Source organism: Gopherus evgoodei, chromosome 1 (assembly GCF_007399415.2).
Source record: "Gopherus evgoodei ecotype Sinaloan lineage chromosome 1, rGopEvg1_v1.p, whole genome shotgun sequence".
Lineage (NCBI taxonomy): Eukaryota > Metazoa > Chordata > Testudines > Testudinidae > Gopherus > Gopherus evgoodei.
Genome location: NC_044322.1, coordinates 131,632,303 through 131,920,660, shown reverse-complemented (window position 1 = coordinate 131,920,660; position 288,358 = coordinate 131,632,303). Strand labels below are relative to the sequence as shown.

The window sequence follows — 288,358 nt, the reverse complement described above, 5'->3', positions numbered from 1 at the left end:
TAGCCTTCAATACCCGTGCTCCAGTCATGAGTACTATTCCACCAGGTTTCAGTTATCCCTATAATATCCGGTTTCACTTCCTGCACCAGTAACTCCAGTTCCTCCATCTTGTTGCCTAGGCTCCTCGCATTAGTGTACAGACCTTTTAATTTTCGGCGTTTGGCATCAGTGACATTCTTTCCCCCGTCGTGCAGAGACCTTTTACCACCAGCATCACCCGTTACTCTGGTTTCTACTCCACTATTCCTCCTTGGATCAAATCTTGGGACCGCAAGGGTATCCCGTCTCACTTTGTTTACTTTCCTCTCCAGGTTATATTCCGGCGTGGAGATCTCCCGAACAGCTTGGGGACTTTTGAGTCAATATGTCTTGGAGTTTAAGGTTTCAGCCAAAAAAGTTTCATAAACAAATAGATTTCAACTTTGGGATTATGCTTCCATTAAGGTTTCTCTTTCCTATTCATTCATCCATCATGTCACAATTATCTTATTCTGAGGAATGAAATTCACGTCTCCTGTTTTAATCTGCCATGTGATAGAAGCAGAAGAAAAACTATACTGTATGATGTAATCCTCTATAAAAATGCATCACTTCAGTTATACTTATTTTCTCCCTTTAGTCCCGCATTTTAAATTTTACATGAAAACAAAACCATAGAACAAAATAAAACAAAACAATGTTGATGTAACTGGGAAAAGCCCCAGAGTAGCAGGAACTTTTTCAAAACAGTTAGTGTTTTATCTTATCTATAAGATCCCCGCAAGATACTGGGTGATCCAGGAGATCTCTAATGGGCATTGGCTGAGAAATTAGAAGAGGCTTTCAGTCTGTAATTAACTGGTTCACATTCAGTTCAGATCAGCCATGACTGAATATTGTTGCCATTTGACAGATGGTCTGAGGTCTATGTGGATAAGTTGATGGCTTCATTTCAGTTTTCAGTGAATAAGTGTCCACGTAACAAAAGTCACCATCACAAATGTTTCTTTTGAAAACAAACTCAGCAGGGAGACCAAGGGCTACGTGGACAATAGAGACTACACTCTTACTGAGGGCATGGTACAGATGCATTGGTGGGACAAATGCCTGTACTGCACCTTTTCTGTGATACAATGCAGAAAATCATGGCTGTCAGTCTAGAACTTTTCACAAGCAAGTAAGTAACTTAAAGTAAAACAGAAGAACATGACAGAACTGCAGCGACTAAGGGCTCACATTTAAAATGAAATAAAGGTAAAAAATAAAATAATTATTTGTTTCAACAGATACAACAGGGGAATTGATGCCTACATATAAGAGAGCATATGCAGCCAGCAGAAATCAATTGTTTCATTGCATATTACTTCTCTGAAATCAATAACAGGGAGAGGGAACTATTGGATATTGTTTGCACAATGCTTAAGTCAAAAGGCAGCATTAAGCTTTGTAATAACTGTACACTCTATTGGCCTGATCCAACTCCCTCCACTACTCCTTAAAAAAAGAAACAGAATTTTCCACCATTGACTTCAGTGAGAGTTGGGTCAGCACGCCATGCTTATCAGAGTAGATCAGGGAAGGATCCAAACATACCATGACATACTTATAATTTGCAATCCTTTAAACAGTTAGCCTCTACTCAACCCCTGCCCCCCCCAACATTTTAATTGAATTGTGGCAGAAGCGACAAATCACAAAATGTATGCACTTCTTAGAATAAATCTGATATTGATCCTTTTGGTAAGCTGAAGCCATTGCAGATCCAGACTGCTGGCAAATCAGATTTCAACAACTAGTCAAATTTAATTGTGAAGTGCTTATAGATACTAAGCAATATATACTTGACAACATTGAACCAGTGATTGGGAAAGTTGAAAGAGTACATGAATTAGAGATGGGCCATTGGTCACAAATGAAACCTCAGGAGAGAAGACAGAATGAGAATGTAATTCAGAAATATTGGACCAAAGCTAAGTTTTCATAAGATTGGCATCTGATAAAGCCACTTGACTCTATTAAAAGTGTTCTCTGTCCAGGCTCCCCTATACCAAGGAGAAGTCGGTTGAATTCATTACTGCACCACTAACCTGCCCTAATAGCCTCGGTCCTGCTTCTATAGAGAAGTGTTGGCATCTTGGGCTTCCCCTTCTACTTGGTAGCACTGTGCTGGGTTTATGCATGGTACTTTGCTCTGTGTTCCAGAATTTAGCCCAAAGAGGCACCATTTTCTCATGTAACCATTACTAACATTTCTTGAGAGCCATTAGAAGTGCTGTTGGTGCTAGTTCCTCCTCAATTTCATTGATTAGTATTGATGCAATTAATTTTAGAGAAGGAAAAGACATGATAGAATAGATTTAGGCATTTGGAGAAGATAGAAATAATTAAAAGGACAAAACACATCAAAAGGAATGAAACTAGACTGGAAAGGTAATGACTGAAGAGGAAATGGTATCAATATCCTTTTTTGTGTTCTGAGAATGTTCTCAGTGCATGCATTCTCTATTCTCTTTTCTTTTTGGATGACAGCTGCTAGAAAAGAGTAAATTCTTGTCACAGAAAGGATGATCAGTTAATCTAGATAGGGGAAAAGATAAAATAATAGATGGTGAGATATTTTAGTACTCAGTTTATATCCCTCAATCGTTCTTTGTAATATCTGGTCTTAGCAGCTAAGACACTTGCAGGGCATTGTTTGGAGAATTATAGGCTTTATTATTAACACTTTTTCATTTTTAGTTTTTAGAGAATAGAGGTAGCATTGAAAGGTTGCTTAACTCTGCTGATAAATTAGGGAAGATTGAAATCCTCTAGCATGGACAGCTTGATTTGTTCCACTGAAGTCAATAGGAAATTTTGCTCAACATCCTGGAAACATCCATATTCTCAACTCAGGAATGCATTAGTAAATCTAAAAAGCCTGATGATAAATGGACTCATCTTCTCTGAATCCCACTGTCAAGAATATATGTCCAATCTGGAGAGATTCAGGCCCAGTTAAAGTAAATTTAGCCACATTCCATATCATGTACTTCCTTACCTTAATTACCTTGAGTGTCTAATCATGCTGTATATTTCCCCATGAACAGTTAGCTTGGTCATCAGTTTCCCCCCCAACATTTTCTATTTTCTCTTTCAGTAAAGCAGTTTCAGACTTGTCATTATTTTCCTTTGCTATCATTTGTATTACATTTTCAAGTGTTTCTAATCTAGTTTTTACAGCACACAAATCCTTGGATAAGGTTTATATGTCTTCTGAGATTTTGTCCAATTTACCTGACAGGAAATCTTTAAGAACTGAGATTTCCTGAGAGTGAGTTGCTTGCTGTGCTGCTGAATCTGACCTGGGGATCTTGTTAGGCGAGTGTGTCTCAAACTTTTAATTACCCTCTAATTTCCCAGTTACTGAGTTTGATAAGGCAAAAATTAATGTTGCAGGTCAGCACTTCCAGATATTTGCCAAACTAGACAATTTCAGGGGGGCTAGAGAGTGCAAGTGTGTGATCCAAACAGCCATTTTTATTTGTGTTCCATGTGACCCTTTAAAATAATAGAAAGCAAACAACAAGAGTGAAGAAAAGTTTAGCTTACATCTATCCTGTAGTCTTGCCATGAAGAGAAGGCCTTAATGTACAAAAACTAATTGATACTTACCGTACAAGTGATATTTACAATTTCATGTCTTTCAACTCAGAAATATACATTAATTTTTTCGTGAGATACAAACCTATAAACAAAATGATCAATATTATTCATCTTGCAATTTCTAAAATATGCCTGTTGCAACCCTGAGGTGAACAGACAGGTTAAAACTCTGACAGAAAGTCAACTGAGAGGAAGATGCTCCCCAAACCACAAAAGATATTTATCCTTCCTACCCCTAAATACAAGATGCTGTTTCAGGCAAAATTATGGATGTACACATATGATAAGGCCACAAATTGCACACAGGTGATTTGGGCACTCAATGTTGTGCAGGCACAAATAAAAGCTCGATGATTGAAGCCCAATAGCAGATCTGACCCTAAAGGTCATCATTATGCATTAAAGGCCAAAAGCATACGTACCTCTTGAGAGGCTAAAGTTACTCAGCCTTTGGCCTGATGCCTCTCAGCTCACACTGGGCTTGCATCAATGATCCATTAATACATGCCATGTTACAGATCATTACCCAAACAGCAAATGCAGATGATTTAATAGTTCACATGTATGTCTAAAATCCATTATTAGCTTTAATGTGAAGATGAAATTCAAGTAAGTGAAGACAAAAGAGCATGTTTTATTGAGTCACTAAAGAGGAGTCCGTGATACATGAATCAATAAATTGTAGTAAGAAAACACTCATATCCTATTAGATAAACCAAGCTCGTGGATGGGGGAGGAGAAGATGAATTATTGGTGGAGTGGTACCATCTACACATTTCACATGTTGCCATTAAAACATAAAGTTGCCATTTTCCCTTTATCTGACAGTTACTTATTTCAAGCACATGCTATTCTAGCTTTCTAAATCATATCTTTTGGTCACATGCCACAAGCCTGGCTGCTCTATATGTGTGGAATAAATAACATATTGGTAGACATTTCAGGCCTTAACAGCAATTTGATCATCACAAGAATCTGTAGATCTTATTATTTATAAGAAAAGATGCCTGAGTTGCATATTAAACCACAAATATCTTGTTTAGAGTTGAATTAAAGATCTGACATACAGAAATGGCATTCAAATGTACTAAAATCAAAACTGTTGATGGCTGGTAGATATTGCACAAATGAAACCACTGCATTTCAAATGCAAAACCATTACACTGTCAAATTTACAATTTTTATTTCAAAAATAAAATCAAATAAAAATAAAAACTGCTGGCAAACTGACCCCACAGATTGGCCCTAATCCAATAAAACACTTTGCACATGATTCATTTTAAGCATGCAATCAGTTCCACAGACTTCAAATATATTTATATAGTAGGTTTGCTATTTAGTGAAATGATCTCAAGAAAATTACTTTAAAATTCTTCAGATAATAGATAATTAGGAATCTAATTTATTTGTCAGTCTTTTACTGAAAAAGATCATATTTCCATCACTCCTTATATGAATTCTAATCTGATAGAGCAGATCAGCATTTTCTGACTGAAATTTTTTTCTGCTAAAAATGGGGTTTCAAAGAAAAATGATATTAACAACAGGAAAATGCCACTTTTGACTAAAGTTTTCAAAATTTTGAGAGGAAATTTCTGAACAAATAAAACAAAAATGAAATAAAAATTTCAATTACATCAAAATGAAACATTTTGAAACATTTTCATTTTGAAAACAAACAAACATAAAATCTAATGTTTTATTTCTCTCTCCTGCCCCTTCACCATTTTTCCTTTTTCATCACAGAATGCCAGAGAATGAATAATGTCTAGTTCCCCACCCTTTTCTGCCTCTCCTCTTTCCTTTTTCTACCTTAACTTTTTAAAACTTCCTCAGTTTGGAAAATGTTAGAATGGTAAAGGAAAAAAAGAGAAAAGAAAAACTGAAACTCCACTGGACATTATTAATTTTATTAAGGAAAAAAAGAGGGAAATTATAATTCAAGGTTTTGAAAGTTTGAAAAAAATAATGAAAAATTTGGAACAATTTTTAGGTTCTCAGTTTCAAACCTTCAAAATGGAAACCATGTTGAAAATTTATTATGTAGTTATTTTTCCATTTATCTTTGAGTTCTATTACCCAACGGGAGGCACTGTGTGCAGTTTTTATGATAAAACTCCAAATCACATGGAACTCCCCTGGTTTAGAGTTTAGCTAAAAACTGGAAGTTCCGACAAGGGTTGTCAAATGACTGGCTAAGGTTCAAGTAACCCAAGCATAGTTTTGAATGAGCTGGACATAGCTTCGAGTGAATCTAGCTAATATATGGTTTTGCAGCAAAAATGGAAAAATTGTATTTTATAGGTTTTGGAAACAAAAATATGTGAAACTCAGTTATTTCTTACTCAATTCCACTTTGAAGTTTTTAGGCCTCAATCCTGCAAACACTTAAACATACTCTTCACTTTACTACTATCAGCATGACATCATTGATTTTAATGGGAGCTACAGCCAGTAGTAAAGTTAAGCATGTGCTTAAGCATTTGCATAATGGGGCCTTGATGTGTTGGAACCCCAAACTCAGAACAGAACTGAATGATCAAAAGAGAAGAAAGTGCTTGTAGGACCCCTGCAAAGTGAAATAGTTTAGCACAGCTCTAGAGACTGAGATGGCAATGCATGTTTACAACTTAAATTCCTTAGTAGAGCCATTGTGAATATGACACCTTCATAGAACCTGCTCTTATGTAGGACTCAGAAGAACTTTTCTAATGTAGGACTCAGAAGAACAGTTCTCTTTTGATTTTGATACATATTTACAATATTTAATATAACTTAATGGCTTTTTTGTCTTGGAATAAATAGAATATCTGGTTAAGCATCAATAATAATTTACATCATTCCCTGCATATTTACAGTGATAAAATTTGGTACATCTGCATGGACTTGTAAGTGTGTAAGTGTCACTGCATATTTGTCCAGGTGTTTTATATCATTTATGGGTAAACAAATGTGCATACTGGGAAAAGCAGTGCTCTAACTAGGGACCAGCGTTTTGGTGAGGCTCCATTGTTGTACAAATTATAGCTGTGAGAAGACAATGTCACTTTTTTCTTCACTTACGATATTCTTGAATTACGTCAGCCAGAAAGCCAGTGACATTTTCAGTAGACATTGCTCCTTTAGTACCACTGATATTAATGTTCATAGTAATGTAAACATTGCTGACATTATTTTCTGCAGCAGTTCTTCTTGGAAGTTTTTCTCTCTCTGCTACATATAGATGGGGACAACCCTTTAAGCATACCGCATATTTGTCTACTTAGCTGGGCTGAGACTCCTCAAACATGTCAGAGAGGGAACTTATTAGAAGGTGAGATCTCTGGACAATCTATTTAATGTAAATAGATTAACTAAAATAAACAGCTTTGTGAATCCATACATGATCTGACCTACAGGAATATTTATGTTATGAGGACATCTAAATCAAAACAGTTATATTTTAAATGTATCACAGCTGAATCTTTGCAAAGATTTTTTAAAAGTTATTCTAATTGTAAATGAATTTTGGTTCCCTTAGAATGTCAAACTAACAAAGGTCATTACTGGTAGCAAATGACAGGATAACATTTAAATGAAAAACCAAGTAGTTTTTAGGTACTGTGAAAAATTGAATAGGCATAACCCCTAACTCCCAAAGTTTTTTGTGCCTGAAAGTATTTCTATTTCTAGACAAGTTCACAACATAGTTATAAAAGAGGGGAAGTTCATATACAGTAGATTAAGAAGGTGTATAATTTACAAAGAAGTATGGTATAGTATAGACTTAACTTATTAATATATTTAACTTAGAGAGAAAGATATTTTATGAGATTTGGACTGTTAAATTTTTAACAATCAATATGGGGCAACAAGTAGTTTAACAAGGGGGAGGAATAGCTCAGTGGTTTGCACACTGGCCTGCTAAACCCAGGGTTCTGAGCAAAATGCTTGAGGAGACCCTTTAGGGAACTGGGATAAAAATCTGTCAGAGGATTGGTCCTGCATTGAGCAGGGGTTGGGACTAGATAACCTTCTAAGGTCCCTTCCAACCCCAATATTCTATGAAAAGAGAAGTCTTTTTAAATTCCTCGGTGCAAAACTAATAGCTGAATACTGGTAGAATTTCCACTGCAAAGTACCATTTCCATTTGCCCTCAGTCTAGAAGGACTTCCTCAGTTCATTCCAAATAGGATCTCTAAACAAAGAATAATTTCTTACTCATCTGGAAATTAACAGTTACTCAAAACATCAAGGGTTCACAGAAGTTCAAATCTAACATAAGATGCCAAGCTGTAACAAATCACCCAGCCACAAACCAATTCAGCACAGTCAACAGGTGAATACCGCACAAACATAGCCAAGGGAATAGAACTCAGTAACATCTGTATTACTGACTGAAAGAAGGGCTTCAGCTCTAAACAGATAATATAGTGTAACACATCTATTACTATGTGTGATGGGGTGTTCACTCCACACTAGCCTAGAAGGGCTTAATGAGGCTGAGTAGAGGCCAATTAACTGAATAGGAATTAGATGGCCTAAGAAACTCCTGGATGATGATAGAGCCAGCTGAGAAGGAACAGAGGGGGCTAGTATAAAGCCAGGAACCTGGCACCAGGAAGGGGCTGTAGCAGAGGGAGCCTGTAGCCCACCTCTAGACATTAGGGAGGGAAATCTAAGGGGGAGGGTGTAGGAAAAGGCTCAGGAAAACTGCAGTAAGGTTAAGGAGGGTAGAGACTTAGCTGTTGATTAGAAGGTCCCTGAGCTGGAACCTGTCATAGAGAATGGGGCTGGGTTTCCTAACCAGCCCCGGGGAAGTGGCACAGTTTGGGCAGTGGATGGGAAGACTGCCAGAGACAGTATGTAGCAAGGGACTTCAGTCCCCTGGAAGGGGAAAACTACAGTAACCTGGCCACAAAGAGAGAGCACCCTGAGTCACAGAGAAAGAGAGGGATAGCAGAAGAGGGTGTCAGACCTGAAAAGAGCTAATCCCAGAGTGGCCAGGAAGCGGAGGTGTCCTAGTAGTGTGTGGGCCCTGTGTCCCTATGTAACATACAAAAACCTGGTACAATAAGAAGAATTTGACTCCATGTCAGTTAAATCCAAGGGGTGAAATCCTGTCTCTTTGAAAACAATATGAGTTTTGTCATTGACTTCAGTGGGACCAGGACTTCACCCCAGATCTTCAGCTGGGAAGTGTTGGCATAACTCTCCCGAAGTCCATACAGCTATGGTTGCTTATTTGCCCCAAGGCCGCTCGGCAATGACAGTTTTTTGAATATAGACATTTGTCCACTGATGAAAATCATCATCATTTTACTTCATAGACCACTGAATATCCATCAAAAGGTCAGAATTTCCTGTCACTAGTAGCCTTGGCTGTATTTTCAAAACTGCTGTGGAAATATCTTAATGCATTGCAAGAGGCACTAGAATAATCCTTAATTCACTACACAGTGATATGACCTTCAGGCTGCAGACCAGATGCTGCATCAATTTTTTCTCCATTACTGTGGAATATTTTTAAATGGGTAGAGTAATAACTTTAATAGTACTTAATTTAGTTCTGAGAAAGATTCTAATAGAAAATGTATGGGGTAGAGTCACAGACCTTTTGCACAGGCAACTTCATACTTTAGACATCCAGCATTTATCCTTATAACTCATCCTGACCTTTGGCTGGAACTACTATATATCAGCCCTTAGGATTTGTTCCTTAGGATGTGCTCACCACTCAGAACAAATAACCTGGGCAAAGTGGGAAGAATTCTCCTCTGAGGCTGTTACCCCAAAATTTGGACCCAAGGCATACCAATATTGGCTTCCCTATAATCATAAATTGATCATCAATTTATTCTTCCCAAATGGGTAATAAGGTGGTAGACCACCCTAGAGGAATTGCCAGGGTTTTATCTGGGGGTATGTCTTCAACTTGCAGAGGACTCTCCAGAGCAGGTTAATCCTACTAACCTGTGAGAGGACACGGATCCAGCCCTCCACTCAAAAGATTGACATCCAAGCAGTAATTCTTTGAAAACAAAGTATAATTTATTTAACGGAAATAAGCAGTTACAATGCATTCAATAAAGCAAGAGGGAGAACATTATAATGAACAAAATATAGTAAAACACTGACTATTGTTTAGAAATTATACATTAAAGTGGTGCAATAAAGTAAAGACACAGGCTACACAAAATATATAGAACACACAGATCATATAACAGTTACAATGTGATACACAAAGACTCGCATACATATGTATACAAGCCCTACTAAAATGCTGATGCAAATAGTATACTTATTATTATGTAGCAGATGGGGCCCCTCTCTCTCTCTGAAAGCATTATAAGCTTGTTACAATTTAACATTGAGTGGTGATCAAACAATCATAGGATGGGGTGGAGTGAATAGCACTCAGATGCAAACACCCAGCTTTATTTACAAGTGCACCCAGACAATCTTTTAAATTAGACCGAAAAATCAGACTTATACTCCTTCACACTTCCTCTGAATTGTCTTTTGGTCCTTCTGCTCTGTCTGGACACAAAAGAGCAACGATTGACCAGGCTACCTCACTTCAGCTGCTGCCTCCAACCACTGCCTCAGAGTGCTGTCTGCTGCTGTCATAAACAGATAGTTACGGGTTAATAGAACAGGAGTACTTCATGACTCTTTTGCCTGTAAAGGGTTAACAAGTTCAGTGAGCCTGGTTGTCACCTGACCAGAGGACCAATCAGGGGACAGGATACTTTCAAATCTTGAGGGAGGGAAGTTTTTGTGTGTGCTGTTAGATTTTGGTTGTTGTTCACTCTGGGGGCTTAGAGGGACCAGACACGCAACCAGGTTTCTCTCCAATCTCTTTGATACAGTCTCTTATATGTCCAGAATAGTGAGTACTAGGTAGATAAGGCGAGTTAGGCTTATCTTTGTTTTCTTTATTTGCAAATGTGTATTTGGCTGGAAGGAGTTCAAATTGGTATTTTGCTGAAAGGATTTTAATTTGTACTTGTATACTTAGGCTGGGAGGGTATTCCCAGTGTCTATAGCTGAAAGACCCTGTAACATATTCCATCTTAAATTTACAAAGATAATTTTTACTTTCTTTTCTTTCTTTAATTAAAAGCTTTTCTTGTTTAAGAACCTGATTGTTTTTTAATTCTGGTGAGACCCCAGGGGACTGGGTCTGGATCCACCAGGGAATTGGTGGGGAGAAAGGAGGGAAGGCGGAGAGAAAGGTTAATTTTCTCTCTGTGTCAGGATTACTTTCTCTCTCAGGGAGAGTCTGGGAGGGGGAGAGAGAAAGAAGGGGGAAGGTGAATTTTCCTCTCTGTTTTAAGATTCAAGGAGTTTGAATCACAGTGATCTTCCAGGGTAACCTAGGGAGGGGAAGCCTGGGAGAGGCAACGGTGAGGGAAAGGGTTTACTTTCCTTGTGTTAAGATCTAGAGAGACTGGGTCTTGGGGGTCCCCGGGCAAGGTTTTGGGGGGGACCAGAGTGTACCAGGCACTGGAATTCCTGGTTGGTGGCAGCACTACAAATACTAAGCTGGTAATTGAGCTTAGAGGAATTCATGCTGGTACCCCATCTTTTGGACGCTAAGGTTCAGAGTGGGGAATTATACCTGACATGTACTTATGTGGTTACTGTCTTCTAGAATATTTGGTTGCTACTGCTTCTTCAGGTAACTGCTTCTCTTCTCCTTTGCTAGTTGAGAAATTGCACACAAAGGTGTCATAATAAAGGGAGCACATGCTATAAGAAGTGTTTGTGCTTCAATACAGTCCTGTTTTTTTCAGATTTGTTTTTGATGCTGGCCTAATGGCCTGGCAGTCATACTTGATTGTGCTTGTATAGCATTATCACAGTTTTTTTAATCTGCTCCTCAGAAGGCTCCAGAGGTACTTTTATGTAAGTTAATTTTTCCTTTGCACTCCTCTATAACATTTTAGTACAGTACTCAGGTGAGCTTGTTATTAAATATCATAGAATTTATACTTTTACTGTACTTATCCGCTGGTCATAAATACACAATTTTATGTCTTCTTTAATCTTCCATGTTATGAAGCTCTTTCCCTTAGTTTTGTTAATGGAGATCTTGAAGCCCCATCTGTTTCCCCAGTCTGTACTCCTCTGAAGTGTGTCATTTATTTTTTTGGTGGCACTGTGGCAGGGTGCTGCTGGAGAAGCCCTTAATCAGCTCCTGACCCTCCAGCCCCAATCCATTATCCCCGATTGGGGCTAGCTGAACCACCCTATGTTTGCCTGGTAACTGACCAAACCTGCCAGCCTCATGAGCAGGAGATATAAGGCTGGAAGGAAGAAAGTGAGTGGAAGAGGGTAAGGGAGAGACTCAGGGCTGGTCTAAGCTGGGGGGGGGGTATTGATCTATGATACGCAACTTCAGCTACGTGAACAGCGTAGATGAAGTCGAAGTATCTTAGATCGATTTACCTCAGGTCCTCATGGCATGGGATCAACGTCCGCGGCTCCCCCTGTCGACTCCGCTACCACTGCTCACGTCGGTGGAGTTCCGGAGTTGACGGGAGCGCGTTTGGGGATCGATATATCGTGTCTAGATGAGATGCGATATATCGATCCCCGAAAAATCGATTGCTACCTGCCGATACTTCAGGTAGTCTGGACGTACCCTAAGAGTGGGAGGTCAGGCTCAGAGGGAGTAGGAGCCTCCTAGTCTGTTGCTGGCCAGGCTTGTAGTAGGCCAAGCAGCTGTAAAGCCTGTATCTAGTTGGAAACTGGTGGTGGGAAATGGATTGTGAATAAAGAACACAGGTGTTGCATCAGACTGAAGTGTCCCCAATTCATGGAGGAGAGGGGCCAAGGGGCTGAATCTGGAGAGGTGCAGTGTGTACCCTGTTACACATGGGTGCTTCTCCAAGATCTCCAGCCACCACTAGGGCATGGCAACCCAAAGATAGAGGAAACCATGCAGTGGTTAGCCAAGCAACAAAAGGAGATGCAGAAAGCACTGCAGGCCTTCCAGCAATCCCACCAGCTGGAGAGGCAGGCCTTACTTGCCTGGCAGGCTGAGCAACAGAAGACCAGGCTTGAGCTTATGAAAAATGGGCCCTGCTGATGACCCCAACGCCTTCCTGTGTACTTTTGAGTGGGTGGCCATGGGCACTGGGTGGGACAAGGTGACCTGGGCCCTGTGACTGGCCCCCTATCTGACCAGTGACGTGCAGGCTGCCTATATGATGTTAAGTGACAAACAGGACAAGGATTACGATGTGGTGAAGGTGGCCGTCCTAGACCGGAGGGGGCTATTGGTGGAAAAGTACCAACAAAAGTTTTGGGCAGCCCTGTGTTTTGCAGTTCTGAGCTTTTGCCCAGAAGCTCACATACTGGGTGACTTGGTGGTTGAGGCCAGACACCCAAACACTGGGAGAGATTATGGACAGGGTGATCCTTGAACAATTTGTGCAGGGAGTCCCAGAAAACATGCGATTCTGGGTCCATCTTCACCAGCCGAATATGGTGTAGGCTGCTCTTAAACTGATAGAGGGGTAAGCAGAGGCAGATTTCCCTTGAAAAGAGAGTCGGACAGGCCAGGACCTGGAACGGGGGAAGAAATCTCGAGAACCTCCCCCTGGGACAAGTCCGGAGAAAAAGAAGAAAGAGACTAAGGAAGTTTAGTACTTCTCATGCAGGGATCTCAAAGCCCTTTATGGGAGGGGTTGAAGTATCATCTTCCGTTTACAAATAGAGAACTGAAATAGAGAGAGATCATATGATTTAATCTCTTGCAGTGAATCAGAGCTTGAAACATAATAAAGGACTCCAGACTCCCACCCTGGTACCCTAGCTGCAGTACACAAACATGACTGTGGCAGAATCACTACTAAATTGCACTGTATTGGGATGATCAGGATACTAGTTATCAGACAACCACCACATTTACCTAGCAATTGAGCTGACTCTGAGTTCCCCCTGTGTAAAACTGGTGCGAGATCACAATACAGGCCTGTAGCAGGGCAGTTACCCCGCTCCTGTGAAAGGCTAGGCTGATTGGGGAAGCAGCCACAGCTGCGCAGGGGCGGAGGGGACAGGGAGGGGGGCACGCCCCAATCAGGCCACAGCTGGCCCTATAAAAAGTCTGTGAGCCTGGAGCAGAGTCAGTCTCTTTCTAGCTGTGGAAAGAAAAGGATTTGGCTGCCTGGGGAAAAAAGGGTACCTAGAGTGGAGAAGGGCTGAGGAAAGGACAGAGGAGCTGGGGAGCTCCAAGGCCTGTGCAGGTACTGGGGCTGGGAGGTGCAGCCCAGAGATAAGCAGAGGCAGCTGATCCAACCTCCTTGTCAATGATGAGTGGCCATGGCAGACTGCAGTTTGACCCAGTGAGCAGGGGCTAGATGACAACTGGCAGTAGCCACTGAGGCAAGGTGAGTAAGAGGGTTGGAGGCTCACCTGGGAGGAAAGACCCAGAGCAGTGTGGGGGTACTGTGATGGACGAACCCTGAGGTAAAGGGCACTCGGGTCTGGGAGGGACATGGGGCAAGCGGCAGGTGAGCCACCTGCCGGAAGAGGGTGCTCTGGACTGGAATTGAGCTAATTCCCAGGATCACCAGCAGGAGGCGCCATGCTGGTGAGTCTCACTTTGCTACAAGGCCATAATAATGACACACATACACTTCAGGTGGCTTTAACAGGTGTTTTTGCTATATAGTATTGTTTTTATATGGACACTATTCACTGCAGAGTGAGTACTCACTGAACTTATTGGTTGTCTGAGATTATTCCAAAAAGTGAAAGGTTCTTTTCCATTACAGGAAAACCCTTAACTTTCATAGGCAATTTTATTATGTTTGTTATTCACTCTTCTAGCATACTAGAAATGTTTTCCTTCATTCTAATGTCCCTTGGATTGGCAGGGGTATATTCAGGATAATCACAGTAGCTCAAATAAAATAAAAGAGCTCAAATCTTCACCCACCTCTCAATTCAAACAAAACCTTCCAATTATGTACCCATAGATCACTAGCTGTCACCTGCAGTGTGATGGGAAGACATTGATTGCTAGACCGTAACCTTGCATCAAGACAGTGCCATATTCACTTCCATCAAGTGGTGAGTCTATGAAGTGGTGGCACCCAAACAGAAAATGGAGTAAATAATCAATTTGTAATCATGTAGAAGATAAGTTGACAAATAACAGTCAACAGGGATTTGTCAAAAACAAATTATGTCAAGCCAACCTTATATCCTTTTTTGATGATGTAACAAGCCTCGTGGCTGGGGGAAAACAGTAGATATATATCTCAACTTTAGTAAGGCTTTAGATAATGTCTCCCATGAACCTCTCATAGCAAATTAGGGAAATATATTCTAGACAAATCTATTGTAAGGTGGGTGCACAACTGGTTGGGAAAACTACTCAGTTATCAATGGCTCATAGTCAAGCTAGAAGAGCATACTGAGTGGGGTCCACAAGGATCTGTCCTGCATCTGATTCTATTCAGTATCTTCATAACCAATTTGGATAATGGCATAGAGAGTACACTAATTTATGCTTGAGGATGATACCAAGCTGGTATGAGTTGAAAATGCTTTGGAGAACAGGATTAGAATTCCAAATGATATTGACAAACTGGAGAAATGGTATGAAATAAATAAGATGACATTCAATAAGGACAAATGCAAAGTACTACTGTTAGGAAGGAATCAATAGTATAAATACAAGATGGAAAATGACTGTCTAGGAAGGAGTACTGCATAAAAGGATCTGGAGCTTATGCTGGAATACAAACTTAATATGAGTCACCAATGTAATACTGTTGCAAAAAAACAAATATACAAAAACGAACATCATTCTGGGACGTATTAGCAGGAGTGCTGTAAGCAAGACACAAGAAGTAATTCTTTCATCCCACTCAGCATTGATAAAGGCTCAGCTGGAATACTGTGTCTAATTCTGGGCACCACACTTCAGGAAAGATGTGGACAAATTGGAGAAAGTCCAGAAGAGAACCACAAAAATGATTAAAGGTTTAGAAAACATGACCTATAAGGGAAATATTATAAAAAATTGGTTTATTTAAACTGGAGAAGCGAAAACTGAGAGGGGACATAAATCTTCAAGTATGTAAAGTTCTTATAAAGAAGAGGGTGTTAAATTGTTCTTATTGCCCACTGAGGATAGGACAATAAATAATAGGCTTAAATTGCAGCAAGGAAAAATTTAGGTTAGACATTAGGAAAAACTTCTTAACTGTAATGGAAGTTAAACCCTGGAACAAATTACTTAGGTAGTGTGATGGGGCAAGGTCAGATGGCTACAGTAAAGTACTGAGAAACAGGTATGTTAGCCCCAGGGTAAACAAATCCCTAGTACCCTGGTAACCAAATGGCAGTTGCTCCAGGTTAATCAAGGCACCTGGGGCCAATTAAGATCTTTCTAGAAGGCAGTGGCGATAGCTACTTTAATTAGAACACCTGCAGCCAATCAAGGCAGGCTAATCAGGGCACCCGAGTTTAAAAAGGAGCTCACTCCAGTCAGGCAGGGAGAAGCTAGAGGAGAAGGAGCATGTGTAAGGAGCTGGGAGCAAGAAGGCAAGGAACTGAGAGTGAGAGAGAGTACTGCTGGAGGATTGAGGAGGACAAGCATTATCAGACACCAGGAGGAAAGTCCTGTGGTGAGGATAAAGAAGGTGTTTGGAGGAGGCCATGGAGAAGTAGCCCAGGGAGTTGTAGCTGTCATGCAGCTGTTACAGGAGGCACTATAGACAGCTGCAATCCACAGGGCTCTGGGCTGGAACCCGGAGAAGAGGGCAGGCCCGGGTTCCCTCCTAACCTCCCAACTCCTGATCAGACACAGGAGGAGCTGACCCAGACTGTGGGGAAGATCGCTGAGGTGAACAAATCAGCCAATAAGCGCAGGACCCACTAAGGTAGAGAAGGAACTTTATCACAACAGGTTGTGGAATCTCCATCATTGAAGGTTGTTTAACCTGTTCTTTAAAAACATCTGTCAAAGATGTAAAAGTAGCAAAGAGTCCTGTGGCACCTTATAGACTACCAGACGTTTTGGAGCATGAGCTTTCGTGGGTGAATACCCTCTTCGTCAGATGCATGTAGTGGAAATTTCCAGGGGCAGGTATATATATGCAGGCAAGCTAGAGATAATGAGGTAGTTCAATCAGGGAGGATGAGGCCCTGTTCTAGCAGTTGAGGTGTGAAAACCAAGGGAGGATAAACTGGTTCTGTAACTGGCAAGCCATTCACAGTCTTTGTTTAATCCTGAGCTGATGGTGTCAAATTTGCAGATGAACTGAAGCTCAGCAGTTTCTCTTTGGAGTCTGGTCCTGAAGTTTTCTTGCTGCAGGATGGCCACCTTAAGATCTGCTATAGTGTGGCCAGGGAGGTTGAAGTGTTCTCCTACAGGTTTCTGTATATTGCCATTCCTAATATCTGATTTATGTCGGTTTATCCTTTTCCGTAGCGACTGTCCAATTTGGCCGATGTACATAGCAGAGGGGCATTGCTGGCATATGATGGCATATATTACATTGGTGGACGTGCAGGTGAATGAACCGGTGATGGTGTGGCTGATCTGGTTAGGTCCTGTGATGGTGTCGCTAGTGTAGTGTAGTGTAGATATGTGGGCAGAGTTGGCATCGATGCTGTTATCTGTGAGAGTAGCTGGCATGCTAATCTCTCCCAGAGGGCTTTCTTTTACCTTTCTTTTCTTTAATTAAAAGCCTTGTTTTTAAATACCTGATTGATTTTTTCCTTGTTTTTAGATCCAAGGGGATGGATCTGGATCCATCAGCAGTTGCTGGGAGAAAGGGGGGGGGTAATTTCTCCTTGTTTTAAGATCCAAGGGGTTTGGATCTGCGTTCACCAGGATCCAAGTCTACTCCATTTACTAAGACTGCCAACTTTGGACAAGCAGCAAAGAATCCTGTGGCACCTTATAGACTAACAGACGTTTTGGAGCATGAGCTTGGCGATAGCTACTTGTGGCTATCTGGAAGCCTACTTTCGCCGTCTCCGACTCAAAGAATACTTCCAGGACAACACTGAACAGTGCACTGATACACAGGTGCCCTCCCACCAACAGCACAAGAAAAGAACTCCACATGGACTCCTCCTGAGGGTCGAAATGACAGTCTGGACCCATACATTGAATGCTTCCACTGGCGTGCATAGACAGAAATCTTGGAACAACATCGCTTGCCTCACAACCTAAGTCGTGCAGAACGCAATGCCATCCACAGCCTCAGAAACCACCCTGACATTATCATCAAAGAGGCTGATAAAGGAGGCGCCGTTGTCATCATGAAAAGGTCTGACTACCAAAAGGAGGCCACCAGACAACTCTCCAATACCAAATTCTACAGACCACTTCCCTCAGATCCCACTGAGGAATACACTAAGAAACTACAGCATCTACTCAGGACACTCCCTACACTAACACCAGAAGAAATCAACATACCCCTAGAGCCCTGACCAGGGTTATTCTATCTACTACCCAAGATCCACAAACCCGGAAATCCTGGATGCCTCATCACCTCGGGCATTGGCACTCTCACTGAAGGACTGTCTGGATATATGGACTCTCTACTCAGACCCTATGCCACCAGCACTCCCAGCTATCTCCGTGACACCACTGATTTCCTGAGGAAACTACAATGCATTGGTCACCTCCCAGAAAACACCATCCTAGCCACTATGGATGTAGAGGCTCTCTACACAAACATCCCACACACAGATGGAATACAAGCTGTCAGGAACACTATCCCTGATGATGCCACAGCACAACTGGCCGCTGAGCTCTGTGCCTTTATACTTACGCACAACTATTTCAAATTTGATGACAATATATATCTCCAGATCAGTGGCACTGCTATGGGCACCCGCATGGCCCCACAATATGCCAATATCTTTATGACTGACCTGGAACAACGCTTCCTTAGCTCTCATCCACTCACGCCCCTTCTCTACCTATGCTACATTGATGACATCGTCATCATCTGGACCCATGGGAAGGAGACTCTGGAAAAATTCCACCACGATTTCAACAGCTTCCACCCTACCATCAACCTCAGCCTGGACCAATCTACACGGGAGGTCCACTTTCTTGACACCACGGTGCAAATAAGTGATGGTCACATTAACACCACCCTATATCGAAAACCTACCGACCGCTATGCCTACCTTCATGCCTCCAGCTTCCATCCCGGACACCTCACACGATCCATTGTCTATAGCCAAGCACTGAGGTACAACCGCATCTGCTCTAACCCCTCAGACAGAGACCAACTCCTACAAAATCTCCACCAAGCATTCTCAAAACTACAATACCCGAATGAGGAAATAAGGAAACAGATCAACAGAGCCAGACGTGTACCCAGAAGCCTCCTACTGCAAGACAAACCCAAGAAAGAAACCAACAGGACTCCACTGGCCATCACATACAGCCCCCAGCTAAAACCCCTCCAACGCATCATCAAGGATCTACAACCCATCCTGGACAATGATCCCACACTTTCACAGGCCATGGGTGGCAGGCCCACAGACAATCTGCCAACCTGAAACATATTCTCACCAGTAACTGCACACTGCACCATAATAACTCTAGCTCAGGAACTAATCCATGCAACAAACCTCGATGCCAACTCTGCCCACATATCTACACCAGCGACACCATCACAGGACCTAACCAGATCAGCCACACCCTCACTGGTTCATTCACCTGCACATCCACCAATGTAATATACGCCATCATATGCCAGCAATGCCCCTCTGCTATGTACATCAGCCAAACTGGACAGTCTCTACGGAAAAGGATAAATGGACACAAATCAGACATTAGGAATGGCAATATACAAAAACCTGTATAAGAGCACTTCAACCTCCCTGGCCACACTATAGCAGACCTTAAGGTGGCCATCCTGCAGCAAAAAACATTTAGGACCAGACTTCAAAGAGAAACTGCTGAGCTTCAGTTCATCTGCAAATTTGACACCATCAGCTCAGGATTGAACAAAGACTGTGAATGGCTTGCCAACTACAGAACCAGTTTCTCCTCTCTTGGTTTTCACACCTCAACTGCTAGAACAGGGCCTCATCCTCCCTGATTGAACTGACCTCGTTATCTCTAGCTTGCTTGCTAGCATATATATGCCTGCCCCTGGAAATTTCCACTACATGCATCTAAGGAAGTGGATATTCACCCACGAAAGCTCATGCTCCAAAACGTCTATTAGTCTATAAGGTGCCACAGGATTCTTTGCTGCTTTTACAGATCCAGACTAACACGGCTACCACTCTGAAACTTTGGACAAATTCCTGGAGATTTCATCATATGACAATCTTTAATTATAGAGTAATCTCTAATTCTTGGAGTCTCCAGGAATTAATCCAGGAGGGTTGACAACCCTATGTTTACTCATCATCTGAAAGTGTAGTCAATGGGCCAAGACTTTACCCATGAGTACTTTACTTTGCAAGTATGCACATGGAAACCAAAGGGACTAGTCATGGAGTGAGACACTGCTCATTGTGATGGATTGTGGCAGAATCTTGCCCATAATAAATAAGACAGTAATTTCCTATGAAGAATACAACTTTTGAAATCTGACCGTTGACTTGATACCCTATTTGTGGTATATGATCTCACTGTATTTCCTAGAGAAAATGCTTGACACAATCTTAGTACTTAAGCCATCATCTCAGAATCTGTAGTCACATTGAATGACATGTGAATGAAGGCTGATTGCTATTTGCTTAACTACATTACTATTATAAGCAACCAAAGTAAATAAATACATTTTTGGCTTTAAGAGTAGAAAAGCATTTTTATAAACTCCTGCTCTTTTGCACATTCTCAGCTCATTACTAAGACTAAACAACATATTCGTTATCTGATACTTGCGTATGATCATCATTCACTGGAAACAGAAACAGAAGTTGTGTGGGCTAGATTATTTTTAATAAAGTTTTTTCAGTTAAAGTTCATTTGTATGATAAAGTAAGTTGCATTATTTTGTAGGTTTTTACAGATGGCAGTCCAGATTAGAACATTTTGGGGGGGGGTTAGAATATCATACCATGTGTTTATATTCTAGGTAAGAACCTCAGTGAGGTTAGCTACTTGAGACACCCTCTTTCTAGCTCTGCAGTTAACAGGTTGTGAGATTATAAAATACTCGTGAGGGTTGTGAAGGAACTTGTGTGACAGATATTGCGATGTATTTGTTAGTATGCTTCACTTTAAACCCTTAAAACCAATAGAAAAGCCTAAGCAAAGTGCATTTTTATTTAGTCAGACCTCCCATATATGACACATACCAAGCTAAGGTTCCTTCTTGAGCTACAGAAACTTTATCATGTTGAAAGGCTCTGGTGTTCAAACTTAGCTGAGACCTTATGTGAGTCAAATGATTTCAAATGTGTCTCTTTCCTGCGGATGATTTAACAATATGAATAATAAAAAATGATTAATACTTTTATGGCTTTCTACCACCTCAGGTTTTACAAAACTAAAAATTCTGTGAGACAGGTGTGTCGTCATCATCTTCCTGCAATTACAGCATCCCTTACACTGATAGATTAGTACTTTTTTATATTTCCTGTCATCAACTAATACCAAGATAAGTCAGCTGATCCTTTCCATGATGAAAGGCACGCTCCTGCTCCCAAAGAAGTAATTTAAAGAATTTCAAGGTGAGCGTGATCATATCCTTAGGGTTGAAAGAGAGTATTTCTTTGGCCAGCTCTAAACTAAAAAGTTAGATCAATCCAGATATGCCACTCGGGAGTGTGAAAAATCCACATTCCTGAACAATGTAGTTAAGCTGACCAAACCCCCAGTGTAGACAGTGCTAGGTCAATGGAAGAAGTCCTGACTATCGCCTTTCAGGGAGGTGGGTTAACTACAGTGATGGGAAAAGCCCTTCCATAGCAGTAGTCAGTGTCTACACTGAAGCGCTAGAACAGAGCAGCTGCAGCGGTGTAGCAGTTTAAGTGTAGACATAACCTTTCTGTTTTAACTTACCGGATTGCTTGTTTGTGTTTTAATGGATGCTTAACTGGGAAAAAGAACCAAGAGAGAAATACTAAACAGGGGAAAAATTGAGGATAAGTCTCAGGCTATTGTCTTTTCCCAGAACCTGGAAACTAACATGTTTCAAGTAATATAAGGCTCAAGAATCCTATGATACATTTGTATTTTAAGCAGCATTCAAACTGGGGAACTAAAAGTCTGAGTATGCTCCCTCTCTCATCTAGTCCTCAGTCATCCCAGCTGTTCTCCTACCATACTTCACCCAACTTACTTTCCGTCCCCACCCCCCCACTCCCTTCTGTAGCTAGGAAGTACAATAAAATGTGTAAATAACATTTTTATATCAATGTACCTATCTACACATCTAAATTCAGGATCAGTGGTTCAGATCTTCAGCTGGATCACAGGTGTGTTTGGAAGGTGCCGTTTTGCACCAGTGAGTTAGGAGAGAAGTGGTTTACAGCCAGTAGAACTGAGCAAATTGATATTCAGGTTTATTGGCCAAACTGAAAATAATGTGGTTAAGTTTGAAGTGAAACTGATTCTTCTCAGTTTCTTGCCAAAATAAAAAATGGGGCAGGGGAGGGGATAATTGTTCACGTCACAACAAAACTTTTTGAATGTTTATTCAAAATAACTCTTCTTGAAATGAAATGTCAAATCAAAAATGATGTTTTTCAAAATAAAAAGTTGAATGTTGTCATTTTGATTCAACATTTTCAAACTGCTTGGTTTGTGGTGGTTGGGGAAGTTGGAAATTTGTGTGTTCAGATTTTTTTAAGCGAAACTGTTTGCCAAATACAAAATGAATTTGTGAGTAGTTTTGGTGCTTATCCCAAAATGCATATTTTGATTAACTTGTTATTTGCTGAAAATTTTTGTTCAGCTCTAATGGCCAGCTGTGTGCAGATTTCTCCTTGTTGGTTATTTAAACCAGTTTGCCAGCCTTAGTGCCACAGGTGCACATGGAGTAGGGTGACCAGACAGCAAGTGTGAAAAATCAGGACAGAGGATGGCGGGGGTAATAGGCACCTATAAAAGAAAAAGATCCAAAAAATGGGGACTGTCACTATAAAATTGGGACATCTGGTCATCCTACCAGGAAGTTATGTCTACACTGCAATTAAGCTGCCATAGCTGGCCTGTGTCAGCTTATTCGGGGTTGTAGGGCTCAGGCTGTGGAGGTATAAAAGTTCAGTGTAGACATTTGGGCTCAGGCTGAAGGTCAGGCTCTGGGATCCTTCCCCTACATGGAGCGTCAGTGCTTGGGCTCCAGCCTGAGCCCAGCCACTTACATTGTGATTTTACAGCCCCACAGCCTGATCCATGCAAGCCCAAGTCAGCTGGCAGAGGCCAGATGTGGGTGTTGAATTGCAGTAGAGACTTACCCAAAGGGACCAGAGTGGTGGTGGCCAGGATCTGGACCTGAATGGGAAAAGTGAATCTAGTCAGAATGGAATAAATGTGATAGTAGCCAGAATGTATGGACTTAGTTTGGATTGAAGTTGTTTGGGTGTCTGAGAATGGTATGCAGTTTGTTCTCAGGGTTTAGTATCTGGGAAGGTACAGTGTACAGTGTGTGGTGTAGAATTTCCCTTGGATATGTGTACTTCTCTGCCCATTAGCTCCTAAAGATGAGGAGATCTGGGTCATTTTAGAATGGCATTTTGCCATTCTGCCACTCAGTATTACTAAACAAATTATTTAAATATAGTGTAAATAAGTGCTGCACATTCTGTCTATCTACTGCTTCTCTCACCAAATAATAGTTATGTGATATGTCTTCTGGGGTAACAATGAGCATGCTAGATATATTCCATGTCATGGAGTGTATTTTCCATACCATTGCAGTGGACACACCCTTCACTATGTGGTTACCAAATATTTCTTCCCTGTAACACTGTTGCTTTTAGTGTGTGTGTGGGAGGTATGCATGCACATATGGGTGTACACACACATGCGCACACACAACATATCAATTAACAGAATTTAGTAAAACAAAATCTAAGCACTGAATACTACTGTTTATTGCTCCTGAACTGATTTGAGCCCACATTAGCTTCACAGATTTGTGTACTTTATCTTAAAATAAAGTGTAGTGACTTTGAATTGCATTTCTCCCACTTCTGTACACCAGGACTGAGAAAAACATAATATCCTTATTTCATATTGATTTAGTAATATATTTGGAGACACAAAGTGCCATGAAGAGTGGACCTATTAAACTGTAATGTGCATGTAACGCCTGAAACGTATTAGGCAATTACGTAGTCAGAGTATTTTCAAGCTTTCAACCCACTTATCTGTATACAAGGCTTGATTTTTCCGACTGAACTTCTGCCATTCCCATTGACTTCACTTTAAGTTACGGGTCCTCAGCACTTTTGAAAATTAGGCCTATCCTATTTTACTCAGCTGAAACCCACATCTAGTCCCAAGATTAGAACTGTCTGAAACTATCTTTTTTTCACATGCAAAAGTGCCTTATTGAGGAGAGAGGATAGGAGAAAGAAGAGGAGCAGGTGTGTATATATATTTTAAACATTTTGCAGTTTCATTTAAAATAAATATATATGTTTAAAAAAAACCCTCAAAACTGACAAAACTCTGATTCTTTGATAGGATAGTGAATGTTTTGTTACTTGCTCTGCTGATGTTATATTTAAATGTCATTAGTTCAAGACCTAACTAGCTGAAAATGGTCAATTCCACGCTTTCAGCAGCTTGTGCATATGAAGAACTGATCCTAGGCACCTGCAGATACTCCAGCTTCCTGGGGGCCCCATCTCTCAGGGGCTTCAGCAGAAGTAGGGTTTAAAATGTTACCATAAAACCGCAAGCCATCCCAAGTTAGAGGCGATACAAGCACTTCTACTTTAGCCAAAGTAGGTTACTACTCACTTTCCCATAGCTATACTGACACTGAAGTCCTAAAAGCAATAAATAGTAACAGAAACTTATTTTTTGTAAGAAAAAGGCCAGACTCAGTTACCTTTATTCATGTCAGGTAGCATTTTATTCCACAACTATTGCCAGTGACTTCAGTGGGGCTATTTATGAAGTAAGGTGCTATTCAACAAAACATGTGTAAGGCTATCAGAATTTGACTCAGAGTAAGCAGCTGTGTACCAGGAAGATGATCAGCTGATTGATAGTGTCATGTTTATAGAGACTCCTCTTCTGACCAACAATCACATTTCAAATGGGCAATCTCAAGGCTACATTAAAATTAGACCTAACAGCTCTGTTTTGGGTTGCAGGCTGGTGTGCACACAAAGCTACGTTTCCCGCCTCACCCTCTCTCCTTGTATGCAGGCGAGATTTTGAAATACATAAGTATCCTTCTTCACAAATACCGTAGATAGTAAGCTTTTTGTAACCTTCACACCTTGCTTGGTTACCAGAACAGAACAAAGGGAGCACTAGGTAATCAAAGGCTTCTGAGCAAAATAAGCATAGGCCCTGCCTGCATGATTGTTGGGACACGCAGGACAGAGATGGAGTTTTATCAGCACTGCAGTCCTCACCTTGGAGAGCTGATAGATTTATTAGGATCAAAATTAAAGTAAGTGTAAGCTGCTAGAGGGGGTCAATCGGGTCTAACAGCATTGAAGGCCTTTACCATGGAAGATTTTTAGGCCAAAGCTTTGTTCTCAGATTTAAAGAGTCACATGTTATAATAAATAAAAAGAATAAATAAAAAGATTGATTAGAAACCAACCCCTTTCTATAATTCCTCCTCAGCAACTTCTCGCCCTCAAACTTGAGGGAGGCTGTCTTCTATAGAGCTACTTGTTTTAACCCCAGGCACCTCACTGACCTTCAGGAGTCCATCTTGCCTAATTGCCCCACCTTTCATCTTTAGCATAGCTGCAAGGAAGTTAATTATCTGTCTGCTAACATGGACTGTATTATTGTAGCATCTGACCACCTCACAGTCTGTAATGTATTTATCCTCACAGCACCCCTGTGAAATAGGGAAGTGCCATCCTCCCCATTTAACAGATGGGGCAATGAGGCAAAGAGAGACTGAGTGACTTACCCAAGGTCATGCAGAAAGCCTATGGTGGATCTAAGACTCAAAACCAGGGCACTCAAGTCCTTCCTTTCCCTGCCAGTACCTCTGAAGCAATTTTTAGAAATATATGTTTCTGAGGTAGGTGTCATTAGGTGCCTGTCAATCTTGGCTTGTCCTTATAATAAGCTCTAATTTCCTCAGGCAGCTTATTAAATGAAAGAGAGCGAAAAATTTGTGTGTGTCGATGGGAGGGAGAGATTTTGCTAATTACAATGTTGCAAAACATTCTTAGGAATACTGTAACTGAAAATTATCTGGTGACAAAGGAACAACAGATTTGTGAAAGTACTATCATAGGCATATTTGTAAATATGAGGGCAATCTTGCAAAACATATTGTAAAGGAAAGTTTTCTGACTTTCCGAATTAACACATTTCTTTCCCTGTGTAGGGGGAGGGGAGGCCCTTGATTAGGCTAATCCACCGATGGGACTATTGCTCAGTCAATGCAACAGCAGTATGGTAGCAGTAATAAAGATTAGAAATGTTAAATGCTTCAAATACTTGTCATTCTGTAGGAGGCATGCGAAGGGGATTTGGCACGTCTTTGTGGATTCTTACATGAGCCCCCCTGTCCCTACTATACCCCACCCAGGAAGCAGTGAAGTGATGGAAAGGAGCAGAAAAGGTGGATTCTCCAGGCCTGCCTAAAGAGGCCTTACAAAAGCAGCCAATCAGAGCCCAGTAGGCTTAGCTAAAAGGAGCCGCAGGGCATTAAGAGGTCAGTTCCTGGCAGGGATAGGAGGGGTGGGGCAAGGGGAGGCAAGGCAGGGAGCTCTTCTCTGGCCAAAGTAGCTTAAGAGATAGGCAGAGTTTGGGTCTGGCTGCATTTACTTAAGAAGGGTTTGCGGGGGTGGTGGTGGGGGAGAGGACATAACACTCTTAACCCTGATAGAAGGGAGGAGCTAAAAGGGGCCACGTAGGAAGAGGCTCAGGGAAGCGCAGCAATAAACTGAAATTGAGCAGTGTGTAGCTACTGTTTATATGGTCCCTGGGTTGGAACCCAAAGTAGTGGGTGGGCCTGGTTCCCCCACTGGCCACAGTGACATAAACCCCAAGAAAGGAATAGGACTTATTTGCAAGCCTGAACAAAAGGTTGAATTTAAAGGGCTGAAATCTGGGACTGAAGACCTTAGCAAGGGCAATGGGACTGTTCATTTATTGGACCCTTTATTACCATGGAAGGGGTTCATTTGGACTTTGTGACTTGGCTGGAGGGCCAAGCAGTGGAAGACCCATCCAGATCAGCCGACAGCCTGCAGGAGGCACCAAGGGTGTGAAAAAAACTGCAATACCACATCCAGCCATTAGGAGTCCCCCCCACTGCAGCATGATAAAAGATCTTATTCCCACCGGTAGAAAGCATGCTCTATCTCCTGCTCGGTGGTAGGAAAGGTGATAATATTCCTATGAATTAGATGTCCGAGGGTTTGCCAGGAACACATGGCGTGAAATCTGAAGCCAATGGAAAAACTCCCATTGACTTCAGTGGGGCTAGGATTTCATGTTTGGTCAGCTAACAGGAATTTTGGAGAATGTCTATTATACACATGTGGTCGTCAAAGGGAGGTGGAAGAAGAAGGTGAAAAGAAATAACAGCAAAAAGAGAAGTATGTAATGAAAAATCTGTAAAAACTGGTTCATAAAACATTGGAAAACCCTATTCATGCTCAAGTCACCTCACTAAATATTTCATCTTTATAGATATGTTGTGCTAGACATCTGGAAAGAGACTTTCCTCATTAAAACTCTTTCATAAAACTTTCCCCAGTTTTATGTCTTGGAATTAAAGACTTCATATTTGCCTTGAGTAGACTCCGCTACATTGCATACAATGGACCCGATTCTCTGTTGCCTGGCACCAAGCATGATCATTTAGAGAGGGATTTTCAAAAGCATTCAGCATTAACTACACTCTGCTCCCACTGAAGTCAGCATAATTCTGACTGAACACTTTTCAAAGTATGCACCGCACTCTGTGCGCCACACAATGTGGGTACAGCACAGCATCACTGGTGCAAGTGACTGGAGAATTTGGATTGGGTATCATTTTACACCCTCTTGAATGCAGATCCAACCCAATCAAGTATTTGTCACATCAAGTTGCTCCCATTGGCCTTCCAACCAGGAGCAGCACTTGGTGATTTTCATGTTATAGTTTAAGGCCTAGTTATTTAGTTTAATATTTTACTCTTTTTATTCATTTGTTTGTTTATTTGATCAGGTGGTTTGTAATAATTTAAAAATGAGTAGGTTCATGGCCATATTGTTTATCATGCACTTTCAAGACAAAGGCATATGTGCTTTGATATCAGCTCTAGAATTTAATTGGAGCCAATACCTGCAAACAGTTCTTACACAAATACCCATGCATATGAGTGATCTCACTGACTTCTGTGGGACTGCTCTTGTAAGAGTTGTGTTTGTACCTTGAAGGTGCAAGGTGCCATTTGAGTAGAAGTAATAGGTAAAAGTAGAGATCTCCTGTCATAAACAGATAGTTAAGGGTTAATGTCTCTTTTACCTGTAAAGGGTTACAAACAGTGAACCTGGAACACCTGACCAGAGGACCAATCAGGAGACAAGATACTTTCAAATCTCAGTGGAGGGAAGTCTTTGTGTGTTTATTTTCTTTGTCTGTTGTTCTCTCTGGGTTCTGAGAGGGTAACCAGACGTACCTACAGGCTCTCTAATTTTCTATTCAAATAGTAAGTAACAGTAGAAGGCGGTTTAGTCTTTGTGATTGTTTTCTTTATTTGCAAATGTGTATTTTACTGGAATTATTTTAATGTGCGTTTGTGCTGGGGGAAGACTCCTCTCAAGTGTCTATAAGCTGAAAGACCCTGTAACATTTACCATCTAAATTACAGTGACAACTTTTACTTTTTTCTTCCTTTTTATTAAAAGTTTTTCTCTTTAAGACTTGATTGATTTTTTTCCCCTTGTTGAGGCTCAAGGGAATTGAGTCTGTACTCACCAGGGAATTGGTGGGAGACAGGGAGAGAGAAGGGAGGGGGGAAAGGTGGAATCCCTTTGTTTTAGATTCATGGAGCTTGAATCTGTATTACCTCTTGGGGAGGGGGAAAGAGGAGGGGGAAAGGTGCATTCCTCTCTGTTTTAAGATTCAAGGAGTTTGAATCACAGTGATCTTCCAGGGTAATCCAGAGAGGGAAAGCCTGGGAGAGGCAATGGTGAGGGAAAGGGTTTACTTTCCTTGTGTAAGATCCAGGGGGTCTGGGTCTTGGGGTCCTCTGAGAAGGTTTTGGGGGACCAGAGTGTACCAGGTACTGTAAGTCCTGGTTGGCGGCAGCACTACAATATCTAAACTGGTAATTAAGCTTAGGAGGGATTCGTGCTGGTACCCCATCTTTTGGACGCTAAGGTTCGGAGTGGGGATTTATGCCATGACATCTCCAAAGAGAAAGATCAGTGCTTTCCTTTAGACTGTTAGGGTCTGATCAAGAAGCCAATGGATATCAGTGGAAAGGTGGGGTTTAATTCTTTCTGCTGAGCCTTCCTGGATGCCGAAGAGGTGCAAAAAAAATCATTATAAACTCTTAAGGGCAGGTACTGTCTTTTTGTTCTGTATTTGTACTGCACGCAGCACAACAGGGTCTGGGTTCGTGACTGGAGCGCCAAGGCACTATGATGATTTTTAAAAAAAAATTACACTTTTGTTCAACTGAGAATTCCCCTTATTTGTTGGCTTTTTGTATTTTCCCCCCTTTACTAAGGTTCCGATCCTGCAATGCTTAAGTGGATGTTGAGCTAGACACACGAGTAGCCTCACTGAAGGAAATGGCATTACTCACTGTGCATAAACAAATGTCTAAATGGTTGCAGGACCAGGGCTTAAATATGCTGTTTATAATTTCTGTACATGTGAGAATGATTACATCCTGGAAGGAATATTTCCATTGAATTTCTAATATATGGTACTGGTATTTTTTTTCAACTATAGAACAACATTCAACTTATAAACACAGTGTTAAAAAAAACTGAAAATAATGTGCTAAACTGGCACATTGATTTACTACTATGTATAGGTTACCCTGTAAATGTAGAAGAGTATACTACTTGTACAAGAACTACTACTGCAAAATATAATATACCAAAGTGTTTAGCTGCATTTATTAATCATATAATAAATCTTAACAAAGCCAAAAATAGTTGCCATTAAATATTTTACAAATGGGAATCTGACTGCTAAAATGTATTATTGCACAATGTATTAACCTAATAAATGTTATTAAAAATAAATGAAGCTTAAACTGCATGGAGCACTGAGTTTTCAAAAAAAATTCCTCAAAAGCTTCCATCTGTCCTTCAGAACAGCTGAATTTTTACTGTGCTCAGATCTCCTGTATTTGTTTAGTATGCACTGCTCTGTACTGCACAGGTGTGAATATGTAACATTATATTTAATTGTCCGGTGTGAGCTTAGTATAAACATATCAAAATGATTTATAAAAGACCTTAGTGCTCATTTCTGAACATTTATTTTTAGAATGTTTTTGGGGGAAACATGTGTATCCAGGTCATTACCGTGATAGAATACTCCAAATGTTCTAACCATCCAGCTGGGACTCATGGAATTATTGTCCTTTCAGAGAAAAAAAGCCCACATATAAGTCATGGACAGAGAATTGATTTCCTCATAATACTAAAGCAAGACTTTTCCTGGAGGAATTATTATGTTAGTAAACAAATCCACAGCTGTCCCATTTATTGCCGTGTACTTCATGCAACATCTGTGCTTCATAACATTAATCAAAATGTGGTTATGAAAGGTACAAGACAACTGTTGGCTGTGGTTATTTTTGTGTAGGCATATTACATTCAAAACCCCTGCTTTAAAAGACGATATATTCAAGTACTCTAAAGTTAGGAAATGTCAGAATTAAAGTTGCCCAGGAAACTTTAATCCTGCCTCCTTGTGTGCGTTTCCACAGGATCCCTGCCTCATTCAGAGAGTTCCTTCTCTCAGTGGTCAAGGTGGTGCAGGATCCTTTTGGGCTCACCACTGCTTAAAGATATCCAAATAGCAAAACATTGAGAAATGCATTATTTCAGGAGACTTCTGTCCTATCTCTCAAATGCAGACCCAACCACAGAAATACATGCCTTTGTCACATCAAGACTTGGTTATTGAAAAGCTATATTGGGCTTACCTGAAGATTACATGGGAAATGACAACTGGTTGCACACACAATGCTTGGTGGGGCAGAAAGACATGCAAAACTTATTCCAATATTTTGCATGCTAACACTGATTGTCTGTCTAAACCCAGACTCAGCTATCTGAGAGACTGCCTCTTACTCCATATATACCAGTGGTAGCTACTTTTGATGGAGACTGTAAGGCCTGGTCTACAGTACAAAGTTAGGTCAACCTCAGTTGCCATGTATTGACCTAGTAATGCATGTGTCTTCATTTAAATTTGTCACCCACCAATGTAAGTACCCCGCTCTGCCGACATAGTAACACCACCTCCCTGAGCAGCACTGAGCCATAGTCAATGTACTGAGCTCGAAGTAATGTGAGTGTAAACATTACATCACTTAGGTTGATCCTAACAGTCCTCCAGCAGCTGTTCCACAGTGACATGAACACTGACTGCTCTGGTCTCAGTTGTGAACTCCACTGCCCAAGGGTCACGTAGACCAGAAGCCACCCCACCCCCACAAAGCCCTGTAAATTTTTGAAATGCCTTTTCCTGAATGTTGAACTAGGAGAACACACTTAGCAACTCTCCAGTGTTGAGCACAACTTCCCAGGTGATCATGCCAGCTACATGTTCCAGATGCTGTCCGGCTGGGATAAGACTGGAGATGTTGTATCTCCTGGTTGTGAGGGGAGAAGAGGCTTTGCAAGCATAGCTATGGACCTGTTGTAGAAATGTCAACATCTATGAGCAGATAGCATGGGGGTTGCAGGAGAAGGGGTATGTCATAGTATCTTTCCTCAATCTGAATCTTAGAGTTCAAAAGTTGGGGTACCAGCATGAATTCCTCTAAGCTTAATTACCTGCCTGGATCTGATAAGCTGCCACCAATCAGGAATTCCAGTGCCTGATACAATCTGGTCCCCCCTAAACCTTCCCTGGTGACCCCCAAGACCCAGTCCCCCTGGATCTTAACACAAGGAAAGTAAACTCTTTCCCTCACCCGTGCCTCTCCTAGGATTTCCCTCCCTGGATTACCCTGGAAGATTACCGTGATTCAAACTCCTTGAATCTTAAAACAGGGAGGAAAGTCCCTTCCCCCCGCACCCCTTTCTCCCTCACCCAGAGGCAAAACAGATTCAAGCTCCGTGAATCTAAAACAAAGGGATTCCCCCTTCTCCCCTCCCTCCCTGTTAAGTACAGACTTAATTCCCTTGAGCCTCAACAAGGGGAAAAATCAGACAGGTCTTAAAAGCAAAACTTTTAATAAAAAGAAAGAAAAAAAATAAAAGTTATCTCTGCAATTTAGATGGTAAAAGTTACAGGGTCTGTCAGCTTATAGAAACTGGAGAAAAAGCCTCCTCCAGCAGAAATACAATTTAAAATACTTCCAGCCAAATACACATTTACAAATACAGAAACAATCAAAAGACTATAACTGCCTTTCTTACTAAATACTTACTATTCTGAATATATAAGAGACTGTAGCAGGGAGATTGGCAAGAAACCTGGTTGCACGTCTAGTCCCTTCCAGGACCCAGAGAGAACAAAGCCAAACCCCAAAAACACAAACAAAGGCTTCCCTCCACCGAGATTTGAAAGTATCTTGTCTCCTGATTGGTCCCCTGGTCAGGTGTTTGGTTCCCTGTTTGTTCACCCTTTACAGGTAAAAGAGAAATTAACCCTTAACTATCTGTTTATGACAGGGTATGACAGGGTATGACAGGGACCAGCAGCAGAGCCACTTGAAAGCCAAGGAGGTGCAGCAGACAGACCAGAAGGCCAGGGAGGCCAACAGTCAAGCCAATCCCACAGACCTGCTGCTTGTACGAAGAGCTGTGTGCCTTACTTTGGGGAGACACCATCCCCACCTCACAAATCATCATGGATACATCTGAGGATCCCAAGTCACAGGCCCCTGGCCTGAACAGCAATGATGATGAGGAGGAAGAGTAGAAGGATGGGGTCCAGTCATGCTACTAGTCATGACCAGTCTGAGACTCCACCACAGTCCAATCAGTCCCACAGTTGAACACGGACAAGCCTAACGCAAGGCAAGGATCCTCGGGTAAGTGTGAAAAGGTATTTCCTATTACAGTGATGGCACCCCAACTTAACAGGACACAGCTATCAACTTGCATTAATTTACTCCTACTAGAAGAGACAGTGGCGCACCAAAGAGAGGTAATGTTGTTATCTGCTTTGCATTCCCCTAGGCATAGGGCACCACGCAGAGCAGTTTGCTTATGTATCCAGGAAAGTCCCTTGAATCCTCTTGAGACATCCTGATGAAACTCCCGTGGAGGTACTCTGCAATCTGCTCCCAAATGTTTCTAGGGATTAGCAGCCTTCTTTCTTCCTCCATGGTAGGACATTTTCCCACTGCAGTCAGTGATAACTTTGGAAGGCATCACTGCAGTACACAGGCTAGTAGCATAGGGGCTTTTGGACACTAGCAGCAGCTGTGTTTTCTCTGCCTGTGTTAGCCCCAGGAGTGAGATACCAGCTAAAATCACCATTGAATATGAAAAATGGTGCCGGTATTTAGTGCCATTACTCTATACACATAGTTTCATGCAACCGAGCAATTCCTGCCTCATTTCTCTCACCCTTGGCAGGCCACACTCACCACGCTGAGTGCACAAATACTCTGATGCAGAAGTGTCAATAAGCATGTCTTTGTTTAAAACTTTAGGGGAGCAGCAGAATGGAGATCTGAATCTTATGTGTTTGCTTTCTGTTGTGACTATACTGACAGTGGTATCTCTGTGTGTTTTATCTGCAGCTGTTGTCACTGTGGCCTTGAGGGGTTCTCCCTCCACCCCCATGAGATGCCTGAAGCAGATAAAGAGGAAAAAGAAGATGACTCAGGATGAAATGTTCAATGAGATCCTGCAAGCCAGTGCTGCATTGGACTGTGAGCACAGGGCCTGGAGGGTGAACATTGCAAACAGCCTGGAGAAGGAAAGAGTAGACAGAAGAAAGGCCCAGGAGTCCCAGCAAGAAAAGGAAAAGGAGATGCACCAGGACACAATGGGGTTTCCCTGGCAGCAAACACAGATGCTGCAGACTCTTGTGGACCTACAGGTGAAACAATCCTGGGCAGTTCATAGAGAACTCCATAGCAGCACCTCCCTACACCCCACCCCCCAATGTCCCACGTTGCATTAGGGGCCACCTCTTTGCTCCTACCACTCAGCCCTGGGTGGGACATTAAAGACAGATTAATGTGGATTGACCTGTGAAAGTCACAGTAGGTGTATGTTTAGCTAAAATGGACATAAATGTTCTTGCCTCTGCATAAGTGCTGTTCTATTAACATAGTAACTTTAAATGTATTTGCTTTTATATTGCATGGATTTTTCTTTTAACTGATTTTGTTACTGAGTAAAATTCTATGTTTGGAACATAATTCATCTTCATTAGTTCACAACATAGGTTGCAGAGTGCCTTGCAGTTCTGAAAGCACCCACTTACTTGTTACTGTACGGTGTGACACAACTCATAGGATCAGCAACAAACACAGTGTAATAATCAAATGTACAGCAAGCAGTTTTCACACCTTGACTGCTAGAACAGGGCCTCATCCTCCCTGATTCAACTACCTCATTATCTCTAGCTTGCTGCATATATATACCTGCCCTTGGAAATTTCCACTACATGCATCTGACGAAGTAGGTATTCACCTACGAAAGCTCATGCTCCAAAACCTCTGTTAGTCTATAAGGTGCCACAGGATTCTTTGCTGCTTTTACAAATCCAGACTAACATGGCTACCCTCTGATACTTGACACCATGCAAGGCACTGCATTTAGCCGTATGGAGTGGAAATCCATTAACCTCATGAAGAAACTTGCACAAATATAGACAGATATCATCTTCCTTTCCAAATGCAAATGGATGGACATCACACCAAATGGACTAAAGGTAAAAAATCCACTGCTATCTACATACGACACAGACCACAGTGAGAGATTATGCCATACTCTATCAAAGAAACTGAGGAACCACCTGACCAGCATCCTATACAGCAAACAGGAAAATATCAAAAAAGAGCTCTCCAGCCTGGAGACTCTCATTAATAACCAAACTTCCATACAAACGGATTTCGCTAAAATAAGACAGGAGATCTACATTACTCACTTCACCTCTCTGCAAAGGAAAAAGGACTGTAAGCTGTCTAAACTCCTATCTGCCTCATGGGGCCACAACTGTGGTACCCCCAACCCACCCAGCATTATCGTCAATCTATCCAACTACACACTCAGCCCAGAAGAAAAGTCTGTCCTATCTTGGGGACTCTCTTTCTGCCCTGCCACCCCCACCAACATGATACAGTTCTGTGGTGATCTGGAAGCCTACTTTCGCCATCTCCAACTCAAAGAATACTTTCAGGACAACACTGAACAGCACACTGATACACAGATACCCTCCCACCAACAGCACAAAAAGACGAACTCCACATGGACTCCTCCTGAGGGTCGAAATGACAGTCTGGACCTATACATTGAATGCTTCCGCTGACGTGCACAGACAGAAATTGTGGAAAAACAACATCGCTTGCCTCATAACCTAAGTCGTGCAGAATGCAATGCCATCCACAGCCTCAGAAACCACCCTCACGTTATCATCAAAGAGGCTGATAAAGGAGGTGCTGTTGTCATCATGAACAGATCTGACTACCAAAAGGAGGCCGCCAGACAACTCTCCAATACCAAATTCTACAGACCACTTCCCTCAGATCCCACTGAGGAATACACTAAGAAACTGCACCATCTGCTCAGGACACTCCCTACACTAACACCGGAACATATCAACATACCCTTAGAGCCCCGACCAGGGTTATTTTACCTACTACCCAAGATCCACAAACCCGGAAATCCTGGACGCCCCATCATCTCGGGCATTGGCACTCTCACTGAAGGACTGTCTGGATATGTGGACTCTCTACTCAGACCCTATGCCACCAGCACTCCCAGCTATCTCCGTGACACCACTGATTTCCTGAGGAATCTACAATGCATTGGTGACCTTCCAGAAAACACCATCCTAGCCACCATGGATGTAGAGGCTCTCTACACAAACATCCCACACAAAGATGGAATACAAGCTGTCAGGAACACTATCCCTGATGATGCCACAGCACAACTGGCTGCTGAGCTCTGTGCCTTTATCCTCAGACACAACTATTTCAAATTTGATGACAATATATATCTCCAGATAAGTGGCACTGCTATGGGCACCCGCATGGCCCCACAATATGCCAATATTTTTATGGCCGACCTGGAACAACGCTTTCTCAGCTCTCGTCCACTCACGCCCCTTCTCTACCTATGCTACATTGATGACATCTTCATCATCTGGACCCATGGGAAGGAGACTCTGGAAAAATTCCACCACAATTTCAACAGCTTCCACCCCACCATCAACCTCAGCCTGGACCAATCTACACGGGAGGTCCACTTCCTAGACACCACGGAGCAAATAAGTGATGGTCACATTAACACCACCCTATACCGAAAACCTACCGACCGCTATGCCTACCTTCATGCCTCCAGCTTCCATCCTGGGCACATCACACAATCCATTGTCTACAGCCAAGCACTGAGGTACAACCGCATCTGCTCTAACCCCTCAGACAGAGACCAACACCTACAAGATCTCCACCAAGCATTCTCAAAACTACAATACCCGCACAAGGAAATAAGGAAACAGATCAACAGAGCCAGATGTGTACCCAGAAGCCTCCTACTGCAAGACAAACCCAAGAAAGAAACCAACAGGACTCCACTGGCTATCACATACAGTCCCCAGCTAAAACCCCTCCAATGCATCATCAGGGATCTACAACCCATCCTGGACAATGATCCCACACTTTCACAGGCCTTGGGTGGCAGGCCAGTCCTCGCCCACAGACAGCCTGCCAACCTGAAACGTATTCTCACCAGTAACTGCACACCGCACCATAGTAACTCCAGCTCAGGAACCAGTCCATGCAACAAACCTCGATGCCAACTCTGCCCACATATCTACACCAGCGACACCATCACAGGACCTAACCAGATCAGCCACACCATCACCGGTTCATTCACCTGCACGTCCACCAATGTAATATACGAGATCGTATGCCAGCAATGCCCCTCTGCTATGTACATCGGCCAAACTGGACAGTCTCTACGGAAAAGGATAAATGGACACAAATCAGATATTAGGAATGGCGATATACAGAAACCTGTAGGAGAACACTTCAACCTCCCTGACCACACTATAGCAGACCTTAAGGTGGCCATCCTGCAGCAAAAAAATTTCAGGACCAGACTTCAAAGAGAAACTGCTGAGCTTCAGTTCATCTGCAAATCTGACACCATCAGCTCAGGATTAAACAAAGACTGTGAATGGCTTGCCAACTACAAAACCAGTTTCTCCTCCCTTGGTTTTCACACCTCAACTGCTAGAACAGGGCCTCATCCTCCCTGATTGAACTACCTCATTATCTCTAGCTTGCTTGCATATATATATATATATATATATATATATACCTGCCCCTGGAAATTTCCACTACATGCATCTGACGAAGTAGGTATTCACCTTCGAAAGCTCATGCTCCAAAACCTCTGTTAGTCTATAAGGTGCCACAGGATTCTTTGCTGCTTTTACAAAATGAATAGACATGTTCATACATGTACACTAAACACCACACAATTCCTAACAGGCTCCAAAACAGCAGGGCCAGGTACAGCACAGTACATCACAACATATTTCTGTGGCTCATTGTTAAAGTGCTTCCTGAGTCATATAGCTCTTTGTTGAGATCTTCTAATAGCCCTTGTGTCTGGCTGTTTAAACTCAGCAGTCAGCCACACCATGCTTCACCCCTGCCAATAGCTCCCCATCCCTTTTCTTCACAGATATTATGTAGGACACAGCAGGCAGCTATAATCATTGGGATATTTTTCTCACTGAGATCTAATCTTGGAAGTAAATAATGCCAGCATCCCTTCAATCTACCAAAAGCACATTCAACTTATATTCTGCACCTGCTGAGCTGGTAGTTGAATATTTTCTGGCTGCTGGAGAATGGCTTCATGAGCCAGGGGAGCAAGCGGTAGTCTGGGTTCTCCAGGATTATACTGGCATTTCAACATTGTCAATGGCAATCCACCAGTCCTAAAACTTGTAGCTTTCTGAACGGTCCTGTGTTCTTAAAGACATGAGCATCATGTACCTTCTGACCAGCCAACTTTGGTGTCAGTGAAGTGGCCCAGGTGATGCACCAGTGTTTGCATAATCATAAAAAAATAGCCCTTTCCACTGATGTACTCTGTGGCAAGGTGGTCTGGTGCAAAATAGGGATATGAGTGCATTCTATTGCTTCACCAGAATTCAGGAACTGCAAATCCATCCAGTATGTCTTGCACATTGCCGAAGGTCACAGTCCTGCACAGCAGGCGGGAATTAATTGCTCTACTGCCTTGCATGACGATGGCTCCCACAGTGGATTTTCCAACTCCAAAATGATTTCCCACTGGCCGGTAACAATCTGACATTGCTAGTTTCCACAGTGTGATTGCCTCTCACTTCTCCACTGTCAGAGTAGCTCTTATTCTGGCATCTCTAAATTGAAAGTCTGGGTTAAGCTTAGCACGGAGATCCAGGAATGTGGCCTTGTGCATCCAAAAGTTCTGCAGCTACTGCTCATCATGCCAAACGGTATTATGATGCAATATCATCAGACAGGGCTTATTCCTCTGGCCCAGAAGCTGCACTCTACTATCTGTAACTGCTCCATGAACACGACCAACCACCTTGAATTGGTTCAGTCTATGCACCACAGCAATCTGTTCTCCAAGAAATTGTCATGTTCCCTGCTGATTCCGTTATCCTTGTGGCTGGAGAATTGTGCGTCCTATGCTTTCAATGCTTATGACAATAGGGCAGAGCTTCTGTCAGAGATAATGGATACTGAGGAGGTTCATTCTGCTTTATAGGATTATATAAAGAGGTGCAAAAATTATGGTATATAGATGACATTATGAGATGGAGACAGTTGAACACTGGGAAGTTGACCCCTTGCATCCAGTCACCCCTGTGCAAGTTGTTTCAGTCCCACCTTTCATTGCCAAACGTTCCAAAAGACAGTGTGCTGGATGGTGACAGATTGTGGACTGGGATACCTACCTATGGTGCACTGTACGGTGCATCGACCCAAGCACTCCTGGTGAGTACGTGCAGCGCCAACACAAAGAGCCAACTGATCATGTGCACAAGCAATATGCTAACTGCGGTGGCTTTATGCCAATGTAATTTTCATCAACCAAAGTTTGTAGTGTAGAGATCACAGATCCCAGGCAGAGCATTCCCATTGCATTCCTCTTTACTTAACAATTAAATACCTAATAATAGGCTGAACTTGAGACTTAACACACTTCTCTTGCAGCAACAATAATAACATTACTTAGCACTTGTATAAAACTTTTCATCCATGGACTTCAAAACCCATTTCAGAGATGGGAAAACTGATGCATAGATAAGTTAGGTGACAAAATGTCCTGATTGAGTGTGCTAAGGAATAAACTATCCAGATTTGATTCTTTTCAACTAAACCTTTTCAGTACATCTATCCTAGAGCTGGAACTGTAATGTTCAGCTGAGAGACATATCCACACTGGTTTTCATCGAGCTAGTGCACTAAAAATAGCAGTGTAGCAGGAGCATCATGGGCAGTGGGACAGGCTATCTGCCATAAATACAATCCTGTCAGAGACCCATGGTATATGCTTGGGTGACTAGTCTGTCCTGCCACCTGCATCATTGTGGCTCCACTGTTATTTTTAGTGTGCTAGTTTGGTACAAGCTAGCAGGAGTATGTCAATCTTAGCTGGGAATTACTCTTCCAGCTGGAATGTTGATTTATCCTTTGTCTATGTGGGAAGAGGTGGAAGAAAGGAAAGGGGCCTTTTCCTTGATAGCCTCATCCTGCCATGCGTTTTGAAATTGAGTGGTACCTTACATGGGTAGTCCTCTTGGAGAGGTTTATGTCTAGATCCCGTAGACCACTGTTTCTCAAGCTTTTTGATACAGGAGACCGGCTTGCTGCCTTCCTAAACTGTGTCAGGGAGATCACAGAGGCTGGCATTGGTCCACAGACTGCTCATTAAGAAACACTTTCTTACACTACTTTGAATATCTCAACCATGAGAAAAGAGTTTTTAGGCTGCTATTAGTTGTTTGAGGAAGTATTTCAAACTTCATGTAGCACACTGTCACAATGTATTCACTCATTAGAAATGACCTTGCTTCATCAAAGTCACCAACTTTTATTTTAAGAGGCTGAATAGTCTGTTAGCTTAGCTTGCTGGTGGTGATCAAAAGGGAAACAAAGAAACAAGGTGACGAAATCCATTAGATAAACAATCCTTTGAGAATGATAGCCTATTAAAAAATAATAGAATTTCAGTCAAAGAATCACTGGGGCTTTTAAAGGCCAAGAGCAAGGTATCTTTTAACTAAGGATTAGAGGAGATCTTGAAAGTTTAGCCTTAAGTTATCTACTGGAGTACAACCACTGAAGATTTACATACTCAGTGGTACAAAGTATTAGAGCATAAAGATTGCTTTTATTTTGGATGTGTAGTCCGAAAAACACTATATCCTGAGATGGGTGCTGCATTGATCAGGTTTGAAGAACTGGCAAATGGAAAAGAAAACCATTAACTTTATCTTACTGTAGATTTGTAGAGGCTTTTGGTGTATTACACCTCAGAGAGCAATAGAGAAATTTTCTCATTATTTTTAGGTGTAATCATCATAAAATACTATCTTAAATTAAAAGGATCACATCCTGCCACTGATTTTGCATATTACTGCCACTGAAATCATTAGGATTTCATTAGGGGTTCAATGCATATGGTTCAAAGACATGACATGGGGAAACACTTAAAAACGAAAGTATCTCTTTTACTTTCAATGACTCTCTAGCAACTCATATTATTGCTGAACAGCTAATAGACAGAGTTATACAAGTAATTTGAAGCAGTTTAGGAAAGTGAGTACTCCCAGTGAAGACCATAATGGGGAATATAGACTTTTGCCCTTTCAATAACAAACACTGAAACCTGTGTGTGTGTGTGTGTGTGTGTGTACTTAGGACCAAAGTCTCAGCTATGCCTTGTTAGTACTGGGGGCAGCTGGGAAGAGGGAGATCAAAAGTATCATTCAATATTAGACAGCGGTGTATTGCCAGCCCAATCCCAAGAATAATTTAGAGCAGCCTTGGGATTGCTCTAAATTGTATCAAATGCCAACAGCTTCCAAGGGCAATTTCTCAGGCTGGGGTTTGCTAAAATCCATGGGCACTCCAACCACTCACTCTTTTCCCTAGATATGCCCCAAAACAGTCTTAATGGGGCTGGGTATATAGTTCTTACCAACTTGGATGCACCGTTGTCTGATTTGCATACAAACTAGTGACAATTGTGCACACAAATTTAGGCACACAACTAAATGTATAATTCTGAGGAACTACAAACTTAAAAAGAAAATTGTCTTGTATTATCTGAACCTGTGGTGTCAGTTAAAGGCTTTTCTCAGGAGTCCAGGACAATAGATGTTCAAGACCCTCAGTTCAACATAAGCATGGAAGGGAAACAGGAGAAAAACAAAGTTTATTGCATATAACTGTAGGGGCTGGAAGTGGTCCACATAGCGATGGATTCATTTATCTTTGTCCATTTAATTTGTGACTCACTTAGGAATCTTACTGACTTGGAACCGTGAGTGACGACATCAGCAAATCACATAGATCTATGCATCTATTCTATTTTATTAATCAGAGCATTATTTCTTCAATAAGTGGCAGCACGGAAGCTGTGATAAGATGGGGCATTCTGCTTTGGCCTGTCCCATGACACAATGGCATAGACAAGAAGGCACATAGACTAATACTAATAAATAAGCCAATAATGCCTACAAATACGAACGTTTGAACAAACTATTTGGTTATGGAGGCATGTGTCTCAAAAACTGTGCCCTCGTATAACGAGATAGCTTGTGAACTATACCATTTGCTAGAAGTGTAGGTAATGTGGAATAACTGGGATCCAAATATTCCAATCTGTGTTAAGGTAAATACAAATGATCTGAATATGGAAATAAAATGGATAGAGGAGCTGCAATATCTCAGATTGCTGAAGAAATGTACAAACAACAAATCACCAGATGCTAAAAGTAGGAGAAAATCATGTTGTTTTGAAAACTAGACTTAGTGGGGCACAAAAAGATCAGAATATTTGCAGGTCACTGATAATTAGAAAAGTTCCTGCTTATCCTTACAGTTAATTATGACTGAAGACAATGGGGAAAAGGTGTTGGCAGGAAGGTACTGAGACCAGGAAATTACCAAGAAGAGGGAAAATTGAGATATTAAAATTATAATTCTATTTATTAGATTAAATAATGAAGTATTGATATCTGTATTTGCATTAAACTTCAGTCAGGTACTATGGCTGAAGATTAATATTGAATTAGGCACATGAGTCTATGGTCTGGGCATTGCTGGAAATGGTACAGTTGTGCCTGATCTCTGGTCTTCTGAGTGACACAGAGAATCAGTTCTAGACTGAAAATTATTAGCCCAATCAATTGTGGGGAAAAAGAAAACCAAGGTTACTGAAATGAGCTGTTTATATATATGCATATATATGAAATACATTTTCAGTAGAATTAATAGTGGATCGTATACAAAGGCCAATGTCATCGTATCAGTCTGTAACTGAGTTTTCATAATTAATTCATCAGGAAGAAAGAACTATGAATAGAAGCCTGAAAGAGTCTCTATTTTAAATGTTAACATATACAACACACATTTTAGTATGTCAGCAGAAAAATCCATAAAAATAAAATTCAGGTTTTGCTTCACCTTAATTGTCATAATTTTTCATTCATGCATGTTCCGTTTTATTTGAGGTTGAAGGATACACTGTATAAACAACAACCTCTCAAGAGTGTATCAAAAGATTTCAATTTAATTCAAGGGAAGCCTCACAATAGTTTCATATATTATGCCTTCATCCTTAGTGGCAGAAAGCAGTATAAAACAGGTTTCTTTTTTAAAGGCTATAATGTGCATGGAGATATTTAATAGGAATATTATGAATATATAGATATAATACTGATATATTAATAATGGACATTTTATGGTATTATCGGACTTTGGTCATCCTCGTTTCTAAATGTGTTGCTAATAAGTCTTAAAATTTACTTGCTGTTAAAAATTTCACATTAATTTGGGTCATGGATAATTTACTTTTATCATGTAGCAGGCAGGATCTTAATTTAAGACTAACAAAGCAGAATTATTACAAATGTGGCACTAGTTTCTCTCATCCGATGCCCACATTCAAACCCACAGTGGTAACAAATGGTGTCAAAATACTTCAATAGATGATCTTGAGACCGTTTTTGTTTGTTTGTTTGTTTGATTTTTTTTTTAATTCACATTGGGCATAACTGGGGGCTAAAGTGTGGACTTTGTGATGGTCCTCTCAACAGAGGTGAATTACACTGTTATGGTGCCTACTCACACCCACCTCCCACACATATTAGACTCTCATTGGCATATTAGTATATTTTGAAACATTCTGCTGGATTTTAAGATTCAGTTATTGAGTTTTTTTAAGTGAATTATGAAACACTGTTATATTATTCCTCAATAAACTTCAAATTTGGTGTGAGACCTTCTGTGTATTGTGGGCCCAGGCCAGTGGTGCCAGAACAATTTTTATAATGGGGGTGCTGAAGGCATACATCATGTATATGGGTTATTACCACTTCAAGCCTGGGGATGCAGCAGCAACTCCCACACCCCTAGTTCCAGCGTGTATGACCCAGGCCTATGAGCTACTGAGTGCATGTTCATTGTTGTCAGTTACCCTGAACTTCCATTGATTTCAGTAGGAACTAAAGACATTCAGTACTTTTCATCAGGAGCTGGGTACTTCACATAATTGGGAGAACTGGTCTGAAAAAAGTGAAGAAAATTAGAACAAATTTTGCACTGGACAGGGATTCAGTAGACTTGGGTTCTAGTTCTCCCTCTTCCCCTGAGCCACTGTGTGATCTTGAACTAGTCACTTCACCTCTCTCTCCCTTTGTCTGACTTGTCTATTTAAACTGTCTCTTAATATGTCTTGGTGCCATGCCTAGCACAATGGAGCCCCTCTCCCCATTTGGATTCTCTAAGAGTTTTATTGTTATTGTTAACAACAACCACTACAGTCTGTTCTACTTAATCCCAGGCAAAATTATAGAAAAGCTAATACAAGGTACGATCAGTAAAGAATTAAAGGATGGTAGCATAATTAATGCTAGTCAACGTGGTTTTATGGAAAAGAGGTCTTGTCTAACAAGACCAATCTAATCTTTTGATGAGATTACAGGATTGTTTGAGGTTGAGAACTATTTTGATATAAGAGACTTAAGTGTCTGTTGGACATTTGACTTAATGCCATACAACATTTTGATTAAAAAAATTACTTTCAACAAAATCACAGAAGCACATATTAAATGAATTAAAAACTGAGTAACTGATAAATGTAAAAATAATTATTAATGTAGAATCATCATCCACAAGGGCGTTCCTCATATGGTCCCCAGGAATCTGTTGTGGCCCGATGCTATTCAATGATTTATTTATCAATGATCTGAAAGACAATCATTGCTGATCAATCTTGCAGATGACACAAATATTAGTAGAGTGGTAAACAATTATAAGAACAAGTCAGTTATGCAGAGAAATCTGAATCACTTCATAATATGGGCTCACTTAAGCAGCATGTATTTTAATACAGCCATATTCTATATCCTACATCTAGGAACAAAGAAAGTAGGTCTGGGAGAGTGTATCCTGGAAAGCAGTGACTCTGTAAAAGCCTTTGGGGTCTGCCTAATTCTATATGTGGTGAGTTTCCATTATCAAAGTCCCCTAGGCACCTACATTTCTGCAGGTGGGTGTGCACAAAACTTCCCGACACCTGACAGCACAAAGAAGCTCGACACCTAGTTCACTTCGAAGCCCCAATAGGATTAACAAACTAGCATTCCCCACCTATTCCAGCTGCAGGATCCAGTCCAGTAGGCACGATCTTAGACCACTATCAGATTGGGCCTCATACAAAACACAGTCAGAGGAGGTGGTGGAGGAAGCTCCTTAAAACTAATAACTCAGTGGTTAGAGCACTCAGTGAGAACGTGGGATGCAGCAGTTTAAATCTCTCTTCTGCCTGATTCAGAGCAAGGACTTGAACCCAGGTTTCCCACCTGAATGCTCTCACCACGGGGCTATAGGAGTGTATTTTGGGGTTATGTGCTCAGTCTTTCCTGTTAACACTGTTCCCCTTTGTATTAAGTGCTTAAATAGTTACTGGGCTAGAGAGAGAGTGAAACTGACTCGATAAGCCAGTGATAGGGCTCTACAGTTTATGCTCTAGGTCAGCCAGAAGATATGGGCTTGATGCAGGAATTACTTAGTGAGGTTCTATGGCCTGTGTTATGCAGGAGATCAGAATAAACCAGCGGTTCTCAAACAGGGGGTCAGGACCCCTCAGGGGATCATGAGGTTATTACATGGGGGTCACGAGCTGTCAGCCTCCACCCCAAACCCCGCTTTGCTTCCATCATATATAATGGTGTGAAATATATAAAAAGGAGTTTTTAATTTATAAGAGGTCACACTCAGAGACTTGCTATATGAAAGGGGTCACCAGTAAAATAGTTTGAGAGCCACTAGAATAGATGATGATAATCGTTCCTTTTGGCTTTAAAATCTATGAATCTATGAGCCTCTGCAAGACAAGGAAGAAGTAGGAGGGAAATTTAGACTCAGAAGAAAGTCTCTTAATGACAATGTTTCCTGGGAGAAATCCTGGGGGAGTGCAGTTTATGCATCATCCCTTTCTTAAGGCTATGACTAAGGTCACAATATAGCCCTAAGAGACTAAATAACAAGTAAGCTCATTTTGCCATTTTGTTTACCTATTTGGTTGGTATATTATTCTCAAGCCTCTCAGGAAAGGGGGTGAAGAGGCTTGGGGGGATATTTGGGGGAAACAGGAACTCCAAGTGGTCCTTTTCCTAAACCTTTGTCTAACTCACTTCGTGGTTGGCAGTGATACTGTCCAAGGACAAGGAATTTGTGCCTTGGGGAAGTTTTTAACCTAAACTGATAAAATATAAGCTGAGGGGGTCTTTCATGCGGGTCCCCACATCTGTGCCCCAGAGTTCAGAGTAGGGAGGGAACCCTGACAGTATCCCATTTATTAGACGCAGGGTTAGATTTTGGCATTTAGCCACAGGCCTGAGTTAGGAGTATACAGAGCCACATAACTTCAAAAGGAACTCCAGGAGGGACTTTGCCTCCACCAGTCTCGCATATGCAAGTGGAGTGCTATGTCCCTGCTTTTGGACACCTTTGAAGCAGTTTTCTGCCTTGGGAGCAAATGGAATTTCTGTGATACCCGTAGTATAAGAACTATGATTGTGGTTGGTCCATGGATGGAACGTGCAGAGTAGAGGCATGGCTTCTGACTCTATCCTCCCTGCCACATTTACTAGGGCAGGGACAGTATGATATATAGTTTACATACTTTCTTGTCATAAATTCATGATGCCTTCCATTTTGTCCAGTCAAGATTCTGCATTATGAAATTTAACTTCAGTTGTACACCCCATAGTTTGAATTGCAAAAAGAAGTGATTTCATAGACCTGTCCTTCCAAATGACTTAATTTTCCATGGTAACTGCTTTGAACTTTCCTGGGGGAATGATAAACTCCAAATAGACACAACTTTCTACCCAGAACTCCAATTGTAAATTAAGGACCAACTTGCTTAAAGACCAATTGCTTTTTTGTTTACTTTTTTTGCCTTTGGTCCCATTGCTACTAGTAGGAAATCACAATCAGGAACAGAATAAAGGCAATATCTCAGATAAGTGAGGCCTCTTACAAAACCCACAAATATTTCCCAAATATATTTTCATCTTGTTTTGTCCTTCAGTGTATTTTTACACAGTTCTATCCTTTGTGGTGGCCTGGGATTTTCATAGATTCATAGAATCATAGAATATCAGGGTTGGAATGGACCTCAGGAGGTCATCTAGTCCAACCCCTGCTCAAAGGAGGAGCAATTCCCAACTAAATCATCCTAGCCAGGGCTTTCTCAAGCCTGACCTTAAAAACCTCTAAGGATGGAGATTCCACCACCTCCCTAGGTAACCCATTCCAGTGCTTCACCACCCTCCTAGTGAAAAAGTTTTTCCTAATATCCAACCTAAACCTTCCCCACTGCAACTTGAGACCATTGCTCTTTGTTCTGACATCTGGAACCACTGAGAACAGTCTAGATCCATCCTCTTTGGAACCTCCTTTCAGGTAGTTGAAAGCAGCTATCAAATCTCCCCTCATTCTTCTCTTGTGCAGACTAAAAAATCCCAGTTCCTTTAGCCTCTCCTCATAAGTCATGTGCTCCAGTCCCCAATCATTTTTGTTGCCCTCCGCTGGACTTTTTGCAATTTTTCCACATTCTTCTTGTAGTGTTGACTGAAAACTGGACACAATACTCCAGATGAGGCCTCACCAATGTTGAATAAAGGGGAATGATCACATCCCTCGATCTGCTGGCAATGCCGCTACTTGTACAGCCCCAAATGCCGTTAGCCTTCTTGGCAACAAGGGCACACTGTGGACTCATATCCAGCTTCTTGTCTGCTGTAACCCCTAGGTCCTTTTCTGCAGAACTGCTGCCTAGACATTCGGTCCCTAGTCTGCAGCAGTGCATGGGATTCTTCCGTCCTAAGTGCAAGACTCTGCACTTGTCCTTGTTGAACCTCATCAGATTTCTTTTGGCCCAATCCTCTAATTTGTCTAGGTCTCTCTGTATCCTATCCCTCCCCTCCAGTATATCTACCACTCCTCCCAGTTTAGCGTCATCTGCAAACTTGCTAAGGGTGCAGTCCACACCATCCTCCAGATCATTAATGAAGATATTGAACAAAACTGGCTCCAGGACCAACCCTTGGGGCACTCTGCTTGATACTGGCTACCAACTAGACATGGAGCCATTGATCACTACCTGTTGAGCCCGACAATCTAGCCAGCTTTCTATCCACTTTATAGTCCATTCATCCAACCCATACTTCTTTAACTTGCTGGTAAGAATACTGTAGGAAACCGTATCAAACGCTTTGCTAAAGTCAAGGAATAACACATCCACTGCTTTCCGCTTATCCGCAGAGCAGTCATCTCATCATAGAAGGCAATTAGGTTAGTCAGGCATGAATTGCCTTTGACGAATCCATGCTGATGGTTCCTGATCACTTTCCTCTCCTTTGAGTGCTTCAGAATTGATTCCTTGAGGACCTACTCCATAATTTTTCCAGAGACTGAGATGAGGCTGACTGGTCTGTAGTCTCCCGGATCCTCCTTCTTCCCTTTTTTAAAAAATGGGCATTATAGTAGCCTTTTTCCAGTCATCCAGAACTTCCCCCAATTGCTGTGAGTTTTCAAAGGTAATGGCTAATGGCTCTGCAATCACATCCGCCAACTCCTTTAGCACCCTCAGATGCAGTGCATCTGGCCCCATGGACTTGTGCTCATCCAGCTTTTCCAAATAGTCCTGAACCACTTCTTTCTCTACAGAGGGCTGATCACCTCCTCTGCATGCTGTGCTGCCCAGTGTAGTAGTCTGGGAGCTGACCTTGTTTATGAAGACAGAGGCAAAAAATCATTGAGTACATGAGCTTTTTCCACATCCTCTGTCACTAGGTTATCTCCCTCATTCAGTAAGGGGCACATACTTTCCTTGATCTTATTCTTGTTGCCAACGCACCTGAAGAACTCCTTCTTGTTTCTCTTAATATCTATTGCTAGTTGCAACTCCAAGTGTGATTTGGCCTTTCTGATTTCACTCCTGCATGCCTCAGCAATATTTTTATACTCCTCCCTGGTCATTTGTCTAATCTTCCACTTCTTGTAAGTTTCTTTTTTGTGTTTAAGATCAACAAGGATTTCACTGTTAAGCCAAGCTGGTTGCCTGCCATATTTACTATTCTTTCTACACATCGGGATGGTTTGTTCCTGCAACCTCGAAACGGACTCTTAAAATACAGCCAGCTCTCCTGAACTCCTTTCCCCCTCATGTTGTTCTCCCAGGGGATCCTGCCCATCAGTTCCCTGAGAGAGTCAAAGTCTGTTTTTCTGAAGTCCAGGGTCCGTATTCTGCTGCTCTCCTTTCTCCCTTTTGTCAAGATCCTGAACTCGACCATCTCATGGTCACTGCCTCCCAGGTTCCACTTTTGCTTCCACTACTAATTCTTCCCTGTTCGTGAGCAGCAGGTCAAGAAGAGCTCTGACCTTAATTGGTTCCTCCAGCACTTACACCAGGAAATTATCCCCTACACTTTCCACAAATTTCCTGGATTGTCTGTGTACTGCTCTCCCAGCAGATATCAGGGTGATTGAAGTCTTCCATGAGAACCAGGGCCTGTGATCTAGTAACTTCTGTCAGTTGCTAGAAGAAAGCCTCGTCCACCTCATCCCCCTGGTCTGGTGTACTATAGCAGACTCCCACCATGACATCACCCTTGTTGCTCACACTTCTCAACTTAATCCAGAGATTCTCAGTTTTTTTCTGCAGTTTCATACTGGAGCTCTGAGCAGTCATACTGCTCCCTTACATACAATGCAACTCCCTTACCTTTTCTGCCCTTCCTGTCTTCGTGAACAGTTTATATCCATCCATGACAGTACTCCAGTCATGTGAGCTATCCCACCAAGTCTCTGTTATTCCAATCACATCATAGTTCCTTGACTGTGCTAGAACTTCCAGTCCTTTCTACTTGTTTCCCAGACTTTTTCATTTGTGTATAGGCACTTAAGATAACTCGCTGATTGTCCCACTTTCTCAGTATGAGACAGGAGTCCTCCCTCTTACGCTGTCCTGCTCATGCTCATGCTTCCTCCCGGTATCCCATTTCTCACTTACCTCAAGGCTTTGGTCTCCTTCCCCTGGTGAACCTAGTTTAAAGCCCTCCTCGCTAGGTTAGCCAGCCTGCATGTGAAGATGCTCTTCCCTCTCTTCGTTAGGTGAAACCCGTCTCTGCCTAACACTCTTCCTTCTTGGAACACCATTCCATGGTCAAAGAATCCAAAGCCTTCTCTCCGACACCACCTGCACAGCCATTCGTTGACTTCCACGATTTGGCAGTCTCTACCTGGGCCTTTTCCTTCCATAGGGAGGATGGACGAGAACACTACTTGCGCCTCAAACTCCTTAATCCTTCTTCCCAGAGCCACGTAGTCTGCAGTGATCTGCTCAAATCATTCTTGGCAATATCATTTTCTGTTCCTAACTCTTCAAAACACAAAACTGCCTAGTTTACCATTGACTTTAATTATTGGACTTGTTTTGTTTTTAATGTACCATGAATGCCACATGAATATGCTGACATCCCAGTAAAGGAAATATGCCAGTCAGGTTAGACAGGATTCAGACAGATGGACTCCAAACAACTATTGGAGGTAAAAGGGGTAAAGGGAAAGGAAAAAAAGGGCTGACTCATTATCAGTTCCTTAAGAACAATTATAAGCAGCTTGCCACTTTTGAAAAGGAGATTAAATAGACAGTTTTATTATTACATTAAATAAATAATTGTTTTTATCTGAGAAAGATCTTTTGACAATTATAGGGAAAACTATGGAAAACATTTGGTTTAGAGATGATACTGACTATATATATTATATTTTCTATTTTGCTTTCTCTATGTTTTTATTATATGGGAAATATGGTTGTAACGGGCTGTTTTAAGAACTTCTATAGTGTGTTTTGTTTATCTGATTTTAAATCATAATATTCTGTTTGTAACATCATTGAAGCTGATGGGAATTTTGCTTGAGTAAAGACTGCAGGAACAGGGCCTTTAATATAATAAACCAAATCAGTGAATTCTGGTACTCCATATTTAAACAGGAAATACTGTTAAAGTAAACAATATTGTCTTTATTTGTCCAACTGGGCATGGTATTTAATGTCGGTATTACTAGATAATAAGACATAATTACTTAAGAGGCCTTCAGATTTATTTGAAATTGATGAAAAGCGACTCATAAAGTCAGATTAATTCTGTACAATATAACGTTTTGTTAGTCACTTGCAGATCTCACTTTCACATAACCAGTATGTGGCGCTGTCTCCTGTTAAAAAACAGCCCTGACTTTCAAGAAGCGGATCTTCGGAAGAGCTAGTGTTTACATTGCCAGCTGTAAATGTCACAGAACAACACTGAAGAAGGACTAATTGTGTTTTTATAGTAGCATGAGGTCAATGCTTTATGCTTTTTAGGATTATTTTTTGCTTGAGTTTTTAATGTTGCGTGATGACTCTTTTTAGTTTATTGGGGGGGGGGGGAAGAAACCCAAAAATTCTGAAAATAAAATAATCAAAAGAAACAAACCAAAAACAAAAAAATATATATACAAAAACAGATCAATATATTTTAGATTGTGAAAAAGGAAAAGAGGCGTACTGCATCAAAGTTACACAATTCACAAGAAAAAGGATTTTTAAAAGCAGAAATTTAACAGTAGTTAGCAGTAGTCAGCAGAAAAATTCACCCAAAAGGAAAATCTTGTTTGTTTTAACAAATTACTGATTTTCTTCCATGGGATGTCTGAAAGCTGTGTGTGTTTAATATATTAAAACATTCTCTTGTTTACTTCAAAAGTTTCCAAATCTCGTGTTCCATGGATAAACTTAGTAAACTTTCTCCCTATAACACACAGACACATACATTCATATATTTACATTTATATGTGTATGTAATCTCTCTCTAACAATCAGTTATATATTTAGTCCATACAGGCTTTTGACTGCCAACCTTGTTTACCAAGTGTTTGAATTACAGTGCCTGAGTTTCTTTAGTTTCTTAATCTCCTTGTAAGGGAAACATGTCCTGTGCGAATTTGGTTTTAGTGGCATTCTTTTGTGTGCTAACCAACTCAGCCTCACTTAAAAGGAATCCAGAGACTACCCTGATGATCTCTGTAACTGTGACCTTTCCAACACAAGCAACTGAACAAACTGTATTCACAAACTTTTTAACGATTAAGGACTCTGTGCCTTTTGCTATCAATCTTCATAAAACCAAAAAACCAGCAGGACTTTAATGTGGTTATTTTAGTTTTAATATGCAACATTGATTGCGTTAGTATAATACCACTAACACTGGAAATAAATCTGTCCTCCAAACCTGTCATATTTGAGCACCAAATATGATTATTAAAGATGGCTGCAGATTTTTTCAGTCAGGTATTATTATTTAATAAAATTATGGCAAAAGTTGAAAGCATTTGGTATGCTTGTAAACATAATTAATCAGTGAAGAGTAATGGGTTTTGTTAATTGTCTGTTCCTTTCTAGACTTGGGGTGTCACGGAGGAATTGCAGAATTCTTAGCCAAGCCTAAAACAGACTAAATGGGTCAGAAAGAGACATTTCCTAAATTGGATAGGCCACCTCTGACTAGTAAGGCTGTAGCTCCAGACTTTAGCAGCCTTGCTAAGGCTACACCATGATTTCCTTAATGAGGATGATTTTTTTACTACTGTTGGGGTGCCAGATTGGGCCAGATTCCATCGTGAATGTTGATTCAGTGGATTCCACCAACTGTTGCTAGTAGATCCCAGGCTGTTGGCCTCCAGTGATAGGAAGTCTACTAGAAGTGGGGCACAGTTTACAAGCCACAAACAGCCTTTAGTCAGCTGAGAGGATTGGGGCTGGCCATCATAGCTTGCAAAGTGCGTGGAGTCTTCTGGAGAGGTAGTTGGGACAGCTCCAGAGCTTACTTAGTGCATCTCCAAAGTAGCTCCCATTTCAGAATTTCTAGGGTATATCCACACTGCCATGGCTGTCCTGGGTCAACTGAGTTGGGTTTGCGAGCCTTGGGCTGCTGGGCTAACAATTGTGTTGTAGACATCTGGGATCAGGCTGGAGCTCCATCTCTGAAACCCAGCGAGGCGGGGTGGGTCGCAGGTTACATCTATTTGGGGATAAAAACCCCGTGGTTGGCCCAGGTCACCTGACTCAGTCTCGGGCTGTCAGCCTGAAAAATTGCTGTGTAGAGGTTTGGGCTCCAGCTGGATTCTGAGATCTGGGACTCAGTGAGGGTGTAGGGTCCCAGAGCCTGGGCTTCTACCAGAGCCCGAAAGCCTACCTTTCAATTTTGAACCCCACAGTCAGAGTCCTGAGAGACTGAATCAATTGACCCTGACACTGAGACTTGGTGCCACAAGTGTTTTTATTTCTGTGTAGATCTACCCCAATGGAACACCGCACTGATTTGTTTTTTAACTTGCCCTCCCTTGCAAAACCCCTTTCGGTAGGTTGTGGTAGCACGGCCATCAGACTAGTCCCTCTCTGCCACAGCAGCTCCCTCAGACACAGGAGGATGAAATTTGTATTTGCTATTCCCGAGCCACTGACAGGGTGAATCTGGCCCATGGACTTCTATTGAGTTACCCTAGATTTCTGCCAGTGACCTGAGGGCAGAATTTGATCCAGAAGTACTTCAAGCCAGAAAAAGAAATTTCAAGTGAAGACTTTCTTCCATCCCCGTTATAGCTACCTATTGCAAGTTATTGACTGAAACTCCTGTCTAATTCATGTGGACTGCAACTTCTAGTCCAAGCTCTATTTTCTATTGTTCAATTTCTTACATCACACTCAGCACCAAATTATAGCATTAGATATGAATGTCCCTGCTTTAGGCTTAACAGTGTCCTTGGTTCATAGGCTTAACAACAGTCTTTAGGGTTTGATTCTCCCTTGATATACTTGTGTATTGCCTGCTGTGGACAATGGAAGTTGCCCGCATGTGTTCAGGGGAGAATAACCTCCTTGGGCTTTTTGCTTACATTACCCTGGTGTCAATCTAGGGGTGAGGAGAGCAGTGTTACACTGGTGTAAAACGAGTATAAGTGAGATCATTCACAGCCCTTGTTACATATTGATTTGATTGAAGGAGATTTTTCCAATGTGTATTTAGCTGCATTTTAAAATATATTCAGCAAAAGAGACTCCAACAGCCTGTAGATCATTGACATAATAATCTATAAATTATTTTGACAGCAAACATATTTACACCTCCTGTAATGGCCCCAAATCTCAGCTCTGTCAAGTGATACAAGCTTGGGATCACCTAGTCTGGGAGATTTAATCCACAGACTACAGTTAGGAAAGAATACATTTGCTCCTTCTAGTCATATGATTTATTGCAGCAATAGTTTACATACAGTATTTTAAAATTAATGCATAATGTAATGCATGTGCTTTGTACTGTGTGCATGCACTGTAAATACACAAACTAAACAAAAAAAGGGGAGTAGTTGTATGTGTATTTTAGCTATTTTATTTTAAAAAGTGCAAGATGTTAATCATTTTAATTTTTTAGTTATTACCTAAAGGTACTGGACTAATGACTTATAAAAATAAGTTTTAAAGAACTCACTAGGATGAGATTTTATAGGCTGAGATTTTATGCACGCTCCAGCCTAGAACAAATGGCTGGCACTGACTTGGAATTTTACTATGGGGGAACTCCCAGTGTTCAGTAAACCCCAAGCTTCAATTTCACTAAACTTTTTTAGACCTTAACAAAGAGAAGACTTAGATCAGGGGTAGGCAACCTATGGCACAGGTGCCGAAGTCTGCACGCAAGCTGATTTTCCTGGCCACCAGTCCGGGGGGCTCTGCATTTTAATTTAATTTTAAATAAAGCTTCTTAAACATTTTAAAAAACCTTATTTACTTTACATACAACAATAGTTTAGTTATATATTATAGACTTAGAGAAAGAGACCTTCTAAAAACATTAAAATGTATTATCCGCACACAAAACCTTAAATTAGAGTGAATAAATGAAGACTCAGCACACCACTTCTGAAAGGTTGCAGACCCCCGACTTAGAGGAATTGTCCATTAGCTGAATTTCTCAAATTTATTTACATTTATGAATGAATATATCTGAATTGGTAAGTAAAACTAAGGCATATAGACACAGCAACACTATTAACAACAGAACAAAGTAAATATGAGTTTTGACAGTGAAAAATCAACAGACCCCAGGGTATGCAAGATGTGAGTGTCTGTGTGCATACTGGGTGTGTCTATTTAGGTCTATATGCCTTAGTCGGGCTGTGGATGTCCGTGTTTGTGTTTGCCTAGGTGCATTAGGCATGTTTGAATCCTAGGACACGTACGTGTACCTGTTTAAGGGCCAGATCCGGCAGTTGCTACGTGTCTTCAATTTCCTGTCATTTCTGTGGGAGCTAACAGGGCTCAGCACCTGGCATCGTCAAGCCGTGTGTGTGTGTGTGTGTGTGTGTGTGTGTGTGTGTGTGTGTGTGTGTGTGTGTGTTTAGAAATGCCTGAGTCTGTCTGTATATGCATTAGGGGTGTCTGTGTTTGGGGTGTCTATGTAGGAACAGCTGAGGGTCCGTGTAGGCAGGGCTGAGTGCTAGTCATGTAAAGCGGGGGGTGGAGGTTACTGTGCAGGGTTTGTGTGCCAGTGTGTTACAGCAGCCCAAGGTGCATACAGTATGTGTCCAGGGGACCTCGGAGAAGTTCACCAGCTCCCCCGCATTCTCTGTCCCCAGCCTGCGGTCAGGCAGCCCGGCTCTGCTGTCACTCCCATTTCTTGCAGCCAATGGCACAGCCTGCTGTCACCCTCACCCCACCCCCTCCTGGGAGTAAGGGGAGGGGTGTGTGCTGGGGAGGGGAGGTCGGAGGGGAGGAAGGGGGGTGAAGAGAGTTGAATGACTGAACTTTCTTGTTTAGTTTCTGCAGCGCTGAGGTTTCCCCCCCAGTCCAGTCCAGCACCAGATCGGAGCTTATCCGGGCGTCTCTTGCTCTCTGCGGCACCCCTTCCTCTCCTCAGCACCCACCCACCGCACAGCGATGGTGCTAAAGGATCCCGCCGTGTCTCTGACCCTTTTCCTTTGGATTACGGCTTACTGGGGCTGCCTGGCTACAGCTGCCGGGGTTTCTGCTGCTCGCAAGCAGGACGAGTCTTTCTCCACTGTCAGTGTCTACAGAGCCAGATGCACCTCCAGGTGCCTGAGCCTGCAGATCACTCGCATATCTGCCTTCTTCAAGCATTTCCAGGTACGGTAACAGCGCAGTAGGGAAAGAGAGACCCCGCACCCGCACCTTGCCCCCTCGCCACGCGCTCTCCACGCGTGCAAGCCCTCGGCACAGTGACGCTGCTGGGCAGAGATCCCCAAGTCTGGGGAGTGCACGTTCAGGGTGGGGTGCTGTGGGGGGCGGGATGGGGTGCTAGTGTGTGTATATGGGACGGCTTGGAGTTCATCACCTCTTCTTTGCAAACTTCTCGGGCCGGAGTTTCCAAAAGAGGTTCCTTATGCCACAGGATGCACATTTTCCCCACCTCTCTGCGATCGCCCCAGAGGCTGGGCAGGTGGAAACCCTTAACGCCAACACAAGGAACGCCCAGGGAGACCAGAACTAGAATGAGTGGCATTCCGGACCGGTCCTCACGCTGTGCAAACAAGACTTTTATCCTGGCACAGGGTCTTGACGGGGCAGATCGCTGTGCTTGCTGTGTGTTTAGCTAAATGCTCCCATTGACTATTAATTGCATTTTTAAATGTCCTCGCCCTGCTGGAACCGGGGTTGTTTGTGCAGGCGTTGTTGGCAGGGTTATTTCACTGAAGCGGGCAGTTTGTGCCAGGGGAAGGCGACTTATGCAGACAAGGCAGCTCTCTTCCCTCTCATAGGTGCTCAGTTTGCTTTGCACTTCTGTCTCTGATAGATACTTTGACAACACAGGGGTTGCAGCCCAGAGCCTCCGAGGGCTTCTGAATTCATACCTGGGCGACAGGCGATATCCTGGCATGGTTCGCTGAGCGCACACGTCTCTCATTTTTAGGAGATTTAAGAGCGGTGTGAAAACTAAATAGGACAAGACACTGGTGCCTTGCGGGTGTGTGTGTGTGGGGGGGGGGAAGGCAAAGGCAGGATTAAATGCTGAAGAAAGTCTGAGGGGCAGATGATCTGAGCTTTCTTTGTTCTGCTGTTAAGAAGCAAGTGTTTATTACTGTTCATTGTAGCATTGTAGTTGGATTTCTCTTATGTTCTACTTGAACATAAGAGGATGTTTTCTTAAGGGCGATGGCCAAGAGTTTGTAGCATCTGTTCCGATCTTCCAGAATAAAAGCGTTTGGGGAGTTGGTGGTTATAATCGAACTAAAAATTATGCTACAGGCTATGAGGGACAAATGTCTATGTGGTGGTGGAGAAGCTGATGATGATGGGGGAGGAATGGGACACGACTTTGGGATATAGGTCGAGACCTGTCTGGAGCAAAATGAACCACACCTAAATTGGTGGGTCAAAAAGCATATATAACATCGCGGACGAGATCTTAAGAAATCGTGTATCCAACTCGTTATGTCCACACCTTCCCTCTAGACAACCTCTCCCTCTCCGACCTCCCCACCTGTTTCGTGGTGATGAAAAACACTGGACTGTATCGACCAGAAGGAAATGGTGAAAACACTTTAAATTGAACATAACAACAGCCCTATCTCCCCTTAATAAACTGGCCTCTCATCTATTTGAACAGAGGGACTCATTAGCATTGTAGAGATATGTCTCAAAACACGGATGGGGAAAAGGTGAGAGGCAGGTGATTGTGTTCTCTGCTGTCTGTGCTTTTAGAGTGCATCGAAACAAACAAAAACTGCTGGGGAAATAGTTGTATAAAGTCGTTTTGTTTATCCAGAGCAAAGGAGTTCACATGAAATGTTGGGCTTTTTAAAAATCGGATCACCGATACATATTTTAAATTCAATTGGAAAATAAAACCCAAATGTTTTGATGTTTAGATTGCAACAGGAGCTTCCTAGTAGTATCTGTAGCTGAATTTAAGAATAAAAAGCCTGGGAATGCAAAATAGCCCCTCTTAAATGGGGGTGGAGAGCTTGGGGTACTATAATGACTGTCCATATGGAAAGAAAGGGCAAGGGGAAAGTATTTGAACCTGCATATTTGCCTGTGTGGCAAAGAGCACGTGCAGTCCCAAGGTTTTACCTGAAGATGTCCTGGATTTTGAAACAGCAAAGTGCTTGCTATGAAAATGTCTTCGTCTCAGAAAACGTCTCGAAAGCAGGAAAAACATGAAAAACAGTTCTTTATCTTGGAGTGAGCTTAGTATTTTTTTATTGCACTGTCAGTCGATTGTAACTTATTTGTTTTAGAGTTTCAGTGGCTAAGGCGCCAGTTTAGATCAAGCCAATTCCTAGTGAAAGGCTTTTTTTGTTTTTTCTTGGCATGATTTCTTTTCCGAAGTAAAACTGCTGACAGAATGCACATTGCCAAACAATACTGATTACATTTTAATTAGCTAGAGTGAAATAAGCTGCAAATTACTCAGTTAGGACTTAATAACAGGCTGCTTTTTTTTTTTATAATCAGTTGCAAATCTTGGAGTTTTAACCCTAACTTGGTAAAGCACGATGAAATTAATCTAAATTACAGAGGATTAAGCTCTCTTTAGATATGAAACGATTGTAATGTTTAGAAGAAAATGATCTCATTTATAAAAGTTAAGCTTCCCATTGTCTTTTAATGAAAGAAGGAAGGACTGTTTCATAGGGTGCATTCACATACAGACCTAAGGCGACATTATTCAGTGATGAGAACTACCCTCAACTTCCATCTCTAAAGTAGCAGTTGCTGAAGTTCTTTCACTGCAGAGGATGTCACATTATCTCATTATCTGACTCAGCCTTTGAAGTGACCCAAACATTAACTCAGCCCAACAGCAAGAGTAAAGTTCTGTATTATCTCACTAAAGATCACATGAAGAACAGGCAGTGCCAGTGTTTAATTTGTAGTGAAAGAGGTGCTGGGCCTTAAGCAATTGTTTTTCTTTCATAACTGATGCAGCAAGCCAGAAGTGCCAGGGCTATGAACTGCTAAACTAGAGGCCTGGCACAAATTAAGTACTGTGCAGTGCCTGTCTTGAGAAGATCTTCTGCTTTTCCTCATCCCCTCAACTGCAGTCACTCAGTAATTGGGGGCCAGCCGGATAGCTCTGGAGCACAGCAGCGAGTGGTGCTGCTGCTGAATGACACATGACTCCTGGGAGCTGCCCTGCATTGTAGAGTGAAGGGTGCTAAAAACACGTCATTTAGGATGTGATAGCAAAAACATCAAGTCATCTGAACAATGAAGAAATCAGTGAAGGGTAAGGATTATTTCTATAATTCCTTTTCTTTCCCCCATTGTCCTGCCCAGAGCTAGTCAATATTTTTCAAATTTTCAAAATTCTGACTATATTTTTCGTGAAGAAAATGGAATTATCACCATTTTCATCATTCTTTAAATCACCTCTACTTTTTGACAGGCCACTGGAATGCTCTGTTTTGTTTAACTTCACTGCCTCACTTTCTCCATGGAAATGCTAGTATTTAACTACCTCTGAGGGGTGTCTGACACCTGAGGTACTCCTAGGATGCCGCCCCACACACCTATTTAAGGGTGCACCTTCACTAGGAAGAAGGTATGTTCTAACCATGTTTTAGCTAATGTGTGGTAAAAACCCTTGGTAAGACAAGATAATTTTTTAGTTTTCATACACATTAGCAAGTTCTATCCTGTGGTCCCCATACTCACTGATGTATATGAGCACCTCACAATCTTCAGTGAGTAAACTAGGTAAACCAAGCAAACTAGGGAAATATGGTTTTGACAAAAGTACTATAAGGTGGGTGCAAAACTGGTTTAAAGGCTGTACTCAAAGAGTAGTTATCAATGGTTCATGTCAAACGGTGAGACTGTATTTAGTAGGATCCCACAGAGGTCAATCCTGGATCTGGTACTAGTCAATATTTTCAATAATGACTTGGATAATGAAATGGAGAGTATGCTTATAAAATCTGCAGATGACATCAAACTGGGAGGGGTTGGCAAGCACTGTGGAGGACAGGATTAGAATTCAAAACAACCTCGCCAAATTGGAGAATTGATCTGAAATCAACATGGTGAAATTCAATAAAAAGAAGTGCAAAGTAGGTCAGTTAGGGTGTGATACTGTTGTGAAAAAGGCTAATGTCATTCTGGGGTGTATTAACAGGATGCATTATGTAAGACATGGGGTTTTTGTCTCAATCTACTCAGCACTGGTGGGGCCTCAGCTAGAGTACTATGTCCAGTTATGGGAACCACATTTTAAGAAAGATGTGAACAATTTGGAGAGAGTCCAGATGAGAGCAACAAAATAGATAAAAGGTTTAGAAAACTTGACCTATGAGGAAAGGTTTAAAACTTGTTTAGTCTTGAGAAAAGAAGACTGAGGGTGGACCTGATAAGAGTCTTCATGTATTACTCCTGGGGAATTCTGTGCAAAAAAATTTAAAATTCTGTGCACATTTTAAAATCCTGCATTTTTGGGGGGTCAAAATAATCATCACAGGCAACTGAAGAGCAAGTGAGGGCTGGGGACTCAAACTCGCAATTTATACTGGCTATTGACCATCTCCAAAAAGGTCAGTCTCAAACAGTTCATGGAACACATTTTGATAGGAAACTTTTTCAGTCCAAAAATTTAGACCAGTTCTAATCACTAAAGTACCATAAGCATTTCTAAGGCCATACGGTCCTTTACAATAAAGCTCCTTTATACCACTCTGGCAATGTAAAGGCGTCTTAAAATTTTTACACCTGTTTTATACTCCTGGGGCAATTCACTAAGAACAATGGGAACAATTCACTAAGCAGACAGGCTGCTACATTCCCCTCTGCCTGAGGGAACAGAGCCTGCCCTATGCCTATGTTTTCAGAAATACCCCAAAGCCCTTCCTCTACACGCTGAGCGTGCTGCAATAAGGAACGAGAGGGACAGAGTGTCTCACACACAACTACCAATTCCTTCCCCCCAGGCAGTGATTTACTTCTCTACCAGCTGTTCTTGGTGCCCAAACTGAGCAATCTGCACTGTCAGGGAGTGGGCACATGACAGCTCTTGCGGTTTCCCTTTGCTTCCCTGTCAGAAGTCATTTTTCTGTGGGTAAGCAAAGAAATCTGCAGGGGTCATGAATTCTGTGCACGTGCAGTGATGCAGAGTTCCTCCAGGACTAATATATGTTAAGGGCTGTTATGAAGAGAATTGTGATCAGTTGTTCTCCATGTGCACTAAAGGTAGGATAAGAAGTAATGTGATTAATCTGCAGCAAGGGAGATTTAGGTTAGGTATTAGGAAAAACTTGCTAACTTGGTAAGGAAGGAAGAACAGGCTTCCAGGGGAGTTTGTGGAATCTCCATCATTAGAGATTTTTAAGAACAGGTTAGACAAATCCCTATCCGAGATGGTCTAGTTTTATTTGATCCCACCTCTGCACAGGCAGCTGAATTTGGTGACCTTTTCCGGTCCCTTCCAACCCTACATTTCTAAGATTCTGACTTATCTTTGACCCTGGATTGACAAAGAGTTATTGGAGCGGGGGCCCTTGGCCTTGGGTCTCTCATCTGTCAGTCATACTGTCCCTCCCTATGTATCTCTGCCTCTCTCTCTGGCCCAATGACCAGGGGAGGATCTAGACATTTTGCTGCCCCAAGCACGGAGTCTCCGCTGGTCCTGTGACTTCGGAGGACCTCCTGCAGGTGTGCCTGCTGGAGGTCCGCTGAAGCCGCAGGACCAGCGGACCCTCCACAGGCATGCCTGCTGGAGGTCCACCGAAGCCGCGGGACCAGTGGACCCTTCGCAGGCAAGCCGCTGAAGGCACCTTGTCTGCTGCCCTAGTGGTGACCGGCAGAGCACCCCCCGCGGCTTGCCGCCCCAGGCACGCGCTTGGAGCGCTGGTGCTTGGAGCCGCCCCTGCCAATGATGCATTAAGTATTTATCTGAAGTGGAACAGCTTCAACAGGAAGAGATTGAACACTCTGCAAGAGATGGGAGATCTCAGTTCAAATTCTTTCTCCCCACGAGTGGGGAATTGAACCTGATTCTCCCACATCCCTGGTGAGTGCTCTAACCACTGAGGTAAAAGTAATAAGGTGGGCAGTAGCAGCAGCACCATCTTCCTTGGCCATTTTGCCTGGAGTAAGGCATATGCCTAACTCATTCGTACAAGAAACGCCTTAGGCACCTGAACTGTCTGACTTGAGAAGAGGGGTTGCTGGCTATGAATTGATAGTTGAGATAGGCACCTCCCTGCAGCCCAGACTTAGACACCCATCTCTCTGAGAAGGGTGGGGTTTAGAACACACCTTTTTTGTCAGCATCTACCATTGGTGAGTTTACACATCTTCCTTGCCTAGTGGGCTGTCTTTTGTGGATTGCATTCATAGGTGCCTCTCTCTCACCATTCGTTGTATAGGGAGCTGAGGGCTCTAACTCAGGCTTTGAGAATCACACTGTTCCTGTGATTTTCTAGGTGTCTAAAAGTTAGGCGTTGCAATGCTCAGCATTCCAATGCCTAAATCCTTTTGTGGATCTGAGCCTGTGATTATTATAAATAGCTTCTTGGGTGATATGATCTGCCAGAGGTAAGGAGTTGGCTTGTTAAGGAGTTAGTTTTACACAAACCACTGCAGTTTTTCTCCAAATGTCTTGCTCTATTCTTTTCTACCAAAACTTGAAAGAATCCTGTTCTTCTAAGGGCTAAATCCTTAGATCTTTGTATTTAGGCAGTGTACTGAAAATTAAAGGCATGTAGCAGAGAAAACAGTTCCATACATGTATGTACTTCTTATATGCCCACATGCTTCTGCAAGCCACATAAATATGTTAGGCCAGATTCCTGGCTTACTTGCATTTGCAGTTTACTTTAAATATAATATCTGAGAATATTTGTATTTTCAAGGAGGAGAATATATAATGTATAGTTCTAATGAGGAATAATCAAGCCATTTAGTGTAAACATTTGTTATATTCAGTAAACAATAATTATACTGTGGTGAGAGAATATTCTCATCATTCTAAATGTACCATTCTCTTGTCAATAAATGAATTTAGGAGAGCTACAGTTTTTGACAGATGAAATAAGGCACATTTAAAAAAAAAGTCTCCAATTTTGCTGTGATGTTGCACTCCATATGCTTTATAAAAATGCTTGTAAGTGTGAGTATGATGTAACTGGAATATGCTTTATGTAAAAGATCTCTTGTAAGGTTTCATTACAAAGCTTATGATCTACTGAGTGTGTTCATCCCATTTGTTTGCATGTATTGTTTCTATGCCTGTAGTTAGGAGAATAAGATATAAACTTGTGTTACTGATGTAAACATGTCAAATGGAAGCCATTAAGGATGTTTCAGACTTAATCACCTGTAAATGGCTCTGTTTACTTGCAAATCTTATGGTACCTGCCAGCCAGCCTTGGAAGAATGGAGAATAGGGGTCTCACAGGACATGTCACCATGTCACCTGGTACTGCGATCCATTTAAACCTGGTGCTTTTCCATTTAGAAGAAGGGGTGGGGACCCAGATTCCTGCCTGGTGCCAGAGCTATAAGAGGGGGTGGAAGAGAACAAAGGAGGTAGCTAGTCATGAGAAATCCCAGAGTTACCTGAACTGGAACTAACAAGGACTGTACCGGGAAAAGGGTTGGGCCTAGATTAGAAAGGAGTCTAGTCTGTGAAAGAAGCTTATTGGGGCAGGGAAGGAGAGGCCTGGCAGCTGGGCTCCAGTTTTTTTGCCTCAGTGCGGCGGGACTCCAGGTCTCTCCTTTATTCCTGCCTCTTGGGTGTGTGTGTCCCATCTGCATGAACCCCAGCCACTCAGGGCTGACAACCAGAGCTCTTAAAAAAAAATCCACACAGCTTGTGCCTCCCTTGACACATTCCCGTGCCTCGCTTGGAAGGCCCACCCCATAGTTTAAGAACTGCTGATATAGATAATAGCATTATGATGTTTTTGTTCATTCTTTAACTGCTTCTTAATATGGTCTTACATCTTGTATTCTTTTCTGACTAGTTTTTGACATCTAGATCTCTTACTTGAATGATTATAGTTAACTTCAAATTCAATGATCTCTCTGAAAAGCTCAAATTGTTTCTGTAAATATGCACTTGCACTTCAATTTCATCTGCACAGACTGCCTACTCATCTAGGTCTTTCTCAGCTTTCTCTTTAGACTACCAAATAAATATGTGTCAGCTGCCAATTTAGCCATTTTAATATTTAAATCGTCTTCAAGATCAGTAATTATGTTAAATAATGCTGATCCTAGCAGGTATCTTTGGGGCACCCCAGTGGTAACTTTCTTCCATTTAGACAACCTTATCATTTATCCAGACTGTTTGTCTTCTGTTTCTTCACCAGTTTCTAATTCCAGATAGAATGTTATCTCTCACCCTATGACTACCTAGTTTCCGCCTTTCTAGAGGAACTTTCTCAAAGGCTTTTTGAAAATCCAAATCCTCTTTTCACTAAATTGTTTGTAACATACAGAATTCAGTGTTGGTTTGGCTATCTAGTCTTATATTTACTCTAATCCTCTTGTTGAGATTCATGGTCATAAACTCAAGAGACGTACAGATATGCTAATCCTTTTGAAGGACAGAATCTGAGTGGATCAACAGTTTAGATTGGAGACTGATGGTAGCACATCAAAAGCACAAATCATTCAAAATGTTGGAAAACCAAATCATGGATCTGAGACAATATTAAAGCTTTAAGGCAGAATCTAGTTTTGTGATATGGGTCACTCTGATTTCAATGGGAGGTTTGCCCACTTTCCACATGGCTGAATTTGCTCCTTATAATCCTGCAATTTTGACTGATCAAATTTGGGACCTTTAAATTTGGACAGTGTCCCTTTAAATGTGAAGTACTTTTGTCTGATCATGTCTTAAGTGTAACTTAACTATACAGAAAAATAAGGAAATAATGGATTTATTGAGGAATAAGAGTTGGCAAGGTACTTCCATCCTGCTACATTTTGCCTGTGGCTGCCTAAACATTCTTAAAATAATACTTGTTACTGTCATGCCCTTCAAAAACAATTTTTGTTTTATTTTAGATAGTCTGACCTACAGACCTGATACAAAAATACATTTTCAATGGGAATATTGTTAAAGCTTACATCAGGCCCAGTATTGATGTTATTTTTAAATCTGGAAATGTAGTTCAGAGAAAGAAATATTCAACTTTTAAAAAGTAAATGGATACATTTTTTTCTTGCAGTCTATAGCAGCATGCTAAAGATTAAGGAGGGCTAAATCTGTGAAATACTTATTTTAAATTTAACTTATTAAAACATCATTCACTATCTGGATATGGACTATTGCTGTGATTAACTTGTGTTCTGAAATGCATTTAAAATGTATTTGGTTTAATAAGCTTCCTATGAGGAAAAAATCAATGAGCATCTACAATAGCTTAAAAACCAGACTGATTTTCCTGTATGTTGAACATTTGTAATTTTGCAGAGGGCATATTTCCTAGGAGTGAATGTCAACTTTGTAGGCCTGGGAAAGGAGATTATTATTTACAATCTGGTCCTCTTCTTGTGTGACATAAAAATCATGTTAATTTTTCACTTCCACTGTTATCTGGAATTAGTAGAGATCCAGCTCTGTAAACAGAAAGGATAATCTTTTAGAATTCATATTTTTAAAGGCAAAATGATGACTAATGGGTGTAGTCTGGGAGATAGGGGTATAATGAAAGAGAGGAAACATTGTTTATATTTACTTAGTTATTCAGTACTTAGCAATTAATAAGTTATTGGGTTCTCTGAACAGGTGTAAATCTTGTGGCAAAACAGGACTCAGAAAAGGAGGTAATACTGTGGAACTGCATTCTGCCATATGATCATGATTTTAAGGAATGGTAGGAGAGAAAACAGCACAATAAAGATAATGGATTACAAGAGAGCAGACTTTAGCAAACTCAGGGAATTGGTAGGTAAGATCCCACGGAAAGCAAATCTAAGGAGAAAAACAGTTCAAGAGAGTTGGCAGTTTTTCAAAGGGCACAAGAGCAAACTATCCCACTGAGTAGGAAAGACAGGAAGTATGCCAAGAGACCATCCTGGCTTAACCAGGAGACCTTCAATGATCTGAAACTCAAAAACAAAGCCCTACAAAAAGTAGAAATTCAAATTACAGAGAATGAATAGAGACAAATAACCAAAGTATTTACGGACAAAATTAAAACAAAATTAAAAAGGCCAAAGCAAAGAAATAAGATTAAACTAGCTAGAGACATAAAGGTTAACAAGAAAACATTCTACAAACATTCTACAAATACATTAGAAGCAAGAGGAAGACCAAGGACATCATAGGTCCATTATTCAATGCCGTGGGAGGGAACAATAACAGAAAATGTGGAAATTGCAGAAGTGCTAAATGACTTTTTTATTTTTGTTTTAATCAAAAAGGTTAGCAGCAATTGGACATCTAACATAGTGAATACCAGTGAAAATGAGGTAGGATCAGAGGCTAAAATAGGGAAAGAACAAGTTAAAAATTATTTAGACAAGTCAACTATCTTCAAGTCACCACTAATTGATGACAAATGTCCTAGAATACTCAAGGAGCTGACAGAGGAGACATCTGAGCCATTAGCATTATCATAGAAAAGTCATGGAAGAGAGATTCCAGAGGACTAGAAAAGGGCAAATTTAGTGCCAATCTATAAAAAGAGAAATAAAGACAACCTGGGGAATTGCAGACCAGTGAGCGTCACTTCAGTACCCGGAAAAGGAATGGAGCAAATAATTCAGCAATCAATTTGCGAATACCTAGAAGATAACAGGGTGATAAGTAACATTCAGCATGGATCTGTGAAGAACAAATTGTGTCAAACCAACCTCATAGCTTTCTTTGACAGGGTAACAAACCTGATGGATACGGGGAGAAGTGGTAGATGTGGTATAGCTTGACTTTAATAAGGCTTTTGACACTGTCTCACATGACCTTCTCATACACAAACTAGGGAAATGCAATCTAGATGGAGCTACTAGAAGGTGGGTGCATAACTGGATAGAAATGGTTCCTAGAGAGTAGTTATCAGTGGTTCACAGTCAAGCAGGAAGGGAATATTGAGTGGGGTTCTGCAATGATCATTTTTGGGTCCAGTTCTGTTCAATCAATGATTTAGATAATGGCATAGAGAGTACGCTTATAAAGTTTGCAGATGATACCACGCTGGGAGGGGTTGCGAGTGCTTTGGAGGATAGGATTAAAATTCAAAAAGATCTGGACAAACTGGAGAAATGATCTGAAGTAAATAGGATGAAATTCAAGGAGAACAAATGCAAAGTACTTCACTTAGGAAGGAACAATCAGTTGCACACATACAAAATGGGAAATGACTGCCTACAAAGGAGTACTGCTTGCAAATAGTGACCATAATATAATAACATTTAACATCCTTGTGCTGGGAAGAACATCTCAACAGCCCAACACTGTGGCATTTACTTTCAAAAGGGGGAACTATGCAAAAATGAGGGGGTTAGTTAAACAAAAGTTAAAAGGTACAGTGACTAAAGTGAAATCCCTGCAGGCTGCATGGGTGCTTTTTAAATTAATAGGCAGTAGGTTTAAAACAAATAAAAGGAAGTTCTTCTTCACACAGCGCACAGTCAACTTGTGGAACTCCTTACCTGAGGAGGTTGTGAAGGCTAGGACTATAACAGTGTTTAAAAGAGAACTGGATAAATTCATGGTGGTTAAGTCCATAAATGGCTATTAGCCAGGATGGGTAAAGAATGGTGTCCCTAGCCTCTGTTCGTCAGAGGATGGAGATGGATGGCAGGAGAGAGATCATTTGATCATTGCCTGTTAGGTTCACTCCCTCTGGGGCACCTGGCATTGGCCACTGTCAATAGACAGGTACTGGGCTAGATGAACCTTTGGTCTGACCCGGTACGGCCGTTTTTGTGTTCTTATGTTCTTATGAAAGGATCTGGAGTCATAGTGGATTATAAGCTAAATATGAGTCAACAGTGTTAATACTGTTGCAAAAAAAGCAAACATTATTCTGGGATGCATTAGCATGAATGTTATAAGGAAGACACGAGAAGTAATTCTTCCACTCTACTCTGCACTGATTAGGCCTCAGCTGAAGTACTGTATCCATTTCTGGGTGCCATATTTCAGGAAAGATGTGGACAAATAGGAGAAAGTCCAAAGAAGAGCAACAAAAATGATTAAAGTTCTAGAAAACATGACCTATGAGGGAAGATAGAAAAAACTGGGTTTGTTTTGTCTGGAGAAGACTGAGAGGGGACATGATAATAGTTTTCAAGTACATAAAAGGATGCTGCAATGTGGATAGAGAAAAAACTGTGCTTTTTAACCTGTGAGGATGGGACAAGAAGCAATCAGCTTAAATAGCAGTTAGGCTGGACATTAGGAAAAACTTCCTAATTGTCAGGGTTGTTAAGCCCTAGAATAAATTTCTTAGGGAGGTTGTGGAATCTCCATCACTGGAGATTTCTGAGAGCAGATTAGACAAACACCTGTCAGAGATGGTCTAGAGATAATACTAAGTCCAGCCATGAGGGAACTGGACTAGATGACCTCTTAAGATCCCTTCCAGTCCTATGAATCTATGATTTTATGTTTCCCGCAGCTGGGCCTTATGGTCCTACAAAGCCCTCCGTAGTCAATGGAAAGATTACCACTGATTTCAATTGGGTCAGATCAGACAGGAGCGCTGATACTTGCTTTGTCAGCCAAGAAGAAGAGCACTGTGAGCCTTCTGCTCCAAGTGCAGTCCTATCCCTGTTCCAGTCTTTTAATGCCCCAGAGATTAAAGGACAAGAAAAGAGGTCTGGGAATTTGAATGTTACATTTCAGGCATCTGAGACTTGAAAATATCACGCCTTTCTTCCCTAATTAAAAAAACCCAAAACACAGAAAAAAAACACTGTACTAGTACCCTGGTAACAAAATGGCAGTTGCTCCAGGTTAATCAAGGCACCTGGGGCCAATTAAGATCTTTCTAGAAGGCAGTGGAGATAGCTACTTTAATTAGAACACCTGCAGCCAATCAAGGCAGGCTAATCAGGGCACCTGAGTTTAAAAAGGAGCTCACTCCGGTCAGGGAGGGAGGAGCTGGGAGCAAGAGGGCAAGGAGCTGAGAGTGAACTGTTGGAGGACTGAGGAGGCCAAGCATTATCAGCCACCAGGAGGAAGGTCCTGTGATGAGGATAAAGAAAGTGTTTGGAGGAGGCCATGGGGAAGTAGCCCAGGGAGTTGTAGCTGTCATGCAGCTGTTACAGGAGGCACTATAGACAGCTGCAATCCACAGGACCCTGGGCTGGAACCTGGAGTAGAGGGTGGGCCTGGGTTCCCCACAAATCTCCCAACTCCTGATCAGACACAGGAGGAGCTGACCCAGACTGTGGGTTCCACAAGAGGGGAAGATCGCTGAGGTGAGTAAATCTGTCAATAAGCGCAGGACCCACCAAGGTAGAGGAGGAACTTTGTCACACTTAATATGCTAAAATCTATTGAGATTACTACTAACCATATTGCTATACAGTACAAAAAGTTACAGGTGTGACATCCTCTGGCCCTTGTAATGTAGTGAAGTCACACCTGTAACTTTTTGTACTGTATGTCACACCACCAACTTATGAAAGTCTATCTGAGAGCAAAGACCTCACCCTTTCACATGCTTTCCACATGTGCTTCTTTAGGCAGCTGACATTACAATCAAGCTGCCAAGTTTTCAGGTGGATCCAATAGTAGTGTAGCATGGATGAAGGAACAGATGTCAGAATTTCTCTGAATAGATTTCTGCTGCTCACATTCACAAGTGAAACAAAGATTGAACTTGGTAGCAAGAACAGGATGGCAATAGCCTCTTACCTCTAACTAGTGCAACAACTGACTCCTCTCTCCTTGCTTATTTTTCTTTCATTATATAGATCTGTCTCTATTTCTTTTTTCCTGGATCCCTACCCCTCAATTTTATTATAGAATAACCTCCAAAATAACACTTTTGAACTTTAAGGCTATGCTTTTACAAGTAATTACACTTGAGACACATTGCTGTGATTTGGCATTGCCACTGCCTTCCTGAGACAGCCTTGTAATTCACATTAATCTGTTATTATTTTTGTTATTGTTTATTTGTATTACTGGAGCTCCTAAGATCAAGACCTCATTGTGCTAGAACCTATACAGTCATTTATGGAAAAGTTCTTGCTCAAGATCTTGTAATTTAGATTACAACAGACCACATCACAGGAATGAAACAAGCAAGATAGGGATAGGAAGAAAGCTGGGGGGGGAGGATGAGGTAACAGTAAAAGCAGTCCCTAACACAATGAGATTCAGTCATGGCTTTTTTAGAATTTAAGATCCAATATACAGCTTGATTCATCCCTGCAATAGAGTTATACTGATGTAAAACTGGAGTAACACAGTAGTGAATCACACCATAATCTGTTTTCCCCCATTTTTCTTAGTCAAAAAAGTTATTTATTTTATATTTATATACATCTGGAGATATACCTATCCCATAGAGCTGGAAGGGACCTTGAAAGGTAATTGAGTCTAGTCCCCTGCCTTCATTAGCAGGACCACTTTTTGCCCCAGATCCCTAAATAGCCCCCTCAAGGAGTGAACTCAAAAGGGTGGATTTAGCAGGCCAATGATCAAACCACTGAGCTATCCCTCCCCCTAAATATATATAATATGTTTACTTTTGATCCATACATAGCAGCTCTGTGAAGAGACCTGCACATAAGAACCTTGAACTGTCCCATATTCTTTTCAATTTAGTGATTTATTCCTGTGCCACTATGAGCTAATAGATCATGAACTAACCAACAGTCCTTTGATCACTGTAGATCTGCAGCTGGTGAAAGAAGCATGTGGGGTAGGTAAATTGACAGAAGCAGGTTGAAGCACTCTTTTGATGAAGAGATTGTATCCCTCTATCTCTTTACACAGTGCTGAATATCAGCTCCACGACTCATTTTACAGAGTAGTTAAGGAAAGGGGATGTTTTTGTTGTATCCTAGTGGCAGGTGGCAGCCTGCCTTTGGATCTTCATAATTGATATTTTTTTGAATTTTAAAGCAGCAGGAAACATAACAGGCTATTTGTAAGTCAGCTGTGTAAACACATCTTCCATCCAGTAACCAATGAATTCTTGATGAGCAAGGAGCATGTGAATGGTATTGGATGTTATGTACCTAGCATATTAGCTTATCATGCCATAAAGTTTCATTTAATCACACGCGTACGCGCACGCACACGCGCACACACACACACACACACACACACACACACACACACACCTTTAGTACTGAAAAACACTGGAAAAAATTCACAATGGTGATCAAACCCTGGACAGTTATTTATAATTAGAAAATAGTTTGACTGTTTACCATAATTTTGGAAATCTTACTGCTCTCTAATTTCTACTAGCTAAAAAGGCAGCAACCTGGTTCAGACCTGCAAGCTAAAACAATAAACTTCAGCCATTTTCTAACTCACAAATGTAGGAAGTATTTGTAGTTTGTGAAATTCATACCATCTGTCTTCGTTCAAGGGATGAAAACCATTACTTTCATATAAATTAATGTGTCCCTATGTAAAAAACCCCACAAACTGTACACTGCAGTGTACTGACAGCCAGTAGCTCTTCTACAGTTTCTGGTCTTTCAGTTTTTCTTCTGATTTTTATTTGTTCATTTTCTGTTTATGAAATGTCCCCCATCTTTAAGATTCTCATGGTGACATTTTCAGAAGAGTTCAATGTTGGCCAACTCTGTTGATCTTGTTTTGAGCAGGGGATTGGACTAGATGACCTCCTGAGGTATCTTCTAACCCTAATCTTCTATGATTCTATGAACTCTGGTCCTTTTGAAGTCAATGGTAAAACTCCCATTGATTTTAATTGGATTTAGACCAGTGGTCACCAACCCATTGATCGTGATCAACTGGTTGACCTGGAGCCTCTGCCAGTTGATTGTTATCTCTGGGCTGCTAAAAGTCTGGTGGCACAGCAGACCTCAGGGAGGCTGCCTGCCTGCCATGGCCTCACGCTGCTCCTGGAAGTGTCTGGCTGCTGGCATGGCTCTGCAGCCCCTGGAGCGGAGGCAGCTCTGTGCACTGCCCCTGCCCCCAGCACTGTCCGCGCAGCTGCCATTGGCTGGGGGATTGCACTTTCAGGCGCAGGCAGCACATGGAGATCCACTGCCTCCCCCACCCCCCAGGGGCCACAGAGACATGCCAGCAGCCAGATACTTCTGGGAGAGGTGTGGGGCCACAGCAGGCAGGCAGCCTGCCTCAGACCCACTGTGCTGCCATCTGGGAGCCACCTGTGGTAAGTGCCTTCTGGCCAGAGCCTCCACCTCTCACCCCCTTCTGCACCCCAACCCCCTATCCTAGCCTGGAGCCCCCTCCTGCACCAAACTCCCTCACCCTCTCCTGCACCTCACTACTCTTACCCGTCTTGGACCCCCCTCCTGCACCAAACTCCCTCCCAGAGCTCACACTCCCACCCTCTCCTGTGCTCCAACACTCTTTAGCAAAGCTTTTGATACGGTCTCCCACAGTATTCTTGCCTGTAAGTTAAAGATGTATGGGCTGGATGAATGGACAAAAGGTGGATAGAAAGCTGGCTACATTGTGGAGCTCAACAGGTAGTGATCAACGGCTCCATGTCTAGTTGGTAGCTGGTTTCAAGCGGAGTGCCCCAAGGGTCAGTCCTGGGGCCGGTTTTGTTCAATATCTTCATTAATGATCTAGAGGATGGCGTGGACTGCACTCTCAGCAAGTTTGCAGATGACATTAAACTTGGAGGAGTGGTAGATACACTGGAGGGTAGGGATAGGATACAGAGGGACATAGACAAATTAGAGGATTGGACAAAAGAAACCTGATGAGGTTCAACAAGGACAAGTGCAGAGTCCTGCACTTAGGACGAAAGAATCCTATTCACTGTTACAGACTAAGGACCGAATGGCTAGGCAGCAGTTCTGCAGAAAAGGACCTAGGGTTTACAGTGGACAAGAAGCTGGATATGAGTCAACAGTGTGTCCTTGTTGCCAAGAAGGCTAACGGCATTTTGGGCTGTATAAGTAGGGACATTGGCAGCAGATTGAGGGATGTGATCATTCCTCTCTATTCGACATTGGTGAGGCTTCATCTGGAGTATTGTGTCCAGTTTTGGACCAAACACTACACGGAGGATGTGGAAAAATTGGAAAGAGTCCAGCAGAGGGCAACAAAAATGATTAGGGAGCTGGAGCACATGACTTATGATGAGAGGCTGAGGGAACTGGGATTGTTTAGTCTGCAGAAGAGAAGAATGAGGGGGGATTTGATAGCTTCTTGCAACTACCTGAAAGGAGGTTCCAAAGAGGATGGATCTAGACTGTTCTCAGTGGTACCTGATGACAGAACAAGGAGTAATGGTCTCAAGTTGCAGTGGGGGAGGTTTAGGTTGGATATTAGGAAAAACTTTTTCACTAGGAGGGTGGTGGAGCACTGGAATGGGTTACCTAGGGAGGTGGTGGAATCTTCTTCCTTAGAGGTTTTTAAGGTCAGGCTTGACAAAGCCCTGGGTATTGGTCCTCTTGGGGATTGGTCCTGCTTTGAGCAGGGGTTTGGACTAGATGACCTCCTGATATTATATTATTCTATTATTCTTCCCCAGCCCGGGAACTCCTTCCCAGAGCCTACGCCCCTCACCCCCCTTACACTGCAATCCCCGTACCAGCCCAAAGCCTTGATTTGCTTGGTTTCTTGGAAAACACCAGAAAGCACCCATTCTAAAATTGAAAATTTATTGGTCAAATACAAAAAGAGCAAGAAAGGAAATAAGCATGTATACTGAAACTGAGTAATTATGTAAACCAAACTTAGTCAGACCCTATCAAACTTTCTCTTTTAGGCATTAAAATATCAGTCTCTTATTTTGATTAATAATCTTTCTTTGATGAAACAGGTTAATTTTATTCTCAGTCCTGATGTGCAAAGGACATTCATATATCCTGTTTTTAACAAACAGACAGACACAAGGTGAAGGAGAGATTGCACAGAAAAGATGGGTGAAACATGGCTTTGTTGTTTTTGGAACACTGGGCTGCTGATTAATTATGACTGGATGCTTTGGCTGCCAAGTCAACCAAGACATCTGATGCTTGGACCCTGGTTCACATTCTGGTCATGGATGTCATCTCATTGGATCCTATCTCCATAGACAAGGTAGAGTTGGATAAATAGAGTATAGTTGATTTCATGATTCAACAGAAAGCTGAGAGAATGAGAGATTGCAGAGAAGGAAAGAACCAATGGCGCCAGAAAACAACCCAACAAGGGAAGGGAGAACCGGTACAGGGATCTTATGTCACCTTTGTGGTGTGGACAATTAGATATCCCTACTGATGTGCTAAGGACTGGATGTCATGATAATGTCATGGTTTTCAGCACTTGCAGGTGAAAACAAAGTTCCTTAAAAAAGAGAAAGGACAGGCGGCTTTCCTCTTAGGAAGAAAGTTCCTTAGACGGGTCTGTTCCTTCTGACTTGAGATGGAGGAAGCTGAGCTTAGTCAAGATGAGATGCAATGCTGGCAGGTTCAGGGATGAGCTGGGGGGAAGATGATTCTCTTTTTTTCTCCAAAGTCTCTTTTTAGGAACCCCCAAAAGGAGTAAAAGTGGGTGGCATATTGTATCCTTATTATTTTGCCCAGCAACTAAATATATTTCTGTAAGGCCAAACTTAGCATAGGTAACTTTGCTTCCACATCTTCTTGCTTACTAAGTGTGATCTCATTACAGTCCTTGAGAGTTATATGAGTCAGCCATTTTTTTGTGTGGACTAATCTAGTTATGCTGTGTGGTGTTCTTGCACCTGTTCATAACATTCATTTATTGAGAGCAATTTCATCTGTTTTCCATGAACATAAGAACAGCCATACTGGGTCAGATCAAGGGTTCATCTAGCCCAGTATCCTGTCTTCCAAAAGTGGCCAATGCCAGCTGTCCCACAGGGAATGAACAGAACAGGTAATCATCAAGTGGTCCATTCCCTGTCGCTCATTCCCAGCTTCTGGCAAACAGAGGCTAGGGACACCATTTCAGCCCATCCTGGCTAATAGTGTCTCTCCATAAATTTATCTAGTTCTTTTTTAAACCCTGTTATAATTTTGTCCTTCACAACATCCTCTGGCAAAGATTTCCACAGGTTGATTGTGCGTTGTGTGAAGAAATACTACCTTTTGTTTATTTTAAACCGGCTGCCTATGAATTTCATTTGGTGACCCCTAGTTCTTGTGTTATGAGAAGGAGTAAATATCATGTCCTTATTTACTTTCTCTATACAGTCATGATTTTATAGATCTCAATCATATTCCTCCTTTGTCGTCCCTTTTCCAAGATGAACAGTCCCAGTCTTATTAATCTCTCCTCATATGGAAGCCATTCCATACCCCTAATAATTTTTGTTGCCCTTTTCTGAACCCTTTCCAATTCCAATATACCTCTTTTGAGATGGGGTGACCACATCTGCACATAGTATTCAAGATGTGGGTGTACCCTGGATTTAGAGGCAATATGATATTTCCTGTCTTATTATCTATCCCTTTCTTAATGATTCCCAACATTCTGTTACCATTTTTGACTGCTGCTTCACATTGAGTGCATGTTTTCAGAGAACTATCCACAATGACACCAAGATCTCATTCTTGAGTGGTAACTGTTAATTTAGACTCCATCATTTTATATGTATAGTTGGGATTATGCTTTTCAATGTGCATTACTTTGCATTTATCAACATTAAATTTAATTTGCCATTTTGTTGCCCAGTTATCCAGTTTTGAGAGATCTTTTTGTAGCTCTTCGCAGTCTGCCTGGGACTTAACTATCTTGAGTAGTTTTATATCATCTGCAAATTTTGCCACTTTGCTGTTTACCCCTTTTTCTAGATAATTTATGAATATGTTGAATAGGATTGGTCCCAGTACAGACCCCTGTGGGATACCACTATTTATCTCTCTCCATTCTGAAAACTGACCATTTATACCTACCTTTTGTTTCCTATCTTTTAACCAGTTACAAATCCATGAAAGGACCTTCCCTGTTATCCCATGACAGCTTACTTTGCTTAAGAGCCTTTGGTGAGGGACCTTCTCAAAGGTGTCTGAAAATCTAAGTACATTATATCCACTGGATCTCCCTTGTCCAAGTGCTTGTTGACCCCCTCAAAGAATTCCAGTAGATTGGTGAGGCATAATTTCCCTTTACATAAAAACATGTTAACTCTTCCCCAACAAATTATGTTAATCTGTATGTCTGACAATATTGTTCTTTACTATAGTTTCTACCAATTTGTCCAATATTGAAGTTACGCTTACTGGCCTGTAATTGCTGGGATCACCTCCGGAGCCCTTTTTAAAAATTGACATCACATTAGCTATCCTCCAGTCATTTGGTACAGAAGCTGATTTAAATGATAGGTTACAGACTACAGTTAGTAGTTCTGCAATTTCACTTTTGAGTTCCTTCAGAACTCTTGAGTGAATACCATCTGGTCCTGGTGACTTATTATTGTTTAATTTATCAATTTGCTCCAACCTCCTCTAATGACACCTCAGTCTGGGATGGTTCATCAGACTGGTCACCTAAAAAGAATGGCTCAAGTTTGGGAATTTCCCTCACACCCTCTGCCGTGAAGACTGATGCAAAGAATTTGTTTAGTTTCTCCTCAATGGCTTTATCATCCTTGAGTTCTCCTTTAGCATCTCAATCGTCCAGTGGCCCCACTGGATGCTTGGGAGGCTTCCTGCTTCTGATATACATGGTTAATTCACAGGCAGACAAAAAGTCATAGGCTATTGTGACATCTAATTAACTTTTGCACCATTTCACAGTTGAATTTAGAGTACACTTTGTAGGCCCAATTGTCACAACAGTGTCCATACAAATACAACAAGAAACAATATATTAATTAATGACATGTAAAATGAATTCCTTCAATGCCATCTTAATGCATCATCCTCACATCATCCTCCAGAGTTCAAGGCCAGAATTAATAGATGAACCATGAACCAATAGAATAAGCTATGTCATGAAGAAAAAATTGAAGCTGGTTTTGTTGGGCCAACAGAGTGAATTCCATAGTTGAGGCAGGACCATTCTCTGAAAATGACCTGCAACCTAGCAATTAGAGTTTGAATCAAAGGACAGAGCATTAGAAGAAATTATTCCAGATGGTTTTCTCCCACAATGGTAGATGGGGGAGTAGCTGCCTCTAACGTAGCCAGAAACCACCATTCAGGACTTTTAAATCAAGATCAACAGTTCAAATTTAAACCAGAAGTGAAATAGGAACCAGTTTATAATTATTACGGTAACGTGCATCCAGATGCCTTCAGATTCAGAAACATCCCAAAACTGTAAACCTCATCAACATATGCAAATCCCACAATATGGGGGTGGATGTCAATCCTTCATGCCTTTAAGATGCTTGCCCAAAGCTATTGGCATACATCTTGTCAGGATGAAGCCTTAGACAAATCATTCTCTTCCAAGCCTCTTTCAGTGCCAAACATGAAGAAAGCAAACAGACCACACTTTCCAGGCGCAGTGAAAAGGATAGAAACATTTAAAAGTCATCAACATAGTGATAGTATTGCAACCCAACACACCTCATTATCTGTCTTACCAGCCTCATACATGCAGGAAGATTGATAAAGTATGATGAAATGGGGAATAACACATGACTGATATTAATCATATTGCTTAATGCGATACTGGAAGGTGTTCAGATACTACAGTGATGAGCATGGTATAAGAATCTGAATAGAATAGAATGGGATGAGGGTTCTTCGGCAGATAAGAAGTTGCCTAACAGCAATACCTGGGACCTTCCAAAGATGGAGCCATTGTAGCATTATATAATGCTACAGGGTTGGATGATTTAAGGAAAAACTACTGGTCTGTGGTGTCAAGCACTGCTTAGCAAAAGCTACAATATGCTGGAAAAAGGGAACTACAATTTATTTGAATTTTCTGCTTTTGAGCATAAGTTATATATATATATTGTGTTTGTGTGTTAGGAAGTTTTGTCTTGAGACCGTAGAAAGAATATATAATACAGTTGCAGACTTGAGAGCTGGTTCAAAGAATTCCATATCCAATTCTGCATTTTTCAGAAGCAATTAATATGCTATGGATCATGCAGAGGTCTAAAATGAAAGGTGGCTTTGAGATCTAAAACATTACAAAGTTTCCAACAATTGGAGCGCAAATGTTTATTTTTTACTTCCTTTACCTGATGCCAAAAACATTTGAAACACAACTTGTCAGTAAATGATTCCTCTGCATACCAGTTACACTACAGATGACCGAGGATGTGTCAGTGTCAAATATTTCAGTCTTGTCCTGAAGGGATAGATATTTTCTTTTTATAGTACATCCTCATTTACCAGTTGTTAGACTGTCCTCTGAGCCACTGATAAATGAAAGGCCTTCTGATTTCTAGAAAGCTTTATCAGAATAAGATAGAGAGAAATCCTAACTTAATTCTTCCTCTGATTTCTGCCACTGAAAATCATTATTATAGAGTGATTTGGTAGCTCCCTGGTACTTCTGGCTTGTGTAATAGTTACCATTCTGTTCCGTTGTTTTAACATTTAACATTTCAGGTTGATTTTTTTCCCAGAATTGGTCTCTGGTTTTATTTCCAGGATAGATGATTTTTTTTTCCTATATAGTTTCAGCAAAATGTTTCAGCTGTATTGGCATGAGAAGGGCAGGAAAAGGAGAAAAGAAATACCTTTCTAATGATCAGAAAATGACTTGACTGTTTAAAAACAGCTAAGGCAATAAGATGAGGGGTAGGGAGAGAGTGTAGCAACTGAAATTTGTCCTGGAAAAAGCCCTCAGTGAGGAAAAGTGTCTTTAAGTGTTCTGGTGAAAACTGGTTTGGAATTGACTAAGTCTTTGAGCCTTTGAAAATAGCACTTCACGCACAATACAGTTCTGGGTTTACTCTTAGAACTTTTCCAAATATTCAGAGTGAAGATGGGCTGTGCTGTAGGTTCATACTCAATTATTTGGTTCCTGAATTACTACAAATTGGTTAGATTTGGACATGAATCCTTTCTGGGAACTGGTAGACCTGGTAGATGGGATGCTTCTCATCCTCATCCTGTGTACTTAATGAGACAGGGTTCCTGTGGAAAAGAGAGCCTGTGATCATATAATTAAGGCAGGCATTATAATACATATGCAAAAGAGAGCCATATTAAAGTTACATGGGCTACTTTAATACTGGCATTTCCCAATTTGTGAGAACTTTATTTTTCAACTTTAATAATATTCTCTTAGCATACTTAGCAACCTGAGAGACAAGTGAAGCACCATGAAAGTAATTTATATGGCCACCCTGTAGTACGTTGTATTTAGCATGCTAACTGATGAAGTATAATGAAATAAACCAAAGGTGAAAACTTGCTGAGTTTAACAGAGGCTTGGAATTAATTTGCAATACTAATAGCTAGGTTGTGCCAATAGGCTCAGTCCTGCAATCAGCAATATGGCCAACCCAAACACATGGTAATAGAACCTTTCTGCTATACAAAACTATCATGTGCTCTTACATGCCATATATTTTATAGATAAACTATTTTAGATCACCACTGTTTCTTGTATCCTTGGCTCTGCAAGGGCATGAGGTATTGGGATCTGAAACCTGTCATTGATCCAGGAATGAATACTGCCCAAGCTGAGCCTCAGGCCATTGTAATTTCCAGAGGAAAATGTCAGTCTGGAGGAATGATGGGAAATTTCTCTTGCATGTTGATATATATGGGACAGCGCATCCCTCGTCCTGAGCTGCTTCTCACAGCCCCCATTGGCCTGGAGTGGCGAACCACGATTGGCCTAACCTGTGGATGTGGCAGGTAAACAAACTGGCCCGGCCCACCAGGGGGCTTACCCTGGTGGGCCGCATGTCAAATGTTGCCAATCCCTGTTTTAGATGCTATTCAGCTATTTGGAGTATTGGAAGTAGTTCTGGGAGAGATGGATTAGTTGGCAAAGAGCTGGCAAGTGGAGTACATGATAAATATATTTTATCCCAAGTATCTTTGCAATGTACCATGAAATCCATAATTAATTATATTATGTATATTATATATTGAAGTTGTACAATCGAAGATTAATATATATTATCATGTTTTCCTTTACAAAAGCAAATTAATTTGCAATATAAGTTGCACACAAATGTTTCCCAGACCTGGAACATTGCTGAACTTTTAAATGTATGTAGTTTGTGGCTCAGTCATACTTTAATATGATTACTAATACAGTCCAAATATGGCTGCTATATTTTGTGAAATGTATGTAGTTGTTTTTCGCTCTGGTACAAAAAATATTTCCAGGAGGTTACATCCTGGTAGATTCTAGATGAATGTTACTTTGCTAGTTTATTTTTTCAGATCCAGTGAACTCAGTTGTGCACCTTGACAGAAAAGCTAAAGTGGAAGCATTATGTATCCTGAGGAAATATAGTTTACAGAAAAGTGCACAGTAAGCCAAATCTTGGTTTTCTTATTCATGCAAGTAGATCCATTGACTTCAATGGGACTATGCACCTGAGGAAAGCAAGCAGGGTTTGTCCCAATGCATATTAAATGCTATTGAATATGAGATTCCATATTCTACCTTCAAGTTATCATTATTTGCTCTTGGTTCTTTGTCTCATGCTCCTTATTGAACTTTATTTTTAAATCTAAAATTTTCTTTCATAATGTGACTGAAACTGCTGCTGAATAAAGTAAAACTTCATTGGTAGGGGATGACTTCTAGAAAGTGTCGTGGAGTAGTTCATAAAACCACAAGAAGGCAGTCATAACTCACAAGTGCTGCAGAAATCAAAAAGATTGTCTGTGCTCATTTGTTTGTACAGCTTTGTTTTTCTAGTAGTTTTTGTGCCCATTTATAGTAAACGCTAGTAGAAGGAAGAAATGTAATCTTCATTAAAGGCCTAAATTAAACCATAACAATGTATGGTATATAATTTTAAGACTACTGATCTCCTGTTCATTCTTCTGTTAATGAGGTTTAGATTTTGACAGCTGTCTCTCTAGGAGATTATTAACTATTAGGGCCAGTGAAGAAACACTGAAGTCTCTGGAGTTTTTGTAGCACTAGATCTTGACTTTATTTTTTCATTAAATCACTCAGAAAAGTATTGATCAATTTTATTTTGCTGGCTCATATCTTTTTGATGTGTTATGGGTTGTAGCTTTATAGATTTCACTATAAACTAGAATAAACACAGTCTGTTAGGTAAATTAAGAATAATCTTTGAAATCATTCACAGGAATTACATAGGATCAGAAAAATGTCATGGGGAAGATATTTTACTATCATTTTCTTTCCTACCTATCGATAAAAGTGAAACATGGATACCAGTGTTGCACTGAAGTCCACAGAGAAATTAGGCTGATACTTTCTACACATAACACCATTCATAATTTGACATAATTTGGGACGTAGTTTTTCCTAAAATAGTATTGGCGGGTAATCTAGATGATTAAATTCCATATCTATTGTTAGGCTGTATGTTATCCATGGTAATTAATTTTGGTTTGTGTTTATAGGGATGCAATTAAGTCTTCAAAATAGATCATTAGACATGTCAAAGCTTCATAACTTCTTCTGACAAGCAGTGATCCTTATAGCTTCATTCTACTGGGCTAGCTGGAAATCCAGGTTTACTTTTCTGCAGCTTAGGTAATTGTGACATAACTATGGGTTTTGTTCAGAAATCAGTGTATTTCATTTTGCTTTGAAAGATCATACAATAGAGAGTTCTCCTACTCAAAGCAATAGATGCACTCCAAATATGTATTCCAAAATACGGACTACCATTTTGGATTTCTTCCCAGGGAACCTCAGCCTGTGGATATCAATCTGTGGAGTTTCCTAGCAGTCCTTTTGGGTGTTCCTCTGCCCTCCCCATGACAGATGCCTGGGGACCAGCCCCCAAAACCAATGAAATGTATCCCTGGGATCTGAGCTTATCTTAGATGGCTCTGTACTCATGCAGACCATCGTATGCAAGTCTTGTGCCTCCATGCTGCCTCTTCCAAATGTTGCCCTGAGAATTACCCTCAAGAGGAACAAGCAAATAGAAGCTAACACTGTCTATATCCCTAGGTTCAGTTAGGAAAGAAGCCCAGGTTGTTCACCAACTCCCTCCTCGCCATCTCCAAATGTGCAATGCTGGATCCTACCCCTTCCCTTTCTCTCCAGTCAAGTAGTTTCTGCAGGATTGGAGTCTGTAGGGGAGGCATATCACAGAGACAAAACTCTCCTGCTCTGCAGTGACAAGTTCCCTTCCACATAGGGGGGGAGGGATAGCTCAGTGGTTTGAGCATTGGCCTGCAAAACCCAGGGTTATGAGTTCAGTTCTTGAGGGGGCCATTTAGGGAACTGGGGTAAAAATCTGTCTGGGGATTGGTCCTGCTTTGAGCAGGGGTTTAGGTTAGATGACTTTCTGAGGTCCCTTCCAACCCTAATCTTCTATAACATGTATGTTAAAGGGAACATGGGGGCCCTAAGCAGAATTCCAGGAGCTGCCCTTGTGGATTTGGGTCTATTACATGACTTATTTAATTCAGTCAGCTCTTGTTATCATTTGTTTCATCCATGGCATTGTATCAACTGAAAAGATTAAGGGATTTTCACTTCCAAAGATTCATGAATCATCAACAACATGCAGCTTTTCATTGATTTTCAGCTTAGTAGTAAGTACAATAATGTTTTACTGTATTTTGCCCCACTTAACTTAAAAACCTACTTGATTGCCCCCACATGACCTGCCTAAGAACATTTTGTGAAAATGGGAGTTTGATATGGATCAGTAGTTAGCAAATCTGTTAGGCTATGTCTACACAGCAATAAAACACTCATGGGTGGTCCTTGTCAACTGACTTGGGCTTATGAGGTTGCAAAATTATGGCGTAGATGTTCAGGCTTGGGCTGGAGCCCAAACTCTGGGATCTTGTGAGGGAGAAGGGTCCCAAAGCCCAGGCTCTACTCTCAGCCTGAATATCTACTCGGCAATTTTTCAGCCTCATAGCTCAAGTAGGGTGAGCCTGAGTCAGCTGACACGGGCCAACTCAGGGTGTTTAATTGCTGTGAAGACATTCCCTTAGTGTCAAAAGAGTTTCTTGAACGGAGGTCTTGCAGAAGCTTCTTTAATCTGGCATCCTGTGATTCCCCACAGAAAAACACTGAGAACCTCAACAAAAGGCAGGTGCACTAGTTGCTTACTGGTCATCAGTGGCCAGGAAGAACATGTGTCCTTAGTGTAGAAACTAGACACTGTACAGACAAGGACATGCCCTTACACTGGGTTGGAAAAGATAAAGAGCTCTTCTGGGCTTGTGTTGCACTAACAAGGCACACCTGCAATGGCAGAAGAGAGGGTAAACAACAGACAATGGGACCTGGAGGGGCCTAGAGAGCCCTGCCCTCCCCCACAAATGGTTGAGAATGTGGGAAAACTATGCCTGTTACAAAGGGTTTTTTTAAAAAAAGCCTTAGAGGATAGCAGCCAGCTGCTCTGCTCAAGATGGAATCGGAGTGGTGGTAAAAGTGGGTGGCAGAGATACTACGAGATATGAACCAATCAAGACTTTAACTTCACTTCCCAATTGATGAAGGAATTATGCTTCCTTCTGAAGGTCAAGTCCCTGAAAACCTTGGTATACCAACCACAGATTGATGGTTTAGTAGAGCAGTTTAATAACACCCCGGAAGGAAAATTAAAACGCTTTGCTAATGACAACCCTAAGCAGTGGGACTGGGTACTTCCATCAGCCCTTTTTGGCATTGGGGAGATCCCACAAACCTCTACAGAGCTCTTCTTATTTGAGTTTCTGTATGTCTGCCAACAGCAAGGCATCTTGGACTTGCTATGAGAAGGGTGGGAAGAGCAAGATGTTAGTGCCTTATGTATGACTCAATATATTTGAATTAAGAGAGAAAATTAGAAACATAGGTATGTTCACCAGGGAGAATTTGAGGAAGGCACCAACCCTAAGAAGATCCACTGGGATGGGTAGTTCACGGAAATGTTCAGGGAACTGAAAACATGACTATGCCAGTCAACCATACTCTTCAACCCTGATTTTTCCTGGACATTCATACTACATACAGATGCTTTGAACATCGATCTCGGCACTGTTCTTTCATAGGACTTTGGAGGAGAAGAAAACCCAGTCCTATACCTAAGTAGGAAGCTATTCCTTAGATAAAAGTCATACTCAATTATTGAAAAGGAGGCATTAACGATCAAATGGGTGGTAGATGCCTTCAGGTTTTACCTGTTGTGTAGCCACTTCTCCCTATTCACTGATCTGAATCCACCATACACTGGATTCAGACCATGAGGGACAAGAACCCTCTTTTAATGAGATAGTATCTTGCATTACAACCCTATAGTTTCTGAACAGAACACCAGACCACACTAACTCTGATTTCTTGTCACAAGAGATCGATGATGGAGTCAAACCCTCACCCCCCTTCCCTGTGAACGGCCATCCCATCATGAGGGGAAGGGTATGTGAAGGGACACGCCCTCACACTGGGTATGAGGAGGCTAATGAGCTATTCTGAGCCTATGATGGGCTAATAAGGTGCATCTGCAAGGCTTGTTGAACTTGGAGGAGGAGTCTAAAAAGGGAAACTTAGCACAGTGCTGTACAATAGCTAACTTCTTCACTATGCAATCTGAATCCCAGTTTCTGCAAATTAGAGAAAGTTAAATGGATGTGGAGAATGCTATTCCCTGTTCAAATCGATTTATTTCCATATTCCTGAAGATGGATTGCCTGTCATTTTTGGTTAGGTAAAAAGGAATCCCCAAGACCCTATGAGAAATTCTCATTGATGTATTTATGCTGTATATGGAGTTATATATGCACACACCATAAACACAGTTAATTAGTTAGTGAGTGAGTGGTGGGAGAGTGTTATATCAGTTAGGAGAAATTGCTGTTTCACAGCATATAAATGTTTAGACTGCAGAGGTTGCTGACAGGTTAATGAAAAATATTGGGAATAAGATGTCTGTATGAGCTGCATTTGTAGTGTTGTAAACTCATGCTATCTCCTTAATGTTTGCCTTAGGAGCAGCTATTGATCTGTCTACTCAGTAGCTCTGTTTCGTGCAGGGGACAGGTTGTCATATGAAGGACTTGTTTCTATGCTTTTCTCTTCATTTATGGGGCTTTCGTTTTTGACAGAAGAAGCTTTTTAAGAATAGGAGTTTCAATTAAAAGTGAATCAAAGATTGCTGAAAGGAACAGACTTTCAAAAATGATAATAGGGACATAGGGATTGTCATAATAGATCAGACAAGTGGTTCATTTAGCCTAGCCTCTTATCTCTAGCAGTGTCAGGTATCAGATGCTTCAAAGGAAGGTTCAAGAAACCTCATAATGGAAAATTATGGAATAAGATGCCAATGAGGGAAGTTATTTTTGTCATGGCTTGCCTCCATAGCTGGCAGTTTCCAGTTGCTTTGGAGGGATATTGTGATAATACTTATTACAAGTACTTCTCTGTTCCAGGCCATGGATAGAAACAAGGTTCTTGAACGTTTCAGTGCTTTGCATGCTTACAAATCCTCTGATCTGGCAAGGTGCTAAGAACTTTCTGTACACTGCTGGATTCCCTCTGTTTCCATTTACTATGGAGTGGAAGGCACAGAACACCTGTGCTTTGTATCTTGAAGGATCATCCCCAATGACATTACTGGCTGGGCAACACGATAGTGCAGTGTGCATGCACACCTGTCAGAAGCAAAGCATCTAAATATCTTTGTTAATTTCTTTATAAATACTTGTTTTTCATGTTTTCATCAAAAGCTTGAATTATGTACTTGTAATATTTCCAAGGCAAATGGCTTTGTCATCTTTCACTTTCTAATCACTTGCATTTGAATTTTTGGTTCATTTGTTTTAAAATTCAGAAGGAAATTTTCAAAGGCAATCTGGCCTTAAATGTACAGGTCAAGTACAATGGTCGGATCATGGTCCCATTAAAATCAATGATAAAACTCCCATTGTATTAAGTGGGACCTAGATTTGACTCTATAAAAATACAGATCATGCAAGAGAATCTAGCAGGTAGAATCTCCAAGCTAAAATTCAAGAATTCAGATACTTTGAAACATAAAGTTCTATCCAGATGGGTTTTCATTTAAAAAAATCACTTCTTGAATGTAAATGTTATTTGTATTAGTCATTTGCAAAGGGAGAGGAATCAGGGTTTAAAATTCTAGTTTCCATATTGTTCAAATAAAGCACTGAAAAATTGCTCTTTCACCTCATAAAGGACAGTATAACATTCATGTTAGTTTGTACGCAGCTGAGTCTGCTAAGTGATGGTTTTATGTGGCCCTGAATTTAGAATTGTTTTTTAATTGAACACATACTAGTTTACAGTAGGAAAATGCAAATGTTTGTAGATGTAAAACATTAAAAAGAAAGAAACCCATCCATCTGGATATTTGTTGAGGTATTGTTCCAAGTACCAGATACAATTAAAAAACAAGAATGCTTTTTTTGTTTCAGTAGAAAGGGCTGTCTGACTAGGAAATAAAACAATGTCACTACTAATCTGTTATTGCAATCATTGCTATTTCGGTTACTTTTTTACGTGAAGAAGTAAGAAGATGAAAGTAGCACGTAAAATATTGCTTTAACATTTCCAGTGGCTAGATTTGTAAAGGGAATCAATACATTCTAGAGTGACATTGAGGATAACGGGTTGGACTAGATGACCTCCTGAGGTCCCTTCCAACCCTGATATTCTATGATAACACTAAAGCATTCCCACTCGTGTGTGTTCTTTATAGAGATCCTAAAGTTTTATTTCAACTATTTGTCTTTTTAAGGGGTTGTGCATGACTTCTGTTTTTATATGTAACTATTCTTGTGTCTATAAACATTGTAGCTAGTAAAATTCTAAAATAATTTCAGCTAAATATGAGATTGTATGTATGAAGCAGGGGCTTTATATTAGATAATTGTGAAGATGAAAAGGCAAATGCCCATAAAATATTGAAATCAAATTATATGAATCAAGAGCCTTTTAAGACTGCTACTAAAATGAACTTTGGATAAATGGAATACGGGTTGCTCCTCTTTATATATATCATCTTCTTAGATATTCTAGCAAATAGCTGTGATACTAAAAACATTTACTCTGCCATAATTCTTGTTAATTCAGTGTTTTTAGTATCTGTCCTTGTACTTCATAATGGGTTGATCCAAAGCCTGTAGAAATCAATGGACACATTTAAAATGACTTCAGTAGGCTTTGGATCACGTCCAGTATGCAGGTCCAAATTCAGAAAGTGTATGTACTATGTCCCACCACCATTCTCTCTCTATTTTATTCACATAAATGTGGAAATCAATGTTTATAATTCAAGTCCTAGCCAGGCAAAGTGCTTAAGCATGTGCTTAGCTTTAAACATGCAAGTTGTCCTGTTGATGTCTGAGACTATTCATGTGTTTTCAATGCTTTTGCTGTATCAAGGCCTTCGTGTCTGCTTTAAGGGAAAAAATGGACAAAATGATTTTCTTTCCTGTGCTTTTATCCACAGACCCCACTATGCAGAGTAGATGAAAAATAAGAGATAAGATTTGGGAATTTTAGATAAACTTACACTCCTGAGGGAGGAAGGACGGTAGTGGTTTTAATCCACCTTTGCATTTTATCAATTGTGAGCTACTTTGGGGGCTGTAGAGACCCCTGTCGTAACTTAGATGCCCTAAGATCTTGTCAGAGTTACACCAGCCTCCCCTGTCAGCTGGAGCACTGCCTTGAATCTCCACTGTGCTGCCTGATATGCTCTGACACATTCCTTCTGTTCTCAGTTCTGCCCCTCAGCCTGCCTCTACAATCAGTGCTGGGTGGGAAAATCCTCAGAAGGCAGCCTTATGGCTGGGTTCCTCTGTGACTATGCTGGGGGAACTCTCTCCCAGTTGTAACCAGGGCTTTTAAGGGACTTTTATGCCATGCTAAGCCTTTTACCCAATGAAAAGGGGCCAATGCAGGGATGAGGATCTCACCCAATAACAACTAAACAATTGTCGGGATTGTTACTGATACCGGGTTTATATTGTAACATCAGTTTCCAAACAGAATTAGAAGAGACGTTCAGCCTAAAAACTGATGGCATGATCTGGGCAATTTTTAATGACATATTTAATATTAATATATATATTTTTCTTTTTCTTTTGCAGAACAATGACTCCCTTGTTTGGTGCCAGAATCATAAACAGTGTTCAAAGGTACGTGCTTCTTTAACTACCCAGAAGATTTCACTCTTTTTTTTGGAAATGAAACTTGTCTTTGACTTTAAGAAACTTGTCTTCTGAAGGAACTGGTAAAGATTTCTTCTGAAAAACACTCGCTATGATAAAACATAGTCCTGTGATCTTTATAGGCAGATAAAACACCCAGAGAGCCATATCCTCTGCTGGTGGAAATGGGAATAGGCCTATAGCAGAGGTGGGCAAACTACGGCCCCCGGGACACATCTGGCCCATGGGAACCACCCGGTCCGGCCCATGAGCTGCTGCCTGGGAGGCTATTCCCCCTGCCCCTCCCCCACTGTTCTCCCTCCCCCGCAGCCTCAGCTCAGCTCACTGAACTGCCAGCCACCAGTGCTCCAGGCAGCACAGTAAGATGGCAGAGGAGTTCAGGGTGGTGGTCAGGGGTTGGGGGTGTGGATAGGGGTTGGGGCAGTCAGAGGGCAGGGAACAGGTGGTTTGAATGGGGGCAGGGGTCCCGGGGGGGCAGTCAGGAAGGAGGGGGGGTTGAATGGGGTGGCGGTGGGCAGTCAGGGGCGGAGGGTCTGGGGATGGTCAGAGGACAGGGAACAGGGGGTGGTGGATGGGGCAGGAGTCCTGGGGCAGCATCAGGGGACTGGGAATGTGGGGGTTGGATGGAGTAGGAGTCCTGGGGGGACTGTCAGGGGGCAAGAAGCGGGGGGGGGGTTGGATTGGGTTAGGGGCTGGGCTGGGCACAGCCTCCCCTAACCAACTCTCCATACAATTTTGAAAACTCGATGTGGCCTTCAGGCCAAAAAGTTTGCCCATGCCCGGCCTATAGCAATCTGGAATTATACCTGTGTACACCGACTGCAAATCTGACCCATAATTTCTACCTGACACAATGTTTTAGAAAAGTGAGTGAAGCAGCCAATCTTGTTAAAGTGTACGTCCAATAACTCTGAAATACTCCAACATTAGACGTTTCGTTCAGTTGGCTGCTTAATATACAGCATAGGATTGAATTTCTTTGACAAAATTATTTCACAAATCCCAGTGACTCTACTGTTACCCTTTCTCAAGATGACTCTTTGACCCCAAAAGCTTAGGGAGTAAGTGAGCTGATAACCAACTGATTTTGCTGGACAAGAATTTTGCTAGGTTGCCTGGAGAGAAGCAACAATGCTTCAGCAGAGTTAGAGGGTTAAAGTGGAACTGCAGGGTCTAGTCACTGACTGCTCTTTTCATAAACACACAATATTAGATGCATCCATTTCCTACCTTAGTAATTCACCTGAAAACTGTGAAGAATGAGGAACTGTGGAAAAAGGCTACAGACCCTAAATCTCCATGATGTAGGCTTACAATAATTTAGGCATTGAATCATGTAGTGATCTATATTTGTTGTTTATTCCCTGATAGTTTTACTATAAATGAGATCAAAACCCAATAGCATTATAATGGAATAGATCACTTACTAAAGAGGTGCACTGGTTAGTTGACATAGCTGAGTGTACTGTTTTATGAAACCCAGACTTCCCATACGCAAAAAGGTTTGTGCATTACTGTTTTAATGTAATCTGCTTAAATGCTGATGCTAATATTAGCTCTAGCATATGGTGATCCTTGGTATATATTGTATCAACATCCCCACAGTAAGAATTTTAGATCATGGAGGGTCTAATCCAGCTCCCTTTGAAGACAATGGCATTTTTCCAGTTGATGACGCTAGAGGATCAGTTCCTTATTGAGTGTGCTGTTGCATGAAAATCAAAATACAACACAGAAAGATTATTAGTCTTATCAATGATAAAGATGCTATATTTGTAAATTACATTGGCTGCACATGAATAGTAGCATGTTGGGATCAGAAGAGAGAGTGAAAAATATTCCTACTATAGCTCTTCTCAAATTCAATACTCAGCCATCCTGAATTCTCAAGGAAACAGGTTCTACTTGTTACACTGTTACAGAGAAACCTCACCACCCATAAAAGAGGTTCATTCAGAGTATGTGATACATCATAATTAAATCACCTCCTTAAGAATGTGCGGGGACTTTCACGTCCTTTCAATGATCTTGATGTCGTTTTCCCTTTTTATTATTGAGGCTGATACTGTACCTCTGCTAATCTCTGAAAGGAACTCACTGAATGGCTTTTGTCTGCATAAAAAAAGAAGGAAACAAACAAAAATGTGGTCCAACTGCTAAAACAGGACAGAGGTTAAATGAACATCCATTTGAGTCAGTGCCAAGTGCATAGCAACCATACAACATATATCTTATCTAGCATGAATTTGAGGGCAACCTTTATATTGAATTACTGTCTTGAAAGGAATGAAAGACTGAATGTTCCAAGTTAAGATTTTTTTTTTAACTGAAAACGTGACTATTATTCACATCTTGTATTGCTGAATGCTTAGAGTGGACATGATAGCTTGTCTTATCATTTCCCAGTAGGTAGGAGGGTAACATAAATATTTTGCATAGCAACAATAGGTTTGGCATTTATAAGGAAAATAAATAAATATGTATTAGACTGTATTCTTAGTGGTGCTGAGTCCATGGGATATGTGATTTCCCAGAAAGTTTTTGCAGCAGGATTTACCCCATCATATTTTGTAATTTATAATTAAATAGATGAGTTGCATAAAAGCTGAGATTTCAAAGTAGTGTGGGGGATTTTGCCAGACATCTTCTCTCCATATTCCCTCCACTGCTCTGGTCATCTCAACCAGAGTGTAAAATGAAGACAATTTTTTAACATTTCAGAACAAATTTTTATAAGTTCACCACCCAACTTTCACAGTGTACCTTTAGTTTTGTTCCCACCGTCCTTATGGGCACAGTTTTATGGGGCAAATAACTATAGGCACAAGCAATGGCAATAGATGTTATCTTTTACCTTGTTAGCAAGTGCGCTCAGATAGTTACACATTAAAATGACATCATTTGCCACCACAGCTATTTGCATCTCATATATGACAGAGAAGTTTGTCAAGAAATCATGTCAGTAGCACATGACATCTCTCTGAGAGACTGTGTGGTTAATTCATTGATTTATTTTTACATTCCATTATTTAAATTAGTGAAGTTTTTTAATCAAATCTGTAGACAATTTTAGAGAAAAAGGAAATTGGGTAGTAAGAACAAGAGGTTTGAAAGGCCTTGGAATGATCAGGCACATCCCTTGTGTTTTGTACTTGTGCATTCCTTACCACCTAGATGTTTTACAACAAATATTTAACTTACAATTTCCTAACTATTTAAAATCCATTACGTAGGATGAGAAAAGTAAGAGATAAAAGAGAACAATTATGTCTTCCACTTTGTCTCCCCATGAGGATTGTTCCCCTATCTTATATTTTTCTAGAGTTTTCTTCATTGGAGGGACAGATCATTCTCTCCTGCGGTAAAACCTACAAGTGGGAGCTTTGGGGAAGAAAATGCCTTTTCCCCCAAATCATTCTATCAGGGGGAGAACTTAAGTTTTCTCATTTTAAAAGCCATGGATCCCCGTTTTAGCCTCTGGTTGGCCTAGGATTGGCCCCCATGACTCTTCTGAATTCCTCCTAGTAGTAGCGTGGCACAGCTGAAGATCGAGTCCATAAACCTTCTACATCATTTTGTGTATATATAGTAAGCTTTTTGCCAATCTAAGGAAATATTGTGTACATCTTTAATGCTGCTGTTTTTCTTTTTAAGGAAGCTCTTTATAAGTTCAACACAGTAATTAATAAAATACAATGGAAATTCATGTTGTTGATCTCAGTAACTCTGAAGTTACAGCAAGATATTATACCAATATCCTCTAATACCAGTGTGCGGGATAGTCTTGGTGGCTTGAAAACAGGAAATGTAAATTGAATATACCTGAGAACCACTTTTTTTTTTCAAAGAGATGTAAATATAATGAACAAAACTGATTACAGTTCTTACAGAACCAACTATAGACCAGTTTCAAATGACCATTTAGTTTTTGTTATTTTAATGGAACAGGTCACAAAAGCATGATTATGAATGCAAGATATGTACCACTGGTTTCATCTGTATGATTTAATCTAATAAGATATCTCCAGTGACCCATTTCACAAGATAAAACTGAAGAGCACATTTGAAGACAGTCTCCTAGTTGTATATTAATAGATGGGCAATTTCAAAACTGTCGGTGGCCTTTTATAATCATTAAGACCATCCCCATAACTACAGAATAAATAAAAATAAATAAATTACTATTATTCATTGAACACACCCATTGCCAGCATGGACTCTAGCATCTTCATTTTGGATGCTGGCATCTGCACAGATTTCCATGGAAGTCAGAGGGACTCCATGGGGTATTGGGGACTGTCTGTATGGATCTCATTGCAGACCTGAGACAGCAACTGGTAACACGTCCGACGACAGAGATTGCAAGCCTGAACATTCTCTCACTGAAATCAATGGGAGTTTTTTCACTGACTTCCATGGGAGAAGGATTGGGATCTGTTTATTGTTTTAATTTCCTGTTATCATTTCTATTTAATTTTCTACATTTTTGTTTTCTTTGTTAGAAAATATCCCCTATATATTATGGTTTGGTAATTTTGCTTTTCCTTTTTCCTAATTTCTCTTTCCCGTCTCTCTTAATCTTGCCACCTTCTCTTTATGGAAAGACAGTTGTTAAATGGTAAACCAGTCACATACATACAAAGACTTCAGAGTCCATATATCAGATTCTTAGCAGTATGGGTGAGTTTACTGGCTTGAAAGTCTCTCTGGAATACATCCCCAGCTTGGATGGATCATTCAGTCCTTTGTTCATAGCCTCAGTTTGTGAAGAAGTTACTCCAGAGGTAGGAAGCAGGATTGGAGACAAACAAGATGATGCAGCTGCCCTTTATATTCCTTTTGCAATGTGGCTTATACTTCCTGTGTTCCAAAATCAAGCTTTACAGCACATGCCGTGGAAAGGCCTTAAAGTTCTATTTGAAAGCATACCACATGCTTTGCTGATTCATAAAATATATCCCCTAGTTCCTTTCAATGAGTTCGTTGTGCAGTTGATGACCCTTCATGGGCCATCGAACAGGCTAGGCAGTGCTGATGCCAATCTGTCTGGGGGTGTCATCCAGAAACACAGCACAAGTTTAGAAATACAGATATACCCTACATAGCTGTAACTCATAATACAAAGGTGATACAAACATATAAAAAAGATTATCTTACTTGGCAAATTGTAACATTTTTGCAGATACCTTACCTGGCATATCTGTCATGATTCATCATAATTTTAAAGTATTGGTATCCATAAAATCATAAACTGTTTCACATACACCATACAGCATCATACTGGCCACCAAGGTGTAAGAGAGAAAGAAAGTCAGAGAGGAGTCTTGGCAGTTTGTAACTACCAGAATGTCACTACCAGAACACAGGCTTGTTCTAGAGTTGATTTTAACAAATAGGGAGGAACTTGTTGAGAATTTGAAAGTAGAAGGAAGCTTGGGTGAAAGTGATCATGAAATCATAGAGTTTGCAATTCTAAGGAAGGGTAGAAGGGAGTACAGCAAAATAGAGACAATGGATTTCAGGAAGGCGGATTTTGGTAAGCTCAGAGAGCTGATAGGTAAGGTCCCATGGGAATCAAGACTGAGGGGAAAAACATCTGAGGAGAGTTGGCAATTTTTCAAAGGGACGCTATTAAGGGCCCAAAAGCAAGCTATTTCGATGGTTAGGAAAGATAGAAAATGTGGCAAAAGACCACCTTGGCTTAACCACGAGATCTTGCGTGACCTACAAAATAAAAAGGAGTCATTAAAAAAATGGAAACTAGGTCAGATTACAAAGGATGAATATAGGCAAATAACACAGGAAGGCAGAGGCAAGATTAGAAAAGCAAAGGCACAAAATGAGCTCAAACTAGCTATGGGAATAAAGGGAAACAAGAAGACTTTTTATCAATACATTAGAAGCAAGAGGAAGACCAAGGACAGGGTAGGCCCACTACTCAGTAGGAGGGGGAAACAGTAACAGGAGACTTGGAAATGGCAGAGATGCTTAATGACTTCTTTGTTTCGGTCTTCACTGAGAAGTCTGAAGGAATGTCTAATATAGTGAATGCTTACGGGAAGAGAGTAGGTTTAGAAGATAAAATAAAAAAAGAGCAAGTAAAAAATCACTTAGAAAAATTAGATGCCTGCAAGTCACCAGGGCCTGATGAAATGCATCCTAGAATACTCAAGGAGTTAATAGAGGAGGTATCTGAGCCTCTAGCTATTATCTTTGGGAAATCATGGGAGATGGGGGAGATTCCAGAAGACTGGAAGGCGGCAAATATAGTGCCCATCTATAAAAAGGGAAATAAAAACAACCCAAGAAACTACAGACCAGTTAGTTTAACTTCTGTGCCAGGGAAGATAATGGAGCAAGTAATTAAAGAAATCATCTGCAAACACTTGGAAGGTGGTAAGGTGATAGGGAATAGCCAGCATGGATTTGTAAAGAACAAATCGTGTCAAACTAATCTGATAGCGTTCTTTGATAGGATAATGAGTCTTGTGGATAAGGGAGAAGTGGTGGATGTGATATACCTAGACTTTAGTAAGGCATTTGATACGGTCTCTCATGATATTCTTATAGATAAACTAGGAAAGTACAATTCAGATGGGGCTACTATAAGGTGGGTGCATAATTGGCTGGATAACCGTACTCAGAGAGTAGTTATTAATGGCTCCCAATCCTGCTGGAAAGGTATAACCAGTGCGGTTCCACAGGGGTCTGTTTTGGGACCGGCTCTGTTCAATATCTTCATCAACGATTTAGATGTTGGCATAGAAAGTACGCTTATTAAGTTTGTGGACGATACCAAACTGGGAGGGATTGCAACTGCTTTGGAGGACAGGGTCAAAATTCAAAATGATCTGGACAAATTGGAGAAATGGTCTGAGGTAAATAGGATGAAGTTCAATAAAGATAAATGCAAAGTGCTCCACTTAGGAAGGAACAATCAGTTTCACACATACAGAATGGGAAGAGACTGTCTAGGAAGGAGTATGGCAGAAAGAGATCTAGGGGTCATAGTAGACCACAAGCTTGATATGAGTCAACAGTGTGATACTGTTGCAAAAAAAGCAAATGTGATTCTGGGATGCATTAACAGGTGTGTTGTAAACAAGACATGAGAAGTTATTCTTCCACTTTACTCTGCGCTGGTTAGGCCTCAGCTGGAGTATTGTGTCCAGTTCTGGGCACCGCATTTCAAGAAAGATGTGGAGAAATTGGAGAGGGTCCAGAGAAGAGCAACAAGAATGATTAAAGGTCTTGAGAACATGACCTATGAAGGAAGGCTGAAGGAATTGGGTTTGTTTAGTTTGGAAAAGAGAAGACTGAGAGGGGACATGATAGCAGTTTTCAGGTATCTAAAAGGGTGTCATCAGGAGGAGGGAGAAAACTTGTTCACCTTAGCCTCCAATGATAGAACAAGAAGCAATGGGCTTGAACTGCAGCAAGGGAGATTTAGGTTGGACATTAGGAAAAAGTTCCTAACTGTCAGGGTAGTTAAACACTGGAATAGATTGCCTAGGGAAGTTGTGGAATCTCCATCTCTGGAGATATTTAAGAGTAGGTTAGATAAATGTCTATTAGGGATGGTCTAGACAGTATTTGGTCCTGCCATGAGGGCAGGGGACTGGACTCGATGACCTCTCGAGGTCCCTTCCAGTCCTAGAGTCTATGAGTCTATGAGTCTATGAGGCAGTCTTATCTAGCAGTCAGAGTAGGAGTTTAGAGACCTGCCAGGTCAGATACTAGGAGATCAGAGTCTGAGATATGCCAGAGGGCAGACCAAGAGTCAGGTGTCACGAGGCAGGCAAAGGCAGGTTACCAGGAGATCAGAGTCAGGCAGTACGAGCAGGTAGTGCAAGGGAAACAGTGCTAAACTGGGGTAACCTAGTTTCATGGACAATTTCCTGTTCTTGTGCTTGGTTTAAATAAAAGAAGGAAACCAATCAGGACCCCCAGTATTCTGCCAATCAGATCCCTGGACTGGAGCCCTCTGTCAGAGTTGAGCTTCCAGTTCTGGTAATTGTTAGCAGGTCACTGAGTGACAGGTTGGTAGAACCCTGCACGGATACAAAATTTGTGTCCGCATCCAACCCATGATCCACAAAAATGGTCCATGGATTAAAAGCAGATATCCATGGATTTGCAATGTTCTACAGGTTGGAACTTATTGGCTCATAAAAGACAGGTGGACTGACATTTGAGACCTGCAGTCCCTGACATGAGGCAAGAGGTCAAGGCAGAATTCAACACAGCTGGAAACAGATGAGGCCATGCAGGTTGTGGCCACCAGAGAGAACAGATGGAATATGGAAGCTGTGGACGATATCTCTCAAGATCCAGCTCATCCTATGGATGGGAGCTAAGCCCAACCTTTAAGAAAATCCAGCTTACCCACAAAGAGATCTCCAATTATTCAAGGAAATCAGTTGATCCTTATTGGGGATTTGATACTCAGAAGAATGAAAGGAACATTCTGCAAGAAACTGGCAGGCAACAGGATCCAAAACATGAGACATCACTCTAAAGTTGGTTAAGCTTCTGGAGCTGTTGGGCAAGGATCCATCGGTGATGGTTCATGCTGGCACTAATGACACTACATTTCAGTGTAGTTCCCAGATAATGAAGACTTTAGGGAATTCAGAAGCATGCAAAAGAAGAATGTCCAAGTGATCTTCTCAAGATCCTTCCTGTCCCATAAGTGAAGGAAGGGAGAAGATTCTGGAAATGAACCATGGATGAGGTAAGTGGTAGAAGGTTTTAATTTTGTGGGACATTGGTCCACCTTCTGTGGGGAGAGAGGGCTGTACAGTTTGCATGGCCTCCACCACAGTAGAATGGGAACTGGTCTTCTCAGCGACATGCTGGGTAGAGTAGTCAGGAGAATGTGAAACTAGTAGCAAAGGGGAAGATAAAAAGCGGGATGATATGAGTACTCATTTAGCATAAAATTGAGATGTTGAGAATAAAATTTATTCAGGAAACCAAAGGATGTGAAGAGAAGAAATTCTTTAATTACCTACACACCAAGGCTAGGAGTCTGAGTAACAAACTGGAAGAATTGAAATTTCTCTTTTATGACTACATATTTGATCTAGTTGGTATCACTGACACTTGGTGGTATGATTCATATGATTAGAATGTTAAAAATCAGTGGTTATAACCTATTTGAAGGATTGGGCTGGCAAAAGGAGAGGGGTATGACACTTTGTAAAAAATGGCATTACCTGTTTCCTAGTCACTGAAAACTCAGAAGAAAATTATCTTGAATACTTGTTGATCAATGTCCTAGCAGATAAAGCACAAGATGGGGTATTAATAGGCGTCAGTTACAGATCACCAAGTTATACTAGGGAACAGGTTGACTTGTTCTTTATGCACCTACCTATAATGCATAGGGGAAAAATCCGCATAATCATAGAGGATTTCAATATGAGTGACAAGTATCAGAGGGGTAGCCGTGTTAGTCTAGATCTGTAAAAGCAGCAAAGAATCCTGTGGCACCTTATAGACTAACAGAGGTTTTGGAGCATGAGCTTTCATAGGTTAATACCTACTTCATCAGATGCATGTAGTGGCATACACTGACAGTCTTATGCTGCCAGTAGGAAAACATCCTCAGAATTTCTTAATATTATAGATGACAAATTCCTAACTCAAAAAGTGTTGCATCCAACATGGAGGAATTCTATATTGGACCACCTTGTCTTGACGAAGTTCACAGGAATTGATCACAAAACAAAAAATTAATGGTATCTTAGGCACAAGTGATCATGACTTGATCACAATTATAATGTGCAAACAGAATGAAGTCCAAATCAATTAAAAAAAAAAACTACTAGGTGCTTCAGTCTAGTAGAAAAGGATATAACATGACCCAATGTCTGGATGTTAACGCTAGATTAATTCAGTCTGGAAATAGGGCATACATTTTTAAAGTGAGAGTAATTAACAATTGCAGGAGTTCTCAGACGTTTGTACTGGGACCCCTTTCACATAGCAAACCTCTGAGTGCAACCCCCCTTATACCCTAAAAACACTTTTTTATATATTTAACACCATTATAAATGCTGGAGACAAAGCAGGGTTTCGGGTGGAGCCTGACAGCTCATGACCCCCCATGTAATAACCTCATAACCCCCTGAGGGGTCCCGACCCCCAGTTTGAGAACCCCTGAACCACTGGAACAATTTAACGAGGGTGGAGTGGATTCTTCATCACTGACAAATTTTAAATCAAAATTGGATGTTTTGCTAAAAGATCTACTCTAGGAATTCTTTTGGGGAAGTTCTATGGCCTGTGTTAATACAGGAGGTCAGACTAGATGATCACAATGTTCTCTTCTTGCATTAGAATCTATGAATCTAAACTTGTGCTTTCCTAGACAAAGCTGTGAAAGTAATCAGAATAGTTTGGCTCCAGGTAAGTGATCCACTTTGATAACCGAAGTAAAAGTAAAAATATTCTAGTGAGAACTGGGATTTTTTTCTGCAAAGAAGGGGCATAAAATTGTGATTCTGTCCTGAGATGTTTTTGACATAAACACGTCAGTATGAATGGTAAATACACATCCAACAATTATTCAAGAGACAGCCTACAGTAGGCTAAATATGGGTATGTCTACAGTGCAGAAAACAAAACAAAAAACATGGTCAACTGACTCAAGCTTGTGGGGCTTCTGCTATGGGGCTAAAAATAGAAGTGTAGTCATTCCCACTTGGGCTGAAGCCCAGGCTATGAGACACATCCCCTCAGAGTAGGGGTAGAGAAAGGTGACCTGGGCCGGGCTCTCCCCTGACCGCAACCCACACTCCTCATCTGGAGCCATCCTACTTTGCGAAAACAGACTTCTGCTGCCAACTAATATTGTCATTCCTATAACTCAAGTAGTATCAGTTTGATCAGGGTTAAAAATCTGCTGATGACATATGATATGGGAGTTGTTATAGCTGCACATAATATAAATTGTACGTACACACAGAGAGGGGAAATTAAAATAACCTGATTCAGATTGCAAAGTCAAGCATTCAAAAGTTAGGAAATGCCATGGGATCCCTGCCTCATTCATTCTTCTTCTTTAATATGGCTTCAAAGCAGCAATGCTAGATGTCCAAGTCTAGGCTGGGGGATCTAGTTGATTGCTTCAGGTGACAGGGAGTGGATGGAGAGATACCATTGGGCTAAGATTATTTAGGATGTTGATTGAGGAGGAGTATAAAAATATTGCTAGAGCATGCAGGAGTATAATCAGGAAGGCCAAGACACAATTGGAGTTGCAGCTAGCAAGGGATGTGAAGGATAACAACAAGAGTTTCTACAGGTATGTTAGGAACAAGAAAGTGGTCAGGGAAAGTGTGGGACCCTTACTGAATGTGGAAGGCAACATTGTGACAGATGATGTGGAAAAAAATGAAGTACTTAATGCTTTTTTTGCCTTGTCTTCACAGGCAGCTCCCAGACTGGTCACTGGGCAACACAGTATGGGGAGGTGGTGAGCAGTCCTCAGTGGTTAAAGAACAGGTTAAGAACTATTTAGAAAAGCTGGACATACACAAGTCCATGGGTCCAGATCTAATGCATCCAAGGTGCTGAGGGAATTGGGTGATGTGATTACAGAGCCATTGGCCATTATCTTTGAAAATTTTTGGTGATCGTGGGAGGTCCCGGATGATTGGAAAAAGGCAAATATAGTGCCTATATTTTAAAAAGAGAAGAAAGAGAACCCAGGGAACAACAGACCGGTCAGCCTCACTTCAGTCCCCAGCAAAATCATGGAGCAGGTCCTCAAGGAATCTATTTTGAAGCACTTGGAGGAGAAGAAGGTGATCAGGAACAGTCAACATTAGATTCACCAAGGGCAAGTCATGCCCGACCAACCTGATTGCCTTCTATGAGGAGGTAACTGTCTGTGTGGATATGGGGAAAGCAGTGGATGTGGTGTATCTTGACTTTAGCAAAGCTTTTGATACAGTCTCCCACAATATTCTTGCTAGCAAGTTAAAGATGTATGAATCGGATGAATGGACTATAAGATGGATAGAAAGCTGGCTATATCATTGGGCTAAATGTGTAGCAATCAATTGCTCGATGTCTAGTTGGCAGCCAGTATCAAGCAAAGTGACCCAGGGGTCTGTCTTGGGGCCGGTTTCATTTAACATCCTTATTTATGATCTGTATGATGGGATTAATTGCACCCTCAGCAAGTTCGCAGATGACACTAAAATGGGGGGAGAGGTAGATTCACTGGAGAGTAGGGATAGGATCCAGAGTGACCTAGAAAAATTGGAGGATTGGGCCAAAACAAATCTGATGAGGTTCAACAAGGACAAGTGCAGAGTCCTGCACTTAGGAAGGAAGAATCCCATGCACCACTACAGGCTGGGAACTGACTGGCTAAGCAGCAATTCTGCAGAAAAGGACCTGGAGGTTACAGTGGACAAGAAGCTGGATATTAGTCAGCAGTGTGCCCTTGTTGCCAAAAAGGCCAATGGCATATTGGGCTGTATTAGTAGGAGCATTGTCAGCAGATCGAGGGAAGTGATTTTTCCCCTCTATTCGAGACTGGTAAGGCCACATCTGGAATTTTGCGTCCAGTTTGGGGCCCCCACTACAGAAGGGATGTGGACTAATTGGCGAAAGTCAAGTGGAGATCAACAGAAATGATTAGGGGCCTGGGGCATATCACTTATGAGGAGAGGCTGGGAGAACCGGGCATATTTAGTCTGTAGAAGAGTAGAGTGAGGGGGCATTTGATAGCAGTCTTCAACTACCTGAAAAGGGTTCCAAAGAGGATGGAGCTGTTCTCAGTGGTAGCAGATGAGAAAACAAGGAGAAATGGTCTCAAGTTCCAGTGGGGAGGTCTAGGTTGGATATTGAGAAAAACTATTTCACTAGGAGGGTGGTGAAGCACTGGAATGCATTACCTAGGGAGGTGGTGGAATCTCTATTTTTAGAGGTTTTTAAGGCCTGGTTTAACAAAGCCCTGGTTGAGATGATTTAGTTGTGGTTAATCCTGCTTTTAGTAGAGGATTAGACTAGATGACCTCCTGAGGTCTCTTCCAATCCTAATCTTCTATGATAGTTTGAAGTCCATTTCTACAGTCACAAATAGGATTGTGTTTCAGTCTCCATTTATGGAGCAGGTGGAAGCATTTGCCATGTAATATGTGGACGTAGTTCAAAGTAGACCATATTTTCCATTGAAGTAAAAAGCCATTGGATTCTTTGGTTGGTTCTTTGATGAGGTGTTTATCTGGGACACTGGCATCTTTCTAGCTTGCTCACCATTAATCTCTAGGGGAAAAAAACCCTGAGTCTTTGAGCTCTTGCACTAAAAGCAAAAAAGGTTCTTTGGATTGAGTTGGAAACTTGGTATATTATTTAGGTCTTTGTGTATTGGAAGATCCTTGTTACCTAAAATATTATAGAACCCCTGAAGAATTCTTATGTCACAGTAACTTGGGTTGGGTGGATATGCATCAATATGGGAAGACATGGTTGTGACACTGATTTTATTGTTCCCGTAATAATCTGCATGAAGGTGTTAAATCGAGACTCAACGAGTGATGTGTGCAAGCTATGTGCCTGAATGGATGAGCAATATTGTGCACCAGAGTAGACAAGAGCCAATGAAGCAGTAGTAGAGCATTTGCATCAGCTCCCCAGATTGTCCTTGCCAATTTCTCTATGAGAGTTACACACATCTTTATTTTGTCTTGAATATTTTTAAGGTGCTAGTGGTTTTCATCTAATGTCAATCCAGTATATGTCAGCGTGGGATTGTATCTTATCTGCTGGTCAAAGAAATTCGTGTATAGTTTTGCCCTAGTTTTTCAAGTGTTTAGATGAGATGATGACATGACAGTTTTAGTGAGGTCTGGTTTAGCCACTAATATAAGAAATATTTTTCCATGATTTTATGATCCTTAGCTGGGATTTGCTCTGTGGTCGGTAAATCCCATGCCAGTGTGATCAAAGCATCATCATCTGCATAGATAAATTTCCATAATGATTTTGAGGAAGGCTGCTGGTGAAAATATTAAACAGGATCATGCTAAGACTGATCCCTGTGGTAGGTCATCATTAATAGCATATGGCCTGCTGACTGGGTCACAAGGAAAACATGAAACCTGTGATTGGTCAGTATGTATCAGTAGAATGTTATTGTTGCATTGCGTGGGATAATTTTGTTGGCTTTTAGGAGGAGGCCATTGCTCCATATGGCAGATAAGCTAAGAAAGTTGCCCCAGCTTGAGTTTTCCTTGGAATCTGACTTCAGTGTCTGTTCTTAAGGCTAATATTTGGTCAGTACAGCTGTAGCCTGGTCGGAAATCCACTTGTTAATTTGGTAACATTGTGACAAGCAGCCTAATTCTTGCTAGTAATATTTTCTCCATGAGCTTGTATAATGTGCAGAGGAGTAATACAGGCCAATACAATGAGGGATTGGCAATGTCAATGACCATAGCCTTATGCCAGATCCTCAGGACAAGCCCTAAGGAATGGATATCGGAGAATAGTGCTGTGAGCCATTGTTGTCCCTTGGCTCTGAGGTTTTTCAGAAATTCCATGAAGACACCTTCAGGAACTGCAGCTTTCCTGGCTTTGGTGAGTGAGGGCCTTATTTACCTCCTCAACAATGCAGGGCACTGATAGAGGGGAGAAGGCAGGCAGTGAGGTCTCTGTGCACTTTGAACTTAATAGACTTGTCCCCTGGTGGTTTTGAATTCATAAGGAGCGTTCAGTATTTTGATGTTTGCAGCCCCAAGCTGAGGCAGCAATAGCCAAGCTTTGTGGCTGGAGTGAGTAAAGTCCAAAGCTACAAAGAGCTTGATCCATCTTTGATGGTACATTGAATTCAGAGACTCTAATAGGGGTGTTTCAGTGTTCAGTTCACCAGACTTTTGGTATTCCTTCAGTAACCTTTCTGTTTCTGGTTTCCAGCATGGGGATTATCCTTTTCAATACCCATGAGACATATTTTTCTTGCAGGTCTTCAGACAAACTCGGTAAAATGATCAGAATTTTTGGGCTTTGTTAGGGTTGCCTTACCAGTCGCAGTGAATCCTAGCTAGGATTGCTGGGCATTCAGGGCCAATGTAGATGATCACCAATCAATGCTGTCTGAGTGGGAAGTTGCTAAGAATAGTTCTGGAGGCATTCTGAGGGATTCCAAACTAGTCTTTGGTGAGGAAACAGAGACCAATCTCTGTTCTAACAGGCAGAATGAAAAGCGCCTCTGTCCTTTGCATCAAAAAGAAGGTGTGTGTCTTTGTCTGATGGCCAATCTGCGGAATCATTACTATTATAGTCCATGTTGTGTGATGGCTATAGAAATGATCGTTCATGTAGCTGGGTGATAAGCTGTTGGTACTGAGGGAGAAAGCCAGTCTGTATTTGATGGTTTATACACCTTAACTGCTATTATCTTGCCAATTCTTATTGAGATGGTGATGGTTCTGAGGTTGCTCCTGGCATCTCCCATGGTATAATCCTTGATGACCTGCTTGATGTATGTGGCAAGGCTGTGTTTCAGGTGATGGAGGGAGGCAACATGATTGTAACCGGCAATATGGCAGTGTGATTCTTGGGCATCATCTTTGATATGGGCTTCTTGCAGGGTGATATCAATCATCTCTTGAATGACGTAAGTAGGTCATAGTTTTTAGATTAGGACATAACTTTGATGTTCAGTTGGAAAATTCATAGAATGGAGCCTATGTTTTTTTTGAAGTGGCTCTGAGAGGAATCCTTTTTGCACATTAACTGTTTCCATTGCTGTTCAATCCAGGACTTCACTGGGTGATATTTGGATGTTGATTTGATGGCATTAGCTGTGCCTTAACATGTAACAGGGCAGATCATGAGAAGCCTGTCATCACCTGTCACCCTCATTCAGTGCCCAGACTGGAATATATACAGGCAGAATTAAGACTGCACTGTAATAATACTGGCACTTCTGACTTTGGAATGCTTAACTTTGCAATCTAAATAAATGTTCTGTTAACTTCCTTATTTTGTGTGTAATAAATACATTTATATTGGGCATAGGCATTACTGGGGCAGAGACTGTCACTTGATACATATTTATACAGCGGGGTACTGACATAGATGGCCTTTAGTCACTATCACGTAAATGTTAAATATGCATTTTAGGACAGAAAATAAAGAATAATATAATATTCAAATGAAATTGCAGAGGAGATTTAGATTGGCAAAATGCAATTACGCAAGTTGGATATGGCCAAGGCAAGACATATAAGTTTTGAATTACAATTAGTTATGTAGCTGCCCTGTAGCTTAAAATAACCAATACTGTAACTTTGATTATGCAAGTTTCAACTCATGCCCAACACTAAGGTTTATTCTTCTTTGATGTGTGGTTATAACCCTCATTAGCATTCTAAGAATTATAATCTACATTGTCTCTAAATACCAAATAATTCATTTTTTATCTATTCTTATGAAGGCAGTGGCAAAAAAAAAATCTTGTTTATAATCCCATTACTTTCAATGTACAGATGACTAGACAGACAGAATACCCAATGTCAGGTCAGACATTTGTACTATTTTGTCTTGGAGGTTGTTTATTTATTTATCATTTTTACAGTTTGAAAAGAAGTAGCCTTTGTAATCCATAATCAATCATTGAAAATCATTCAAAAGGTTCAGATTTATTCAATAATTAAAAAGGCCTCAGATAACCGAGCTTGACTTAGTTTATTAAGCAATTGTTACTCACCACATAACAGAAAATATATATTACTAAATCAAATCCGTTAGAACCTATCCCTGCAGCAGTGATAAGTCTGATCTCAGTGATCTCAGCTGTTCCATTTCTGCCTCCCTGCGTTCCGCCTGTCTCAATTATAGATTCCTGGCGATAGGGGGATGGAGGGCATCCACAGTTTTAGCTTCTAGCAGTGCCTCTCTTCTCCCTCATTCTAGTACATTTTGAGACTTTCTGCCATGTTTCATATATTTATTAACTGCATATTTAATGTCTGCTGTTTACTCATTTTTTTTGTTAGTGGTGGTACCTGATGTTTGTATATTTCTGTCTATTGTGATTTAGACATTGCTGGGCACTGTATTAAAGGTCCTTATATCTTTCTTAACAAGTTTAGCAATCTTATATTTTCCCCCCCTTAACATGACCCTCAAAGCATCATGGGGAAGACTGGCTTAAAGGCAACACCTTCTAGTTATCAGTGTTCTGTGAGTTGCTTTTTATATTTCTAAAATTAGACTTCAGGGACAAAAGTCCCATGCTCAGAATCTGTTACTGGAAGTGTTGATCTCAGTTGTGGATTCTGCTGTCCTTTTGTCAGCAGAATTCCCACTGTCAGTGGAAATTTTACATACAGAATCCTCAGTAGAAGTTTGCAGCACAGAGAGAAGGGTGTTGCCCAGTTACAGTAATCAGTGTATGCATGTTTTTCTTAAGCTATTCTTCTCCATCTTCACTTGTAATTCCCCAGTGTTTTTGACAGTGAAAAATAATATGCTTGATTTATTCTTTGAATAGCTGCTCTCATCTGGCAATTTCATTATACAGATCTTCAAGAGGAAATACAGTTGCTTAAGGGGTGTGGGAGGAAAAGAGAAAATATTCTCCATTTCATGACTGAAATCTTGTATGATACATGTTAACTCATTGCCTAGGAACAAGGCATAATTTTTCTTGCAAATGTCATCTCTGATCTATTGCACACAAATTAAATACACAATTCTGCCACATTTATTTATGTTGATTAGTACCTTACTCCATGTGTAGGCCCACTGAACACAAAGGGCCAGATTCTGCTACCTTACTGTTGTTGCCGAGTACCCTCTTGAACAAATAGCCCTACTGAAGTAAATTGAACTATTTGTGTCATTCAGTGTGAGCCAGCTTATCAGAATCTTACCAAATGAGGCTAGTTGTGGAGGAAGAACTACTCAGCATGAATAAGGGTGACAATATCAGGCCTGAAGTGGCTTTATTTGCACACAGGACAAGATTCTGCTTTAATTTTGCTTGGAATACCTGCACTGATTCCCCATCTGCTATACATCTAATTTAAACTTAGAAGCTCTCTGTAATTCTGCCTTTCCTTCCTTATTCTTCTTTCAGACTCCTCACATTCTTGTTCCCTGTCTCCTTTGTTCTGTCAGTGCTCCCTGTTCATTTGTCTTGCTCACCCAATCACATCCCTGCCTTCTGCTTATATATGCCCCTTATGCATAGTATGGCCTCTCTCTGCTCATCCACATTAGCCGCTATATAAACCCCCTTAACAGCCCACTTCTGCTGTGCTGATTACAACAAATCAAATTGAATTGTATATGTATATAATGTATATAATATATATAATTTGCCTATTTCAGAGTAGCAGCTGTGTTAGTCTGTATCCGCAAAAAGAACAGGAGTACTTGTGACACCTCAGAGACTAACAAATTTATTTGAACATAAGCTTCCATGGGCCCACTTAATCAGATGCATAGAATGGAACATAGAGTAAGAAGATATATATATATAGAGAGAGAGAGAGAGAGAACATGATAAGGTGGAAGTAGCCATACCAACTGTAAGAGGCTAATTAATTAAGATGAGCTATTATCAGCAGGAGAAAAAAAACTTTTGTAGTGATAATCAAGATGGCCCATTGTAGAGCGTTGACAAGGTGTGAGGATACTTAACATGGGGAAATAGATTCAATATGTGTAATGACCCCACCACTCCCAGTCTCTATTCAAATTATTTGCTGTTCCCTTTCCCTGAACCTCTGTCTACATGTCTGGTTTTAGATTGTGAGGTCCTGAAAGCAGAGATCAACTTTCTCATGTGTTTGGAAAGTGCTGAACCTCTATTGGTGGCTGTTTCCATAAATTAAAAAAAACAAACAAACCCTAATAATAATTGATACCAGTGCAAATCAAGAGTGACTCACTAGAAAGGCGAAGTGTTGCAGATTTATACTGGTTTAATGGAAAGCAGAATTTGCCCCGATGAGCATTTTATACAACAAGATCCTTTAAGTACAGGTCATTTTTGTTACAGATCCTTCTACAAGTTTCAAAATTCTTGAGCAGTTGAAGTTCAAAAGACCAGCAGGCTTAATTTAGCACTGTGTGTGCAGTGGCATTTACAAGGAGTGGAAATAAATGGGAATCATCATAATGCACCGTGAATCTCAGTCTGACTTTCTTGTTCACTGCAGCCAAGGCTCTGACAGTAGCCCTTGATTGACTGATCCAACTGTGAAGCTGAAAGGCCATTTTCAGTTTTCAGAATAGAGAGGATGTGTGAAAGACAAGATAAATAAGTTTACAAATGCAGCAGCCAAATAAACATTCTGCCTCAAAAGAGAAGGCTGATTTCTCTTTAGAAAAACACACACTCCTGAATTTTCTCTGTGAGCACTTGTTCCAGGCTTCCAACAGAGTCCTTGCCAAAGATAATGCAGGTGGAAAGATGAGTTAATGCACTCTCCCATCTGTCAAAGCCCATTGACATAAAATCTCACTGTTTTAATTTGTGCCTCCAGCATCCAATTCAGCCTGAAATGATGTCAGTGGTTTGCCCTGCCCACAGTACTATCCTTCCTTTGGTAAGAGTTCTGTGCACTCATGCTGGGAGACATATTAGTGTGCATTTGAAGGATCATTAGCCAGCAGTAGCGGGAACATTCCAGGTTTCTTAGCCTAGAAACTCATAGCTCTGCTGGAAAGTATGCTGAGCCACTGTTAAGTGCACTATAAACTTACAACACAGAGGGGTTGCTTTGTAAGATTTAAGAGAAATGGTGTGTATTCATGGAGTAAATCTATCATGATTTAAGTACCACCCATAAGAAGTTGAGAGAACGTGCATTTGATATTAGGCGTTTAAAAGGTGTGTGTGTGTATGGGGGGGGGGGGAATTAGGAGGAAAGTGTGAAAATTTCTGTTTTTGCTTTCCTAAACAAGGAGTTTTCTTTATCTGGTGAAAGATTAGGAAAAGCCTTTCAGTAGAATCAGAGTTGATGGTATTTGCACAGACTGTGATATGAAAAATATGTGAAGTAATCCTGACCATATGAAAAAATCTGGAGCTAGATGTATGGTTGCATCCTGACAGATGTAATGGGTTTATCCACAATAATGTAGATAATGCTGGTAGAGCATTAATGGTTTGAAGATTAGAGATAAAGTGGTTAAAAGAAATAGATTGACTGAAGTTTCCGGGTTCTTTTGATTTGGAAATAACAGAAAGTGCTTTGTAATGTAATGTTTTTGTTTTTTAGTTTTTGTTTCCATGCAGACATTAGTATATAATGGTACTATGATGCCAGCCATCAAGACAGCAATAGAATAAAGAAGTTAGTGCTTCAATGAGCTCTTGAAAAGAGGGCTTAAATGTGGGTTATATTTACAGTTGATCACACTCTTAAATTTGTAAATGTCAATATTTCTGGTATCAAAAAGCAAAGATTGGCAAGAACAATTGGACTAGAAACATGGGAACTGCCATATTGGATCATGCCAGTGGTCCTCTTAATCTAGTATCCTGTTTCTAACAGGGGCCAGTTCTAGACTCTTCAGAGGCAAATATGGGAAACTCTGCAGTTATGGAATAATCTGTCACCAGGGAAAATTTCTTCCTAGACTCCATTAGGCAGAGGTTGGTTTATGCCCTGAGACACGCAAGCTTATATCCCTTCCCAACTCCTGGTTTCAATTTTTTTTTAAATCCTTAATACTATAACGCAGTGTGTTCCTTTTATGATTATAAATGCCTAAATTAAAATACTTCTCAATTTCAAGCATAGAATAAACTTTGGAGAGACAGGTATTTTCCCTTGAGGATAACACTAAATTGTCTTATTAAATAATTTGTATCTACTGTGTGACAACTGATTATAGTTGAGTCAGTTACATATAATGCCCCTTGCACTTCTTTAACTTTTTTCTTCCTGTAAATGGCTAATGGGTTAGCCTGTACAGTACAGAGAAATGGCTTAGATCCCCCTCAGATCTGCTCTCCTCCTGGACATTTGTATCAGTTCCATTTGTTAATGAAGGGGAGTGAGTTTGATTACTGTGTTCTAATTTTGCACAGTTGAATTGCTGAACTTGGTTTGCCAAAGATGAATTAGAACTCTTTCCCAAGGAAAGGACACAGTATTGTCACTAGCGACTGAATTATTCCACTGCATGGCTTCAAGCAGAATGAGGAACTTTCCTTAGGAAACATTTGAATCTTGCCTTATATATCCAACTTTATCTGCATGTCCCTGATCACTGGAAAAAAAATGTGTGCACTAAAGTGAAAAAAAGAAAGCTTCCCCCTACTCCGCCCCCCAAAAAGATACTTAAGGCTGGCATTCTGAAACACTAAATACTTCTTTAACTTAGCTTTGTCTGCTTCAGTGAACATTGTGTTCGGAATCCGGGGTATTCACACTGCAGACCCTGAGCAAGCCTTTTCTTTAGAGCTATTTGGGCACAAAAATAATACTTTCCTAGACCCTTTTGAAAAAACAACTGAACTATGCAGACTAATCAACTGTAAATCTTTGCCATCTAGAAAGCAGTTGATTAAGTAGCATCTAACAGTAGTCCAATCATCAGTGAAGCAGAGTTGATCAGATGTTTTCAAGACAGACAGTGCCTCTGAGACCTAAGGCAAATTAGCAATAAGACTGCTTCAAAGTAAGTAACACATTTATCACTTTAAATCTTTGGACAATCTTCTCAGGTCTCTGATTATCCAGGTCTCTCTAACTTAGTATGTAGTACTCATTTTTCAATAAATTTTCGCTCCATAATTGGAAAAAATGCAAAAAGTGCAGCTGTCCTTTGGATTTCATTTTTCTGGGAATATTTTTAATTCAGCAAACTCAGTTAACACTGATGTGAATATTAATAGCTCCACTGAAGTCAGTAAAATTATCGTACAGTTACATCTTTGCAATTCAGATCAGAGTCTTGCATTTATCTTATTAAACGTAGAGGCATGTTTTAAACATTAATCACTAGATCCAAAACAGCATAGAGTATTCTGGTTGAAGTGCCTGATCCTGCTTTCCTCTTTTAGAAAAGAACTGTAGGATTAGGTTGCACAAGTCCATCCCTAAGTGAAAAATGCAGGATTTTGCCTCTAATGACTATTACCACATTAATTTAGTAAGACATTACAGAGTTAACTGCATTTGCACATACAGAAGTAATGTAAGTAAATCTGTGAGCACCACGAAAAAAAGAGATGATTCTGAGAGATGCACCATCAAAGGCCCATACATCACCGATTCTAAGCAGATTTGCTGATTGGGCTTCATGGAAGAGTTCTAGGGTATGGCTACACTCGAAACTTCAAAGCGCTGCTGTGGGAGTGCTGCCGCGGCAGCACTTTGAAGTGTGAGTGTAGTCGCAGCGCCAGCACTGGGACAGCATGGGAGAGAGCTCTCCCAGCGCTGCACATACTCTACCTCCCTATGGGGATTAGCTTGCAGCACTGGGAGCCGCGCTCCCTGCGCTGCGGCACTATTTACACTGGTGCTTTACAGCGCTGTATCTTGCAACATGGGGGTGTTTTTTTCACACCCCTGAGTGAGAAAGTTGCAGCACTGTAAAACGCCAGTGTAGCCATGGCCCTACTTAAAATCAACAGCATGATATAGACCAAAGTTATTAGATCTGAAAGCTGATCTTCCTTAGCAGTTCTTCCTTACCAAGATTCTCACCATAAGCATTAAAACAGGCATTTTTTGTTCTTAATCTAATCATAAGTTTTTACCTATCGCAGCAACCTGAAGAGCTTAAACCAACAGAGGCAGGAAAAAGGTAGCCACTGGATAATCTCCCTGCAGTGTATAACTAAGCAAAAATGTATCATAAAGACTTAGGTATGGAGCTAAAGCAAAGCAGGAGAACATTTTGGGTCAGTTTTTCCACTGTCTTCAGCATTGCATAGCCATTAAAACTTGTGAAGAATGGATGTGAAATAGTATTCCTGAATTTTGAATGAGAGTTCTGATTTGCTATTGCACTACATCCACTTTGCACAGGATAAATTATCACACAAGGTGCAATTCAGTGGAGAATCTGGCCCATTGACACTTATTGGATTGTTATATATGTATTTATTTAATATTTAGGCTAAATAAATTGCTTTTTCAACCTTCTCAAGATATGGAATCTTCAGTTCTAGGAGGTACTGGCAAGATCTACCTTTCTGGAATTAAAGAAAACATGTGACAATTACTTGATATCTATACACCAATTCTGCCACACCACTGTTGCCTCTGTTCATACATGAGATTACCCACTTAACTGTTGCATTACTTTTTCATATGCTTAAGTCTGAACATATTGCCACACCTGGGGCTGGGAAGAAAAGAGATGACTAAGGGGGGATATGATAGAGGTGTATGAAATCATGACTGGTGTGGAGAAAGTAAATAAGGAAAGGTTATTTACTCCTTCTCATAGCACAAGAGCTAGGGGTCACCAAATGAAATTAATAGGCAGCAGGTTTAAAACAAACAAAAGGAAGTATTTTTTCACACAGTCAGCCTATGGAACTCCTTGCCAGAGGATGTTGTGAAGGCCAAGACTATAACAGGGTTCAAAAAAGAACTAGATAAATTCATGGAGGGTAGGTTCATGAGTGGCTATTAGCCAGGATAGATAGGGATGGTGTCCCTATCCTCTGTTTGCTAGAAGATGGGAGTGGGTGACAGTGGATAGATCACTTGATGATTACCTGTTCTGTTCATTTCCTCTGGGGCACCTGGCATTGGCTAGTGTTGGAAGACAGGGTACTTGGCTAGATGGACTTTGGTCTGACCTAGTATGGCCATTCTTATGTTCTTAAGAAATTTCCCAGGCAGAGCATATTGCCAGGAGGCTGGTGGCGTTAAGCAGGGATCATTTGTGATGATCAGATGAAACGTATCATAGTATACAGACAACTTCCTACAACTGCAAGGTGTGGATAGTAGTGGACATAGGTACTTCCCATCTTCTGCTCTGCTGGTTGTTTCTGCATTCGAATGTCTGGCTCAAGCTACTAAACAGTAGTTTGTTTACTTTGGGTACGTCTACACTACCCACTGTATCGGCGGGTAGCAATCGATTGCTCAGGGATCGATATATCGCGTCTCATCTAGACGCGATATATCGATCCCTGAACGCGCTTATATCGATTCCGTAACTCCACTCTGGAGTTACGGAATAGACAAGGGGAGCCGTAGACATCAATCCCGCACCGTGAGGACGGTGAGTAATTCGATCTTAGATACTTCGGTGAGTAATTCGATCTTAGATACATTATTCACGTAGCTGAAGTTGCGTATCTGATTTTCCCCATAGTGTAGACTAGCCCTATGTCTTATACAATAAATCAGAAAATTAAATGACTACCACCAACAGAAGACAAAGGCTTGGTCTACACTTAAAAGTGATGTTGGCATAACTGTGTCAGTCAGGGATGTGAAAATAAACACACACGTGACCAACAGATCTATGCCAGCAAACCGCCCCAGTGTAGATGCAGCTATGCCAATGGAAGAGAGAGCTTTCATTCAATGTAGCTAATGTTGTTCGGGAAGAGGGTGTCCTTACTGTAACAAAAGATTCCTTTTGTTGGTGTAGGCTGCATCTGCACTAAGAGGCTATGCCTGCATAGATTCTGTAGTGTAGAAATAACAACTGAAATTAAAAAACAAACCGGACAGATTACATCCTTTAAAAATAAGAGGCGTTTATCCAGAAATAGGATTGCAGGATCAGTCCCCAAAAGAAGTTCAGAAAGGCAGGCACTACATTACTGAGAATTCCCCAGATCTGAAGATTGTTTAAAGTTTTCCATTGTCTCTTCAATGTTTTGACTATAAGCTGCTGTAGGAGGGAACTGAATTTTCTTTCTATCTTACATATCTGCAAACACATTATTAGAACCTAACTAATAATCAATAATAACTGTGATAATAATTAGATAATGGCTACCACTTGTACCAGTGTTGGTATGTTCACTGCATGCAACTTATTTGCCTACTTACAAATGACTGAAGCCAGGCTCTACTGACAAAGGAGTGTGTGTTGCTGCACACTTACCAATGTCAGGACTGCTAGAACTGTCTCCATAGAGCCTGAGAAAACAGGACAGAGTATAAAACATATCCTTAAATCATTACTTCAAAAACCAAAACTGGTTCATTCAGTCACCGTTCATATAAAAACTAACCATACTTGCTTCTGGGTGGCAAGAGCACTGAGGGAAGGTTTGGTTAGACCCAGCAGGAAGGGCTTGGCCTGGTTACGGTTGTTAATTTTTGTTTGGTTCTGGACCATTCCTCTCACTGATATCTGTATGTCTCATTATTCACTCACTGGGTGGGAGGTAAGAATTTTATTTATTTATTTATTTATTTTTAGATTTTAAGCAGGGTCAGAAGTTGCAGCTGGAAAAGGTGCATTGACAGAAAGACAACTGACAAATAACTCTTTTTATCAATGAAAACAATACTCAGTCCATCATAGTTACCTCAGAAAATTATAGACTCACCAAATATTTTTTTAAAGAACAGCTGGTTCCATAGAGAAAACCAACAACATTTTTTTGGGGAACCATTCTGCCCATATATTAGTTAGCCAGATTGTTTCCCTCTTTCATTATTTATTACCAAGGACATCTGTTTGACAAAAGTATTATGTTTCCTAAGAGTTTAGCTATCCCTGCTGTATATTCCTCCATCTGAAGTCATCATCCTCTCTGTGTAATAATAATAATAATCTCATATGAAAATTGTGATGTCACAAATAGAAAGTTAGGGTTTCTTGTAGCACAGACCTAGCTGAGCAGATTAAATCCCTCATGCGAATACTTTTAATAATATATGAATGGAGGAAAAGAAAAAAAATCAACTCTCAGTTTTTCAAAGTTTTCCATGAGATTCACCAGGTCTTTCAGTCACTTTTGATGTTCATAACTCAGCATTTTAAAATTAATCTATCGTTAAAGTATAGAGTTTCACATTAAAATGAGAACAGATTAAAAGACTAATAAATGTTTATTAACTTTTTTAACTTTCTAACAATTTATGTTAGTGAAACAAGCAAAACTAGAAAGTGCAGTTGCTTTATTGCAAGACAATATTATTCTCTCTTTATTAACAATTGAGAGCATCACTGCATGAAGTTATAATATTTACCCTACTCAGATTTAACTATTGGCTGGAAAAGTCATCTGGCTTTCATGTTTGCTAGTGTTAATGGCAGTTTGAAAGTATTAGATGGAAAGGATTTAATTCCTTACATGGTTAAAATAAGAAGGTCATCATCATCTTCACGGAAAGACTGATATATTTACTCATTATTTCTTGGGTCCAGCATTACACAGGTTACTATATAATAGATTTGAAAGTGGTTAAAGTAGATACAGTACTTTGAAGAAATCCATGCAGCATTTTCCTTTTGGACAACTGTTGATAATAAAACACATTTCCAACAACTATTCATGTGCATTAATGTTTTGGCATCATATAAGGAAATCACTCAAGTAGACTCACTGGCTCAAATATTCAGCTTTCTTACTCCCTTTTGTGCTGCATCTTTGGTAAAAAGGGAACTTAAAGTTGCCTCAAGACAATGTCTGAGGATTGTCTTAGCATAGAAAAACCCTAAAGTAACATAGGGCTGGCTCGTGGACCCTCTCAAGACTAGGGCATATTCCAGGGTCAGTTTCTGGTTTATCAGGGATGAGAGTGGGTGGTGTTGAAGTGTGGTGTACAATCGTGACTGGCAGAACAGCTCCTTGGAAACTATTATCTGCTGATGCAAGTAAGAGCAGCTTCAGGTTGCTCTAATTTGCATTTGAGCTAGCTGGTCTCCCAGCAGCCTTCTGGTTTAGAGTGGAGGGAGTGGCAGGAAGCCTAGAGATCAGGCCTACTGAATTAGGATTTTTGGACCGGGTCCGCATCACAATATAGCGTATCAGAATGTAGAAAACATTATTCATATATTAAAGTCTTCTTGATTTGTCTTCTCATTTTTAAAGTAATTTAAAACCTGATCCTAGAAACCTTACTCAAGTGAGTGGTCCTTATTCATGTGAGAAAAGGCCAGTTGCATGCAGAAAGCTCCCACAGGCTTGGAACTGATATCGGGTGTTATGCCCTGTTCCGGCCACGGCTGAACTGAGGATGTTTGGAACTTTAAATCACCGAAGAGGTACACAGTGTGGATCTGCTACACAAACTTCCCCATACTGGTCCACTGATGTCCCTCAGCTAATCAGGAGAGACAACTTCTAGGTGTGAACAGACAGTTCAGTCTGTAATTCCCTTTAAATCAGTGGTGGGAAACCTGTGGCCTGTGGCCGCATGCAGCCTATCAGGGTAATTTGCTGGTGGACCATGAGACAATTTGTTTACATTAACCATCCGCAGGCATGGCCGCCCGCAGCTCCCAGTGGTCGCAATTCACCATTCCCATGCCTGTGGGTGGTCAATGTAAAACTGTCTCGTGACCCACCAGCGGATTACCCTGACAGGCTGTGTATGGCCCGTTGGCCACAGGTTGCCCACCACTGCTTTAAATCCATGGCTGCCTCACCGAGTTTGCCAAAATGACTGCCAGCTGGGAGTTGGGATTTGTTTAGTAAAAAAGTATATTGTATATATTTTATGACTGTGTAAGTACCTGTACTTTTGTCATGATATGGTGGAGCAGGTCAAAATGTAGCATAGATTGCTGATCCATTGTGGAATGTAGCTGATTTTAGAACACAAGTTACAGTTTCACTAGTGAAACTATTTTGCATTTTGAGTTTGTGCATTAAAGACTGTATATGTATTGTTTACCACAGAAATTGAAGATATTCACAGCAGAACTAAGAACATGCAAAGGGCTTATCTATCAATTAATTATAAAACAAAAGTTTTTCTGATCATGAGTCACCATGGTGATCATCAGAATAGATCAGTGCAATTTAAACTCCTGACGAATCCTTTTATGAGTGTTTCATTTTTACTAAGAAACTTTGTTGGGCTGGGTTACAAAATGGCATGTTACGCGTGCTTTCAATTTTCTCCCAAGTAAAATTGAAATACCTCTATAAATTCTTACTTATATCAATGTAATTTTATGAAATTGTAAATTTATTCAAAAGCTTTTTAATATGTTTTATCCTACCTATCCTATTATAGATTTTATCCTATCCTATTATAGAAAGCTTGTGATGTTTTATTTATTGTTCTCATTTGGTGCCTGATGATAGGTTATCTAACAGCAGTGAATGTTTAACACCTTAGGCAGAGACAATGGAGAAACTTGTGACACTTGCTCAACAAGAAGCTCAGAGTGTTTGGGAAATCTACCATTTAGAAGACAAGCCTGTTAAGGTGTCAAACCCATTTTGACCTATTTTGCCCCTTTTTATATCCCACCGTTTCACTTTTGCAAGTGACTTCACATTTGGCACGTTAATCTGATTTGAAAGTAAACATCACACAACCGGGAGAGTAAATAAATGTGTCTGCTTGTAGTGTTTGTCATCCACAATAATTTATCCTTTTTATTTATTTTAAAAAATCTTTGCACTTGCATATTCCTGTATTACAGCTCAAAAAAACAGACCATATTTTCCATAAATGGCCTCTAAGTATTAAACCTAGCCTGACAGTTATCTTACCCATATTATTTCAATGCAAAATTGAGGCTGGTGGTCTTTCTAAGGGCTTGTCTACACTGGCACTTTACAGTGTTGCAATATTTTCACTCAGGGGTCTGAAAAAACACCCCCCCGAATGCAGCAAGTTTCAACGTGCAACATGTCAGTATGTAAGTGGGTTTTAGCCCACAAAAGCTTATGCTCAAATACATTTGTTAGTCTCTAAGGTGCCACAAGTACTCCTGTTCTTTTTTCAGTATAGACAGTGCACCACCTCTGGGAGCTGTGTTTCCAGCGCTGGTAGGTACGCCTCTCGTGGAGGTAGTTTTTTTAGAGCACTGGGAGACTCCCAGCGCTGTGCTGTGACTACCCAAACCACATTACAGCGCTGCTGCAGTGAAGATGTGCCCTAAATAGTGAATATGCACATAAGAGCCTAATACCATTGCTATTTGGCATTCTGTGTACCTGCAGTAACTTGAGCTCTACCGTAGTAATGTACCAAATTCACTTTGCACACTCTGCATTATATTTTATCCAGCATTCGGATAATGTGACACTCTGACCTTGTCTGATTGAGGATCTCATTTACTGTGAATGTTGCAAGAACAGTAAACAGAGCTTGGGAGAACTGTCAAGCCGCCAAGTTGCATTGTTCTGTATCTTTTCAGGAAAATGCCACATAATTTTATCTCTCTTGACATCTTTTTCCCCTTGTATTAAGAAATTCTTAACTAAATTCTCTTTTGTCTTATAGTCCGTCATCTAAAAATGCCACATACTATAGAGAGAACAGATGAAAAGGGTTTTATAAAAGGGACCTCAGGAATAGGTTAGGAAGAAAAGGAAGGCAACTCTAGGGTATTATCTGAGATTGATAAGATTGTCATTTAAACAGTGTCACACATGCAAACATTTAAAGACTATATTAGTATTATAAATTATAAATAATTGTGTATGAATTTACTAGGTAGATGTATTATTGAAATATGTTGAATGGTGTAGGACATGTTTATATATGGTTCTGGTACCCACTTGCAAAGGTGAATTAATTAGTGACTGCGATAAACCATTGAAATGGCTAAGACTGGGATTTTCAAAGAAGCCGAAGGAAGCTAGTTGCTTAGCTCCTGTTGGATTTATGCACCCCCTTTAGGTTCCTTTGAAAGGTCTAGCTTAAATCAACACAAAATAATTGAATTTGCTTTGAATTGTTATCTCATTGTCTGATGATAAACCTTGCTTTATTATAGAGTTTCATGCATGGCGTGGATAAAAGACAGAGGTACAAAAAACACATCTTGATGCTGTAGCTAGGTTATGATCTAATTGCTAATACTCACTTTTGTTTTAGTAAGTTTTTAAAATATTAAAGACAAATAGAATTGTTGACAGTAAAAATCTTACTGTATTAAAGGAGAATGACAAATAGAAGAGATAAAGGACTATAGCAAAGTGGCAGTCAAAATAGAAATTGTGGTTATCTATAATATAGTGGTACCAGTATTCAGGTTTAAGGTCTGTCTTTAATTTATTTATACCAAAGTTAATCATCTTCTAGTTGATCAGTTAAATATTGAGAACATCTCTTTCTGAGTCTTCTTATGCTTCAGCCAATTGACAGGAGATAAGCTTCCATACCCATCCCTCCCAGCACTTTCCAAGTGCAGTGGAGCTTGTTATAAATGAATGACTCATACATAGGGTGGAACAAATGCACCATTGGTAGCCTACAGAGATAATAACACTGACCTCCGGTCATTTTACAAGAGAACTCTCTCACGTAGGTCAACTTCCCACTGCTTTAAACCCAGCCTAAATAGACTATTCATGGGGAACTAGACTGACAGATTAGAGATTTATGTGCGCAAATATGGGCATTAGTAGCAGGGTTTCTTCACTTTAGGATACAAGAAGCAGTTTAAATGGTCCGACCACTAAGAACAGGACATTTTTCTGTTATAAAAGTGGCTTGGTAAATAAACTCTGATCAGCTTGACTGAAATCAGTAGTATAGTCATTTGAACCCAGTTCAGTAGGGCCTACTCAGACAAAACTCCCATTGGCTTAACAAGAGAGGTTCAGGAGTAAGGATTGTAAGGTGACTGTCTGCAATCTTATACTGAGGTTAGAATTTGTTGAAAAAAAAATTCAGATTCTGAATAAATACATATGTAAATACACCTACATTTCTCTCTCTCTGTCTCATACACACACACAGCAAGAGGATGATGAATGGATTTGCAGAGGTAAGAAAATTAGCACGTGCCAAAGCTACTTTGTTATCAACTTTAGTACCATCAGAAACTAAGTTTAACTCCAGAAGCTGAATGTGAGTATAAATAACAGCTTAATTTTTATAGCGCCAAATATAACATCAAAGCTGTCAAATAATTTAATTTCCCAGACACATCAGTATTTAGAAACTGCAGTTTACCACTAGAAGAGGTCCACACAGAGAATGCCAAAGAGAAATGTAATTTGTGCCTCATTGCAAAACAAATGCATTCTTCTGCCTGACTTTAACAAAGGACCACATTGCAAAGAATGGTTTTGAAGGAAATGACAAATTATTGCAAAGAGGAATTCATTCTAAGAATAAGGGGTTCTCACAAAAGGGAGAAAAAAACCCAAAAAACTAGAGAGAAAGAGAGAACATCAGTCTCTAAAACTTATCTAAGGAAAAACATATGCTTGATAAACCCCTCCTCCCATTCCTCCAGAAAAATTAGAAGCTTAATATGATCTCCTCTCCCTTCTGGACCCTTTTAATGCAGGACTCTGCAGCCTGTAGTCAGATCTGTCAAAACAGGTTGTTTTCTAAAATATATTATAAAATTGGGCGGACTAATATGGTTAATAATGTTCAGCCAGAGGCTGAAGATGGTAACTTAGAAAGTGTTGAAATTACCAGTTCATTATACAGAAAGTGTTGAAATGTCTTATTATTATTTTAATGCTTTCTACGTCCTAAACCTGGTCTTTTCACTCATCTCTTAGTCATTTATCGGACAGAATATAGTCTCATGTATATTTAAAAATAAACTAAAAAGGGTCTGAATGAAATGCATAATACAGAAAATAAAAATCCAAAGGTCATAACTTTCAAGTGAGCCTCCTACTTTTTTTAACCATTTCCTCTATACTGAAAGGTCATTTCAGCCTGGCAAATTGCCCCACTTTCTGCGGCAAGGTACAGAGTGTGCTTAATCAGTGTTACTCTCATCCTCCATTTGCATTTTACACTAATTTGTTGCATCTTTGTCTTAAATTATACTGTAAACTTTTCAGGTCAGGGGCTGTCTCTTACAGTGTGCTTAAACACCTAGTAAAACGGGACCCTGATGTGGCCAAGTCCACTGTATGTTATGATAATGCAAATAAATGCATAATAATAACATAATTTTCTATACACACAAAAAATCAACCAGGCATACTCAAAGGAATCCTTCACCCTGGCAAACATAGCTTAAAGATTAGACATCTCTTTTTGCTGTGCATTATATTGGTTGAGTGATGTGCTTTTATCAGCAAAACTGAATTAGAGTACATATCTTAATGTTGAGTGCTGAAAGGGTAAGGAAATGTGAAACATGAGCAAGAACCTGTCAGCTATTGTCTTCTTTATCTAACACAAGATTTTCTATTTCCTTTGAAATGCAAATTTTTTTAAAAGAAAAATAAAAAACAACAAAGAGGCACTCAATTTAGATTGGAGGGGTTGGAATAGATAAGATGGGGCTTTGGGGAAGAAGGTTGTGTTAATTTTAAAAACAATGCGCAGGCTATTTCTTGAACTACAAGGAAATATCAATGTTTCTTTCTTTTTTTATTTTAGTAGTCTTCATTAATCAAGAGTTTTGCAGATAGGATTAATGAGCTAATTGGCCTCTGTAGCAGCGACTGACAAGGGAGTTTTGATCAATCAACTGAGCAATGCTTGTGCATTTCCTGAAATTTATTATTTTTAAAAATAACATTGGGCCTCTTTCTGTCATGACATGACTTCAATCACGTTCCACGAGGGGTTAATCTGGGACACTCTCTGCAGTTTTTCCTTGGTTGCATTCAGCTGGAGTAGTGGAAAGATCAAGGAACCAATGCTGATGTAGAGAATCAGATTAGATCTAACTCAGTTCACTTCTCTGCACGGGAGACTGCCATTTAACCTTTATCCTCAAAGTGGAAGTGGAAGCCTGTCTTCACAGAGACTACTTGTAGGCAGAGCATAGCTTCTACTCTTGCTGCTGGAGTTCAATTAGCTTGGCTTTACTGCTGAGCATACTCATTTAATTATTGACTAGAGTTCAATTCAACTTGAGCAAAACCTATTCAGCAAATTTTTAGTAACTAATTATCACTAGTCGACCAAAAATATGTATCTATAGTCTTCTCAGTCCATTTTGAGGCCCTGACTTAATAATACAGACATATATGGTTCAAGTAGTCCTGTGTATCTGGAGGAAAAGATAGACAAGAAGTTAGTGATTATGATCCTTGTTAAACTTGAATGAAATACATGATTATAGATACATCATGAAAGACTTATGAAGGATATGGCAGCTAATCAAAATCTCTGTGCAGCGAGGATGAAATTCACCATTGGCCAGAGGGACAACACAATATCTATACATCTATACACTTAAGCACTGTTTTAGAGATATACGTGGAATTTAAGTGTTATATAGTGCCTTGTGCTATCCCACCATACAGTAGTAACTTTCACCCTGAGGTAAGGTTACCAGATAGCAACTGTGAAAAAACAAGACAGGGGTGGGGGGTAATATAAGAGGTGCTTACATAAGAAAAAGTCCCCCAAAACAGAACTGTCTCTTTAAAAACGGGACATCTGGTCACTCTACCCTGAGGGAATAATAATGATCTTGTATAGGGTTATGAGATCTGGGTTCTATTTCTTGCTCTGCCATTGATTGTTAGTGCAAGCCGCTTATCCTTCCTGTTCCTTAGTTTCCTCATCTGTAAAATGGGAATCGTACTGACCTCATAGGGGTTTTGTTAGGATTGGTTCCTCAACGTTTGGAAAACACTTTGAGATCCTTGGTTGTGCTATAGAATTGAAAAGTATTTGTGTTCAGTGAGTCAGGCATTGCATTCCTGGGGGCATCCTTGGGTCAATGAATTTCTTAGCTCTGACGCATGGAATGAAAAGGTTATACTTGTCAGTAGCTGTCCACTTGGAAAAGAGAGATGTAGATGTGATTTAAAGTGGCAAATGTAATCTAGGTGCAATCGCCATCATTGTAGAATAACTATCCAGTGGATGTAGACAAAGCCTGCTGTCCAGTGTCACTCCTAGGAGTCCCTGTTAATGCAAGACTACCTCTTAGGGTCCTGTGCACATTGGAAAAAGGAGAGAGGTATGAAATGAGTGTGCACAAATGTCATGGGTATGATCATAATATAACAAAATTCAGTTCTGATTAAAGGGCTGCTCAGTCACAGCCCTGATTTGAATGGCTTGAGTGCTCTACTGTGGTCAGGATGAAAAAAGCTTGGTTATTTCTAGGACTGACCGTATCCCTTTAAAATCTCCAGTTTGATGATAGTTCAAATTATATAGCAGACTAAACAGCAGAGGTTTGACAGCACACATGAGCTGTCTGTGAGGTGGGACAGGGGAATTACAGTTTATGTTAATATATTCTGTATCAGGGAAGACAATAGAAGACTATCTGGAAAAATGTGGTCTTATATTCTTGATTTGTACAACAAACAATTGGAAAAACTTGCTATATAGATCTGGGTTCCTCTAACATTACATATAACGGACCTAATTCAGGGCCGGCGCTTCCATTTAGGCAGCCTAGGCAATCGCCTAGGGCACCAGGATTATTGAGGGGCTGCATTTTGCCAGCGAGGGGCGGCAGGCGGCTCCGATGGACCTCCCGCAGTCGTGCCTGCGGACTGTCCGCTGCTCCCGCGGCTCCGGTGTCTCTGCAGGAATGCCTGCGGCAGCTCCACTGGAGCCGTGGGACCAGTGGTTGGGGCGGCGAAATGGCCATGCGCCTAGGGCGCTAAAAACACTAGCGCTGGTCCTGACCTAATTCACCATTCTGCTATTCCAGTTTTACACTTATGAATTACCACTGAAATCTGCATTTTTTATTCTAAATCATATCTGGTTTTAGTGGAGTTGTGCCATTATAAACTAGAGTGATGCAATAGTGAATCTGGACCACTATATGCACTGTTGGAGGAACCACTATCTATATAGCAAGTTATCCTAACACACGCACACACATACGTATGTAATGTCAATGAGATTTCTTTCTGCTATATGGAAAAAAGGATGATGTCCTAGCTGAAATATCGTAAAAGGTTTTATATAAAGTAATAGCTGATATAATGATGTTTAATTGCGGAATAATTAGTTCTTCACAATGTATTGTATCTGTTCTCTTGGCTAAAATTAGGCTCTGGATAAAATAAGCCTGGAGACAGATCTTGTTTCTTTCCTTTGGGAGATAAATTATGCTGGTATAGATTAAAGGTGTGAAATAAGTTTGTTATATTTAGCTCTCCATTTGCAGCACCTTAGCTAGGTAAAGATAAAGGACTTGATTCTCCTTTCATACTAAGAAATCTCTCCACTGGAGTAAATACAGTTAAAACAATGTAAAACGAAGTTGTTAAATCAGTAGCAATTTCCCCAACTACTAATAATTGCCATTGATGTATTTTAAATTTAATTACTAGTTCATACCGATCTTCTATAGATATCCGTTGTGATGATGCTATCAAACACCTACAGTGACTGACAATAAAAAGTGAGCTCTTGCGTACAGATACCACATGGCAGTATCTGGGATGCCACTGTTATCTCCTAAACCTCTGTGTGGTAACTGATAGCAGATGTTGATTTTTTAATGGTGGGCATTACCTTCAGAAAATTTCTGCAGTCAACTGTATAGTATTTATTTGCTATTTTGGGATGTGGAATGTACAAAAAGATACAAGAACAGGTTCATAGTTATGCAAATATTTTAATCTTCTTATATTGAATGACATCTGTAAATATTATATTGTATTACCTTGGTCTTCTGTAGCAATATGTCTCTCATTTACCTGTTAAATGACATGCAAGCGACAAATAAACCACAGTATGAGTGTCATCCAGCAAGTTGGAACAAACTTGATTTCATGTTGTGACTGAAAAATGGTCATGCCAAAGCCTCCAGTGTGCTGAGTAAGTATGAAAAGCAATGATTGCACATAGTCTCATAGACTTTAAGGTCAGAATGGACCATTATGATCTTCTAGTATGACCTCCTGCACAACATAGGCCACAGAATCTCACTCACCCACCCCTGCAAACCCCCCTGACCTATATCTAAGCTATTGAAGTCCTCAACTTGTGGTTTAAAGACTTCAAGGTGCAGAGAATCTTCCAGCAAGTGACCCGTGCCCCATGCTGAAGAGGAAGGCAAAACCCCCTCAGGGCCTCTGCCAATCTGCCCTGAAAAAAAATTCCTTCCCAACTCCAAATATGGCGATCAGCTAAATCCTGAGCATGTGGACAAGACTCACCAGCCAGACACCTAGGATCGAATTCTCTGTAGTCACTCAGATCCCACCCTATCTAGTGTCCCATCACAGGCCATTGGGCATATTTACCGCTAATAGTCAAAGATCAATTAATTGCCAAAATTAGGCTATCCCATCATACCATCCCTTCCATAAACTTATCAAGCTTAGTCTTGAAGCCAGATATGTTTTTTGCCTCCACTGCTCCCTTTGGAAGGCTATTCCAGAACTTCACTCCTCTGATGGTTAGAAACCTTTGTCTAACTTCATGTCTAAACTTCCTGAGGGACAGTTTACAGACATTTGTTCTTGTCCACATTGGTACTGAGCTTAAATAATTCCTCTTCCTCCCTGGTATTTATCCCTCTGATATATTTGTAGAGAGCAATCATATCTCCCCTCAGCCTTCTTTTGGTTAGGCTAAACAAGCCAAGCTCTTTGAGTTTCCTTTCATAAGACAGGTTTTCCTTTCCCCGGATTGTCCTAGTAGCCCTTCTCTGTACTTGTTCCAATTTGAATTTATCTTTCTTAAACATGTGAGACCAGAACTGCACACAATATTCCAGATGAGGTCTCACCAGTGCCTTGTATAATGGTACTAACACCTCCTTATCTCTACTGGAAATACCTCGCCTGATGCATCCCAAGTCCACATCAGCTTTTTTCACAGACATATCACATTGGCAGCTCATAGTCATCCTGTGATCAACCAATACTCCAAGGTCCTTCTCCTCCCCTGTTACTTCCAAGTGATGCTTTCCCAGTTTATAACAAAAATTCTTGTTATTAATCCCTAAATGCATGACCTTGCACTTTTTCACTATTAAATTTAATCCTATTACTATTACTCCAGTTTACAAGGTCATCCAGATCTTCCTGTAGGATATCCCGGTCCCTCTCTGTATTGGTAATACCTCTCAGCTTTGTGTCATCCACAAACTTTATTAGCACATTCCCACTTTTTGTGCCAAGGTCAGTAATAAAAAGATTAAATAAGATTGGTCCCAAAACTGATCCCTGAGGAACTCCACTAGTAACCTCCTTCCAGCCTGACGGTTCACCTTTCAGTATGACCCATTGTAGTCTCCCCTTTAACCAGATCTTTATCCACCTTTCAATTTTCATATTGATCCCCATCTTTTTCAATTTAGCTAATAATTCCCCATGTGTAACTGTATCAAATGCCTTACTGAAATCGAGGTAAATTAGATCCACTGAATTTCCCTTGTCTAAAAAATCTGTTACCTTTTCAAAGAGGGAGATCAGGTTGGTTTGGCATATAAGATTTTGGGTTTTGTTGTTGTTAACTCATCATGACTTTGTTTATAAATCTATCTGAAATTAATACTGCTCTATCTGGGTGTTCCATCGCTGCCAGTTCAATTCTAACACTTCTTATGACAGTTGCAATATGGAAAGAATTGTCATCAAAAGCCATCTGTAGAGGCCATTGTGCTTTTGCAATTAGCATATAAAGGAGGTTACGCAATGAAATAGTGTGTAATGTTGGCTGCCAATTCATTGACTGATGGTTTTACTTATCAGTAGAGGTTATGTCTGTTGAAAATTAATAATATAATTCACTTAAATATTGTTGAAATTTCCCCTTGCTAAAAGAAAATTTCTGAATTGCACTGAAATATAGATTTTAAATGAGCCTTTAATTTTCAAGTCAAAATTTATTTCTTATACAAGCATAATGAGTTTATATGATTAAAACAAATAACAGACATGAAAAAAAATTAACTGATCTGGAAGTGTAACAAATCTGATTTACTTTTAACATTTCTTGAATTTTTTTTTGTTTAATTATGTTTTTAAAAAGGTACATTTCTTCTGTAGAATACCCTTCAATACCTACAAATAGTCTAAAAATTCTTGTTGTTTCCCACTTCTATGATATTTTTTTCTCTTTTCACACAAGATAGGCAAATAACCTCAACATCTATAGCCTAGAAGACAAAATACAGTAAATAAGGGAAAAAATTAAATAAGAATAGAGATGAACCAGTTCAGTTCATTAGTGCACAAAATAAATTACAGCTGTAAAATATGTACTTCAGTGTGAATATATCCAAACATCCAAATGTGTTAGGATATTTAGGATATTTCATATGTTTGCTGTTGGCTTTTCGAAATCCTACAACTTCATAAAATGGTCTACCATTACCTGATTTGCAACTGTTTTGAGGTCTTCCTATTCTTCAGCAGAAAGTATTTTACATGAAAAATTAACTAATTCCAAAACAGAATCTTCCACCTGTTTCCTATACCCAGACAGTTCTGTCCTGTGTTGCTATTGGTAGGTAAGAATATGGGGCATGCCAGCAGACAATAAAAGTCATCCTGTGTTTTGGAAGGTGGGGTCTAGATTGCAGGGTACAGAACAAATGGCTGGCTGCTGCTTACAGCCTGCTCTTGTTGCTGTTATGTAACATTTAAATAAAAAATAATTTATTTAAATGCAAGCTCTTTGTGCTGTAATAAGAAGAACAATATGTCACCCAAGGATCTCTTGATACCAACTGGTAGAGGACACAGGGGCACATAGGGATTGCAGGATTCCCTGGGTCTGGTGTCTACATACTTATCCACCAAAGAATGACATGTAAGATCTCTACTGAAAGCCTATCACATCGGTCGTCATGATCATTGCAAAATGTGTTTATGGAAAATAGGTGAAGAGTTATGTATATATACTAAAAATATGTTTTCTTGGTCTGTGAATTAAGACAGGTCACCAAAAGGTGATCCACGTTCTACTGTCAGGCAGGGAGGAAGAGACGCTTACCTATGGCTGGTCATGTACGAATTGAGTATTGTGGACATCCATTTACAGCCTGAGCAAAATGCTAATCAATAGATCGTTTTCAGGAACAAACAAAAACAGCAGGGGGATTCTCTTTAGGAATAAGACAACTTTTGGAACTCTATCTGGGTGTGTATGAACCTTCAGTTATCCTTCAGCCTATGAGGGATCTCAGCCAACCTGGCTGAGAACTCTGGGAAAAGGATTTGTGGTAAGGTGTTTTGCAGGAGATAGAGGAATGTCTTGCGAGTTCAGTTTAGACTCTAGAAAGCGTGTTATGATTTTGTTTTATATGTATCTTTTTGTTTCCAATATTATTCCTTTCTGTGATAATAAACATATTCTTGATCTATCTATCTATCATGCTGGGTGTTAAGTAGAGTGGTAATCCTGAACTGAACTGTGAAAGCTGATGTGATGGGTTAGATCACAGAAACCCTCTTGGGAACTGCCACCTAATGTGCCAAGACTACTTCTACCCCTGCTTTCCCTGCCAGCTCAGGACCCCAGCACCCTGTCTTTCTGAGCCAGACATGCCTGTCTGCCCCAACAAAGACCCTGAATTACTTGCCCCAAAGCTGCAGGCTTCACTGAAAACCACTCACAGAAGTGTTCCTGTCTTTAACACTCAGATGCCCAAGTCCCAATGGGATCTAATCCGTTTTACCCTGTATAAAACTTATGCAGGGTAAACTCATAAATTGTTCACCCTCTATAACACTGATAGAGAGATATGCACGGCTGTTTGCTCCCCCAGGTATTAAGACATACTCTGGGTCAATTAATAAGTAAAAAGTGATTTTATTAAATACAGAAAGTAGGATTTAAGTGGTTCCAAGTAGTAACAGACAGAACAAAGTAAGTCACCAAACAAAATAAGATAAAACACGCAAATTATGTCTAATCAAACTGAATACAGATAAGATCCTCACCAGTTCCAGAATGCTCCCTTTTACAGACTAATCTCCTTTTAGCCTGGGTCCAGCAATCACTCACACCCCTTGCAGTCACTGCCCTTTGTTCCAGTTTCTTCCAAATATCCTGGAGGGTGAAAAGGCTCTCTCTTTAGCCAGCTGAAGACAAAATGGAGGGGTCTCCCAGCGGTTTAAATAGACTTTCTCTTGTGAGTGGAGACCCCCTCCTCATTCCTATGCAAAGTCCAGCTCCAAGATGGAGTTTAGGAGTCACCTGGGCAAGTCACATGTCCATGCATGACTCACAGTTTTTACAGGTAGCATCCATTGTTTACATGCTACCTTGAACTTCCTCAAGTAGACTTCTTATGCGGATTGGAGCATTCCAAGATCCATTTTCCTTTAAGTGTTTCTTGATTAGCTACTTAATTTCAACATTCCTTTCTCCAGAAACTGACCAAATGCTCTACTAAGGTTATTTAGAAATCAAGCCAGTAGACAGCCAACATTCATAACATTCATAACTTTGAACACAAAAATGATACATGCATACAAATAGGATTAATACATTCAGTAGATCATAACCTTTACGGAGATATGTTACATGGCATATGTAGCATAAAACACTAAGCATATTTCCATAAAGCCTTATGGGAGGTACCATCACAACTGGTATATACTCTTCCTTTGCGATTAGAGAATCTGAAAGTTTTTGAAGTGTTCAGTGGAACTACTGACTACTTCAGAGGGATGCTTGAAGGAATCCGGGGTTGGGGAGTGTGTATCGCTAGCCTGTACAGAGAGACTGAGGCCTGGGGAGGCCTGGAAGGAAGTGTTTGTTTTGCCAGAGGCTGGTGGATTCAGGGAAGTGATCCACATCAGGCACAGACAAGAATCCTTCGCTCTCTGGGCAGGTGGTAGTGAGGTGCCTCACAACTCTGAGTACTCTGGAAGCATCACATAACATACTGTATGGAGTAGCTGGCCTTGTGTATGCTGGATAACTGAACCATTAGCAGTAGAAACAATGGGATAGCAGTATTGCAGTGAGTTCAGAATAGCCAGGGAGTTTCAGGTGCAGGTTGGTTATAGCTTTACCCCACATCCACACTAACTTTGGCCATGGCTACACTTACAGTTCTGCAGTGCTGGTAGTTACAGCTGTGTTTGTACAGCTGTGTAGGGCCAGCGCTGCAGTGTGGCCACACTGACAGCTACCAGCGCTGCAGTGTGGCCACATTTGCAGCATTTGCAGCGCTGTTGGGAGTGGTGCATTGTGGGCAGCTATCCCAGCATTCAAGTGGCTGCAACGTGCTTTTCAAAAGAGGGGGGTGGGGTGGAATGTGACAGGGAGTGTGGGAGAGACAGAGAGAATGGATTTTTGGAGCTGACACTGTTCTCAGCTTCCTGCCTTGCAAGTTCTAAGGACTGGAAGACACACAGTGCCTACCTTCAATCATTTTAAAAGTTCTGACCCCTTCCCCCACCCCTCTCTCATTCACTAAATGCAAATTATGCACTCCTAAATAGCTGTCAGACCAGATAAGCATCTGCTCAACATGGACTTCCCCTTCCCCCTCTGCCGTGTGAGCTTGCTGTTTCTCTCTTCAAGCAAACAGCTGTGAACATTCCAAAGTAATTCCCCTGCCTGCCTCCCCTCGCTCAGCAAACAGGAGCTGTGTTTGTTTTTTAAATAAGCAGTTTGGCTGAACTTCGAGCTCTCCCTTTCTTCCAGTTTGTTGTGGACAGGAATTCTGGGATACCTCCTTATACCCCAGAGGTCAATAAAAGCGCTGGTGGGGTCCACACTTGCTGCTACACCCGAGGCTCGACCGGGTGTACAGCCAGCGCTGCAACCAGAGAGTTGCAGCGCTGGCCGTGCTTTGCAAGTGTGGCCACATCCTAAGTTGCAGCGCTGTAACCCCCTCACCAGCGCTGCAACTCTCTAGTGTAGCCATGGCCTTTATTTCTGTTTGTACATCATTGTGAATCTTGCCACAAAGTCTTTTCTCCACATCCTCTGTGCATATTGAGATGTGCTAACAAGAGGTATCACTTATGCCTCTGAAGTTGGGGGAGAAAAGACAGAGTAGCTACGGGGACGAGGAAAAATGGAAGATCAATGAGACGTGGACATTTGTAACTTAATACGAAGCCTTTTTGCCTCTTTTATGAACACAAATGGCAGAATTTATTAGATTCAGAAAAACTCTTCCAGCCTCTGAGGCCAGGTACATTTCACAGTGAAAAGGTTCGTCCCTGTTGCATAGGTTCCCTCGTCCCCCCACTTTCAAGTCTCAATTTCTATTGAAAGAATGTAGAGTTTGGGCCTGGTCTTGTTGAAATCAGTTAGGGTTTTGGTATTGACTTAAGGTGACCAGTTTTCAAAATGAAAAATCATGACACCTGTCATAGTGTGCACACAGAGGATGGTTTGGGGAGGTTGTGGAATCTCCATCACTGGAAGTTTTTTAAGAACAGGTTAGACAAGAAACCTGTCAGGGATTGTTTAGATGCTACTTAGTCCTGCCTCAGTGCAGGCGACTGGACTAGATGTCCTACACTTTTCTGATTCTGTGACTGTTAGGGAGGTTTGCTCAATGGAAGTTTGTTAACTGGGTGAGGGGAAGTGATGGTTCACTAGGGCTGGTGAGAAACATTTTTTTGATGGAAAATGGAGTGTCCAACACAATATTTTTCACAAACAGTGTCTCCTTTCCATGGAAAATTTTGACTAACTATTCTTTTGTTGTGCTGTCTTGCTGCACGTAAGAGTTCATAGGAGCTGTGGGGGTTTAAAAAGCTGACACAAAAAACCGATGAGGACAATGGCACAGGCCCTGAAAATGGGGACACTCCTGGTTTTCAAGGACATATGGCCACCCTACATCCTACCTACTTGAGTGGTAGCAGAATCAGACCCTAAATTAGAAGCCCAGATTAGAGTTTGGTTGTGATTTTACTTATACCCTTGAAAATCAGAACTTAATTGAATCAGTGGAATTACACTGCTGTAAATGATATTCTGGAGAAGTAAAGGGATGGGTCGGGTTAAGGGCTTGCCTACATGAACATTTAGTTTGTGTAAGTTTGGTATAAATGTACCCTGCACTTGCCTGCTGAACTAATGATCCATGTGGATCTTTCTGACATGTATTAGCAGTTTGATAATGAACTCTGATCTAGTCCTCTTTGAAATGTTCACTTATTCTTTTTCCATATATCCCCTTCGCCACCTTCCCCAATCGCCTTTGTCTCCAGTCCTATCCTCCTATCTTCTTTCCCCTATTCCTTTTCCTATCTTTAACTGAAAAGCAGGTGTTGCGGGGGGGAGGGGAGAGGGAGTGGGGCGTGGGAGTAGATTTTCCTTTTTACTGGAAGTTTCTTTGAAGTTTCTTCAAAACTTTCTTCTTAGAAAAGTAGAGTAAGTGCAGGCGAACCAACAATGAAACACTTATTTTACCCTCATCAAAACATGACAGAGAATTCTTATATCCTAAAAATACCAGAATAGTAAAAATAACTAAATTACTTTGATGTATAAAAAAAGGAAAAAAAGTATCATTTTAGTGACTCTTTCTTTCTTTTTTTTTAATGACAAGAAACTGTAAGTATTTATTTTTAATTAGTGATTTGGTATTTGCTAAGGAATGCCCATAAAAAGCATAATTTTAAGGGATGCAGTCAAGTGTAATAATTCAGTGTTATCTAACAATGAAATATAGAATGTAGATAATGAGTAAATCAGCTTGAAATTTGTAGCATCAATTACTGAAGTAAGAATATTACAATAGCTGTACCTACCATCAGTTGTAAAGACAGACATCAAAAGTCTTCAGTGGCAACTGGTATTTTTCAAACCTGTATATGAAATTATTTTTTCAAGATTTTTCCCTTTTGTTAAACCATAAGGACATTACATTGTTTGGAGCCAAAGTAAGGGTTTGTGGTCAGCTTAGGTTAAGATTTCCTCAGATATTAGCAATAAACCTATTCTGAACTGAATTTCTAATAAAAATTCCCACTTCTATCAAATCACACAAACTTTTATTAATGTTATACTGGAACATAACAGGAATAAAGAAAATGTGAACTAAGAAGTTGTGTTCAACAGGTCTTGGAATTTTTAAGTGCCAAACGTGTTTTGCGTGCTCAGAATCTATGGACCAAAAGTTTTTTTGAATTACAAATCATTTGTAGCTTGAAAGCCTGTTGTTAGGGAAATACACGCTGTGAATGCTAATTTGGTTCGGCTTGAGCAATCAAGAAATGTAGACAGAGAAATGCACATTTTCTTTCAACAACTCTGTATAACATATATACAAACACATCACCTATATGTTAGACTACTGAAGTTATAAAACTTAATAGTCAAATTTAATAATTAGATACAATATTCTTAAAGCTGAAACAATGGCTAACAAAATGGCACAATGGTATCTCAGTATAGGAGCTAATCTGAATAATCATTTTTGTATTAGAAGAGGTTAGGAGAGAGGAGTTTTGCTATTTATCCCTTAATGCAAATAACTCAGCTGCTAATTCATAGTAGCATTCAGTAATGGTTAGGGTATGCTCATACATTCACCACAATCCAGGTACTGCTTTATCAAAAAATAGGTTGAAACAGTCACATAAAAAAAATTATTGCAGTAAAATTTCTGAAGTTTTCTAAATGTAAACTGCAGATGCCTCTTTGTTTTGACACTACATTGTAAACATACCCAGAAATGGAAACAGTAGTCTGTCATTTTTCATTACTTACATTGGAATAACCTTTTAGCCAGAAGTGTAACTTTTATCTTAAAATTGCAGTGAAAGAAGGCAGCCCACACTTAATTCTTGTATAAACAAATAACATACTGAGGGTGAAATTCAGAAGACTAGCAGGAAATTGGTTTTGCATGTTGGAGAAATTCGGGGACTGGGGGGACAGGCCTCCATCCCAGACATGCAGAAGCACTTCATCCCTTGTATACCTCCATGTGGGATCTTGCACCAGCTGCTTACAACTTTGTCTTATTGCCTGGGTTGGTATACAAAAAGTTGGCACTGAACTATCCTGTGCCAGGCATAGTGTGTATGCCTGTTCTGTAGTAGCTTTCCCTCTACGCTGTGGAACCGCAGCAGTTCTGCTGTACTGGGAGCCTTCCATCGCACGCTTTGGACTGCTGGCTGTGTGCATATTTCATCCTTATGTATTTCAAGAAATTAAAACTAGAGCTGGTCAAAATTGTTCAGATCTGAAAGTTTTTGCTTAAAAAAGAAGGACTTTTTTTGCAAAATATTTGCAAAGAATTCATCCCCTTTTCCAACCAGTTGTAGAACTGGTCAAAAAAATTGAATTTCATTTTTTTATTAAAAAAAGAAATCTTTTTGTGACTAATGTCCCAATATCTCAACCATCTGTAGTTACTGCAGTGCACAGGAGCACTGGTTACCTTTCAAGATTGGATTAAAGCAATTATGCCCCAACTTAAAGCCCATGAAGTAAATGCAAGGATCCTGTTGACTCAAGTAGGCTTTGGTTTGAGATTTAAGAGAAAACTATTGACTATAGTTTTCATTTTTAACTCTTCTTTCTTATAATGGAAACTTGAGAACACAGTTCATCCCCCCTCCAACCGTTTTATCATTGCTCTCAATTTGGCCACTATTATATCTTGCTATATATTTAGTTTTGTAGGAGTCAGTGTACTACTCTCCCCACCCACTACTCTCCACAGGAGGGCGGGGGAATGGCGATCAGAGGCAGGGAGTAGGCTGAGCCTTGATTCTACTCCCCAAAACGTGCCTGCCAGTGCAGCGGGCAAAGTAAGGAGGTTAGAATAGATGACCACAATGGCCCCTTCTGGCTTGAAAGTGTGTGACTGACAAATCAGTATACAGTGTAGTCAGGACCGGCACTAGGGGTTTGAGCGCCCTAGGCGCATGGCAATTTCGCCGCCCCGCGCACTGGTCCCACGGCTCCGGTGGAGCTGCCACAGTGGTGCCTGTGGAGGGTCCGGTGCTCCGCGGCTCCGGTGGAGCTGCTGCAATCATGCCTGCGGGCGGTCCACCGAAGCCGCACGAGGAGCCGACCGTCCGCAGGCACGACTGCGGCAGCTCCACTGGAGCCGTGGACCAGTGGACCCTCCGCAGGCACCACTGCGGCAGCTCCACCTGAGCCGCCTGCCGCCCCCTCCGGCAAAAAGGCACCCACCAATTATTCTGGCGCCCTAGGCGATTGCCTAGGCTGTCTAAATGGTAGCACCAGCCCTGAGTGTAGTTGTAGCCATGTCGCTTCCAGGATATTAGAGACACAAGGTGGGTGAGTGATATCTTTTATTGGATGATCTTCTTGAACTCCAAGGAGTTGGCCAATAACAGCTATTACCTCATCCACCTTTGTCTCGCTGGCAAATCTGTAGCAGATTACTCCCCATCGAAGCAAAGGAGGAATCAGGGACCTAACAGTGATTCTCAGAATCATAGTCTGTTCTCTGCTCCAAGGGCAGTACAACCACCTCCTACCCCTGGTTCAGAACTTGAATTAACTCCACAATTAAACTCTCAGATAGCTCCCAATTTACATCCTGGGCTCCTTTAACTGAGACCTCCAGCAGAAACAGGGAAAAAGAGATTTGACATATCTGATACTGGAAAGTAAAGGACTCTTTTTGGAGAGTGGGGGATGCTATCAGACCTTTTAAATACAAAAGCAACCCCTGCCCCCAAACACTAACCACTTTTTTTTCTCTGACAGTCTAAAGCCAATTTTTTTTCTGTCTTGTGGGAGAATGAATATGCATGTGGTGGAGGCTGGATGTAAAAAAGTCAAAACTCAATTCTTGTGTGAAACAACCAAAAGAGGATACACTTCATGGTTCACCTGAGAGCTATTTCACATTAAAAAGAGCCCTGGGTCCTTCTCCTTTCTCTTACCCAATTTTTACACCTGGGTTAACTTCACAGACTTCGTTGGAATTACTCCTGATTTACAATGGTATAAGTGGAGAGGAGAACCAGACCTCAAACTTTAATCAAAATGAAATGAAATGCCACTTTATTTGATATTTTAGAAGAGAGTGTCAAACTTCAAATATGTATTAGTCTTTTTCAGTCATGTGATTCATGCTTCAATTTCATTGCCTGAATTGTAGAGACTCTGGTTTTCTGATGCCCTGCCTCTTGTGTATTAATGTACATCAGGAAACAGTGAGTCCAAAGTGGTTGTAAAACACAATCTTTCTAATCTGGCAGCATTTTACATCCACTTGTTGTAAATGACTATACCAGGTACATGGCAATGGAGGATCAAATCCTGTGCTGGACTTGAATTGGCACGTGGCTTTGAAGTACACCTCTACCCCGATATAACGCGGTCCTCATGAGACAAAAATCTCACCGTGTTATATCAAACTTGCTTTGGCCCCACCTTGTTCCTTGACCGCCCCCTCCAGAGGCCCCCGTCCCTAATTAGCCCCAGGACCTCACCCCCTACCCAACTCCCTGTCTCCTGACTGCTCCGACCCCTATCCACACCCTCGCACCCCCCTGTCTTTATTGTTCTTGGTTCATATTTCTACCTTAGAGGACTGGTGACTTTTGTTCAGGAAAGCAGTTATATTTGCTATTAGCTGGAACTTGTCCCTTCTTTTCTTAAATACCTTAATTTTAATGGTGCCGTGCCATGGTTTCATCATGTTGGTGTCAACTTCAAGCAGTAAGAAAAATATAAAATTAGGCAAAGTCTATTCCAGAAACTTTTTTTACTGCCTCTCGGGAAGGTGGAGCACCTGTGCCAATGGGAGAAGCTCTCTCATTGGTGTAGGTGGTGTCTTCACTAAGCACTACAGCAGCACTGTAAGTGTAGACAAGCCCAAAGCTAACTGTAATGGCCAATATTTAAATGTACACTAACTAGGTTCATTTTTGAAATGCGCATATCAAGGACAAATTCCACTGAAACACAGTGGAAGAAGAGCTCAAGTGTATTAAGTTGGAGACAAATTATTCTTTCTTATGAATCCAGTTAGCTTAGCCTAAATAATGTAGGGACAATGGGATGCTGCTGCTATTACTGCCTTTTTTAATAATGTGAGTAGGAGTACCATTTATGTAAATAGTTTGGCAAAAAAAGTTGGTTCAGTGACTGTGCCAAAGACAGGGATTATTGTGAAGATACCACAGGCCCTGCCCTCCTTTTTGCATTTGTGGCTCCCACTGGCTTCAATGAAAGTTAGATATACTCATCCAAGGGCAGAATTTGGCCCAATATTTCCAAGTCACTGATGTCAAAAACAAAAAAAAATGTGATTATTTTCTATGTATAAGCACATTTTAGCACAGCTGGAGAATGCATGAAGACTGTAAATCAGTTCTGTCAGCAAGGGACTCACTTCAGGAAACAGCAGAATGCAAGGGAATGTAGTAGATGTTTTCATAATTACGTCTTATTATGATTTTTTTATGGTTGATGAAATACCAAAGATTCCTCTTCCTGTTCTTTATAATAATCAACACTGTTTGCAATGCTGTGTAATGGTAGAAAACCCGAGATGTTTCTCAAAATCAGTTTAATTATAGCTGACATGTATAACAAAAATTACATGTCTATTTTACATTACATGTCATTCTGCAAATATCTTTATTAGATTAACAGTTCTGCCTATGGGCAATGAAAGGTTTGGATGGTGATGGAGACACCTGAGGAGGTCACCAAAAAGGAATTATCTATTAATATTTATATAGCACCAGTGGTGTGTCTGTTCAGAAAAAGACAGTGTCTATTCATTTTTCACTGGTCTCTTACTCAGTGAACTATTGTGACAAGTCCAAAGTAATGAAGACAATTTCTTTTAAAGAAGCAAAAATATTGGTTCAGTGGATTTATGCCAATGATGGGTTTGGTGGAACACATTTTAAAATTTAGCAGCAATTGAAAGTCACCACAGATTGCTCCTCTTTCCCCTCTCCTTTTCTTCCCCCTTCACAGCATTGTTTTTTCCTCCTTGTTACACATTGTCTTGTGATCTTTCCCTCCTTTCTTTTCCCCCATGTATTCCTACCACCTCCACGTGGCCTCTTAAAGACTAGTCCTGCTCATGTTGAGATCACTGGCAAAACTGACTTCAGTGGGAGCAACATCAGGTCCTTGGAGTGCAGTTCGTGCAATTCCAAGGCCTTCAGTGGCAATTTGCCAGGAGCCTGAGGTCTGTGGCTAGTTTGTATATAATTATGTAGGATTTTAATGATAGATAAATGCACATGGTAATTTTTTCTTTATATAGTGCTTCAAATATGCACTGTGCCTTATGATACCCACAGCAACACATAACATACTTTGTGGGCTGTGGGTTTAGTTAATAGATTAACTTCTTACTTAGTCCTTGGGTAAAAACTGAGCAAACATGAGTTCTGAGATATGTTGAGCACCTGCAGCTTCTGTTTCTGTCAGTGCCAGTGTTACCCGAGGTTTCCAGAAGCCACACCAGGGGCAAAATAACTATTTCACTCCAGGTGGTGTTAGGAATAAATCAATAGGAACACAGAAATTCTGTCTGATCAAGGATTAACTGCAAGTGAGCATGCTCTTGTTTAACACGGCAGTTTATTACATTTAAGCACACACAGGGTACGTCTACACTACGGGATTATTCCGATTTTACATAAACCGGTTTTGTAAAACATATTGTATAAAGTAGAGTGCACGCGCCACACAAAGCACAATAATTGGGCTGTGTGTGTCCATGTACCAAGGCTAGCGTCGATTTCTGGAGTGTTGCACTGTGCTTGGTATCCCGTAGCCATCCCATAGTTCCCGCAGTCTCCCCCGCCCATTGGAATTCTGGGTTGAGATCCCAATGCCTGATGGTGCAAAAACAGTGTCGTAGGTGATTCTGGGTAAATGTCGTCACTCATTCCTTCCTCTGTGAAAGCAATGGCAAACAATCATTTCACACCCTTTTTCCCTGGATTGCCCTGGCAGAGGCCAAAGCGTGGCAACCATGGAGCCCGTTCTGCCTTTTGTCACTGTCACCATATGTGTACTGGATGCCGCTGAGAGAGGTGGAACTGCAGCGCTACACAATAGCATTCATTTGCCTTTGCAAGGTAGCAGAGACGGTTATCAGTTGTTCTGTACCATCTGCTGCTGTCATGGGTGCTCCTGGCTGGCCTTCGCTGAGGTCGGCTGGGGGCACAAAGACAAAAATGGGAATGACTCCCTGGGTCATTCCCTCCTTTATGTTTTATCTAAAAATAGAGTCAGTCCTGCCTAGAATATGGGGCAAGTGTACTAGAGAACCAGCGTACCAGAGAACCAAAGAGCACAGCTGCTCCATGTCAGATCCCACAGAAATGATGAGCTGCATGCCATTCTAGGGGGTGACCCTGCAACAACCCCACCTGTTGCTTCCCTCCTCCCCTAACCTTCCTGGGCTACCGTTGCAGTGTCCCCCCATTTGTGTGATGAAGTAATAAAGAATGTAGGAATAAGAAACACTGAGTTTTTAGTGAGATAAAATGAGGGGGAGGCAGCCTCCAGCTGCTATGATAGTCCAGGCAGGACATTAAACGGTGTGGGGGACAGGAGCCCAGCATCCCGCTGCTATGATAGTCCCGGAAGTACAGAATCTTTTCTTTAGACATGAAAGAGGGAGGGGGGCTGATGGATCTCAGCCCCCAGTTGCTATGATGAAGACGGTTACCAGCCATTCTGTACCATCTGCTGGAAATGACCGGGAGTCATTCCTATTTTTACCCAGGTGCCCCTGGCCGACCTCATCTGTGGGATGATGACGAGAATGACTATTAGTCATTCTGCACTGTGCCATATGCCACCGGAGAGGAGAGGGGAGAGGATGCAGCACCGCGTCTACCAGCAGCATGCAGTAGATATACGGTGACATTGAAAAAAGTCAAGAAACAATTTTTTTCCCTTTTCTTTCAAGGGGAGGAGGGGTGGTAAATTGACGAGATATACCCTGAACCACCCCGGACAATGTGTTTGACCCTACAGGCATTGGGAGCTCAGCCAAGAATGCAAATGCTTTTTGGAGACTGCGGGGACTGTGGGATAGCTGGAGTCCTCAGTACCCCCTCCCTCCCTCCATGAGCGTCCATTTGATTCTTTGGCTTTCCATTATGCTTGTCACACAGCACTGTGCTGTGGACTCTGTATCATAGCCTGGAGATTTTTTTCAAATTCTTTGGCATTTCGTCTTCTGTAACGGAGCTTTGATAGAACAGATTTGTCTCCCCATACAGCGATCAGATCCAGTATCTCCTGTACGGTCCATGCTGGAGCTCTTTTTGGATTTGGGACTGCGTCACCACCCGTGCTGATCAGAGCTCCACGCTGGGCAAACAGGAAATGAAATTCAAAAGTTTGCGGAGCTTTTCCTGTCTACCTGGCCAGTGCATCCAAGTTCAGATTGCTTTCCAGAGTGGTCATAATAGCGCACTGTGAGATACCACCCGGAGGCCAATACCGTCAATTTGCGGCCACACTAGCCCTAATCCGATATGGTAATACCGATTTTAGCGCTACTCCTCTCATCGGGGAGGAATACAGAAACCAGTTTAAAGAGCCTTTTATATCGATACAAAGGGCCTTGTTGTGTGGATGGGTGCAGGGTTAAATCGGTTGAACGCTGCTAAATTCGGTTTAAACACGTAGTGTAGACCAGGCCATAGACACAAGCAGTAGGTTTAGAACATCCCAGAATGGTAGTGAGTAATTAACAGCAGGTTTGCAGTGGCCTGTTGCTCATCCGCTGGGGAGAAAGGGTGTCAGGAAAAATGTCTCTCAAGATGGCTTCAGAGGACAGCTCCAAAGTACATTCTATTAGCTAATCTTTTATAACTAACTTCTACAAAACGCATAGGTCATAATGACCACTACTGGATCATCATTTTTCTAACTTTCAATAAACTTTTAATATCAGAGACATCTAGATTCAAGGTTTTCCAACCACCAAAGTTTTCAGTCTCAGTTTACTTGTCTGTCCCCTCCTCTCATTCTGATTAGCAGAAACTGTAGCTAGTTTTGACCTTGCTTCTGAAAGCCTGTCTTCAAACTAACCCTTAACTATATGGTGCTCTGTTTCATTAATTCAGGGTGGTTGAGTGCATATAATATGCTTGCAATTAACTTGATCGCATTCTGGGGTATACACACCCCTCACATCCAGGGCAGCAGCATTTGCAGGTGCTTAGTACCTCTGAAGATTTAGCTTTGAGTTAGAACTTCTGGATGTGACCCTTTGGCTATGCTTCATTAAGGAGTGTTTCCTTGCACACATTTACATATATAGGAAAGTTACTAGTCTCATCTGCCAGTTTATGGAGAGCTGTGTAAAAAAGCCTTCCAAGGAACTGCATTTTCAGACAATTGTCCCCTCAGGGTTTTAAAACCAATGCACTGCCACACTTTTACCATATTTGATTCCTCTGAGGGCTTACTAGGGAGTCCCATTAAGACGAGTGGCAGAAAGCGAGATGAAGCATTACATTTCCCAAAGTCTCACTTCACCGTTTTGCTGTGCCTCAGAAGCACCATTACCACAGAATATTCAATTATATACTATTTCATCACTCTGCCATATACACATTATGCCAGTTCATGTAACGATGAATATAAAAGTGTTGCTATCAGTCTTTCTCTTTATGGGATGTGCTTGATGACTGGAGGGATCAATGAATTTTAATAATGTTAGAAATCAGTGGACAAGTCAATCAAAGTACTCAACTTCCAAGCTAATCTTGCTGGGTAAAGTACAACAATTCTTCACATTCTGCCATAACCCTCTGGTTCTTTTAGATGTAATATCTTCCAATTCAGTAAAATGTGTGAGAGTGCTTTTTGATTGGCAAATTAACATTCTAAAATAATATATTAAAGCACCAATACGGGCTGCAGGGCTGAGCTGCTACTTGTGGTGAGCATTCTAAACATATTTTTTACAATAGCGAATAATGATTATTAAAAAATAGTAATTTATCTTTTACATAGCTGCATTTCTTTGCACCTTACTTTTGCTGGAAGTGATATAGAAGGCTAGTTGAAAAATTTCTATTGGAGGAAAAAAAGAAACAAAGCCTGAGTTTTTGAACAAACACATTTTTTTGCACAAAATATCTGCTTTCCATAGAAAATGTCAAGTTTTCATCGAAACAATGAAAACCCCAAAACGTTTTGGCTAGAAACCCAAAACTTCTGGGTTTTGGCTGAAACTATAATTTTTGGTTATCTATTTTTGTAGAAAAAATACACTTGTTTTTTTCATCATTGAAATTTTCCTCAGGAAGAAAAGAAATTCCTGACTAGTATGAGTGTGCAAGTTATATGTCTTATCCTTATTCTTTTATTTATTTATTTATTTGCTTACTTACTTACTTATTTTGATGTAGAATAAATAAAAGAGCCCCTTATCCAGGCCCCATGCACCCATTCAATTATTTAAAATTAGGGAAATATCTTTCCCCTCTTACCAAGCCACAGCACATATTCAAAATATATTGGCCACTATCTCAATCTACAGACCCTCCTTTGAAAGCCAGGGGAATCAAATGGGTCCTTCATGTGCCATGGAAGTCATTAAAGCTGGACTGTTTCAGAGCAGGAGGGCATTCGAGGGCCTTCCACGGTGTGCTAGTCACTCAATCTCTATTATATCTAAAGGGATCTAGTACCCATGCCTCTGCTGATCGCAACTGTGCTGTATTATCATGGGGAAAGAGGGGAAATTCATTACTTATATTGAATAAGTACCATTTCCCCTAATAACTATATGACATGGTCATTGAGTAGCTGGTCATTAATTTATTGATAGAAATCATATATGTACAGTATTCACACTGGTCTGTGCACCGCTGGAGATATATTACTATGTACTATAGTAATTACGTACTATAGGAAGTTCTATGGGCTGTGTTATAGAGAAGGTGATGATCACAATGTTACCTGCTGGCCTTGGAATCAATAAATCTACTGTAGGCCACTGAATGGTGTCTGCTTATGTGCAGCTGTGATTATCTGTCCCCTAGCCTGTTCAGTTCTTTTCTCTTCAGAGAACCTTGTCTCACCTGGGCATCTGGAAAGATCGAGCTGTATTTTCTTGAGCAAACCTGAAGGCCATTCAGATGGCCTATAAAGTCACGTGCAGTTTGTACACATGAGCGTTCTGGGAGGCAGAACTGACTCCTGAAGTTCCCTGTAGGGAGGGGCAGCTCCATGCTACCCTCCGTGCAGGAGTGTGCCTATGAGACATGGCCTAACTCTAGAATAATAGATTCATTCAGATAAAATTAAGGTTTACACTATTTTAATCATGAGCTTGTTGTCATTTTCATATAGCTAAGAACATGCATCTGACAAAGTGAGTATTCATCCACGAAAGTTCATGCTCCAAAACGTCTGTTAGTCTATAAGGTGGCACAGGATTCTTTGCTGTTTTTACAGATCCAGACTAACACTGCTACTCCTCTGATACTTATAACTATGTGTTTTCAGGAGTTCCTAACTCGGCAATGAAATGTTATGTTGATTTACTTGGCTTACAAGATCTCAGCCCAGGAGCAAATGTATTAATTTATTTTCATTATTGAAATAAAATGGCAAGGGTATGGGTTTGAGATTCTGTGTGGTGGGCCATTAGTCCACATTGTTGTCTACTTTCTATTTTGAAACCAAACATTGCTCTTGTCTTTTGGTGTGGAGAATCCTACACACAGTGAAACTGCAATGGGTTCTGTTTCTGATGGAGTCTCTTTAGAGTCTGGGTACGAGGACAATACCTCCTGGTGTGCCTGGAACTGTTTTATGAAGTGTCTGCCTCCATGACAGCAAAGAGAGGATACTGTGGGAGGCTGGTGGGAAAGGCAGACAAATAGCCAGTGAATCTAACACTGTACAGATCCACAGGCCCACAGCTCCTAATATCGGGGGGTGGGAGGGGGCATGAGATGACCCAGCTGCAATTACATGCTATAATAGTGTAGAACATAAGTGGCTGTGCAGCCACTCTGCTGCCAACTGCAAGAAGCTGCCAGTTTGTAAGAAGGATTACTTCTATCCATCCATCTATGTATTCATACCCCACCACTATAGTCCCAACTTGTTCAAAGCCTTGTTACTTGCTTTGTGAGAGATTGGACCAATATGTGGTTTTTAGAAACAATACCTTTACAAAGACTTGATGTCCCCCCCCCCTCAGAAAAGGTTAGTGTGAATGTATGCTGGTGTGTAGCATGTGTGGCAAGATAAGAAACAAAAGGAAAATAGTTATTTTGTATCCCTTAATTTTCTAGTAATACAGCAGCTTCCTGCCTTCCAACGGCAAGTAACAAATATCCTAGAGACACACTTAAAATATTATTCAATGCCCTTTATTTATAGATCTGCTATTTAACCAGATCTATTATTTATCATTTGGTATCATTTAAAACATTTAGTGTGCATGCGGAGAATAGGATATGGGTGAAGCTGGACCCCTGGGCTAAATCCTATAAACCTTTGGCACACAAACGTCTATTGGACTCAATGGGAATTCTACATACAGGGATGCTTTGCAGGATCAGGGCTCAAATGAGAAACATCTTTCATGCTGATGGACTATAGCTAAGTGTAGAACATTTAGTGAGTAGTTTTCTTTAGGACAGTGTAGTGTATTATTTTCTGGTCCCAGTGTAACTGGGATCATCTTGAGGGAACTGCCATCCTTACGGAAAGAAGCAGTAGTTATACAATGTCTAACACTACCACTTATGTTAGCAAAATGTATATTGCTCACAAATGTGAAAAAAACACCCCCCTGAATGGCATAAGTTTCTCTGGCATAAGCAGTAGTGTGCACAGTGCTAAGTTGGCAGGAGAGCTTCTTCCACCGACATAGCTATCACTGCTCACTGGGGGTGGTTTAATTATGTCGACAGGAGAGCTCTCTCCCGTCGACATAGAGTGGCTATAAGAGAGATCTTACAGCAGCACAGCTGCATCGGTCCAGCTGCGCTGCTGTAAGGTCTCTAGTGTAGACAGAGCCTAACTGCGATCACATTCAGATAGTAGAAAGCTGATTCTGCTTGGGAACACTGCGCTCCTTTTTTATTCCTGATTAGTGTGTGTGTTTACTCCAACAAAAAAAAAACAAAAATTCAAAACCAAGTTCTTCAGCATTTTTTGTTTTCTCTTGCCCAAGCAAATTCATATCACCTTAATCTGCTTCTGAGCCATGGACTTCCTTTTGTTTTGTTTCCATCAGATAAATAATTGTAGCATTTAGCCCACAAAAAAACAAACAAAACCCCAACCTAGACAGATCTTGTTTTCTTTTATAGTATAAACAAATAGCTCTTCTGGGCCATCTATGAGGCAGGCACCAGTTTTCCAAATATTTTGGTCAAGAGATAGAATGTAATTTTTATTTAAAGGAGACACTCCCCCCCTGCCCCTTTATCCCCTTCCTTTTCCTCCTCCTTTGCTATGACTGCATGAAGAAGCTCAGATGCCTGCTGCCAGAATGTGGTACTTAACCTGACCATCAAACAGACCTCACAAAGAAAGGCTTTTCAGATCCCCCACTGAAACAACCACTGCATTTTATTATGGCGTGAAATTAGAAGTGAAAAGCCCTATGGCTCTTGCTATTTAGTAATGCGGAATATGTCGTTTCTGATGGCAATGGTGGTGCTGGGCGGGAAGTGGAAAGCCAGAGAAGAGAAACAAAGTAGCAGTTTAGACAAAGAAGGCCTTCTCCCCCTATCCCATCTCTGATTGTTTGGTGGTCTATAAAACCACAGCACTGAGGTGGATACAAGGCAAAAGAGCATTTTGTTGTGGCTCCATCATTCAGACATGTATGTGTGAATTTGAAAAAGGATGTATAAGGAGAATAATCTATTATCTCAAGAGTTCACTAGTTTAGCTCATTTATAAAAGAACAACAAAAAACTTGACTTTTCTTTGAGAGAGCAGTACTAATCTGACAGACACTTTCTGAGTGCCGTAGTAAGATGGTGCGTACAATGAGCCTGTGCGTGGTTATCTGAAACCATCTTGTAACAGATTGGATGGAGAAAGTGCCAGCTTGTGGAATTTTTTCTTCCTTGCCTTCTTTTGAGATTAAAAGAACAATGTTTTGTCGATGAAAATTACATGTAGATATAAAAGTGTCAAAACATTTAGGATTGATTTTGATTTTAAAAGTGGTCTTGAATACTAAGGCAAATAGTAAACCAATACAAACTGAGAAAACAGCAGATGAAAAAGACAGTAGTGTCTTAGAGTGTAAGATTGATTGGATTAGGGCCCATGTCGTCTTTTATGTTTGTCCAGAACCTACATGTTGGCAATACTGGTAGCTAATAATAATTACTGTAAATAATTTTAAACTGTGTAAAACAACACCTGAAAGCTTATATTATACAGATTCATACAGTTAACAGTAAAGGTTATTTTTATTATAGTAGTAGGTCGCATTGTTTTAAAGGTTGGGCAAATTTATAATTAGAGATAGTCCCTGCCTGGAGAGTTGACAGTATAAATAGACATGGTATTCAAAAGTTGGACTAGAACAGAGAGGAAAATTACCTTGCTAAAAACCACACATCATATTAATTGCAGAGCCAAGGCTCGAACCCAAGAGAGGAGACCTGAGCTAAAGCAGCTGAGTTGCTACTATTTAACCCATCTTGTTATTAATATTGTTATAATTATTTATTATTTGTATTATTGTAGTCCCTAGGATCCCCAATCATGATCAGAATTCCATTGCTCTAGGTGCTGTAACAAACACACTAACAGAAAGATGGTCCCTGTCCCGCAGAACTTACAATCTAATAGAGACACCACGTCAATATAGAAAAGAGATGAGAGAAGTACAAGGAAAAAATTGAAACAATATTTGTCAGCATGAAAAACAATAGTCAGAGTACACCGGCCACCGTGGCTTTGCAGGTATGCATTGGAGCGCCTTCCATACATGAAGGGTGACAAAAGTACTTCTTTGAAAACTTAACAAATGGACTATGAAGGCCAACATCATTTACAGGAAGGAATCATTCATATCGTGTAGAGCAGGGGTGGGCAAACTTTTTGGTGTGAGGGCCACATCTGGGTGGGGAAATTGCATGCGGGGTCATGAATGTAGGCTGGGGAAGGGGGCTGGGGTGTGGGAAGGGTGCAGCGTGCAGGAGGTGGCTCAGGGAAGGGGTTGGGGTGCAGGAGGGGTGTGGCAGGGAGTTCAGGGCAGGGAGTTGGGGTACGAGGTGCTCTGGCCCGGCACCGCTTACCTGGAGCAGCTCTGGGGCGGCAATGGCATGCACTGGGCCTGGCCCCGCGCAGCTCCTGGAAGTGGCTGGTAGCACGTCCCTGGGGTCCCTGGGGGAGCGGGGGCAGAGGGCTCCACGCTCTGCCCTCACCTGTGGGTACCTCCCCTGAAGATCCCATTGGCCACAGTTCCCCATTCCTGGCCACGGGAACTGCAGACGAGGGCAGCACATGGAGCCCTCTGCTCACCACTCCCCCAAGGGCTGCTGGAACATGGTGCCAGCTGCTTCCAGGAGCAGTGCGGGGCCCATGGGGCCATGGGGGTGGCAATCCTGCAGGCCAAATCCAAAGCCCTGATGGGCCGGATCCGTCCCACGAGCCATAGTTTGCAGAGATGATAGATACAGCAGGAATAATCTGTGAATGGCTTTAAAAGCCAAGAATAATAGTTTGTGCTTGATGCAGTGGAGAAAACGGTTTTTGCAGTAGTATTTTCAGTGGATGTGAGTGGGGCAAGATTGCACAAGATGTGAGATGATGAGAGCCTGGCCAAGAGTTTTAGCTCTGTGAATGGCTAGGTTATTATACTGGTTATTATACTGAAAGAACTGGCAGGATTTAGACTCAGCCTGGATGTGAGGATCTAGATAAAAAGGCAGCATTGAAGATAATGCCCATGTTATGGGTCTTGGTGATGGGGGAGAGGTTCTCCACAGTAACTGAGAAAGTAAGAAGACTAGTGAATTTGGAGGGGAAGAGTAAGGGGTTTAGCCATGTTGAACTCTTCAAGATATTGTTTGGCTTAAATCTCTTACAAAAATCAGAGAAGCTTGATTCATCTTGCACAAGTAAATCCTAACTCGTAGGATCTTTCAGAGTGGTAGCTGTGTTAGTCTGTATCAGCAAAAACAACAAGGAGTCCTTGTGGCACCTTAGAGACTAACAAATTTCTTTGGGCGTAAGCTTTCATGGGCTGGAATCCTTGGGTTCTATGGGTCTATGAAAGCTTATGCTCAAATACATTTGTTAGTCTCTAAGGTGCGACAAGGACTCCTCATTTTTTTTGGTAGGATCTTGTAATGGCAGTGATCACAGTAATATCTGAGATCCTATTGAGACTATCAAGAGTATACTAGTGCATGTTTTTAATTTAATTGCTTCTTCTCTTTTTACTCCATTTTTTCACTCTCTCTTTGTTTTTGCCATGGCTTCTTTTTCCTCCTGTTCCCCCTTCTCTCTCCTTTGCAGTTTCTAATGCAACTGTGGAAAAGCTAAATCAAAGAAGTGAAATTTATCTGTCATCCTGAAGACAGTAAGTTTTGTGATCATTCTGATCTCTTCCAATAATGGATTCCAGAGATTTGACCCTATTGTGGAGAAAGCTCTACTTCCCAGTCTGACAAGTTGCATACTTGAGGATGACTGCTTCATAGTTCATAAGGAATATAGCTGTTGGGGGAAGTCATCATTAGGTGCTCTCTGAGGTATCTTGGACTAATTCAGTGAAAATTACTGAGGATTAACTGAGAATTTGAATTTGAACCTCTATTATGTGGGAAGCCAGTGTAATGAGTGGAGCATCAAGGTGATATGTTCTCAGTAGCTGGTGTCACTGAGGAGGCAGATTGATATATTCTTGACTAACAGAAGTTGTGTTGATGTTGGAGTGCTCATATCTAGGTTTAGTAGCCTGCAATACTTCAGCCTGGAGGTCACAAAGACATAGTTCACTGTGGCTGGGTCCATGTTTGAGTTGGGACGCTATTAGTTGGCTAATCATACACAGACAAAAGTGTTTGTATCATCTGTCACTATCTTTGTGTCCAGCAGGAAGATACCAAGACTGCAGACTGGTTAGGCCATTTGGGGACAGACTCCTTCAGTGGAGGCTCAATCTGAGGACAGACCCCTTCAGTGGAGGGAAAGGTGATGGTGGTTGCTAGAACCTGAAGTTGTTTCCCTCTACTCACTCACTTCACCTGCCTCTTGCCCAAATCAAGCATCAACCAGTTGCTTTTCATCCAAGTGCTTGTTTCACTCAGTCAGGAGGATAGTTGGTAGAGAGTGTTGTTTGTGTCAGCGATAAAGAAAAGGTAAAACTAGGTATCATCTCTGTATTGCTGGTATTTGAGACCCTGGCATCGTGGCTTGATAGTGGTATTTATACTCAAGCTCTATGAAAACTTTCAAAAACTTCAGAAGAGCTATAACATGTCATGTAACAAAATCACCAAACATCTTACAAGTGTTATTATTTCAGAATTATAAAACAAACAAAGGAAAAAATACCACAACAACCTTAAAATCTTCCTCAAGACAATTTGGCTTGGTATATAGTAAATTGACTGTTCAAGACTCTTTATGCAGCAGAACAGGACTACTTGTGGCACCTTAGAGATTAACACATTTATTTGAGCATAAGCTTTCATGGGCTACAGCCCACTTCATTGGATGCCTGTATATATATCTTCCTACTGTATTTTCCATTACATGCATCCAATGAAGTGGGCTGTAGCCCATGAAAGCTTATGCTCAAATAAATGTGTTAATCTCTAAGGTGCCACAAGTAGTCCTGTTCTGCTGCATAAAGAGTCTTGAACAGTCAATTATATATATATACACCTAGAACATGAAACAATAGGTGTTACCATACACACTCTAATGAGAGTGATCAGTTAAGGTAAGCTATTACCAGCAGGAGAGAAAAAAAACCTTTTTGTAGTGGTAATCAAAATGGTCCATTTGCAGCAGTTGACAAGAAGGTGTGAGGAACAGTGGGGGTAGGGGGAAATAAACATGGGGAAATAGTTTTACTTTGTGTAATGACCTATCCACTCCCAGTCTTTATTAAAGCCCAATTTAATGGTGTCCATTTTGAAAATTAATTCCAGTTCAGCAGTCTGTCGTTGCTGTAGCCCATGAAAGCTTATGCTCAAATAAATTTGTTAGTCTCTAAGGTGTCACAAGTACTCCTGTTCTTTTTGCGGATACAGAGTAACATGGCTGCTACTCTGAAACCTGTTTTTATGCAGCAGCTACACCTAAAAACTATTAAGTATTTTAGAGGATCAACTTGCCAATTTTAAAATGCTATAAAGAACAAGACTGAAATAAATTTATACCACAAACACACTGTATGTATATTCCCCGAAATGGTAGATCAACAGAACTATATGCAAGGGCAGCTCAAAATATCACTGTTATCTTGTGAACTTGAAGAAGTTATAAGAGTATTAGCTCCAGTTTACTCATTTGTCAACAAGCCTACCACACAATCCACAAATTGATTGACTGGTATTTGTGAAGGATGCGTTACTATTTTGGAAGCCAATTTTATGGTGATATAGCAATGAAGACTGGAAACATGGAAACGTTCCTCAAATTTATTCTTCTGTCCTTTCAAACATGTATTGATACTGGGAAAGTTTGACATAGCAGACAACCAACCTACACAGATAGATATTGAGATGTCAGTGTTATTTTCTCACTAAACAGATATGATATGAAGCAGTTGCGTCTGCCATAATATGATTATGTGCTTCCTTCTTGTTCTTCCACTGAAATAGTAATCTTTCTAAATATTTTCTGTTAAAAGAATTCCTTCATTTACATCAAATACTGATGACACTCACCATCAGTAAATCAAAACATGTGCCTGTGCTGACTTTCTGCTCCATGTAATCTTTTGTTTCATCTTGGGTGCAGTGTGGGATACAGTGGGCTCCTTACCACAAAGACCATGTGCACTTCAACCAGTAAGCTTGACCTAAACGTTGCATCACGGCTCTCGGGCTTTGCATCTCTCCAGGAAATCAGATAGGACATGCTGTGACAAATTCAGATACATTTTTTAAATGTCGGGTTTCAGGGGATTAATATAATCCAAACAGTCATCTTTCCCAAACCTCTGGAAGCAGAATCCCCATCACTCTTTTAGTTAAACAAAACCAATCCAAAGCCTCCCTCTGAAAAACTGCCTTGTATTCTTAAAGACCTGTGCATCTTCTGTGATTGATTTTATGACCCCTTCTCCCCCTGCACCCCTCACACATCTCCATTTTACATTCTAGTGTAGATCTTCAGGTCAGTATACTTTTTCTCCTTTTTTACATGCTTTGATGAGCAGTGAAATATTTGAAAATGTTGGCATTTTAACTATCATCATTGGCATCCGAGTTAGCACTCATGCAAATGAATGTGGGGCAGTTCAGACCTTACAGCTAATGGTTAAGACTCCATTGGAAACTCAGACAGACTTCTTTGCATCAGATATATTCAGTAGTTAATTTTTGAAAAAAAGAATCACAATCAAAACAATGAAACACTTAAACAAAGAAAGCAAAAATCTGCACGCCAGTTCAGGGTATTCCCATGTGCCTCAGCTAATTTCTTCCTCAGGGGAGCATAATGAACACTTAAAGAAACAGTGCAGTACAATATTCCTCTGTTATTTAAGTTGATATTATATTCAAATTATATTACGTTGCCAGTATATTTTAAATTTTCAATATGCTGCAGAACTTTTTATTGAAATTTTTTATAACTGTGTTATAGAAAGTGTTAGGAAAAGCTGGAGGTTTTGATGATTTGGTATGAGACATTTGGGAGTTTTGATTTCTGGGTGTAAAAAGCAGATTGCATTTGTGGAATGATCAAAGTAGATGTTAAAGTCATCAACAGTGAAACAGATACTACCGTTTTCAAATAAAATGTGCATTATCAGAGTTAGTACCACACTGAGATGAATGGGGCAATTCACACCTCTCAGAACTATTGTTTCAGATTCTCACCAGATAGAGGAAGGCATTGCTTCAGTGATTTATGTTCATATTTGGAAGATTGTTTTTGCAATTTTTTTTCAGAGGAAGGCTGGGTTTTTTTGTGCAGAGATTGCAGCAAGGAAGGGATCATAAATCAAATTCTTCATGTTCTGAATCGGAGTGTATGCAAAGCCTGGCTTATAACCAACTGAGAATCAGTTAAGCAAACAAACAAAAAGTAACTGTTGCACAGAAAATCAAAGTAAATCTTCAAGAGTTCTCACAGAGAGGTCTTCACAACCTTTCTTTTAGGGGCATAGCAAATGGTGCCAGGAAGTATGCTTCTCATTTCACCTGCTTTTGCCCTACACAGACCTAATGCTTTCAGCAACCACTGCTTGGTTGTGTACCCTCCCTCATTTCATAATGCTACACTGTCGTAAGAGTCATAACTAAATCCTTAGTTATCTAAAGCCTCACTACAAGACTATTAAATTTTGACAGAGAAGTGGGGTGAGGCTGTTGTGCCTAGTACAAATTAGTAGCCTTGTGAAAATTAGCTAAGTGAAAATTAGCTAGATTCTATTTAGCATTAATATTTCAATTTTCATAATAACCATGTTAAAGAAAAGCACACATTTCATTAGGTCTAAATAAACCAATACACCTTCCCTTTCTGCATTTATTAACCAGCTCTAGATTTAGGAGTGCAAGTTTTGTGCTCCTAAACCACTTTGGTAAATCCCTTCCTATGATTAGCTCCCTCACCAAACACACTCGGGAAAGGGTTAAGAGCCCTCCCTGCTGCACATAGTAAAACCAGCCCCACTCAGCTCAGCTGTCAGAAATGTCAATTTTGAAGAGACATGTCCCACTGGCTGTAGCTAATGAGAGCAAGCCCAAATATAAAGAGGAAAGTGTAAAAGAAGAATTTGGGATGTCAAGAACTCTATGCCAGGCTGTTTCTGAAAGATTTAGGCCAGGTCTACACTCAAAATTTAAGTTGACCCAACTACATCGCTCAGAAGTGTGAAAAATCCACGCCCCTGAGCAATGTAGTTAAGCCGACCTAACCCCCAGTGTAATCAGTGCACAGAGGAATTCTTCCATTGATCTGGCTACCACCTGTCAGGGAGATGGCTTATGTACCCTTTCGATCACTGTAGTGAATGTCTACACTGAAGTGCTACAATGGCACAGCTGCAGCATTTCAAGTGTAGATGAGCCCTTAGAAAGAACCCCTGGAAGTACAAGGAAAGTAGATGGAAGCTCTGAGAGTGAATGGCTTTTTGGCTTATTTGTCTTATGCTTGCTTCTTTCTTTCTTTCTTTCTTTCTTTCTTTCTTTCTTTCTTTCTTTCTTTCTTTCTTTCTTTCTTTCTTTCTAAGCTGATTTGATTTAAGCCACTGTTGCCTGGGTCAAGGACTGACCCAGGCCCCTTGAAATGGAGTTTTGCACAAGGCTGTGTCCATCACTGCTCATGTACACCTTTAACCTTTCTTTTTCACAGTTTAAATAAATACTTCTGTCTCTCCCTGGGATGTTATGGGGCTTCAGAAATTAAAGGTTGAAAAGGGCCTGAAACAAAGAGTACTATTCCTGTTATGTCTTAGGGCCAGAATCCAAAGCTGTTATACACACTAAATAGCACCTTACTCCATGAGAAATCCTATTGACTTCCTTGCACCTTTTTGTGAAGGAGGGCACAATTCAATATTACGGGAACAGAAGCTGGTCCTGACTATTTATATTGTAACAAGTGCTGTTTTTTATTCAGGGGGCAGTGTATTTTTAGTTTAATGTCATGTGCTGTTCCTCCCCTACCCCCCGCACTCCCCAAGTGGTTAACCCCTGGGATGTGAGGAATAGCATTATTAACAGTCTTCTTTTGTAAAGAATATGATGTTTGAATATTGACTGCATTTGCAGGATTTTTCTTCTCACTGTGATGTATATCAGGTTTTCTGTTTCTAAGCATAAAGGTACAGTGAGTGAATATAGAAGAGGATAGATTTCACAGATGTAACCTAATGGAATAAAATGGATTCCAGCTGCAGCAGCACCATCTTTACACACAAAGCAGTGCATCATTAGAGAACAAAGATAATAAATATGGTGGGTGATCATTTCAGTGAGGATCCAACTAATGACCCTAAAGTATTTTTAAAGTGCCAAAACAGTCCATTCCTACAACTCATCTGCAAATGATGAGTGACCGTTCAAAATCTGAGACCTGATTTTCATTCAAAACCAGTTCTTCAATTAGTGAATCAGGCAATATCAGCTGGGTTCCCAGATAGCATGGTAGTGTCACAGAATAACCCTAACTGTAACTAATTTAATTAAGACTCGAACACAAAACTCTCCCTCTTTACCAAATTGTAGTGCTCACTGACCTATAGTAGTAAGAATACAAACAACATAGACTGGGAACACTTCTATGTTATTTAACCCTGTTGTTTCCAGTTCTAAGGGGAAATGTTATTCGTTTTATGTCTGCCTTGTGAAGCTCTTTAATGTGGACACAGGAAGAACCTGAGGGCAGTCATGTGGAGCTGATGCTTTGTACCTAATAGTAGGCTTTATATCTGTCATCATTAACAGACATATTCAGTATTTTAAAGATACTTATTAATCCCTCTCAATTGAGAGTGGCAGTGGTTTGGTTTGGAAAATAAAATTGCAGATTTAGTTTGTAGGGAGATAATCACTAACGCTCCTGGCTCATCAGCCTCTGAGGGTGACGTGGACTGAGGGGAGAAGAAAAACAGAGAGCAAGCATGTCTCAGTTTAGGATGGATCACACAAAATGGTCACTGGTATCTCAAGCAGTGTTCTGATATAAATTGTCCTGACAGCTGTTGCTTCCACAATTTAGTATTCCTCACTGGGTCTTATGAGATCTTGGAATTAAGGAGGTGAACAGTTCATTAGGGCATCTCTGTCTCTAGTGTTTTATTTGTTGCGTGTTGTTCAGAAACAATGTGTGCCTGAGTTTTCCATTTCATTACATTAATTTGACACACTGGATTACATCAGTGTACACCAGCTAAGGAGCTGGTCACATGCATTAATATTGGACAAAAATCAAAGTGAGGAGAACATGAAAAAATAACACAGGGATCTTTTAAACAACCTGGGAATACTGTGCCATTGTCTGTAACCTCAGTTTGATGAACAAACATTTTTTCATGGTAACATATACAACTCAAGCCAGGCATTTGTGTGGGATGGCGTTAATAGAGTTAAAGGAGGGATGATACTCATACTGAAGGCTGGTAGAAAGGGGTGATTGTTGCTTCCTCTTAGTTCATGGCTATAGCCTGATAACATATTAATCCATTTCTTGATAGGTATAAGTCTTAGAATTTAAACCTGGGTGTGACATTTTGGGATCCACCCAGACCAGGATGAGATTCCATCACCAGCTGCCCTGTAACTTTGTGGTCCTTTGTGCTATACAGTTATGGTTGAATTCCCTAAAACCAATAGCCAGGCTAAGGTTTCATCCTGACTGCCACCAGCCTACTTACTCTTTGGAGGGTGACATCAAAAGCCCTTCTAGCTCTGGGTCTCCCCAATCTGTCCTTCCTGAGTTCTTACCTCCCAGACACTGGCTCATCACACCCAAGGTGGGAAAGGGAGGAGCCTTAGGCTGGAGTTCCCAACTAGCTGCAGAAGCTAGCTGTCCCCCAAGGGTCTGCCTGGACTGAAATGAACTGTATATAAAAGGTGGTGGGAACAAACACTGAAAATAAAAGTGCACTGGTTTTTGCACAGAGAGGTCTCCGGTTGGATTTTGAGAGGAGCGGTGAAGCGTGCCACTGCACGTAGTGGAGAATGCAGGCATAACCTGTATACATATCTCATGATAACTATTAAGTTCAATGCATGAAAGGCTTTCATAAAAGATCTTACTCAATATTCCTTACAGTAAAATAATGTAGCGTGCAATTAGTTTAACTGCTTATTTTGGGGGAGTTAAACCTTCCGTTCTCTCCTTGAGGTGTCTGGCCCCTGGTAGTCACACTGGATTTTCTACATGAAAAAGTGCCAATGCAGACTTTTTGTATCTGAAATAGAGCAGTGCACCTAGTTTGTTTTTTTAATTAAGTGCTAAGATTACAAAGTAGTCTTTTTGGCATTTATAACTGCTTCTGTTAGGCTGTGAATGTGTGAGGGTTACTGTATTTCTGGGCGTAATTTGTAATAATGTGCCAAAAAAATAATGAAAGATGGTTGGTTTCCATAGGCATCCCACAAACAGTCATCTTGTGTTTTAAATTGTAAGTAGCTCCTGATGCCTATGTTCAGTTGTATTATGAAAAATAGTTTCTGAAAATGTGGCCTGCATCTCATGACTCTTATCTAGTAAAGAAGAAAAGTTTTCATGGAAAAATAGGGTCTGTAATATGATATTTCTTATATCTAATATTGCCGCACTAGGCTGGCATGCTAAGTGTGAATTTGGACTGGGTGAGCTTCTCCTATCCTGAAGCCAAAAGATTGCATTATCCTGGCAAGACATGGTGAACTTTTTGATATACAGAGTGTAACAATTTCTATTTCAATTTATAATTGGAGAATATCCACAAAGTACCTATGATCATCAAGTCTCTTTCTAACTTCCTTTAGTTGTTTAGATATTATTTATAACTGGGTTATCAAGTATTACACAAACTAAGATATGCAAAGCCCAGATTAAAAAGACACTTTTCTCACTTTTCCCTTGGGCAGAGGAGCTTGACTGTTGGTGTAGGATTTTTTTTCCACTTTTTTTTAGGACCGTCCATCCGAGGGGAAGGCTTCGCTGAAAAGATGTGTTGTAGACCTTAATGAACACTGTACATTGGCCAAACCGGACAGTCTCTACGTAAAAGAATAAATGGACACAAATCAGACATCAAAAATTATAACATTCAAAAACCAGTCGGAGAACACTTCAATCTCCCTGGTCACTCGATTACAGACCTAAAAGTCACAATATTACAACAAAAAACCTTTAAAAACTGACTCCAGTGAGAGACTGCTGAATTGGAATTAATTTGCAAAATGGACACCATTAAATTAGGTTTAAATGAAGACTGGGAGTGGATGGGTCATTACACAAAGTAAAACTATTTCCCCATGTTTATTTCCCCCCACCCTAACTGTTCCCCTCACACCTTCTAGTCAACTGATGCAAATGGACCATTTTGATTACTACTACAAAAAGTTTTTTTCTCTCCTGCTGGTAATAGCTCGCCTTAACTGATCACTCTTGTTAGAGTGTGTATGGTAACACCCATTGTTTCATGTTCTCTGTGTATATATATATATATCTTCCTATTGTATTTTCCTCTGCATGCATCCAATGAAGTGGGCTGTAACCCACGAAAGCTTATGCTCAAATAAAATTGTTAGTCTCTAAGGTGCCACAAGTACTCCTGTTCTTTTTAATGAACACTGTCGTTCTTTGACTGAAGGTACATTTTCACTAACGGCCGTATCGGCGGGTAGCAATCGATTTCTCGAGGATCAATATATCACGTCTCATGTAGATGCGATATATCAATCCCCGAATGCGCTCCTATCGACTCTGGAACTCCACTAACATGAACGGCGGTAGCGGAGTCGACGGGGGAGCTGTGGACATCGATCCCGCACTGTGAGGATGGTAGGTAACTCGATCTAAGATACTTCGACTTCAGTTACATTATTCAAGTAGCTGAAGTTGCGTATCTTAGTCGATCCCCTCCCCTAGTGTAGACCAGCCCTAGTCTGATCACTCTGGCAAGGAGTTCTATGGTTGGGATCCCGCCACCAAGAATGGTCTATACACAGTGGCAGTTAGTCACAACCTACATCATTTCAGAGACTTTGTCCCTGTGGAATGCTGGTGTCTTACAGGTGGAAGACAATTTTGATTTAGGTCCCAGGTTTTTTTTACAGTATCTCTAATACAATACCCTAAAGGTATGGAAATGGGTATGATAACTGGTGCTAGAAAAGAGAGTTATGCTTAAGCAATATTCTTGGCATGACTGTTTTACTCAGTTGCCTCTGTGGGACATTAAGAAGCTTCACACTCAAGCTCTAAGAGTGAATGGCTTTTTGACTTATTTGTCTTATGCTGCTTCTTTATTTCTTTCTAAGCTGATTTGATTTAAGCCACTGTTGCCTGGGTTAAGGACTGATCCAGGCCCCTTGAAATGGAGTTTTGCACAAGGTGGTGTCCACTGCTCACATACCCCTTTAACCTTTCTTTTTCACAGTTTAAATAAATACAAAATGAAGACTTTTCCCCCTAGAGTAACTAATAGACTATCATTTAAAAATATATATAATACCAGAAAAGACTTGCAATGCACTATGTGTGAGAGTTTCGAAAGCTCCCACCGAAGTCACAAAGGGCTTGTAGCTGGGTAAGAAATGGTTTTCTTGTCCCATGAGAATTTTCAAGATTTCAAAATTTTTCCCCATCCCAAAGCATGATGAAAAGTCAAAATCTTGAAACATTTTATGAATCGATAATCAGGAAAAAAAATTGAGATCAGGCCAATTGAAATGTTTTGATAATTTTGAAATATTTTGTTTTGATTTAGACTTTAAAAGTATTTTAAAACTCTTTTTAGTATAAATTACCTACAATTTTAAAACAAAATGTTTTTAATGAAAACATGAAACTTTATTTTTCAAATGTCAAAAAGGAATGTTTTAACAATTTTAAAGCTATTAAAAATTATTGGATGATTCATCATGAACATTTTTGGCAAATCACCATTTTCCACCCAAAAACATTTATCTGGAAAATTCCCAACCAGCTGTAGTAAAACCCATAAGTAAGCCAATGCTAAGTAGGTACTTTTGAAAATCCCTTCCTACTCTGTTCCCTAAATATAGTAAATATTATAGGCCATACTTTTCATATGCCTATTTGTATTTATTCATATTTAAAAACTCCGCACCAAAGAAATTCTTTTCATAGTGAAGAATGTCCCCTAACATAATTTAAAAAACACGATAAAAGGATTGCAAAACACAACTGATATAAATAGCAGTAATTCATACAACTCAACCAGTGCCAAGAGCGTAACATTATTCCTGAGTATATGTAGTCATCACTGACATAGTTTATACCTACATTGGTTTTGAAAGATACAAGATACTGGGATCATTTGAGTTATCATTTAAAACAGGTACTGTGTTGAAACATGGCAATTGTTTAATAATTCACAGCAACACTGTAAAATAGACTAGAACAGGAAAGGAAAGGCTGAGTTAAACTACAGCAGATTTTAACATAGGGATAGTGCAGTTATCCAAAACGAAATTTGGCCAGGGCAGCAGGTTAACACCTTTCCTCGTATGAAGAGTACCACAGGTGGCTAGGGCCTCAGTTTTATCTCTCATACAAAACAAAGCCCTCTCCAGCAGCACAATGCACCCTAACATCATGCTGGAATTGGTTCAGCAGTAACTCAGAGGGAATAGTGCCATCTACTGACTGAATCATCAGAACCACTTCCTGCAGCAGCTAGGCATACGTTGGTGGTCTGTCCTCGAAGTACTGCACTTAGCTTAGCTTCTGAGAGCTGGTGGTATGGTTCCAGGTGACTTTTTTCTCCTTTATAAATAAAATAGTCAAAATCAGCAGAAAACTGCTTCCTGGCACAAATTTTGCCTTATCCTGGAAGAAGGATTTTCAGAATCCTTTTACAGACACACATTTACAATAATCTGGAAAGCCAGGAAATGTTTACCTGCTGGATAGAATACTTTTCCCATGAGAGTTGTAGGCCTGTCTTTAAAATTCTTTTTATTGGCCAGAAGAATTGTATTTTCTCCTACCCAGCATGAAATCTTGTCCAAAGTCCACTGAAATCAACGGAAAGACTCCAAATTACATCACGGCACTTTGGATTGGGCTCTTGGTGACTTTCAGCAAAGTCTTTGAAATGTGTCATCTGGTTGTTTAATTTCATGACACACATACTTTATCCAGATATTTTCTGAAGACTTGGACATAAAAAGCAAATATTGCCTGCCACTGCTAGTGACAATGGGTTGACTTAATTTAAATATTCAACATGACATATTTTATATCTTACAGTATCTTCCTGTCTAGGCATTATTGATTGAGGGCATGATCATACAAGACTTTCATTTGTCAAATTCCTGTTTTTAGGGGTGAATCCTCAGCTGAGTCCCTAGCTTGATTGGATGCCCCACTTTGGGCACTTCAATAAATGTGGATCAGAATCACTCTTTTGCAGAACACACATAGATAAACAGCCTATTTAAAGCCTATATAAAGGGAGGGGGAACTTTATCTAAATATAATAAATAAAATGCAGTTCAGAAGAGTATTTGTAATGTAAACCAGAACAGAATGCCTTACTAGAAATTAACACAGGTTGGCCACTATGAGACATATTGATTCATGTCATGAGAAAATCCACAGGAGAGATCTAAACAGAGAGAAATATCTGCACTGTTCTCCTCTCTGAGCCCTCGTCCAGACTAACCCGCGGCATCGACGGGTTAAAATCGATAGCTCGGGGATCGATATATCGTGTCTAGTCTGGACGCGATGTATCGATCCCCGAGCGCGCTTACATCAATTCCGGAACTCCATCAATCCGAACGGAGTTCCAGAATCGACACGGAGAGCCGCGGACATCGATGCCGCGCCGTCCAGACTGGTGAGTACCTCGATTTTAGAAATTCGACTTCAGCTACGTTATTCCCGTAGCTGAAGTTGCGTATCTAAAATCGATTTTAATACCTAGTCTGGATGTGGCCTGAGATTTGCCCCTGAATGTTGCCATTAATGGGGTAAGGTTTGCCCTCCCTACAAACAGCATATGAGATCTCAGGGATGGTCTCTTTAGTTAATGTGCTGGACTAAAATACAAGAGAGTTGGGTTCAAATCCTGGCTTTGCCAGGGACTTCCCATGTGACTTTGGTGCCTCAGTTTCTCACTTGTAAAATGGCAATATCAAGACTTATCTCCTTGTGTTGTTATGAGGCTAAATACACATTCATTCATGTGAGTAAGACACTCCTTTGCTATGGTGATGAGGGCTACATAACACACTAATTGAATCTATTTCTCTGTGTTAAGTATCCTCACACCTTCTATGCATCATCTCGATTATCACTTCAAAAGTTTTTTTTTCTCCTGCTGATGATAGTTCATCTCAATCGATTGGCCTCTTACAGTCGGTATGGCTACTTCCACCTTTTCATGTTCTCTGTATATATAAAATCTTCTTGCTGTATTTTTCAGTCAATGCATCCGATGAAGTGGACTGTAGCCCACGAAAGCTTATGCTCAAATAAATTTGTCAGTCTCTAAGATGCCACAAGTAGTCCTGTTCTTTTTGCCTATATGAAGAGAATCCTAAATCCTGGGTTATCAGCAGTAGGCCAGACCCATCTGCACTTTGTTTCTCTGCTCCCGGTGACTCCTTCCCCAGTACCCAAGCATTCATTGAAGTTGCAGAGTCATGGTTTCTTATGCCATCAGCTACTCACCTCATTGGCTGATCCCCATGACAGAGAGGACCTCAGTCAGGCCTCCCAACTTACTCCTTGCCACTGTCCCACCTCCCCCAGATTCTCAGGCTAAGTGGAGGGGCAGTGCCATAGAGGCAACAGTGCCTTCCATTCATGTGGGAAGAGTATGAGGCACATGTGGAAGATCCTTTTTGTATGTAGATGAGGGATCCAGTCAGATCTGGTCTTATTTACTAATGAAAGCTTGCTGTGTCTCTGCAGTAACCAAGCAAGAATTAGGAAAAGATATAGGGTCATTGAAGTCAATGGCAGAGCTCCTATGGAGTCAGGATTTCATCCATAGTGTCTTCCCTCATATACCATTGTAAATCAAGACTAACTCTATCAAAGCCAGTTGAGGGTTGTAAAACTGGTGTGAGAGCAGAATGAGGCTCAGACGTATGGTACTTATAGCACAGAAGCAAGAAAACTCTGGAGTTCATTAAATTGTTGGAGTTTAGTGAAAGCTTTAAAAAGTATCAGTCTAATTATGCTAAAGTGTGTCTTGTGGTTATTAAACTGCCAGAAGCTGGGATTAAAACACCAAAATACCAAAATAGGAAGTGGGAGATAGTTATATTTCATTGTTGCAACCCCTGTGACTAATACTTTTATGATTTTTTTCCCATTGAATTCACAGTTCTCTTTCACTAGTAGGAAAAAAGGCAAATCTTGTTTCAGTGCATTTAGTTTTTTGCCATGGCACATATGTACAATTATGCTTAGATATAGGTCATATGTTTATGTTCATTTCTCAACTGTGTAGATGCACATGGTCCTATGAGAGCCACTCTATTCAGTCCCTGTGAAACATCTGGCACTGGGCACTGTCTGAGACAGGATACTGGGCTAATGGACCATTGGTCTGAGCCACTGTGACCATTTTCCTGTTCTTATGTTAAATTCTTGATTCTAAAACAAAATGCAATATGTATTTAAGGAATATGTATGATTTTAATGCTAAACTGTACATCAAGGGCCTTATTCTCCAGAGTAGCAGCTTTACCCTGTGACCAGGGATAGTATATGGAATTTACTCTCACCTCTATTAGTATTTTCCAAGATCTTTTGCCTTAAAAATAATTTTAAAAACACCCCAAAAATAAGGAAGAGTGAAGATTTTAGGAAGTGGCAAATCTTTTCCCTTCTCCCTGGCAACAGAGGGTCCCAGACAGCCTGGCTCTAGTTTTGCTCTGGTATGTAGTGTGGGTCAGGTTTGGGGATTCTGTGCTGGGGGTCTGCACATCCTGTATACCAGGGTACTAAGCTCACTGTATATCCCAGTATAGTGGAGTTTGAAGGTGAAGAAGCAGTGGTTGGGATTGATGAATCTGCTACTACATGACCATTGGGTCTTGTCTCTCACAAATGCATAAGAACAGTGATGAGAGCTCTGCTACTGCTACTCCATAGTCTCAGGAGGCAGGATTCCTTCACCTCCCAGCCTGGCAGAGCTCATATGCCAGCATACTTACTAGGTTAAGCACAGGAGACAAGGGTTAGTTTGCAAGAGCAGGTTAGATAATAACGGTTGTCTCTAGGCTCCATGGAGCAATCCAGTGGCATGGTGTTAACTATTATCAGTATCCAAGTTCAACACAGCAATTAAGGGGATGGAACATACACAGCCAAGGATACTGCCTAGTACAGTGAGAAATATTGGAAACATTTCCTATAATCTAACAGTGGTTCAAAATGACCTTGATCTGAAACTATGACACAATCTTATCCTCAAGAAAAGTAGTTTAAAGAAACCTATTATTAACTTCCTATGGATCAAACAATCAATAAAGGCATAAGGTCAGCTATGCATGTTACTTTTTCCTCTTACTGACATGTCCCTTTTCTCTTTTTCATGATTTTCCCCAGTGCCTGGAGCCCTGCAAAGAATCTTGGGACTTGAAGAAAAACCATTGCCAAAGTTTCTGTGAGGTAGGTCAGCGCTGAGGCATTCTTCTCACTTTGTTCTAGCTGTCTTTTTCATTTGTACTACTATGGAGGCTTGCACTTTAAGGTGACAGCTAACACAAACAATCTACATATGTCACATTCTCCTGTATTTTGGAAGGATGAGAGTGTAACAATTTAGTAGTTTTAAATCTGAGTAACAAACATTATTTTCACAATTTGTTACTGAATTTTTTATATGAACCAGGTGCTTTCCTCAAGTTGAAACTTGAGTCCCTCACTAGAATGAGCTTACTTAACTTTACAGATATGAGAAGTTCTGTTAAAATCTCTCTAGCTAGTTGCTATTCCTGCTACACTCCCTTTCATCCCTTCAGGCCCCATGTAGGAAAAAGTGTGTTTGAAACACATATGAGCTAGAATTCTTTACAATTCTACGGTTGATGAAGGAAGACTGAGGTTTTGTCTGCACATGAAAATTATTCTGGAATAAGGTAGAGTGAGAACTGAATGCAGATTAACTATTCCCAATTAACTCCATGTGTGGACACTCTTATTATAAGAAATAAGAAAGCCTTTTTCTGGTTTATGTTAATCCCCTTCCAAAGTGGATTAAGTTAAATTGGAGAAAGTCGGTCTTATTCCAGAACCATAATGTCCAAATGTCCAGAACAAGAATGTCCAAATCAGGAAGAGTTCTTTGGGAATTGCTATTCTGGAATAACTCTGTAGGTAGACAAACCCTGATTTAGGCTGGTCTATGTTGGTTCAAGGGAGTGAAAAAAGCCATGCCTCCAAATAACATAGCTATGATGTCAAGAGTCCTTTTACCAGTATTCTGTATATTGTTTGGGGAACTGGTTTAGATATACTGGCTTGCACCTTAGGCCAATATAAGATAAATATCCACTAGGGGGCTCTGCCACTATAACTATATCCATACAGCTGTATCAGCAAAGTCTTTCTAGCATAGACTATTTAAATCAGTGCAACATGTTGTGTAGATAATCCTAGTTGGTTTGAGAGTGGTTCATATAAATGTATGTATTAGTTTCTTACAGATTTAAACTAAATTGAATTTAATCAAAATAAGAATTTCTATGCAGGGGTTTCCACTGGTTTAATGAAATCAGTTTTAAAACATCCTTCCCTTAAATTAATAAAAGTCTGTGCATAGACAAGACTTTTGTTTTTGTCTCATGGAGAAGTGTTTTTGGTTTAATCTAAGGTGTTAATTTAACTGATAAAGTTATACCGCTTTAGCCCCCCTCCCCTTGCCTTCCCGCTCTTATTCTGGTATAAGAATGCCTTTTTTTTGGCTTAGTTTATGTCTCCTGGGAACGGGTTTAAACTGAATTCAAAAAAGTATTTTTATACCAGAATAAGTTTGTCTGCATGGGGTCAGGTTATACTGGTGTAACTATGCCTATATAAATATGTTAGCATAACTGGTAAAACTTCCCTCTGTAAACAAGTCCTTAGATTTCCTTAAATTAAGGATTTGTCTACTTTACTCTACCACTTTTACCAGTAAAACTTTTTTTGGTCAGTGGTGTCAAAAAACACACCCCTGACCGACATAAGTTTCACCACCAAAATTGCTGGTATGGACAGCGCTATGTTGGTGGAAAACACTCTGCTGCTGATATAGCTATCACTGCTCATTGAAGGTAGTTTAAATATGCCGGCTGGAGAACTTTCTCACACCAGCATAGAGCGGCTACATGGGAGATCTTAGAGTGGCACAGCTGCAGCAGTACATCTGTGCCTTTATAAGGTCTATAGTGTAGACATAGCCTTAATAGATTTAAACTCATGCAGCTTTCTCATGTAGACAAGACCTAAAGTAGTATAAAATGGGTATAACTTACATCATCTAATACATCTCTCCTCACCATGGCTTTACATCTCCAAATTTGAATTCACACATTTTGGTTTAAAAGAAAAACGTTAGTAGAACACTGCTCTATTGTATTTAGAATGTGCTAGCATCCCTTTTTGATTAGTGAGTTTATGATTGAAGCTAAATTTAGAACCTCAAAGGCCAGTAATGAAGAGCAGCACATTTAGCAGCTAGCAGAAAAATGAGCTGTGAAACAGATTGCAGAGGAGAAGCCTTGAAGACATTATGCCTCGAGGGGCTATAAAGTTTTTTAATTAACTGGCTGCAAATTTGTGATGTTTTAGGATTAAAATTAGCCTCTTCCTCCTTCTCACACACACTCACTGTCACCCACAACCTCACTGCAGAAGATGCCATTTTGATTGAATTAACCCAGGCCATTCTCATTTGCAGTGGAATTATGTCAATTTCTCTTTATTCAGGATAACATTTGGAAGCAAAAATTTAACTTCAAAGTTTGCAAAGTATCTACTGGGAAATAAGGGCCTAATTCAGCATTTCTTACTCATGTGAGGAATCCACTGAAACAGTGGCACTAGCAGTGTGAGGAAGAGTTACTCACAAGAGTAGGGGCTTGTAGAATAGGGCTCCAAAATCATTCTCTGAGAAAATTCATAATACTTTTAGAAGCAACTTTAAATGAACTCCATAAACCCATTATTGGAACTACAATGGTACATACCTTTTAACATTTTGTAGCTTTCCAGAGAACTGAACCTATTTTTTCACAGAAGTAGAATTAACTGATCATTGAAAAAATATCTCTTCTTTAAAAAAAATGACATTAGCATAAAGATGTTGGTAAGTCCCCTCACAACAATATGATTCAATAACCTAATGAAAATATTACTAGTACATTTTGTCTGTGTGATTGGGGTGGCACTAGGGTGACCAGACAGCAAGTATGAAAAATTGGGATGAGGCTGGAGGGGGTAATAGGTGCCTATATAAGAAAAAGACCCCAAAATCGGGACTGTCCCTATAAAATCATAACATCCGGTCACCCTAGGTTGCACTATGCACTATGGAATGATTTTTATAGTAGGGGTGCTGATGATGGAAACAATGTATTTGGTGTTTGCTATTACTACTTCAAGGCAGGGGTGTGTGGTAGCACTCCCAGCATCCCTAGTTCCTGCACCACTGCTATGCAATATACTAGGGTTAAAGTGCCTTGAAATACAAAGGAAAAAATGCAGAATAGTTCCAAAAAGGACTATCCAGACAACCCTTCCCCTTTGTTTTGGGAATGTTTTCAATCTGTCATGAAGCAACTTCATAGTCAGCTAATATGAGGAAAACAAGAGAAAAGCTGGCAGATAAAAACAATGTAATTCCATAAAAGACAGCGGTCTTGTTTGCGGGAATTCACCATTCTGTACTCTGCAAGCTTTGTTTAGAAGCTAATGGATATGTAAATCCTCAGGGGTAGTCTTGCAATAGCTGAACATTTGAATTTTCTTTCCAAAGGTCTTGGAAAACTTTCAGCGCTATTTTTTTTTCCACTGAAGACTTGTCCAATTGTTTCATGTTCCCTTTAGCCTCTTTTCCCCAAGAAGAACTATGAATGCCTAACTAGCTGTGAATTCCTCAAGTATATCCTGTCAGTGAAGCAAGGAGACTGCCCAGCACCTGAGAAGGCCAGCGGTTTTGCGGCTGCCTGTGTTGAAAGCTGTGAGGCTGACAGTGAATGTTCTGGGGTGAAGAAATGCTGCTCCAATGGATGTGGACATACATGTCAAGTACCAAAAAATCTGTACAAAGGTAGAGATCATTAGGAGGCACTTTTAGTGTGCTAAGTATTTTAACCTGTAATAAAGCTGCCTGAAAAACAAGACCTTTAAGTTTATAGGGAAGTATGTGTGTGTATGAGAGAGAGTGAGAGAGGTGATTGTGAGGATATAATTGTAACTGTAAATTGTTCTTTGTCACTGGAGGTTTTTAACAACAGGTTAGACAAACATCTGTCAGGAATGGTCTAGTTCTCAACCAGAGGTACAACTCGTCTAGCTATTAGCCTAGTTTTACAACAGGCTACAGAAAAAGCACTAGCAAAGTCAGTACAAACTAAAATTTCATGACTTGTTTATACTGCTCTATATGCTATATACTGAAATCTAAGTACAGTATTTATATTCCAGTTGATTTATTTTATAATTATATGGTAAAATGAGAAAGCAAGCCATTTTTCAGTAATAATGTGTCTGCAACACTTTTTTATTTTTATGTCTGATTTTGTGAGCAAGTAGTTTTTAAGTGACGTGAATCTTGGGGGTACGCAAGACAAATCAGACTCCTGAAAAGGGTTCAGTTGTCTGGAAAGGTTGAGAATCACTAATCCAGTTATGATGCAGTCCTACCTTGAGTGGAGGGGACTGGACTAGATGACCTATTGAGGTCCCTTCCAATCCTACACTTCTATAATTCCCTCATGGAATCCCTAACAAGGTGTCAGTGAACCACAGATAGGAGGCTACAGTGAATCTGAATCATAAGCAGAACAAATTGGCCCATCTATGTAAAGCGTCACTTAATTTTACGCAGGTGAGAAGAACAATTTGAACAATGAAAATATTTAAAAGTAAACAGATATAATCTTAAATCAGATATAATCTTTGTTAATAAGAATCAAGTGGGTCACACTACCAAGTACATAGTGAGAGATAATCCTATCGGAGAGCAAATGAGTGCTATATTCTGAATCAATGGCCTTGATATCTTGCAGATAAAGCAGTTAGAAAATACTAACAAAATACATGTAGGCAGTATTTCAATACTTGAAGAAGCTGAGGAAACAAGTTCTATTAATATGTTTTTAATTGCTTTGATTGAAGTCTTGAAATTCTGAGAAGAAAGTTTTCCTCATCATGCAACAAATAAGGTACTATAATTTATGGAATGATTGGCTCTAAGAGTGGCTCCCGATTTTAATTTGTTAACAATAACTTTTGTTCACTTAAATATTCTTAAAGTGTGAATCTAACACTGAAAAGTGATTGTATAAAAGGCACTTTCTCACCCCACAGACTTGGTTTGTGTGTATATTATAAGTCACTTTCCCTTACTTTAGTGAGAAAATAAAAAAATAACAGAAGTGTATACTTCTGTTAGCACTGTCAAGGACATTATCAACAGAACTGGACCAAATCCAGCCCACACTACCCAAGTCTATCTATCTTGACTTTCTAAACCCAGACAGGGTTAGCAGTTAGAAAACTCTCTTGATTTACTTACATAAACAGAGCAAATTTGATCAGAAAGTTACCGAAGCACAGTAAACCTGGAACCTAGAAAGGCACTATATGTAAAGTGCTTTGGGATGACCTGCAAAAAGAGCTTGATCCAAAGCTCATTGAAGTCAATGGAAAGACTTCCACTGGTTTCAATGGTCTGTGAATCAGGCCTTATATAATTATAAGACTTTAATATATTATTATAACATCACATATTAATGTGTAAAAGATTATTAAAAATGAACCATTTCATTAAGTCATTCATATTCTTTTTGCTGCAAATCACCCAAAAGGGATGCTAAAGTAACAGAGTATCTGTATTCCATGGGAGCAGAAGTTTACAGGACCAAACCTCAAATGTGACGTTATATAGTAAGTTTAACTGAGGGCATTCAAATGTATTTTATAACTGGGTCATGTGTGGAGTAGGGTATGGTGGGGTGGGGTGCAAGCTAAATTAAAGGGATATGTGTAGGGGACAAAGCATACATAGGGTATGATATTCTGAATGAATGCAAAAGGAGAAGTTTGGTCTAATTATATACTTGTAGCACTAACATTCTGCTCCAACATCTTATCAGTTATCTTCAGTAGGTATTTTCTTGTGTTACATAGCAAGGGCAGAGCCAATGCTCTTCTGCTTTCTCAGATGATGAATTCAGATAATTAGCCCTTAAAATTGTCTTCCTACAGCAAGGAACAAGATGGACCTGGGCAGGCTTGCTTTTCATTTTCTCCAAGGACAAATGACCTCCCTGCCACTAGGAAGAGCAAAATCAGCAAGCGTGACTAAGATCTAGTGAACAAATCTAATACTCATGGTAATCCTTTTGACAGCACTCATAGCTGGAAAATGAACTCAGATTGAAACTTAAGTGAGTCTATGGGCTTGTCTACATCATAGGTTATGTTAGTATAACTCATGTTGCTCAGGGATGTGAATAAACCACCTTATCTGAGCAATGAGTAAGTTACATTGATCTAAGCACCAGTGTGGATGGTGCTGTGTCAGCAGGAGAGCTTCTGCTGACATAGCTACTGCTTCTTGTGGAGGTAGATTTATTGTGCCAATGGGAGAGAGCTCTCTTGTTGGCATAGAGTGTCCTCTCCAGTCGTGCCAGAGAAGCACAACTGCATCAGTGCTACTGTAACACTTCTAGTGTAGACTAGCCCTATGCAAGTTGCTATAGTTTTCCCGTTGATCAAGCTTTGGAGATTGGTAATACACAGAAAAATTTAATGAAAACTTTTAGTTAATTGAATATGCTGTCACAGTTCAGGGCAACTGCACCTGTATTTCCTCTCCATGATCCAGCAAGGGCACCCACTTTTAGGCTTCTGGATCCCAGCTGTTACTTGTCTTGGGCAGAGACTCACATCTCTCTCCCTCCTGACCGGGGTATTTCCAAACCATATGGTTTCCTACCCACACTGTGTTATTCCAAACAAGCAAGACTGCCTGCATGGGCCAGCATCTGCATTTTGCTTAGTCTTCTAAGGCTTATGAGCAACATAATGGCCAGCAGTTGTAAGTTACCACACTGCCCTTTCTAAGCAAGAACACTTATTCTTAAGGTGAAACCATTAGAGAGAGCATTAAAAACAATAGAAGAACCTACACTCATGCTAAAAAGCTTAAAAGGAATCATCCCAACTTTGATTCTGATAGGTGTCAGTCCTTCCAATACTTCCCTGAAGATTGACCCCAATGTGCAAACAACTATTCCCATGAGTATAACTTGAGTCCCATAGAAGATCATTGTATGATGTGTTGTCAAAACTGCTTGCAGGATTAAGTCCTCTGTAATGGTCAAATGGTGTGAATTTGTGTATTTTTCTCTTTTCCTTTAAGTTTGCCGTAACACTGCACTGAGAATTTATAGGTATTGGGTCAAATTCTCTGCTGATGTTACTGAAATAAGTGGAGTTAGGCCAGCAAATATTGTGGCCCACTGTATTTAACACTAAGCCTATCCTTTTTGCCAAAGAGTATTATTAATCATTTACACGGTACCTTCAACTTTTTGGATATGCTTAATAAACCTGGCTAGGATAGGTTTAAAAAACCTCCAGTGAGCCATCAACTCAGACAGGATGGTCACAAATTTAAATTGAATGTTATTGTCTGAAATTATTCCATTTACACAATTATCTATATATTTTGAACTCTCCTGCACCCCACCCCACAACCCTCAGGTATTAGGTTACTCTTACATTTGAGTTATAATTATGCTTTCTTACATCTGATCTTTGTATATTTACTTTGCCTGGCACAGATACATAGGTATTAGTTGAAAAACACCTTTGGTAACACATTTCCTGGACTCTGGCATTCCACATATGAGACAAGATATGTACTGAATTCCACACTGGAACGCTGGATTTCAGAAGACTAATTTGTTCAAGAATGGTTAAAGAGACTGACCATTTACATAATAAAAAGCACAATGAGAAGTGATTGCATCCACGCATCTGGATATGAAACTGATGATGCTGGTTTCACAAAAGAACTCTAAAATGCACTTGTGCTATGCTCTAGTTGTTTGTGCGGCTGAGATCCATCTGCACACAATTACAGACACCAGAGAGGTTGAGTTACTTCCAATCAAGTGAATCCAATTGACCCTAATGCAAAGCAGATGGAAGATTTCTTAACATGCAAATTGTAGGATTATTGTACATCATAATTAAAGAGGGATTTGAAAATATAGACATTTGAACTGACATAGTTCATGATGCTCATTACATTAGATTATGACTTCTGGCTGTTGAATGATATCCAGGATTTAAACCTATGTGGTAACAGGATTTGGATGCTGAATTTTCCTCATGATGCTTTTAGGTTATTACAGTATTTGTCTTTATTTACTGTAGCAGATTATGTAATTGGGAAAGGTCTGTTTATAAAGCTCTGCAAAAGGCAGTTTGTTGAACTAAGGAAGTGAAGGAGTTGGAACAAGTAAACCTCAGATATTCCTCATTTAAATCTTTGGTAAACAGATAAGTGGATCAAAGATCTGATAATTTATGTTTACACACTGACAGTTTTGGATTTGCTAAGAAGACACAGATGCTCCCATTATACAGCAGCAAAGAGTCCTGTGGCACTTTATAGACTAACAGACGTTTTGGAGCATGAGCTTTCGTGGGTGAATACCCACTTCGTCAGATGCATGTAGTGGAAATTTCCAGGGGCAGGTGTATATATGCAGGCAAGCTAGAGATAATGAGATAGTTCAGTCAGGGAGGATGAGGCCCTGTTCTAGCAGTTGAGGTGTGAAAACTAAGGGAGGAGAAACTGGTTTTGTAATTAGCAAGCCATTCACAGTCTTTGTTTAATCCTGAGCTGATGGTGTCAAATTTGCAGATGAACTGAAGCTCAGCAGTTTCTCTTTGAAGTCTGGTCCTGAAGTTTTTTTTGCTGCAGGATGGCCACCTTAAGGTCTGCTATAGTGTGGCCAGGGAGGTTGAAGTGTTCTCCTACAGGTTTTTGTATATTGCCATTCCTAATATCTGATTTGTGTCCGTTTATCCTTTTCCGTAGCCACTGTCCAGTTTGGCCGATGTCCATAGCAGAGGGGCATTGATGGCATATGATGGCATATATTACATTGGTGAATGAACCAGTGATGGTGTGGCTGATCTGGTTAGGTCCTGTGATGGTGTCGCTGGTGTAGATATGTGGGCAGAGTTGGCATCGAGGTTTGTTGCATGGATTGGTTCCTGAGCTAGAGTTACTACGGTGCGATGTGTAGTTACTGGTGAGAATGTGTTTCAGGTTGGCAGGTTGCCTGTGGGCGAGGACTGGCCTGCCACCCAAGGCCTGAGAAAGTGTGGGATCATTGTCCAGGATGGGTTGTAGGTCCCTGATGATGCGTTGGAGAGGTTTTAGCTGGGGACTGTATGTGATGGCCGGTGGAGTCCTGTTGGTTTCTTTCTTGGGTTTGTCTTGCAGTAGGAGGCTTCTGGGTACATGCCTGGCTCTGTTGATCTGTTTCCTTATTTCCTTGTGCGGGTATTGTAGTTTTGAGAATGCTTGGTGGAGATTTTGTAGGTGCTGGTCTCTGTCTGAGGGGTTAGAGCAGATGCAGTTGTACCTCAGTGCTTGGCTGTAGACAATGGATCGTGTGATGTGCCCGGGATGGAAGCTGGAGGCATGAAGGTAGGCATAGCAGTCGGTAGGTTTTCGGTATAGGTGATGTTAATGTGACCATCACTTATTTGCACCGTGGTGTCTAGGAAGTGGACCTCCCGTGTAGATTGGTCCAGGCTGAGGTTGATGGTGCGGTGCAAGCTGTTGAAATCGTGGTGGAATTTTTCCAGAGACTCCTTCCCATGGGTCCAGATGATGAAGATGTCATCAATGTAGCCTAGTACTGATACAGTAATATCAGTTCTGTATGTGGAGAAAAAAACATCTGAGCCCTGATTTATATATGCTCTTTGAACCAAATCCTTGCTCTCCATTGATGGCAGTGGCAATACTCCTGATTTCATTGAGACTTATGTTTGGCTGTTTTTACACCCCTCATTTGAGACAATCCTAATGTAAAAGTATTGAGCTCTTAATATTAAAACTATTTGTCATTTCTTGGAGTCATCTGTGTATGAATACTTAGGGTAGAAACATATTTAAATTTCAATCTGTGGCACCAATCCACACAGTGAACCCTGGCACCTGTGTAGAGCTTTATTAAAGTCACAACATAATTAAAATAAATAGGGAAAAACTGATAGAAGGGTTTCAATGTCAATGCAGCAGTTTTGTTTTTGACTTGATCTGAAGTAAGAGAGTGCTAGATACTGAAATAGATGAGTTCCAAAAGAGTATCCATAGAAATACAACTAAGAACTTGATTTGCTGATTTAATCAAAAGAGACCAGCTCTAGAAAGTAATTCTTTCCCCCCAGTCTGTTATAAATGTTGCAAAGAGGTGTTATTGTCATGATGACAAAACTGCAGAGAGAACATAATACTCTATCAGCATGTGGTGAGTGATTGCTGTAAACTTTTAAAAGGCAATTTCAATAGATTGTAGTGTAGTGGTTGATAAAGGAAATAATGAAGTAGGGTGGGATTTTCAAATGCACTTGGCATTAACTTTACTAATTTTAAGATGAGTTTTACCATTGAGTTTAGTGGGAACAGAGTTAAGCCAACTCTGAACACTTTGGAAAGTTCCACGCCTCATGCATGTAAAACTCCATAACTTATTTCAGTCTGTCCAGCCATTTCCCTCTTAACTGTCCCACAGCACTTCCTACATTTGCTTACACATACATACCCTGTTTTGTAAACATCTTAACATTTTGTCTGTACACTCCTATTTCAGGTGTTCCATTGAAACCAAGGAAAGAATTAAGATTCACAGAACTTCAGTCTGGACAACTGGAGGTTAAGTGGTCTTCAAAATTCAATATTTCAATTGAACCTGTGATCTATGTGGTGCAGAGGAGATGGAATTATGGAATCCATCCCAGTGAAGATGATGCTACCAGCTGGCAAATGGTGGCACAGGTCAGTCTTTTGTGTAATAATCCCTAGCTCTTGTATAGCAATTTTATGAGTAGACCTCAAAGTACTTTTACAGAGGAGGTCAGTACCATTAGACCCATTTTACAGGTGGGGAGATGGAGGCACAGACAGTTTAAGTGACTTGCCCATAGTTACTCAGCATGCTAGACGCAGAACTGGGAACAGAAGCCAGGTTTCCTGACTTCCAGTCTAATTCTTTATGCACCATAAGATATGGTTTTCTGTCGAGTTTTTTTCATGGGAGAGTAACTTCATTTTCTCAGTCATGTTACTTTTAGTATTAATATAATAATACCAAATGCTACAGTTTTAGCACTTCATACAAGTAGAAAGTGATGAAAAAGCTGTTAGTATGAGAGTACCAGCAAAAATGTAAAGGCTTCTCCTAAAAAAAACTTTTCAATCTATATTTTCAAATATCATGAGTCATTTTGGGTGTCTCAATATTTAAGTGTTCATCCTGAGATGCCTAACAGGCTCCTAATTTTCAGGGGGTATATGGTTAGTATTGTCTAGAAATCCGGTCCCTTTAAGATGTGTCAAGTTTGACATTTAAAAACAAAGGTATCCATACTCATGAGTCACTTTTGAAAATTCAGGCTTAGGTACCAAATTTTGCCACTGGATGCATATGACAGACCCAGCCTCTTCTGAAGTCAGCGGGGCCCAAAATAACATAGAGGATAGTGTATGGCTCTAATCAAAACAGTATTAGTTGGTATAAAAGCCAATTGTATTAGTTGGTATAAAAGCCAATAACAAATTAGTTGGTATAAAAGCCAATTGTCTTTACAAATAAAATAAAAAACAAAGTGGAAGAAAGAATAGAACATACATTTGTTGGTCTACTTACTTTAAATTGCAGTTTCTCTGGCATTTACCTACTAGTTCAGCAAACCCTATGATGTCATGCTCTTATCGCTTATAGCAATCCATACTGTATATGTAAAATTCATATATAAATGCTTTTTAATGAGAAGCAGCCAACAGAGAATCAATTTTCACTTAGTTCCTTCCCAGTTTCAGTCATGCTGACAGCCCACCTGTATGGCAGAACTCCAGCAGTTTATCTTTACCATTGCACCCACATCCTTGCTGACAAGGAAAGCAAAATGTTGATTTTAAAAAGAGCAGTGAAATGTCTTAGCAGCAGGTAGCAAGGGGCAGGGCGGCTCCAGGCCCCAGCACCCCAAGCGCATGCTTGGGGTGGCATGCCACGGGGGGTGCTCTGCCGGTCGCTGGGAGGGCGGCAGGTGGCTCTGGTGGACCTCCCGCAGGAGTGCCTGTGAAGGGTTCACTGGTCCCGTAGCTCTGGTGGAGCATCCGCAGGCATGCCTGCGGGAGGTCCACTGGAGCTACGGGACCAGCAGACCCTCTGCAGGCATGTCTGCGGGAGGTCCACTGGTGCCGCAGGAGCGGCGACTGGCAGAGCGCCCCCCACGGCATGCCACCATGCTTGGGGTGGCGAAATGGCTAGAGCCACCCCTGGCAAGGGGGGAGAAAAAATAAAGTCCACAAAGTAGAGCCAGGAGTTTAAGTTCTGTAATGACCAGAGTTCATTCTCCATTGAGGTTACATAAAAATAAGCTCCATTAAAGAACATTGAGATTGTAAAGTCAAACACTAAAAAATTAGTAAGTGCCAGAATGAACACTACCTGTGCAGCCTTCATCTGGTGCTTTTGTGCATGTGCACTATCACTGAGCCTTGCCCAATGTCACAGGAGAAGTCTGTGGCAGAGAATAGAACCCAGCTCGTCTCAATCCCAATGTAGTACCTTAACAAAGCAACTTCCTTCCTCTTCTTACAACTTTCAGCTTCATTTACTGTTAATCTTGTAAAATGAATGGCAGAGGAATCCTGTAACAGTCTCAAAAACCAGAAATTCCATGATGTGGAAACATATATATCCCAGAGCTTCCATAGCCACAGCATAGAATATTACCACTTGAACTAGAAGAGTAGCTGATAGAGGATCACAGCTTATCATCACTATGTGGACCACATTGCACATAGCTTATGCAAGTGTTTGCTAGGTCACAATAGATTATTGAGAGTCATAATGCCTGGCTCTGGAGGTGAACATGGGCTAGTAGTTATAGACAGCACAGCCAAGTACACAAATTTGACCTGTTTGTTCTGAAAGGCAATGTGGCTGATTGGATGAGAGTTTGGTTTGTCATATTAGAGACAGGGTTAAATTCCTAGTCCTACCTGAAGTGATTATGTGCAGCCCTAGGTTTACCCTAGCTATAAAATGAAGGAAATATATTTGTCTGCCTCTTAAGTTTGGGTCATGAGGCCTTGATCAATAATCTGGGTGGTGAAGTGAGCAGGGTTATTTACACGAGTCAGTGGAAAAGTTCAGAATTCATGGTTTCTTCCTGGCTCCCGGCCCAGCACTTCTTCCTCTAGTCCAAAGTTGTGGTGAGTGCTGCTGCTTGTTGAGGTGTCCTATTTGGAGCTCAGGCTTGATGGGGTGAGGCAGATATGTTCAATGCACATGGAAGGTCACTGAGGCCATAGCCAAGGATCTGGACTTGTGTGTGCCTGTGGCAGTAAAGTGTGTGGGATAACTGCTTCCACATTATTAAAAAACAGTTTTACAATATTTCTTGTGGCTAATTAAAAATCTATTTATTGTCATGATTTTTACTAGTGGATCAAAGATAACGGAGGGTTTATCGGTTCTGAGTTATGTTTCTCTAGAGTTTGGGTTCCCCAACATTTGTTCTAGGCTGTTGTAGAAAGTCTCAGCATCACAATCAATTTGTATATATTGTATCTTGTTGCCTTGAGTGTATTCTTAGTTTAATTTTGCAAAAGTTAATTTTGAAAATGTAGGTTGTCTGCTTTTGCATACGGTTTTGTTTAATACTTATTTAAAAAAAACTAGTCTTTTAAAAAAAAGACGTTTTACAAACCATTAGCACACAATGTGCGTAACAAACAAACAAAAAAGTTGAATTACATTTTTTAACATATGCAAATTGGTCATTGCACTAATATAGGAGCTTTATTTTCTTTAATATTTTTAATATATTTTTCCTAGTGCCATTCTAAAACTGTCGCAGTAGAATATGACATACTACATACTTTTTGGCAAAATATATTATTTCAGATGTGTAGAAGGTTGACACAATACACCAAAGTGATGCTCAGGGATCAATTACCATACAAAATATATTGTACAATGTCATAAATATGTTAAGGTACCTTATATTATTCATTTTCGCAATTTAACCATCTGCACTTAGATATTGCTGGACAATACCATATGAATAGCAAACTTGCTTTATAGTGATAGACTCAAGGAGATCAATCTAGTTAGCTTCACAAAGAGAAGGTTAAAGGGTGACAGCTCCAATATAATATTAGCATTAGGATCATTGTTGTTTAATGGTCTCTTATATACACTGGTAGTGTTGCAGGTGTGTAATGAAGTTCAGCCAAACACTATTTAATATTGTACCGCGTGGTATTTTATTTACCTAATATATAGGACATCTATTAAAATGATGCTGAATATTATGATCTGAGCTCAAAACACAGTTAATATGATTTTTTTTTAAATGCAACTTACCATTAAATTGATATAAAATATCCCATAAGCATTTAACATTTTGTTACAGTTTGTTGAAATGGTGAATGGTTGCTGAATGGTTCAGTTGTTTAGTGCTCCAACATCATACCTCTTGAGCTCTAGTTACATATACTGTATATAATTTGCAACAGACCACCTAATAGGAGTTTTGCCACTGAAACCAATGGGAAGAGGAGTAAGTCTGCGATCAAGTCACAAATTAGAATGAGGTTGGCAGTCTCAGCCTAGACAGTTTCTCTATTTCTCATAATCACTACACAGTGATGGCACAATTAGTATTCTTCATTTGAAACATTCCTAGATTAGAATAGCAGGACCGTTATTGGTCAGGGCCAGGAAGTCTTGGCTGAGAAACTGAGAAATTTTGTGCTATGTCTGCCTGTACTATACCTGTCTTATTAGAGTATCAGAGGGTTAGCCGTGTTAATCTGGATCTGTAAAAGCAGCAAAGAATCCTGTGGCACCTTATGGACTAACAGACGTTTTGGAGCATGAGCTTTCATGGGTGAATACCCACTTTGTCAGATGCAGCATCTGTCGAAGTGAGTATTCACCCACGAAAGCTCATACTCCAAAATGTCTGTTAGTCTATAAGGTGCCACAGGATTCTTTGCTGTCATATTATAACCACTCAATTCACCAGAACATTTAAAAAATAAACACCTAAACAGTGTTGCCTCTAATGTATTACCTCTAGAGACACTGGTCCAATCTCTGATCCTAGTTACACTGGTGTAAATCTTGAATAACCCACTGATTTCCACTGGTTGTAACCCACATCTCTTTGCTACTGTTATTCCCTTTCCCTGTGCCTCTATTTAAACTCTAAGCTTTTGGGTCAGTAACTATGTCTTTCTCTGTCTCCTATGAAATAATGGCACACCTTTGGGCTCTATAAAATTAAGACAATATTAAAGGCCAGTTCAGGATGCTCATTTGATTGAATAATTCAGTCCCTCTCTACATAATAAAGAAGCAGATCATGGAGGGAAGAAAATGCAGAGGAAGACTATGAAGGGAAAAGTCTGTAGCCTCCACATAGGCTGCAGTAGTTAATAAGGGAGTCCTAGATTTGTGCAGATAGAGGAAGAAGAGCTGGCAACAGCAGCAGCTGGGTGAGCCAGGAGTGTACCACAACCACAATAGCTTAAAACAGAGACTGGAGAGGCAGGCAATAAGGCAAGAGAGGAGAGAAGACACCTCGCTCCACACCCCCAACACCAAATATCTCAATTTCCATGACCATAGCCTCTTACCAGGTGTGGTTACAGGCAGCACCTGAAAACTTAAGCAATCAGTGATCTAAAAATAATTTTGCTGGATAGACAGAGCATCTCTCAAAAGTTCAGGCTGGCTCACTAGGCCTGGGACATTCACAGACATCAGGAGTATCTATATGAGGCAGTGTGTAGCACAACTGGTTCATTTATTCCTTATATAGTATTGACATGAGGAACAAATATGTAATAATGGGCCCCTCAGTTGAACAGAAAAAGGTATAACATTATCCAATGGCTGCAATCTGAAGCTAGACAAATTCAGACTGGAAATAAGGTATTCATTTTAAACAGTGAGTGTAGTTAACCACTGGGACAATTTACCAATAGTCGTGGTGGATTCTCCATCACTGACAATTTTTAAATCAAGACTGAAAGTTTTTCTAAAAGATCTGCTCTAGGACACAGGTTTTCAAACTGTGGGGCACATGACAATCCCAGGCAGGGATGGGACCAGCCCTGCGCGGTGGGGCGGGAGCACCATATCAACCCTCTGACTTACTCAGCAGGCCACCTAGCCTGTGGATGTCAACATCCACTGTGGCTACACCGATTTCTGCTCCTGGCACTGTCCACACCCAGCTCTTGTTCTGCACGCAGAGACCGTCACACCCACCTTCCTACATCCTGAAAACACCCTGAAAACACGAGTTGGGAAGGGAAGGTATTTTGTCTATTTTTGTCTGGGTTGGGCGGGGTGCACCTAAAAATTGTAACTCAAAGCAGCTCAAAAAGTTTGAAAACCGCGTTCTAGGAATTATTTTGAGGGAAGTTCTTTGGCCTCTGTTACATGGGAGGCCAGACCAGATGATCACAGTGTTCCATTCTGGCCTCAGAATGTGTGAAGCTGGAGGAGATGAGGAGCAAACACACACAGAATTTGCCTCCTCCGGGGCACTTGCTGTCACAGGTTTCACAGTAATTCAGCAATGGATCTGATACTCGGAAGAATGATTAATGGGAACTAGATCTTGTCAAATTAATTTGATATCCCTTTTTTATTAGTTTACAAGTTTGGTTGACAAAGGCAATAATGTTGATTTCAGATTTCTACAAGGTATTTGATTTGGCACCACACATTTTGATTAAGAAACTAGAATGATACAACTTCAAAACAGCATGCATTAAGTGGATTAAAAACTGGCCAAAAGATAGGTCTCAAAATGTAAATGTAAACAAGGAATCATCATTGAATGGATGTTTCTAGGTGGATCCGATAGAGATCACTTCTTTCCCCTATGCTCTTCAACATTTTTATCAATGATCTGGGAAAAAAAACCCTGTAACGGAGAGTTTGCAGATAACACAAGATTGGGGGAGTGGTAAATAGTGAAGAGGAGAGGTCACTGACACAGAGCAATACATACTGTTTGGTAAGCTGGGAGCAAGCAAACAATGTATAGGTCTAGGCATAGAGAATGCAGGCCATACTTACATGGTGGGGGACTCAATCCAGGGAAAGAATGACTATGAAAAAGATTTGGGAGTCATAGTGTATGATCAGTTGAACATGAGCTTCCAATGCTACACTGTGGCCAAAAGGACTAATGCAGTCCTTGGATGAATAAATAGGGGAATCTTTAGTAGCAATAGAGAGATTATTTTACCCTTGTATTTGCCACTGGTGCGACTACTGCTGGAATACTGTATCCAGTTCTGGTGCTGACAATCGTTGAAAAATTATAAAGGGTTCAGAAAACAGCCATGAGAATGATTAAAGGATAGGAAAACATGCCTTATAGTGAAAGACACAAGGAGCTCAATCCATGTATCTTATCTAAGAGGTTAAGAGGTGACTTGATCATGGTAATAAATAGACACGTAAGGGATAGAAATGTGATTATAGAGGTCTCTTCACTCTAGCAGAGAAAGATATAACAAGATCCAATGGCTGGAAGTTGAAACTAGACTTGAAATAAGGTGCAAGCTTTTTAAGAATAAAGGTATATTTTAAGGGCAATTAATCATTTGAACAACTTATCAAGGGTTATGGTGAATTCTCCATCACTGGAAATTTTTAAATCAAGATTGGATGTTTTTCCAAAGGATGTGGTCTACAGATGGTCCCCGGGTTGTGAAACCCAACTTACGAAAATCTGTTCTGCTTCTGTATTCAAACTAGAATTAATTCAAGGAATTTCTATGATGTGTGTTATGGAGGAGATCAGACTAGATTATTTCAATGGTCCTTTCTGATCTTATAATCTGTGAGTCTATGAAGATCCTCTGTAAAAATCGGTCCAGGATGCAGCCATATCTGGGGCAGATAGGGTGACTACAGTGGAGCCTCACTTTCAGGAACCAGGTGGATGGCCACATTTCCATACAGAAAGAAGGGTCTGATTCCTATGCATTCCTAAGGATCTGTAGTGGTTTTGGATAGGCCTCAAAGTTTATTCTTCTGGAAACAATCCTGCTCTATCTCTGCAAGGAGACCCTTATGGAGATTTCTTCCCCTTGAACCGACTTCCACGGTAATTATCATTGGAAAACATTTCCATCCAGTTCCCCTGAATGCATACAGGTGCAGTGGAGACCAGAATCTTGCCCACTTAAGTCACAAGTGAAAGTAAGCTTTGTTACTTAAGCTGATTTTTTGAGGGATATTTTATAAAAATAATAATAAAAATCCACACTGTTTTGTACAGTTTACAGGTCAGAAGCCTTTGCTCAGAATTGCAGGTGTGTTGCAGTTCAGGACTAAGGTGGGCTGGCAGAGTAATGTGCAGTAGTTTGCAAGGAAATTGCCAGCACTTTTGATTTCACAATTTTATGCAACAATTTCTCCAATGTCCCCAATCTCAAAAACCTTACTGAATAAGCTAAATGTCTGTCAAAAAATGTGAGATAGTAAGATTAACATTTCAGAATAAATGGAGTTAGTGTGTTATGACATTTTTCCCACCAGACTACAGAGGAGAGAGTACAACTGTCTGACATAAGACCCAGCAGGTGGTACCAATTCCGAGTGGCAGCCGTTAATGTGCATGGAACAAGAGGCTTCACAGCACCCAGCAAGCACTTCCGCTCCTCTAAAGGTTTGTATTCATTTCCTCCATCTCACGTTCATCTTGACTACATCTGGAATGCAACCCAATCTTCTTAATATTTTTATTGTAAATTTTCAACTGGTGGGTTGTCTGTATTTAGTCATTAGTTTAAGGAATGGTCCAGATTTGAATGAAGTTATTACATAAATTAAAGATTAAGGATGTCATGATTCTTTTATTTGCAAGGGCGTCTCAAAATTAAAGGTTTCAGAGTAGCAGCCTTGCTAGTCTGTATCCACAAAAAGAACAAGAGTATTTGTGGCACCTTAGAGACTATTTGTTAGTCTCTAAGGGTGCCACAAGTACTCTTGTTCTTTTTTCAAAAATAAAGAACTTTCTCTTGTGTTCTTTCAGCACAGCTAGTATGAGAACTGAAGTTCTCCTGGCCACATGATAATGAATGACCAACATGAAAGAACTGAGGTCTCAACATACGTTATTGCAAGTAGTTTCAATATTTGTTATTTTCATAGGGAATATATTCCTACCATTTGCTGGACAGACAGTATCATGTAAATTGTTGGTTGTGTTCAAGCAATTGTAGCTCCGGTAATTTGACTTAGTTCTACTTCTCTGTGCATGCCCTTCACATGGTCTCTGCCACCATCAAAAAGCATAAATGTCAAGCAGACTTTTTACTCTGACGAGGGAGAAGTGCTAGAAATTTCATGAACTGTACTAGAGACTGTTATTTCTATTTGCTTTTATATAAAAGGCACTCAGGTGGTGATGCATGGCAGTATAAATCCCTAAGATAGACAGACTTTCTGTTCATTTCAGCAATAGGTGACACAAATCTTTAGTGATATTAGATGCAGCACACTTCAAGAATCATATGCGTTTCTATTTCTGTATATGTTATGAACACCAACATTCTGAAGGTATCAGAACTCCAATGGAGAAGGTGAGAGCAAATATTCAGCATGTTACATGGAGAAATAATCAAGCAATTATGGTGACAGTAATCAGCTATTACTCAATGTCTCAGTGTGTACTTTTTTATTACTTGCCACCTTGACACTCATTCTATACTGCACAGGTAAACTGCTCAGTCCAGATTCTTCCTGGCCTCAGCTCAGCAGCTTTCAGCAGGCAACAGAAATGGCATCCCTTTTCCCAGTGAGCTAAAAGAGTAAATGTAGAGATAACATGTAAAATGCATGAAGAGTTCCTGAACAGGTTTAGTTTCAGGGATTGGAATAGAGCCTCTCTTCTGCATATGGTGGGCTAAACCTGATTAGAGAAGTGAAGGGAAGAGGTGTGAGAAATTTGAGGAATGGAGATAGAGAAAAGGAAGATGTCTCATCTGTGATGCCAGCTTTGGTAGGAATAATGGAAATACAGACACACTATGAGGAATGGGAGAAAAAGCTTCCAAGGGGAGAGGAGGAGGAGAAATGGAATTTAAAAAAAGGAATGAAAAATAGATGGAAGAATGAGGGTCAATTGGGAAAATGATGGAGAGGATGTCACGCTTCCATTTAGCCCCATTGACTAATATGGCTCTTGGTGATGGAACCAAGCTGGAATTTGGCCTCTGGTCCAAAGTCAATAAATTCGCTGGCTTATCCCAGCACAACCTACTACAAACTCTCAGTTGTTATACTATTTTCTGAAGATGTATTAACTTGAATTGTAATTTTACAAAACATGTTAGGAAGTTTAATAAAATGCTAGGGGGGCATGTTAATTAATTTATTTTCTGAGTCCCTTTACAGTAAATGGGACTTTTTCATGTATAACTCATGCAGTGTTTTACCAATGGACTCTGCAATGTTATATATAATGTAAAGGTAGTTGTATAAAGGAAATAACTGATGTGGGACATTGCTAATAAACCTTTTAATTTTTGGACTCTGGTTTGGAATTAGTGTAGTTTAATAAAGCCAAGCAACTACAAACATGATCACAGTTAACAAAGACATGTACTATTGTTGGCAATTTTGGTAAATAAATCAGAGCAAAAGGGTATGAGGACAGAATTAATGCCTTATTACTGGTAAAGATGGTCTCTGCCTGTCAGTATTGAAGCATATTGATAGATAGTTTTCAAAGCCACCATTCTGTGAATAAATAAGACTTCATTTTCTAGTTCTGGCACCTTTTGAGTTCACCAAGTTAACCCATAAGAAAGTTTAAATTAAAAAATAATTAGAAGAAGGCTTTTTTCTGTTTTTCTTTTAGCATAAACTGCTATGTGTCCTATAAGAGGAGAAGATATGCTATTGTATTGGATACCTTGGATCTATAGATGCACACAGAGTCTATCGTGATGAGGGCTATGTATACCTAGACAGGTGGATAAACAGATAGATAATAGTCAAAAGTTCTCAATTAATTTAACTATTGGAAAAGTGATGGTATTCATTATAACTATTCTAAGGTCTTGATCCTTTGCAGGTGGCCCTTATGTGATTGAACATCCACTAACATGAGGCTAAGGCCCAAATTTTTGCCAGTATTGCAGTATAGGTTGGGGATGTATTGTTTTTTGTTTTTTTTCAACATTTCTATACCAGCAATTTTTTTTAGAATAGATGTAGTTATACTGGCGTGAAAGTGCTAGTTTAGCTTATTTTACTTGTTGAACTGGTATAAGTTATACTGGCACACGCATTTTTTTGCTGGTATAACTTCACCTGTAATAGGATTTTTCTGTGTAGCTATAATGGAATAGTTGAACCAAACCACCTTTTCTAGTGTAGACTAGGTCTCAAAGTCATGCCATCTCATCAAGGTGCAGATGTCTGTCAGTAGCAAACTACTAGTGACCTGGGCAGCAGTATCTTGGTCTGTTTTCCAAAGTTTTTTTTTTTTTTTTTTCCTGGGGTAGCAATGTAACAAGTTGATTTTTCTCTGAGTACATTCATGCTTCTTTATACCATACCTCAATTATTTGTTTGGATTTTGTTAGCCTGGACAAATATTCTGTCTGCCGGGATGCAGTTTGAAGCTGTAATTGTGTAGAGATATAACGTATTAACAATGAAGTTTTGGCTTTTGCACGGCATTTTCAGGCAGGATTTGTAGTAAGTTCTAACATGTTTCTTCACTCCATAGTGTGCTAGCCCTAGGAACATATGACCCTAATACCCACATTGAAAATGACTACATTTTAGAGAGCTGGAGCCTCCTATTTTCTGCAGCCTACCCATCTGCCCCTCCCCAGAACTTGCATATATAACCTACTATTCCTGGTTGTTCTGTTGGCAGAAAGAGCCCTAAGAATTCTGTGACAAGGACAGCTAAAGCCTGGAGCAGTTTTTACATTCTGTTACAGAATAAACTAAAATAATTGGCATCTTTACAGCAGCAAAAGTATAACCAACCTTGTTCAAAAGGTTATAGTAACCCTCACAAGTAACTATTTTCAAGGCTAAACTGCAGCCCTCAACAAAGAAATGTGAATTGCCATGCAAGCAATAGAGAATAGTTAGTTGATCAACTCCATAGTCAAATTTTTCTCTCTTCAGGAATTTATATAATTATTTTTCAGGCCTGCTGGCACTTTTTGTGGCTATGACAACATCTGTGCCACATTCACAAGTCCAGTAAGAAATATTTGAGGTTTCCCTCCACAAGAAAGACATATGTATAGGAGCATGGTCATATATAATTATAGTACCAATGCCAGAATCAGTGACAGAATTCATTATCTTGTGCCACTAAGAAATGGTCCAATATTTAATTTGTTGGATTAGTTGCAGAAAAAAACAAAACCCTATAGTCTTTGGCTATAGGATTGCCCAGTCTCCTCACATCTTGTCTAAATCAGCCTAAATCAATCCTGTATGTATGAAGTACCTGATGAGTATTAGTGGTTTTACATGGAGATGGAGAAGATTTATCAAGGACTGTATCTAGTGTTTCATTAAAGTCTCCAACTATAATAATAGGATGAAGGCCCATGTCATTTACACTCATAAAAATATTTGGGATCATCCTGGTTTGTCCTATGGAGAATGACAAAGATGATTTTAGAATTGTCAGGTTCAGCCATGAGAACAGTAAATCTAACCTCACTGTCAGATATTATCCTCAGAATATTAATATTAAACTTTCTATGTATTAGTATGACAACACCCTTAGCTTTAGAATAAAAGCAAACAAGAAACAGAGAGGTCTACCCAAGCATTATTCAGTTTACAATCTTCATGTTCTGTCAGATGTGTCTCCTGGAACATAACAATGGCATCATTCTCTTTTTTTAATCATTGAAGTTTTTTTTCTCTTCTAACAGGGTTATTAAAATCCTTTAAATTCCAGGAGACACATTTAATTATCGGAGCCATCATTGTTAAAATATACTGAGTAAAATATAGGGTCACTCTGTCAATAAATGAAATAGCAAAATTTCCTGAGTGGCATACAGTTCTTGTATAGCTAAGCAGCAAAAGTTACATAATCCAGGGATAGGGTGTCACTTCACAATAGCTATTCTACAAGAGTAGGAATGAAATTCCTAGCATGGGACAGTAACAGGATGGTGGCAGAAAGAGAAATTTAATAAGTGAAATAACATGGAAAAGATAGTGGAGCGAGAAATACACATTTGTACCATACAATCAAAAAAGAAGAATCTGGGTAAATAGTCTAAAAACACACATGACACGCAGAGGGGGCTGCTGGATCAGGTGAAACTTGGAGATCCTCATAGCCCCTGAGGCCTCAAACATTACTATAGTAATCACTTATTACCAATAGAATCTTGATACATTAATCCATAAGGAAGCACCATCTAATAAAGCAATGATTTATATATATATATAAAACTAATGAAATGATAAATTTTACACCGAAGTTCCTTTCCCATGAGTTAAGGCAATAGGAAGTAAATTGATAATAACCCTTTAACTCTTCAACTCCAGAGAGAGAGAAAAAAACAAGAAAAAACAAGAACTAACATCGATATGAACCAATGCCCATCAGCTTTTTTAGAGCAGTCATATAAGATCTCAGAGAGCAATACATAAATTCTGTATAGTCAGAACATTCCATAGATGTCTCCTCTTGCAAGAAAAGAGCTTGCATTTTTCTGCCTCCTGCGGGGAACTGAATGATACTGTCTTCTCACCACTGTTAATATGAAGTGTTTTCATGTATTTAACAACATACTTCAAGTCCATCTTCCCGGTCAATGGTTTTGTTTGGTTAAAAGCTGACCTGACTGCAATCACATCACAGGCATAATAGTGAAAGAGCAGTATTTTAATTGTTGGTTCTCCTCATAACAGCTCCTTTTTTTCTCCAGATTTCTGCAAAAAAACTCCTTAGTGGTAAACTTTATGAACTTCACAGTCAATGCTCTAGGCCAACCACCTGGAGCTGACTGGGGGCAATGGACTGGTGTGCCCCTTCTATATCAAACCAAAAATCTACTGGCAGATCCAACAATTTAATAGTTAGGGACAAATTTGGAAGGTTTACTTTTCTCTGTTCCCTTAGCGAATCCTGATGTTACATCATTGTGAGTGGCTTTCTAGATCCAATAGTTAGGTCTTAATAGTCCTGATATCATAACAGTTCTTCATAATCTGTAATTTGTTCTCTCTGAAATTATCTTCTACTTCAGAAATTCTGTGTTCTGCTTCACCCATCTTTCTGGTTAGAGCTGTAGTGCACTCTGAATTTCAGTAACGGTGGCCTGTAGGGTGGAAACAGTATCCATGGTCACCTGTGTTCCATCAGGTTCAGGCACCATTTTGTTTGTAGAAGGGAGGCAGGTAGATCTTCTCTTTTTTGGTGCCTTTTGGATTTGGAGAAGATGATGTGGTGCTAGAGGGCACCTTGGAGGTTGGAATAGTTGGGCATAATATTACCTAGGGGCTTTACCTAAAACTCGTTCTGTTGCTCCTATGAGACCAATAATTTTTTATACTGTTGCACAGCTGGTTTATGTGTGCCATTTCCAATGGGCAAAACGGATCCCTCGGCATATGCCTTGGAACTGTTTAATAGCTAGAAACTTGTCTGTGATGCAGCTTCAACAGTTTTGTAAAGACTTACAAGGTATAATGTTTAAAAGACAGTGTTTGGTGATCCATTATATATATATATAGGGGACCCTGTTTGGGGATTCTCCGGGGGCCACTTCAGAGTTCAAGCAACCTGCACATACCTGGATCGCAGTGCCCTCTGGGGTCCTCCATCTTCTTGTTCTTAAAACACAAAGCAAAACAAAAAACTGCTTTTTCTATGAGGCATTCCAATGATAATGACCCTAAACCAGGGGTTCGTAGTTTGTCCAGGGTAAGCCCCTAGCAGGCCGCAAGATGCTTTGTTTACCTGAGCGTGCACAGGTATGGCTGCTCGCAGTTCCCAGTGGCCGCAGTTTGCCATTCCCAGCCACTGGGAGCTGTGAGTGGTCGCACCTGCGCATGCTCAGGTAAACAAAATGTCTCGTGGCCCGCCAGGTGCTTACCTGAATAAGCCGCAAGCCAAGTTTGGAAACCCCTGCCCTAGACCATTCTGAGTCTATTCAGTTTGATTTTAGAACACTCTGTAGTCTCTGCTGCCTTTATATTGTAAGGACTTGAGGATAGGAACTTGGTAGTTTGGCATGAGCACACTTATTTGTTTATAACACTATATAAATAATAAATAATAATTCTTATTGCACTCACGTAATCAGTGACCTCATTGAAGATAACAACAATCATAAAATATTCAGAATGCTAAAAAGGAGCAGCTGTTTTTTGTGTGTGCTTGGTTTTTTTTCAGATAAAGGGTTCAAGTATGGCCAATATGCATGGCTTTGCATTGGGAGTGGAGTGAAGCTGCACTGCTCCAGGGGAAAGTCCTTAAGGGATTGTGCCACAGAAAGTATAAAATCCCTCCCTGAGGTACCGTCTGGGTGAGAGAATGCCCAACTCTTTGGGAGAAGGACTGTCATTTTGTACAGCATTTAGCACCATGGGGTCCTGGTCCATGACTGGGCTGTTGCAATACAGATAATAATGATCAGAATGATGCTCCCCAAGAGAGCTGATTTAGAACTTTTGAATTTTTGACTTATTTTTTGCCATCTTTTGCTCATTTGAATGGCTAATATTTTCCAAAACAAAAGATTTTCGCAAATAAACAAAATCATAAACAAAAAAAAATCATTTCCCCCCCTTACATGTTGACTGGTTCTACTCCCCAATCTGTGCCACTGGGCTCTGGAATGGGAAGGAGGAGGGCTCCTTGGGAGGCAGCAGTCCCTGTGCTCCATGACTTTGTCTGCCTGGGGGCAGAAGATTGCAGAAAGCTTGTGTGGATGTTCAGTTACCTGCTGAAAGGTGCTTGGTGCCAATGATATGACTTGTTAGTCAGTGACACAGTATGAAATTGATTTATACAGAAGTAACAAAAGTGCACTTGGATCAGTGTTTTGAGGCTCCAGTTGTGTAGCATTAACCTAATCCAACTTTGTATATAATGGACGTTTAGTCTCTCAAGAACAAGGGTTGCAGTTAACTGGAGAGATCAATATTAAATATTGACATGTAATACATTTATTTTTCAAGCCTATTCCTGGATTAATGTTCTGTTTTCCTAAGCAAAAAGAGGTCTTATAGGTCATCAAACACACACAGAAACAGCCAAAACACTCCCTCTGCTAGAGGCTTTTGTCTTCCACATGAAGGCAGTTACTAGCGTACACAGTATAAATTACCGAGAAAAAGGAAGCAGACAACATTGTTTTCACAGCACATTAGTACCATGCTGGATGTGATTTCATGCATACATTACTGAGTGTTAGTAAAACCAGAACAGACACCCATTCCCAGCAATAAAACTCTTTCTGTTGCTCCTATGAGACCAATGATTTTTTATACTGTTGCACAGCTGGTTTATGTGTGCCATTTCCAATGGGCAAAACGGACCCCTCGGCATATGCCTTGGAACTGTTTAATAGCTAGAAACTTGTCTGTGATGCAGCTTCAACAGTTTTGTAAAGACTTACAAGGTATAATGTTTAAAAGACAGTGTTTGGTGATCCATTATATATATATGTGAAGTGAAAAAAGGTCCTAAATTAGAACCAAACTTGCTCTGATTATTACAATTCATAAGGAGAATTCCAAGTTTTAGCATCCTTTTTTCTCTATAACATGCAGCACAATTCATTTATTCATTATGCTCATTACACATTAAGCAGTTGCCAAGTTTTGATCAAGAAATGGTAGCATTTTGGTAATGGATGAAATAATCCCACTGCATAGTTTGTATGTATTGATTTGTTAAGGTTGCAAAGTGCTTTTGGATGTAAGGTGGTTTTCAATATAGTAAAGATAATTAATATAGCAATACATTTTTTAAAAAATTATTCAGAATATGGGGGAGGAGGTAGTTAAACAGCAAGGATTTCTCTTTTGGGGAATATGGGAACAAAGTTTTGCATGTGAAGGCAGAGTAACCAGCAACACAAGAATTTAACTCCTTTGGGTATACACAGATCAGATATGGTGCAGACAAATGCAGTATTTGCCCAATGTGCTGTGAGGGTGACCTCAACCTTGACCTAATGAAGCTATCATTTCTAGGGGCGAGAAGTGATTTACGTGTCATGTTGCTTAGCCCAGAACTATTTCCAGATCGAGGACAGGTCTGTGTGCCAAATTCAAGTATATAAGATTTTTTTTTTACTTGAATTACAGTACTCACCACAAAGGAAAGAGTTGCAAACACCGATGCCAGTTTTTCTGCAACTAAAAGGTTTGATTGTGCCCTTAGCCAAGTACATGCTTATGCAACAACAGTAATACAAATATGCATTTGAGAAACTCCAAAACTGGAATTATAAAATAGTGTCATCTTCCAAAGGGGTATCAAGACAAAATGCACCTACCTAATTTATATTTTAAGTGATCAGCAAAAGGGTTAATGAAGTGTAACTATAAGGTAACAGGTAGGGTGACCATATGTCCTGATTTGGCCATGACAGTCCCTTTTTTAAGCCCTGTCCTGGCTGTCCCAACTTTTTTGGCAAAACTGGGCATTTGTCCCACTTGCTCTTGCCAACTGGACAAATCCACAGTTTTGGCAATAAAGTGGGGTGTGACCCCTAGCAGGGCACACAGGGGAGAGAGGGGCAAGCTGCAATGCCAGCCCTGCATGAGAGGGAGGGCTTGGGAGAGCGGCTTGGGTCGTGCCGGCCCCATGCAGGTGAGTGGCTGGGGGGAGGGAGCTCGGGTCAGTGCAGCATGTTTGGAGGAGAAGGGAGTGGTGGACCAGCCCCAGTCAGTGTTCTGTTTACCCTTTGGGAAAATATGGTTACCCTAGTAACAGGTTAGCATCGTAGTCACATTAATCAGTATTTTGTTTCTGTAGAACTATATAGGCTTTTGCATTATTTTGATACAAAATTTCTTTGCCACTAGTATTTGGCTTGATGTACAAACCATGATATGACTTGTCAGCACCCGGTAGAAGCATAACATTTACATTCAATAATGCAATAGTAAAAGAGAGAATACGAAAAAAGTGTTATCAGATAATTGAGGAACACATTATTAGGGAAGAACACTTTGGTGGGGCTATTACAATGTTAGTTCTGTATTTGATATTTAAGAAATTTGTTTTATCTAACACTATATGTCTGGCTTACCCTCTATTAGTTCTCACTTGTGACTTTTGTCTATGAAATAAAAACCTTTTAAATCACAGAAAAGCCAGAGATTCCCAAATATTTGGACTTTTAGGGAGGTAGTTCTGTCAGTTGTAGCAGTGATGAGTGTCATAGAAATGTCTATAAATAAAATTAGGTACCAGTATTTGCATGTAAAGACATTAGACAAAGTAATGATATGTTAGCTTTAAATAAAATGGAACAGATCCTCTGCTGGCAAAATTGTCATAATTCCATTGATTTCAGTAGACTCCATTGACTTAAATGGAGGTAGGCAATTTATAACAGCTGAAGTTCTGTACCTACATCACAATCTCAGGAAATATTCACCACCTCCAGGCAATATTTTCTTGCTACTGTCCAAACAGACAGTATTCATATTGCCTTCAGCCTGCTACTCTGTCTTCACAGCATTCTGATATTCCAATTTTTTAAGCAACTTCAAATAGTGCTACATTTTTTAAAAATCACCAGTCTAGAGAATTTTTACCTCTTTCTCCCTCAAATGTGAAATTTCTCCCCCCAAAAGTCCAAGGACCAGGATGATAAAAATAATAATAAAAAAAATTGTGGTGACATTTTTCGGACCACAAAATAGGTACACAAAAGAGAATACTTGGAAAAAATATGTGGTGTTGTCACTACTGCTGGCATGTGACTCAGCAGGATTCATATAAATCCCTTAGAAAGGAAGAATATTTTCCAGGATTGTAGGACCAGATCCTCAAAGGAATTTAGGCACCTAATGAAGTTAGGATGTAGGCCTTAGCATTCTGAACGAGTTTTTCATGGAACTCTGAAGAATGGTGTTAACATTCCATTTCAGCAAAAGAACAGCTCTGGTAGCATCTATTCCCATTCACCTCTTAACTTCTTACCAAACGCTTTTCAACACACTGCATGTTTGTTCAGCTGGTCTGTTGGTTTCTGGTAAAGCCAGAGCAAATGTTGTTTGGTATAGTAATGTCTTTCACCAACATTTTGTAGTTATAAAAAATACTCTGGGTGAAAACCTGACCCTGTGATTCAATGGGAGTTTTGCCTTTAGCTTCAGTGGGCCAGGATTTCACCCCATATGTTTTCATTGATGAAATTAAAAAATAGGGACATTTCAGGTTTCCTGAAAGTTTCCAAGACACTGGGAGGTATCATATGAAAAAGGACATACAGTCACTTTACAGGATGGGTACTAGGAACTTTTCTATACATAAAAATATCCATTACCTGCAATCCCACCAGGCTAAAAGCAGAAGCTTTATCCAGTTGGGAAGGGGAGAGTCCCAGCTTCAAAGGGACACACAGCATTTGTTTCTAGCCCTTAATAAGCTAGAGATAACAGATTTTAAAGTTGTCAGAGATATGCATCTAGAGAAGCTATTTCAGTTCATTTTTAGAAGTTTTTAAGAGCTCTCTAAGCCCTCTACATTTACACTATAAAAATGAAGCCATCCATCTTACTAGATGAAGGAATACAAAAATAGTCTCAATAACTTATTTTTTATATCCTTACACCTGCAAAGACATACTATGTAAAATACCCTTAAAATAATTCTTCTGTAACATATACATAATGTATCAGAGGGGTAGCCATGTTAGTCTGGATCTGTAAAAGCAGCAAAGAATCCTGTGGCACCTTATAGACTAACAGAGGTTTTAGAGCATGAGCTTTCGTGGGTGAATAGCCACTTCGTCGGATGCATGTACATAATGGTGTCACCTGGTTTACTTGACGCTCACGTGAGATGACCTGTATAATTCACCTATGGCTTTGCCGTAATGGGCAATATGATGATGACAATGTTGATTTATTTGGCATTATCATAGTGCCTTGAAGCACATCCAGCACTCATACTGATAAAACATTTATTGCTTCTCACACTATCATACAATACACAAAATATGTAAAATAAATTGCTAAAAATTTAAATCAGTCAAAGATTTGTCATTAGTAACAAATTCAGAAGTTGGCTCATAGCACTCAAATCATGAAACATATATTTATGAACCATATATTTTTAATTGATCTCTATAAATTTCCTTGTGATGTGACAGTTGTCATGTACAGATTGTTTTAACATATGTAGAAAGTAGACGATAAATTATATTAGCGCACAGTCCCCGACATTAGTTTAAGATTAACTAAGGAAATACATCACTCATAGTTGTTTTCCCAATATACATAGCTAGATTAATTATGAACTTAAGACCCAGGCAGTGGATTCTTCACAGTTATGGAAGTGACTATACGGGCAACACTTCACCTGAGGGAAAATAGGAAACTGGTTTCCAAGAAAGCTGAAAGATTTAGAGTAAGTGTGAAGAAGCGAGGAAATCAGATTGAATTGCCCGAGTCCAATAACTCAAGCATACTTGGTAATTTTTATGACCAAAAATGAGGTTGAGTGGAATATGTGAGGAACAGGAGCAGCCATTATTATCTGAAATTCCTTTTTAATGACAGTAATAAGCCATTCATTATTTCACATCTGCTAATCTTTAAATAGAAAATGCTGTCCTTATTATTTGTGATCATGTCAGTTTGCATCCCTTAAGTGATGGAATTTTTCAGTGAGACCATTTATCCTGGGGATTATCTGACGAACTTTCTGTGCCTGGAAAGTTCATTTAACAGCTCATTTACCATTATAAAACACTCAGGTGAATCATGCAGTAAATGAATGTCTGTTCTCCCTTGTACACACCTCCAGCTTTATTTCTGCTAATAAGTGATGATTCATTAGGCCTACAGTTCACGTGCAAAATGAGTCTTTTCAACCATATTACTTTGTTTGTTATAAGCTAGTAATATACCTTGACATTTGGCAAAATGTGTTATTCTAGCTGATATACTTTTAAATTTAAGTGTAAATCATTCTTGTTTCATTGCTTTACTCTGGATCAAGAACTTCTCTTTTACAATTCCATAGTGTTTTGATGCTGATGATGTTGGGCTAGAACAAGCATTAAAAATGAAGACAAATTGTCTTGTTTTGCTAAAGAGTTTTCCATTTAAAATATTGGCCAAATTCACTCCTTGTATAAATCAATTGTCTTCATTGTGATGTTGTTTACCTTAATTGAGTCTCCTTGTGCCTATGCATTGTGATATAGTCTTTAATTACATGATCACACACTATTTTTCTCTCAGGATCTCTGCCTCATTCAGTGCACAGGATGGACCTGCTCTGGAGATTAATTGGGGTGTGTAGTAAAGGAAGTTGTTGTGTGTAGGACCTCAGCTAGGGTGATCAGATGCCCCATTTTTAAAGGGACAGTCTCATATTTAAACCCTCCTGCAGGTGTCTCTACTTTATCTTAAAAATAGGCAAATTGTCCTGTATTTTCAGTGCCCTCCTCACCCATCAGTACTGGCGGGTCCTGCTGCTGGCCTGATCCCTGCTCACCAGCTGCCCACCCACCAGTGGTGTGTGTGAGGGTCCAGTGGCTGATGAGGGGGTGGGTGTGTAAGCTTGTAGTGGAGTGGGGTGGGGTGAAGTTGCAGTGCGCAGGGCTGACGCTCTCCCTGCTGTTCCGTCAGCACAGTCCCTGCTGTGTGCTGACTCTTGGCCTGCAGGGCCCTGCCCTACATCCCGTTTCTGGCTGACCCAGCACCCGGGAAAACTCAATACCCTCTGGCCCAGGGCGCTGGCCAGGAGGAGCCGAGCCCTGCATGTGCCAAAGCCCCTGCACAGCACTGGCACGGGGAAGCCTCTCCTCTCCTCAGCTAAGCTCTGGAGGGGCAGGGGGAAGCGATTTCCAGCCTGTTCACACCCTGAACCTGCAAGCTCCACAGCAACCTCTGGGGCAGGGGCTTAGCACCCTCTTCGTCCATCCCCCCCAACCCCCACACACACACTGGGTCCTGACCCCAGGGAGCGTGGCACTGCTCCATCCCCTAGGCAACTTCCCCTCCTGAGCCAACTCTCTGATTGAGTTCGCTGAAGCCCCTGCAGTCAGGTTCCCTGGGCCCTGGTGCACAATGCATCTTTAGGGCTTAACCCCTTCCTGCCTGCATTGTAGCTGGGGGACAGGAGGTGGCTGGGTTATATTGGTGGCCAACAACAGCCTGGAGGTGTTAGCTGCCTTTCGACACTCTGTGGGCAGGAAGGGACAAACTGCTTCCAGCCACAGGGGATGTGTGGAGAAGAGATGAACTCTGCAAAGACACGGGCCAGGTCATTCTTTCCTCACCCACTCTTCCCTTGAGGCTGGAAACAGCTCACATCCCTTCCCTCCCGCACAGTGCTGAAAGGCTGCTGCAGGCCACATTCTTACCCTGAGTGCCTCCCTCCCCCCCACATGTGTTGCCTCAGAAAAAAGCAGTGCCAGTTATCCAAAGAGCTGGGTCCATCCCAGGGGCCCAGCCAGGTATGTAGGGAAGAGAGCGCTGGGCAGGAAGGGTTTGGTAGATCGGTCACCCCCCTGTGTGAGAGAGGGGTACAGGAGTATGTATGTGACATCCCTCCCCATGTGAACCCTAAAGCCTTAAAGAAGTTAAATAAAAAGAATCCAACTATGCTGTATTTCTTTTTAACAGGGGCTTTCTCAACTTCATGTTAATTTTAATGTTTGTACTGCATAGTTCTGATTGATTGCCGTTGAACTTGCTTGAATACGAGTAAGTTTATTTGGTGTCCCATATTCAATACTGGGAAATATGGTCACCCTAACCCCAGCCTCATTTCTTGCAGAAGTTGGGAAGTGTGTAGTGAATGAGACAGGATTGCAAGAAGAAAAAGAAGGGTCTTCTGGTTAAGAGAGCTGATTGCTGCTCTGGTGCATTGGATTTTATCCTAGCCTCTGCCTCAGAGTTGCTAGGTGATGCTGGACAAATCACTTAAACCAAACTTTTCACAGATGGTCACTGATTGTGTGTTCCTCATTTTCTGGCTGCCTGACTTCAGACCCTGGGGTCTGGTTTACAGAAGTGCTGAGCATTCACAGCTGCAAATGAAGTCAATGGGAGTTGTGTTTTGAAGTTATAAGGTACTATGTGATGCTAAATACTCTGGAAAAATAGTTCACAGGTATCTCAAATTGGGCATCCAAAATTAATGGATACTTTTGACTTTAATCTTTCTGTGCCTCAGAGAATAAAAGGGAGATAATACCAAGGGTTTTGTGATGCTAGAACCATTCTGTGCACTGACTGAGGCAGGAGTCCTGTGGAAACAACAGTATATGATAATGTAATTAAAAACTGTCTTGTAATACATACACACAAGGGAGCCGAATTAAGGTTGAACAAATAGGAAATGTCGAAATTAAGGTTATCTTTTGAATTCAAATCATATGATGTCCCCATTCCGGCTGCCTGGGTGCCAACAGGAGTGTCACTGGAAGCACAGGAGAGACCGGTTCCCTCCTCTCATTTTCAGCGCCACGTCCTACACTGGCCCTAAGCAGCTGGGGCAGATCTTACAGGGAATGTACTTCTGAGCCACCCTAGGCACAAGCATGATCACTTTCTCTTTGGGAGTTCAAAGAATCATTTCAAAGAAAAGATTACCAGGGTTAAACAGACTTAGTCTTAGAAACATCTGGACCATTTGAGCTGAAATTTTGCCAAACTATTCAGCCTGAGGCAGACATTTGACATGGAAAATCTCAGCCCAAACACTTACAGTTTGGGAAAGTTATAAGCAATTAAAAAGTAGGATCTTATAATGGGAAGTGTCAGGCAAACTTAATAAGCAGTGCTACCAGCCCCACCTGTAGTATCAGGTCTTATAATCAGGACTGCCTCCTAATTCTCTTCTGGGCTCTGTCACTGACTTGCTGGCATATGCCATACTGTCCTAGTTGCAGATAGCAGAACTGCTCAAACTGGACGCCTCCTCTGCATGAAAGAGGGGTCAGTGTTGGTAGGGCATGCTTTGAGAGAGTCCTCAGCTTTTGAATTCACTCTCCTGCATGGTGAGGAATAGTCCATATGTTGACCTTGAGGTAAATCTTGAAGCATGCCCTCTTTACTCAGGCTTAACTTTCTCTCCTGGAGAAAAAGGAATGTGATAAGGGCTGACAGTATTGTAAGGATGTTATAGTTATTTCTGTGGTTATTTTTGGGTTTGGGGGAGGCTGTTTTTTGGCTGCATTTTTAAAATGGTCTTTTTGTTTTAAATTATTTAAATTATTTGTATTACAAATCCAAATAAATCTATCAAATGGCTAGAATAGTACTTCCCTACCTCAAAGTGTTGTGAGACTTAATTTATATTCACAAAGCCCTTTGAGATCCTTGAATAAAGATGGTATTGCTGCCTAGATTTTAAGGTGATAGGCACATTAGAATTGTGTTGGTTATATAAATCATTGAGGTGATTCATGGGTCCACAAATACAGAGGCAGTTGCAGGATCCATATTACTTACCAGAAATTAAAATAGTAGGCCTTGTAAGATGCAAAGATTCATTCTTTGATCTTATTTATTTGAAATGGAATGCATAGATTGGAATGATGAGCATGTAAAGTATTATTAGCTGCAGGAAAGGAAGAGAGATGTATCTTTGTTATTTTTACTCTAAGGAAATGCTCAAATACTATGGCATTGGGCACTGATATCAGAACCTCGAAGGATGGACAGATAGATACATAGATCTTATCTCCTGAGAATTCTCTTAGGATACTGAAGAGAAAAATTCAGTGTTCTACTCTTCATTCCTGGAAAGAAGTCAATTTTTCTCTTGGACTATCTATAAAACATTTTTGTTTTATACAGTTTCTTACATGTGTTTTGTATCTCAGCCAGAAGTAAAACCCGTAATTTAACACTTTTTTTATTGAATATCATAATAAATGTTAAACAATACTTGCAGAATAATGGCACAACTAAACCTAATCCCAAAATGTACATTTGAAAAGAGTTTGGATTCCAAATGGTATAATTTACAGAAGTTGATGAAACATATTCAGTTGTTTCTTAAGAATGAAGCAAACTTTGATGATGATAGCTGGTGTTATGAGTTCAGCAATTAAATCTGTAGAATAGTTACTGAGAAAGGTCACCTTTACTTAATCCATATTACTTCATATTCTTCGTTTTTTTTGTTTTGTTTTTTACTCCAGACCCATCTGCTCCACCAGCCCCAGCTAATCTCAGAATTGCCAACTCCACTACAAATAGTGATGGAAGTGTAACTGTAAGGATTATTTGGGATCTCCCAGAAGAACCTGATATCCCAGTTCATCACTACAAAGTCTTCTGGAGCTGGACAGTCAGCAGCAAGTCTGTTATCCCAGCTAAGAAGAAAAGAAGGAAGACTACTGATGGGGTAAGGAGCAAACTGGAAAATGAGGCACAAATGCTCCTACTCAGTCATGGCATATTAAAACATATTTCTGGTTTAAAAAACAAAATTGCGCTGTACCAAATAAATGTGAAGTCACATAAATAAATAGGATGGAAAGGTGTATTCCTTTTAATTTTCAAGATCTCTCTGATAGTTTTATAGCTAGTTTTGCTTTCAGAAATAAGCATTGCTATTGTTCTGTAGATGCTCATTGAAGTCAAAGGGAGGAGCAAGTGCTGATTAACAGCTGAATTGAACCATGTATACAGATGGAAATATTTCCAAGTGTCTAAATCCAGATAAACTGGAATCTATTATAGATATACAGTTAATATATAACACTAATTATTTCTCTAATGTAAGGCTTATTTTACTGAAAGCCTCTGAGTGATGGAATGCTCATTTAATAAAATGTCATCTATAGCATAGTTCTTTCATTATATCAAGGGATCTCTGATATGTTTGCTCATATCAGAGTCATTTCTGATGGATTAGTTACCATGTCGGTCCAAGATAATAACAAAATCCTTCTTAAATAATCCTACTGTACCAATGCACTGAAATATTTCCATTGGAGAAGATTGTCAGCTTCTGAATTGATATGTAACACATTGGTTTAATGAAAAACTAGCTGCCATGATCCCTTTAGGCACATTGCATTTTCTTTTTATAATAGCTTAATAGGTAATAGAAATAGAAACAATTAAGGGCCATGGGCCAGACTCTTGTCTTAGTTACATTAAGAGCAATATACTAGCAATATATTACAGTCCTGATTCTCCACTACATCTGAGAACGTAATGCAGAGTGTTGGGTCACAAGGAGGTGATTTCAGCTCTCTGATCCTCAGCCACCTGGCCCTAGTGGAAGTGAGAGCAGCAGGGGGCCTATTCTAATTTCTGCTATGACAGAGGATTAGGCATAATGGAGCTCTGTTCCCTGGAATCACTCCCTGGAACACCATTGACACATGCCCGAGTCCCCTTACACTGCAGATTTGGGGGCACTGGAGTTCCACCAGCAGAGAGTTCCCCTATGCAAGAGCAGTTCACTAGCTATTTCTAGCCATGTTTCACATGACATAAAGTGGACTTAGCGGACCAGAGACTCTGGTTTTATGTGTTGTTCTTCAATTCAAAGCCCCAGGGTAAAAACACCTAGAAAGGGAGGGTAGCATTCTGGGGTATCTCTGCTTTCTTAGAACCACTGTATATTCTACTGGGTGATACAGGAGTAGAGCTGGCATAGAAAAGGCAGGTAGTGAACTCTGCAGTTCCCAGGTAAAGTACTATAGGTCAGAGGTCTTCAACCAAAGAGGCCCCAATCCCATGGATCCCTAGCCAGGTATGTAGTGAGGCTGACCTTTAAATCACAAAATGAAGAAAATTCAAAACAGAATTGGATCCTTAGTGTTATTTTAATTAAAACCACTTTGGATGTATGAGTAGGAAGCATATTACATCAAGATGTTTTAAGAATGGATAATAAATAATACCGTGCTCTTATATAGCACTTTTCATCAGTAGATCCGAAAGCACTTTACAAAGGATTAAGTATCATTATCTCAGTTTTACATCATACAAGGTGACACGTTTTTGTTAGTAGATCCATGTTCTGGCCATAAGATATGTTCATAGCTATCACTGAAGCCTATGACAACCAAGCACATTCATCCAAAAGCAGAGATTAGCCCCTACAATACCTCTGCAGAGAGGTATCTCATTGTGCTTTGTTCTTTTACAGCATACTGTGAAAGCTATAAAGTGATAGTAGTAAAGGGGAAAATTCCCTGATGGAACTCCACTGAAGTCAGTTCTAATCAATGACCCATTAAATATTAGAACAACTTTTCTAAAAAACAAAATTGCACATTTCCAGTGATGGAGAGATGTATTCCTCTGATTTAATAAGATCACTCTGAAACTTTTTAACCAGTTTTGCTTTTAGAAGTGATCCAGTCCCTGCTTTTATGATTATATCTATATGAAGTCAGAGAAGTTGCCAGCAGAGAATTTGTCCTACAGTATTAAAAAATGAAGAATACCACCACATGAACTGGGAAAATCAAGAGGCTTAATCAATTTTATATCAATCTCTGAACAAACCAAGTAATGATTGTTAATTTGTCATACTTTTAGTTACTACTAACGTACTATTTGGTATTAAATATAGACTCATAGACTTTAAAGTCAGACGGGACCATTATGATCATCTAAATATGACACTGCATGGTTGACATGACACTCCTAGTTGACACAAGAAAGCTAGAGAAGTAACAAGAAATTCAGAATAAAAACACATAGTAAAATTTGTGCCTGACAAAATATACAATGGGTCCATTTTTAGGAATAAGTCTATAAATAAATGCAAAGAATTCAGAAAGGCTGTGTCTCTTGTTTGCAGTCTTATGGGAATTGCTCTACTTTGCGGATTGTTAACTAAACAATGAAAATTCAGTGTATGTGCCTCTCCATGCAGTGACATTGGAGAACTGAACTGTTGTTGGGTTTTTTGTTTGTTTCTTTTCTTTCTATAACAAAGATGAAAAGCACTCTTGCTGGTATTTTAGCATCAGAAGCAAATAGAAAAATATTGTTCAATACACTGCACAGTATGTTCTATCTGTCCTCAGACTAATTGTCTCTAGACAAAGCTTCCTGTTGCTTAGCTAATCGAGTCTGTCCAGGAGCTGGGAAACACAACGTTTAGATTTCACTGGCCAAATTCTTTTTGGCACCAGAAAAACTTGTTATACATATAAAAAGAAATTTAGTCTTGGCTTAAACAGCTGATGCCTGTATTTACTAAAGACAGGCAAGTTCTGTAGCCATCACTAAGTTTAGCATTTTAAAAACAACACAGCAAAACAGAGTCCGAATGAAAGAAAGCATGAAATAAAAATTAAAGAAGAAAGCAAGTTGAATTCTGGTGAAATTTATAAATAATTCTTTCTCATTCCAACAAGAGTTTTGTGTGCCTAAGACAATAGGCCTGCTTTTAATTTAATAAGAGCCAGTGTTTCAGTAATACCATAACTGTTCTGTGTGCATATTTTCTTTTATGATAGTCCCAAAATTATGTGGTCCTGGAAGGACTGCAACCCAACAGCAACTACATGGTGGAACTGCAAGCAGTAACATACTGGGGACAAGTACGACTAAAAAGCACCAAGGTGTCTCTCTATTTCAGCTCAACTCAAACAACTATTAATAGTAAGTAACTGCATCCTATTCCTCTTACGCTCTGTTTTAACTGATGATTTCTCTGATTTAACCCCCCCCCCACCTATTATAGGTGGCTGTATAATAGTATGCCTCTGGGTCTTGGTCAGGTCACTTAACTTTTCTGTCTTTGTTTCCTCATCTGTAAATTGGGGCTATAAATCTTATCTACCTCACCTGTTTTGAAAATTACTTAAAAAAATAAACATGTTAAACATGTGCATATTTGTAAGATCAGGGTCATAATATTATATTAGTGCTAAAATTCCCCCAAATACACATTAAACTTCCCAATAAATAGAGCAGAAGCAAATCACAGACCATTGGCTTAATGGTACAATCTTCCCTTGCAAAAGTTTTTAAAACATTGACAACTTCAAGTAGCCCATAAATTCAGATCTTAGACCAAATTTATATATCCTGTGGATTCGGACAAAGGACTGATTCTCCTACTAGGATCTTAAAATATAAAACTGTGTGTCCCTGGTTGACAAGAAGTTAATCACAAACTTGTATCACATGCACAGCACCTACCTTCAAGATGAAGTCTTGAGGTGTTAAGTTCTTTCTTAAACTAAACTCACATGCTAAACAATACAGTGGAAAAATTCTTTAAATCCCGAGGGGCCTATACTGTGACACTCAATCTTAGTTAAATACTCTTTGAATAATAATTTGTCTAAGGTCAAGGTCAAGATTGATCTGCCCTTCCAACTGCTGATGTGTCATCTGATTAACCAAATACAACCATTGTTGCTTATGACGGTAATAGTTTTCAGGATTAGAGCACAAACAGTTTCCAAAGTTTGCCATTTTACCCATCTTTGCTCTTCCCATCTTTCATTCCTTTCGCATTAGTTTCCCTTTTATGTTATAAGCAAAATAAAAATTAATTGCAACAGTTTTTTCTAACTCATATCATTCTGTATTCAGTACTGAATATTCTGATTGCTAATGTAGTTGGACCACTCAGCAAGCATGTTCAGTCTGTTTTGGATACAAATAAGATATATTCTACATATATCTAGATATAAAAGTTAACAAATATGCAAAAACCCCATTATAAACAATGATGCTTTTCTTTTCCTGAAGCAGGAGGGAGATACGGAACTGAGTTTCCTTCCCCCTCCGCCTGCAACACACATACATTATATTTATATGAAATTGTCCCTGCCTGCAGGTATATGGGATCTTGGGGAGCAATTACCACACAGGTGGGGTGCCAATTAATTTCTTTATTAAAGGAAAAAGGAAGTGGTGTGAATTTAACAATGAAATATGATGGGATGGGGTGTATAGGGTGTTTACAATAGACAATGATGGGGGAGGTTCTTCTTATTGAACAGTGTAGGGAGTTCTAACAGTGGGGTTTTTTAAATCCAAGTACATGATTGAGCTATACTTCTGGTTGGTCTCAAACCTCTGTTATTGACTTTAGTAGAGTTGACCTTAGCAGATTTGCATACAAATATTCAAGAACATTAATTTAATTAAAGCCTGTGATTTCATTTTTACAACAAATCAATTCAATTCACTTTGATTCACAACTCTTTGTTCATTTTTTATGAATAGTTGCATAAACAGCTTGCATTCACGTGTGTGTGAGGATATTCACAGAAAGCCAAATATTGTATGAATATTATGATTATGTTAGCTGTTATTTATACATTAGTGACTTCAGTGGAGCTACATCAATTTGCATCAACTGAGAATCTAGCCCAGAGATTTTTGCAATGCTTCAGTATACATAATTTATAGATTGTACTATATATCATAGTTGCTGTTGTATATGAAAGTAATCAGTATGGAAAATGCCAGAAAAATATCTATTCCAGACCATTTATTCTCACACTATAAAGTGATCTAGCACACATAATTGTATATGATATTCAAAGCCTCTATAATTTGATTGTCAGCATTATTTTTCCTTCCTGTTGTTTGCTAGTGTTCTACTCTAAATTCACTCAGAAGAGGTAAATGAAGATTAGATGAAATATCAAGATTGGATTTTTTTTCTAAAACATATTCTCTAAGAATTATTTTGGAGAAGTTCTATGATCTGTGTTATACAGGAGGTCAGACTACAGGGATCGGCAACCTTTCAGAAGCAATGTGCCAAGTCTTCATTTAGTCACTCTAATTTAAGGTTCTGCGTGTCACTAATACATTTTAACATTTTTAGAAGGTCTCTTTCTATAAGTCTATAATATATAACTAAACTATTGTTGTATGTAAAGTAAATAAGGTTTTTAAAATGTTTAAGAAGCTTCATTTAAAATTAAATTAAAATGCAGAGCCCCCCAGACTGGTGGCCAGGACCTGGGCAATGTGAGTGCCACTGAAAATCAGCTTGTGTGCTGTCTTTGGCACACGTACCATAGATTGCCTACCCTGAACTAGATGATCACAATGGTCTCTTCTAGCTTTGGAATCAATGAATCTAAGAAAGCAGAGCTAAATTTCAATGGGAATTTGGGGCTGAATTCCCTTAAATTCAGCCTGTGTCCAATTATAGGATATATTACTAGTGCCTGATTCTAAAGGAGATATCATTAATTTACAGCATATTTTTGCTAAATAAATATTATAATTTCTCATTGGCAAAGAGACACTTTTCAAGGATACTTACAGAGATAGGGTGGGTGAGGTAATATCTTTTACTGGACCAACTTCTGTTGGGGAAAGAGACAAGCTTTCAAGCTACACAGCTCTGTAGCTTTACAGTTTGTCTTTTTCACTCACAGAAGTTGGTCCAGTAGACGATATTACCTCACCCACCTTGTCTTTCTAACATCACGGGACCAACACTGCAAATAACTTTTCAAGGATGACAAGCCAAATTTTACCTCTCATGGAGCATGCCTCTGTAAGGGGGTGTGGCACTCACCACTGCAGCGCCTCTTGCTGGCCATTCTGGCAATTAGCTCTGGTTCACCAGTGCGCCTTCATCAAGTGGCATCTCACCACTGTCGTGAGGACTCACGTCACTCTCAGGACTGCGGTGTCCTCTTCTGGACACAGCCCTTCAGCTGTGCCCCACTCAGTTTTCTCTCCCCGCTTCTGGGAGGGCCGGCAGCCCTCTGACCAGCCACTTGCCTCAGTGGCAGGCTGAAGTGTAGGTTCTAGCCACCTGAGTCAGTGGAAACTGGGGCCAAAGGGGGTGGGGGCAGCAGCCACGCACTGTGTCACCTCCAGCCCCCACCATCTGTTTCCCTGGGCCTCTTCCCCGCTGCCTTAGCACCTTCTCCGCCCTTGTATCAAGGCCTCAGTCTGGCAGGGGTCAGCCGGGAGCTCACTCATGCTCTCATGACTTGCCGAGCACTGCTCAGACCATGGTGCTGTCTCTTCCCCCTCCTTCAGGGCAGCCAGTCCTCCCTCCTCAAACTCCAAAGAGTGTCTCAAGCTGCTTTGTTCAGCAACCCTTATTAGTAGTGTAGCTACTCCTCCACTAAGCACAAGTGGTGCCTTGTCAATTTCTTCGTGCCTTTTTACTCACCCAGGGGAGTGATAAAAAAATAAAAGGTGCCACCCTCTGCGGCGCTTTTATTTTACTCACCCCGTGACGCTCTGGGTCTTCGGTGGCACTTCAGTGGTGGAACTTTCACTCACTCTGTGGATCTTCGGCAGCATTTCGGTGACAGGTCCATCAGTGCCGCCAAAGACACCTGGAGCTAGTGAAGGGCCCGCCGCCGAAGACCTGGAGCACTGCCAGGTGAGTAAAAGCACCACAGCAGGTGGCGCCTTTTTTTTTAATTGCTCCCCCTGTTCCCTCCACTTGGCTACGTCACTGCTTCTTATATGGCCCATCCTGGCCCTGATTGGCTGTCTCTCTGAACTTTCTCCTGATTGGCTGTCTCTACAAGCCCTTTCCTAATTGGCTGCCTCCTGTGCAGCCTCCCTGGGGCTGCTTTTAACCCCTCTTTTGCCAATGTTGGGCAGACACCCCACCACAACCTCCTAATCTTGAAAATCTTTTTGATTCCACCATTTCAGCTAGATAACCAACTACAGAAAACAAAGGACTTGATCCAAAGCCCCGTAAGGTAATTTAAGTTAATGAAAAGATTCTCATTAAGTTCAGTGGGCTTTGGATCAGACCCTAAGGGGTTTCTCCATGCTCAGGAACATATTACCTTATCCTTCCACTCTGCTTGTCTGTTTCATTTTTGTGAAACATACAACATGAATACCTCTTTCTGAAGTGATAGATTTGTAGGGATTGTCTTATTCAAGCTCCTGATTGTTCCCAAGAATGGACAGACCAATAGAGGGAAGAACAAGACATGCACCTGTAAACCAAACACACCCTATGGATTCAATTTTTGTTTTTCCTTCTTTGTATAACTTTACAACCTGCTTATAATTTGTCATGATAAAGTCACACTATAGAAATTTGTGTGTGTGTGTAAAGAATAAAATTATCCACATTTGTTGATTGCTTGATTTTTCTTAAAAGAAGGAAAGGAACAACTTGATTAAGGAAAGGAACAAGGCACTACAACTTATTTGATGAACATTAAGTAACTGGTGCTTTAGTTGAAACTAGTTGTAAATAAGATAGAACCTTCAAATTTACATTTTGTCCAATTATTTTAATGAATAAATCAAACCTGAGTGTCCACTCCTTTCTTTGCAATATATTGTTGATTCCTCAGCAGCTTCTTGATCATTGCATCTTTACTTTCCATTCAAGTACTGTAATTAAATACATCATGTTTCATAATCAGATGTAAAAATTGTCCCCTAAATTGGAATCTGCAAGTTTCAGGTTGTGAAAGTGCTGATTCAAAGCTTGGATACAATATTACTGGTTATTTTTAAACTGAGGATGCTTGGGGTATATTCAATTTCTGTTCCTAAATACTGACGTGATAGTGAGCTGTTTCAGTATACCAAAGGCATATTTATTTCAACGTAGCACCCACATCCAGTAAGTTATATTGTATACCATATTAAACCAGGCTATTTCTTGATTGTGTTGTATGTTGTAGAAGAACAGACCTCTCCAATTGGGAAAGCCCGGAAAGGACTAGTTGATCCTCTTCCACCCTTTCAAAGAAGGAGACCGGCTCGTCTTCTTGAAATTGGAGCTCCTTTCTATCAAGACAATCAGCTTCAGGTCAAAGTCTACTGGAAGAAGACAGAAGGTTTGTTGAAAGTTCTCTCTTTAATCGGGGACTACCATGAACCCATCTATGTCAGAGATGGAGAAACTCTAACACTGATATATTTACGGTGAAACCCATTAAACAGTTCTGCCCCCAAAATGTTGTTTAGCAAGCCCATATACAGATGAACCACTGCTTATCTGTTCTTCCAGGGGGAGCCTGGATGGTAAGAGGATACACAAAGAGTATGCACAACTCCTCTGCGTTGAGGAGCAGTGCTCTGTGGTGGTATATAAGGAAGGGCTTTAGGATACAGGCTGGCGGGGGAGGTGATGCGTTGTGAGAGGAAAAGTGATGACTTGGATCTAGTGGGCAGTAATAGCAAGAGAACTGAAGTACAAGTGTGGGACACCTGTATTTTAAAGGTGAGAGAGTCATGCCTGCTTTTTAACATGAGCATAGTGAAAGTTCTTTGGCGGCAGGGACTCGGTCTTGTTTTGCAGTTACACAGGGTCCACTATGATAGTGCCTTACTCCTGAATGGCCTCTGCTACTTTAATACAAATAACAATGAAAAGAGTTGTAGAAATCATGCTCATGTCTATCCCTAAAAGACAGGAAATGGAACACAAGGTGTAATGAAACATTAAAGTATAGATCGAAAGTTTTCTACTCCCCCCTCAAAACTCTATACTGTTTTTGCATGCATGTTTTTTTTTAAATTCTAAATCTAACATTGTACTTTAATCAAGTAGCATAACAAATTCAGTAAAAATAAAGGTCTCATGATTTCTTTAATAAGAATTTTGATCTTAGTACTGACGTCTTGGCCAGATAACAACTAAGAAAGGAAATCTACTGCTGCAGTTGCAGGTGGTTGTGGTATTCTTCTTCACTTATTGTCATGAGTGGTTGCAAAGCGTTGTGGTGAGCTGTATTAAACAGCTGTCATGCTCTGAACCAGAGATGATTGTGTTTTAATGATAGATGAAGTGACTACTATAGAGGGTGCTTTGTAGATCCTCTGAATTGAAAGACGGTTAAACTGACGTAAAATATTGGTATAAAGGTTATTTTTATCTGTAAGAAACCATTTTATTTTTAATAAATAATTACATTAAGAAATTGTTTTTGTATACGTGTTTACAATGAGCTAGATCATTCTGCTGGGCAGGTTACTCATGTGTAGATGCAGGGAAACCACAGCTTTAGACTTGTGAAGTTTCCTTGGATTTCTGTCTGGAAACCAGGTTTATCCTTCAACCATGGATCTATCTATCTAAGAGTTTCTACTGCTGCCCATGTCTGTAGTACCTTCTATGAGAAACAGCTTAGCAACAGTAGAGTCTCTAGTGATTTTTATAGATTCTCTGGCTCGTCTCCCTTCCTAGGATTGTCTTTTGGTTGACTTGTTTATTTCAGGTCTTTTTGTTTTGTCTTTGAATTTTGGATTTGTTGTTGTTGTTGTTGTTGTTGTTCCCTGGGGGAACTACTAGATGGAGTACTGGTGTTGAGAAAATTATTTTTATGAATGGTAGGGGTTTTCAGCTCTTGGCCTGTGTTTTCCTGAAGGCACATGCCATCCACACAGAGACCCTCTAACTTACCGCAAAAATCTGGAGTATTTCAAGGAAATATGGTGATGTTGCAGCTGTCCTTGCAGTCCCAAACCAGCACACCATAACCCCACAAAGAAAACCTATATCCCTCTGTGGCACTTTCAAAAGAGTCTCTGTGGGCCAAGGGAAGAGAGGAATGATGCAATGAAGACTACACTGCCTCCTTCCACAACCTGACTTCTGTTCTGCCCATCCCAGGAAGTGTAGGGGATAATACAATACATTATTTTATAATACATTGATTTTTGGCTTTACTACACCCTCCAATACATATTTCTATTTATGATTGAGTGGATTTCCAGAGCATCTAATTTTATATATATATGCATGCCAATGAATGCCACAGGTTGGAAGGCCAGATTGACTTCTCTGGGCTCAATCTTCTCTTCTTTATGGGCCTCATTGTGAATGTTCCATTAATATCACTGAACTTGGGTCATGCAAGCAATGTAGGATCTTGTCCTCTGTGTTAAAATAATATTCAGGCTGAATGCTGTTTTATGATGGCAATTATACATGCACTTCAGGATGTGCGTTAATGGGAATAACTCCACACCTCGAGTTGTGCAAAGCATTTAGCAAACACACATCATTTTACCCAGCATAATTATCACAAAAGTATATAGTAATTAGACAGATACAATGGTTTCTTGTTCAGAAGAAAAACATTCCTTTCATTTCCTCCGTTGGACACAGGACTGGGATTAGAGAAACACTGTACATTCCATAAGTAGCATAAATTCAAATTTTATCAATGAAAAGAAGAACTTGCTTGTGGTTGGATTTTCTGGCCATCTTTACTGTGTGAAATTAGAAATTATGTGCTATTTATGTAACGTAGTGGAACCAAATCAAACAAATCACTTTTAACTCCTTGGCGCTGGGAACTGGAGAGTCAGAGAGTAAAGTCTGTTGCCAGGAGCGGATGAATTCTGAATCTCTAACCTAAAAGGATTAGCTGCTTATGACAATTAAGGTTCTAAAAAAATCTTGTGCAATAATCAAGACTGAAACTGCAAAAATAAAAGGCTTCTCATGCTTCCCCTGCCCCACAGCGGTTTGTGACTAGGAAGCTGGGGTTTTGGACTTTGGCTGAGAAGCCTTCAAGTTCCTCCAATATTAAATACCCTCGGGGAGGTTAAATGAGATATTTCCCATGGAATCAAAAAAGAGGAACTTTATTCTCTATAGATCAGTGGTTTTCAAACTTTTTGTATTTGTGACCCCTTTCACACAGCAAGCCTCTGAGTGTGATTCTCCACTTATACGTTAAAAAAGGGAGGGAATAATTTAATTCAATGGGGGCTGGAAGCTGTCAGCCCCAGGTTGCTGAGAGTTCTGAACCCCCATGTAACCACCTTGTGAACCCGTGAAGGGTCACGAGCCCCAGTTGGAGAACCCCTGCTATAGATGTACTTCAATCATTCTCGTCACTTACTGCAGTAATTCTCATCAGTGAGAATAATGTACTGTAATTTAGTGTGATGATTTCCTTCCAATGCAAAATGTCACAGTACTATGTCCTAAACCCATTGCTGCAACACAGTTGATGTTTTAGTGGCTCTTATTTAGGGATAATACAGCTATTCTTATTTGGGTAAACTCTCATTCAATCAGTATTCTGCCTGAGTCACGACTATAGCATTTGACCGATATTAAACCTCATTTTACTGAGTTCATCAGTAGTTTCCACTTAGTGTTGAATTGTTTGCCCCTTGATTTTGCTTGAAAATATAGATGTTTAAAAATATTTGTACTTGGATTCAGATTTGATTCTTTGCTTTAATACTTACCAGAAATGCAAAGCAAAGAATGTCTTAAACAGGGATTGAAGCAGGGAGGGGCAAAGAATCTATCCTGCACTGTCTGATAAATCAACTGAGCAGTAATAATCAATTAAATTACAGGGAAGAATAAAACACAGGGTAAGACAAAGCAAATAGAAAGCTGCCACAAAAGCTTTTACAAACAGATCATTGGAAAACAAAACTAGCTCTTTCTTAGTGCAGGAAGATACATGAAGTGACTGCGCAGACTGTTTGTTTATAACAGATCATTTTCATCCTGCAAGGTTAAAAATAATGTGAATGCTTCACAGTATGATCTCTAACGGGCATTGGGTCTAGTCCTGCAACCCTTCTATATGCAAGCAGTATCATTACGTTAATGGGACTATTCAAAGTGAGCAAGGGCTGCTGGATCTGACCCACTGGACAATACATTTGTTAGTGTGGGGAATTATTTCAGTTAGTAATAATTACTGCAGGAGGGCGATCAGTGTTGGAGTACTTGGCCATTTACTCTTTTATCATGTATACTTCCTCAAACAATTACAGTTTCACTTTAGTCCAGTTTAGTCAGTTTCACTGTAGCCCAGGGTGTACGGGGTGCACTGTAGTCCAGGGTGTACAGTTTCACTGTAGTCCCGGGTGTGCTTACCATACTGTGGAATTTTATAAAATTGCTGACAAGAGATGCAATGTCACATTAGTTGGGAAATTATTTCCAGAAAAGATTCATTTTAACAAGGAATTAAAAAAACTATGTATTAGCTAACCATTGAACAAACTGTTTGTCCAAATTAGTTTGTTTTTTCTACTGTTCAAGAAAGGCTGGTATGTTTCCAAAAACATCATCTTTCTTTTGCCTCAGTAACATCTGTTTACACAGTTTACGTTTTTCACTTTTTCAGATTCGTTCTTGTCTAGTTAATCATGATCAGGCCTCTCTACAAAGTGAATTCTTCTAATCACTGTTAAGCTACATGTGAAGATATTAACATTTAGCTCATTTGGAGACTTGGCATGTCAATACCAGTTAGCTAACCACCTTGACTAAGGGGCAGATTTTCAAAGGTGTTTAGACACTTAAAGATACAAATAGGTCCCTCGAGGGATTTTCAAAAGCACCTAAGCAATGAGAGTTATGTGCCTAGTGAGATCTTCAAAAGCATCCATCTGTATCTTTAGGCACCTAAATACCTTTGAAAACCTGGCCCTGAGTAACTAGCCTGAATCTTAGCTTCATATGCTCCCAGACATGGAAAGGTGCGGCATTATAGTTTCTACAATAGGCAAGATTTTCCTTACAAAAGAAGGGATGCCTGTGGTCACTGCTGGCAAACAGAACTCTTAGTAAAATATATTGTTTCATGTACTCTACCTGTGGGCTCACACCAAATCCCTGGATGAAAATGCTGTTAATCATCAGTGCAATATGCATCCAGATGTGGATACACACATTGTGGCTTGGGCCCATCTTTAAATTACACACTTTCCATTAATGTCATTCTTGGAAGGGAATTACCATGGCAGAGAGTTCAGAACCAAATTCTTAACAATCTAAACACAACCACTAATATTCCATATTAGAGCAGGAAATAATATAGATTACCTTTTGAAAGAACTGTTTATTTGAATGAAGTTTGAATGCCAGCCAAGGGGTTTTGGTGTTTATTTTAATTGTGCTGTATTAATAAGTGATTATTAAAGGTGGGGTGTTTTTTTCAGAGATGTCATGAGACATGAGACGTATAATAAAATCCACTGCTTGGCATTTTGGAATCTTTTCTTCTTATGCCATTGACTGGATAAAGGAACAAACAGATGAACTGTCATGCAAATGCTATTGCAGAAGAAAACATACCTAGGACTGCATAGGAGGTGAAAAAAGAGCAGAGGAGCAGCAAAATTTTTGCAGGAATGTAAAGGACTTTTATGGGGACCCCCTTTCCCCTCCCTACATACCATTAGGACAGTATAGGACACTCACCTAAAGGAAAAGAGTTTTTGTTACTAGAATGTTAAAATTAGGACCTCATCCTGGGATACGTTCCATAGGAAATTGTCCTGAATGTTACCGGAAATGCCATTGAGAATTCAGCCAGTGAATAGATTCACCTTTCACTCTAGTTTCAGTGCCCTAGCTTTGGAATAGAGTTTATAATGTTTGCGAAAGACACCACATTTCACAGGAGACATAAAAAGGCCTGTTTGCTTGCAGTCTGTAAAAAAAACACCACATTTTTTGCAAGAAGAGTGTTGTTAACCTTAGTAGGACACTAATCAAATTCCAGCCTAAATACTAGTAATTACATTCTGCCTATCTTCAGTTTCTTCACTCTCTTTCTTAAGCCATTTTGTAGTGTTTCTGTGTTCTGTCAGGTAGTTGCTACTGTGTGGGTCACTATAGATTTAGCTGATTTGTAGCAGTGGAGAGAAAAGTAGATAAGAGGAACAACAATAAATGAATAAGTAAATACATAAAATCACATGTATTTATTTGAACTTTATCCATGTTCATGCCTCTTTTTTGTATTTGCTTTCCAGGCATATTGCAGCAGTTGAATTTTACTTATACAAATGCTCATGAAAAGTAAATGTTAAGCTTGCATGTTTCAGTATTCACCCAGGGCTGAAGCATGGCCCCGCTACCATGGTGGCATAAAGGTAAAAGATGTCTCCTTTTGCCTATGGGTGGCAGTATGGGTGCGGAAGCAGGTTCCACAGTGCAGGAGGGGATGGGCAGTGAGAAGAACCTTGGCTCTACTCCCTTCAGCCCACTCCGCAAAGTATCTGCCTTGGCTTGCCAAGGGTTGTAAACTGAGAGGGGATAGACCTGGCACAGTTTTCTCAGTCCCTCAAGTGGCAGAAAGTCAAGAAGGCAGTCTATGACTTGGAGATTCAGAATCACCCTCCTAGGCTGCTCCAAGGGCAGCATAACACCGTGTTGCTTTTGATGCTGGGCAGATCATCATGTGACCATCTAGTCCCGTGAAAATAGTACATTCTATATAGGATGTTGGAATACTACTCCTCACAGCATATGCATTCAGCTCCCCAAATCTCTTGCTATAGCACTTGCCACAGAGGCAGTTAAATAAGCTAGAAAAGTCTCTAGACAAGCCCCTTTCAACTAAGACTTCACCTGCTTGTTATGAATGTAATTTTGTGATGTGCAGTTAAATTTAAAAGCATTAGCCAGTCAATAAATCTTGCAATGATCTAATTTGTGTAGAAATAATTCCTTGGCATAGTTCTGCATGATCCAGAAAAGAAATTGTTTAACTTCACTCATCCTGTTTATCTTCTACCTCTTTCTAAGAGACTCAAAGCCCTAGAGACATGTTCAAGCCCTTCTCCTGTTAATAAGATGCATACTGCTCCATGATGTGATCCTGCCAGAGGCCAAGCATTCTGGCCATGATCCACTTAAGTACATGCTTAACTATTGAAGTCAACAGGATTGCTCACATGCTTAAGTGCTTTGTTGAATCAGAGCCAAAGTGCTCAGAATCTTGTAGAATCAAACCCCTAATAAGGGAACAAAAAGCAAACCACATCACTTATGTGGCTAATCACAACCAATCAACACCTTTAAAATGATATGGAATACTTAAAGCAAACTATTTGCCATTGATCTATAGAGTAAGGTACACATACAACAAATATTTTGAGTAATTTTGAATACAGAATAAATTAAAGGAAATTACAGTCTCCTTGTTTCCAAAAGTAGACTGAATTTAATTCTACATTATTCACTGTAAATAATTTGCTCAGCTCTGATAAAGATCCCTTTAGCAACACAGTTTGTATATTTAGCTAGTTACATTTGTCTAATTTGTTGGGGTCCTTTGTGATGAAAGATACAACATATAAATACACAGTACTATCATATACTAAACCAATAATTTGACTTAAATTTGTTACTTTTACTTGAAATATTCCGAGTTAGATCTTTTCATGCTACCTCAATAAAAGCGTTATTATTTCTAGTTTCATAGTCTTCTTTTGATCTTTTTTTTACCACATGTAGGCACATGTCTTTCCACTGTGAATTATCACCCACACCACGTTGCTCCAAATTCTCTGGCAAACATAGAGATCAGTTCAGCATTACTTTATAAGGGGAATCTGTAGCTGAAGCTTGAGTCTTCATTGGAATTAAATCCTAGACTATGCTATTCTTGTTGAAGAAGTCTGCTTTGAACCATATAATGGGCAAAATTCTCCCTGTGCACTGAACTTCAATTGCCAAACTTGAACAAATTTTAGGTAAATCTTTTGTACAGATTTATATAATGTGTGCATAAGAACTTAAGAACGGCCATACTAGGTCAAACCAAAGGTCCATCCAACCCAGTATCCTGTCTACCGACAGTGGCCAATGTCAGGGGCCCCAAAGAGAGTGAACCTAACAGGTAATGATCAAGTGATCTCTCTCCTGCCGTCCATCACCACCCTCTGACAAACAGAGGCTAGGGACAGCATTCCTTACCCATCCTGGCTAATAGCCATTAAATGACTTAACCTCCATGAATTTATCCAGTTCTCTTTTAAACACTGTTATAGTCCTAGCCTTCACAACCTCCTCAGGCAAGGAGTTCCACAAGTTGACTGTGCGCTGTGTGAAGAAGAACTTCCTTTTATTTATTTTAAACCTGCTGCCTATTAATTTCATTTGGTGACTCCTAGTTCTTGTATTATGGGAATAAGTAAATAACTTTTCCTTATCCACTTTCTTCACATCACTCATAATTTTATATACCTCTATCATATCCCCCCTTAGTCTCCTCTTTTCCAAGCTGAAAAGTCCTAGCCTCTTTAATCTCTCCTCATATGGGACCCTTTCCAAACTCCTAATCATTTTAGTTGCCCTTTTCTGAACCTTAACCAGTGCTAGAATATCTTTTTTGAGGTGAGGAGACTACATCTGTACACAGTATTCGAGATGTGGGAGTACCATGGATTTATATAAGGGCAATAACATATTCTGTCTTTTTTTCTATCCTCTTTTTAATGATTCCTAACATCCTGTTTGCTTTTTTGACTGCCGCTCCACACTGCATGGACGTCTTCAGAAAACTATCAATGATGAATCCAAGATCTCTTTCCTTATTAGTTGTAGCTAATTTAGCCCCTATCATATTGTATGTATAGTTGGGGTTATTTTTTCCAATGTGATTTACTTGACATTAATCCACGTTACATTTCATTTGCCATTTTGTTGCCCAATCACTTAGTTTTGTGAGATCTTGTTGAAGTTCTTCACAGTCTACTTTGGTCTTAACTATCTTGAGCAGTTTAGTATCATCTGCAAACTTTGCCACCTCACTGTTTACCCCTTTTTCCAGATAATTTATGAATGAGTTGAATAGGATTGGTCCTAGGACTGACCCTTGGGGAACACCACTAGTTACCCCTCTCCATTCTGAAAATTTACCATTTATTCCTACCCTTTGTTCCCTGTCTTTTAACCAGTTCTCAATCCATGAAAGGATTTTCCCTCTTATCCCATGACAACTTAATTTACATAAGAGCCGTTGGTGTGGGACCTTGTCAAAGGCTTTCTGGAAATCTAAGTGCACTATGTCTATTGGATGCCCCTTGTCCACATGTTTGTTGACCCCTTCAAAGAACTCTAATAGATTAGTAAGACATGATTTCCCTTTACAGAAACCATGTTGACTTTTGCCCAACAATTTATGTTTTTCTATGTGTCTGAATATTGGTTCAACTAATTTGCCCAGTACTGACATTAGACTTACCAGTGTGTGTAATTGCTGGTATCACCTCTAGAGCCCTTTTTAAATATTGGCATTACATTAGCTATCTTCCAGTCATTGGGTACAGAAGCTGATTTAAAGGACAGGTTACAAACCATAGTTAATAGTTCCACAATTTCACATTTGAGTTCTTTCAGAACTCTTGGGTGAATGCCATCTGGTCCCAGTGACATGTTACTGTTAAGTTTATCAATTAATTTCAAAACCTCCTCTAGTGACACTTCAATCTGTGACAATTCCTCAGCTTTGTCACTTACAAAGGACAGCTCAGGTTTGGTAATCTCCCTAACATCCTCAACTGTGAAGACTCAAGCAAAGAATTCATTTCGTTTCTCCACAATGACTTTATCGTCTTTAAGTGCTCCTTTGTATCTTGATCGTCCTAAAAAACATTTTGCTATTACCTTTTGAGTTTTTGTCTAGCTGTTCTTCAAACTCCTTTTTGGCTTTTCTTATTGCATTTTTACACTTAATTTGGCAGTGTTTATACTTCTTTCTATTTATCTCGCTAGGATTTGACATCCATTTTTTAAAAGATGCCTTTTTATCTCTCACTGCTTCTTCTACATGGTGGTTAAGCCACTTTGACTCTTTTTTAGTTCTTTTACTGTGTTTTTTAATTTGGGGTATACAGTTAAGTTGGGCCTCTATTATGGTGTCTTTGACTAGAGTGAAATTCCTGAAAGCTGTATGGACACTTTTCACTGTACCTTTTAATTTCTGTTTAACTAACCTCCTCATTTTCATTAATCAATTTGCGGAGAACAAGGCTTGAAAGAAGCGCTTTGCGTAAATACGGAATACATGTACACTGTAGGCCTATGTATACATAATATGAACCCTGTATATTGTATAAAATAAATACCGCATTCCAGTTTCTGCATTGTAAGGGGCCCCGGACATATGTTCGGAGGGGGCCATGTTCTTTGTTGCTATGGTTCTGATAGGGCATCTATTTAGGAAACGTTTAAGCACACGCTTAAATCCATTCCAATTCAAGGTAGTAAGGCAGCATGTTTTTGTTAGTCTCTTTAATTTCAAAAGATATAGCTACAAGGAATAGCAAGGTTTTCTGCTAAAACTAGCTATGATAATAAAATAATCTTACTGCATATTGGCTATTCTTACTAATAACTTCACAAACAACTTTTCATCTGTGACTTCCAGACATGACTATAGATTACAGTGAATTAACTTCAACCGTCTATAATTCTGAATCATGAGCCTTGGTGACTCTGCCATTAGATTAAACAGCAGCTCGAATTGGTTGCCCCTTGCATGAACAGCAAGAGTTACTATTGCCATGTTTATAGTTGATAGATGAACAACAAATTCCAAAGAGAAGTACTGTAGTGATCTCAGTAGGGACCAATGCATGTTGCTGATGGGAAAAGCTACAGTAAGTCTTTCTTTTGCACGTGTTTAAATCTCACAGATGTACACTATCTTATAGATAAAAACCCTAGAATCACACAGTTTACACTAATAGTTAGCACCCTAATAAAGAAAAAGGAAATGTATTTTCAAAAGTTTAGAAAAGTTTCTCACTAGGTTTGGCTTTCATACCTCAGATACACTAGATCTATTTGTTTTCAAATATATTCAGATATAGTTATTCTAAAAGGTGATGTTGTTACTAAACGTGTATCCTGCATAAACAAAGCATGATTTTTTTAATATCTGTTACTCTGCCAGAGCAAAAGCATCCCTCCAACCACTGAAAAAGTGCATTGCTAATCTAATCTCCTACATTTCAGTTTTCTATCCCAAATCATGGATGCTATAAAGTTGTGGTTTTTGTTGGTGGGTTTTGGGGTTATTATTATTTTTTTATTTCCTTTCAATCTTCTTGCTAGCCAGAATGCCTGAACCCTTTTTTTGCTCAAACTCTCTAAAAATGTCCAAAGACCATACCGGGAAAATTTTAGCCCCAAATTTAGGAAAATCATCTCAATGAAAAAGGCCCTTTAGAATGGAAATACAGCAGGTAACCTTAACTGTATCTATTACTATTCATGTATTCCAGCCATGACAGGTTATATATATGTTGAAACAAGTATTTGAAGTAATTTGAACTGTTTATAAAACTAAAAAAAAGAAGGAATATGTTTTTGGTGTGGCAGTTATGTCTTAGGGATCAGTGGTCAGGTTGTTATTGGGATATGAAATGTGAATGATAACAAAAAAAACCAAACAAACAGAAAACATGAGCAGTAATTAGAGATATTATAGACTTTCTTCACACCAGCCCAGCAACAATCTCATTTGAATCCAGCAGCAGGAAGCTTCTTGGAAAATTGTGCTTTGAATTCACTTCTTAGCTTCCCGGCCCATGTAGAGAGGCAAAGAGGTTACCACTGCCTGAATGGATAGGCAGGAAGGAAGAAAGGAATGAGGTGTGAGCAGGGTAAGTGTATGCCCAGGTGCAAAGATCAGATTACAGGTGGGGAGCTAGACAGAACCCCACAGTTCCCACAGAATTTCCTACTTGTCCAAAACCTGGAAATACATTAAATATTGTGTTGAAAGCCTAATTTAATGAGATTTCCAGACAAGATTAGCTCAACTCCAGACTGGTCAGTTAGGATACCGCAAGGTTCACAGAATCATAGAAATGTACGACTGACAGGGACTTTGAGAGGTCATCAAGTCCAGCTCCATCTTTCACTGGTTGTTCATGTGGAGGTGTTCAATGGCCTATCTGAAATATTAGTGGTCTTCTCTGGTTCTTGTTGGACGGGTAACCAGGCCTCATTCAATCTGTGACAAAGCCAACAGCAATACTTTCATGTAATGACTAGCGAGTGTATTGAATTTAAAGTTTGATTGGATCTATAAATGGTCAGTAAATTGCTAATTATCAGATAGTAGGAGATCAATAAGAAGATTCACTATACAGTCATTCATCAGAGACTTCAGATGGTTAATAGAATAGTACTGAGTTTTCAGTTCTCTAAATGACAGATGATGGACTGCATGTCCTATGTGTTTGTCTCAGGAGAGGGCTTCAAACAGAGAACAGGCAAAAACTGAATGACTCGGAACAGATGAAATCACATGAGACCTACTTGGAGATGCATTGTGAGTGTGTATCTCACTCTGACAGGTACATCTAATGGCAAAGCCACAATGGTCAGATTCAAGTGAGAACACCTACATTTAAAAAAAAATGACAGAAAATAATTAGAACACAGTTGAGTGTTTCTTCATTCATTTCTTATTGAAAACCTTTGGGCTTTGAGAGCAGTCATGAAAATAATTAGCATATATGTTGTTATGAAGACAATAGCTACAAAAATCCATTTTGAACAAACTTCCAATCAGTCTTTCTACCAAATACAATTTGTGCTAGCTTCAGAGATCACTTATTTTCTCTTTAATTTGTAATCCCTCTCTTCTGCTTCCAAATTGCTCATAGCAGTCTATTGCCAGATCAACCCTAAAGCCATCAAAGGTATTTCTTTTCCATTTCAGAAAACCATAATCATGCACTTGGCATGAGCAACTCTGGTATATCAAGTTAATGACTTAATAGACATTTAATTTTATAGCCACTATGCACAGAAATGTGAATACTCCAGGAAAACAACAAGATGCATTTATACCCCCATGTCTCAGTTCTTCATTGCTCTTTGTTTTGCCCTAGTCAGCTTTATCATTCAGTCTGGATCGAGAGGAATGATTATAAATTTTATGCCTGCCACTACAATTCTGTATGGAGCTCTCAGAGAATTTTTACTAAAAATCACACTAATAATTATGAAATTGCTATTGTAGAGTCTGTATCATTGAAGTCACAGGAGTTTTGCCACTGGCTTCAATGACAGGAAGAGCAAGCCTTTAGTATTGTTCCTAAGAGCTGTGACTAGATTTTCAGTTGGCCACATGCGGAGGTGGTTTCATGATACATTCTGAAAGTATAAGGTTCAGGGAAATTTTCACACATGTCCAAACACAGATTTACTGACTGATGCCATGCAGCAGCATTGCAATGTTCTCACAACATAAACAGTTACAGAGAGTTGGCACTGAGTCATTCCCATCATTCCCAAGATGTTTGGCAGCATAAACCATGGGGATTTTTTCTCCCTTTCATCAACACTTACATTTCTGCTAAATCCCTGTATTTATTTTTTTAGTTCAGCCTTACTGCGCTAACACATGGATTAACTTATTGACATGTTTAATATTCTCTTCTTTTTGTTCATGAGAACTTTAAATGCTTATGAGCAGCAAGGAACTGACACTTCCAAAGTTCTTAAAATCCCTTGGTTTTATATCCGGAAAAGCCTGGAAATCTGCACATGGCAAAGCATAACTGTAATGTATATTTTCCTCTTCCTTTTTGTATTGCTGTTTTGTTCATTTAGACACTAGTATGAGTCGATATCACGTCCAGTGGTTCCCAGAATCCTGTGTGCACAATGAAACTAAAGGGCCTGAAAAAGCAACTGGCCTGACCTATGTAAGTTGAAATTCAGTCCCTTGCTTAACTTGAAGTGGTTTCCAGTCATCAAGGATGGGGAAAAGGAGGAGGGAAGTGATATGTAATAGCATGCAGAATGTTTTTTACCTGTCATTGGTACAGTAGGAGTGGTTTTTATTTTTTCACTTGATTGCAGAGTAGTGATATATTTGCGTTTGTTGATTTAACCAAACATGAAAGGTAGTCTAAATGAATGTACTGCATTCAAATGCTTTACATGGGTTTCTGAGGTGTTCATATTACACTACAAGGCAAACCTGATTCGTGATTAGCACTCCTGGGAACCACCACTATACAAATACAAATATTGAATATTAATCAAAATAAGCAGCTAGGCTTGTTTTCAGACATAGGGAGGATCCACAAGCAAGGCTCCCTCTGAGAAGAGTAAGAGATGAAGAAAAAAGCCTCACATGGTAGATGATAGACATTAATGCTGGAAGATGCAAAGATATCACACTGATTCTCCATCACTGGCAATTTTAAAATCAAGATTGGATTTTTTTTAAAAATATGCTTTAGTTATAATAGGAATTAAAGTCAATGAAGTCTTATGCCTGTATTATGCAGTAAATCAGACTAGATGATCACAGTGGTCCCTTCTGGCCTTACAGTCGATGAGTGGTGGAGTATAAGAACCTGAATAGAAGAGAGAAACATTCTAAATTATTATAGTTCTGTATAAATAAATATTATATCACAATTACATTTTAGCAATGGCATTTCTTCCTACTGAATGTATTGTCCAATCTAGTACTGCTCTACTCAAGTAATATGCTATACAAAGATTACATTACTAAAATTGACACACCACACTCAAGTCAGTGATTAATGAAGGAAACTTCAAGAAAACTTGATCAGCCTTTCTTTTTCACCCTGTGCCATAATAAGAAGTCAACTCACTGAACTTAATAGCAAGTAAAGTCAGACTAAATCAAAGGGAATAGTTGGAATTTACTGCTGTCAGAGAGTGAAATACTGTCAATGGATTTAAAAAGAAGATAGATAATTTTGTGATCAGTAACAACATTTGGAGTTATGCATGCTAAGATAAGGGAAAACTAATTAAAAAAGTTTATTGCCACTAGAGGTCAGGAAAGATTTTTTTTTCTCCATGAATAGCATTGCACAACTGGCCAGGTACATTATGGTTTTTTGCTTTTCCTGTAAATTATTTTACAGTAATTAGTCTAGTCTGATTTGGAAAAACCTGTGTTTATTTGTAAGTTCCAATCAATACACGGAGATACTGAATATTATTCTAAAATGGTTGAGAAACTACCTTTAATAAACACATGGTTGCAAAGGGCCTGATGCTGAAAACCATATTCCGTTTAGGTCTGATCCTGCTTCCAGTGATGTCAATGGCAAAACTCCCATAGACTTTACTAGATGTACAATCTGACTCTTGAATCATCTTAAATAGGAATTACAGGAGTCAGGTTTTCAGGATCAGCTTCTAATACTGTAATATGCTACTTCGGATGTATCCTGAGCAATCTGATGTGGCAATCAAGGGGCCTAGTCCTACAATACTTACTCATGCCAATCATTACCTCAGCATCAAAATGGTGATTTGTTTACAAGTGATGTTCTAAAGGGACTGCACTGGAATGTTTCAGTAATCTATTAGTCATGCACTTTTCATGTATGCAGTGTTGCTGTATCCGTGTTGGTTCCAGGATATTAGAGAGACAAGGTGGGTGAGGTAGTACCTTTTATTGGCCCAACTTCTGTTGATGAATGAGACAAGCATTCGAGCTTACACAGAGCTCTTCTTCAGGTCTGGGAAAGAAAGTCACAGTGGGATCATTCAAGGTGACGTGGCCCTTTGAAATATGTGTTAACTGCTTATGCTAAACAATGCTGTTCAAAGCTTGTATTTAGCCTTGACACTTTGAGTTAATTTCTCAGACCTGAAGAAGAGCTCTGTGGCCTTGGCTACACTGGCGCTTTACAGCGCTGCAACTTTCTTGCTCAGGGGTGTGAAAAAACACCCCCCTGAGTGCAGCAAGTTATAGCCCTGTAAAGCGCCAGCGTAAACAGTGCCCCAGTGTTGGGAGTGGGGCTCCCAGTGCTGTAAACTAATCACCACAGGGAGGTGGAGTACCTGCAGAGCTGGGAGAGCTCTCTCCCAGCGCTGGCGCCACGACCACACTCGCACTTCAAAGCGCTGCTGCGGGAGCGCTCCCGCGGCAGCACTTTGAAGTTGCAAGTGTAGCCATACCCTGTGTAAGCACATAAGCTTGTCTCTCTCACCAACAGAAGTTGGTCCAATAAATGATATTACTTCATCCACCTTGCCTCTCTAATGCACTCTTCATGTCAGTAATGAGAAACTACTTAGCTTAACTCTAACACTCTTCAGCTGTTTTCAAACACAGAGTACAAAACTTTCAGAAACACTTAAGTGCCGTAAAGAACTGAAAATCAGTGGGACGTGGGACCCTGAGTCATTTAGGTGACTTTCAGAAATTTTACCAGAAGCTAGTATTTCACTTATTAAACTTGATTTGAACAAAAACATGTATGCAAGGTTTTTCAAAGGTGTCAGGGCTCTTGTTTAGCTGTTGCCTTAACATATAACATATAACATATAACTTTGTTTTATTGCTCAGTTGTGGATTCTTTCCTGCTTAGAAGGATAACATGTATCTAAGGGTGGAAGTAGGATGTCCTCAAGGAAAGATGTATAAGGCCTTCTTGGGATTTGTATGCATGTTAAAAGGAGTTCTTAAATGTAGATTAAGCCTGTCTTTCATCTCAGCTTAAATCAGCTTCCTTACATTTATTTAATTGGATTAGCATTTTTCATCCTCACACTGCCATTCCCCACTGCCATCGTGCCAAGGGATTGTTCCCTATGTTAGAAGTTAGCTACTTTGATGCAGCACGACTAAGATACTCTGTAGGATTGAAGAAAGTATCCAACCACTATAATAAGGTTTTCTGATTATAATTTAATAATAATATAGGCAATATTTGCTTTGTTCTCTGAATAAAAAACACATTTGTATGTGCTAATCATGTAGAGAAAAATGCACTTTACTAGAAAAAAAACATTTAATCTTATGCCAACATTATAGTTTTAAAAAAAGGTTTATTTGCAGCATATATTGTTTTTCTTGGTCTAGGAAAACTACATAATTCTTCAGGACCTGTCATTTTCATGTAAATATAAAGTGACCGTTCAGCCAGCAAGATCTAAAGGTCGTTTGAAGGCTGAAAGTATTTTCTTTACCACTCCACCTTGCTCTGCTCTTAAAGGAAAAAACCACAAGCACATTAGTTGTCCTGCTGAAGGAGGTAAGTCACGGTCTGAAGAACATGCAGAGTAGATTTCAAGTGCACTTCTGGTCACTCAAAAACAAGTTTTGTAAAGCAATTCTCAAACGTGTATTGAAAGACTCAGAATAAATAGAGGAGACTTATTTTTGTGTATCTGGAAGTCCAGGAAATTACCAGGATACCCTGGTAAGTAATGCTTTTCAACATTAAAGATAGGTTTCAGAGTAGCAGCCGTGTTAGTCTGTATCTGCAACAAGAACAGGAGTACTTGTGGCACCTTAGAGACTAACAAATTTATTTCAGCATGAGCTTTCGTGAGCTACCGCTCACTTCTTCGGATGCATAGAATGGAACACACAGACAGGAGATATTTATTTTATACATACAGAGAACATGAAAAGGTGGAAGTATGCATACCAACAGGAAGAGTCTAATCAATTGAGATGAGCTATCATCAGCAGGAGAAAAAAACTTTTGAAGTGATAAATACGATGACCCATAGAAGGTGTGAGGAGAACTTAACATAGGGAAATAGATTCAATTAGTGTAATGACCCAACCATTCCCAGTCTCTGTTTAAGCCTGAGTTAATTGTATCTAATTTGCATATTAATTCGAGTTCATGTCCATAAACACTAACTCAGGAACCTATCCTTGCAACAAAGCCCGATGCCAGCTCTGTCCACATATCTATTCAAGTGACACCATCATAGGACCTAATCACATCAGCCATGCCATCAGAGGTCCGTTCACCTGCACATCGACCAACGTGTTATATGCCATCATGTGCCAGCAATGCCCCTCTGCCATGTACATTGGCCAAACTGGACAGTCTCTACGCAAAAGAATAAATGGACACAAATCTGACATCAGGAATCATAACATTCAAAAACCAGTGGGAGAACACTTCAATCTCTCTAACCACTCAGTGACAGACTTGAAGGTGGCAATTTTGCAACAAAAAAACTTCAAAAACAGACTCCAAAGAGAGACTGCTGAACTCGACTTAATATGCAAATTAGATACAATTAACTCAGGCTTAAACAGAGACTGGGAATGGTTGGGTCATTACACTAATTGAATCTATTTCCCTAAGTTCTCCTCACACCTTCTATGGGTCATCTTATTTATCACTTCAAAAGTTTTTTTTCTCTTGCTGATGATAGCTCATCTCAATTGGTTAGACTCTTCCTGTTGGTATGCATACTTCCACCTTTTCATGTTCTCTGTATGTATAAAATAAATATATCATGTCTGTGTGTTCCATTCTATGCATCCGAAGAAGTGAGTTGTAGCTCATGAAAGATCATGCTGAAATAAATTTGTTAGTCTCTAAGGTGCAACAACATTAAAGCATCTTTGAACTCTTTTAGTAGGAAATATGTCTAACAAATACTTTAAAAAATTTTCCTCGTTACAAATGCAATCAAATTAAATACATAGGGGTGTGGTTTTACCAACTTAACAAGGCTATCATAGTTTTGGTTGGTCACTTAGATAAGAATTTCAGAGAAATATTCAAGTATATATTGTAGCAGTATTATTACAGCAATGATTTACATTGCTATTCTTTTTTTAAGTACTTGTTTGTGCTGGAAAATTTTAACAGTTATACAGATAGAATTATGCAGATATTAATTATACCTTTATAACCCACCTCGTGAATGCTCTTATTCCAGTATAAGAAGGCTGTTTTTGGCCTAACTTATCCCCTTTCCCAAATAAGCTATAGCAAAAAATTAAAAATTAAATAAAAATTTTTAAAAGTATTGTTATACTAGTATAAATGTCCACACAAAGAGTTATACTGGAATAACTGTATCAGTTTAAATTCAAACCCTAGGTTATATCCAAAACTACTTTCCTGTGCTGACAAGGCCTAAGGCCGTACACTTTAATTGCCAGTGCTTTGCACCTTGTGTAGTTATTTACACCTGTCCAAAGTGAATGTAAAATGCTCCCATTTTGAACTGGCAGATTGCATACCACTTTGCATTCACTTTGCACAGGTAAGTGACCAAACAAAATATAAGTCAGTTAATAATCAAGCTATGGGACTATACTATACTTTTTACCAGATGCAATACTGAGACGTTATCTTGAAACTCTCCTAAAACTCCTAGAGTTTATGCTGTTGCCTCTTAAGAAAAGAGGTGGCAAAAAGTTGGCATAGTCCTGAGTAAACTAAATAAAGAAATGCAATAGACACATCAAGAAATAGACTGTGACCCTGGGATCTCAAGCTATCTTAACACTATTTCAGCTGTTCCTCAAACTGTAACTTATCTTCTTGCCTCAAATTCTTGCAGCATCAGTTCTCCCTAAAGTGCTGGCCAAACCCGAGAATCTATCTGCCTCTTTCATTGTTCAGGAAGTAAATATTACTGGTCACTTTTCATGGAAGATATCAAAGGCAAATCTTCATCAGCCCATGACAGGTTTTCAAGTCACCTGGGCAGAGGTTACTACAGAGAGCAGACAAAACAGCTTACCCAACAGCATCATTTCCCAATCACAGATACTGCCAGCAGTAAGTTTGTTTTCTTTTTATTGCTGGGGGCATTGCATGTTTGTATGCATGGCTAATTTTGTATTTTTAGTCACAATTTAGCTGCCAGGCACCTTGTGTGTTTGAGCAGAAAATGGGTTCACTTTCCCCCCCTTGTTTGGGATACGTCTCCAGAACAACTACTCATCTTGATGACACATCAAACATTGTAATGTGTGTGATTGTCAAATTAGCAACCATATTTGAGATATGCCTTAATGAAGGCAAAGATCATGTAGGCAGCAGAAGATATTTTTCTTTTGATGATCAGGCCACTCTGTTCCTAGGATAGTAAGGATTTGTTAATTCTTTGATATCCAGGATGGGAAACTTAGAGGGGTTACCCTGAATGCAAGATAATTTCTCTCTCCTTTGTATTAACCTTCCTTCTGCTCCATCTGGATATGTGCTTTGTGGAAAATAAAGATCTTCTCCCTTTTCTGCAAATTTGGACCAAGGTATAAAGGGACACACCCTCACACTGACCGAGAGGGGACTAACAAGTTTCTCTGGGCCTGTTCAACACTAACAAGATGCAGGTGTGAGACTTGTTCTACCAGGGTGGATGGGAGAAGGGAGCAAGGAGCTTAAAAAGGAAAAGCTGCCACAGGAAGGGCTGCGGGAAGAGGAAAAAGGCTGTCCTGCTTCAGCTTGGCTTGCTGAGAAGGAGACAAGTAAATAATAAATTAATGGAGATATCCTGTCTCCTAGAACTGGAAGGGACCTTGAAAGGTCATTAAGTCCAGCCCCCTGCCTTCAGGGTCAAACTGCTGAGCTATCCCTCCCTCTATCCCGCCCCGCCCCCAAGGAGAGAAAGCAGCACTGTTTCTGTTTGTCACTGAGCAACAAGCCTCATTGCTCCTGAAGATGCACAACCCAGCTGCAGAGCAGCATGCCCCATGGAGAAGCTGGAGGTAGACCCTGTTTAGACTAAGCCTAAAGGGTTGACTCAAGAAGACTGCCTGAGATCCAGGTCATCCTTACTTCTCTTTAATTTCCCACGGACTCCCCTCTCTCAGAAGAGAAGAAAGAGGGAAGGGAACTTTTCTTTAGTTTGTTTGCAGGGTCGACGAGGTGGGGGGGAAGCTGGTACAAATTACTGTGGCCCAGTGATCCAGAAAGGGGCCTGGGGTCCAGCTTTGTCAGCCCTGTTTAGCCGATCCACCGTTGCTGGGGGGGGGCCCCAATTTTTTTTTCACCGGGGCCCAAACCTGCTCTTTGCAGCCCTGTTTGTTTGCTCCAAGAACCCCTTTGGGCATCTGTGAGGAAGTGAGAGAAAGACATTGCAAGGACCTGAAGCAGGGTCTGGAGGGAACTTGAGGGGATCCCTGCCCCCCTTACATGGACAGTTAAATAATGATAATTCAAAATAGAACTAGATCTCTGTTCATATAAAGTGGGAGAAGATTTAACTTGCACTTTTCCCCCTTTTCTTTGCAAGGGCTCCAGTTCCTCCTGTAGTAGTAGCAGCAGCAGCAAGCAGGAGGGAGGCCGTTCAAGAGGTGTTGCCAACTCCACCAGAGGCAGAGGTTGCCACTAAGCACCCAGTGGTCTTTCCATTGACTTCAGTGAGCTAGATCAGAACAAGTGTGCTGCGCATACTTTAAATGCTCTGTCTGTTGCCTGCCAGAAGAAATTCCTGTGCCAATTCCTAGCATGCTAAGTGTAGCTACCAGGTGGAGCTTACTTTGTGTTTGTTCAGTTTTTGGTTCCACAGACATTAGTTTAATGCCACTAGTTCAGTCCTAGGACTACTCCAGTGGATGGTTGTCTGGTGATTGAGCAGCCCAAACAAACTTGGGAAGTAGTTGAACTGAAGGTCTGATTCTTCACTGCATTTCCTTGAGTCATTTACATGTGTGCATTCTCATTTGGAAGTGTTTTACACCTAATTTGCACTTATTTGTTTGACTGTAAATGATCGCACAGGGTTCAAAGCAGTGAAAAGTCTGGCCCAGGGTTAATTAATATTTGAACTCTCTCCACTTCAAAAATGGGATTAAAAATTCAGGGCCTGTTCATTAGCCTGGGTAGCTGAGTGGATCTATACTAATTTTCACCAGCTGAGGCTTTTGCCCTTGACTCAAAAAGGCCATCAGTTTACAAATCAATGGCAACTAAAGACAAACATTGGCTTCTATAAAATATTTTATGAGACATACAATGTACTTGTTATCTGAAAAGTAAATAAAACCTAGAAATAAACTCAGTTCATGACACTGCCACTTTAATTTCAGGAAACTGACTAGAAAATTGAAGTTGGAAGTATCTGGAAGTGGCATAAGTTATCCTTAACTATAGGGAAAGCTGTATTTTAAGGGACAAGGGAAAAATGTCCTATAGGTGAACTCTATGAGTATGTTTACACTAGAAACGTTACAACTTCAGGGCTGCAGCTGTGCCACGATAGCACTGACTCTTACTACAGTGACAGAAAGGGTTCTTCCATTGACCTAGCTGTGTGTACACTTGGGTTATGGTTGGCTTAACTTCTTCTTTCATGGGTATGAATGTAGCTAGGTTGATCTAAGATTTAGGTGTAGATCAGGCCTGAGAACTGGCTTTTTTTCAAATTCTTGCTCTACCAGGTATTTTTTATACCAACTCTTTAGGAACATGCTAACCAAACCAAAAGAGTAGTGAACTACATAATAAATGTATGAAATCATTAAAACAAAATCTTAAGAAAACAATCTGTAGGAGTTGCAACACAATTTTAAAACAAGTATATATGTGAAAAAGAAAGTATCTACTTAATGTACAATGTCTGGATGGATCAATTTTGTCTATTATTTCTGGTAGACATAAGAATTTATTCCATTCATATATTTTTAGGATCATTATGTGCTGACTGTCCCCAACCTGAGGCCATCAACACTTTACCGATTAGAAGTGCAAGTGCTGACAACAGACGGGGAGGGACCAGCTACAATAAAATCTTTCCGAACACCTGATCTGCTGCCATTTTCACCATATAGTAAGTGTTGTGACCTGACATAAAAGTATTTGCACTAGCATACGTGCAGAGAAAGGCACTTAAAACATTGTCTACTGCAACAATTAAAACAAAGTCATGGGATTCTACTGCTCTAACCCTTTATACAGTGAGCAGTCTTAAACTGTTCTGTTTTTAGAGATATTATGGATTTCAGGGATAGTCCTTATAATTAAAATGGAGAATCCTGCTGGAACATTTAATAGCTCTGAAACCACAATGAACTTTTGAATTGCATCCACTGTATGTTTACCACACAGCTTTTGTTGTTTTTCCCCATATATAAATACATATAAAGGGTAAATGAACCCAATAATTTTAGAGTATTTAGCGCGTGAATAATGCTATTGTTGCTCATAATCACTGTCTTCCCACTAATGTAACACTGCAAATTTGCACCAAGGCTTAGTAGAAACAACGGCTAAAAATAAAATAAAAATCAGAGCCACAAACTGTTAACCAAGGGACATTAGTAAATACTCTGTATGATATGTAATGATCAGTTACACAAATATTGGTTCAAAGTTAAAAACAAACAATCCACCTATTTGGCATTATAGGCTAAGATAGTAGCTCAGATTATCAGCCTCCAAACTTGTTAAATTCAGGTCGCTCTTTGGGGGGGGAAAAAACTGCAAAAGGTAGTTTAAGTGATCTGGTGATATTATCTCAGGACCTCAGGGTCATGCTGAGGCCATTGCAAAGTATTATAGCAAAGAAAATACACGTGTGGCACAGCCAGTGCATTGCTTTGTGAGAAATCTATGGATAAGACATCTAGGATACTGAGGTGCTGTAGAGAGAAATGCAAGTAGTAAATAATTGGCTGAATTTAGGAATTAAGAGTTCTACAGTGATCGGAGGTTTAGAATACAGGGTATCTGACTTCTTGGTTATCTTGAAATCCAGACTAGATTAGAAGTGATCCAAAGTCTGTACTGTTTCCTGGCTTTCTGATGACCTATATGCACATATTTCCATGTGTCCAGATCTCTACTCCCCCTCAAAAAGTTCCCATGACAATTGGCAGCCTCATCTCAGAGACCAAGAATTGAGAGGAAATGGAAATTTTACTATCCATAGCAATGGAACCTACAGGACAGGGTTGAGGAGCGTTATTAGAGCAGCATGGGAAATTTGCACTGTACTGCTCATTCTGTGCATCTTCAATCCTAAATATGATCAATGCATCACCTAGTGTGAGCACTGAAGTCACTTTGAAACAAAAGAATGGGAAGTAATTTCTAAGGTCCTGATCATCCCACTGCACCAGACGTATCCACCAAGGAGGCTGGAAGTGCCATGAAATTACCATCAGAGTTTCCAAGACATTGTTCCCGCAGCAGGAGATTGAGAGACTCAAAGGCAGAGAAAAAAGTAACTTAAAGGACTTACCAGTATGCTGGAGTCCTGAGTGGGGGTGTGGCCTCAACCGGAAGAGGTGGAGCCTTTCAAAATTTAAAGGCCCTGGGGCTCCAGCTGTGGCTGGGAGCCCCAGGGCCTTTAAATCCTCTTGGAGCTACTAGTTGCAGAGGGGGGTGGGCACCCTGGGGCTCAGGGGCAAATTAAAGGGCCCAGGGCTCCTGCTACTTGGAGCTTTGGGAGCAGTAGAACTCGGGCAGTGATTTAAAGGAGCTGGGGCTCTGGCCGCTGCGGTGAGCTCTTGGCCCTTTAAATCCCCGCCCAAGCCCGGCTGCCAGAGCTCCGGGGGTGATTTAAAGGGCCCAGGGCTCCCTGCAGCAGCTGGAGCCCTGGGCCCTTTAAATCACCGCCAGAGGCGCAGGTCCAGTCTGGACTATACTGGCTTACTTCCACCTCTGCTCAAAGGAAGAATTTATATTGCTCTGTGAAAGAGTGGATTCCTCTGAGATCCTCCAAGAGTGTCCCCCTGCAGATCCTATGTCACTTTATTTCTGCTCTGCTGCTTGTGCACCTGTCCCACTACAATGCAGGCGTACAGCAAAGTTATGCTATTAAGAACTCTCCTACCTAGTGCATCCAGAACCCCACTAAAGGGGCATCCACAAAACAGAGAGGACAATTATTGGTTCTTCAGACAGTGTTAATTTTGGGGAGTATTTCACACTAGAAAGGGTTGATGGGCAGATAGTGTATAATTCCACCAGCGCCCCCTTGACCTCGTTCTTCTCCCCACTCTGTGGATCTGGAACTCCATGGAGCTGCCATGGAGGGACATCAAGGGAGAAGGGTGAGTGATGTCACTCAGAGATAGAAACCTCCATTCCATGTCCCCTCTAGCAGAATTCCACTGGTTTTTCATTTCCTCCATCCGTGGAGGGGCTAATGTGGCTCTACCTATTTGACATCAAATACATAAAAAATGTAATATCTAGAGGTGAAAGATTCTGAATCCTATTAGCTATCCCCTGAGCCATGGAGTCTCATTAGTCTCAAACCCATGAATAGATACCATAGTACTATGTTTAGAGCTTCATAGCATAGCAACACTTAACAGGTGCATAATTAGCTCTTATCAATGTTTCCAGTCAAAGCCCTGAGTTGTAGGGCATTTGCCACTGATTTCAACTGAAGTTTACATAGTAATATATGAACTGTGGTTATTTTCTTCTCCCCTGGAAAGACTGTGACCCCAAGCCATTGCACATTATTTCAGTTAATATTGTAAATTGATTGCACAATATAAACAAAAAAGGCAAAGTATGTTATTTCTTAGACAATAAATGCTGCCTAAATTTATTTTTCCCTGCATTTTTATGCAGTTAGATTTTAAGAAGTTGCTTACAACAAAATACTATTTTCTAAGCATTTAGAATAATTCAGGTTAATTTTATGGGAACCAAAGAAATATCTAACTAATTAGTCATGATCCAACAAAATAGTTGACCTACTTGGATCCTTCCATCCTTTCAAAATTCAACTGAAGTCATAAGAACTGTGTGTGAGCATGTGTCAGAACAGGCGGAGTTTTTTTCAGGTTCAGGGCCTTGTATGCAATTATTCCACTGAAAGGATGGATGGTCCAGTGGTTACAGTGGCAATCTGGGCTGTAAGAGACCTCACTTCTAGTCTTGCTCTGCTGCAGACATTCTGTGTAAGTCACCTGGTATTCAGTTTTTCTGCCTGTAAAAGGGGGATAATAGCATTGCCCTGCCCTATAGAGATGTTGTGGGGATAAAAATGTTAAAGATTGGGAGATGCTCAGATACTATGGCAGGGGTCGGCAACCTCTGGCACGCAGCTCACCAGGGTTTGTTTATCTGCCACGTCGGCAGGTTCGGCCGATCCCAGTGCCCACTGGCCGCTGATCGCCATTCCAGGCCAATGCAGGAGGGAGGAAGCCGCAACCAGCACATCCCTTGGCTCACAGCACTTCTCGCCGCCCCCATTGGCCTGGGACAGTGAACCGCAGCTAGTGGGAGCTGCAATCAGTCGAACCTGCTGACACGGCAGATAAACAAACTGGCCTGGCCCTCCAGGGTGCTTACCCTGGTGAGCTGCATGCCAAAGGTCGCTGACCCCTGTACTACGGTGATGGGTGCCTAATTATTTTATCGTGTATACAACAAGGATTAAAAGTGGTGCATACCCTTTCTTCTTTACTTAGGACCTCATCTGAAACAGCACCATCCACATCACTACAAGCCACCCCCAGAAAAACACTAGACTGCTTCAGATGATTAAACAAATAACTGAGAGAAAAACTGAGCTCCCACAAGAAGACCAGAAAAATGCACATCTGTAGGAACAATGAATCAATTTTTTCCAGTGGAAGTTATCTTCCTGTATGATTTGTAGCTACTTCTACATAGTTTAAGCATGAAGAATAGTATTTGTACCAATGCCAGGTTGAAATGTACAGCAACTATCATGACAGTACCACCCCTATTCTGCTAACTGAAGATTGCATCCAATTCAACACATCTGAGAAAAATCAAATATATGTTTGTTGTAATAACATTTTGTTTCCTAGGTTTAAAGTACATTGAAGGGGTGCAGTGAATAACAGAGGGTTTTGTTTTCCTAATCTTTATAACAATATCTGAGACATTGTTCTTTTATGTATACATAACTTTGAAAGCCAGAGGTCAGATCTTCAGCTGGGGTAAATTAGCACCTCTCAGTTGAACTCAGTGAAGCTGAGCCAATTTACATCAGCTAAGCCTATACAGTAAATACAGTTTGCCATTAAAAGGAGATCTCTATTTATCTAAAATAAGTGCACAACCAAATACATAGGAATAACAGATACATACAGTTCAGTCTCCAATGGAAACTACTATTAACTTAACAACAACAAAAGTAGATCATGCTAGCTGATGTATTTTCTTAGTAATATATCTATATTTTGTGTGGAAATGGTACCATGAAGCTCTCTCCTTAACAAAATGTGTTAACAAGGGAAATTTTCAAAGGCATAAATTGCAGTTAGGTGCCTAACTTCCACTGATGTTCTATAGTAGCTGGACACATGCCTTTGAAAATCTCCCTAATTTGTTTTTTATATATATATTGAAGAGAATCCTGTATTTTCCCTGTTAGAGAACTAAATAGTGAATTTTAGACATCAGCATTCCAAGTTACTTTGGGGTTTCTTTGGCTTTTGGATGTGCATATCTATTTCCCCTAAGGATCTTTTGAACAGCAGAATGGCTGTGCTGGCTACATGGTACTCCGCTCACAGAATTATGTGACAATACAATGATGTCTGGAAGTCATTCGCTTGTAATTTATTTGACTGCATTTTTCAAATTCAGGCATGAAGGGTACCCTGTTTTTTAACCATAAGGGAATGCAGGTGACCTTATTGTGCAATGTAAACAGGAAGAGTAATTTGCCACAGAAAGACAGTCTTCAATAGTAAAGAGAAACTGCTTGGCTTTATAATCAGAATGATGGAAAATTTGCCTCTATACACTGTGGCCATACAAATAATCCTGATGACGCAACCTCATGTCCAAAAAATTGCTGTCTCTGCGTTCTCATGTGCAGATTACATTACACATCTTTAAATGAGAATAATACATCTCAAGCTTTCTGTAACTTGAAATTGACAAATAACTTCACGGAATCCCCCAACAACAAGTGCCACAAAAACAAACAAACCCAAATCTGACTACAGATAAAGTTTCTGTACTCGACTTCTTCCTCAGATACCCTCAGAGGAGGAAATATTCCTTGTCAAAACAACAATAAATATTCTGAAGAACACTAAATAAAAAGATAACATAACTGTGCCTGAGACTGAAAGAAAATGGTTATGCTCAGTATACCACAGTACAGAAGAAATTCAAATACAGATCATCTGCATTGAAAAGATTTGACCAGGCTGATGCTACCGAGAGTCAAGAGCCCCAATGCAATTTATGACTAGTTTGTTCATTCAGTTTTTCCAGTATTTGAATTAAAAAAAAAAAAAGACAACTCAGAGATTATTTCATTAATTTTGCCTTTCTCTTTCTATTTCCCTGGTACTTTTTTGATATATGCACCCATGGAGCAAGTAACTCCACAGAGCTGTCTTTAGGGTACAAGTCTTTGGCCTTGGATAGTGTCGTGGAAATTGACCACCACTCAGTTGAGTTGATCAGACAGCCTGAGGCTCCTTTATTGATTAATCACAGATTACAAGCATATATGCAGGGAGAGACGACAGGACCTCTAGCAAGAGGTAAGTCGCTCTAACCTTACAGCAATAATACCTGGGTTTATATAGCCAAAAACCGCAAATTACCATATGAGCTTATACATCCGAGGATACCATATTTGGTTAATACAGTGACATTTTTTAACCATCTGCAAAAACTTTTACTATTACTATACTGGTTATGAGCTAATTTGCAAGCCTGCTTTTTGCAACTTCCCCTTTTTATGGGTTTTTGTCATTGTCAGGACTTTGACACCTGGTTTTCGCCTACTTGCAGTGTCAGCAGCTATGTTCTCAAGCAAATTTGAGGAACTTGGGTCCAAAATGCATATTTGGCCAAGTTTATTAGAGGTTATTTTTCTGTGTGCACAAGCTGCTTGATAAACTACAGTAACCTAGCAGTTGTTAGTTTATTTTGGCAGTGATGGATGGGTTATTTAAGGGACTTTATATCAGTTTAACCCCTTATAGCAGCATTCTGTGATTTAGCAGCATTAAGTAACATAATAGTAGTGTATAATATAGTAAAATCAGAAAGTGAGCCTCAGGAGGGTTTAGTACAAAATCAATGTTTCCACTTGTTATATGTTAGTGTGATTGAGGCCTAAGGCCTTGATATGATTATTAACTTGATTAAGACCGGCCTTTGGGCCTGGGGTCGGCTTTCTTTATTAATAGTTACTTCACAAGGTATTAAGGGCTGTTCATGCTTTGGAGCTACAAAACAACAAACAAAAAAAAACCCAACACATACGATAACTTCTCTTCCCTATTACATAATGCGAGCAAACTTTGAAGGGAACTGTAACTGACAGAAGATCCACTATTTTCCCTCAGCTGAAATCTGACATGCATCTAGGTACACAGGTCTTCAGAAATAAATTACTAAATCTATGCAATTTGAATAGAATCAACTCATGGCACAATTTATACATATAAATTACATAGGACATAAGTAAGGCTAGGAAAGTACTCTGGTGTTAGACTATGACACCTAGTTCCCTTAGGCTTCTCAGCCTAAATTTTTTGGCCAGACTCTATTCTCTGTAGCGCTGGAATAAATCTAGAATAAATTGACTGATGTTAACAAAGCTATGCTGAATTCACATTGATGTAACTGAGTGCAGAATTTGTCTCTCTGTCTTTTTGAAATCCAAGTTGATGACAAACCTTGGATTCAAGAAGATAGAACCGGGCAAATTAACAGCTCTTGATTATTTTGCGATATGTCTTGATTGTTGAGTGGAATGTCATATTCCTCCAAATGGTTTGAGCTGCTTGCAAGATTTGTTACTTTTTCTTAATTGTACTTTAGTCTCAGGAGGAGACTAAAGTTCATTAAAATATTTATAAAATAGTCTGGAGGTTTTTATAGATTTATATAAATGTAGATTATTTATTATAGGACCAATCAGCCTAACTCAGGCAAAACTGTCTTTGAAGAACTGCTATTGAGTTTTGCCTGAGTAAGGCCAGCAGGATTTGACTCTTTATATCTTGGAGATAAAGGTGAATGGCATGGGAGTGGAATGAACAGATTATGGTTTATAAATAGATGATTAAAATGTTAATCTTGCTCTTTAATAATCAGTTTCTCAACTCAACATTCAGCTATAAAAATTTCATGGGAATAAATGATCCTGAAATCTTATGAGTTAACCAAACCATCAACACATGGGGCATTAAATGATACCTTATTTGTTCTTAAATACCAGCCATTTTCATATAATTATTTGAATTTAACATCATATATTTGAAGACTTTTATGCCTAGATCCAGTGGGAGTTAGGCACCTCAATACCTTGAGGATATGGGTCTTAGTGTCTAATTCATAAATCCTCATTTACTGAACTGTACAGGGTTTATTACTGTCTAAACTTTATGACTAGTCTAAATCATGCTAACATTGCATTCAGCAATGGAGTTTGAAATCACTACTTGAGATTTTTAGTTAGAATTTTTTTTCCTCAGTTTCTCAGTAATCAAGGTCAAATATGGATAGTGGGATATTTCTAGGTACACTGCACTTTTACACCCATATATTACTAATTTACTTATCATACTATTATGATTGATTTATTAGTTAAATCCTGGATGGCATACATTTTGTTTGCTAATGGAAAATTATAGGATTATGCCATTTTTTGCTCTAACATTTTTTTTTGCATTTGAAGCTATTTTTTACATTGAATGCTGTTTAAAAATGAGATTTTTTTTCTTATGGCAGTTAATTTTTGTGCTTTTGATAGAGCAGAGTAAGAACTAGACAATATTTTTATCTTAAAACTTAAAAAGAGAAAGATTGTACCATACTATTATGGGTGCCATGTGGTATTCACTGGTAATATTGTTGAAGGGGATAAGAACTTCTTACAAATAAAAGGTCAGAACTTCAAGATACTAAACACCCTCGACTTTCATAGCATTCCTCTGTAGCTGAGGGCATAATGCAGCAACTCCCAGGTGGCACTAGTATCACTCACAAAATCAAAGAAACACTTGTCTGTTCTTTCACCATTAATGCGAATAGGAATTTTACCATTGCCTTCAGTGGAAGCAAGATTGAGGTTGAAATATTCCATGGGCCCAATCTGAATTCCTTTCCTACCCAACACTCTCATTGAAATCAGTCAGAGTTCTGGATATAGAGGCCCTGCTTCAGGAAAGCATTGCTATTCAGGACAGAAATTAAGCACATGCTTAACTGCATTGATGTTAATAGGACATAAGCACATGTTTAAATTAAACATGTGCTTAATTCTGTCTTGAATAGGAATGGATTTAAGCATGCCCTTAAGTGCTGTCCTAAATAAGCACCTTAAAGAACATCGGATACGGCCCAGACTGTTTTAAATCCCCTGTACAACACTCTTAGAAAATTTATTTTTGCCCTATGTATCTGTAAAGCTTGCTGTGATATTGACTTATTTATTAATTCCTTTTCTTTCCCTGTATGCCAAGTATATTCTAACATTTTTATCAGTACCTGTGAACATCAATTACTATAAATACTGTTATGCAAACTTGTGCGTTGTAACCCGGAATCTGATGCTAATAAGCTGTTGCATGTAGTTTTAGTAAATAAAGAAAAACTTTATTTAAAAATGTAAATGAATACCTGCAGATGTGGATGATGGTTATATATGGTTTTGCATGCCCAAACTCATTGTTCAGTTATAGGCATGAAGTGTAATGACTGTCTTACCTCTACTGAATATATTAGTAAGGTACAATTTACAAAGTAATTAACAGAGGTCTATATGTGAAATAATTTTTCCTTTTTACTTAATTATATTGTAATGCAGAGATGACAGAACTACTTATCTGTTGCCCAAATTGGCTGTAGAAATTATGTTCCTATAACTGTCATTTAAAGTCAATATTTATTTATGTATGTAATACAGAAAGGTTGATTTGTGTGTATGTGTATGTCTGTCGTGTTATTTAGAGCAAAAATGCTTCTTGTAAAAACATTTTGTAAAAAACAATGTAATTGTAAATAGAGTCTGATATTCTGTTACTCAGTATTTTCATGTTTAGAATTTGTACATACTGTATAAGTAATAAACTATCTTCTACATGGAAATGTAGCTCTATTATCTCCTGCAGAAAGAGCTTATGCTTTTGCTTCTATTAATTCCTAGTCTTATCCTCTTCTTCCATAAATCAGCTTCAAACTGCATATCTTTTCTGTGTCCATGTGTCTCATATCAGGTTCTGGAGAATGTTAATAAGCATCCTATTTTAATTAAGTATTTCAGAGCTTGACAGTCATCACCTCACAAGGCTTTCATCACATTTGAAATCATTATTCATAGTGTCGAAGTAGAAACCATTAACACCAACTTCTGAGGTATCGTGGTTTTTTTACTTTTGGAAGTGGTCTCAAAAATCTCATACTACATTGGGATTTCACAAGAGTACATTCTGAAACAGTTACTCTCCGGCTATAATCCTTCAGTAGAAAAATTTGACAGTGTTTCTGTTTAATATAAGAGAACACAGTGACACTATTCATTCACCTTTGCTTTTTACAAATGGATAGAGGAGGAAGAAATTAAAATGTTACCAATTATAAACCAATGGCTTGACCCTGCAAACTTTCCATGTATGAAACTTCTAGTGAAATCAATTGGAACTTCATGAATGATGGGCTTCTGAATTTGATCCCATTTTCCCATTGTTAAAATTGTATTATTTTAATTAAAGCAAACATCTAGCTTACTTCAATATCAGGGAAATCTGCTGATGGGCCGTGGTGGTTTGTTTACCTGCAGCGTCCGCAGGTTCGGCCAATCACAGCTCCCACTGGCCACAGTTCACCGTTCCAGGCCAATGGGGGCCACGGGAAGTGGCGTGAGCTGAGGGATGTGCTGGTCGCCGCTTCACACAGTCCCCCCATGGGCTTAGAACGACGAACTGTGGCCAGTGGGAGCTGTGATTGGCCGAATCTGTGAATGCTGCAGGTAAACAAACCGTCCTGGCCCGCCAGCAGGTTTCCCTGATGGGCTGCGTGCCAAAGATAGCCGATCCCTGCAATAATACATGTTCTGCTCCACAATCACTTAGGAGAGATGATGCTATTGTTTCCAACTAAGGGTATATCAATGATACTGATCAGTAAAGGTACTTGGATAGTATGATGATGGCGGGGGGGAAGGGGTAGGAGAGGGAAATAAATACCTACCTACAGGAGAAAGCAATGAGCTGTCATCATTTATCAGGTTTTTCTGCAGCTATTATACACAGACTGCATAAAGGATAACAAATTAGAATCCATTCAAACCCCAGAAAGCTCCTCTCTTAGTAAAGATAAAAGCTTCATTACACTGCAGTACCTCATGAAGAAAAGAAATTTTTACTGCTCTTTTCTTCTTTTTACAGGTATTATATTGTCTTCATCTAGATAAATGCCAGCCTCCTTGAGAAAGGCCTTGAGCCAAAATACTGGTCTTTATCCACTCACTGACAATACAACACCTGTAAAAGAAATACACTGTGAAGTGCAGTGAGGCATAAGATTTGAAGTTAGGATGACCAGACAGCAAGTGTGAAAAATCGGGACGAGGGTGAGGCAGTAATAGAAGTCTATATAAGAAAAAGACCCCAAAATCGGGATATCTGGTCACCCTATTTGAAGTGCAGTCAAAGCGTAAAATGCCAGTTAATTTTATGGAAGCATGGTTCAGTGTCTCCTAGTAGGACTAACCCTGTTTTTACTATTTGCAACAGCCTCACTCGTTTGAAGATTTGAATATTGTCCGTGCTAACAGCCTACATTGAAATAAGTAATTAAAGATTTGGAGGTGCAGACTGAAACTTGATGCAAATATTTCATTGAGAGTGCAACATGCTTCCAGACCTGAACAATTTAAGATTACATGCTTTAAGAATTTTCCACCTATGATGATGACTCTTTCATGAAAGGAGAACATTAAATGGATAATTCTAGCTTTTTCAACAGCCAAGCTTTTGATTAACTGATGACTCAATGGTATATTCCTTTTGAATTATTCTCTTCTCAGTTCTTCAAAGCCAATGCTTTCTCTAAAGACATTTTCTCCATCTCAAATGCAAATCAACTTTTGGAATATTTAAATATTGTTCCCAACTCACCCAAGGGAATAATTTGTAATGAATCATATATTTGATGGATTAAACTTTTTTCCCCCTATTTTCAAGTTGTCTGGAAAAAGAGTCTGATTTTTCTCAAATTTATTCATTCAAAATATTTTGTCAGATAATTTCTACAAATGATTGTGGGTTTGTTGATAGCCACGAGAAAGTAGTTCATTGCAAGTAGCCAATATTCTAATTGAATAACTGAGAATTTTTGTTTAGACACACAGGGTCAAGTCGTTGGCTAATATACATGGTCAAACCACACTGAAGTCAAGAGAGCCGTGTCCCTTTACAAGAGTAGAAAACATGGTTTAGAGGTCACACAGTATGTTTGTTTCCTTATAGGGGTGGAGTGTGTGATGGGTGCCTCTGCCACGCAAGGCCTGAGTGGGTAAAAAGGACCAATTAAACCCTGTGACCAGCTACACCTGGAGAAGAGTCAGGGTTGATCAGCTGGGCAGGGGCAGGCTGATCTGCTCTAAAATCAGAAAGTCGTGTGTAAGAAGGGAGATGCAGCACAGAAGGCTTGAAGTCACACTCTGGGTTTAGAGAGGGAAAGAAGGAAACCAGGGAAAAATAGAAGCCCTGTGTCATAAACAGATAGCTAAGGGTTAACGTCTCTTTCACCTGCAAAGAAGTAATCTGAAACACCTGACCGGAGGACCAATCAGGAAACAAGACTTTTTCAAATCTGGGTGGAGGGAACTTTGTGTGTGAGTCCTTTGTTCTTGGTCTTCTGCCTATCTCCCTCTCGTCTATGGGAAGGATTTCTCTATTTCCTGCTTTCTAATCTTCTGTTTTACAGTTGTAAGTACAAAAAGATAGGTTTGTTTTTTTGTAGTTACATGTGTATAGTTGCTGGAGTGCTTTGAATTGTATTCTTTTTGAATAAGGCTGTTTATTCATATTTCTTTTAAGTAATTGACCCTGTAATTGTCACCTTAATAGAGAGAGACCATTTTAATGTATTTTTTCTTTCTTTTTATATAAAGCTTTTTTTTAAGACCTGTTGGAGTTTTTCTTTAGTGGGGAACTCCAGGGAATTGAGTCTGTGCTCACCAGGGAATTGGTGGGAGGAAGAAGTCAGGGGGAAATCTCTGTGTGTTAGATTTACTAGCCTGACTTTGCATTCCCTCTGGGTGAGGGGGGGAAGAGAGATTAGCTTTCGGTAATTCTGTTTTCCAGGACTGGGAACGGGGAGGGTGGAGTCCCTCTGTTTAGATTCACGGAGCTTGCTTCTGTGTCTCTCTCCAGGAACACCTGGAGGGGGGAAGGGAAAAGGTTTATTTCCCTTTGTTGTGAGACTCAAGGGATTTGGGTCTTGGAGTCCCCAGGGAAGGTTTTTTGGGGGACCAGAGTGCCCCAAAACACTCTAATTTTTTGGGTGGTGGGAGCTTTACCAGGTCCAAGCTGGTAACTAAGCTTGGAGGTTTTCATGCTAACCCCCATATTTTGGACGCTAAGGTCCAAATCTGGGACTATGTTATGATACCCTGGGATCCAGAGAAGGGTGTATCCAGATGTGGGAGAGAAGGAGCCTGATAGAGGTGAAGTAGGAAGTAGTCCAGGGGAACATCAGCATAGTTTGGGACAGTATGAAGACCTTGGCTGCTGGATGTAGGATCCCTGGGAGAGAACCTGGGGTAGTGGGTGCACCCAGGTTCCCCTACCAGCCATTGGGGAAGTGGCACAGAGTAGGCAGTGGATGGGAAGACTGCCTAAGATAGTCCTAGAATGGGAGAACTATAGTGACCTGGCTGGAGGGCCAAGCCATGAAGAGGGAGCACCCTGAATGATGAAGAGGAAGCTGCCTGACTCCAGAGAGAGCGAGAGAGCAAGGCCATGGGATGAGAAACCAAAGAAGGGGCATCAGACTGGTTGTGAGCTAATCCCCGATGAGCCACAAGGAGGTACCCCAGCGGTGAGTACTGAACCGTGCACAGGGTCAGGTTTCTAATGTGAATATTCACCGATAACAAGTCTCTGCACACAAACATTCAAAGTGAGGTTCAAAATCATGTTTCAAATATATTCTGTAACATTTGCTTTCAATTTAAACACCACAGAATCCCTGTGAGTATGTCTGCAAGTATTACCCAACTTGTTAGCAAGTGAGCAAAAACAATAGCAGCAGAATTCCTTTCCTATTTGCAATAACATTTGTAGGAAACTGCAGTATTCACTCAGCACTATGCCCCACACTTCTAGTTTACCTTGTGCATCAGCTTGCTTTTAGAGTTTGCACTGAAAGCTTGCTGCAGGAAGCTAATGCTAATTCTTTTAAGCCCCTTTTATAGTGTCCTTACAACCCAGTGTTCTTAGAGAACTAAGAACTAAGAATCGTGTGCAGTTTTCCTTCCTGGTGCGGAATTCTTGTGTAGGTTTCTTGAATTTGGCTTACTGCATAGTATTTTGCGTATTGGCATAACCTACTTTATTGAAGGGCCTAATCCACCACTGAATTACTGCAGTTTTACAGTGGTGAACCAGCCCCCATAATCCTTAAACTCCACTGTCTTTTTGGAGTCTCATTTTGTGAAGTTTGTGCTAACAGCCCGCAATTGTTTTAGCTGAACTTCGCATTAGTGTTTTCTGTTGTGGATCAGCGTGAGCGTTCTGTTGTTGCTGGGTTTGAAATGTAAGGACTTTCCTGAGATAAATACATTGGAGCACATTCCAGCTGTCCTATTTAATTCTTTTATATTTCTCCTCTCTGCACTGTATGTTACTTCAGCTTTAGATTTTCAATATATTTCCAATAAAGAAAATAAAACCATTCAAATAATAAATCCTCATTCATCTGATGTATTTAATAAGTGATTTAAAGAAACTGTCCTCTTAGCACAACAATTTTATTTTTACTTGTAAATTACAGCTATTGCACAATATTTCATGTCAGATCAGCACTTACAGAATATAATATTATTTTATTATACTGGCTAACATATTTGCTATCAGTTTGAACGGTAGGCATGCAAGCTACAGTAAATTGTTGAAAGTACATTGAAACCTATTGAACTAGTAGGTGTCAACAATGTCTGTAGATTGGCAAACATTGCAAGTACCATAAATTATGCTCAGGTTAGTTTAATACATGACCTAGACTGCAGAGCAAACTATTTCCTGTTCATCTGCAGAACAGGAGACATGGATGAATAACAGAGACAGTTAGATGGACAGATATGCAGAAAGAGCAATATAAGCTCTTGTGCCTGGACAATATCAAAAAGCACAAAGCTGACATTTCTTAAATCATCTTTATATGTTTGGTTTTCCATTAACTATTAATGCATACTCAGACCTTTCCAGGAGGTGTCACACTGATTATTTGTATTTTTGTTCCATACATTGAATCCATAACAAGAAAGGAGGCTTTTGTTTGAGGGGTTTCTGATAATAGCTATCCAAACTCACCTTGGGAATCAGACAACAGCAGTTGTAGCTGTGTAATTCTACAAGTGTAGACACTTTATTTACTTCACTTTGGGATGTTTTTACATCCTGCAATTCAAGCTATGACTGCAGAAAAATAGCAAATTTCAGTTCTAAGATCTACTAGCATTTTTTTACAGCCACGATTCTTTTGAAGCCTTCCATAGATTGATTAAGTCAGTATATTTTTAGTAATAACTGTCAATATTCATTAAGGAAGTTTGTTTTAATATCTTAGCTCAATTCTAAAGCAGTAACATAAATTTTTACTTAAAACCTTGAGCCAATTAATTGTGAAACAATTGAACAAAAGTAACTGAAAAGTCAAATGACTAATTTAGAAGTGAAAGTATGAGTTTGAGTGGAACCAAATATCCATGCTCACACTGCCAGTAGAATTGGATATGGAAAATAGTATAGCACACCATGAATGATTGTGTTGTTGTTATAGACAAATCAAATGACAAAGAACACAAAGTAACTGCCTTTGAAGCAAAAGTATTATGGATTCTTTTATTCTTAGTGTTAACAGAACTTCAATGAATTTACCAGAAACTGGGCTGAAATCATGGTTCCACTGACTTCAGTACAGCCTGCATTTCACTCTTGATCTCACAGAAAATAAAACTTGCAGACTTTACCCATAATTTTTCTCTTGTCTTGCAATGCACAGTATGCCTAAACTAAAACAGTGTGGCGAGCTGTGCAGCCAAGTTTCCAAAGGAACCCAACCTTGTACGGCAGGCTTGTGAGATGGGGCATAGCTTGGAAGCAGATTTGCTGTTCCATTTTGCTTACAATAAACATTATTAACAATTCTGAAGGATATCTTAGAGTCTCTCCTCACTGATCACCACTAACTAAAGAGCTATACAATTGTTCAAGAATTGTGGAGAGGACAACCACATAGGTACTGCCACGGTCCAATGGTTATCTAACCAATACCAGATGCCACAAAGGAAAATGAACTACCCTCTCCCATGCAATCCCAAACACATTGGATTTACCTGTGCAGTACTATAACTAGGGATTTATTTTTCCAGGCACCAGCTGATGATCATCCAAACAAGACTACACTGAGTCACTTAGGACTTTGTGGAAAAAATATTAGGACAGCAAAATATGCTGACTGAATGACCAACGAGTTACAGAAATAAAAAGGAGGTTTAACTATTGATGACAAGTAGCCACGAAAATACTCTTACAAGGTGGCTAATCCAGATCGGCTGCAGCCTAAGGAATTAGCCAATAGTTAACCACTGACAATTATTTTTGAAAAAGCATGGAAAACTTAAAAATAATGCAAATAAAAACAAACCATTTACTTACCATAGCCACTATCCCCAGTAAACTAATGAAACAAATATTGATGTGAGGGGAGTGCTAAATGTCAGGTTGGTAATGTAACTGTGAACAATATGAAGCTAAAATCTCCAAAGAACAGACCTTGCCATGTGTAAGTGTTTTGATAAAGGAGAAATAATAGGTGGGAAATAGCAGGATTTTACCAATCATTTGACACAGTGTCTCATACAATCTCACTCAAAATTAGGCCAAATTGGGTTAGATGTGGGCATAGAGATATGGACTGCAAAATGGTGTATGCACCATAGAGTTGTAGTGAATTAGCAGAAAGTAGTTAGGGTAGTACTGCAAGTATCTGTGTTAGGTCTGGTATTGTTTAGCATTATCATTATTGATCTAGAAGAGGGATTAAACAGAACAATGATGAGATTCAAAGATGACACTATACTGGGAGGAAACTGCCAGCAAATATGCACAAACACTGTGTCACCTTCCCTTTGTAGCTAGTACAGGCTTTGTACTGAACAAGCAACTGATCTTTACTCTGGGCTACTAACTGATCCACTTTGGGACTAGAGATCATCTCTAGTAAAGTCTCCTTGCAAATCAATCACCTCTACCCCGAATCAATTTTAAAATTAAAAGCAATAGTGCAAATCTTGAGATTAGCATCCCAACTTGTCCATGGATGCTGGCTTTGGAAACAGATCCCAGTAACCAGGGTTATCTCAACAGTTTCTTTGCTTTGACAGAATCTCAATGTCCTTTTATTTTTCCTTTACATTCTTGTAAATGCTTCCACTAGCTAAACTGACCAAGTTTCCTGTGTTCTCCTTTGCTCATACCAACTGTATTTCTACCCTGGGAAGTAATATCTCCTAAGATGGATCTTTAAGGTGATTCTTTATGCCCCACAGGAATTCTTTCTTTGCTTATTTTTGGGCCACGTCCCTTCTACTCTCTTGCTGGATGATCTGCATTTTCACTAGGTCAGACAGCCATGCATCTATACCAACAGTTTCAGAGTTGGCTCAGACATATATATATCTATATCTATATATATAAGAGATTGTTTAGTAGTTGAGATATATATAAAATCCCAACTACTAAACAATCGCTTAATGTTCCTTACTCACTGATACCTAAGCCACATAGCACTTCTTTGATTATGGCTCTTATAAATGTGTATACTCTTTCTCTGGCTCTTTGTATTCTCTGGTCAAAGCACACCTGTTTGTGTATTACATTCCCATTTAGAATGGACTGCTAATAAGGTTTTTAAAGACTGATAACATAGTTACTCTTATTTCTTTCCCCAGCAAAAGTGCTTGATCTATAAATATTATCTTCACTCCCCACTGAATAACTTAATGAAGTGATTTGTTCTTCATTATACTGTGTTAAGCTTTGTTTCTTCAGTATCTGCTGAAGTGCTCCTTCCCCTCCAATGATTCTGGGAGTTTAATAAATTATTGTCTCATGGAGGGTTGAACATCAACTTATTTTCCCCCCTTTTATTTATGCCAGTTGAAAATTATTCAATTCCTGACACCATACTATGTGAAACATGGTAAAGAATCACAAAGAGTCTTTATCTTCGAAGACTGAGCACATACCTTTAGATAAAAGAAGACTATATTATCCCTTCAACTACTCTTTCTGAGATTTTCTGCCTCATTGTAGAGCTTCTGCTTAGAACCTTCCCATCCCCTCCTGCCTGCCTGCCTGCCAGCGACAGATCCAAAGAAACAGTGTATATATTCTTGCAATCTTTGTACAGTAAATCAGACAAAAGATTGAATCGATAATATATGACATATTATTTGAAATTTGTTGTAAACAGGACTCTGTCCTTTAGATCACTTCCTGCACTTAGTGTATGTTGACTCAACCTACTGTGAAAATGCACTGTTTACAAAAACATAGTTTCAGAAAGTATTTCAAGAATGTATGTTGAGCTTTAGTTAAGAAAAACCTTATTACCAAAGATATGTATTCGCTTTTATAACCACTTTACCCAAGGGTGGCTAAAGTTGTTGGGTTTTTCTAATGTTCCATCAGTGTTTTAGCTGTGGTTAGCAGTGATCCCCTGGTATTCCCAACCGCAAGCATTCATAATTATGGCTCAGACTGCCCCAGCTGAAAAATCCAAGGTCTGGCTAAAACAAATCAAGAGATTGCAAACATATATACATGCTGGATTCTTTATATTTGCTTTCTGGTTTATGAGCCTTTAAAATTCATACTTTGAAGTTTTTCTCCACAACCATCAGTAACTAGAAAGTTACTTTAGAAAAAGAAAGCAAGCTGAGATTCTCCTGTAGTCAAACAATTTCAAGAGCTGGGACTGCAGAAAAACTGCTCAAGATCACAAGACTTGTGACAAAATTGAGACAGTTGGCAAGACTTGATCTCTGCTATGTAACTTATGAGTTAGGTGTGCTAGTAGGTGTTGGGAGAGACAGGGGAATGTCATTGAGCAATACTGCCAGGCATGTCAGTTCAGGGAAGCAATGCACTTTGTAGAGCTACTTATTCTCCTTATTGCTTGTCCAAAGAGGGCAGTATCTTCTCCCAGCTAGTTGCTGATGATGATGACAGCATGTGTGTGAAGGTACCAGGAGGGTGGACATTCTCCCAAGCCAATTACCAGGTCCCAGGGAAAGCCCCACATTTCGAGGAATACCAGAGATCCTAGAGATCCCGTTGCCATGGAAAAAGGCAGAAAAGCATGGAATTTGCATTTTTACACAGAATCTTCAGTTTTTACACTTTATGAAAAAATAAAAATATATATAGTAGAATGCTGTTTATCTGAGCCTCCATTATCCAGTTCTCTGTATAAACCAAACCGGGACTCGCGCTATCATCCCCAAGCGGTGGAGCTTCAGCTGAAGCCTGAAGCTCACCACCTGCAGCTGACAGTGGGAGCCCTGACACCAGAGCAGACAGCCTGAGCCCCGCCACCCAGGGCTGAAACTGTCAGCCCCAGTTCAATTAATACAGAGAGCCAAATAATGGAGACTCATTTAAAGTGGGCTCTACTGTATATCAGTAAAACATTGTGTTCAATTGATGCCTATATATATTGTGGCTAGGGAAACTAAAGATCATGATTTCATTTTAATTGCAAAAAAGCAAAGGATTTTTATGTTTTTTATAGGATAATTACGGGGTTTTTTTGTGTCATGGAACACTAGGATCCCTGATGACTACACAAATCTGTTTCTAGCACCCAAGGAAATAATAAAACAGATTTTCATATGCCTAAGGGACTTGGATAGCCAATTGCCCTTAGACTTTGTCTGAGACACTGTATGTTGATTTAAAAAAATCAATATTTTTGCCTTTCTTTCTTTTTCAGAATTTAGAGTGAGATTTTCAAATAATTTGGGACCTGCTCTCAACTCCATTAGGTGCTTCTGAAAAAGTGTTCAGAAACATGAAAAATATAGGGGGTGGGAAATGAAATGTAGAAAATGATAGTTATATCTGATAATTTTTCAATCTAAAATGTTGGCAGGAGTTTCTAGCAGTTCTCTTCTGTCACAAGAGATAAATTCTTCCATTTTTTTAGAGTAAGCATCTTATTCTTTCCCTCTCCTCCCTTTAAGCGAAAGCACTCTGCATATTAAGCTTTATTTAACAGTTCCTTTTGAGTTTTCTTTAAGCAGCTTTAAATTTTGCTAAAATTCTTAAACATCATGACTTGCTTTTCTTGCCTTAAATGAGTTTGCATTATCTGAGAGCTTCAAGAATGGCATTATCTAGGTGTAATCAAGAGGAAAATTTGGCCCATTTGTGGCCTGCCTGAGAATTTATTGGAACCTGCCAAATTTACTTATAAAAACTTTTACCCACTCAAAAGGCTATATAGTAAGGAGACTTACCATAAGCTCTCCCCTGAGTATTGCTATAGATATTTTAGTACCAGATCACCCTCTGCCACCTCACTGCTCACACGGATTACTATGATTCTCAGAAGAAGAAGAAGCAGGAGGGAAGGAAGGAAACTGAAACACTGTTGCTGAAAACATAGGCAGGTAAAGGGCATCTGTGACACTCTGTACCTCAAAGCAGCACCCTGAAACCCATATTCACCACTATCAGATAATTATGATATGATTTGCAAAAGTATGCCTTGTGAGATATTATTTTAAAAGTCTTTATCGGTTGAACAGTAATCCTGTTGGATTGTATGTGCAATCCCTACAAGTGAGGTTATGAAGTTTTGCTGAAATATGTTGTGAGGCTGGGAGCACCCACAACCAACCTTTCAGTTACAACAAAGGAATAGCTATCACCAACCAGATGGGCATTAATGGCTCATCAATACCCAACTATCCCAGAGATTTCTTGGAAAAGGCACATATGTGAAGGGGGATGGACTAACCCATGCCACAGCAAAGATCTTTCCAGCAAGCTGGAAGAAAGTATAAATGAGAGACAGGGACATCATCACTTGGACTCTTCCCTCCCTAATCCATCTCAACACCTGGAAGAATATCTGCAAGAAAAAGACTTTAAACTGGGCAAGTCTGGTCCCAGGCTGAAAAGTGGTCAAGTCTGTGTATTGAGGAACTGTAACCTTCTTGTACCATCTGTTCAGGTAAGACATTATTGAATCAAATCCTGTTTAGTTTGTTTAAATTAGAATAGGCTGTGTTTCTATTTTTATTTCTTAGGCAAACACCTTTGCTCTCTATGCCTGCTATTTATAATCACTTAAAGTCTATCTTTCTGTAGTTAATCTGTTTTATATTTTACCTACTTTTTTGTTAAAGTGCTAAAGGAAGCTCAGTACAGGTTACAAAGGCTGGTGATTATCCAATTTCCTATGAAAAAGTGGTGAGTAATGACCTTCCACAGGCCTGGCTTCTGACCAGTGCAAGACTGGGAAGCTAGGGAGAATTGGCTGAGGCCTCTCTATTGATGATTCATGAGTGTCTGGGAGATCATTCATTTAACTCAGTTGGGTGTGTCCCTGCCTGTGCATGTCTATGTAAGTGCAGTGCCTGTCAGAGGTTTGTAGCTTGAGATCAGCATCACAGTGTGAGAGGTCACCCAGGTTGGTGGGTTTGGAGGTCTCAGCAGTCCCATAGTCCAGGTTGCACCATGGGGATCCCATTACACTATCATCCTGCTGCTATTAAAGCCCTACCAAGAACAGGACAAGAAGTAATTGTCAGCAAGGGAGATTTAGGTTAGATACTAGGAAAAACTTTTTAACTGTAAGGATAGTTAAGATCTGAAACAGGCTATATATGGAGGCTGTTGAATCCCTATCATTGGAGGCTTTTAGGAACAGTTTATACAAACACCTTTTAGAGATGGTGTAAATACTTAATCCTGTCTCATCATGAAGGGATGGATTAGATGATTTCTCAAGGTCCCTTCCAGCCCTACATATCTACAAGTCTAAATCCATGGGAGTTTTGCCACTGACTTTAATGTGACCAGTATCAGACCATAATGACACAGACACATATACAAACAAAGCCCTATTAACATAGTAGCATATATGTTGACACTGAAACTAAATGTGACCTAAGTCTATTTAGAAATTAACACAAGATTATACAGAAAATTGCCCTACTTTAAAGAAAGAAAAGAACAAATATGGTCTTATCTTAAACATTTCAGCACTATTACTGGTTACTTTTAATAGTGTCAGATTTAGGACACTATAGCTGATATCATTTGGTAAATACGTCTACTGTCTTTCCACAAAATTTGGAAAAATATAAATCTGACACAGAACTTCAAGTAACAATTTTGTGAAAAATTACATTGCTTTATATAAAGTACTGTATTTTAGTACTACAGTGTTACACTGTCATTACAGGAACACTTCCAATTGCTTTGAGAATGAGTAATTTTCCAAGAGAGGGTCATTATTTCACCAAAAAGGCCTCAGATGTTGTATTATTTGGTGAAGTAGTCCTGTTGACTTTAATGGGATTATACTCGTGAGATGGATTGTTTGCATAAAAAAGAGTTGCAGGATTGAGTCCAGAGTCTAAAATGAAAATCCTAAATTTGTCAAATCTCTCTCTTTTTTAAACTTTCTTCTGCATTACAAGTAACTACATGTCACAATTTCCCAACTTTGTGATAGAAGGGGTCTCTCTGGCAATTTTTTCAGAGGCCCAAAAGTCCTGCAAGCCCTTATTCATTGGCATGGGCTTAACATATATGAGTATTCCCATGAACTACTCTGGACTAGTATAACTGAAATAATTACTTATAGGAGTAAAGGATTGGATCCTTTAGGCCGGATACTGCTCCCCTTACACACACTGACTATTTCTTTACTGCATGACTAGTTCCCCTGGCTACATTCTCAGTTCTTGCTCTCCTTCACTTGTGAAGACAGAAGAAAATCTGCCCCATAGGTTTTTAAGCTTAGAGGACCCATTGTAATAGAGGACATCTGTCCCCCGCCTAAAATATTGCTTCTAATGCTATTTCTGTTGCACAGGAGTTGAAAACTCAGTCACAACTATCTTTTATCTCTGTATTACTGTACTAAGTCTGAATGCATTGCTGCTTTATTTTCCAGTCTCAAGATGTCTTTTTGGAAATATTTTTCCCCTGGTCAAAAATGGAATTAATGTACTTTATTATTTCTGTAGAAACAATATACTTGGAATCTGTGAAAATGAAATTTCACGTTCATTGCACAATGGGAGACTTACTGCTGAGGAAGACTGCTTCATTAACTCAAGAGTGGCATAGCAAGGATTCGTGAGACGTGGGTTGCCACACATTGAGAACTCTGTGATCAGTGCAAAAAAGTCTTATGATTCATTGGTTAGCTATGGGAATAAATGTCATTTACCTTAATGTGAAATAGGACAATCATTCAATAAGGACCCTAGTCTACTGCTCTTACTCACATTTAGTTGTACCTTACTCTGTAACTAGTCCCATCACAGCTGTTGATGGAATATTCTCTGCTGTTTCAGCACACTCGTGGACGATGTGTGCAACCAGTACAATGCAAATAATATCTGTCTTCAAAACACCTGTACAGAAGGTCATACATTACCGTTTTCTCTTAAAAAGGCATGTGTTAAAAGATGTCCTAGTAACATAAGCACAGGGTTAGAACAAGATGTTATACCAAGGCATTGATGCACTTTCCTTTAATAGAGAAATGCTATATGAGAAGAGTAAATATTTGCTAACTAGACAAAGAGAGACACACAGATGCCAAATATTGAAAGATATTCATGTATGTTTCTGTGGAACACTGTAACATTGTTCATCTAATCGAAATATATTACCACTTGTGTGAATAAGGTCAGTTTCGGCTTTGGTTTTCTGTCATCACTAAATATTTCTCCATGCATGACTGAGATTTATGTAACCCTCCTGCCTATCAGGGTTCAGTTTCTAGGGGTTCCATTTCAATAACACAATGCAAAACCAGCTCGAGCCTCCAACCAGTGACCTGGGACAATTAGATACCACCACCACCATGCCCCCGGGCACCTCTAAGAGGCAATACTTCCCCTCTCACAAGCACGGACTCTGAGGGTTACAAAAGCCTTTTAATAAAGGAGCAAAACAATGTGAATTATGTTGCGGAAACACCAGAAACAGGATTCATTACACAAACCTTGAGCAAAAGACCCACTTCCAAGTAAGTTTGGCAGTGTCCTTTTCCCTTCAGGGTCTTAAATGCAAAAGCAGCAAAGAATCCTGTGGCACCTTATAGACTAACAGACATTTTGGAGCATGAGCTTTCGTGGGTGAATACCCACTTCTTCAGATGCATTTGGTGGAAATTTCCAGGGGCAGGTATATATATACTAGCAAGCAAGCGAGAGATAATGAGGTCAGTTCAATCAGGGAGGATGAGGCCCTGTTCTAGCAGTTGAGGTATGAAAACCAAGAGAGGAGAAACTGGTTCTGTAGTTGGCAAGCCATTCACAGTCTTTGTTCAGTCCTGAGCTGATGGTGTCAAATTTGCAGATGAACTGAAGCTCAGCAGTTTCTCTTTGAAGTCTGGTCCTGAAGTTTTTTTGCTGCAGGATGGCCACCTTAAGGTCTGCAATAATGTGGCCAGGGAGGTTGAAGTGCTCTCCTACAGGTTTTTGTATATTGCCATTCCTAATGTCTGATTTGTGTCCATTTATCCTTTTCCGTAGAGACTGTCCAGTTTTGCCGATGTACATAGCAGAGGGGCATTGCTGGCATATGATGGCGTATATTACATTGGTGGATGTGCAGGTGAATGAACCAGTGATGGTGTGGCTGATCTGGTTAGGTCCTGTGATGGTGTCGCTGGTGTAGATATGTTGGCAGAGTTGGCATCGAGGTTTGTTGCATGGATTGGTTCCTGAGCTAGAGTTATTATGGTGCGGTGTGCAGTTACTGGTGAGAATATGTTTCAGGTTGGCAGGTTGTCTGTGGGCAAGGACTCCACCAAGCATTCTCAAAACTACAATACCCGCACGAGGAAATAAGGAAACAGATCAACAGAGCCAGATGTGTACCCAGAAGCCTCCTACTGCAAGACAAACCCAAGAAAGAAACCAACAGGACTCCACTGGCCATCACATACAGCCCCCAGCTAAAACCCCTCCAACGCATCATCAAGGATCTACAACCCATCCTGGACAATGATCCCACACTTTCACAGGCCTTGGGTGGCAGGCCAGTCCTTGCTCACAGACAAGTCTAGAATTGCTGATATCATCAGTGTTCCCCATGTTGAGTGCGTTCCCAATCACTGAGTGCTGCTGAAGGCATGGGTTGTCTTGCATAAACTGCATGGAAATTTGAACTTTTTTGTCACCTGCTAGCATCAAGAATGGGGCCAAAGAGTTCTTGACTCTTATGTTCTGGGATCCCTTTGTGAATGAGTTAAAGAGCTCTTAAATAGCGGACAGCTGAAATGTTTGTGGTACAATATCTATAATGTACAGTAAGCCTAAAATGATGTGTTCTTTGCAGTTAGTGAAAACATAAGCTGAACAAGCCTGGAGATATACAAATTTGCTTCAGGCTTTGAGTGCACAACTCAAAGCCTGCCCAACCCACCTCTATAGTCCTTAATGGGAAATAATGAGGTCTTTGATATAAATGCTTTGAACTGCTCCTGTTTAAATTAAGCTCCCAGTCAGATGAGAGCACCCTGCAAAGTTCTCTAAGCCTGCATACTCAATTTCTTTAGCATATGAAAAATATAATTTGTCTTCTAAACTTGCCAGTTGGTTATCTTAAAAATATATGAAAGTGAATAAAAAATGTGTCATGTTCTTCATGATCAATGAGATGCTTGGCTCCAGGGGCAAAAATTAACTGTAGGTGTGGTGAGTTAGCATTGTCTAGTCAGAACAGAACAAAGTAAACACAATTAGATTCTTGTGGCATATTCAAGGAATATATAAAAGAGATGCAGGTGGATGACTGCCTTAATTTTGGAAGTGTTAGTGTGCACAGTCGTGTGTGGGTAATATTGGAAATGAGGGACAAATTTTTCAAATTTGGGTACACAAAGACAGGTTGATAAACCCAGAAGACTGTGAATGTCATCCTTGGGCACTGTCTAGTCACTCTTCACACTATTGTATTCTTTGCAGTAAAATTTCAAGAGGATGCATTTAGAGTAGATCACAATATTCATTCTACTGTATAATGTGTGAAGGAATATGTTATTATAGCATCATTAGTTAAGCATGTCTACATGTTATTACTATACTTTATAACCTACTTTACTGGATCCTACTAAAGGATGTACAGTAATATCTGTTCCACAATGGATTAATCTATGAATCATATAATTACACATTTATGTATATTAACACTACTATTTTGGGTAAAATATTAAACTGAAGACATAACCATCCATGGTCATTAAAAGATGCTAAGGTGTGTCAGAGCTATTAAACTTGGGGTCTTGGCACAGGTTAATATCTTTCGTCCCGTAATTCTTTGCTCCTGTTTTTAAACTCTGTTGACCAAGATCCTCTGATGCACAAAAGTTCTGCTCAGTGGAAGGGGAGGAAGGGGCAAAGCAGTGGATAATTAATGTTTATGCTCTTCTCCTGGGACCAGTTAGTTACTATGCATAACTTAGAGCAGCCTCAACAGCTTATATTGGCACCTATGGGCTGTTACATGAGTGGTTTTTTTTAGAGCAAGCCATACTCCAGCCATAATCAGTTGCACCCCCAGAGTACCTCACTGACATGCCCTCTATACTGGGAAAGACTGCACAGAACAAACTATGTGAACTCTATCCCTGCGGAAGAATCCTCAGCTGATTTATTAAGGCCACCTTCTGGCTCTTTTGCACATCAAAATTGATCAAATGGGCTAATGCTGAGGTTAGGATCTGGCTCACTGTCTAATTTGCAGGTGCAGAACAGCTCTAACACAAAGGTTGTATTTCAGTCTTGGGTGAACTGAGCTAAGGTCAAGATTTTTGTTGTTGATTTTAAGCCTGAAATTAAGCTCCTAGATAAGGGGCTTAAGTCCAAAATTATCGATATGCATCCATTTTAAAAATACATGGGGCCAAATAAGAATTTGGACAGAGTAAGGACAGAATAAAAACTGATGGCCAAATTGTGGAGAGTCTGAAAACTCATTCCATGGAAACCGGGATGGGGTTGTGCCACCTCTGCAGCATTTGACATGCACTCCCATCCTTCCACCAGAAAACTCCTTACTGGGATCCAAATACACATCAGAGGAGGAGGATGGATCTGTCCATAATTTACAAACTGTCCCTTTGTGATGTGCAACTCCTTTTTAGAGCAGGGGGATCTGGGAAAACTCATTTTGAGAATGACTCCAAGAGAGAAGATGTTGTGGAGCTGGGAGAAGGCTTCCAGTGACTTTGAGTTAGGGCTGAAACAATGGGCCTCTACACAGATTATGTTGCTGTCCAGACAATCTTTTGAGATACACAGGTTGGGTAGAGTGACTCTGTTGCTTGTTCTGTGGTGGAAGAGGGAAGTCTCCAGCTCCTGAAGCAAAGAGGTCCAAGACATAGTACCAAGGAATCCACCCATAGTTTCCTTTTCCCAAATATTATGTCCCATGAAGGGTTGATGGGGCCCTGTGCAAAATCTCCTATATTTTGCTCATAGAGAACTCTAGGATCCTTTAGGCTGAAATTACCTAAATGCAATTTTTAAATTCCGTTATTGAATATCAGAGATTAATTTATTTTTGTTTTTAATCTTTCCTAATTTATTCATCATGAGAGGAGCCAATTACAATCACAAAAAATTAATCACCAATTTAGATGGTAATAAAATAAAAATCCACAGAGACTTAAACTACACCACAGGCAACACCTGGATTCAAAATACATTAGCATGCAGATGCTTTATAACATTAGTGTGGAACTGTTGGAAGCTCATGTTAGAAAATCTATTTCTAGGTATAGAATTTTTCACTTATTAGATGTTAGTAATTAGCACAATGCTGCTCCTATGTTCCACCCCACAGTTGTTTGTATTTTAGTGGCACATGAGCAAGATCTTGCTTTTCGCCCAAAAGCCTGATCAGAGATGGTAGTGGCCATCTATGTCAGATGCAAGAGACATCCTGCCACTTCAGGCAAGCATAGCAGGGCAAAAGAGACTCCAATAGACCTGTTAATTACCCTCTGTGTGTCTGGTAAAAATGGGTTTGTACTGATTAGGACTTTAATATGTACAGTTAGAAGGTGTTAGCTAATACTTTTAAACATCTAGTGCATACATGGCACGTAGACTTTAACAGGTTTAAGCCAATCTGTTCAATTTATTTATCGTGCATCTTTTATTCCCCTTCTCTTTTTGTGCCTTTTTGTCTCCACTTAAGGCTAGGATTTCATTCAAACCCCATATTGAGCTTTGGGATATTTCTAAATGACGTTATATAAATGCAAAATAATATTAATAATGATAATGGGCAATCCATTAGCATCTGCAGATTGTGCTAAATTGAAATGGAAATAAAAAGTGACTTAATCAATGGAATAAGTGATTGGGCAACAAAATGGCAAATGAAATATAGTGTGGATAAATGTAAAGTAATGCACATTGGAAAAAATAACCCCAACTATAATACAATATGATGGGGGCTAATTTAGTTACAACAAATCAGGAAAAAGATCTTATCATGGATAGTTCTCTGAAGATGTTCACGTAGTATGCAGAGGTGGTCAAAAAAGCAAACAGGATGTTAGGAATCATTAAAAAGCGGATAGAAAAAAAGACAGAATATGTTATTGCCCTTATATAAATCCATGGTACTCCCACATCTCGAATACTGGGTACAGATGTAGTCTCCTCACCTCAAAAAAGATATTCTAGCACTGGTAAAGGTTCAGAAAAGGGCAACTAAAATGATTAGGAGTTTGGAAAGGGTCCCATATAAGAAGAGATTAAAGAGGCTAGGACTTTTCAGCTTGGAAAAGAGGAGACTAAGGGGGGATATGATAGAGGTATATAAAATCATGAGTGATGTGGAGAAAGTGGAAAAGGAAAAGTTATTTACTTATTCCCATAATACAAGAACTAGGAGTCACCAAATGAAATTAATAGGCAGCAGGTTTAAAATAAATAAAAGGAAGTTCTTCTTCACACAGCGCACAGTCAACTTGTGGAACTCCTTGCCTGAGGAGGTTGTGAAGGCTAGGACTATAACAGTGTTTAAAAGAGAACTGGATAAATTCATGGAGGTTAAGTCCGTTAATGGCTATTAGCCACGATGGGTAAGTAAAGGTGTCCCTTGACCTTGTTTGTCAGAGGGTGGAGATGGATGGCAGGAGGAGATCACTTGATCATTACCTATTAGGTTCACTCACTCTGGGGCAGCTGGCATTGGCCACTGTCAGTAGACAGGATACTGGGCTAGATGGACCTTTGGTCTGACCCAGTACGGCCTTTCTTATGTTTTTATATAAGCCAAGATCTAGAAGATAACTAGTGATTTTTGGTTGCATTAATCTGATATTCCTAAAAGGGGCCTAATCTACAGAAAGTGTTGAGCACACTCACAAGTTGGGTGCCCAAGAAATGAGATGCACAAAATTACTAATTGCTATTTTTTTTAAATCTTGGTCCATCTGTTCTCATTATACAACAATATATAATATTTTCTATCATGTTCTTCATGCTTTCTGATGGGAGGCAATGAGAGTAAAATTTCCCCACATAAATTAAACAGATTAGTTTGTAACTGCCAGTTAAGTATAATTATCTCTGTTTACATATCACCCAGGTTTGAAGAAATTGACGGAACATTTCATAAAATTGTAGCCCCTCTCCTGTTCTCTGGCCCAGTATGATGTTTGTTTAAGATAGAGGAAGCCCGCTTTGTGACTTTTTATACAACTTTGGGAAACTGGGCCTGAGGATCCCTTTTGTGCCCTGTGGTGTGTGTCAGTGTGTGTTCACCTTAGGTCACAGGCACTCAGATAAACAAGGCTTTATTCTGTAAAGAACATAGAACAGAATTACAGTCCAGCAGCCTCCTCTCTGCTTGTCTGCTACTGCTCCCAGCTCAGTCAGTGCTGAGACCTCCTGCTTGGAGGGCTGAGAGTTCATCCTGTCAGGAACTGAGAAGTTCTCCCAACATGCCGCAGCTTGTAGTCCATAAGTTGTAGTTCCCAAGGCTGTTGTTGAAACACACTGGACTTTGGGCTACAAAATGTTTTAGTACATTTTTGCGTCTCACATTAGAAAGCATTTGCTGAATATTTGCTGAATATTTGTACTGAATATGTTTGGAAAATATTAAAGTTGATTGGTGCGATTGGTGTGTGTCCTTTACCAGGGATATATTAGAGGTGTAACTATGAGGTGTATTACAGTTCAAACACAAGGTTGTTCTGATGACATGGTAACCATGACAGCAGAGTATGTGTGGTGTGTGATGCCAGCGGAATTATGCAGCTTTATTCACAATGAAGAATCCACAGCAGAGTCTAAACCTGACTAATACCATACCACATATGTATGTTGTAAGGTACTACTCTATACGAATAAACATGTCAGAAACAGATTTATTGTTAATGCTTTGTTCAATAGCCAACTGAATATCTTTGTGCAGGTACAAAATATCACTGATTAAGTCAGTGCTAAATGGTGAGTCCAGAGGAGCTAATGTAGTTAGCAGGAACCAAAGTGGCATGAATAATTTGCAGAAAATAGTTAATTTGTTTAATTTAGTTTTTTTTTTCCTGCTGGTGGAATATCCACAATGAAATTACAATTTCCTCATATCTATTTGAATTTAGACACTGCATCTTTTTGAATTGTTTACCCTGTGGATTGATTGCAAATATTTATATAGCAAGCCATGTTGTTTAGTTGTGATTGGTCAGGTAAATTACATGACATTGCTTCTGACTAGATGAGCATGAAAGTATTTCTGATGTGAATATAAAATTTCTGCTTTCTGTGACCATTTATCCCAGGAAATTGGATTATGTAAATAGTCATGGAAAGCACATATAAAATGAGGGTAAACTTGTCAGTTATTTTTAAAAATTAAATACATATTTGAGGAATATGTCTGCATTTATTTATATAGCTAGAATAGAACCATACTGAGAGCTAGTAGAAAAAAGTCAAGAAATTGTGATCCCAATGAAGTCAATGGGAGTTTTGCCAGGATTTTACCTCATAGCTTTAATGTGAAATGGACATATAAGTTCACACATACAAATGCTGTACAACCTGTTCTACTAGAATCATAAGAGTATCCAAATTGAGCCTTTGTTTATATCAGAAATGGAACTGCAAACAAGCACTGGGTCATTAAAAGCTTTTTATGGCTGTAAATTGTTAATAGCTTTGCTCTCGATTTCCAGTTTGTTTCTGGTTCACGGAGATAGGAGAAATACCATGTGATTTGTTCTATATCACCTATATTCCTGACTGGTTGAGGTTATCGTATCCACGAAATCTATCAATATATTTTAGGGTATTACGTAGCACAAGTCAACCTGATATCAATCTGCTAGTGTCCAGTATAATTAGGAAAGTGAACCTGGTTTGGAAAAATCCATTTTCAGCTAGCTTCCAAGTAATAGACGGTAATTCATTTGAATTTATTAATTCAGATGTAAAAACATAGGAAGTCAAACTAAGCCATTTGCCCCTAGTTCTAACATGGGTGTCTGTCTGACTTTGCTGAACATTGGTCTAATGCATTTATTAACTTTTGTAATTCTTTTGTAAACTATTGTTTAGTTTATATTTGGCCTGATATGAGCATTTTCTGAATTTTAGAAGGGAAAAGTATGTTTAATTGATTCTTGCATCAGATGTCATATTATTCTTGGAAACAGAGTTACACAGTGCTCACTCCTGTAATTCCTACAGTAAATGGGAAACCAGGTCAGGATTTGGGTAGATCAGTGGGATGAGAAAGGGGAAGCTTGCACTCTCATGGACCTATCAATTCTGTGCCTAGTGAGATTCAGTCTATAAGGTTGTCTAGCTTTACAAGCTGAAATGTATTCTCTATAACACGCAAAAGAAGCAAATATCCATTCAACTGTGGTACAGCGGAACTGATACTTTTTAGAACACCACACTATTAACTGTTATTGCCACACTGGCTCATCTAGACTCTAGCTACCTGCAAAATGAACAGGCATTTGGTGGGTGGGTGTACCATCTCTGTCTTTGGACTGGAGCCAAAGATAAATCTTACTTATTGAATGTGTATAAAATCTCACCTTTTAGTGCAAAGCATCAGTCTCTCACTGACTGATGCTTTACACTGAAGAGGAGATTTTATAAATGCATTTCCCTATGATGCACTTTTAAATAAAAAGGGATTTTTAAGTACCTTGTTGGAATTTGTTATATTTTCCAAAATTAAGGAAGTTAGAGACACACGGTGCTGAAATCTGGTGCCCTTGAAGACAATAGCAGGCTCTTGTTAATTTCAGTGATGCAGGATCAGGTTCTACAGAAGGGAAATAACAAGCTTCCTTAGGGTAGTAATTAATAAGAATGTGCTACTAGATTTTAATGTGCCATTTCAAGCATGAAGATTATGCTGCCAACACAGCTAATATTGAAAACAAGAAGTAGTGATAGAAGATAAAGGGAGGGACTGTGTCTTTGAAGATTCACCACTAATAACTGCATGTGTACCATTTCCATTTTAAATTAGCAATGAGAAACAAGAGCAGTCTGTCTTGGCAATTCTATGCCCCCCACTCTCACAGTATTGGGGCACCTCCCAGTGATTTAAACCTTGAAGAACAATCTCTTTCTTCCTCCCCCGCCTGTGGGAGAAATATTTTAATGTATTTGATTACCTATTTCAATTTACACTGAGCACGAAAGTACCTCCGTGTAGCTCTAGGCGTCCTTGGCAATATATAAAGCTACAGTTATAATTCCATCATTTCCACCTACTTCGAAGCTGATTCTCTCCAGACAACAATGACCAGGCAAAGAAATTACAATTAAAAAAGTGCCCCACCATGCCTTGTTGAGCAGGCATTGTTGTGTAAAGATGTGGTGTGTGGTTGCAGAGCTCAAATGGCTCATCATCTAGATTGGAAGGTGGGGCCCTGGAACGAAGGGACAAAAAGAGTATGCATCAGGGAACAGCAGACTTTTCTGTTGTTATGGAATCTTTAAACAAAAATAATGTAGGGTACACTGCACACTTCTTATGGTGGCTGGTAGGGCAAATACACTGCAGACATGCTTAGAACAGGAATCAGGAGCAGTGTAGATGGTGAGGCATGAAATGTAAAGCGAGTAAAGACATGCCTGAACTCTTAGGGTATGTATGCTACACAGCTCTCTACATGCCGAAGCAGTGCTTCCAGGGCCGGTGCAAGGATGGTTCGCGCCCTAGACGAAACTCCCACCTTGCGCCCTCCCCCGTCCCTAAGCCCCCACCCTGAGGTGCCCCCCTCACACGGCAGCTCCCCCCCTTCACTTCTCCTGCCTCCCAGGCTTGCGGTGCCTAATCTGATTGGTGCTGCAAGCCTGGGAGGCAGGAGAAGTGAAGCAGCCAAGGAGTGCCCGGGGAGGAGGAGAGGCAGGGGTGAGCTGGGGCAGGGAGCCCCTGCGTGCCACCACCTCCTTACTTGCTGCAGGCAGCCCTCCTCATGCTCCCCTGCCCCAGCTCCCTCCGCCTAAATGCCAGCGGTGACTGGGGCGTCCAAAGATCCGGCCGCTGCAGTTGCTATCAAAGAAAATGCCGCCTCCGCCAAACCCTAGCGCCCTAGGCAACTGCCTAGGGTGCCGAAAATGGTTGCACCAGCCCTGAGTGCTTCCCATGAATATGCTGCTATTTTTAGCAGTGCATCATCCCACTGCTTCCCTGGTGCAGGGAAAGGCTCCAGCAACAGGGAAAGTTCTGGTGGGGGATGCAGTGGAGAAAGACTCTGGCAGCACCCTGCTGCTAAAGCCTTTTCTCACTGCAAGTTGCTGCTGAAGCCTTTCCCTGCTACAGGGAAAGTCTGGCAGTAAGTAAAGGCTCTGGCAGGGGTGTCCCCGCTGCTGGAGGCTTTGCCCACTGCCTGTTCCTTGCCAGCGCTTTACACTGACATAAGTAGCTGCATACCGCAGTGTGGATGCAGCTTGCTTTTCACTGTGGAGTATAGGTACAGATACCATACATGCTGCCTCCAGTATTGTGCAGTGTAGACAGGGCTGTCCCTAGGGGGGTGCAGGGCCCAGGACATTAGAAACTCGGTGCCTATCTGCTGGGGAGTGCTCCCCCCAGCTTTGCTGAGGCCCTCCCTCAACTCCACCCCTTCCCAGAAGGCCCCATCCCTTCTCTTCCAGTCCCACCCCGGCCCTACCTCTTCCCTGCCCACTTCCGTCCCCTCCCCCCGAGCATGTTGTGCCCTCACTCCTCTCCTGTCCTGCACGGTGCCTTCGTCCTGATGCTGTGAAACATCTGATCCATGGCAGGCAGTAGGCGCTGGGATGGAGGGGGAGGTGCTAATTGTTGGGGCCTGCTTGTGGGCAGGGGGCCCTGAAGGGAGGAGGGCTCCTCCTCGCTTCCCCTCCTGCTCACCTATCATTCACCTCCCCATTCACCTCCTCATCCTGCTTGCCCAACCACCTCCCACAACACCTCCCCACTCGTGGGACCCCCCAAAATGCAGGCCTGAGGCAGTTGCCCCAATTTGCCATACTCAAGGGACAGCTCTGAGTGTAGACATAGCCTTAGTTGTTAAATACAAGCTCTCATTACTCTAATGAGATGAACTGTACATCCTCCACCATTATTAATTATAAGTTCCTTGTAGACGGGTTCCGCCGGGGCTCGCCCCTCCCTGAGGGGGAGGGGAGCCACACCGGCCTCGATGTCTTCCCTGCAATTACAGTCAGCTCTGGCCTGTGCGGCAGGTCAGAGCAGTGACAAAGTCAGAGTGGGACCAGCCCTTGGTTCAGGCGGGCACCAAACACAGTTTAACCAGCCCTGGCCCTTTGGCTCAGGGCAGAGCAGCGGCAAAGTCAAAGGGGGCCCAGCCCTTGGTTCTGGTGGGGCACCAAACACAGTTTAAACAGTTACAGGCCTCTCCGACTGGGGAGAGGGGGAATCTGCCAGGGGGAACGCAGGCCCACCCACTCCTCTGCGTTCCAGCCCGGGGCCCTGATAGCGGTTGTCACCGCTACTGGTGGTCAGTGGGGTCCTGACCGCAACACACTGACATGGGCAACGGTAGCTCTGCAGCCTGACTGGGGTCAGCTGCCCCCGGGCTACTTCCTAATTCCCCCTCTATTCCTACCTGATCCGGGGCCTCTGTTCCGGAGACGTCCAGGACCATCGGTTCCTCCCAGTCCGGGCTGGGCAGCAGGTCCGGTAGGGTTTCGGGGAATTCGGGCCACGCCTGGTCTGGGGGCTCCTCGGGGCCGTAGTAGGGGCGAGGCAGTTCTGGCAGCTCCTCGTTGTAGTAGGGGCGAGGCAGCTCTGACATCTCCTCATCGTAGTAGGGGCGAGGCAGCTCTGGCACCTCCTGGTCTCGACCTCTGGCTTGGGCAGCCTCCCAGTCACGAGTGGCGGTGGGCACGTCTGCTCCTGCCGGTGGCCAAGCCGCAACTGAAGGCTGGGGCCTGGCTTTTATTCTTCCGGGTCGCTGCCTGACCCTTTGAGGGGCGGGACTTCAGCCCAGCTGCCCCGCCCTCGTGGATGACTGACGGGGCTCGACCCTCCCTGAGGGGGAGGGGAGCCACACCGCCTCGCTACATTCCCCCTTTCTCTAAGACCCAGATTGCTTGCTAAGTTCAAACATCAGAAGAAGTGAGTTCCAAATTCTAAGTCCCATTTCTATGTAAATCCAGTCTCCACCTCTCATGAGCCTATCCCTATGTGTCATGTACATTGGCCAAACCGGACAGTCTCTACGCAAAAGAATAAATGGACACAAATCAGACGTCAAGAATTATAACATTCAAAAACCAGTCAGAGAACACTTCAACTTCCCTGCTCACTCAATTACAGACCTAAAAGTCACAATTCTCCAACAAAAATCTTCAAAAACAGACTCCAGCAAGAAACTGCAAAATTGGAATTAATTTGCAAACTGGACACAATTAAATTAGGCTTAAATAAAGACTGGAAGTGGATGGGTCATTATACAAAGTAAAAACTATTTCCCCATGCTAATTTTTCCCCTACTGTTACTCACACCTTCTTGTCAACTGTTGGAAATGGGCCATCCTGATTATCACTACAAAAGTTTTTTTTTCTCCTGCTGATAATAGCCCACCTTAATTGGTTAGTCTCGTTATAGTTTGTATGGCAACACCCATTTTTTCAGGTTCTCTGTGGATATATATCTTCCTACTGTATTTTCCACTGCATGCATCCAACTGAGTGGGTTTTAGCCCACAAAAGCTTATGATCAAATAAATATGTTAGTGTCTAAGGTGCCACAAGTACTGCTCGTTCTTTTTTCAGCCATGTGACTCTTCTCACAGTTACGCCAATATTCTGTGGCTGCTGATGCCACTTCTACCACCCCTGCAGGTCGTTCCAGGCCCCCTCGGTGGGGGGTTGTACAAACAGCCAGTGCTCTCCTCCCTATATCTTCTCTTTGTGAAGGACGGGAACTTATTTATATGCTGTTTCCACCTTCCCAGCAGAATTTGCTTTCAGCAGCTGACTGGGCACTACAATCCACATGTTACCTCGATCATGAGCTAGCACAGAAACAGGACTGCTGACTCTGGGGATTGTTCTGAAAGACTCATAGACTCATAGACTCATAGGTCAGAAGGGACCAATCTGATCATCTAGTCTGACCTCCTGCACAAGGCAGGCCACAGAACCCCACCCATCCAATTTTATAACAACCCCTATCCCAGGACCGAGTTATTGAAATTCTCAAAATTGGTTTGAAGACCTCAAGCTGCAGAGAAACCACCAGCAAGCGACCCGTGCCCCACGCTGCAGGGGAAGGCGAAAAACCTCCAGGGCCCCTGCCAATCCGCCCTGGAGGAAAATTCCTTCCCGACCCCAAATATGGCGATCAGCTAAACCCTGAGCATGTGGGCAAGAGTCACCAGCCAGCACCCAAGAAGGAACTCTCTGCAGTAACTCAGTTCCCATCCCATCCAACATCTCCCCGCAGACCATTGAGCAGACCTATCTGGTGGTAATCCAAGATCAATTGCCCAAGGTGATGTGTTCATGGCAACTAGTGTTGCTAACCAGATGGCCTCTGAATTTTGTCCTTGTTGGAATTTTTTTGGTGTATGTAACTTCATGTAGAACAGTATTGGAGATGATATAGTGTGTAGTGTAGTGGTCAAATTGTGTCCACTAATAACAATTGTGTCCACTAATCTTCTGGCCAGTGCCAAGTGGAACTGGATGTTTTATATTTTCATGATGCTTTGGGCATGAGGCTGCAGATGAGTCTAGACGTACACCACTGCCACAGACCTTGATTTAACAAGGCTGGAAAACCTCCATATTAAAGGATGATGTGGTAAAGGAACCAAGTTCTTCAAAATATTTCCCTCTTCCTACAGTAGTGTCTATTTTTATAAAATACCCTATCACACTAAATATAATATTATTCAGAACCATTTAAAATAATTAATAAACAGAATACATTCATGTTTTCATAGTTGTAAATAAAGTTTTGACAAATGACAGGATATGAGTATTAACAATATAAACCAGATCACACTCCAGATTTTATCATTCCTGTAGCATTAATACATATAAATGCATTTCTTGAATGTTTCACACTGCTCTACAGCCAAAATGCTTCTGAAATAAATGTAGTCCAACTTTACTAATTCTGGGTCACTGAGAATGAAAATGATGCTTAAAATTGTTGATTGGCTCTAGTTTGCAAGATATGCTATTGGGTCAGTATATCCGACCCTTGACTTGGGAATGGCGGAGGATAAGTGAGTTATAAAGGGAAGGGATCTCAGTTTAAACCGGAAATGACTAAAATACATCTTTGACTGGATCTATGAATAAATCTATGACTGGGTTTGGACAGTACTTGCTTTTGAGGCAAAACAATGAATGATGCAATCTGAAGCTGGTATTGTGTCATACATGATATGAATTGCATCACGTTATTCCTAGAAGTCCTGGATGATGCAATCATAACAAAGCTTATATCACTCTGCTGAACAAATTGCCCTCTATCAGCTCTAGAAATCATACAGTATCTTGCTCTCTTATTTGTCAGTGTTTGATTTTGCAAAGGAACACATTTCTGTTTAGCCAAAGTGAGCTGAGATGCCTCGTACTTGTGTGAACAGTGCAGAGAACTTCTGCTATGTTTGTGGTGAAGTGACTTTTGCATCACAAAAGCGCAGTCTAACCACTATGGTTAAGAAAGCCTATCACCTTTCTTTTGGCTGCAAAATTGGAGATCAGGACAAGAGGTAGGCCCCACACATATACTGCAACACTTGTGCAACAAATCTTTGCCAGTGGTTGAACAGGAAAAGGAAATCTATGCCTTTTGGAGTGCCAATGATTTGGAGAGAGCCAACAGATCCTACCAGCAATTGTTACTTCTGCATGGTGCCTCCAGTTGGGAAAGGTGTGTCAAAGAAGAAAAAGGGGACTGTGCATTATCCAAACATTGCATCAGCTATACGCCCAGTACCCCACGGAGAAGGACTGCCGGTTCCTGATGCACCAGAATCCTTCTCATTTGAGTCAGACGAGGAAGAAGAAGAGGATGAAACTTCTGGTCCTGAACCATCAATGTCACAGGACCCACATTTTCTCCCATCCTCCTCCTCTGAACCATACCTCATAACACAAAGTGAACTGAATGACCTTGTCAGGGATTTGGAACTACCCAAGAGTAAGGCAGAGCTGTTGGGCTCCAGACTACAGCAGTGGAATCTCCTGGCAGGCTATCAGGGCAAATGGAGCCCATCAATGCTTGCAGACTATTGCTGGACAGTGACAAGAGATGCTCCATTTAAGGAATACAAGAGACAAGCCAAGAAGCGTCGAGTAGACACTGAATAGGACTAAACTATGTAGAGAATAGTTTTTTGCCTTTTGTTTCATAATCAGTTTTAGTTATATAACCCTTTTGCTGATTTTTAAAGTCTTACATAAACAGGACAGATGAAATATTATCATGTAAAGCAACCATAAACACATGAAAAGGCCTAGGTTTACAATTTATGATTAAAACTCTACTATCTACACAATAGACATAGACATCAAATGTAAAAACTTAAATATCTTAGAAACAGTAGCCAATCAGTTGTTTTAATTGTCATATTTGAATTCAGCACACCAAAATACATAATAAATATCACATTTTATCTCTGAAGCAGACGACTTCTCAAAAATTGTAGACCAGTGTTATCAGTCAACAATTTTTAAGACATCTCATATTTTCCCATAAGCTTCTGTTTTTCTCATCATGCAGACTGCTTATCTCCCATTGACTTTAATAGGATCTGGAGCAGGTCCTATTGCTGTCAATAATGACACAACAGTCTCTTTCTCAGCTTATTCTAAGACCTCAGTGGTAGTTTTGTCCGACTAATGACAGTGTTCCTGGCCCTAAATCTGACTTTTGTCTTATAAACTAAAACCTATATGTTCAAAGGCATTTTTTTTAAAGTATCAGGATTTACCATCTAACTGGTAAATGAACCATAGCAACCTTCTATAAATTGTATGGATAACTACTTTCTTTAATGTCTGAATAATAACATACATAATAAATCAACTTGGAGAGAGCTCCTACTGTAATTAGCTAATAATGGTCACATGGTTTGGGGTTAATTAAAAGAGGGCTTGACCTCTCTGTCCTATCAATTTTGCACAGTCAGTTTGACCTAGGTCAGAAATTCTCCCAGGTCTCTTCTGCTCATCAGTGAATTTAAACCTACCCATTAGGTTTAACCAAATTCCACCAGTTATGTACATAAAACGAAAACAAAATCCCATGTTCATACCAGATATTTTTATAAATGTTCTTTTACTTTTCACCTACAGCATAGTGTAGACATTATGTAGATTAAAGAACAAAAACAATTCAAATGCTTAGTTATTTTATATGCTATGCAATAACAATCCAAGGACTAATTCTTCAGAGTTACATTAGTGCAAATTAGTGTATTGTATGCCGTTGTTAGTATGTCTCTGAAGAGCAAATTTGGACAAACCTATATATCTTACAACTAGTGAAGGGTATCAGTAATAGTACATACTGATATGCACTCCATCAAACTGTAAATATATATGTGGGTCCAGTATGACAGCACACCTCTTCTTATTGATTAATGTATCTGGTTCTGTTAGGTGAACACAAAAGCAGAAATACTAATTGAGCAGTAAAGATGGTATCACTTAAGGTAAATGCTTTATCTATCGCTGAAGAAGGCATTTGTCTCCTAATATTTTGTATATCTATTGTGAAAAAGTTCCTCCTCTACCTTGGCGGGTCCTGCGCTTATTGGCAGATTTGCTCACCTCAGTGATCTTTCCCACAGTCTGTGTCAACTCCTCCTGTGTCTGATCAGGAGTTGGGAGGTTTGGGGGGAACCCAGGCCTGCCCTCTACTCTGGGTTTCAGCCCAGGGCCCTGTGGATTGCAGCTATCTATAGTACCTCCTATAACAGCTGCATGACAGCTACAACTCCCTGGGCTACTTCCCCATGGCCTCCTCCAAACACCTTCTCCTCACCACAGGACCTTCCTCCTGGTGTCTGATAACACTTGTACTCCTTAGTCCTCCAGCAGCACAACCTTTCACTCTCAGCTCCTTCTGCATCTTACTCCCTGCTCCTCACACACACTTCCTCTCCTCTGGCTCCCCCCCTCCCTGACTAGAGTGAGCTCCTTTTTAAACCCAGGTGCCCTGATTAGCCTGCCTTGATTGGCTGCAGGTATTCTAATTAGCTTGTCTGCCTTAATTGGTTCTAGCAGTTTCCTGATTACTCTAGTGCAGCCCCTGCTCTGGTCACTCAGGGACCAGAAAACTACTCATCCAGTGACCAGTATATTTGCCCTCTAACAGACTCCTTTACCCGGTGGGCCAGCTTATACTTTGCTCTGGTCCCGAGGCCTGCCGGGGATGTAAGTTGGCTGCTCCTTCACGGGGCCGTGAGCACGGGCGTGTACTTGGCGCGGTTCACCCCTGTCCCCAACACCTGCCCTTTTTGTGGCGTGACAGAGACCCTGGTGCACATTTATTTGGAGTGCACTAGATTGCAACCCCTTTTCCGGCTCCTCTTGAATATCTCATTACGTTTTTGGTTGCACTTTTCCCCTCACCTTTTTATCTATGCACTCCCCATCCATGGCCCCACAAAGTCGAGGGATCTCCTTATCAACCTCCTCTTGGCCCTGGCCAAACTAGCCATCTACAAAACCAGGGAGAGGAGGTTGGCCGACAGGATTTCCTGCTACTGTGGGGCCTATTTCTGCTCCTTCATCCGTTCACGCATCCGGGCAGAGTTCGTCTGGGCAGCATCCATTGGCTCCCTTGATACTTTCGAGGAGCAGTGGGCATTGTCTGGGGTTCTCTGCTTGGTGTCCCCATCAGGTTCCCTTCATTTAGCCCTATGACCTCACTCCTGATCCTGTGTTTTTTCATTAGTTGTCCCCCGTACTTATTTGGTGTCATGGACCTGTGGATCCTCCCCTCAGGCTGAGGGTAGGTCCTTTAGAAGTGAGTGGGTTTCTCCCACCCACCTCCTGGATACCAATAGGACCAGACTCCTGTACCCCACTGGCCTGGGTCTGTCATACTATATATGTATCTGAAATGGCATCCCAAATATTGTATTAAAACAACATCAAATTTAAAAATCAAGCTCTCAGAAGTAATTAAACTCAGAATTAAGGTTTTCAGTGCAAACGTAATTCAGCCCCCATGTGTATGCAGAATGATACAGTCTTTTATGACATGATCTCCCTGCTCTCAGTTCCAGTGCCTAGAGCTGTCACAATGGCCTTTGGCAAATTCAAGGAGCAATTGCAGGGAAAGTCCTCCTCATTTCCTGAAGCTCTGGGATGGAGTATGCTCAATGGAAATGGCACATGTGGAATCTGATCACATGTAAGAGCTCTGAGGGGCTGGAGCATGTTTTGTGCCAATGGAATTTTCAGAGAATTTATTTGCGAAACTCTAATATGTTTCTATTGAGAATTTGCACCTTGAGATTTTTCAGAGGCATATAGCTTGGCCAAATGTGGATAGATTTTTTCATAGGGATGACAAAAGGCACGTTGCTGTCACCAGAGTGGACTCCTTGCCAAATGTCAAGCCTCATGTCCAAAGCATGGAAGTGCTAGAGTTTCTCAATGATATAGTTAGATTTTTGTTTATATGGACAAAACAAAGTATTCTCTCCCCCACCCCTAAACTTGTTCTCAGAAATGGTTGGACCATTTTAGCTGAAACTTTCTAAAAAAATTCAGTCTGAGGCAGATACCAAGCGTGGAAAATTTCTATTTTCCAAACTTCTTAAATTTGACAAAGTTATAAGCAACTGAAAACAGGATCTTGAAATGGTAAGTTATGACCTGTGCCACTTGTAACAAATAGCTTTCCTTAATGTTCCTATTAATCCCACTTTAATTATTTGAATAAACATATACAGTACATATGAAAATATTCACTGAACATGAATGCAAAGCCAGTTAATGAATACATGTTAAGTGTAGAAGACAAAAAGACTACTTGCTAGCAGGGTACTCCACTGTGAAATTAAAAAAGCAGCTTTAGGAAGCTGACCCAGCAGAGACACTCTCTTCCTATTTTATGCATCACATGCACTGTAATCTTGTTTTCTTTGACATTTCTCATACTCACTAATCTTTTCATCTTTTGACATGCAGACCCTAACCCTCTTAATAGATTTTACATTAAACAATCAGAGGGCCTCCAGGTTCTATCATCTGCACTCCATCTTTAGCAGGTCTGTTGTGCTTTGTAGGTGGTATCCAGGCATAAAGGTAAATTTTATCACCTAGTGGACTCTCCGATCCAAATTCAACTCTGTGACACCAGTATAAATCTGTGGCAAGACCATTATCCTTGGTGTGGCTACTGCATTTACATGTATATATCTATAGTTTTGTAACTGACAGCATAAAAATGGATAGCAGTGAGTGCGTGCCTCCGGGGATGTGACTTCCCAATTTGGTCCACCAACCACATCCCCCAACCTGTATTGTTGGGTGGGCAGGAAATGCAGGAAATGGTTGATGAATGTTCTTTTCCTTCTCTAGTCAATGAGGCAGAATTAGTGTCCACTATTCTCATAATGTGACATTTCTAACCAGAGAGCCTTAGGAAAATAAGTCACAAGTCCACAATACTTAGTCACACAAATAATCATTATGGGACTGATTCTGCCAACCTTATTGACTAGTGCCTTACTCCATGAGACAGGGAATGGGACTAGTAACATCTCATAACTTAATTCATTTATATGAAAGCTACTCAGTTCAGTAGGGTTACTGGTATAATGGCTTCATGTCAGAGTGATGGTTGCAGAAACAGGACCATATTTTGTACATGATGTTTGACTGTAACTTCACTTACTAAATCTACAGTTACATCTACAGGCTACATCTACAGTTGAGCTGACAGGTGTGATTCCCTGCTCATGTAGACATACTCATACTAGTTCTGCTTGAGGTAGTGTGCTAACAATGGCTTTGGAGCTGGGATACCACGATGGCAGCTTGGGTTAGCTGCCTGAGAGCAAACCTGCCCAGACTGCCTGGATACGTACTTGGGCAGGTAGCTCAAGCTGCTATTTTTAGCATGCTAGCTGAAACAGAGATAGTATGGGTATGTCTATGCATGCTGGGCATCATACTCTCAGTTCAAATGCAGATGTGGCCATAAATTTTGTGCTATAAAACTATTCAAATAAAGTAAATAATTTGTCATTTGCCTTGTGTGGTTTTTTTTCCTCTCCTAGCCTCTCTCTCCTGGCTCTTCTTCTCTTCTTCTTCTCTCTCTGGCACATTATAGCCTAGTCTCTTGTGAGTGTCATTTACTTTGGTGTCATTTCTGTTGTTGGGTTTAATGTGTCAGTGCTGGGTAGTGTTGGTGGCCTATAATATACAGGAGGTCAGGTCAGATGATCTAATGATGTCTTCTGGCCTTAAACTCTGTGACCACACACACACACCTTCACGATTTTTTTTTAATATAATGATCCAGATGCTGAGCAATGTCTGAAATCACCAGTACTGAAGTAAAATATCATTTGGGTATCCCAATGTCGTACTTCTCAAGGTGACTCTTACTTCTCTTTATGTTTTCCACTTTGTCAACAAGACACATGTGTCTTTGGAGCTGGGGTACTTTCAGAGCACATATTGACTGTTATTCCTGGCACGTGTGTGACTGATTGTTTCCAGAGTGAACAACACATGAGGCAGCATCGTTATACCCTGCTAGATGCAGGCCACACTCCAAACAGTGGGTTTCTTTTTGTAAATTAGCTAAATGGTTTCCAGAGAATTATGTGCTGAGCTAAAAAGTATTTGGGACACATTTCTTTAAAAAAAAAATGATGAAAGGAATTCAGAGTAGTTCCAAATGGGCCATTTTTGCTTTGTTTTACAAGTCAGGCACACTGGTCACCTGGAAAATATCTATACGACACCGAGACTGTTACACATTCTAATTTACTATTTAATTTTTACTTTTATTCTTAGCAATATATTTTTTTAACAGAAAGTTATCATACTAATGCACAGTTAATACAAAGTCAAACAAGCTTCAACTGATATAAAGAACTTTGTAATTGACCTATTAAAACCAAACTCTGTGGAACTGAGTGATTATTATTATGCACTATTTGCATTAAAAAACCTGGGGTCATTTAATGTACACTGGGCAAAATTGTTATATTATGTCAGCTACAGACCAAAGAATTTTGCAATAAAGTTCACAGACTAACATCCTTTTTCAGAAAGGGCAAATTCTGAAAGGTGCTGAGTGCTTTCAGTTTCCACTGATGTCAATATGAGCTGACAGTGCTTGGTAGCAAACAGGAGACATTCAGTTACTCAAAAATTTAAGAGGGAAAATAAAATAATTTTCATTCTATGAGCCTGTGAAAATGTGGCTGCAAAACAATGGATTAGTAATATCACAATTAGCAAGCTTCATTGTCTAAGAATAAAACATATATTTTTTAATTTGATGTATGTCCCTGATTCTGCTCTTACACTGGTTGCTTACTGGTCTAACTCTACTGACTTCAGTTGTTTTACCCATTCTTTATACCAGTGCTGATAAGGTCCAAATCAGACCAGTAAGGAGCCTGACATTTTTACTTGTTGTTTTTCAACTATAATAGAAACAGCGGTTTGAATCCTGGATTAGCCCCCATTTACGTTGTCTTGGCCATTGCAGCAGTGATGGAATTGCTAAAAGCACAAGTTTCTACAGCTTGAGGTAAAGAGCCAGACAGGCTCTCATGCTAAGAGCTGGAACAGATCCATATCCTCTGCGGATCGGACACAGAAGGGGATCTGTAACATACACTGACTAGCAGGTAACAACAGCATTATTACCGAATGAATGGACATAGATAAAATGATATCCCAAAAACAAACTAGATCATTAGGTCATAGCTAATTACTCCATTTATAGCAATAGGGGAGACTGGATGTGAATAGTTATCATACCCATACATCATGTCTATAACTGCCTTCATGTAAGAGAGAATGGGTTTGATGGCAGATATTGGTTAATCACTAGGTATAATGGACACCAACCTTGCAAGGTACTGAGCATTCTGGCCCCAGTCTGGCAAAGCACTTAATGCATGTGCTTAACTTTAGGGATGTGAGTTGTCCCTTTGAAGTCAGCTGATCTGGATGTAAGCCTCTGGTTGGACCTTTGGATGGGCCAGTGCTCACTTTTCCCTGGAGCTTTTCTTTATTGTACCAGTGACAAGAGTGCACAGTGCATTGGCCATTGAAGAAGGGCTCCTCTAACCCACCCACTGCTGTTCCCCTCACTTGTCCAGATATTACACCTGCTCTCCAGGTGGACTGGGATCCAGTCCAGGAGAACCAACACCCCCCATCTTACAAGAGGGCCCAATTTGGCAGTTTCTCACTACCATGCTGTTTAGGACATGTATAATTAGTACACCAGGACTGTTCCAAAGATTAGCAAGCATTGTCCTAGGGATACCCATTCACATCACTGTGAATTATGCTTTTGTGGAATATATTCAATCTTTATTGAATTTAGCAACCCAAAGCTTAAGAAAAAAACAACCCTTTGGTAATCAATTACTTTCTCATAACATGTACACATCCTTATCCTACCCTCCATGGTGCTCCCCTGTTCCTTCCCTGTTCTGTCCAAATTAACCTTCCAGCAGGTGAAGAAAGAGAAAAACAAGTGAAACAAACTACCAAAAGGAACCATGGCCGGCATCAGGAAAGATTGTTCCTCTGAATACATTAATTAGGAGGTTAAAATAAAGGGGAGCACAGCTTCCCTACCTTTTGCAATAAAGAGAGGGCAAATTCCCTCATTTGGGGAAGCAGAGTTCTTTATAGCTCTCTCTCCTCCTTGGCTGGCATGATGAGAGATCCCCATCCTGCTTCAATCTGTTTCATCCACAGTGTTAATCTGATCTGGCATATCTTCCTTGTTGCTAATGTAGTCTAGCCATGTAGTTTAGCCATGTACTCCAGATTTGTCCATTCTGTCCTGCATGTCCCGGAAATCACTTTTCCATAAAAAGCCATCTGAGTTAATGAAACTTCCCACACAGAAGACTGTGTATCTTGTGATTCTGTAATATCCTGTCAGTTAAGATCAAGGTTAATTATTGTTTGTAATGACTACAATAGACCTTTATATGAATGAGAAGTTTAAACTGAAGGGTGATTTCTTATATGGTGTGTCTTATTTTGTTTCCAAACAGAAAAGTCAAAAAAGAACATGTCTAATGCATTTTTTCCCTTCCATCTCTCAATGTGGCAGGACCTGAGTATCAAATTATCCTATCCTTCATTCCCAGGCTTGTCTTGTCATCCTTCCCCCTCTTACCTCCTCTCAGTAATATGGGAAGTAATAACAATAAAATAATTATTATTGGAAATCTATGGGGGAAAAATTGCCAACAGTGTTTGACAAAGCATCACTCTCTTCTAAAAATCAGGATAAAATAGAGAAGTTTTCACCAACACTTTCAAAATTGGCAAGTGACTTGGGGGCTTCCATTTTGTGAGTGCCCTAACAGACAGACCTTATGTCAAGGCGGACACTCAAAAATGAAGCTTCTCAAACCACAGACCACTTTTGAAAATGTTACCCAAGCTAAGAACCCAGCTTGGGAAAGCATCCCTATTTGAGACATCCCTATTGAAGTCAATGGAACTTAAGCACAGGTTTAAAAATGAGCTCTGAATAGAGATGGGATATAACATGTGCTTATGGGCTTTTCTAAATCAGAGCCCAAATGACTTTGCTCAGTCATATTACTTCCTGGGAGAGGAGATGCAGACGTTTCTGAGGCTACTATTGATGGCATAACCAGACATACTGGAGTAGAATGGCAATACAAATATTCTTTTCTCAACGTCTCATGCCTAGGATCTGAGGGCCAATGTACCTCCATTGAATTCAATTCACACCAACTGATGATCTGGCTTTGAGAGTTTGGAGCTTATTTATGAAAAGAAATATTTATTATTAGTTTTTCTTTGTCAAGGAAAGCTCACTTCCAATACAAAATCCATTTGTCAGTGTGTGGTGTTGTTTCTAAGGACACATACATTATTGGTAACAAAACAGCAAATCTATGCAAGATTGCAGGTGTCATTATGGTCCTCGGATGAGCATGGTATTCGGATAAGCCTTCTCACTATAATATCTGAGCACTTCACAGCCATTAATAGATTTTATTCCCATAAAACCCTTTGAGTGAAGGTAATATTATCCCCATGTTACAGGTGGGAAACTGAGGCACAGGGTAGATTTGCCCAGGATCACAGAGAAGAACCAGAAATAGAACCAAGGTCTTCTGAATCTCAGTCCAGTGTTCTACCCATTAAACATCGACCCCACCACAAACACAAAACTACAGTTATGGCTATACTTGGAGCTGGGGATGTGACTCTCAGCTTGTGTGGATATACTCACCCTAGCTCTCATTGAACTAGTGCACTAAAAATAAAATCATCTGTAATGCCAACAGACCCCAGTCATTGGCAGGTAGGGAGCAAACCTAAGACCTCTGTGTATGAGCTACCTGTCAGTAGACCAGGGCAGAACACCACACCAATCATGTGGGTTACGTACTTCTCCTAGCTGAGGAAGTGCATCCAAAACTTCAGATACTTCCCAGTTGATATCCCAACAGACCCCTCTTGTCAGCAGGTGGGGTCAAATCCGGGGCCTCTGGAGCTAAATGCATGAGCATCTACTGTATGAGCTAAAAGCCACACAGCATTTAGCTAAGGCTGTAGTGGACTGATGAATCTCTAGCTGGGCTAGGTGTTAGGCTAGGGGGACAGAGCACCACACAAACTAGGCACAGGTTACACATAGGCATGGTAGCGTGGGCAGTGACAAGTGGCGGCATGACATAGTTGCCCTGTGTACAAACCCACCAGAACCCCATGAGTACGTACTCGGAGGAAGGGGAGGTTAACTCATATCTCCACTCACTGCTGTCCATGCTACTAGGGCTGTGCTGCTATTTTTAGCACACTAGCTTGATGAGAGCCAATGCGAATATGGCTATGTGAGCTGCGAGTCACATCCCTAGCGCCAAGTGTAGACATCACATCAGACTTAGTGCTTTGAAAGGCTTGCAAGATGACTAAAGCTTTCAGATGCAAGTGAGTGAAATCATCCAAAATTCAGTTTTGCATGAAACCAGGAGAAATTCAGCTGTTATTGAGTTTTGGCTTTATTCAAACCTCAAACTGAAAGCAAAGCCCGAGGGCAGAGGGAAAAGAACCTATCTGAATCAAAACAATGGTTTGCAAAACTCCTCAATATGAAACTGCCAAATTTCTCACCTCTGTATTTTCAGTCTAGTTCTCCCAGATTAAGAGATCCAGTTAATTACCAAGATCACAACAAGATCTAATTATTTACCAGCATCACATTGTCATGTAGTAGCTCAGCTGAGATTTGAACAGGTATTTCCAGCAATCTGCTATATCCCCTTCATCAGTGGTTCTCAACCTGCCAATTGCTTGAGGCCCAATCAGCACACAGCTGTGACCCATGTGACATCATCAGGGCCTACTGTGTGACCTTTGACAAGTCCTTTCACCTTTCCATGCCTTAGTTTCCCCACTTATAAAATGGGATAATGATATTGCTCTCCTTCATAAAGTGTTTATAAAAATGCTATATAAGAGCTACATATTCTTATTTTTATTTATCATATGCTCCTATTTCTCTGTACATTGACTAACATAATGCATTGCTGGTGCTTTGTGGCCTTTGGGTGCTACCAAAAAACAAAGGAAAAGACTTAGGAGTGTAAGAACATCCATGCTGGGTCAGATCAACGGTCCATCTAGCCCAGTATCCTGTCTTCTATCAGTGGCCTGTGCCAGATTCTTCAGAGGGAATGAACAGAAGAGGGAAACTTTCTATTTTCCCATGCTAGAAAAATTCAGACTGGAAATAAGGAGCAAAACTTTAAAAGACCATTTATCAAGAGTTGTGGTGGATTCTCCATCACAGACAATTTTAAAATGAAGATTGGATGTTTTTCTACAAGATATGCGGTAGGAATTATTGAGAAGTTCTTTGGCCTCTTATACAGAAGGTCAGGGCTAGATGATCACAATGGTCCGTTCTAGCCTTGGAATCTATGAATCTATACAATATATAAGGAACCTCTCCCCCAACCTTCAAAGAACAATTAAAAGAACAATTCTCTGTATGAACCTTACAAAGCAAAAAAGACTTTATTTTTGCACTAAAAAATGAGTTGGAAGGCAACATTAATAATGGTTATGTCATTAAAGAAAATAAAATCTAATAGAGTGTTTTAAAGAATATTAGCATGTAGTAAAGTGATTAATCAAGACATTTAAGAAAGTTTGCTAACAGATGGTATCAGGATGCAATCAGAAAGGCAGGCACCACATGAACCAAAGCATTCTTGCTGGAATATTTGACAATCTTTGACCATGGTCAAATAACAGATGGTCTATTAACATTATTTGACTGTTTGCTGTGTTGCTGTAACCATGTTGTTCCCAGGATATGAAAAAGGCAACATAAGTGAAATAGTATATTTTACTGGACCAACTTCTGTTGTGGAATGGATAAGTTTTTGAGCTTCATGGAGCTCTTCCTTAGGTCTGGAGAAGGTAACCAGAGTTTCTAAGCTAAATACTAGGTTGGGCAGATTGTTCACAGATGTTGTAGAAGACCACTTGAAATGAAGTGGGCAATTAAGGGTTAGCAGACAGTAGGGTAATTGTTGTAATGAGACATAAATCCAGTGTCTCTGTTAAATCCATTATTTTTAGTGGTCAGCAGAGTTATGCGTCTACATTCTCAGGCTCACCTTTTGAAAGAATTGTGCAGGTTTCTTTTGGTGATGTGGACTGAAAGGTCATATATGGTATGATCACTTTGGGAAAAGTGTTCACTCACATGTGATATGGTGTTTTTGTTTTTTATCATTTTCCTGTGTGAGTTCATTCAAAAGCATAGTGATTGTCTGGTTTCACTCACATAGTTGTTGCAGGAGCATTTAGTGCACTGGATGTGGTACACCACATGTTGTGATAGGCATATGTAGGACCCAGGGATGATAGAGTGTTTTTTCTTTTATCATTTTTCTGTATGATTTCATTCAAGAGAGTAGCTATTATCAGGTTTCATAGTTGTTGTTGGGCATTTAATGCACCTGATGAGGTACACCACATGTTGTGATAAGCATGTGTAGGTTCCATTGATCTCAAAAGGTGTGGGGGATATTGATCATTCTAACAGTGATATATGTCTGCATGTTTAGCATCTGTCATTATGGCAGGGTCTGGTGCCATGTTGAGTTGGTGTGTCTTGGTCTGTGAGGACTTGCTTCTGATGAGTTTGGTGGGTTGTTTGGAGGCCAGAAGATGGGGTTCAGGAAACATTTCTTTTAGTAAATGGTTCCCATCAGGTCTGGGTTGTAGCTGTTTGATGATACCCTGAATGGGTGCCAGTGTGGAGTGGTAGGTGACAACTAGGTTGCATGGTCAGTGGGCTTTTTTTTTTATGTACTGAAGCTGTTTCTTCTAGGGTGTTTGAATAGTCTGTTCCATGATGTGATCTACTTCTCTTGTGGAGTGTACTTGTAAAGGTGTGTATCCCAGACTTTCTCTTTGGAGCAAATTCTGTGGTATCTGAGTGCCTGACTGTAGATAACAGATTTCTTGGTACATATGGGGTGGTTGCTGGATCTGTGGAGACAAGTATGGTGATTGGTGGGTTTCTTGTATATAGTCATCTATAGGGTTCCATTGTTGAAACTGATCGTGGTGTCCAGGAAGCTGATGCTGGTATATGAATGTTCTAAAGAGAGTTTTATGGATGAGTGGTGGTGTTAAAGTTGTGGTTGAAATCTATGAGGGAGTGTAGATTATCTGTTCAGGGGACGAAAATATCATTGATATATTTCAGGTATATCATTTCTTTTGTGGGTACTTTTTCCTGAGGTTTTTCCTCAAGGTGACCCATGAAGAGTTGGTGTATTGGGGAGCCATCCTAATACCCTTGTTCCCATGGTATGGCATATCCCTAATACTTGCACATTAAACCCATCAACAGAAATTACACCTCTGGGTGAGGGTGAAATGGATGAGTTTGGCAATGCATTTGGGGTGGAAGAAAAAATAGTTGTGCAGGGGACTGGACCCAAGGTCTTCCACCTCCCAAATGGGTGCCCTACCTGCTGCACTACAGAGTCCTTCTCTCTCTCTCTTTCTCTCTCTCCCCCCAGTGATTATTTAAGAGTTTATCCACAGTGGAACAGTCATTAAGCCTGAGAGAGAGAGAGAGAATTTCAATGAGACTTAAGCTCCTAAGTGCCTAAGTCACTTTTGAAAATGAGTCTTAAACATTTTTGAAAATTTTAGCCAAGTTCCATTGATTTATTTCTAACATTGATGCCTTACTTTCTATGACTTTAAAATAATGCATTTCTGTGAGATCAAAATCCTCCAGTAGAATTCTTGTTCCTCTAGCAATAATTCATACCAAGCAACAAAGTACTCAGATTCAACAAAGTCAGCATCTTCTTTGTATTGGGGAGTCTTAAATCCTGATGAACTCACAGCATTATCAGTCTTTCTGCAGCGGAACAGAGGCTCTGATCATGCAGCAAAAGAAAACAAAGAGGGTATGTTTTTTGCAGTAGGAAGAAACAAAGAGAAAGTTAAGGCAAGGTGGGGAAGATTAGCTCAGCAATAATCAGATAAGTAGTAACAGCTAATTAGCTTGATTAGGATGTTGTAGATAACTAGGTAAGATTTATATTTGACAAAGCCACTGCAGAAAATTGTTATTGAAGTTCTATAACAGAAGAATCACCAATGTGATTACAGCAAATAAACCATATTGGGTCTGATCCTGGAAGGTGCTGATTATCTGCGAATTCTATTGACTTCAGTGTGATTTACAGGTGATTCAGAGATAGGGGTGTGTGGGATGGCCCCTAGTTCTTCACCCCTACTCCCTTGTCAGAGTACTTTGCTGGACACACAGGAGGGATTAAACTGATCTAAAGAAATTGAAGTGACATATTGCTTCCCCAGATCAAAGGGGAAGCAAGGGAGAAACCATGATTATCTGAGTCACAACTGATTCTTCTATCTGTGTCTGAGACACCACAGCGGTGCACCCCCTCTTTCTCAGGGAAGATAGTAAGGTTACAGTCTAGCCCTTAGTGAGAATGCCAATATGAATAAGTGCCAATATAAATGAGGAAGTTTGCTAAAAACAAAAATGATTTCATTCCAAGATCTCAATGCACTTCACAAAGGTGGGTGAACATTATTGTCCTCATTTTATAGATGGGGAAAGTGAGGAACAGAGATGTTACATGTTTTGTCCAAGGTCATGCAGAGCATTAATAGCAGAGGCAGTGTCTTCTGCCTTGCAATCCAGTGGTCTATCCACCAGAATATGCTGTGTCCTAATTATGTTCACATTAATGACCCTTTGCAGCACTGCAGAATTTTACAACAGTGTCCAATTGTCATTGTATTAATCACAACTAACCAAGTTAAAGCATTCTAAAAAGTGACCTGGTGGTCTCCATTTAACAGATAAGATTATCAATTCACTTTCCAGGCTTAAGAACTTATTTCCCGTTCAGTGGATGTTCCTAATGGTTATGGATACACAATTGAAAGGGAGAATGTTTATGCTTTGTTTGCTACTGTTCATAGTCAGCAGACAGCTAGATTGGTGTCTCTAACAGGGTATATCAGCATTAATGTTTGCTCATACTAATTCTGTAGAAGGTTAAGATTTTAGTACTACAGATCATATAATAAAAAACACTTTTATTCTAGGCCCTCCTTTAGAATCTTTGTAATAACAGGGCTGTGAGTCCAGTTCATTAAATTACCAACTTTGCTTTTTGCAGATGTTTCAAGCAGGTGTTCCATATGTGGCCAAGAGTTTGCTTTCTTCTTTTGCATGCTGCACTGTGGGTCAGAGGTTATGCCTCAATGGCAAGGTCTCAAATGCATAGCAAGTCTCAGCGGTCTTTGTTACAGAAGAAAAAGAATGCAATCTCCTTGAAATTTATGTACTGCAAAAGATAACCATTGCACCTGCAGACTGTTGTTCTTATTAAAAACACATGATAGCTGTTGACAGAAATATAAAATGCTGCTCTGTAGTTCCTTTTGAGAATATGCAGGAACTGCAAAATGATCTGTAATATATCAGAGATATACTACTGATTCATGGTCTGACAGTGCACAGCTATGGTATACATGGACTTATACTACACCAGGAGGTTCCATATGCATTTAAAACTTGACATTGGGCAGAGTTATATTCACATCAAATAAGCATCGCATATTATGTGTTGTATGCCAGCAGGGATTCCAAATAACCCAGCCTAGTTCATAACTGGAAAAGATTGGTCTAATCTTTCCCGACCACATGTGTGTTAGCTTTTCGATTTCTCTATTGGAAACAGGGAAAATAGATTCTTCTAAACACAGGGAATCCTATAAAAGAGACCACCCTTCAGCAGTCACTTAAAACAACAAGTTTCCATATAAATATTATTCCTAATAATTAAGTAGGCCAGGAGGAAAAGTGTGTTTGTATCATATTAGCTGATGTTGAAATATAGTCAGAGGTGAAAGTGGGCCAGTACGGCGTACCACTAAGAAGTGGCAGCTGGTACTGGCCCATACGCAGCTGATATTAAACGCTGCTGTGGCAGCGCTTAAAACATCACTGCCCCTTTTGCCACCGATGTGTGGAGGAGAAGGGTCAGCGGGTCCGGGGATTTAAAAGGCCTGGTGCCCCTGGTCACCACCACTGCTACTGCGGCAGCTACTGGAGCAGGGCCCTTTAAATCGCCACCGGAGCCCTGAAGGGTGTGGGCTGAGCAGAGTGGAAGGGCTGGTTGGGGGAAGCTCACCCCCCAGACCCTCCTTTCTGCCTAAGGCCCTGCCCCTTCTGAGGGCCCAGAGCTGGGCCCCCATACCGGTAAGTAATTTATCTTACTTTCACCCCTGCATATAGTGGCTGTGGTGCTCTATATAGAGTCCCTTTCAACAAAGTTTCTTAAGGCTATGACACTAGTAAATGATGGAAGTGCAAAGAGAAGCAACAGAAATAGTGGAATGGCTACAATTAGTGGAAAAGCACAGAGCTACAGTCTCTCTCACTGTCCCATAGAAGGAGCTGATCTGGTATAACTGCTCAATACATTATCACTATATGGCTAGGTAGAAGGAGAGTCACCATTCAGCTGCTGTATTAATATGCCATAGATAATGCTATCAGTGAAAACCTGATGTAGTATTGTAGATCACATCATTATTTACAGGGAATGTATTTTATCAATATCACATATAGCTAAGTATAAGACTGTAGATTGTATACAGAAGCTATGACATATACACGATATCTGCATTAGAAATTCTTTCAAAATGTGTATGTAGCCATAATAAGTATAAGACCATAATATCCACAATTTACCAAAGATATTTTTTAGAAAGAAGAAACATGATGCTGGACATGTACTTTCAGTAGCGGAGATACTTGCTGAAATTGTGACTCTCTTAAAGTCAACAGCAATTTTTCCTTTAATTTCAATGGGGCCAGGATTTTCATTCATTTTCTTTCTTGTTTTCCTTATTTTTCATGAACAACTGCTCCCTCAAATTTACAGCCAGACATTGATTGTTATGTGACAATGTTAGTATAAACAACCTATTTTCACCTGGAGATTAAAGAACAGGACAGATGTTGCACTCTTACATTAGGCTGCTGTTTTAAAATGAAACACATTACTGATTTGTTTTCAAGAATCAAACAAATAGCCACAACCTAAAAAATCCCACAGCTGGAGAGTTTTCCAGGAGCACTAAATTCTGCTCCAACCAAACGCTGATCATCAGAGCTATGTCATTACTGACCTTTCTTTCAGGAGAACACAACATTTTGAAGAGACAGGGTACTAAAAAATTTAACCAAAATTTAGTTATTCCATCCAGTTTTTTGTAATACAAGCACCACTTAAAATACACACACGACTATATTTACATCTATATGTATGTTATAACTTTTGCGTACTATATAGGTTGATCCATAATTTATAACTGGAAACTTACAAAGTAGTTGTCAACTTTTTAGTATTTTTATTAATCTCAATGCAAGGTTCTTTTTCAGATTCATATTCATATCGAGACACTAATCATTATTACACATAATTTACATTTATCTGCTACTTTATAGGGAATATCTTAGATATAGGAAACATTAATAAGTTCCCAATGTTTATTTAATTCAGATAAGATCATATCTTAAAGACTTTATGCATGTTTTATTCTGATGAACTCTTGTAGAATTCAGGACCCTATGATTTGGATCATAGACTGTAAAGCAAAAATGAAATCGTCACATTACACCATAAAATAACAATCATTCTGATATTTATGAATTATCAGCACTGAAATAACTCATTCATCTTTAGAATACTTTGCTTATTTTATTATTGCATGTAAAAAATTTAAATTAAAAGCACCTTAAGGTTGCAAAGTCAGGCACTCAAAAATTGGGAATGCCAGAATTAAGGTTGCAGTTGCAGAGTAGAAGCCATGTTAGTCTGTATCTGCAAAAAGAACAGGAGTTCTTGTGGCACCTTAGAGACTAACAAATTTATTTGAGCACAAGCTTTCATGGGCTACAGCCCACTTCATTGGATGCATAGAATGAAACATATAGTGAAGAAATACACATATAGAGAACATGAAAAGTTGGGAGTTGTCCTACCAACTCTAAGAGGCTAATTAATTAAGAGAAAAAACTTTTGTAGTGATAATTAAGATAGCCCATTACAGACAGTTTGACAAGAGATGTGAGAACACTTAACATGGGGAAATAGATTCAATGTATCTTCTAATCTAAATTTGAGACTTCAAGGTCAGATTAAACTGTCGCAATGGTCCCTTGAGACTTTAAAAGCTATGAATTTATATCTGATCTCTTAATATAGTGGCTTGTGCCAAAAGGCTAATTTCCATATGGCACCTGTCTCATTTCATGGTCTGATAACTGTTTAATAAAGTACATAAGAAGCACTCTTTTTTAAAGTAAGATGAAGCCTTTGAAATGGCAGTATCTTAGTGAGAACACTGTTAACATGGCTGCCAAAAACAGGGAGTCTAAAGTGGAATTTGTGCCACTACCACATCAAAATGCTAACACAAATGTACCAAAGGGAATGGATGTTAACTGGAGGGAAAGTAATATGAAGTCTTCCTTTCAGGTTTTGTAATAGAACTGTCATTGTTAGGATTTCTACCCTTACGCACCTCATACTAGTCGTTGAACCCATATAAGCACTAAACACTCACAAGTGTACTAATCAGCCTCATTATCTAAGGCTTAAACACATGAGGCCAGATTTTCAGGAGCTCAGATTATTCATTTGGGGCTACACTTTCAAGAGCATAGTTCCTAGGCACCAAAATAAATGGCCAGATTTTTAAAAGTACTCAGCACGTTGGGTGATAAGATCCCGTGACAAACTGGCCATAAATGTTACCCTGGGAGCTGTTAGGTGCTGAGCATTTCTGAAAATCTGCCCCTTGTTTTGGTGCATTGATGGAACCTGGTCACTGGCACTTTTGAAAATCTGGTCCCAATTGTGAGTGCTAAGCACGTAAATCTGGCTCTGAGGTCTGTTTGTGCTCTTTAAGTGACACAAAGGAACAGAAACTTCCCATAAATCCTCTGCTGTGAATATCCCTGGTGTGGAAGCTGAATGCTGTGGAGAATCTATTCCAAAGCCAAAAATTTGGAAACAGGGTTGATGTTTCTAGCAATGGGCAAGGAAGAGGGATAGAATATGATCATGGCTCTTCTGACATTAGATTTTCCTGACATAGCTTAAACATGCATACATATACAATTGTTTTTCATGTGTGTGGCATTAACTTTTGCTTAAAGGGTTATTTTAAAAATGGGGAATAATCATATCAAATATTAAGAGGTAAAGCTATATCAATCAAGTATTATACAACAAAACATTTTAAAATTAGACACGTGGACCCCAATTTTTAACTTGAATGCTTAAGTAAGTTTGCCCAACTCTGCATTTATTATTAATTAGTAGTAGTAATATTGCAATAGCACTAAAGGATCAAGGTCCTGCTTTGATCACTGTACAAGCAAAATACGAAAAGATGGGCCCTAAAGAGTCTGAGTCAGCATCAGAGCGTTTATATTCTGATTTAAGCCCCTATATTATGGATGAAGTATCCTGGCATTGTCACCCCGGTTTGGAAACTGAGGCTATGTCTACCTTATGGACTTTACAGCAGCACACCTGTACTGCTGCAGCTGCACCCCTGTAGTGTGTCCTATGTAGCCGCTCTTTGCTGGCAGGGAAAAGCTCTCCTGATGGTATAATTAAACTACCCCCCTACGAGCAGCGTTAGCTATGACAGCAGGAGAGTCTCTCCTGCCAACATAGCACTGTCCACAACAGCACTTTTTCCAGTGAAACTTTTGTTGGTCAGGAGTGTGTTTTTTTCACACTCCTGACCAACAAAAGTTTTACCAGCAAAAATGGTAATGTAGGCAAAATCATGATAACAACTCCTCCATCATCACTACATCAACATGTGAGCGCAAAACATTTCTTTTCTAATGGCTTTATTTGTATCTTCTTCACTTTCCCTTTTTTGGCATATGACTTATTCAGTTCCTAGTCTAAAATGTCAGACAATTTTTATTTGCTTCTGCACTACATTTTGTTAAGTACTTGTATGATCACAGACAAGGTCAGCTCCCAGACTGCTGCACTGGGCAGCACAGTATGGGGAGGAGGTGAACAGCTCTCAGTGATGAAAGCACAGGTTATGGATTATTCAGAGAAGCTGGACATGCACTGTCATAGCATTCTTTCTCAAATCTGAACCTTAGAGTCCATAAAATGAGATACTAGCATGAATTTCCCTAAGCTTAATTACCAGCTTAGATCTGATAGGCTGCCACCACCCAAAAATATAGTGTTTTGGGGCATTCTGACCTCCCCAACCTTCCCTGGGGACCTCAAGAACCCAGATCCTTTGGGTTCTTAAAACAAGGAGAAATAAACCATTCCCCCACCTTCCCCCTCTCAGAACTTCCCTCCCTGGGCTATCCTGAGATACTGATCTAACCTCTTAAATCACCATACAGAGAAGCATCTCCCTTCCCTTCCACAGAGAGGCAAACAGATTCAAGGAAAACAGAGAGAGATTTTATTTCTCCCCCTCCCATCTCCCCACCCGTCCTGGTGAGTTATCCCAATCCCTTGGGATAAAACAAGGGAAACAGAGAAAAAACAATCAATCAGGTTCTCTAAAAAGAAATCTTTTAATAAAAGAAAGGAAAAAGTAAAGAATTATCTCTGTAACTTCAAGATGTCAATATACAGGGTCCTATAGCTTACAGATACCAGAAAGAGACTTTCCCCCCAGTACCAATACAAATCAAAATATTCCCAGCAACTACACATATAAAAGTTAACCAGCCAGATCCACAAATGCAAATAGTGTAAAACAATTAAAAAGCCTAAACCGCCTGTTTTTTACTCACTACTTGAAAAGAGACTTAGAGAGCCTGTAGTAATGTCTGGTCTCTCTCAGACCCTCCGAGAGAAGAACAAAGAACAAAGAACTCACACCCAAACTTAAAAGTATCTTGTCTTCTGATTGGTCTTCTGGTCAGGTGTCCAGTTTCCTGCTTGTAACCCTTTACAGGTATGAGACATTAACCCTTAACACTCTGTTTATGACATGCACAAGTCCATGGGGCTGGATCTACTGCATCCGAGGGTGCTGAGGGAGTTGGTTCATGTGACTGCAGAGCCGTTGGCCATTATCTCTGAAAATCTGTGACAATCGTGGGAGGTCCCGGATGATTGGAAAAGGGCAAATATAGTGCCCATCTTTAAAAAAGGGAAGAAGGAGAATCTGGGGAACTACAGACCGGTCAGCCTGAGCTCCGTCCTTGGAAAAATCATGGAGCAGGCCCTCAAGGAATCCATTTTGAAGCACTTGGAGGAGAGGAAGGTGATCAGGAAGAGTCAACATGGATTCAAATTTGAGGATTAGGCTAAAAGAAATCTGATAGTTCAACAAGAACAAGTGCAGAGTCCTGCACTTAGGAAGGAAGAATCCCATGCACTGCTACAGGCTGAGGACTGACTGCCTAAGCAGCAGTTCTGTAGGAAAGGACCTGGGGATTACAGTGGATG

At 40.3% G+C, this 288,358-nt stretch overlaps 1 protein-coding gene and 1 long non-coding RNA gene across 3 annotated transcripts; one reads left to right on the top strand and one right to left on the bottom strand.

Moving 5' to 3' along the window:
- Positions 1-55,488: 55,488 nt before the first annotated feature.
- ANOS1 (anosmin 1) lies at positions 55,489-234,560 on the top strand. 2 transcript variants are annotated; one of them, XM_030572375.1, is made up of 15 exons: positions 55,489-55,505; positions 55,755-56,081; positions 88,194-88,241; positions 162,590-162,652; positions 166,073-166,295; positions 173,098-173,282; positions 181,090-181,219; positions 197,910-198,115; positions 201,201-201,345; positions 206,346-206,501; positions 220,016-220,110; positions 223,266-223,437; positions 225,728-225,948; positions 228,802-228,943; positions 232,548-234,560. In XM_030572375.1, exons 2-15 carry the CDS (start codon positions 55,875-55,877, stop codon positions 232,604-232,606), a joined length of 2,052 nt encoding a protein of 683 aa, XP_030428235.1. In that variant the 5' UTR covers positions 55,489-55,505; positions 55,755-55,874; the 3' UTR covers positions 232,607-234,560. The 2 variants fall into 2 exon arrangements, with proteins under 2 accessions (XP_030428235.1, XP_030428227.1); XM_030572367.1 differs by lacking the exon at positions 55,489-55,505 and having other exon boundaries at positions 55,724-56,081.
- On the bottom strand, positions 127,730-139,147 carry LOC115656090. The gene is made up of 3 exons (XR_004001578.1): positions 139,136-139,147; positions 130,811-130,815; positions 127,730-127,813 (listed from the first exon to the last, which is right to left on the bottom strand). It is a non-coding gene; the product is annotated as an uncharacterized LOC115656090 (long non-coding RNA).
- Positions 234,561-288,358: the final 53,798 nt, after the last annotated feature.

Coding starts and splice junctions, on each gene's coding strand:
- ANOS1 (XM_030572375.1), top strand. CDS start 55,875: ATGGTGCTAAAGGATCCCGCCGTGTCTCTGACCCTTTTCCTTTGGATT. Junction 56,082..88,193: donor CCTTCTTCAAGCATTTCCAG/GTACGGTAACAG, acceptor TTTCTTTTGCAG/AACAATGACTCCCTTGTTTG. Junction 181,220..197,909: donor GCACTTCCGCTCCTCTAAAG/GTTTGTATTCAT, acceptor TTTTTACTCCAG/ACCCATCTGCTCCACCAGCC.